This window comes from Pseudopipra pipra, chromosome Z (genome assembly GCF_036250125.1).
Source record: "Pseudopipra pipra isolate bDixPip1 chromosome Z, bDixPip1.hap1, whole genome shotgun sequence".
NCBI classification, from domain to species: Eukaryota; Metazoa; Chordata; class Aves; order Passeriformes; family Pipridae; genus Pseudopipra; species Pseudopipra pipra.
In genome coordinates this window covers 55,746,397-56,034,754 of record NC_087581.1, presented here as the reverse complement: position 1 = coordinate 56,034,754, position 288,358 = coordinate 55,746,397, and the positions used below count along the sequence as shown (strand labels likewise).

At 40.3% G+C, this 288,358-nt stretch overlaps 1 protein-coding gene and 2 long non-coding RNA genes across 10 annotated transcripts; 2 read left to right on the top strand and 1 right to left on the bottom strand.

Annotated features, from left to right (window-relative positions):
* The first annotated feature begins 107,368 nt into the window (after nucleotides 1–107,368).
* SEMA6A (semaphorin 6A) lies at nucleotides 107,369–226,315 on the top strand. Of its 8 annotated transcripts, none has more exons than XM_064641514.1 (20): nucleotides 107,369–107,390; nucleotides 158,836–158,973; nucleotides 161,269–161,386; nucleotides 166,495–166,555; nucleotides 168,047–168,109; nucleotides 168,947–169,048; nucleotides 171,723–171,813; nucleotides 175,092–175,211; nucleotides 176,255–176,343; nucleotides 177,247–177,464; nucleotides 180,966–181,097; nucleotides 184,415–184,570; nucleotides 185,969–186,145; nucleotides 186,865–187,005; nucleotides 187,099–187,179; nucleotides 189,238–189,296; nucleotides 191,086–191,106; nucleotides 191,239–191,289; nucleotides 198,070–198,234; nucleotides 222,231–226,315. In XM_064641514.1, the coding sequence occupies exons 2-20, from the start codon at nucleotides 158,874–158,876 to the stop codon at nucleotides 223,418–223,420; spliced, it is 3,135 nt and encodes a 1,044-aa protein (XP_064497584.1). In that variant the 5' UTR covers nucleotides 107,369–107,390; nucleotides 158,836–158,873; the 3' UTR covers nucleotides 223,421–226,315. The 8 variants fall into 8 exon arrangements, with proteins under 8 accessions (XP_064497584.1, XP_064497583.1, XP_064497588.1 ...); XM_064641513.1 differs by lacking the exon at nucleotides 107,369–107,390 and adding an exon at nucleotides 108,283–108,908; XM_064641515.1 differs by lacking the exon at nucleotides 107,369–107,390 and adding an exon at nucleotides 110,672–110,690.
* Nucleotides 225,801–235,084, bottom strand: LOC135406932 (uncharacterized). Its single transcript, XR_010426586.1, has 2 exons — nucleotides 227,553–235,084; nucleotides 225,801–226,752 (listed from the first exon to the last, which is right to left on the bottom strand). It is a non-coding gene; the product is annotated as an uncharacterized LOC135406932 (long non-coding RNA).
* Nucleotides 235,085–235,162: 78 nt separating this feature from the next.
* On the top strand, nucleotides 235,163–236,514 carry LOC135406931 (uncharacterized). Its single transcript, XR_010426585.1, has 2 exons — nucleotides 235,163–236,182; nucleotides 236,292–236,514. It is a non-coding gene; the product is annotated as an uncharacterized LOC135406931 (long non-coding RNA).
* The last annotated feature ends 51,844 nt before the right edge of the window (nucleotides 236,515–288,358 follow it).

Genomic DNA, 288,358 nt, shown 5'->3' with positions numbered 1-288,358 from the left:
TTTAGCTCTGGATCTAATTTTACAAGATGTGAAAGAGGAGCTGGCATTAAGCATCTAACATGTAAAAAAATCTTTCATGTAGTTGCAAGATTTATACATCACTAAAATAAAGTATTATATTCAAGCTGATAAGGTAAATATAAATTGTAGTACTTGGCTGCTTCTTAAATGAGATATATTTTAAAAACCCACTGCTTCCAAAACTTGGAAAAACAACCAAGTCATTTAAAAACATGCAGGTTTACACAGCATGTAGATTACAATAAAGGCAATGATAATCCAACATAACCAAAGGTACTGGTTTGACTAATTTTTAGTCTCATAAAACTCCCTTTAAAAAACAACAAAATGTCTTTGACCTGTAGAAACAGAGGGAATTGGCCACGCAAACCCTATTCAAGTCTCCTCAAAACTGCAATTGCATTATGTGGGCCTTAGTTCAATCAATAGCTTAAGTTTCTTACTTTTAATTTTGCATATTTAGTTTCACCCTTTAAGCAGCTATGGTTTTAAAGAGAGCTTATTAGAAAGACAAATTGATTGACTGATCATTTCATTCTTTTTTCACATAATAAATTCTGGGTCAGATTGTTTACTTTCCATCAAGTGGTAAGTATACTAGAGAGACTCCATCTGAATGTTAGCATAAGTTAATTGTACTCTGTATCCGGCCTCATTCTCTCAATGAAGTGAGTAATATCCATTTGCCTCACCTCCAGTCTGCATAGAGACACATAATTTTCCTGCGCAGTTGCAAATACATTGTATCTTTATCATTTTTGACAGGCTGCTTTCTCCACAGAGAGCATGTCTTAAACCACAGAAAACATCTGTCTGTTGAGAAATATTCCGCAGTGAGATATTTGTGTGCCTTGTAATTTCTGGTCTTTGTCAATATAGAGCATTTTGTTGTCCATAACCTTACTTGTAAAATGAAGTCTATTCTCTTTGACCACAGAAATTAATCTGTGAAAGCCAGTAGTTTTTTATTTCCATGAGTAATTACTTCCCTTGCCCACACATATTCCTAGAATAGCACACAGGTAGGACACAAGTTTAACTGCACTACTTTTTGTTTTATATATCATTTATATATCATTCCTTCAAGTATGAGCAAGCATAAAGTGTTGACATGAGTTTTGAGTAGACAAGATACGTAGAAGCTGTACATATCTGAAGGTCAAACCATGTTTGATACCCCTCTTACTCCTTTACTATTATCTCTATTGGACAACAGGATATCTATTAGGCACAGGATCAAATACTTTGTGCATTGTAATTTCCCACAGACCTTGCCCTTTCCCAAAGACTATAAGATGCACAGCATTTCTGTATCCACCTCTGACTAAATGTATGATTTTTCAATGTCCCATAAAACTCGAGTCATTTGAAACTGCATCTGATGTGGTACACTAGACATTCCCAGTTACTCTATCTATCAGTGATGGTGCTCTCAGCAGCTCCAAAGTTTAGTAACACATGGCTTGCAGGTAGATATGAGTGAATTATTCCTTTCTGCATTCCTGGCCCATAGATGCTTTAAACAAATATAGAGAAGCAGAAATACAGAGCCCATTTTGATATTCTTCTTTTTCAATAAATACAGAATTTGGGAACCAGAAAGTTACCTGAGTTTTGTTAAACATTATGTGGTTTTGCACTTAGAAAGAGACATGTCTGTACTAACTGCTCCTGATCTTCTATTCTGTGTTATGCACAGAGGAATAGACTTCATATAACTGTAAGTGAAAATAGACATTTTTTTAACCATGGTTGACTTTTATATGTCATAGCTTGTGAAGAAGCAAATAGAAAGTTTAATTAAAACTGAGCTCTGCCATGTTGAACCTGCAACCTTTGAAATAAGTAGGGTTTTTATCCATTGGCTACCTGGTCTCCATGGGATTGCATTTATTTATATATAATATATATTTATATATATGGGAGTTTACTTGCTGCACTTATGTTCCCTGAGAATAATTGCAGCCTGTATAGAATACAACATTAAAAGTCATTTTCAAAATCAAATATAAGTAATATTCAGCTCAAACAGAAACCATTCTGCAATTTATACAAGTGCATAGAACATTTAGTGAAGGTTAGATTTGCAGTAGTGGTCTATTATTTTGCTTGAACCAAAGATATTTGAGTAGTTTTGAGGGCAAAACACTAGCACTATTCAGTACATTAGTTATTGATTTCAATGGGATCAAGGTTTGGCCCCCATGGCCTATTCTGGAATTCAAATTAATTTATTGTTTGACTACTTTGAAAAGTGGTTTGATAATGAAGGGCCATTTTTCCTCTCTATGCTGTACTGTCTGTATTTTCAGCTATTGTGGAATAGAAACATTATTCAGCAAAAGAACTATATTAACATTAAGGAGGAAAGTTAATTAAAAGTCAGCTGTAAGTGCTGAGTGCAAACACAACTCAGTCCTTACTTCTTAACTTCATATGTAAACAAAATGTAACAAAAAGTGAAGCTAATCTACTGTTTTATTTTATCAGAAAGAACTCAACTGAAAATGAGTTACATATTTCTTTAATTCTTAATCCATAAATATATGAAGAAAGATGATGCCAATAAAGTGACTTGGGGAAATGGAAGTGAATGCGCCTCTGCAAGCCCATCAAGGGACTAATATTTAAGAGCTTGGTATTAAAGTTTCCATCTGAATATAAATTATCCCTAGAATGTCAGACAATATTTAAGGCCTAGAAAAGAGTATATATCCATGCATATCCTAGCTTCTAATTTTTTTTGCAGTGACACTGCACAATATCACCTTTTATAGGCAAGAGTGAATCATCACAGATGAGAGTGAAAATCAACATATGCCATCTCTAAAGTGAATTAAAAGAGACATCATCTCAGTAGGATGATGAATTTAAAATAACACTAAATGCTTGACAGCAGTCTTACACATTGTTGCAAGCTATTTTGAGGGAAAAAGTGATGTAAATTATGCCAAAGGAAAAAACAACGTATATACCTGCTCATTTAAGCATGAGGGCTGGCATGCCTTTAAAATGTCCCATCCCAACATTTGTGATGCGTCTTTGGACAGACACCAACTCTCAATTCAAAATTATTCTTGAAGAGACATATTTAACAGCTCAGCCTCCAACAACTCAGCCTCATATCAAACTGTCTCCTCATATATATGACATTGGTCTTTATCAAAAATACAGGTCAACAGCAAATGTTAGTCAACACAACATGGTCTCTCAAACAAGTTGAGCTTGCTCACTATTCCTGAAAGCCTCTTATGCAGGATGCACAGCATAAACAGGCCCTCACTTCCTCCAGGCAAACCAGGAGAGATGTGACTGGCATCCTGGGAACAGGAGTGGAAATTTTAAGTTATATAGAGTTTGAAGTATCAAGCAAACAACTAGTCAATGACAACTAGTCACCTGAATAAACTGAAACACCCTCTATGATCTTCCCTTTTGGCTTTGGGAACTGGTTAATGGTTTCTAACAGATACATTATCTCAGGGGAGGGAATTAATGAAAAGGACCATCAATTGATCACAGATGCACTTAACATAGTACAAAATAATGTTTCTTTAGCTCTTAGTCGTATCCAAGCTCAACTGTGGATGCAAAAAATACCAGCTACTCCATCAAGTATCATCTTGCCTACATCATATTCATGAAACTCCCTATTTAGCTGCAATCAATCATAACTATGCTGAGACAGATATGTGTTAAATTTTAGTGTATGCTGATGGCTACTAATTTCAAGCAGCCTCTCTGACATTGCACCGTATTTATGTTTAACCAGGGAATTTGGCTTTCACAGCAGGATCGTCTACAGCAGCAATGTGAGAAAGGTAAAAGAGTTCATTTTGTCCAAGTGGGAGCCGCTGAATGAAACACACTCCATGTTCACTCTGGTAACTCCTCAAATGAGAGAGTGACAGGATGCTATCATTTGCTACGAATGTTTGTTCCAGCATGTTTCAGGAGAAATCTGTTCGTGTTTGCCGACTGACTTAGGCCACTTAATGAAATTCTTTGTGTGTACAATAGCCCTCTGCAATGATATGTAGAAAAAGGGAAGAGCAGCTCAGTGGAATTGCCAAACAAAGCCAAAAGAGTTATTGTGCTTTACAGTGCATCAGGGATAGCTGCATGTGTTTCTCATTTATATATGCCATGAAGAAATTATGCCATAGTGGACAGGTCTTGAAATATAAGGGAAGGAGCTATAGAACTGACATTGATGTGGTTTCAGGGTTTTAGTAGTCTATGTCTCAGCAACAGCTCCATTGCAGAAGCTGGGCTATTCTCATTATCTTTTTCAAAGGCATAGGTTTTATGTACCTCAGTCTTCTCCCCTCAATCATTTGAAGTCTAGCTAACTTCTTGTGACACTGATGAAATATGATTCGGGTAGGCTGAAAATGTCACCACTTGCAGCTGGAATAGTGGTCTTATTTTAACTTACATTTTAGTAGTAGTGGTGTTCTTGCTGATAGCATTAGGACAGTTAGCACCAGAACTCCCACCCTCTCTGCAACCCTTCTGCAGAGCACTCAGCAGCAGTGGGTGACAGGGCACAGACAGAGATTCTTTGCCTATTTTAACTATATAGAAAAGTAAATATATTCTTGACACACAACCTTGTCATCATTGTAGTTCAAATAGTGGACTTAAATTATGGAAAAAGAATTCTTCTTTAATAATTCCTGAATGACAACACTCAGAGATGAAGACAGAAATTATATATTTAAATTTACCTGTCTTCAACTATACTGCAAAACCAGTATTGGGATGTTTTTGGAAGTAAATATTCCACAGTCCTTGGACTGTAAAACCAGGCCTGTGATAAGTTAGACCATTTATAGTTACTTTCTCCATTTTCTGCTATTAGTCATCTTCTGCACCTCTTCTCTCACAAGCCAGCAATGTACTGCTGGTAGCAGTGGGTGAAAATAAAAGAGAAAGCACCTTAGTAAACATACACTTTAATGATGCTTACAAAGACTCCCTAAACATTTGTGCTATGCTTTTCCATAATTTTTAATATGGACAAAATATCTAAGAAAAACATCTGGGAAAAAAAAAAAAAAAAAAAAGAAGCAGCAGAGTACAAAAGCCTCCTGATTAACTGTAATCCTGAGATAAATTACACGTTTATGCAGGAGGTCAGTCACTTCTTTAGCAGAGAAAAGCTAAATATCTGGTGAGTCAAGCATAACAATTGTACTCTGAACCCTTGACAATAGATAGAATTCACCATTTGATAAAATTGTTTACTCAAATTCACTTAGTAGGAATAGCCAGTATTTAAGTGAGGCTATATCTCACAAGAGTATAATCTATGGAAATGTATGTAGCATTTCATGAATGCTAAATAAATTCATTATGATCAGCAGTATTTTCAAAGAATCTCCAGTGATGGAACCTTTAAATTAAATTGTATCTCTTGGGTTTTTTTGTGTAATCAAGTTCATCAGCCCATTCGGGTTTTTTTGCCTTATTTAAGTCATCAAACCCATGAGCTCATCAACATACGAAAGCACATTTGAGTAGCTCAGCTCAAGACCAAAACAGAGGGAAGGAAACAAAGGAGTCATTCTTCACATCGTGGAGCACGAAATTCTTTATTGTAAAAAGCACAGTAAAAAGAGGACAGGGATTAAGAAATACAGAACAAAATACTGATGCCAGAAAAATAGAAAGGACTCAATTTCCTAATCTCTATTCTACAAAGGTATTGTAATGCTTAAGAAGGATAAAATACCCTCTGACACTTGGAACAGTCAGCAAGATTTCTGAAAGACAGTTGTTATGAACCTTGACCAATTTCCTCATAATGAGACAAGCTCCCAAATCATATGGTAACAGAAAAAAAACCCACATTTTTTCATCTGTCTTTCAAACTTTTACCAGGAGCACCCCAGTGGTGCCATCAGTAGACTGACTGCATTTGCACTGGTCAGGAAAGAATTTTCTTCCTCTGATAGCAAAGTGTTTTTTTTAATTTGGGTGAATTATCTGCCAGAACACTTATCCAAGTGAAATACAACTTCTTTCATTTCTTCAACATTACAATGGAGTCATCAGAGAAACAACAAACGATCATTTTAACTACTGTCCTAGTATGATAAGAAACCTTACTCTTCTTCATCTATTAACGATGTTCCTTGTGACATCATATTCCAAACAGTACATTTCGCCAGCTGCATTATTTGCTCTTACAGTGCTCAAAATCTGTAAACAGTCACCAAAAGGCAAACCTACTAATTCTGCCTAACAGTTCTGAGTTTATGCCTTCATATTCCTGTGTTGCTCCCAGTAAAATAATAGAACAAGTCAGTGTCAACACTCTTGCTTTTATCTGAAACAGAGAATATGCATATGAACACCTTGAGCTTTAGTGTCTTACATTTTTTAAAGAGCACTGCCATCTGGAATGTATATTTTTAAGTAGAAAATTCTTCTGTACCTAGTAGAATTCTTGAAAGAGCATTTACTGACAATAAATGACAGCATTTATCAATTTAATTGTATCAGTATTCCCTATATAAATTTCAATATTTACCCCAGTGAATACCTTCTCAGATTCTTTATTTCTCTGTCAGAAATTAGTTTGAGTGCTGTATAAAAAGTGTGATTTTATTCTCTCTATCCAGTGCACAAGCATATTTTAAAACAGTGCATCTCACTTCAGTGTATGTAAATTAGAATTAATCAAGGAATCAGAGACACTTGATGTCATTGTTGATGACAAGTGGTATTGATAATTTTCAACTAGTCACAACGGAATTGCAGCATTCTTATTAACCAACAGGTCACAGTGTGTGCATTTTGCTATGTCAGCATTTGAAACAACTCTGTAAGTAGATTTCCGGCATCCAATTTTTCATGTATGAAAAGGTTGAGATGATACTTTTTCTTTTAGTAAATATACTTACATTTCTCACAAATATTCTTTGGTATGTGTATAAGATACATAAAACTATAGACAGGGTTGAGTTAAATTCCTTTGAAAATAGAAAAGAATCTTCAAAAAATTTTTTTCTTTTTTGGTATTCATTTAGCTCTCTTACAGACATGGACGTATCTTCCTGATTTTTCATTTATCTAGTTTCCTATTCAATACAGATATAGAGAAGGACACCATTTGTCATATCAAATCAGCCCTGAGGTCCATCTAATCGTGTATGTCTTCAGTTGGTGTGATAAATGTTAGATGCACCAGAGAAAGTTTAGACCATAACTGAATAAACTGTCTCTTGATGTCTGTTAATGGAGATTGACTAAAATCTTGAGGATCAAGATAATATCCCTTTCAAAATTTGTCACCACTTTGAAGTTCAGTGAGTGACTTAAATGTTCAAATATTTCATCACCTCTTCTAGCCAAAACAATGCAAAATCCTGAAAAAATTACCATATTTAATACTGTGGGCAGACATCAAATTGAGTTCTAATGTACTTGGTGTAGCCAACACCTGCCATCTCCTGAGTTCACTGAGCACTCTTCAAACACTCATGCTCATGTACCTTTGAATTGTTTTACTCTGTTACATCTCCCTAGAAGAATTAATAGGACAAAAAGTGTTTAGTGTATTGTGTGACCTTTCTCTTTCACTCTGGAGTGACTGCAGTAAACACATATTTACAGAAAGTAGGTAATACAACAACAGAGCCGAGATATGTCACTGCAAATATAAGTGGCTTCATGAAATTACTTCTCACTTTCAATTGTCCTATGAGATACTGTGTCAACACAGATTCCTGCTCATCAGCATTTCACTGCTCTGAGTGTATTCTTCATTTTAACATGCTTTCTCAGTTTGGGCAGATGTGTATTTTCAGCAACACTATAATCAGCTATTGAAGTCCCTACATGTGGCAGCAAAGCAGCATCTAGGCTGCCTGTGCCTAGCTCTACACATAGGCCTGGATTTCTATTGCTGGCAAAGAAAATCTCCTTTTGATCATATAAAGAAAGCAAAGCAATCCTTAATAGACTTAGCTCCTGTACAGTTTCCATTACCGTTTATTAAGCCTCTCATCCAATACCCATACAAATCAATAGTAATTTTTCCTTCTTTGCATATCAATAAGCATTTAGGTAAGTCCCAAACACATCTGTTCATCTTTTCTCAAAACTGTTAATTACTATATCACAGAGAATGTTGTTTACAGCACTACCTTATTAATATCTACAGGAGTGCCATGGTGGACTTGACACGGCCCAAACAGAATGGATGATACGGAAGATGTTTACCAAGCCTTAGAGTATACCATTTTACACAACAAATATTCATATTAATAAAAAAAAAAAATAAAAAGGCCCTTCAATCTAACACAAGGTTCTTTAACATTTACTGTCTAAAGACATTCCAGCAGTAGTATTGACATGACTGTTCTAGATTCAGAGAAGGTGAATCTTTTAAATAGATTTATGTATACAAATCAGTCACAAGAAGAAAAATATTTGGAAAGTTTTGATTGGCAGGAGTTGGAAAAGATTACTATGTTTGACTAGTGGCAACTAATCAACACCTTTACAAAGGTAAGCATCAAATTTCTGTTAAGATCATGATGGCAGAAAAATGTAGTATGAATAAAAATATTAAAAGTTAACTGAAAGGCAATTATACAATCTCTTTAAAAATATTTTGTGTATGAGACTTCACTTGGCTTTGAGTCCTTGAAAAGGTGTGCTGCTAAAATAGAAGAATCTTCCACTTCTTTCAGACTAGAAGTAACCTTTTTGTTGTTTTTTTTTACTCAAAAAATCCAGTGAACACCTGAGGAGGAAATCTTTGAAAAATTATATTAGTTGTAAAAACTTCTCAAAGCAGTTGAAGTATTTCGGGATATGATTGATGAACCCATGACAGCCTGAGTACTTTGAAGGGATGCACAAAAGCTAGATAGTAAGTATGCCCAAGTGAGATGTCCTATAATAAGAGAAAAGGTCCCTGAGTCTTGCCTTTATCCTGCCCTTCTGAAATGCCATAGGAACTCTCCCATTTTTAAAGAAATCCTACAGACACCAAGTATTTATAGAGCCACAACTATCTCCCCAAAGTTCTTGTTGTCTTCTGAATAGGCAAAATACTTGATTTTTCTTGTAGTTCTTATGACTGTTATCTTCCTTTTCTTCCTTAACCGTCTTGTTATCTTGAAATTTAACCAGAAACTGACATGAAGTTTGCCAGTCTATTAGCCTCTGATATTTTCTGCTCATTTAATAACCAAAATTTCAGAAGGCAAGGAAAGAACATACTTGTTTCAAAATGGAGGCCTTCACCAAGAAGCTTCTTTGTCTGTTATGTAAGAGGAAATATCTCTGACATACTTAAAACTCTTTACAATATCTTAACTGAAAACAAGTTGACAAAGGATTATATAAAAAGCAAAATAAAAGAACAGTGTTACAGCTCAGTGTCACTTGCTGTAGTGTTTCCCTGAAATGAGTAAGAACAATGATTGGATGCAAAGTCTACTTACACAAAATGATAGCTATCTCACCAGTGTATCAAGTAAGTTAGCATCATGGCACCAGGGACAGTGGACTGATGTTTGAACTGAACTCAGAATTCCTTGTCAAGTTCAGCTAAAAAAAAAAAAAAACAAACCAAAAAAGGACATTGTGGCTACTGCCAGGATCATCCTTCTTATTATTATTGTATCCTTATATAAATACCTATATTTGGCCTTAGCAATAATGAAGATGAAATTTCAAGATAAACTAAACTGAGCATATGCATTGCTACTTAGTCAGTGAAATGGTCATCATTTTTCAATTTGTACTGTAAACCCATCTCAGCTGGGTGAAACTCCCTGAACAAAATTGCATTTACACATAATGTTGTCTCGAGTTATTTGGCACGTAGTTCTTTTCAACTGTTTTTATTGTCAACAGGCTAAAAAGTCCTACCCAGCAATATGCATACACAAAATTTCAAAAGGGTCTTAAATGTCTCTCTTGAAAATAGCAGCTATCCCTCAAAGGCCACCAAGTGTTCCTCTTAGATTAATTTTTGCCCAGTCAAAAATGTCCAGTTGGTTTACACAGGGAGCCACAAAGACTAGCAGTCACTGAAGTGATTTTCCTTTGAGCAAAAACAACTATAGGAATTGCACAAAACAGGCAAGCATTAGGTTCCATGGTACTGAATTATAAAGAATTTTCAATCAAACAAACAATTGAACAAATATTTGAACAAACTCTGTGCCCTACCTTGCAGGAGGTTCCAAACATTTCATGGAAACAACAGAAGTACAGCGCAACTTTGAAGTTGGTTCTATCCTGAGGGGGGACGGGACCTCCAGAAGCCCCTCCCAATCCAAACTGGCCTATGATATTGCATATCTGTTGTTCTGAGCAATGAATGACAGCTGTGAAACCAGACATCTCATTTCTAAACCCTTGAGGAGTCATTATTTGCTGTACCGCTCTGTATCTATCCAGGTAACAACTGGAAGAGCTAATGTCTGTACATCAAAGTTCTGTTTTCTCAGACAAATATAGAAGGAGTCTGAAAAACTGTAATGAGACTACTTGACTCTTCTTTGTTTAGGAAGTCACAGTGTCTTCAGGAGGTGACATATGCAAAAGATATCTTGAAAAACAAGCTACTTAAATAAAATTATTTCCCTGGATTAAGTCATTTATTAGTGTAGACATTTAATCTGCAGATCCACACATTTCCCTGTATTCCAGTCTTCCAGATGGGTGATGAGGTCTGCTAGTTGTAAGAGGATAAGCAATTGAATAAATATTAATACAATTAAATTATTGCCACAATGCTAGATACAAATAAATATGCACCACTTTCTAATTATAAACATTCAATATATAGAAAATAAAATCTATTAAAATAGGTACTCTTCTTGGCTTTTTTATATTTCTGAAAAAAAAAAAAGAAGGGAAGAGAAAACAGAGGAATAATTTTATTTCAATGCATGATTTAGAATGCAATATTGGAAGAATTTTTTATGGCCTGTCCTATACAAGAATAAAGCACTCTTTTTCTGTTTTCCAGCATGTACTTTTAATGCTGATTGGAATGACTACAGTCATTCAACCTAATAATACAATAAGTTATTAAATACTGTTTGCAAACTGCCTTAATCTGTGGCCTCCACGGGTCCCTAGCATTGTAAAAACTTTCACTCCCTTTCTCTCTTTGTCTACTGTAGCTTTTTCCAAATTGTATTGTGCTAATCAATTGTTCTGTAAAATTTTAGATATTTTATTGTAAACTTATGGCAATTTTCAAAGTATTATTTTTGTAACTTTTGTTTTGGCCAATAAAACTCTAAGGAAACACAGCTAATGTCTCTTTCCAAATAATATGACTTTCACTGTCATGTTACAGTTTGTTTTAGCAGCAGTTAATGTAAATATGCAAGTACTCAAGCTTTTAGCTAATTTCTCATTTAAGTCAAATTCTAATGAATGCATCAAATACTATCACAATTGCTATAACATTTCTAAGTATCCTTTATTTAGTGGTCTCCTTTGAGTAAAATTCATGTTTTTTCCTAGGTCTCATGGCTGGTTAGAGCAATGGCAAGAGAGAAACATCCAGAAACAGTGTTAGCTGTGGGGTGTTTCTCAGTGTAGCAGAGTGCTCCAGCAAGAGGCATCTGCCTCTTCCATCTTTCCCCCAATAGTCTGGGGACAAGAGGAAGGAGGCCAACCTCAGAGAAGCAAACCATCCTGTAGGAAACAGCACACCTCTGGAGTGGCTCCCTGCAATCCAAAAGAGGACTTTTTGTTCAGCAGATGCTGCAGGCTGCAGCTCTCCAGAGCAGAAAGGCTAACACTGATGAGGGGCAGGGGATTTACTTTGTCCCTATAGGGTACTAATGGCAGTGGGCAGTCCAGGCCAAAACAGGTAAGAGTGGAACACAGTGACATCTGGACCACAAGATCTATTTTGTTCTTCCTCTAGGACAGTGGAATATAACTTTTACCTGCACTACTGAGAAGACCTGAGCAAGCACTTCTCCTCCATGCTAATATAGGTGTTCTCTACACAGGTTTGAGTCATACCAGAGAACAACAGCTGAAATAAGAATGACATAATGTTATGCTCCAGAAAAATTTTTGAGGAGATATTTGCTTTCACAGTTCTTAATATTTGCTCAAAACAGTCTGATCATTATCTCTGTGTTCAGTCCCACCCTTAAGGGGAAGGGAGAACCCAAGGTGCATAATGCTTGTTGTCAAAAGTAGCAACAAATGTCAGATGGTCTGCAAAAGCTTACTAAGTTCTATTAATAAATCACAGACTTATCATGGAAACTGCTGTAAGTTAGACCCTGACTTCCTATATGAGCACACAGTAGTAGGTTTTGGATAAAGGGGCAGGGTGAAAGGGCAGAGAGACAGAGAGATGAATTAAAGATGGGGAGAAAGAAAGGAAGAGATGGAGAAAGAGAGATCACCAGTCCCGGCTCTATCGTCAGTCCAACTGATGGGGTGTCCAGGGCCCCAAGGAATACACACGCCTGGACTTTGTGTGGGCAACTTTTTGTAGATAAGTTTTCCCCACCCTGGAGATAAGTTTCTCTCTTTATATGCAAATCAATTACCATGTGCACTCAATTGTTCTAGACCTCTGTGGAAATGGTTCAGAGGGTTTTGGGGGTGGTTAGTGGTCCTAATTCCCCCTTACTGGGTCAGTCTGTGGTCGACAGTCCATGCTCACTTCTTTACCTCATTCCTGTACTTGCACTATACTGCGTTGTGCTTATGTCCAGCATCCAGAACTAAGACATTTGTCCCAGAAAAGTGCTGCCCTACCTCCGTATGGCCCCTTCTCCAGCCACATCCTGTTCTTTCTCACAATGTGTTTTTACCAACAATCCTTGTTTTGCTTCACAGCTATCCGGCTACTGGTGTTTGAGACATACACATTAGCCCCCTTAACCTCTAATCTTCCACATTGTGTGAGCAAGAATGAGTGTCAGCAACCATTCACAAAAAAAAAAAAAAAAAGTTTTCTATCAAAAGAAAAATCTTTCCTTAACTGCTTCTTCTGGGGATGGATCTGGCTAGTTGAGGTCAATGTTTAGTTGAATTCTATCCCTCTGCACTGAGAATGTGTGTGGAGCAACTATCTAAATGCTGAATGACTCTGCAGTCATGAGTACTGTTCATACTCTCAGGACGACAAGCAGTCTAACATCTCACATTGCAGAAAAGAGTAGCAAGAGGTTTATTAGACAGTTCGGCATGGAAGAGATGTTTCTATGTGAACTCTTTAATGTTCAAAGATCTGAGTTAAAGTTTAAGTTGTGCAGACCCTGATATCACAGGTGGCATCAAGCTACATTAAAATGAGCAGCTTAAATGTTTCTTATTTTTGAACTGCCATGTTTGTGAGGCAGAGAGGATTGGTGGTGGTCCGGACAAAAAAAGACAAGAGTGTTGGAGAGGCCAGAGAGTGTCATGGAAGACCAAAGAAATTGTAACAGATGAGGCTTGACTTTGTGAAGCAATGTGCTTCAGGAGATCTTGTATTCCTTGAGTTTTCTCTGTAGGGCTAAGTGTAAAATTTTCTATCCTGGCTATTCTCCAGTAAAGCATCATATTAGAACTTATAGCACTTTATTAATATGTCAGATTATTCCATTCAATAGAATGAGATTTCTTTCACCCAGAAAAAAAAAATGCATAGTATCCTACATAGGACAATGTTAGTAGATTTTAAATTCTGACTCTGTAGGAAAAATTTAAAGTCTATTTTCCTTCTTCCAACTGTTGGGTGGGTTATTTTTTCATCATTGTTACTCTGTCTCACATGTTTATTACACATTCCCCCTCTTTTTCTGAAAACCCTGATTGCCTTCAGCTGTTTGTTGTTATTTGGTTTTCTGTATTGGTTTTCTTTTTTCTATGAGACAAATTTGCTTTTCCTCTCTGCATTTCCCTTTCTCTTAAGCACTCCTCTCTTTTTCCCTCTGTTTTCTTTTATTAAATATTCTTCCCCCATCATGCATTTACTACCATATGGTACTAGCACAGAAGAAAGTTATAAGACTCATTTATGGCTGCCATGTCTTATACAGTTGGAGTGAGAGGGCCTATGGTGGATTCAGGAGTTACTACTGTCATATGGGCTGTTGTCCTGGTTCTTTGCTGTACATGGCCCAGATACAAGATCTTTTCTTTGTACTCTGGAGTCATCACAGAGAATCTCTTCAGGAAGTCCTTGCATGGGGGACAAATGCCAGAGACAGAGTACTTTGGCCATATATCTCTAATAATCTCCCCATTTGAGTCAAGGGTATTTGAAGCAGCAAGTGATAAAAATTTTGCATCTTCTACTCATAACGTAAAAAACCCTGTGCAATCTGCAAGTATAAAGAGATGGCAAAATAAACAGAAACAATACTAAAAGTAAATACCAAAAATGCTGGCTTCAATCAGATCCTTCCTGCCACTTCTTTAAAGTATCCTGCAGAGGGGACTTAGGGAGAAAGGGTATGTGACTGCTGCTCCAGCCAGCAGGAGCTTGGTTGTTAACAACTGTGGGCTTTAACAAAATAAATACTTCTGCTGCTCTTTTTTTTTCCTATTGGTAAATAACACATATGACAAACATTTGGCCCCAGTGCTCTGTTTATCCCATCACTTTTATGCATTTCATTCAATCTTTTTTGCAGATCATTGCTAAATGAAAAGGCAGTGGAAGTACATGCTTCCAGAGATCAAACTTTCCATTGTTCTTTGAATAAGAGATTGTATTTGAGTACAGAGGTTTGCATAAGAATTACTCTCCTTTCTTGTATTAAGTCAGCTATTTTGAGCTCAGTGTAGCAATCTTTGATTTCTTGGTTGTAACTATGGCAATAAGATTAGATAGTATTCAGTAAAATTCATTTTACAAATTAGCATGGGAGGGTGCCCATGACTGTGATAGGAGAGATGTAAAAACATTGTGGAATGAGTTTAAAATTAAACCAGAACTCAGAATACTCCTCAAAATAATGATTCTCAAGCTCATCCAGCACCATCTGGTAGTTTGTGAATGATTTACAGTTAGCCACAATAAACATGATGGGATCAATGGGCCTGATGGGGGTTATATTTCTTACTCAAAGCCACTTTGAAAAGGCATTTTAACCCCATTTTGGGTCGGTGCTGAATTCTTTGATCTGGAACTTTTGTAACAGTAGCAGTCAAATCAATTTCAAACACTTTCATTACAGTACAAATCTACAAAGCTCATTATGGTCTGAGAAGAAAAAAAAAGGGAAGAAATAAAAAAGTCATCCTCTAGGCCTCAGGCCATGTTATAATGAGAGTAAGAATGAGCAGTGGCAGATACTATTTTGGATTCTGCCTCTGCATTTCTGCTGCATGGTACAGTCCTGTCAATTCACCAGAACAGCACACCTTAATTAGCACTCACTAAAGATGGCTTCCTGAAGTTTTGAATCATTTTCAATAAATCTTAGTATTAATTGTATTTCTTTTCTAATGAGTCTCCTGTCAATACCTAGCCTTTGCTGTTCCTAATTATATATCCCATCAAAGGCAGAAGGTAGTTAGGTTTAGATATGGTTTTTTCCCAGAAGTTTAATGAACACCTTTTTTATTATTATTTGCCTTTGTCCCAAGGAAATAGTTACCTTAATAAGAAAAGTATTGGGAAAAAAGTCTTTTCAGAAAATAATTGACTGGGATTTTTCTGTTGATATGCTATGATATGATATTTAACTTTATATATCTGATACTGAATTGATATTGATAGGTTTCTTTTATTGTATATTAAGAAAATACCAAATTTCAAAAAATAAGTGGGGTTTTATTTTACCTCTTCTTCTTCTAAATACGTTGCTTAGATTAATCCTGCAGTCTTACACAGGAAGACAGTAGTATTGCATAAAATTTCTTCTCTCAACACAAGTTAAGATCAAATTATATCTTTCAGTATTCCATAAGTCCTGTACTAGCCCTCCATAAAGTGAGTTGTCCTCACAGAACAAACATATTCAAATTGCATAAAAAGAATAGGTAAAACAGAATTTTGCCTTTATGAATAATATCCAGCAGCTCTGGATTCACAGTCTGTGCTGGTCATACTACCAAATTGCATTCCCAATTTACAGGATTAGGGGTAGCTGAACCTGATCCTTCAGGAGGAAGGGAAAATAACAAATTATCTAGACTTATGCAGGACTATTATCTCTGTCAGGAAAGGTCCTCTTCAAGTATTTTCTCAGTGCTCAGTCCAGATATAGCAAAGATCTTAGAAAGAGCACTCAGAGCCTTTCAGGATATAGCCATTTTTTCCTGTTAGACCATTCTGGGCATTCCCAAAGCAAATGAATGTTCAACTATGTTTACTACTTTTTTCTTCTAATACCTTCCTTTGAAGTTATTTAATTGCAAATCCTCACTGAAAGCTAGAAACAGGGACATTACTTCAGTAGACACATCATACATTATCAAAATTGCTTTGTTTTTCTTCTCAGGTAAAAGCAAAACCTATTGGGGTGGAAATTTACTTGCTCTCACTATTGGTTATCTGAGTAATTGTTTGCTATTCTAAATGAAAATAAATGGATGTTTGTATACAAATAATCATAACCCATTTTCTTGTTAGCAATACATACTCCAATTGCTGGTATATAAACCATCAGTTGCTCAGTGGCTCAGAAATTACTGTGCCTTTTAAAAATGGTCTGTTCTGCAGGATAAAACAGTTTCTAATAGCCTAGACAAGAGCTTACAGTCGCAGTTTTAAACCCTCCATGCTTTTACAGCTTGGAATTCAGCAGTATGCTTAGTTTGCTGTGAATTTCTGAAACAAATCACATCATGGCACAAATCATCTTATACAGGGTATGCATTAAAACCAGGGGGTAAAATGCAATTTGACAGCAGAATGGCAGTGCACGTACCAGATTACTAAAATCTGTGTAATATGCAGTTCTCAGTGTAACGAGTTTAAATGAAGCAAAACAGTGGGAAAACTGAAATCAAGTACTGTAATTGAGGAGACGACATGACATCCATCCTAATTTCAAGAGCAAAAGGTGAAAGGATCAGTCGAGTAGGCCTGTGAAGGCTGGTCTCTTCCCAAGTAGGAAGAGTATCAGTTGAGGACACAGTTTGTCAGGCAGCAATCTAGGTGAGAGGAGTGGAATGAGACCATATAACATATGTCAAAGTAGTGTTAAGCTCTTAGTATCTACCATAAAATACCAGATAGTCCTCCTAGGTTTAGCTTGTGCCATTTAGAAGAAACACTCCTAGAATAGGTAGGAACCTGTTAAGGACAACTTTTCAAGAATCACCATAAGGAATATCTACTATTACATTCATATGCAATGGAGAGGTTTGCCTTGGATTTTAGCTCTAGATCTACTCTTGTATTCAAGTGTCAGAAGTGCTGCATAAAGACATGTTATGGGTAGCACAGCTCCCTAAGTAACTATCCTTATAGCAGCTGCCAAATAAATCTCTTTACTTTTCCAAGCATCAAAGTGAATGCAGGCCCTCCAGTGCTCCCTGTTCCAAGAAAAAACATCCTGGCTTGTTTCTTTATATGAGTTAAATTAGCATGCGTTCATGTAGTAGGAAATTGCTGACAGTCCAGTCAAGAGCAGGTGAGGCAACAAAAAGTTGCTGAAAAAAAGCCTATCCTGCCTATCACGGGAAAAGTTGTAAATTTTGTGTATAAGTAAAGAGAAAAGAAATCCATCTTAAAAGAAGAACTAGTTTTCAGACACTAAACCAACCTGCAGACCTGCTTATGGCATCTCTCTCCTGTCTTAGCCAATCAGGGCAATATAGCCTTGAAATGCTGTGGGACAATCAGGTGTATCAACAGCACAGAGTGTGCTTCTGTTTTTAATTTGTGAATGCACTAACTGTTTCATAATGCCTGTCTCTGATAGAAGGAAATGCCTCAGTGTAACCAGAACATGTGGATATGGTTTGTTCTCCTGTTGTCCTTCATATACAAGAACAATGCAGAAAATGAGTCATTACTTAGCTGACAACGTAGCAGATCAGAAGTAGCTGATATTTATCTCTGATTAGGAAAGCATCACTATAATTCTTTTTACCTGAGCAAATAGAAGGTTTAACTGATACAGCGAGGTTCACTGTCTTTTTTTAATATAGTTGATACAAAGATGATTGGTTACCATTATCACAAAAAACAGGGGCTGATCATATATGTAATTTTTTTCTGCAGTCATGTGCTAGTTCACCAGACTCATGAGGAAATCAGAGCTTAGCTTAGTTTAGTTTTGCTCTGCCTGTGCTTTGGGATACTAAGGGAACAGTGATTGATTCACAGGCATGAAGAGCACACCTTTATGAATACGTCCATAGTAAGAACAGGAGGTTCTGCATTGAGTCTATCTGGCTTCTTCTCTAAAAATCATAACAAACCCTCCCTTGAGGATGAAAAAAATGCATGGAAAGGGGGAGGATCTTCTGAACAAGGACTTTGAGGAGCGAAAACTCGTAAGAAATCATTGTGGTGAATTCATTGCTTATTCTTTACAGTTGAGAATGTAGATCAAAAACTACCTTTTCATCAGAATGCCCTTCAGCTGCTTAGTGATGGCGATACTTCTACTGCTGTGACTCATTCTCAGCTTCTCACTCTCTCATGGTTATTAAATGTATGGGTACAATCACTGGCAGCAGCCCAGCATTGGAAGTCTTTGCACCACCTGCAATTTGGCAGCCACCCACAGGTCAGCATGCTCAGAGCACAACAGAAAGTGGGACCCATCCTGAGGCCAATACCCTAACTGTGTTGTCACAGATCACCTCTGTTATTACAGCAGATCCTGTAGAAGTGCCCCAATTCCCCACACAATAACAAGAACCTGTTTTCTGAATACATATTATGGTGCAGTCAATTCCTGTAGGAGATGCAGCACTTTAATGTGAAAATTTCCTCATTCAATCTTTACTTGTTCTTTCTGAACCAGTGGAGCCGCTCTTCACTGCAGAGTGCTCCTACTGTGCCCTTTCCTGATGTAAATCACATTACACCCAGCTAGAACTCTACTGCCTGCTTGCTTGCCAAATCGACAGGAAGGCTCACACTTAATTTACAGGTATCTGCATTTGCTGACTTGTGCTATTAAGCATGTTGACTGGCTGTTTTACTAATTGAGAGTGCAATAAAATGAGAAAGTGGAAGAAAGAAGAATGAGCAAGCAAGCACAAACTGAGAAAACCCAGTCATTGACTTTCTGGAAACTTGTGGTAATTTACATGTGGTAACTCTGAAATGCCTCACTGTTTGATAGAAATTGGCTAATGGGTTCAGAGCTGCCAGTAAGTAGTGAGAGAATGCCAGGAGAGTAAAAAGGCAGTGTGGTTACATAGGTCTCGTTTCCCTGGTGAAAGCAGCAGGGAACAAAATAGCATTAAAATAAAAACTAAAAAAAAAAAAAAAAAAAAGAAGAAAAAGTTGTCATGGAGATTTTTCCTCAGAAAACTCTGGCCCTATTCAGCCGCTTTAGCAATACAGTTCATCACTGGTCACAAGGTCCATGCGCCACCGAAATCTCGTATAAATTTATTTGAGGATTAAGTACAACTCAAGAGGGATTAATTTTTATTGCTTATGGTCTCTACTCAGGCAAGTATTTCGTTCTAGTTGAGCAAAGCTTGGTAACAGGTTGAACACACAGGACATCTCTCACTTGTCACTAGAATTAAGACTAAATTGCAGATACAGAAATTAGTTTTCATAGAGCTTGATGATGTTGGGATGCCTGCTGCTACTTTGGTCTATTTCTAACTGTCACAGAAAGGATAGGATTGTGTGAGAAATGTACCTTACCAGGGTGTGCTAGATAGACCTAGAAAGAGTCATTAGACAGTTACCCAGAACAAGAGGTCATTGTCTCAAAACAGAATCAGCTCAAAAATGAAAGCAACCTAGAAAATTGATTCCTGCAGCTACTTTATATCAGCACATATGTAATGCTGAAGAAGATCAATAATGTATTTTATTATAGGATTTATGATAAGGAATATTGTACTGTTTTTAAATATTACTGCTTAGATATTGTCCAAATAACATGCATTTTGGGTTTGATGAATAAAATGTAGTGTCAGTTGAAGTGAAATATAAAAATTTAAGCTTCTTAATCTCTTCTAAAGCAAAGCCATATCTGAACCAAAATTTCCCATTTAAAACATTTTGGATTTCAGATTTATTGAATGACTTCTCTTTAACAACATTAAAAATTCACAGATGTATTCATAAATCATATGAATTTTGCAGAAAAAAATTTACTTTCATTTGTTCGGGACACACTGTGGCCATATTTCCTAGCATTTTCCAGGGTGACAAGACTGAAATTCTTCAGAATGCATCAAATTTTTACTAGTGAAAGTCTTGACCAGGGCTTGTGACACACTGTCTCTTACAACAACAAGCTACTTGAAGGAAATACTCCAAATAGGCATTCCTTTCTTTTTCCTCTCTTGTGAAAATCTTAGCTAAACAATAGCATCAAACACAGCAAAAGATGTAGACATAGAAGATGTAGACATACTGAGGTATGGCATAGCATGCTGGTTTAGACTATTAGTGTCTATCAGAAGTGGACTGCATACGCAAATGTTTTCATTTACAGCCAAAAAATGTTATCTATGGAACTGGTCAAACTGCATACTAACATAGATACACTATCTGACTGTGAATCAATTAAAATATTTATTTTCTAATTCTGCTTTCTTTTCTATCTGTAAATATCAGTTCATTTTTTCTGTGTTTCACCCAATGCGTCATATAAATACATTCAGAAGTCACCTAGACAAGGCTCTGAGCAGCCTTGTTTAAGTTGATCCTCATTTTAGAGGGCAGTTAGATCTCAAAAAGTCCCTTCTCATCTACATTAACATACAGTTCTTTGAATTTACCTTTTAATTATTTTTTTTTAATAAGTGCCAACCAGGTGCACATGAAGGAATAGAAATAACTTCTCTGTGCCATTACAGGGCTGATGATGGACAATAGTCCCAGGCAGAAACTCCTAAAGCATGACAGTTGACTTCAGGGCAGGCACATGTTTACAGGTACAAGTTCTGAAGATGGAGTGGGGTGTAAGATGCATAGCTGAGAAGTGATGCTTCTTCAGATGCTTTCTCTCAGCACTCTACTGAGTAACAGCGAGGTGCTGATATTAGGACCTTTTCATTGGTCATGCCAAAGCTTTCCCTCCACTGAGTCTCCATCTAAATTGCCAAGTTTATCAACTTGTTAATTTCTATCAAACAGAAAACTTCATCCAGCAACAAAAATTTTAAGCTCCTTCATTTTCATGACAGCTGACATGTGGGGTTTGTTTTTTTCTTTAGGGGGTGAGAGGGAGGGACAAAAAAACAGGTCATTTTTTTATATATATTGAGCCATATGTCACTTTCTGAAAAGAGTTATTGCTGGGCTGGAAATAGTTCCAGTCAATGAAACCTTTAAAAGTTAAATAGCCCTCTTAGACAGCTCTGCCAGAGCCTTGAGCCACAGCCAGTGTAACCTGACAGGAAGTCTGGGTGGCCCTGTTCTGGGAGCACCTGAAGATCCCTGAGCCTTCACTGACCTGGCAGCAGCAGGAGCTATGGGTGTATTCTGTGGCCCAGCAGTTGAAGGCTGTGGATATAGATAGTCTTCTTACCTCCATGTTCCTCTACTGTCCCATCAAGGACCTGCTGCCTCACCGTGGGGACTCATGCTCCTGTCCTGGCCCTGCTGCAGCTGCCCAGCAGCTGCCAGTCCTTGGAGGCTCAGCTGTTCGTGGCGGTCCCAGCTTACCTGCAATCCTTGTTCTCAGGAGGAGATGGAGGAGATGGCAGGTTCCTCTACTCTGGGCCAGGGCAGTGACTGCTCAACTACGGGGTCCCAGTACCTCTGAAGAAAAGGTGCAGCAGCCCCCCGACACTGCCCTGACACCAGTCCGCAGAGGTTGGCCTGCTTTAAAAAGACTGAAATAAATGGTACTTTCTTCATTTGACAAACTCTCCCAAACAGCAGATACACCCTAAATCTGTTCTTTGAGAGAGTGTTTGAAGGAAAGTCCACCTACAGTCGGTGATGAATTTGGTCGAATAGGGGTTTGTTCTCTTGTGAAAGGATTAGCTCTAAGAAGCAGTTTAGTTGTACCTGCTCTTCTCACTCCCAAATATTAGCAGCAGCTGGTAGGAGGCACCACACATGGATCAGCAGGATAAATAATATTTCTGCAACTTTTTATTCTGCACAAGTGAGATTAAATATGTTTACATGACTTTTTGCTACTTGAAAATTTCATAGCAAGAACCTGGTTATCCCTTGCCTTGCTTTGTTTGGGTCCTTTCAAAGCACATATAAAAGGTTGCCATTAGCAAAAGCAGAGATCTTACAGTATTTTATCTTGTGCACAGACCTGGATACACTTTATCAAGGTATAAATGATTATGCAATGTAGAGTAAAAGCTAAATCCCTATATAGTTATTCGCAGAAAGGACTGTATTTCCTACATATTTCTCTTGGGAAAATGAATGATGCATGAAATCATAAGAAATAGTCTCTGAGCTACGCCCTTTTCTATCCCCCTTCATTCACCTCTCTGAGGCATTTCTGATCCAGTCCAGTACAGATTCAGAATTTTAACTCTTTATGATAGGAACTGCGCTTTTACTTTCTAACAATTTGCAGTGTCATCATCTCCATTAGACTGTTCCTTCTTTCCATCTGAAATTACAGGCTAGTTTAAATCAAATTCTTGAATTTTTTTAATGTAAAATATGTGTTTCTTCCACAGGTGATTTAACAGAAAGCACATTTTCCATGACTTTACATGAAATACAAATGCAATGTTTGGCCACTGCATTGATTTTTTTTTCTTTTTACTTTCACATAGTCATTCCAGGTAGCATATTGTAACACCACCTGTAGTAAAAATACTTCCTGTTTTTGTTTTATTTTAGCAATTTTGAGCCAAATTCCCATGTATTTATTTCTTATCAGATCCAGCTGATTTAATTTACTGCATACAGGTGAAAAACAATTAATGAATTTCCTGTACCATTGGTTATATAGAGAGTCAGATAACAATCCTTTATGTCCACTGGCAAATTTGCTTCCTCTTTCATGACATGAAAAATTTCTTTGGAGGTGTTTTTGCCTTATCTCAAAGTTGAAGCAATTCATCATCAAGAACTACAGCTTCTTTAATCAGAAAACCCTAATAGCCATTGGCCCTGTTACAAGCACTGGGCATCTACCTTCCATCTTAAAGTGCTTGTTTCAACATTCGATAGTTAGGAAGGAAGAAAATAAAATTTCTGTAGTGAAAGTGAGACTGCAAGAAATTTTGAACGCTCACTGAAAAAAATGTCATTTATCCAGCATAAGGAGAGAATATATCCTTGGATACTGTTGGAAGTTGCATTCATAGTGTTTATCTGAATAGATGTGATGGAATATCCTTATAAATCTAATATTTTTATTTAGCTTAAGACAGCTGTGGCCAAGATCTCTTGGAACTCTTTGTACTAGTTTCTCTAAAGACATGTGTAACAGGCTGCTTGGCAGAGCTTACTACCTGAATAGGCAGTGAGCGAAAAGTGTGGGAAGAAGGACACATTAAGATTAATGCTCATGTTTTACAGACAAGGGACTGAAACACCAGAAGGACTGACCCTTTGAAGTGTAATAAACACACTGGGAACAGGGTAAACTCTCAGGCAAGTGGTCTGGTTCCCTGCTTTTTTGACCAGTACCTATTCCTCTGAAGGATAATGCCAGGAATCTGAAAATTCAATGTTGTAATAAGGATGTTCATTCTTCAGAAAATGCACACTGTAGGCAGGGTTATAAATCCATCATTTTCTGCTACTGTTTGCTTTTTTGGGAGCTAATGGCAATGTAACATCTTTGAATATGACTAGTGAGCTCTCTCCTGGAAGAGTTCATTTGAAGAGCTTGTTCACCCTTGGGCCTGGCCATAAGTACAGTCGGTGTCATGATCCCAAGTGTGCATAGTTGTGTCTGATTATGGATTATGACAAACCCTGCCAGTCTGCCTGGACTGGAGCTACAATGGCCTCTCTGGACTCTCCTAACTCAGGCAAGATCTTGGCTGAAAACAGATCTTGATAAAAAAAACAAACAACAACACCAACAAAACAACTAAACAAAACAACTAAACATACAAGCTGATCCCTAAAAGAAAATTTAGGGAGGAAAAACTCCAAAGCAAATTAGTTTTGAAGGTGAGATAAGGAAAGGGTTTTAATTTGTGCCTCTGAGGCATAAGGTTACAAGATGCACGCCCTGCTGTTACAGATGTTATAGTTTATAATACTGCTTGTCCAATCCGAGATTTTTCCACCCTCTGGCTTTTGCCCTGGACCACCCTCAATCCGCTCCTTGGGAATTGTGGCTGAGGTCTTTAAGACCCTCTCTTCATCAATCTTCATCTTCTTCAGAGCATAAAGGGTACACGGTCACCCAGTTTCTGACCGTGTTCTGTGGTTTAGGCTAAGATACAAGCATTCTCCAAACAGAACAGGCCTATCTTAAAGAAAGACTCAACATTTCTAATGGAATCCAGGGGTAGAATTGATATAGGGAGCACAGAATGAGGTTAGAGGGTTGGTAATCTATGTATCTTCTGTGTTAAGGGTAAAGGAATGAAATACTGCTGCTTCTAAACTTACTTCTGCTATATAACTACTTATAAAACTTATAAAAATTAGAAAAATCAAAAAACCAGATGGACCTTAAGACATCAAGCAAAGGTCACTAGTGAGGAAATATTCTCACCCTTTGACTGATGGTGTGTGCCCATTCACATCAGCCTGATCTCTTTCAGCCTTTCTCTGAAGAATTAGCCGTCATGAGAAGGGAGCACAAGTAGAAGGAAGTCCTGCTGCACAGGTTGTACATAGGGGACATTTCATGCCTTGAGTCTTTCTTCAGTCAGTTGATTTCTAGTTCAACCAAATAAATAATAATCCTTGAACAGAGAGAGGTTTGGTGGTGGGAAAATACAGATTAATTATTGTTCTTACGAAGATAAGAATCAATATACTTCTGGACTAAAATATAAATTAGTTTTGTGACCTCTTTCACTCTGTAGCATTCCTATTTTTGTTGAGTAGCAATTTCTTTATGTACTGAACCTGCTTCTACACTATCTTCTGCTTTTGTTTGGGGGCTTGGGGGGGGGGGGTGTTTGTTGTTTTTTTAAAAAATTTTCAGGTTCATTTTCCCAAGAGTTTCCAAATTATTAAGGCTTTTTACCTTCACAGAATTTGGGTAATTGATTCTTATTTACTCATATTGGCCTTTTTAGCCACCAGCGCGCTTGTAGTAAATGTGGGTAGAGCCCTTTCCAAATCTTTGTTTGCAAAGCCTAGCCATGAACCCTGAACCAGGATCACACATTACAGCAAGAATTACAGTGTCATCAAATTTTCTTCAAAATCAGGGTTTGGTGTGTATGGTTTGTTATCATGTATGTGTGTTTCTTCAACAAAGATATAAAAAATCTACTTTTTGCCAGCTCTGTCAACATAGAATACTTTCATGCTTAATTACATATTGTCATTACACCATATGATTATTTCTGAGACATACGCAGATATGACCTTTATTATTCAATTTTTTTCTTAATGTATTTTCACATTGCTGTGCTTCTGATTCATGTAAAATAGTTTAGGTTTCTTTCTAAAATTAGACCACTTAATAACAATAATGAATGTGAGTTTTAATCTGCATGCAGCCCTGTCCTCTTACTTCCATAATGTACTAAATTGGGATCTTTTCATGCATTGTAATTTGGGAAGTTGTTCCTGAGCAATTGCACACACAGTTAAGCTAATCTTTCTTCCTCAGGATGGGAGATTCCTTCCTGATGCAAAACTAGGGACTATTATTTCCTTTTCCAGGATACTTGACTTTGACTGATAGCAGCTAACCTATTCCTTAAAATGTTCCCTGAGGCTGATGCTGGCAAGGCCAGGGCTGTGTGACCTGCCCTCCTCAGTCAGAGCATCCTGTGCGTAAAACTATTGTGTCCCAGGGTGTGTGTGAGTGGTAATCTCCATGGGTGCATATGAGGGTGCATACAGAGAGAGCAAACCTCTTTCATTAGGGTTGATGCAGACTTCCAGCTGAAACAGCAAGTGGAATACAAACATTGAATTACAAGGCAAGAAAGAAGGAAAAAAAGAGTCTTTCAACAGAATATAGATTTAGAAAAAACTGTGCTTTTTTTTACTATCATTAGCAAGAAAAACACATCGACATAATTCACTTGAACAGGAAATCACATGTTCTTCTAATCTATTTATGACGTTTCTGAGTCAGTTCCTCACTGTTGTGATCTGTTTCATGGTCATTTATAGCTGTGTGGAATAAAAGTCTAAAAAACAACTTTTTTCCTTTTTGCCCCTGCATTCATGGGGCAAATGAATGAGCTTTCCCAGAGGTGCATACCAGCACATTTCAGTATCACACTTTCCATTCTCACCTTGATAGAGGGTAACAAGTTTGCATTAATGCCATCACAGTTGCTTTAAGAAGGGATTAATTTAAGACCGTCTCCCACCCAGGCCACTGTCTGTCTGCTTCCCAGGCTCCCAACCCCCAACCAGCCAGTTCCTCCCTCCCTTCAATGCCTTCAGAATTTTTCTCCCACCCATCAGGCCCTTTTTTCTGCCAGGCCTGACTGGTATTCCTTGTCCAGCATCACGCACTCTGAAATTTCAATGTCATGTTATCTTACAGCCCCTTAATTTTTGACTCCTAATCCCCGCTCCAGCTAATTCCATTCTCTCTTACTTTCTCTATGAGAAAGTAAGAAAGCCCCTGTCCTGATCCAGGCTGCTCCAAAGTTCTGCCAGCTGGTGTGGCATTTATCTCTTTGATGTAGCATTGCGTATCTGGGCATCTTCAGGGAGAGCAGAGAAGACACATTCCTCCAACTCCAGAACATAGACCCTGCTACCGCCCTGGCTCCTCAGGCACAGGAAGGACAGAAGATTCAATCACTTCAGTCTCTAGCCATAGACTGTGGCATGCACAGCACAGAGTTGCTCCTCTTAGAAATGCTATTCTCCCTCTCAAGTCTTTCTGGATCACACATGACCTACTGTCTCCCAAGGGCCTGTAATGTACACTCACCATGTGATTAAAAGACCAGCTCCTCCAGTCTACTTCTGAATAACAAATGCTTACCACACAGAAAGTTGGGACCAGCCCAGAAGTTACTCACAGGATGAATATTCCCTAGTATAAAGTAAATCAGAGCACATAGGAAGTTGTCTTCTGACTTGTCACAAGCATGGAGGGAAGGGAGGAAGGAGCAGAAATTAAAAAATTAACTTGTGGCAAATTATTTACTTAGACCTAACAAAGGACAGATCCTCAGGTGACCGACATAATTTTAATCCTACTGAGGTCAAGTCATATATTTTAAAACCAGATTGGACTTTTACATCATGTAATTTGACCTCTATCAGGACACAGGACAGGAAATTTCACTCATTCATCCATCTCTTTATTGAATTTAATAGTAAATATTTGTCAGAACAGGCATTAATGGGTTGTTGGACTTGGTATGTTTTTTCAGTGTTTTGTAGCACTGTCAGTATGGAGCAAATATATATACTTATATATATATATCTACATAGGTTTGCGTGTATTTACATTCACTGTAGGCATGTGGTGAGTTCTTTAATGTTATGTTTATTTAATTAAGCTCAGGAAGGGACTTTTCAACTTATTTTCAGACTAGATATTCCGGTATGACTGAGTGAAATTCACATCTCCAACATTTTTTTTAACAGAGCCCTCTTGTTTCCCAGTCTCTGGCTAAACCCTCTCAAATTCCAGTAGTGCACAGAGTTTTTTCCAGACTGCCGTCTTTGTCAGTACCAAGGAAACACATTCTAAGTGGCTGGTGTGAACAGAATTTTAAAAATTTAGTGATGCATCTGTGAGTAGAATTGGAGAATCTGGTAAGGTACCACAGAGCAATGCTGTGTCAAAAAAAAAAATTACCATAGAGGGAAGGTCCCACATCTTCAAGTCAGCATGTCATCCAAAGTATAGATGATATTAAGTGATGTTCCGATATTAAACGTTTGTTCTCTGGGTCAGTATCACAGCTGCAAAGAGTGTGGATACAGGCATAGATCTGGTGTGTTGCTTCTCTCAGCCCTGAGAAACAGCATCTGGATGCAAACAGCACAGTTAAGGCAAAAGAAGTACAGAACTGCCCAACTTGCAGAGGGCAGGTTTGACATTCTAGAAGAAACAAGTTATGTATTGGATCCGGCTGGGATGGAGGTAACTCCACAGCAGCCCTCACAGTGCTGTGCTCTGCATTGGTGCCTAGAAGGGTGTTTTTAACACACCAGTGCTTTGGCTACTACTGAGCAGTGCTGGTACAGCACCAGCCTGTGTCTCCAACATTCTACCCCACACGAGTAGGCTGGGAGTAGGCAAAATCTTTGGAGGGGATACAACCAGTGCAGCTGACCCAAACTGAACAAAGACATATTCCATACTATATGACATCTGCTCAGATATAAAAGCTAGCAGAAAGGGGAAGGAAAGGGGGGTGTTCGTTATTTGCAGCATTTGGTAGAAGTGTGTTTCCCTGTTTTCAGTAGAAGTCACAGTGGCACTTGAATCACAGAGAGAAACCTAGCTTGAACGACATACTATGAATTGTCTTCAGTTTTTTCATGCTAAGTTCTTCTGTATCTGTACACGGTTGCTAATTTGTAAATACAACAGAACAAAATATAATTAAATATTTTATATTAGCTCTCACCATTAAAAATTGCTACAACTGACAACCCGTTTTCTGAGTTTAGATTAATGGTGACATCTAATTCAGCTATAACTGAGCTGCAGCTGGTTATTCATGTACCATTATGGGAGTGCCCAGAGTCACAGAAAAGACTGATAGAGATCACCCTGCCTGTCCTCAATGTCTTGTGTAACTTGGGATGATAAAATCAATCATATGCAATTAGGCATTAATTTCATTGTTGAAAATCTACCGCACAGCAAAATATGTCCCTTGTGCACATTAACAACAAATAGGGCATATCCTTTTCACTATGCAAATATTTTTGTCATCTGAAAAAATCCTGTTAAATGTCTTAACAATTTTTAAAGAGTAATTGCTTTTAAGAAATTCCCTGATAAGTGGATTCTGATTCTTCATGCATGGTCCAGTGCAAGTGAAAAAATGTTACCTATAAATTTGAATAAATATTCTCCCACTGCTGCTTTTTCCATATTCAAATACATCTTCTAAATTGCTGCTTGTTTGTTGTAATGCTTATAAGATGCCTTTTTACCCACACTCGTTTTTGTTGCATGATACCAGCCTCTCCTTAGTGACCACGTAATCTGGTTTTTGTTTTCATTCATGCTCTGCTGCTCCTAGAATTCTTCCTGCTATGTCTGTATGGAGGAGACAAGGGAGGAGGAAGGGAGTTTTGTTCTTTTATTTTACACTCTGTTGTGTCTGGCATGGTTCAAATTCGTTGTAATTCTGCAACTTCAGCTCAAATGCCTGACACCTGACCCACTGTCCTCAGTGATCATATTATCTGATACGTTTTGGATTTTAGATTGCAGTCCCTTGAGAGAAAGATCATGTCTTTGTTCTACTGCAAGTTGCCCACTACATGTGTGAAAAGAGTCTGTAAACATAATGATAAAAGTTCACAATAAAAGTTTACAAAACTAAAAGCTTTTGAACTTCTCAGAGTAATTTTTCTCAACAGTTTTACAAACAATTTTTCCTATAATTTAAGCAAGTCTATTGGTTTATTTTCTAACCTATCCTCCAAGCCTGTATATAGCATAAAAGTAAGAGCTTTGGACAAGGTCTATCAGAACAGTCATCCCTCCTTAATGCATAAATCAGGCTTTGTAATCCACAGCATTCAAGTGCTTTCATGAGGGTGTCACTCATTTAGTTCTTGGCTTCCTCAAACAAACCACACACAACAGCAGCAAAATATGAATTTGTATTTTGATCAAGGGATTTTAGTGGCAATATAAGGAATAAGAACAAAGGCAGTGTGATTTTAACTCAAACTCACATCTATAAAATAATAAAAAAGACACACAGACATTCCAATGATGCACTCTAGGTGCAGTCTATTTATATGGCTCAGAGAAAATATGAAGAAAAAACAAAATCATCTGATTACATGTTTACATTTGGAAAAAATTGTGCAAGTTACATCACATGCCTCCATCCTTTTTGGTATCATGTCACTGAATTCCCCACAGCAATGCTTTGAACATGTAAGGATAATTGCAAATATGAATAGCTTTTCTCAAGACTTTCGTTAAAACTTGGTAGTTCCTATCAGAATCACACAAAGTGGATATTTATAGCATTTTAGCTCCTTCTGTATGCTTCATTGCATACTTGAAAGCTTCACATGATCTTATTCAGCAGCCACAGAATAAATAGCTTAGAAGATTACAGCATTTAATTTTGCCAAGAGAGCTCTTTGTATTTCATTACTTTTTGCTATCTTTTATGTGAGATATTGATAGAATTGCTACACTTCAATTAACAATTACAAATGAAAGACAGATACAAAGCAGTGCCTCAAAATACAGGTGCTTTGTTTTGAATTCAGGATGGATTCACTCTTCTCCGCTAAATAATGCCATCATACCCCATCATACCTCTGTTTCTTTCTTCAGGACATGCAGCCATAATGAGGTCTTAAATAGGGGCCTAGACTTGCAGTGCAGTGTTCACATGAATCTCAGCATATTTCACCAGTAATAAGTGCTGGCTTAATGGTTTCATTTTTTGGCTGGAGTTATGATTCAATTACAGTGGAGCAACTGACTTTGAAACCACAACTCACTTGCCACAGAAAACAGAATAAGAAATCATCAGTTTTTCATGACACAGTAGCATGATGGGTCTCTGTTCATCCCAGAGGCTGAAGCCATAGTCTATTATGATTAGGGAAAAGATGGTACAGAAGGGTTAAGGTATAGAGGCCAGTGCTGATCAGCCTAAAATGGAAGAGAGAATAGTTCAGCAGGATGAGAGAAATTTTGGAGTTGAAGGTGAGGCATAATGGAGGCCATCAAAAGGAATCCTGCCTGCCATCCCTCTCCCATCTGAAAAACACAATAAAACCGTATGCAGTCTCACTTCCAAGTTTCCTTATGATTATTATGATACTAAGCAAAAGTTTTCCAAGCCACAGGAATCTGAGTGTTATCTTCTATTATATTTCCATGTGTTTAGTATCCTTCTTTTCCTTCTATTGCTCACACAAGAGCAGTCAATGTAAGCATTCCCAAGGACATTTTGCTCCAGTTCAGCAGGGGAAATTGCTGTCTGTCCATTTGCAATCCAGACATTAGATCACAAAATGGATAGTTACGATATGCTCTTTGTTTTACCAAAATTTCTCTCTATGTCATGTGGTGATTTTCCCTTTGACATGGCATGATGTGCTCCACATTTCTCTTTAAACATTTGTCCACTCAGTAACAATGTTTTTACAGGATTTTACAGGAGAGAAAGCAAAGATAAATGCTTGAGAGCTTTGTCAGCTGACTGTGAAATGAACTACGTTCCCTTCCCCCTCTCCAGCTGATGTACAACCTCTCGAGTGGTGGTCTGACAGCATAAACAGGGACAGAAATTTCTCATTCACTGTCTCATAGTTAGAGAGTAATTTCTCCTCTGCCTGCACCACAGTGTGCTATGGAAATGCAGAGCTACTACAAGGGATGATGGACAGTCCTGCTGTGCGTAACTAACAGGTGCCACACAGATAGATTTCACTGGCCAAGCTGGATGTGTCTCTGCAGAGCGTCTCCTCACAAGCTGTCATATAGTTTCTGCTCCTTCCATCAAGGCTTTATAAATCCATAGGCACATGTGTAATTTGCAGGGAGGAAAAGGAAGGTGACAGCAAACAATCTTCTATTTAAATTACTTCTCTCTCAAATAGGTTCACACGGCACAGTTTCTGATGTCATTTACAATGGTGAAAAGGTGGACTTCCAATACTGACCTCTCTGGAGTTATAACTGGATTTACACAGGTGAGGTCAAAAGTCATGTTTGCTTTCTATAGAAATCTGCATATTTATCTTTCTTGATAAAGTGCTGAAAACAGTGGGCACAAAACTGGTAGTATGCCTTAGGTACAAACCAAAAATAAAGGCAGGAAAGAATGATGACAAGTTTAGAAATTATTTTCACCCACATTTGAGAATCAAATGGGTTCCTACTTCTTGAATTGTAAAACAAAAAAAGAAAAAAAAAAACAAAACAGAAAAGACTTAGCGTTTCCTTAAGTTTGTCACACACATTGATGAGAGAGGGAAGGAAAAAGGAAACAGTTTTATTTCTTTTCTCTTTTACAGTCAGTCTAAGTCCTCTCTGTGTAAAATGCTAAACTTTTTCTGACCTTTCCCACCATGAATTTAAAAAATGTCTCCTCTCTGCTCAGTCTCAGATTTATAGCAGAATGTCTAAGGCCGGGTTTGTGCATGCACAATTAAAAAAATAAGAATTGCTGTTAGTAATGCGTGTAATACTGTGTGGGTGAATTTGGGTGCGCATGAAAGCTCCAATGAACTGTTCACCTCCCTAGTAAATGTAGCAAACAATCCCCTCTAAGTTCACAAACTGAATGCTGTTTTCCCATGAAGAAAAACTCTTTATCATTCAGCTTGAATGTGCCCATTAGGATGGCAAAGAAGTTTGGGTCTAAAGAAAAAACTTTTTCTGGCGTCTGTGGGAAGGGATTCTGCAGTTCCATGGCAGAGCAGAGTCCTCTCAGCCACAGACTCTGGATCCTCAGTGCTCCCAAGGACTGTATCCTGGCTCTGAAGCCAAATACTTCTGAATTTTCAAGCCTGACTAGTTGTCTCAATTTGCATCAGTGAGCCTGAGATCAGAACCTAGGCTATTGTGGACATTCTGTCTGAAAGATTCATTACTTTTCTCCCTCAATTTCAAGGCAGCATCTGGACTATTGATAACAATCCCAGAGCCAGAAGCTGTGAAATGCATCATGAAAACCAAGCTGAGAGTGCCAGAGTGAAACAATCATTAAGGACTGTTTTCAAATCTAGGGACTCAACCATCCTACCTGTTTGCTTTCATAAACACATGCCATCAGATGGATTGGGGCTAGAATATGGCTTTAACACACCTTAAATTATCCCTAATTATAATTTGGACCTATCAAATGTAGCTGTGGATTGTCTAATTAGGTACATAAATGTTTAATTACTGTTTGAATCCTACTAAGCCATTGGCCTTGGTGAGATTTAGTGGCAATGATTCACAAACCTTACCAGTTGCAATTAGATAGCAGTAAGGCACACTGGAGCAGAGTGACTGACACCTAGCACCAAGTAACTCTTTCAGTGTGACAGCAGGGAATTCAGGTTTTTACTACCAGAGATGTTAAAGGACTCGCTTTGTAATCCTTCTAGGTATTTTAATCATGGAGTCCTATCTACCACAATTTCTGTATATGGTGGTCACTGTCAAGTTGCTTTGGTTTCAAGAGATCACCCATCATGAGGGTTTCTTGGGAAAAAAGGACATGCTTTTAGTTTTCCTATCTAAATGAGTAGGGGTGAAAGGGCAGAAATGTTCCTGAATTTCTTGGTCAGAGCCACTTTGCCTACCTCCTGTTGAGAAAGGTGCAGCAATGTCCAGAGACAAAGCACAGATGACTGGGATGTTTGTAATATTAAAAAGAAACTTAATCTAAAGCACAGAGGATAGCTACAGTCTTTGCTTGACTAATGCCACATGGCACAGATGTCACCATTAACCTACCCTGATGGGCGACAGGATTCCTGCAGGGGCAGCACCAGGGAACTCACAGACATTAAAAGCTAGCATTGCTGCCTTGAGGAAGTCACTGTTGCCTGATCCATTTGAGATGGTCCAGGTTTGCCTGAGGCAGAAGGTGCAGGGCTGGATCAAAGTGCTATATGCAACTGGACCTGGTGGAGCAATGCACAGGGAGCTGTTAAAACTGCTGTCCCTTTCACCAACTCACCCAGTTCAGCAGCAGATGGAATAAAGCAGGTGTGTTTTAGAAACACTGTCATCATTTGTCATCATTTGATGACTGCCCACCAAAGTCTGGATTCAGAGAATCCTGAAATAGGCACAGGTCACCTGGGTTTGGGCTTGTTACAGTTGTCTGCCTTTCAGCTTTGAGATGCTGGGACTTGCCAGGTGGGTACAAGCTCACCAAGCAGGCAGCAATACAGCTTCCCTCCTAGGACTGATTCTCGTTACACTTCCCTCTACCAGCAGTCTGATGATTAAAACCACATTCATAGCATAGCAAGGCACATCACAGAGAGTTTCATATAGAAAGAAAGCAAATCATGCTTGAATGCCTGTGTCTGATCTGTCTTGTGTCTTCCTTGCTATGCTCTCCTGTAAACCAGAATTTCAAGAAAATGTTACACAAAATGTAGCAACTGCTTTTCCCTTAATTTGTGACCGAAACCAGTAACAATAGTAGGTGAGGAAAAGCTTGTGAGAGATAAGCATTAGCTCTCTGAACAGATATTTCTGTGGAATACTTTATCATCTCCTAAATATCCTTTTAGAGCATTTGGACAGCCATTGCTCTAAATGCTGTTGCAGAAGAGCTTGGCTCTTGGAGCAGCTTGCTTAAGCTGCTGCTTGCCATTGTTTCTAAGCCTTATGCTGTTTTTCAAAGCCTCAGTGCAGGCCAAGAGTACATTTGTTTCATTTCTAATTCCTGCATGACAAACACACAAAACAGAAATCCAGTTCTTTCACTCAAGGGAATGAAGGGCTGAGTATAAAAGGTCACGGGCTGAGGGCTGTTACTCTGTAGATTAATGTTCTGGTGGACTTTGGCTGTACATATAATTTCTACAGAAATAAACCACTCACTTTTGGGGCGCTCTGTCTGAACCACTGTTCCCTTTGCAAAGTAGAGGGCTGCTTCCCCCAGGCCTGCATGACCACGCTGTGTGCGCGTTGCAGAGCTGCAGCATACACAACACTACTGGAGACAGCATTGCAATTAGCCATCCTCCTTAGTCAGGAACAGTCCAGCAGGAGGTATTGTAACCCAGTGAAGATTGTAGGAGTGGAACTGGGAGAAACAGGTAACACATATGTGCTGAGGATTCCTCTGGGAACTGGGGAGAGGAGACCAAGCTGTTACCCTCTGTACACCTGCTGCTTGGTGTCCTGAAAGATTGCCATTGAACCAAGCTTTCAGCTTCCTCCTGGCCCTTAGTGAGCACACTGGCCTGTGGCTCTGGGCCATATACAGAGTCTTTCCTCAAGGTGGGAAGCTCCCTTCTCCTTTCTTCCACTCTGACACGTGGCAATTGTATTCACTCCCATTTTCTCCAGGTTGACTGTGGGGAAGCTGAGCAGTGTGCTGGTGCTCTTCAGAGTGAGGGGAATTCTGAAGGTGAAGACAGAAGCAGCAGGAGACCACAGTCTCCTGCATATCTCATTAATACATCTTTCATTCCGTTTAGCAACTGGCATAGTAAGCACTGTAACTTTGTTCCCATAACATTTCATCATGAGAATGAGTGCAGCTTTGGACAAGATATGTGGTAAATCACTTTAGGAGTTAGTTATGAACTAACCGAGTCAAAATCTTCTCTTGTTCAAGACTCAGAAACACTCTTCCTGCAAATATGTTTGAAGATCTAGGTAACGAGCAAAGACTCTGATGATAATTAGACCTCTAACAATTGTGGTGAGTCAAAGAACAGACCTGTTATATCAGTCTTGAATGTAGTTTTACTAGCCCATTATTTAGCTCTGTTTTTTAACTATCTTGCTTGAAGGTTTGTGTCAGTTCCTCCTTGTCACTTATCTCTGTTTCTGGACCTGTAAATTGAAACACAGATCACTAGTAACATGTTTTAAAAAAATGAAATAGTGAAACGTTAGGCATCACTGAGGATTTAAGGGAGGAAACTTTCATAAAATGTCACTCAACACATTCAAAACTATATCAAACATTTTCTGTACCACAAACATCTACAGTATTCCTTATGAAAAAAAAGCCTCTTTCTTCTTCCTTCTTCCAAAATAGATAGAAGAGTAGAGATTATGGTTGAGAAAACGGGTTGCTTTAGAGGCTTGGTATTTTTTCCAACTGGAAAAATAGAAACTTTATGCATGCACAACAAGGAAAGAGTAACCAGGAAGGCTGTATTACGTGAAGGTTACTTTCAGTTCATCTTTGTGTTATTCTTAACTGATTCGTTAATTTTTAGAACTTCAAAGCTTTTAAATGTTGTTTGTCCTCTGGGCACCTGGATCTCTCTCAGCTATTAGTCTGAGACTTACAAATTTGAAGATGAGATTTTCAAAGCTGCAGAAAGAATTTGAATGCTTAATTTGGTTACTTCAAATCCTGTTGGTATCAAAAGACCTATCCTAAGTGTTTAAAGCCAGACACCCATGCTATGTTAAATTCCATTATAATGGTCATGGTAGTATTAAGCTTATTGATTTGTATTTTTCTTTTCATGCTTAAAGTGTTTATTTAGAAAGTTAAAAATGGATTTGAGTCTGTAGCTAAGGTTCTCAATATGAATGCTTTGCCCTTATTACCAGTACGTCATACATACACACACATACACACATACACTCTTCAGTGTAATGGCAGCTGCTAAATAAAAAGCACGCCACACAGACAGCTCTCACTCCTTGAGCATGCCAAATCTAGGAGCTGCAGACATTTCGGGGAGTGGAACAATCACTTGGAGCTTACTGAGTTACTGGCAGCACCCAACAAAATGAGACCATTATGACAGACCATTAAAAGACACTTGTGTTATACATATTTTGGACTTCATAGACTTAATGGTTAGAAAATGAGGTTTGGTGGCAAATGGTGCATGGTATATCAGTGCTGAATTGCTGTAAACTTGGTTATCAGAAGCTTCGATTTTCTTCTTAAAAGTAGTCCTAATTAAAGTGCTTAATTGTACTGTAGCTTTGATATTTAAGGGTTAACAGTTAAGTAAGCCTTGTTTAACTGAGAAACAGCTTCTGGACAAAATATAGGGAAGAACAAATGATATGTTTATGCCTGTGATACATGTGAGTGAGCAAATTGCAATTAATCCTTTACTAATGAAAGACAATCTTATACAAAACTTACTCCTTAACTTAGTTTGTCAGATGTGCTTCTTTTTCATCTAGAATGAGATTCCTCTTATTCCTTTCATCCCCATCCCAGCCTTCTTTTTGTATCTAGGAAATAAAAGCATAATATCACTTAGACATCTGGGAGATCATCTGATCCAAAATCAAACAAACGAAACATTATGAAATGCATTGTCTGCATGGTATGTTTAAGGTCTTGTACAGGTTGTTGTAAGACATTTGTAATGTCCGTGTTCTATGACTTTAAGAAATTGCAAGGACAAACCACTTCAACAGCACACTCAGTTTTTTTCGTGGAAACCCTTAAGGAACAGGGATGGTGAATTCATCCTAAGCTGGCAATATCATTCCATATGGCTCGACCAGCAAGAAGTATTACAAGTTCTTTTAATTCCCACAGTGGTATTATCTTTAAAGAAGAACATCCCACGGTGAAATGTTGCACTTTGTTCTGCCTGATATAAATAACTGTATTAGGTTAATATGATTAATGCTAATGAGACTCTGAACCTCATCCAGAAATTCTGTCATTAAAGCACATTTACTACTGACGAATTAATTAGTAAAATACAAATCAACTTTTAAGCAGGATGTGTGCCAGGGTTATTCCAAAAATGTCATCATCCCAGCATTTTCTCTGTGGTGCTTCACCTTATATATCCAAGAAAAGTATAGAAGACACAAATACACTCTTCGTGTATATTCTGACACTGAACGTCAGCACCCAGAGAGCAAAATTTAGCACAGGGGGAAGGAAAAAATAGAGTAGATATTTACCAGCACCTTCACCTCAGGGGACTGCCTCTTGACACAGTTCCCACCTGTTTACACCCTCTTTTCTGTTATATTTTGGAGGAAAAATGAGAGGAATATTTGGCAAGATTTTGTGAATAGCAGAACATAATTCTGGATGTATTTGGAGTACTATAGGTCATGACTGACCTTCTCATGAGATGTCTGTGGGCAGTTCTCAAACAACTTACAAGAAAATTTTAGGAATCACAATTAGCACTGGAAAGATAGTTAGCTTCAATTCTCTGATATTTAAAGAGGTTCTAGTTCCTTTCTAATTTACTTAAACTCTATTGAAATTGAGAGATTAATCAAATTCAAGGTGACATGAACCAAAATGATTATGTAGTCAGGCTTCTGCTGACATCACTGTGTTTCTGTAACGTAAACTTTCCGGTCATTTTTCATCAAGCCTGTAGCTCCTTTTTGAGCTCAGACATCCACTTTTGACTCCACTACGCCTCCAGGTGAATTGTTCTTACGACTGATGATGCTGTTTTATTATTACCTATCCCTGTTATTTTTTTTTTCTGTTAATTCAAACCAAACCTCCCACAGTTTGGGTTTCACTGCAAGAGTACTGAGCTCAGTTCAGCAGCAAGAGAGGAGACTATGCCTGACTTGTACTAACCTCCATAAGGGTTGAAAAAATTTGAGTTGTTAATTTACGATCACATTCTTAAATCAGCTGTATGATGGCCACTCTTAACTATTTCATGGCCTCTTTTAAAACCCCCTCTACTTTGTTGGCCTGAGAAGCAAGTTTATCATGGGATATGCATTTGATAAGGACTGTTATCCTGATTTTCTGTAGTCATTATGTGAAGCTATATGGAGTTTGGTTAGAGGCTGGCTCATCTTTTATTGGTCCCCAGGAGAAGCTGGTTGCTTAAGAAAACTGGGAAGTGGACAAGTTTTAGCCTTATCAAAATGTTCACACTCTCATAAAAGAAATTAGCTAGTTAAGCTGATTATGGACTGACAAGAAAATGTCAAGTCAACTTGAAAAACTCCCTGGTAAAAATGTGTCAGTTTCAGTTCACTTATTTAGTCAGGCTGTTATACTGACATGTAAAACCTTTAATCCATTGATATCCACCAAGGTAGTGCCATCTACATTCTCCTGTCTGCTAACTACTTGTTTTCATTTAATATATTAGGTATGTTTAGTGGTATTGTAGAAGGGCTAAAAAAGAGAGACTTAATGTCATATACTGCAGTCCTTTCCACATAGTTGCATTAGGCAACAGAGACATGATTCTGTTATTCCTTTGCTTGGCAAAAGAGAGCAGACACATGACCCAGACACATGTCCAACAGACATGGTATTGTGTTGGTGCGTGGCAGAGGACAGAAGGTCAGGCCTGTGTGTGCAAATTCCCCACGCTAGGGGATTGAGTGCTCACTATGCACACTGTAATTACATCTCTACCACACGCAGGCTGCAAAAATTGCCTTTCTTGAGAAAACAGACATAGGACAAAATTGTGATGCTGTCACCAGTCCATTCAAAAAGAACGATAGGCTTGTTCCTTGGTACCTGAGCACCTGTAAGAGATAAACAGGCAGGATCACAGAGTATGCACCCAATTTACTCTCTAGCTGATCCACAGGGACAGGAAGGTACATCATCATCAGTCAGAAAGCACATACGGGGACAGTATGCCTTTGCAACACCTCGTATGTAATTAATTTGTACTGTAGAGCAGAGCATGTAGCAACTACTGTCACCAGATGAATGTAGTTCATAAAATGAACCCTCTGGTTTGGTAGGGACTTTGGTCAGGGGTTCACATCATACGCAACAATGTCGCTATCTTTTGTTTGATATTTTCTTACAGACTCAAAAGGCCAAAACTTCTTGAATATTTGAAATCCACATAGTTGCCACCATTATATTTCCACATTAAGATACACATTATCAAGAGCTTCTTTAAAATACACTTGCAAGTACAAAATACAGTTTTGCATATAATTTTGTATATACTTAGTAATATATAAATGTAGAGTCAGTAATTACATATGCAAACATACAGAGCTGTGATCAGCACTGAGAGATGTCTGGAATGTGTCTGACACTAAATTGGTGGGCCAAGGAATTTTGAATTGGACTGATGTTATTATTCTTCCAATTATGTCCATCATCATTACCTGACGAATCTCATGTACAGGGTGTGTTTAACCACGATCTCTAGCTCCTATTCCACTTCCCACTGGAAAGTTATTGCTCTCTGCAGCATTGGAAACACATTTATTTCTAGTTCAACTTCCTTTCTTATCCTTTTTTTATTATTATTTCTGTTAGATTTTGTGTTTGGGTTTTTTTTTAATTTCTGGGGTTTCTTATAAAACAATTCTTCAGAAGAAAACTAAATCCAGAGTTTCTGGATGTGAAGGCCTGTATTTAGACTTCTGTAATGAGATTTATGGTTTATAAACAAATAATTCATCATCAAAGTTGTTGAGAACCCATAATTACCATCAGCTTCAGCATGTATCTCGTTTCCACAAATCAAGAGCTGTGCAGGCTGGTTTTGAAAATATGCAGACCAGTGATGGTCTGTTTTAAAAACTATTTGTGAAACTAGTGGCAAGTTTAGAACTGAGGAATTCCTAGCTTCCAGGCCTATGAGTGATCCATTTATTATTATAGGTGGTTACAAAAACACAGATAATTTCCTTAAAATTCTATCTTGTTTTAACTGGAAATTCACTGTCGTTTAAAGCATAAGGTAATTGTACACCTAGCCCATGGACCAAACCTTTTTTTAACAGCATAAGAAGCTACAAACCCAAAATCAGTCTTGCAGATTGGCTCCCTGGTACATGACTGTTTGTAAATTCTTACATATATAATTTTTCATCACCAAAATGTTCTAGCAATATAAACCATTTGCTAATTTGCAAGAAAGACTCTTTGTATGTCAGTGCTAAACAAAAGTGAAAGGAAACTGTTGATGAGGACAGTCTCAAAACACCTACCCATTGTGTAAACTTGCAAGGGAATGCAACTGGTTATTTAATATTTTCTTACAATGACTAAAATATTTTTGACTTTGGAGAGAGATACTTAATGGTCAGAGTAGATCAGTCTAAAGGGATTATCTTTCTTCAGCTCTGCTTTTTGCTTGCCTTTTTTGTTTTAGGTACCCTGAAGCTCATTATTCAGTTTTTGTTGTAACTGTTTTGTTGTGCTACCCTCCTTCCACCACATCCTCTCTAGAACGATCTACATGTTGCTGTTTGCTAAAGCTGTGTTAGATCAATTCTCTGTAAGGAGATGTTTCAGGTTTTCTTTTATTCAAAGCTTTGCAGGAGGAGGCATGGAAGCAAAGTCAGAAAAGTTAAGACTTTCCAACTTTGGTTCCTAGACGTGGCAAGATGAAAGCCTGCAGAAAATATTGCCTGAGACAATTATGTGAAGATGAAAAAGGAAAATATATTAGTTTGACACTGGGAAATGCTTTGAAAAGAGTCTTTTCCTGATGGTGTAAATTAGGGGGGTAGTATCCATTAACAATAGAACTCTTGCTAATGAAAAAGACTTCATATCTAGATTCCAAGCTTTATTTTGTTCCTGGTTTAACAGTCTGTGATGTCTGTAAGTACTTTACTGATATTCTCATATACTGAATGAAGCTGACGTTCATTAAATAGTTTTTGGCTTCTGAGTATGCTTCGAGCTTAATTAATGTATTTAGGCAGTTAGGAGCTACATTTTCATGGAAATGAGAGTATAACCAGTGGAACACCTACTGATTGGTTTTTATGTATAAATAGAGACACACTTGGGAATGGACATGGTCAATGAAAAAATCCAAACAAAAAGTTTCTCTGTTTAGGGTAAAACAGAAAGGAATACATAGGAAAATATGAATCATTGAAGAAGTTACTGGAAGAAATGTGACAATTATGGATGTTATAAGAAAGGGGTTTTGGTTGTTTTCCTCTTTATGTCATCTTGATTAGACATTTCATTGCTGTGATGCTTTTCCAGCTTGTAGCTAATTAGCTATGGTTGATCAGAAGATATCAGAAAAATGCCTTGTACCGTATCACCATGTCATTGGAGGTAGCATAGGGCCAAAACTTGCCAAAAAGCTCCTGGAATCAGCCTGCAAAGGCTGAAAAAGTTCCACTGAAAGGGACTAGGTATCAGACACAGCACAGAATTACAAAATGAAATTGCTGTAGAGGGTGCATGGTACAGCAATATGCAAAAGGAATTGGAACCTATGCATGATAGTGACACACTGGTTTATGGGATGTTTATCACTAAAAGGGTTGTCAGAGCCTCTCACTAAAGGAAGGAAAGAAACAGAGCAGAGAGACCACACACAGAGCAGGCTGGCACAGGAACAGGGTCATTTCTCAAGCCTTTTCTCCATGTCCACTTCAGATTATTCATACTTCCATTTAATCTGTTGTTTGCTGCCTTGTATTAATGAATAATTTGCATTAATGAAGAGCTATTCAATGTCTAAAAATAAGCTAAGTTGGACAAGCCTAAATAAGGGACAATAGTAAGGAAGCTTTTTCAGGAAAAGGGGTGTTGTGCAAGGCAAGGTTGCTTTCTTTAATGAATGAATCTCAAAATTAGGATTTGCAGGCTCAAGCAATTTCACATCACAGGCTTAACCTGCTATGTAAACAATTTTTATATCAAAATATGTATCTTGAAATACATGAGACATTTCTGGGTGTCTGATGTATGGGTGAATTGCATCTCTTGATATAAATAATTTGGAGAAGATATTCTATAAATAAATATGAGCAGGGAAACATTTCTGTTTTGCTGAGATGAAATAAAATTATTTTGAAAAATTTATTCTGATTCCTGAAAAATATTTGGATCAAACTGATCCTGTTAAGTGAGAGGTGAAGGGGAAAGACTTTTTTGTCCTCAGAATAGAAGGGATTATTCACTTGCTGATTTATTTCCTTCTTCTCTCTGTCTCTCTCCTTTACTTATATTATCTGAGGCTAAATGACACAGTGCTGAGTGGTAAAAGCATAAGGGTTGGTAGTGACAGTGTTGCTGCCTCTGTTGATTCCATTAATCTTTGAGACTCCACACAGGTGGCCCTGAGGGTGTCCACTGCAGCCACCCAGCTCATTAGGCTCTTGATGCAAGTGCAGGACAGGCAGCATGAAGGTGCTGTGCCCTGACTGCTTATACTCTCAAAGTCAGCTGCTCTGCAAGGAGGATTTAGGTCATTACTTGGCTACTGAGGCAGCTATAGTTCACACCTACTAAACTGCCCAAGGGGAGCAGGGATTTTGGTGCCTTTCTCTCCTAACTGCGTAGCATAGGACTTCTATAGCAAAGAGGTCTCATTTCCACAGGAAGGGTACATCTCAAAGCAGCCAAAATTTTGGGGTCTGTCTCTTCTCCAACAAGAGTATTTGCTCATGGTGCCATATTCATATCACAAGTTTTATGATTCCTCCCAGTGATGTAACTTCAGCTGTGGTGTGATGCTGTGAAAGTCATTTATACAAATGAAGTAAGGAACCACTCAGGGAGACTTTGCATGGTCTGCCAATCAACTCCTGTCTGCATTGAGAGGAAACTCTCTGTGTGAGTGAGAAAACATCTCTGGTTTTTAGCTGTTGGGTGCTAAAAATACAATAGTTTTATATCTCAGATCAGTGGTTCCACTGCTCTGCTATCACATGACCAAAAGGTTTTAGTAAAAGTTGTAAGAAGGAACATTTAGGGACCAGTAACAAATACTTAAGCAACTACATGAGACAGAAGGAAATGTTTTGGAGTTTTTTTTTATGTAGGTGCACAAAAAATAAGCTTGGACTCATAGCTCCAACCATATTTCAATAGCATTTGGCACTTAAATATATGTGTTGATCAGAGTTTCCATAAATGATGCTAACAGGCAAGATGGTTTAATAATCTTAGGTGAGGATGTGCTATGGTATAATGAGCTTTTTTGTAAAATAAGTAACTGTCAGATTTATTTTCCTGCAGTCTATTAAATGTTTTGATAAAGTTGGGCCAACGTTTCGATAACTGTTAAAAAACTATATAAAATGAAACCAGTGAATTCTCATGATTCTACATAAAATCTTCTAAAACTGAAACTAAGCAAGTACAATTTCACGGTCACGTACATGCAGATGTGATTGATGTGATGTGATGGTACACTAAAGAAACTGGAGATCAGTCATTCAGTTTCTTCACTTGGCAAGACAAATGCCTTGTTTTAGGTTGCAGAGAAGAAGTTTAAAACCAGCTTTGCCCTCTAGTTAGAGGTCACAAGTTGTGATACTGGAGCAGCATTTCAGCTTGGACGGTGATCTAGAACACCTTTAAAACAGGATTGTGAAATTGTGTGTGAGTGCACAGAAAACACAGATAGATAGAAGTTTACTGGGTTCAATGAAAAAATTACAGCAAAACCCCTGTCTGCTAGCTGAACGATTAAGTTTAGATTTCTTGCCCTCCCCTAGGTACAAAAGTAATGTCACTATTTTTATAACTCTGTTTTACTAAAATCTAATGATTTTATGGTGGAGAAAACAGACCAGGGTTTACAGTTTCTGTAAGTCTTCAGTATTTAACCTGTCCTTTGGGTCCCTGAAAACATCCAATGCCCTCAAATTCCTAGTGAGTTCATAAGATCTTTATCCTGTTACTAAAGTTTAGACAATCACATTAGGGAACACTACATGAACTTAGCCTAATCAGGTCCTGAAATGACTGTAAACTTCCCATAGATACAAAGAGCAGAGACTGTAGTCCTTAGGATATTAGATACAGCCCAGCCTCATTTTCATAAAGGTTGGGAAATGCCAGAATTGGTTGCTGTTGACTGATCTGTGCTGATGCCACCCTGCAGGTTCTCCTGGCAGGCCCATTGCTGCTGCCCATCTGCTCCCCACTTCCCAGCCAGGTCTCCCCAGCTTCTGTGGTTGGGCAGGAGGCTGGGGGAGGTGCCAGGCCTCACTGATGTGCAGAAGTACAAAGCACTACCTTAAACCCCAAGGTAGTACTGGGGATGCTCATGTAATACAGAGAGAAGTGTTATCTCTGGCCCTTTTTTGTTGCAGAGGATGGCAAGCACAGCAAGACAGTTCATGCCCAGAGACATACATCCAGGGTCTTATCTTAATTATCCATAATCCTGTCAGCTGTCTCTAACTTTTTAGACATACACAGTAGAAAGAGCATGTATGTAAACACAGGTGAATGAGAGGTTGTACTTGGACACCTCCTGTACAACAGGTACAGGAGGTGTGCTGTTTCCTGCTCTTTGAGTCCAAGGTAAAAAATCAGACAAGATGGTGACCAGCAGAACTGAATTGCTCTGGTGCCAGCTGAGACAGATTACAAAGTACCCAGACAGGTTACAGGTGCAATCATAGGCTGCATGTTTTTAACTGACACATCTCCATCAGATTACACCATTTTCAGAAGTACTTAGGTGCTGACATCTGGGATTTGCATCTTAGGTGGGCAAAAGGGGTTAACCACATTGAAAAGATAAATTCAGTGTAAAACATCAGCTCTAGAGAACTTCATCTGTGTTCTTTGGTTTTAGGAAGACTTTTTACTTCATTTGAATTTTTGGTGCACCTCACTAGTTTGAGGTGTTTTCCATGATGATGATGATGACAATTGTATTCAAAAACCAAACATAGCCTCAGGTTTTCTCCCCATCTATTTCTTATTATTTATTGCGGCCATTAAAGAGAACACTGCAATAAATAATGTTAGAGCAGAAGCTGTGATTTGGACATTGGAGCACTCCTATCAGCACATAAGTTCAAGCACATTTTCAGTGCTGTACCATTGCCAGTTTACCCATGAGCCAGGTTACGTATGTCACTGTGTGATTACAAGTCTCTCTCATGGGGGGAGAAAAAAAAAAGAAAACGAGAGAGCATTTTCTGAAAATCTACAGTTTCATCCTCAGAATGAAAACAAGTTGTCTGTCTGCCAAGCAGAAGGATGGGTCTTATATCATATCAGTGAGCTGACCATGCTTTCTCCTCTCCTCTGTAGTCTAGCAGTACAAATTCATGTTCATTTGCACACAGGTGTTCAGTGTTCCCAGTAGTCAAGTGACAAGAGATTTGACTTTATTTCATTCCAGGATTTTTACTTTCCAATTTAATGTAGTAATTTAAGTCATTTCTTGAGCACAAAGGATTCCTATGGCTGTTTCCTGAGAAACCACTTGGATGGGAATGGGACAACATTTTCTGCTGTCTTTCTGCCAAGTCTCCTGTTTCAAAAATTAGCTTTTAGGATTTCCCATTAAAAAGCTGAAGAAGAAGAAAGAAAGATTGCCACAACAATTACAGCAGAAAATAATCCTTCCACACCAGCAGCTATGGAACTTCCTGGTTTAACTTTGCAACCTTGGCCCTACTAGTCAGAGCTACGAATTAACCCCTACACTGCTTGACTGCTGTTACCATTTATTATTCATGTTGCTGGATGGACGCTCCAGTCAGTGACTGAAGTTCTTTTGCTAAACACTGCACAAGCGTGAAGCATAAAGACAGCCCCTGACCTCACCTCAAGGGCCTGATAGTTGCAGAGTTTGATCAAACACCCCCTTTTGTGCTTCTGCTGAAATCTTCTCCTTATGTTGTCACATTTATGCTCCATCTAATAGCTAAATAGTAATTAATAATTAAATAAGGGAAAACTGCTGAGGCTCTGTCGTGTCTATTTTAACTCTGCACGAACCCAGTTAATTTATAGTTAAATCTCTTCTGCACTACACCACTGTAGCCATGGTACCCTATCATGTACTTACATACAAGCCTGCAAGAAGAGAGGCTGTTAATGGTCTCCTATAGCACCTCTATATGATGGAAAGAACACAAACCTTGCATCCAAAGGTCTCTGGGCCCTCTTATACTTCTGGATTTGTTTCTGGGTTGACTTCAAATACTGCTGTGTGCACTATTACGTTGTAAAAGCAGTGAAGTCTGGTCTTTATTCTTACTTTATTTGCAGGAAGAAAAAAGGCTTGAAAAAAAAAGGTCTTTGAAATTGCTTATGACAGCTTATCATGAACATCATTGTTATCCTGTCAGAGAAAATACAGTAGCTTTCATTCCAGTGGAAGAGTATCCGCACTGGACAGATTCTGATCTAAATTATATAGCATAGATACAGAGCAGTTCTTTAGTCTTCCTGATTTATTGTAGTACGACTGAGCTCAAAGTAGGTCTTGCTATTTAATCTGCAGATTAATATTTTATTTATATTTAGAAATATTGCCAAAATGATCCAAGATATTAATAGAAAGAGACCAACACAATGAAGAAGTAGATTGTTTTCCAAATCTCCTTCCCAGAAATCTACTACAGACTGGCTGAAGATTACAGCAACATATGAAATAGTAATTGCTTCAGATGCCTTAGATGAAATCCACAGAATAAATGGATATTAAAAGATTCGGGTCAGAAATGTAACAGGTCCATATAGAGATTTCTGAAGAGAAATGCCAGTGCCTATGTGAATTTTTAAGAACCTGCTACATTTGCAGTCGTCCCAGAGAGGGACTCTCAGGAACTGTTCTTGCAATGATATTCATGGGCTGAATGATGATCTGCAACAGAAAAGGGAAGCACCTGTTGTACATGGGAATTTGGTTTTCTCTGTTTCACTAAATGTTACTTTTCCCCATTCCACTTTCAAAGGCAGGGGTTGGTCATATATGCAACTGCTGTGTATAGAAAATCTCACCAAGATTAGACTGAAGGAGAACTCAATGTTGGACAATCAAGGACCCAAAGTTCAGAATTACCAGCTGTCAGTCTCTCCTGTGTAGTCCCTATGATAAATTTGTTAAGTGTATGCTTTTACAGTGGTTTCCACTTGGTCCCTGTCTTGCTTGTGAATAGACCACTACTCAGCTACTAGCGGCTTTTCTGTATTCTCCTCCCTTTGCTGCGTGGCTGGGGCATATTGGGGTGATTTCAATGTGAAAGTCTTGCTCTGTTCTTAGGGCAGTTTTTCTTCCTGGGATTTTCTGAGGTGCACATCAAAATTTTGTGCCAGAACCAAAGAAAAATTGGACTTTGTGTTTTGACTTCAAAAGATTTTGTGCCTGCCTGCCAAACGCTGAGCTGGTTGGCTAGGTCCCCTGAACGACACGTGTCATGAGGTAGACATTGTACGAGACAATCCCTAAGGACAAATACAGAAAGATGAACAAGGAGAGAAAGGGAGAAAGGACCAATGGGGAGAAAAGCAAGTCCTGTATCTCTGTGGGGCTTAGAATGCCCTAGTCAATATGAGCAGGTGATACCTTCCTACAGACAAACTCCACATCTTCAACGAGTTGTGATACCTTCCTCTTGCTTTGGGGAAAGAAGCCCTATTCACTCCTTTCTTTCACAGTATAGTCACTAAAAGAAGAAAGTGATGTACCTAAGCTTTTATTGGAAGCAGTAGGAGTAGAAGGGGAACATGCATAGTCTGTTTCTTCTCTACCCAGGACAACAAAGGTATTACAAGTATCCCAGAAGGCTTACAAGTTTCCTCTGAGTTGGCAAAGGGATATTCTCTTTCCAAGTCATGGGAAATGAATTCAAAATGTCTCTCAGAGGAGGTCTGCAAACAAATGTTCATAATGGGAGATACTGAGAATATCATTAATAAATCTGGGTTGTCCTTTTGTTGATTCTGTTGATACCTTATGTAACTTTTCACTTTCTCACCCTCGGTGGCCTAATCTTTCTCGTCTTGCTCAAGAAGAAGTAGTACTTTACTTCCTCATGTATTCACAGAGATGTGATGTGATGACTCCTGTGACTGGCATGTTTGAATGGAAGGATACAGGCTCTTTGGGAAGGACAGGCAGGGGAGATGAGGAGGGGTATCACCCTCTATATCAGTGACCAGCTAGATACAGGGAGCTCTGCCTGGGTATTGATGAGGAGCCGATTGAAAGCTTATGGGTCAGGATTAAAAGGAGGGCAGGGACAGGTGGCATTATAGACCACTAGACAAGGAAGACGAGCAGATGAGTCCCTCAAGAGACCAATAGGATCTACTTCATGTTTACAAGCCCTGTGCTTCATGGGGGACTCCAACAACATTGACATCTATTGGAAGCAGATATCAAGCAGCACAGCAGGGAATTAAGCTACCCAGGAAGTTCCTGGAATGCCTTCACAACAATTTTCTTCTCCAAGTGGTAGAGAAGCCAACAAAGCTAGTTGCTGTGCTGGACCTTGTTCTCACCAACAAGGAGGGGCTGGTGGTGGACGTGAAGCTCAAGGACAGCTGTGGTTGCAGTGACCATAAAATTGTGGAATTTGAGATCCTTAGGGCAGAAAGGAGGGAGCACAGCAAGCTCACTGCCCTGTACTTCAGGAGAGCTGACTTGGCCTCTGCTTGGTAGAATGCCATGGAATAAAGTGCTGGAAGGAAAAAGGCCCCAGGAAACCTGACTAATATTCAAGGACCATCTCCTTCAAGCTCAAGAATGATGCATCCCAATGAAAGTAAGGGCAAAATGTCAGGAGGCCTGCATGGATGAACATGGAGCTCCAGGGCAAATTCAAACGCAAAAAGGAAGCCTACAGAGAGTGGGAGCAGGGACAGATAGTCTGGGAGGAATACAGATGGATTGTCCAAGTATGCAGGGTTTAGATTAGGAAAGCTAAATCCCTGACCAGAGACATCAAGTACACCAGAAAAGCTTCTATAGGTACACTGGTGATAAAAGGAAGACTAAGGAAAATGTGGGCCATTTCCCAAAGGAAAGAGGAGATCTGGTTAGCTAGCAGGTGGAGAAGGCTACAGTCCTCAATGACTTTTTCGCCTCTTTCTTCACCAATATGTTCTTCAGACACACCTCTCGAATTGTAGAAGGTGAAGGCACAGATTGAGAGAATTAAGACCCACCCTGTAGGAGAAGATCTGGTTCAAGAACATCTAAGGAACATGAATGTTCATAAGTCCACAGGACCTGATGAGATGCATCCATGGATCCTGAGACAACCTCAGGTTAAGCCACTATCCACAATATTTGAGAAGTTTTGTCAGTCCAGTGAGGATGCCACTGACTGGAAAAGTGAAAATATAACCCCCATTTTTAAGAAAACATGTGGAACTACAGGCCAGTTAGTCTCACCTCAGTGTCTGGCAAGATCATGGAGCAGAACTTAGGCTAAGACTCATGGAAAACAATCAGATTATTGGTGACAGCCAACACAGCTTTACTAATGGCAAATCGTGCCTGACAAATTTGGTGACTTTTTACTACAGGGTTATAGCATTGCCACATAAGAGAAGAGCAACTGACATCATTTACCTGGACTTGTGCAAAGCCTTTCCCACTGTCCCACACAACAGGTTATTTGGTGAGTGTCATGGTTTGAGAGCCTTAAAAATCTAATTGTCTAGTCAAAGCCCCCTCCCACATCTCAACCTAGTATAAGATGTGTTTTTTCCAGACAACCACACGAGACTTAGAATGGGGGAAAGGGAATATATTACAATGACTGTACAAATAAATATTATAATACATTACACACACGATCTCAACTATCTCTACCATGACAAATCAGTATTTATAATGGATCAGATCTCTTCTCTCCTCCAAATAAAAGTCCAGGAGGGAAGAAGGAAAGATCCTTTCCAGTCTCAGAGCAGCAGTTTCTCTAGGGCAGCAGCTTGTCTTCTTCCCATGCAGCAGCAGCCGTGGCTGGATCTCTGCCAGCACACACGAGGGGGAATCCAAGCCCCCCTCGGCCACTCGTTTCAAGCGAAGGTCTTCTTCTGTAGGCTGTGTTCACCAGGACAAGGGTCACTTCACTACGTCATATCATGAAGCTCCGGGGTCTCCGTGACAGTCCTTATCTTTAGGGGATTCAAGCCCCTTTGCAGAGCTCCTGTGCTCTGCCTCAAGCTGCCAGCTTGGCAGCAACGGCAAGAGGGGAGCCAAGGTCACCCCCTCTACATTCTTCTCCATCCTGGTCTAGTTTTCCAGGATGCTTTGAGCTTTTCAGCTCTTCTCTCTCTCTGGTGCTGCATGTTGCATTTTAGGATTTCCATCCAGTAGGAGTCCACCACCCCAACTTAAGAGGGGTCTCAAAAGGGTTTTGGGGAGTCTGGTTAATTCTTACCCCCAAAACTCTGTGTAGAGTTTAGTCCTGCTCTCTCTCTCTCTTCATTAGACATCTCTGTGTCTCTCCTATTTGGCTGTAATGCCTCTGCCGCTTCTTATCTTTTCTGGCTCCCTGCCACCGTTTCTGGATGCTGCTTCTGCCCCTGCTCTGTCCCTACTCACTCACGGTGGAGAAAACTTTTTTAGCTTTGAGCCACAGGTACTTAGCTCAGCATTACGCTTTTCCAAGTCCCTGCAGCCCCCTCCTCCCAGCCAGGGGCTGGGGGGCCCCAGAGGCCCCAGGGGGCTCCGAGCCCCTTTCCTCGTGGCCTCAGAACATGGCTACCACTTCTATCAACTAACTACAACTAACCTTCTCTTCTGTTTGCTTGTGGTATGTTTATATTTCGCAGAAGCACTCGTATAAAACTTCAAAACTTCCAGGGTTTCCACCCCCTGGGATTTCACCACTTTATAACTGCAGGGGGAAAACTGTTTTCCCCCTACCACAGTGAGAAGCTCACCATGTCTCAGCAGTGTGTGCTTGCAGCCCAGAAAGTCAACCATTACTGAGCTGCATCAAAGCAGAGTGTCAGCAAGTCAAGGAAGGTGATTCTCCCCTTCTATTCCATTCTTGTGAGATCCCATTTGGAGTACTGTATCCAGCTCTAGGGCTCCTGACATAAGAAGGACATGGACCTGCTGAAGAGAGTTCACACAAGGATCACAAAAATTGTCGGAAGGATGGAGCACCTCTCCTCTGAAGACAGATGAAGCATGTTCAGCATGTTCAGCATGGAGAAGTCTCCAGGGAGAACTTAAAGCAGCCTTCCAGTACTGAAGGGGGCTACAAGGGAATGGAAGAGGGACTTTTTATGAGGGCGTGTAATGACAGGACAATGGAGAACGGCTCTAAACTGCAAGAGGGTAGGCTTAGATAGAATGAGAAAGAAATTCTTTACTGTGAGGGTGGTGAGGCACTGGAACAGGTTGCCCCAATAAGTTGTGGATGCCCCACCCCTGGAAGTGTTTAAGGCCAGGTTGGATAGGGGTCTAAGTAATCTGGCCTAGCCGAAAGTGTTCCTGCCCATGGCTGGAGGCTGGAACTAGATGGCCTTTGGGATGTCTTCCAACCCAAACTATTCTGTGACTTTATGCTTAATCGTGCCAAAATGGTGCAAGTAGGAAAGAAAAAGTAAAGGTCCTGTGTAGAAAAATTTTCTGAAAACAACTGATTATTCTGGGAGAGTGAATTATTATTTTTCACTATCTTGTCAATTTTTTGCCTTTGAAAGGACTTATAAGCATAAGGTCAAATCACTGATGAGTCATTTGTGAACAAAGATGTTCTGCAGTGTTGCTCTGAACGTACAATTATTTGCAAATATACATGTTTCCCTGCAGACGATTAGTCTGAGAATCAAGGGCTGAGATCACAAATTTCCTTCAAGCTTGCATTCAACTTGTTTCAACTAGTGATTCCACTACGCTTTTCAGAACAAAACTGCATTGCATGTTTTTAAATCACAAAATAGTGCTACTAGCAGCAACTCAGACTCTGAACGTCATGTAAGAAAAGGAAAAGTTGCTCCCGGAGTCACAGTGCCTTACGATAAGAAACCTTGCAGGTGAGTTTATAAGCCCGAGGAAGAAGAATGAAAGACAAAGGCCAACAGTAGTAGTAGCTGATGCTTTTCCAAGGCAGCACCTTCAAGAATTAATTCCCTCTTTAATTCTTACCCCTTTCCACCATTCTTCTTGTCACTGATGTGACTAACACAAATGTGTTACTATGCCACATTTACAAACATGACATCAGAGCACATCATAAAAGGGGAAAATATTTTTTTAGGTAAAAATCAAAAAGGAGACACATTAAAAAGTAGAATGGTAAGACCTCCCACTACAAGGTTAAAAGTCCATTTCAAAGTCTCGTTATAAATTGTGCTTTACTGTGCTGCTCCCCTTCATTGTGTGAGTCGTTTGCAGCATGGCAAGCTTCCAAAGCTATTTTTCAGATGCTTCACAGCAGATGTGATAATTACAAGATGCACCATCATAGGATTTTGGCATTTATCTCTTATCCTTCATTTCAATTTTACTACCTTTCCTTTAAAGAATGGATTGAGGCAATAAACTGCCAAATTCTGTATCTTATGAGGCAACCAACATCATGAAAGAAAATTATTTAAATTTTCAGTCAAATGGACAGAAATGAAAAATTCATCACAATTCCAATAGAAGCATTTAAAGGTTCCCAAGTGGGATTTCTTTTCACCTCCTTCCAATCTTTGTAATTTTGGTAGTAACACTAAACTAGACCTTGTAGAGAATTTTCATGTCCAAAATTAGATCAGGGTAATAATAGGATTCTAAAGCAATTCAAGGTTGTTTCTCTTCATCTTTGCCTTGGTGCTTTTAGGAACTTCCTTCCCCCAAATAATCAGGCTATGTGGCATGATTAATTCTTGCTGGCAAGAAATAAGAATGTTATGACACTTGCTAATCAGGAGGGGAAAAGGTGGGAAACAGTCACTCATCTGCTCTGAAAGAAGGATTCCTGTATCTGAGGATCTAAATATTAATAAATCAAAACTGGAATTGACAATTAGAGTAGACAGTCTGTGGACAAAGCAGCAGATGTGGCTATTCTTTTTAGGTAAAAAAAAAGGATCTTGAGCAAAGGCACTGTGCTTCTCCCTCAACCTCAGCCCCCCATCAGAATATGACATTGTGAACGCGCACACACACACACACACACATTCATCACTACAGACGCAAATTTGTCAAGTGGTAGCAAAAGAAAATGCAACCTGCAAAGTACAGGGAAAAGTGCAGGGAAGGACATATGGTGATGTTTTCCTGTGCTTGATATTGTCTTGACATGAAAGACAACTCTGCAGGAGGATTTGCAATGCCCATCAACATGCAAAAGGCAGCTTTCAGCTAAGCAGTTCTGATAGCATTCAGTGGCTAACAGGCATGGAGAAGTGTAGGCCACCTGGGGTCACTGGATAATTAAATACAATCCTGGTTTTCTCTCCTTCGCTGTGGAAAAAATACCAACAAAACACAACAGAAAACAAAACAAAACCGATGAGCCCTGACCTCAGAAAACCAAACAGATTCAAAGCTTTTTGTCATGTAATCAGTTACTTCTGATTAAGTTTTTATAATCACACATAGGAGCTCTCACATCAGTTTGATATCTCTGTGCGAGATGTCATAGGATAATAGAAGAGCTGGTGGCAAAAGTTAAGGAAATGAAGTAGTGGGAGGGGAAATCCTGTTTCCACATGAACTGTTGAAACCACTTGCTCCAGCTGCTCTTGTTGAATTATTTTGCATCAGAGCTGTTTCAGGGTTGCAAAATATTCAGATGTTAAAAAAGCACCAAGTATTTGCTGGGCCAAAGGTGATGTTTATGCCAGTCAGCACACTGGGATAGCACACAGCAAACCAGGTTTCCCTGCAAACACAAGAACTGTGAAGGCTTCTGGGCACCATAGGTTGCAAAGCTGGGTGAGGGTTTTTAATGAGCTGCACCCAAGTAAAAGCCAACATATGTTTTGTTTTGTCTAACTGCAGCATGGCTCAGGTGTGAAGCAGATTTCAACATATGAAAGTGAGAGCACTTGGTTTTGAAATTAACCCCCCTGTCAAGTATCTGAAGCTTTATTCTTGCACAAGAGTTTAAATTTGGAACTAAGGATTTTTATGCAGGTAGAATTTTGTATATCTAAACACTATGCAACCAAACTGATTCCATTAACTTTGCTTTATTAATGTAGAGATTTCAGGATTTTGAAAGTCACAGCTCTTGGAAAGACTCTCTTTTTGTTTCTTTTTTAAGCTACATAAGAATACTTGGTAAAACCACTACTAATACTACTGCTACTAGTAATAATAATAATAATAATGAGCACTTATATAATATTTTCATTTTTTCATCTTGAGTACAACTTATAAGCACTGCCTATGAAGTGGGAGCAAGTGCTATTTTTTCCATTTTACGAACTAAGAAGCTGAGGTAAAAACTAAAATTTCACTATTTTACCTCTAGTATAAAACCTTAATCGCTGAAAATATTTTACCTTGCTTTCCTCTGTTGTTTCCACTAATTCAGCTCCAATGTATCAGAATCTCTGCTCGTGAAGTTTTCAAGCTAGCAAACCAGCTATATCCTACTCAAGTTTTTGATCCTTCTTTGCTGATTTCAAACATGTTGATTATTACCTTTCCCTTTTGTTAACCTGTAATGCGTTCAGCAGTTTCCAGCAGCAAAACAACTTTCACTTCTGCATATCCTTTGGCCTAGAAAGCATTTCTGACTATTACTGATGTTGCTCTGCAAATTATTGAGTCTGAGGGCTCACTCATAAGTTACGTGCTGTCTTCTGCATAAATGCTTACCAAAAAGACAATTCTTTTCAGGAGAAACTGCACTGTACAATTTAAGTACTGCTTAGGAGGAACACCTCTTTTACTTGAGTTAAGGATTTATTTAATGTAGCTTGGTGTTTCTCACTGGAACTCATAGCAGACATGCATGAGACAACATGCCCTTTACACACTTGCATTTTAAACAGGCCTAAATTCAAAACTTAGGTGAAAAGATATTTTCATCTTGCTTTGTTTGTATTTCCGCATTTCTCTCTTCTTTTAATATTTCAATCTAAAATTGTGTATTGGATTTTGAAAAGATTCAGGGGATCGTGTTAGCATGACATGTATTTGACAATGTAAAAAAAGTGTTTCACTATAAATTTTTGCCTTGAATCAAAATCTACAGTACTCACTGGAAATGTTTCTGGTGTGATTCAGAGACTTTCTTCAGACATTCCTTAGCAAATGCCTGAGTATTTTGCTGTGGGGTGGGTGACTGGCTTAATTGTCACCAACTTGTTTTAGAGCTGGTAATTCAGGCTATATTTTGTTTTATGAAATACCAGTATTAATGATACATATTTCCCCTTGAGAAAAAAATTTAAGACAGATTATGTGCTAAAACATGTAATACCATGGAAAAAAGAGGATGCTGTTTGGAGTATAAACAACACAAGCATATCATCATTTCATCAGCTTAAGACATGCCTTGTTTTTCCTCATCCATTTCCCCTCCTGTAGTACTGTACTTCATGAAATTGTGTGAAATACCCCATAAGTTACTGGTGTGCGAAAGCAAATTAGACCATGAAATGTTACAACATTCTGCATTATAACAGCTAATACATTTTACAATCATTCGTTTATTTCATTGTTCAAGTGAATATTTGCCTCCGACTCAGAGTGACTCTTCAGCCAGTAGTATCCTTTGGCAGTCTAAGACAAAAACAGTCATCTTGGCACGGGAAACTTATTCCATCACTCATAAATTGCAAACTGCTCTGCTTGATGCACACTCTGCGCAATCCGGCCTGAAGTCCCTGCTGCAACTGGAGCACACAGCTTAAGCTGCAGAGACCATACAACTGCATGGAGAGTAAAAGACATCCTTGGAGCCCCAGTGAACAGGGTGAAGACTGAGACATTGATTAACCAATCTGGTTTTGCATCTCGCAACAATGCTTACTGTTCCATGCTGGCCAGGAGGACGGCAACGTGTGTTTGACATCAACACAGTGGAGTGTTTCACTGACCACTCTAGTTTTCTAATTAAAGAAAATAACTATGATTTTTATTTCCTCTGCAATGCTCTAAAAGTTATTTGGCCTCTTTAACAATGTAAATTAGGATTATTTCATTTTAATTTTGCTTTCTCTGTCTGCAGCACAGAACCACGCCTTTCATATCAGGATGTCAGGGATTGTGACAGTGAGTATTTTGTGTCTGAGCATATTAATGCCTCTCTATTCAACACAAGCATATAGCTTAAGGAGAAAGTATTTTTTTCTATATTTTCTGACAGCCTTTTTTGAGAAAGAAGTCTATGAATCATTCATTTTTTGGTGTCTGAAACACCCCACAATTATTAAGACTCTACAGAGCTAGAAAGAGTAACACAAAACATACCCAGCAGCCATTAGCTATTAAAGTCCTGATTAGATATGACTTTTGTCAATCTGCCTCATTCCCCTTTGTAATCACACAAATTATAAGTTTTATTTATTAGGAAATTATTTTTATTTAGTTTTAAACTGGCTGAGAATTCAGATTTGTGTTTAGATATGTGCATGGGAATTTCTCTCACCACACCTGGGATTTTCTTCTTCCCTCCCTCATGTGCTGGAAGTGTGTTGAGTGTAAAAATTTATTGTAAGCTTTCTGAAAATAATTCAAGAAAGAAAAAGAAGGTACTGTTGAAAACAAGTCCAATAGGATATCATTGAACTTGAATGAAAATGTGATATGCAGTATAGTGCCATATGCAGACGCCCTTACTCTTTAACTAAACAGGAGCTGTCATATCTGCAAATCCTATGAAATTAATTGTCAGTTTGCTTGGAATTAGTTAATTCTATATAAATTCCCTGCAATCTGTAGTTTGCAGAAGATGGGTGTTATGTCTGATACAGATCACAATTAACTACATAATCCCCCTAGGTACAATTTTTCCAACATCTGGTGCTATGACAGCTGTGATCCTATTGGGATCCATGTAAAAACTACTAAGTAAATTAAGAACAATAGGCCTCCAGATTAAACAGAAGATGCTCTTTGGTTCAGTTACACAAATAATTAAACAATAGAAAAGTGATAAGACCAACATCCACCACTTTTAGTCTAGCATAGCCACATAGGATGCTAATTGTATCATAAACAGTATGACCTCATGACATTACAAAGATTACGTTTTTGTTAACCAGAAAAGAAAATGTCATGATGTCTTCCATTAATTTTAAGACACAAGTCTTAACGTGATTACATTTGCAGGAGCTCAGCTTCCCCAGTAAGGCCAGCATTCTCAGAAAACCCAGACATCTTAATGAATCCTGAATTTTCCATAAGCATTCAGTGCATAGTGCTGCTATTGCATGATATTTGTGGCATTTTTTTCAAAAGAGCTCAGTATTTAACGTGACGAGGAAATGATTTCATGAATGCTGAGCTATTTTGAAAATCCTGGATGCGAAGTAAAATTTTCAGAAATGCCTAAGATTTTGTTTCAGAAGCTAAAACACAATCTCAAATATACAAGAAGTTACTGTGAATAAACAAATCAAGCCTTACAGAATAATAAATTGTCTGCATGTACTCTGCTAGCTCTTTCTCACCTAAGCCAATTTAAGGTGCTATTATTCAATAATGCCTGAGAGAGCATTTAGGACAGCACAAGCACCTCATTAACCCATTCATTGACTAATAAAAAAAGCATATAAAAATGACAAGACATCCTCAAACACTCATAAGCCTTCAACTTCTATTGAAAGCAGGAAAGTAGATATTTTTGAAAGGAGAAAGAGGCTCCTTATCTGTGGGTTCTTTAGACACTTAAAACAATTTTAAAATGTGGTTCTAAAGCACATTTGACCAATAGTATATACACTCTTCTTCTACATTCTTCTACAAGCATGTATTTGTTAAACAAGGGTGAATAACTAAAAAACTTTTAGCTAATTCAATCATATTACTTCTTTTCTGCTCAGATGTTGTCTACAAGGAGTTATGTTCACAAAAGCAAGTAAATACATATGCTCATGAGTTCCATGAATCATTTTCCAATCTAGAGTCCATTCAGCAATAGTTCACTGCAAATATTCAGAAATTAAGACTTGTTACTTAGTTAGATAAATTACATAATATTGTTTCTTTTTGCCTGAATGGATGACTTGGATAAGTAAACTGCAACAGGAAGATTCTCAAAGTGCAATCTGAGTGTAAAATCTGACATTTGGAATTACAGATGTGATTAGAAACTTGCTGAGAGTTATGTGTGTGGGTATATTCCAGTAATGGGCTCATGTATGCACATGCACGTCTCCATGACCAGCTCTTTGGTTGGTATAAATCAGAGTTCCTCTGTTGAGAGCTGAGAATCTGGTTTGTATGTATAAATCCACTTCTCAGAGTTATGTAAATCAAGTCAACTTGTATATGCATCTTCCTCAAAGTGCTGTAAGGAGTGCATTGCGGATTTTAATGGTTGATGGACAGTGTGCAGCAAAGCAAGTAGATCCCCATGTATCCCTGTGGCAGTATTCACACTAAAGTAATAGTAATTAACAAATAATTAAAGCTATTCACATATATATCCTAGTCCTAGCTCTTAGCCCAGCTGTAGCCAGCTTCTAAGCCTGAGAATAGCACTGCTTCAGGGAAGACACGAGTGATTTATTTTCTTAAGGGTACTTACTAGAGCATCCACAAGTGATACACCCTATTGCCCCTTGATCAACTTCCCAATTACCTAAAAGAGACTGGTGCAGCTGCACACTCCACACCTGATTCTGATTTTGCTTACTCTCAAGCAGGAACTGCTAAGAATACATCAGAATTTCAGAAGTCTAAACTGGATATAAATAACGATCATAATCTCCTCTGTGAAAACTTAATAGAGATCCAGATTGGCCTGTGCTCTGCCAGGGCATTAGTCAGTTTGAAAATGATGATAATGCAGCTTTAGTCAGCTGCACTTCTTCGGTCTGTATTTCTTTCCCTTAATGGAGTCAGCACACTAATGCAGATGACATAAGATAGTGCAGACTGAGTCACTGGTTCTCTTACCGTATTTGTCCATCAACTGATCTACCATTTGGGGGATGCCACTTCACCTTTTAGAGCTTACTCATGTGTTAAGGGTATGTATTAATATTTATTTCCCTTGAGAAGTCTCTCTGAGACCCATAAGGACCAGCAAGAAGAATCCAGTATCACTATTATTGCTTCAGGGTGTTAGATTTATATAGTACAAAAGTTACCAGAGTGGCATGCTGATAAACATTGTGGCACAGAGTGGCTCAATTAAGATGCTTAAAATGTTGACAAAATTGTGCATCCTTATGTTACCTGCAAAGCAATCCACAGTGTAAGTTACGGTTCTCTATTTGGTATCTTGTAACATGCAAGTCTCAGTATGAGAAATTTTGAAACAATCGTGTTGATGAATATTTCAACAAAAGCTCCCATACACTTCCGTGCTTAGCTGGCTGCATAACCTATACGTTGAGCTATATCTCTGGGAAATTTACTCAGTGGAAATAAAGCCAAAACACTTTTTCCTAACCAAAAGGCAGGCACCACAGCTTGTTAAGTGAGTAAAATTTCTGAAGGCAGAAAATTCTTGCTTGTGAGAGAAATACAAGTATCTCAAGCAATATGGGCAGATCTAATTTCAGCCCTAGATCATTTTCAAAATTTAGCCATGGGAGGAATTTGCAACCACCATTAAAATACAAGAGTAAATCAGAAAAATTGCTCCTCTGTGTGTATAATTGAAGGGACAATTAAAATAATTAGAGAAAGAGGTGTACAGAGAGCTGTTCATAACTCAATTTTTTATCTCTCAAAGTCCTTTGAAAAATGTAGCCCTAGCAAGATTTTCTGAAAATGACAACATATTTCTCCTTAAAATATACCAAACTATACTGTCTAGCATTCTAGATGTGAAATAAAGGCAGGTTTGAGTGCCAATACTCTAAGACAGAAATATTATACCTGTGAAATAAGTGATCATGTGTGCGACATGACAGCAAGACCCCAAGTGCCTGGGAGAAGTCCTCTCTGGCAAGAATCTTTTACCTGTAACCAGAGAGAGCTGAACTCTGTGAGAGGGAGAGATACAGTTCAGGGATAGTCCAAATGTATTTGATGGTAAAATTGTAGTGAGAGTCTCCAAGTCCTGAGTAATTTTTTTCTGGCAAAACTTCATTTTAGAATTGTGAAGCCATGTACAGGATTGCATGTCTCCAAAAGAAGTTGCAAAAATTGAGTGTGGAAGCCTTGGTATGGATACCTGATCAGTTACCTCAAGGAATAATAGATTTTAGCAATAACATAGAGGATAAAGTCCTTTCTGGAGGTCTCTTGACAGGCTTATTCATTCTGCTGGCTTTATTTACTTCTCTGTTCCTCTAGTTTATGCTTCAGTCCCTAAAGTTACTCCAACATAAAACTTGAGTTAGGTGTGAATCGTCTCTTATGATTCTGTAATGCTTTCAACTCAGTTGTGGCTGCTAAATCTTGCTGTGGCTGACTCACTATTGACTTTGCCCAAACATTCCTTTTAAATTATTTGAACTATATATATTTTACAGCATTTAAGGAAATAAGAATTGAGAATCTAGCAGAACAACATAGTGGACCTCTATAATCAGGATGACAGTCTGTGTGGTACATTTTTTTTCTGTGTTTACTGGTATACATAAATTATTAGCCTTTGCAGGTCTCCTTTTACTGTGATGGATATAAGAAATTACAATGATCTAATAATTCTCATACTGCAAGGCAGTTATGTGTAGCTTTTGCAAATTTATTTAACTAAAATTATATAGACGGGACCTCAAAGTTATCAATGCTGACCACCCATGACTCCCACTGAAACTCATAGAAGTTAAGGGTGCTCATCACTTCTGAAAGTAGGCTAGTAATGTATTCATGACAAGCTTTGTGTATACAAGCCATCCTGTGATTAGCTGCACTAATTAGGTCTGATTTCAGGAAGACTGTGTTCATACTTGCCTGCCCTGAAATAACTCCCAGTCCTTCCATCATGGCCCTCTCTCACCTCTATAACCTCAGTTCCCCCTGCTCTGTTCCTAGAGCTGCCTTGACCCGTGCTTCCACCTCTTCGCTTATGTACCCCCTGCCCCAATCCCTCCTTAATATTTCTTGCTTCTCCTACACCTCCCCTCGGGCACCATACACTTACTTCTTACCTCCTTTCCAGTTCTCTTCTATGCCAACTGAAAAAAAGCCTGATTCATCATTTGATGATGGGCCTGAAGTCATTTTGCCATGTTGGCTGGCCAGCTGGCAAGCAAAAGTGAGCGGGTAATTGTTTGATTTGTGCTGAAACCCTCCCCTCATTAGGAGTACTTATTTAGTTCTCTTTCCCTGTCTAGCTGCCAGTTTTCACGAAACCTGGAGAAACAGAATATATCTAACCTCTCTGTTAAATTGAGTTGAAATAAGCCAACAGAATCAGAAGTTATTTGAGGGCAGGATAAAAAAAAAAAATGGGCAAGTGGTACTGTTACGCAAGTCTTATTTCCTTAGGAAGTCAGGCTAGTAAAACAGATAGGCAGCTGTTCACTGTGTTTTCCTTCTCATGACCTTTCCTGTCTCCCTGGATCCCTGTTCCACAATTTCATCCACATTGGAAGACCCATTTGCCCATTTAGTATCTCAGTTACACCAGTGTAGCTACATGCAGACATCACCTATGGACTGTAGACTATAGGAGCTTTAATTTCCTTTGGGCAAGCCACTTGCTTTGGATGAGCACCTTTCTGTGACAGTGACTGTTCACGATCCACCTTGATACTGCTAATAACTTAGAGACCAAATACCTCATGCACTAAAAGCTTCCATCATCTTCTTCCTTGATACTGCACGAACTACTGGGAATCTAATCCATTAACAATAACTTTACTGTTAGTACTATTATTCTATGGTATGTTTAGAGTTGCAAGCAATGTGGGGGCTTTTTGTTTTCTTCTTAGATAGCAAAATAAATATTTTTGTTGCTTTCTTCTATTACAAAGAAATTCTATTACAAAAAAAATGAACATTTTTTTTTCTTCTCCCAGGAGCTTTTGCAGGTATCCATAGAGATGTGTCATACAGACATAAGCTAAGCGGTGGTTTTTCCTCCTTGTATGGGAGCTGTGGACGTGAGATAGCTGTTGATCCTCAGAATTACCAGAGCAGTGTAAAAGTCTGTGGGAGAAAGCCTGTGTAAAGGCTGGCCAGTTGTAAACATGGATGTGCTTATTTGCCTAGGGCAGCTGCACTAATATGGTTGGCACAGCAGAACTGAATTTTTTCATGAGTAGTAAAATAGAGTTCATTGGTGGTCCTGTGGCTTATTCCACAAAAGGAAGGACTTTTGTCCTACTGTGGACAAATCCCATACCGAGCAATTTGTGGAAAATTAATGCAGTATGGTTTTCTTCACTTCTTGCCTACAGAAGTTGGAACTTTCTTTTAGCCTCATCTAAAACCAGTGGAGTGAACTGGGTTTAGAACAGACCCTCCAGGGACTAATGCATGCTGCTCCTGAGACCAGCTCTAGCTGAGTACAAAACTCACATTAATACCATCAGCACATCCTAAATATAGCACATGTGTATTACAAGAGGATTTTAATTACCACAAATTGTTCTGATCACAACTCCATATCACACTTGAAGTGATATCAGTCGTGCCACCTCTGAGAAGATATTGTTTTGCACAGACTTGCTTATCCACTACCCCTTTCACCACACCTAAGGGCACTGGCATGTCTCAACTACAGCCACTGCACCCAAGCAGCTCATGCTAAACCCCAGTGAAGCAAAGTACAGAAGAGGTATTGTGGCACAGTTAAAGGCTTCCCCTACCTGACTTCCCAGCTTTGAGCCTGCTGGCCTGAAGACAGACATGGAAAGAGCAGAAGCAATTCCAGCTACAAGTTCAAGGAGATGCCACTGTCACCCTTGGTGTTTCATCTCTCCAGGTGGATACAGAACCCATCAGGAATGGCTGGGCACTTGGTCTTCAGTATGCTTTTCTCTCAGCCCAGGCACTGATGCACAGAATGGTTAGTTGATCAGGTCTCTCCAGCAGTAAAGGCTAAGCAAATTTTGCTGACATGCAAGTGGAAAACAAATAACTTCCCTGGACAGGTCCTCATTTTGTCCAGATTTAATTTTTTCTCTGAGGGAACTGAGACAAGCCCTCTACCAGACTGAATGGATTTTGCCTTTGCCTGAGCTGTGAACTTAGAGGATGATGCAGGGATGGCAGATGGGAAAGTCATCACCACCTCTTTTCCTCCTCCATGGGCCTTGTTTTTGAAGTCTCAGCAGCTTGTTTCTTGGCTCCTTCCAGAAGCAGCTCAGTCCTGCCATTGCTAAATGCTCCCCCTGAGAGGGGAAAAGAATGTCCGGTGGTGAGGGAAGCATGTTCAGCAGCCATTGTGCAAGCACCAAGGCCACTGCTACTCCTTATTGTGGTAGTCTCTGTCCCAGAGTTGTCTCCCAGGGTATGTCCCCTCTGCACTGCCTGCACAGTCTACCCATGGCCAGAACTGGACTTAGTGGCAGCCCATTTCACTGGAGCCAGGTTCGGTTGCTTTTGACCACAGAGCTGGAGCAGCCACTAAAAATGATAATATAAGAGGATGCCTCCTTCTGATGCAGATACAGCTTTCTCTAATTGCTGAGGTAATGCAATAGCTTCTAGCCCGACCCAGCACACACACCCATGGTTTCTGACCATCCTGTTCAGCCACATTCCCCTCGGAAGTGTACCAAATCTTTTGGCAGGTGTGGATGGTTGTCTGCTGGGGATGAGAGCTGTTCTACTCCTTGCACTTTTGCTTAGCTCATTCTACATTCTGTCACCTCTGAAGGTGGAAATCAGTATCTGGTTTCACACATGCAGCAAAAAAGTCTGAGTTTTTCTATAGAGAGACAGCTCTTCAGTATGGCAATTTAGAGCACTGTTAAACCACTCCTTGGAAAGGTCTGCCTATTAACTGAGAGAAGGCAAGTCTGGGCTACAGAAGAACTTAAAATCTATGAGATCCATAAGATCTTATAGATAAAATCTGTAAGATCCATAAAATCTATAAGATCCATAAAATCTATAAGATCCCAAGTATGTATTGTCTCAGACCACAAAACCTCTTGCTGTGCTTCTACAGAACAGGAATGCAGCCATAAAGCTTAGATGTGAGTCACAGAAAACTCAGCTGATGATAAACTCAAAGACAAGAGATAGCCTCGTGCCCTACAATCAGTTTATAGACAAACTCAGGCAAATCAAGGAGATCATCTTCTTGAGTTGCCTAAACTAATGAGAATCCCACACTTTTGGAAAGACCCTACAAAAGACTTATGACATGATCCATAAAGACCTGGTTCTATCTAGTGTATCTTTTTCATGCTTTATTTCCATGTAATCTCAATGAAGAGGGTCTTATATGATGCAGTTACCGCTTCTGTGGAAAATCTCTTTGCAAAAGGAGACTTGCACAACTGTCCTGAGAAATAAGGATGGTGGAGAAAGCTATACATATACTACTATGTACTCAGGCATCCTGTATCATCAACAGTACTGGGTATTACAAGCATAAGTTAAAGGAACCATAAACAGACCTGTAGTTAATACTAATTTCAGTTATTAACCTACAATTGATTCTATTTTATCCCAGCTAATACTTGAGAAATTTTACAAAATAAAATCAAATAACATCACTTGACTTACATGTTTGCACAGTGTATTGTAACTAAATTATAGAGAAGCTTTTGTAATTATCTGGATTATGCTGGAGCCCTTTTCCTTTCTCAGAGGTGAGTGCAATAATGGAAGAGGAAGAGGCAGGTTGTACTTCCCAGAGCTTCTTGTCTTGGCCAGCACCAGGTGACATTTGTGACCAAGCACAAGGAGAAACTTTCAAGAAGGAATTTGACTTAGCCGTGGCAGTCCCACAAGCCAGAGGGACTCTAGGGATCCTTGAGTGCACAACAATCTGGCAGTTGTGTACTCTGAATATTTATAAATTACTTTCATGAATAACAGTGCTGATGGTGTTTTACCATATTTCTGGCTTTTCCTAACTTCTCCCCAGGTCTCTCTGTAATTGGCTAGAGTGCCTTCCAATAAGGGGCCCTTCGAAGTTGAGGATGGCCTTCTTTTTCTCCAGCCATGAGGGTGAAGGCCTGGTGATGCTTTTCAAAGTGTTTGGATGGAGGCTCTCCATACATGGGTGTTGTCTCTGATGTGTGCTGGACTGAATTCCAACTTCTTTTTTTTCCTAGCTTTCCCCAGTTGCAATTCCTTTTAACACAGATGATTGTCTACAGAGTTAGCTCCCAGGTTCAAAAGATTTTATTACAATAGTTGTATCTTGACTAAAATAGTTCACCTACTAATTCCACAGTCTAGAGATCCTACATGTTCTTTAATGTGTACAATAATAATACAAAAGCAACCCTCTCATTAGCCTAGCAACAGCCAAATTGTACCAAATATATAAAGAAAAATGGCATAGACTGCTAGGCTTTGCAAAAACAAATCCTTAGGGAGATTTAATCACAAAATGCTCTGAAGCTGCAGCTGAACAAAAATAACAATCCAGTGGTTACAGGCCAGAAGAAGGAAAAATTAGAAGTCTGTTTAGCCAATAGTAACACAAACAATAAATACTCTGTGGGACTGGAGAGCTTTCATTGTGTGATATGAAAATGCATCTTATTCTTTCTGCTTATATTCAGTTCTTGGTGAAACCACTTGTCTGTCCCTTCCCCTTCTCATTCTAAAAAGGAACCATTTTTATTTCACATTTACTAACTCATATTGTTTCTAGAAGAAAAGAGAGCTCTGTCAGTTGTAATGTCTCTTCAATACTAAACAGCAAGCTGAGGGTCTGGAAAATATACATTATGCAACAAGTTAATAATTTATAGTATTTCAAAAGTTACTTCCCTTCCAAGTTTGCTAAAGAAATATGAAAGGCTGCTAAAACCAGAAAGAAATCAAATCCTACCACTGAGAAGAGTAATGAAAAGATGTCAGTAGTAAACTCTTAAGTTTAACTCTCCACTGCTATAACCATTAGTGGATGAAGAGTGAATCTTTTGTAATTGCAAAGAACTTGGTTAAGACTTTTTTTCTTAACCTTTTCAGTGCAAGAATGTAAAGAATGCTGTTCCTGGTAGCAACTCTTCAACTCAGTCCTTCAGTGAGACTTTTAAATACAGCTATGTGAAATGGTAGGCTTTTATCTTGGTGGGAGTTGGTAGGCTTTTCTTTTTTTCTTTTTTTTTTTTAATGTTTGTGGGAGTTTCATAGGAACCTCCAAATCTCACAGCTAGGCACTTGTAAAGCGACCACTCTCTGGATAGTTTTGGCATCAGATTTATTAAACCAAAACTGGGGTCAGATTCACCAAAAACCTGCAGTTTCTCTGAGTTTTCTCTCTGCCAAACCCTCTTTGCTAAATGGGGGACTCAAAGCAGACTGAAGGCTTCTTGCAGCCCTGGGGAGCTCTTTGCTGGCAGATAGAGGAGGGAGCCCTGCCTTCTTCCTCTCTTTCCCAGCCGGAAGTGTCAGGATTGGATGCAGATGCACTGCACCACCTTCCAAGTTCCTGCACTAACACAGGAAAACACAGACAAAATTAAAAGTCAGCACAATGCAGACATGAAGCGAGATCTCTCTGTAGTCCTGGGGCTGGTCTGATGGCTACCGGGCAGGAGAAAAAGTGAGGTGAACTCAAGCTGTGCTTGCTGAACAAATAGTTCCTCCCTATAGGACAGCAGTCTGAAAGGTAGTTCAGTCACAAGCATTTCAGCAAATTCCACTCTGTAATACCAGAAAACTTACGCATGATCAAACTGCTCTTAAAACAGTGGGCCAAATTTCTGAGCTCAGTTTTATAGAACATGTCCAGAAAAACTTCTTAAGCCAGTAGAGTTGCTGCTGCTTAATATCAGTATTAATTTGGCCCAATGCAATTGGGTAAACTTGCTGAAATTATGGCAAAATATGTAAATGAGGAATGATTTTAGTGTCTTAGCTCTTCTTTTGAGGGGTTTGCCGTTTCCCTTTTGGCTCCTGCTTCCCATTTAATTATGCCAGGCTCTAAAACACATTCTCAAGGGCAAGCCAAGATTTTGAGTAATTGCAAAGAATGGAGGATTTCTTGTTCCGACACACACATTAGCTAATTTTCCTTCGGTTTCGATACTAACTATCAGATTCCACCACCCCACCCCCGTCTCCGGGCTGGGTTGGGTTTTTTCCCACTTGTTTTCCAATTGCGAAGCAGACATCTGGCAGCTCTCTGGTGGCAATAGCTGATACACTCACTCTGCTTACTGCACTTTACCATTTCTCTATGGGAGGTACAATAAGAGGCAAAAGAAGCCATGGTTTCAGATTCAAGCCCTTATTTTTATCATATGTAATTCCATAGGATATGGAATTATTCCTCCTACCACCCTCAAGCTTATGCTTTCTATTATCACTGACAGACCAAACTAGCAAAAAAGGCTACCCCTGCCTTTTAAATCAGGGAAATTATTTCTGGTTTCTCCTTTCGCAAACACCATTTGTTTCTTCTGCTCCTAAACCTCAGATGAACTCCTCCTTCTTCAGCAGCCCCGGAGGCAAGGGGCACCTGAACTGTGGCATGGGATGCCCGATTCAGCACTGCCACCTGGCCTGCCTGACACTTGCTGCCTTGGAGATCACAGCAATAGAAGAAGTGATGTGGAGAGCACCTGCCATGCTGTTTTTCTACCCCTAAGGGACACACTGACATGTGGGAGGAGGAAGAGAGAAGGGAAGCAATGCAAGACTTTATCTGCCATAATTTGCCCTGTTTGTCCCTGGAGTTCTTGAAGAAGAATATAACAGACCCCTCCATGACCTCAAGCTTTCACCTTAATATTTAATAATGATTTAGATTACTGTGATGTTGATTAAGACTGAGTAAATATATACTACACATAAATGATTTCACCCTAAATCAAGAGCCACATTTTTTCCCTGTAATGATCATCATTAGCCTGGAATGTTTTTCATGCTTATAATTTTTTAATAGATTGAAATTATTTGCATTGTGAAATAATCCCCACATGTCCCTGTGTAATTTTGAATATTAATTCATTCCTATTCCCATATCTGTGACAATCCTGCCTGAAGTCATTTAGGATCATATGAGAACAATCAGCTTTCATGCTTATGCAAAATATAGAGTCTTCTATTCTTTTGATATCAATGCATTTCAGCTTCAACACTGATGCTGACACAAAATAATTGTCGAGACATTTCAAGTGGTCTGTGTAAGAGCCTAACTTCATAAGAGACTTTCTTTGTTCTCCATCATTGTGTACATGCCTGATAGTCTAGAAATTATTTTGATAGTTGGTTTCAGCTGTGCAGGCTTGTACACATAATGAATAGATATCTCTATCATGTTTGCATTCTACCATGTTTACCTTACTGTCTTTATTCCAGCTTAGTTACATTGCAAGAAATTGCCCCCTGATATTTAAGAAAAATGGGAAGTACTGAATGTCGATATTAAGCAGATTTATGTCTCTGCAAGAATAACAACTACGATGTGTCACCCTTAGATAACATCTTCAAGTCATTTTCTGAATAATACTGATAATTCAGTCTCAAAACTGCATTTTTCAATTTCTAAACAAGCCATCATAATTTTTGGAGTTGTCATTTGTATATGTATTATAAAGCTTTAGTACCTCAGAATGTCTGAATATATAAACATGAAAAAGAACATATAAGAAAGACTAAAATGCTTTAAAAATAGGCTCAACTGCTTGAAAACTCTGGCTGGAAATTTCTGTATTGTACTCTGGGAATTCACAGTAGCAATAAGCCTGGGATGTTGAAGATGTGCCATTACTTTTTACCCATGTAATCTCAGTTTGAGACTGTCAGCAGCTCTTAATGTACCCTATTAAAGGATCCTACTAGAATATGTAGAACAGGCTTGGTGAGTAGACACACAAAGAAAACCAAAAACCTGCAGCCCACAGTTCTGGTTTCACCGCAAGTGGTAGTACTAATCGTCACTGTTTCCTTTAAGTTTGATCACAGGGCGGGACAGTGAGGGCTTGCAAAGAAGGCTTTAAGCAGAAAACCAAGCATGAGGCAGAGTGAGACAGTGTAAAAACAATACTTTTGTGGAAGTGTCTTTTATGGTAAGCATATTTCTGTTTCAGTTTAAGAAAGATTAACATAACACTCCAGCTAGAGAAGGGACATTCATGTTCTGCAGCAGCAGAATTGGTCTGATGCCGGTAGCAGCCTAAGGGCAGGTTTCTACCAGCACAGGGGTTTACTTATCCAAATCCCTGGTCCATTAGGACCATTCTAAGTTTCAGAGACCAGCAGTGCTACAGCTGCTGCTCATTTATCCTGCTTCCTGATACAAATCTCTGTAAGTAGGTCCTTCCTCAGTGTGGGTATATGGGCAGATAACCTCTTCTGTCTGAACAGAGTGGGCAAGGTTACACCTGACCTGTCTGTCTGGTGCGTCACTTCCAGCACACAAAGTTTAGCCAATGCTGTCATCACAGGTGGATGGTATACACTAGTGGTGATCTATTTGACTATTGTACTGCTTTATTTTATGTCTTCCTACATTATGGTGCCTAAGTTCTAATGTGTGAAAAGTGCTGCTGTCAATCTTAACTCAGGGTGAGCAGTCTCGGCAGGTCTCGCTAATCTTGAGCGACCAGTGTTGGCTCATTGTCAGAGTTTCAATTGCGTTTAAAATTACTTTGATTACCTACTTATTTGAGGACCAAATTAGCAAAAAAGTATTTGTCTCCCCATGTAAGCTGAGGCACCAAATGAGATGTCCTCACCCTCACCAAAAGTATAGACTGGAGTCATAGATAGCATCCCTGTGCTGCAATTGTTATGCATCCCAGACCCAGATCTGTAAGTCAGTTACAGTCAAGAGGGAAAAGTTAGTTAACTCATTTTAGAGGCAACTTCCATTCCAATTATTTTTCTCCAGTATTGCTTTTTAAATGGATCAGTTCTGTTCCCTGGAATTTCTGTCCCCCTCAGCTTTTTTAAAAGTGATCTACTATATGTTTTAGATTCAACCTGACTTGTTTCTTGCTTGTATAGAAGTTAATCATACGTTGAATATTGGCTAAGTAAGAAAAAAAAGAGACTCAGAAAGAGAGTTGTAAGCACTTATATTTTACCTTACATTTGAGACAAAGTGAATGTATATGATTGGTTACTGTGGCTCTCCTGATGTGCACTAACTCGTTGAGCTGCAGTAACCTTAGCATCTGTCTGAGCCCTGAGGGTTTCTCTACACACAAAAGTTGTTGTGTTTAACCATACTATTAAAGTGCAACATTGCCCTCAAGGACAGATGCAGTTAGTTTGATATAAAAGTATGTAAAACCACAGGACTTAGTCCTGTAAGAGAATAGCAGTAAGCTAGAGAGAATAGCAATACACTAAAGGTAGAGTAAGTATCTTTATGATAGATATTGTGACATTATCTATAGGAGAATATGCCGGCATATCACTACTATATGCAATTAAATCAGCTAAAATACTGTGCAGAAACCAGGCTTGAGGTAATACAGTAGCATGTCTGGTTAAAATTATAACTGAATACATATTTCAAATCCTTTCACTTCTGTGGTGTGTGCCACTCAGAAGGGAAAAATAAAATTCACCCAAACTGCACTCAGGAAAAGTGTGTGGGGTGGGAGGGAAACACACAAATGATAAAATGTCACAAAAAGTCTTGTACAAGAGATATTAAACATTTTTCTTCAAATAAAAAATGGTGTATTAAAAATTCAAGACTGAAGAATAGGAAGGAATCTGAATCAAGGTCACACTGAATTGCTAAGCTTTCTACATTATGTTTTTATTTGATAATTCATGACAATTAGGTGACTTTAGGAAGGTGGAAAATATGACAGTAACATGGTAGTAATCAAACAAGTTTTTCTGGAATTCTTGTGGGAGCTAGATTTGAGACTTGAAAGCCATATATCTTGTATTCAACTGTTTTACAGAGGAGTAAGAAAACATGACCCTTGCACACGCATTGCATGGGTAGACCTAAAATCTAATATGAAATATATGTTATATTCTGAATACATGCATAGAACGTGGTCTGTGAGGAAACTCTTTGTGGTAGAAGGACAGCATTGCTTCTGGAATGGAAAATAAATTACAGAACGTTTCTGACATGATTTAGAATATTTATTGCAAATACCTGTCATAATATAATCTGCTGTGTGAAATAAATTGGTAAAATGTGTAGGGTGTACTCTTTTTGTTCTCTGAGAGAAGTGTGAGGTCTGAAATTCAGTGTAGAATATGTTCCTGAAGAGGTTGGGTCATCACTGTCAAATGCAAAATGATAGCCACTGTTAGAGGTAAAATGGCCATTCTTCATTGCTAAAGAACAGCTTTATGCTGTTGTATTTCCTTTTCACTTCCAAGATGCATTTATATCTTAGTTATTGGGTTTATGTGATGAGGTTTTGGTAGCAGATGGGCTGCAGAGGTGTGTGAAAAACTGAAATGTTAAGGGTTAATGACTCAAAAAATCACCCATTTGCAAAGGAGCATGTGCTTTACTGAGGCCAGGTTTGCACCCCCCAGCCAAAGGAGAAGAAGAAAGTTTTTGTGGTTTGGAAACCTCTGATCTGCATAAGAACAGCCCAGGTGCAGAACGGATGAGCATCCACCTCAGAGGATGACTACACAAACCAACATTTGTTTAGCAACAAGCTGGGTTTTGAGGTAGATAAGGAAGAGGCTGATGAGAAGCAGATTTTGTGAGGTGGGATAATGCTTTCTATCTGCCAATGTCCTTCCTTACACAACTGACTCAGGTGTAAAACTCCCCTCCAGAGGAGGTATAGGAATATTAACAGGTAGGCCTAAAGGTATTGATCCCTTCTGATAAGGCATAACTGGCTCAACTACACTGACATGAGAAACAGCAATCATGTCTTAGGAGGTGTCATAAACCATCAATGACATCCCAAACACCCTCAGACTCATTTCCAATACCTTCCACCAGACAACTGGACGTGATCCACAGTGTTGCAACAGTGTTAAACTCTCCCTCCCAGGGGAGATACTCAGGCATTTTCACCTGAACCTGAATGTATATTAACTCATTGAACTCTATGTTTCATGGGCTTCCCACAGCCCCGGTGGATCAAGGCTGCAGCCATTACTTCAAACAGCAGAGGTCAAAATTGCAACAATCCAGTCTCATCATTGGATCTCATAGTTGGGTGATGATATCTTTCCTCTCCAGTATCTACACTTATTCTTTCTTCCTTATATATTTTCTCAAGTTTTACTTTTATACTTTCATATTGCTATATTTCTATAGATAATAAGCAAAATGACTACATACTTCCTTGCTGTTGCAACCAAATTCTTCTAAAATAAGCATGCCACATGTACATACATATAAACGCTGGTCATTCAGTGCTGTTTCACTCTAATCCACCCCAAGGGATCTATTAACAAGAACCTCAGTTACCCTTACCTTCAGCATCAGGTCATAACAGGGTGCCTTCAGTGAGAAGACTCCAAAAGGTTCTTCTCCCCATACTGGAGAGAAGGAGTTCCAGATGGCTCCAAGGTGGACCAGGTGCTGACCCAGGATAAGCCTGTCAGTGATGTTGGTGGCAACTCTGTGACTCTGACAACTCTGGGAACTCAGACGTATTTAAGGAGGAGTAAAAAAAGCTGCACAACAGCAGCTGGGAGAGAGGAGAGAGAAAACATGAGAGCAACAGCCCTGCAGACATCAGGGTCAGTGAAGGAGTGGAAGGAGGTGCTACAGGTGCCAGAGCAGAGCATGGTGAAGACCACAGTGAGGCAGGCTGTCCCCCTGCAGCCCATGGAGATCACACTGGAGCAGAGATCCACCTACAGCCCCTGAAGAAACCCATGTTGCAGTAGGTGGATGTGACCTGAGGGAAGCTGGGGCCCATGGAGAAGAGCCACACAGAATCAGGTTTTCTGGAAGAAGTTGTGATCCTGCATGAGACCCATACCAGAGTAGGTATTCCTGAAGGACTGCACATCATGGTAAGAACCCATACTGGAGAAGTTCTTGAAGAGCTACAGCCTGTGGGAAGGACCCGCTCTGAAGCAGTTTGTGAAGGACTGTATCCCAGAGGCTTCAGATGAAGAGATGAAGTGTCATGAGCTCACCACAACCTCTATTCCCCATGCTCTTGTGCTACTTGAAGGGAGGTAGAAAAAGGATGAGAGAAGCTGATTTTAGGAAGAAGGGTAGGGGAAGATTTTTTAGTTTTGCTCTTATTTCTCACTATACTAGTCTGTTACAATTAATTTGCAATGTATTAAATTAATTTCTCTAATTTTGATCATGTTTTGATTGTGATGGTTATTGGTAAATGACCTCCCTGTCCTTAGCTTGATCCAAAAGCTTTTAATTGTATTAAAAGTAGTGTCTGAGACACAGCTACTCAGGATGTGAAGATATCCTCAGCAAGTGAAAATGGCTTTCCAGTCATCCTTTCTAGTTATCTCTCCCAGCTTTTAATATGCCTTCAGTGTTTCCTCTGTAAGAATTGCTGTATAGAAGCAGGTGTAGGTGATGACTCTACTGGACATCATTCTTGCACGACCTAGACGGCAAAGAAGAGAAGGCGCTTTGAAGTTTCTGCTAAGTGAGTCCAACTTCCCCACAAACTATACCAGAATCTCATGTGAATTAGGTTCTAGATGGCCCACAGCCTTTGTTAGCCTTACTTAACACATTGAATCAAGTATAATTCATATTAGGAAAGCTGACCACATACAAACTCGTACATTGTCTCAACCATGCAGTAAAATGCAGTAACATAATGAGTTTCAGCTTTTATGAGGGAGAACATATTTTGCCTCACCTTTTAAATAACCATACATATAATCACCTATCAGTGGTGCATAATAGATAAGGCAACTCAGTCTTGTATTTGAACCATGTGTTAGGTCTAATATATTTACTGTTATGTGCACATATGTATGAACTTTATATCTTCTTTTACTGTTTTTACATCTATGTATGTCAATTAAGTTCAATTCTTGCAAACATACATGAAAGAAGAGCCAACTCCATAGATCTGAATAACCTCTAGCCTTTATAATTGCAGTTTAACCAAACACTTCTGGTGTAAATGATCCCTTTGGTTGATTATAGACACTGTTATGGCAGTGTCTATAATCATACATACACACATATATTATGGCACACAAGACAACCTCAGCCTTGTACCTGTATCTTTCTATTTTTTAGTTCATTTGCGTCAAAAATTCTATGTCAGGTAGTTTTAATAATATTTTTTAAAAAATCACGCACTTATGATGCATATCCTACAATGGTAACACACTAACCACACAGCAGAGCAGGGTACTTTAGCTATACAATTGCATTTCATATGAGATCTTCGAGAAAACACAAGTTTATCCAATTTGTAAAGTAACAAATAACCAAATAAGGCCATTAGATGTAATAAATATATGAAACACACAGGCCTCTGGAGTGGGGTCCAGAATTCTGAATTAGGTGCTTTCTTCTCCATACATAGAGCCAAGGGAGCCAGAATCTCCTTGGGCGGACAATCTGGACACCTTGCAAATTCAGCAAGTGATTAGGAAATCACCATTACCAAAACTTGTGCCATCCAGTATCAGGGCTGCAGCAATGCCCCTCTGCATGCTGCAGCTCAGAGGCTGGCTTTAGTGAGCAGGTGAAACTCTACTTGTGTTTTACTGGGAGGAAAAGCAAAGTGAGAGGGATGAACAAATCCTGCCCCTCCCTGTGACTTCCTGTTTCCTACTCCTTGTAAGAGTATGAAAACTTTCTCACTGCAGTACAACAGTTTCATTCCAGTGTAGAAAGTCTCAGCTACCAAAGAGGTAATGTGCAGAGATGGAGGTCCCGTGCTTTCACCAAGCACAGTGCTCTGCTGCTGCAACTTGCAGCCTCCTTTCTCATGTCTAAAATCTGAAAGACAATGAGGACAATCACAATTTTTCCTTCTTGCTTTGGATACATGGGAGTGAGAAATTACGTGCAAGTTTTCTCAGGCTGTGAGGAGGACTGAACTGAAGTCTCCCGTGAGTTTTGACTGAATGGTTTTGTTATCCAGTGAGTGTTGGCTGCTCCTTTCTCTTCTGAGACAAGCAAATTGACCACATCAGCATTTAGATGAGAATCTGATCCTGACAATAAGGAGTCACATGTATTTGGAAGTAGTGCCTATACAGAGTTGTGGGTCATATCACACAGAAACACGGAGCTCAGCTGCACTGAGAGCTGCAAAAGGATCTCTGAACCAGAGGTCTGGGCACATTATGGACTTTCAAGCCAAAGAAGGATATACTCAGGGCTAAAATTGAAAGATGGCATATATGGACCTCAGTTTTACACTTTCATGGCATTGTTCCATCCTAGTTCTACTTTAGCTATGAAAGCCCTTTATTCAGTATAATTCATGTTTTCATCTTAGCACACACAACTGGATCTTCCAGTTAGGATAAGCTGTGAATCACTGATTTTTTCAGGTGTTTGACCTTTTAAAAGTAAGATTAAAAAAAAAGCTAAGTAGGGAATATGACATGTCTCTATTAGATTTATGTTTTATATGCATACTCAAACATATCAGGAACTCTAGGACAAAAGTAGCCTCTGATGTCTTGGTGATGTTGCAGCCATTGTCTTTCCAAAATAGTGAGATGCTCATAACAGATATTCATTGAAGAAAATGTCTATGTCAAAAGACATACATGTAGTGAAATATTCTTTGTTTCTTTAAAAAAAAAAAAAGGGAACAGAAAAATGTTCTTCATTAAAAAAATTGTTAAACAGTCTCCTCAGTTTTATGCAAATTGTTCATTATTTGCAGAACCTCAGTATTATAAATTTTTCAGTCTTGAAGCAAAATGCTATATACAGAGGAAAATAGAAGCTACATAAATAGTTATTAGTAGATTAAAAAGAACTTACCCATGAATACATGGTTTAAAAAAAAAAGAAAAAAAAAAAACAGGAACATGCAATTACTGGAGATCTATTTATTAATACTTCCTGGCCAGGCATATGTCAAATAACACTTGGAAACGAATTGGCAGAAAACCAAAGCTCCCTGCAAGTGCGAGTATGAGACAATGAAATTAACACAATCTTGAGTTAATTTTAGACGTGTATAGTTTAAAAAAAAAAGACACAAAACAAAAGACCTTCTTTCAACATGTTTTTTCTCTCTTCATTTTGTACTTTTTTTTCCCACTTAAAGACAAGCATTTGAAAAATCCTTGTCAGCTAAATTGTCTGAGATTACTTAATATTTTCAAAGATAAACATTTAGATTACACAGGAGATCCACAACTCCAAACTAGAACTGTAATATTCAACTGACTTTTGTCACTCAGATCAATTCTTTTCCAAAGAACTTCAGATGTCATCAGCAGTTTATGACCAGTTTGAATTTCAGTCTCTATGTGTATTCTCATACTTTTTCAAAACCTTACCACAAACAGAGAAGCAGGAATCTGAGCGTTTCTGTCAATTCTGTGCCATCCCTCTTCGAAGGGGCTTTAAGAGGTTTATTTATGTAGTTTATATCATATGATTATAAAAATTGCCTGAATTGATCAGAACTTCCAGCCTATTTTCTCTAAGATGGGTCAAAAGTTATTTCCTAGAGAGATGCCTTCAGAACAAAGCAAGAATTCAGTTAGACTTCCCTTAAATTTTTTCTAGATTCTCAGAATTTGCAGCTTGAAGGATTACTGAGTCAGAGATGATTTTTCACATCTTAGAAGGCTTCAGATATTCATCTTCCATTAGCTAGTTCAATTTTCATTTGACCCTGTGTGAAATATTAGGTTTTACAGCATCATGTGCTGAAGAATTTCCACTGCGTAATTGCCTATTGTGTGTGTGTAAGATCCACCTCCTCTGATTGTTCTGACTCGTCCTTTTCTGGATATTTTCTAAACCTATGACAAACTTTTTTAAAGCAAAAAACTATAGGACTCACCACAGATTTACAGAGTGCCAAAATTCTATTCTCTGTATTCTTTCCTACTTCTTTCCTAATAATTCCAGTAGTCAGTGTGGTTTTTTGACCACTAAGAAGACTTTGTCATGAAACTTTCTGTTATAAACTCAAGTCCAATATTTGACTCATTACTGTCAACTAACAGACCATATTTTATATAACTTATGGGGAAAGGGAGAAAAAGGGCATGTCCTGTGTTCATCAGTTTGTATTTATCTTGTTAAATTTCATCTGTAATCTTAATCCCCAAGTACAAAGTTCCACAAACAATTTCTGCAATTCTGCACAGATAGCTCCATCACTACTCCCTAAGGACCTTGGTTTTGTCATCAAACTTTGTCGCCTCTCTATATACACCCCTATAGAATCAGAGAAGTTTCCTAGATTTGTGGTAGTCAGCTGTCATGCACATCTATCACACCCATGCAGTAAAGGGAAAAAAGCTACAGAGATATCAGAGCCATGGAGAACAGTGAAACAGTCACAGATTTGAATTATTTGCTCATGCATTCATTCTAAGTAGATTCAAGGAGACCGACAAGGAAAAGGTGAGACAAAATCGCTCTTCTGGAAAAAGTCATCTCTGAAACATGGTCTTATTCATAAAGTGAAATTCCTGCAAGGCACATCAGTTGATAATATTTTAACAGAGTTTAGACTTCAATCCAGGTTAACCTAATCACTCTTCAATCAATCCAGAACCCCTCTAGCAGACTTAAGGGGAGAAATATATCACAAAGTAGCCAGTTTGTTATTTCTTTCATAGTAGAACTACTACAGCAGATTACAGGTAGTGCTACCATGCAGACTTGGCCAAAGTGCATGAGAAATGAAACATCTCAACACACTGCATTGTTACCAGAAATAGAAAATGGATCCACAGCAGTCTTCCAGTATGCTTTATTGTGACAGGAGGCAGAAATGTTCTTCCAATTACTCATTACTTTTTTATTTATTTACATTCTAATTTATTAACACACAGGCACTGTTCAGAAATGCTGTTGTATTTATCTCAGTGAAACCCTCCTTCTAGCCTGAGCTAGCTTGTGAGCTGTGTGTCTGACACTGCTGGACATATGAAAACCAGGAGGATACATACCAGATACAATTGCTGCCTGCTGATGATGGACTCCTCCTTGAGCTTCTTGAAGGCAGCACATAGCAGAATGGCATAGAAGATACATGAGCTAAGAAATTCCCAAGCTAAATAGAAGCAGATCTATCACAGAAACAGCATTGTAAAAGTGCTTTTTAGGGCAGTGACTAACACAGAAACTGCAGATAACAGAGCATGAGAATAGCTGTGGAGGGACGTAAGCAGCAGCAGTTGTGGCCCAGAACTATTGGTTTGGATCACGACCATTTGCTGCATCAACCCAAAGCTGTGACACTCCAAGGAGGAAGGTAGAGTAAAAGACTCCAGAGCTATATCAACTGTTGAGTAACTGGTCTGGGATAATGTTGGTTTCCACATATTAATGCAACCTTTTCCTGTCAGCCTATGGACCATATATGGACCATTCTGCACTGCCTCTCCAAGCATTGCCATACCAGCTGGTTCAGCTTTCATGTGTCAGGTGGCATTGGATGTGTGGTCTGCCATAGGCTCCTGAAAGTTTAATCTGGCCTTCAGCAAGGGAAATAACCTTGTATTAATCATTGTTCCAATTTTTTTCTATGCCCTGCTGTAGTTTTGCTCTGAGATAACAACATAATTGAAATGAAAATAGATAAGACAGAAATTAATAAAAATACCTATCTTCTTTTAGTTCTTCGAATTTCCGAATAAATGGAAGAACACTGTGTGACTTAGAAAACATCCAGTGACCTCTGACTAGCATATTTCATGATAATGTATTTCCACAGTCAACAGCATAGTTGTGCACTCCGTGCTACCAAATGCAGATTATCGTCTAAACTATGGTAGTAGACAAAACAGCTACACTACAAGCTGTTTATGAGTTCATGAGTTCATTTATCAAAACCTATTCCTAAACTGTCAGATGCTTTGTTAATCCATTTTGAATTTTCTGATAGAAAGTTCTGGGTTGTCAGTGAAGTAAAATTTGAGATAGCTTCTTTAAACACAGTGGTCTTGGGAGCAGTGAGGAATCACAGGTGATTATACTAAATGCCTGAGAGGAATGCTGCCCTCTTTGTCCCCTCCTAAACTATGCCCATTGTTGATAATGGCTGTCTTCCTTTTGTTGATGTTCATTGTGGAGAGAAATGCACTAGTTATTTACTGGTAAAAATGAGATGGCAGTAACAAGCAATGGAAGACAGTGTTGTTTTTCATTTTGCATTGATGCCCCTCTACAGAGGCATGCATTTCTCACATTATTCTTCTCAAAGCCTTTATTGTCCTGGCTTCCTGTTACAAATCAGGCTGGTGATGGCAGCCCCACAAAATCCCATTAGCATACTGAGAGCAGTGTATTACAGTACCAGGCAATAGAATAAATCCAGAACAATAAGTATAATAGGGAATGCATTACCCCAAGCTGAAATAGCAGCTCTGTACTGAGTACCAGTCTATGAAGGTGCCTCCTCCACTGCTTGAAAACAAACAAACAGCATTTTTAGGGTTCAGTTGCACTGTCAAGTAAAATCTGACTAGTTTGAGACAAGAAAAACAGAAATGCAAAAGGAGCTACATGCCCAGGTGCAACTGTCTGTCTTCCTGTTTATGGACTCTAATTTTAATTTCTTTGATATACTAATTTCAGGTGAAAAAAGCTTCTTATTTTTTGATCTACAGATATAACTGGACCCTACAAACAGCTGAATTGATTTTAGAGTCCTATTCTTTTCTTGTCTGGCATCAATAGCAAGCACATGACGGCAGCCTTCAGAAGAGAGGCTGTCTTTAAAAGCACCAAGGCTGATTTTTAGTATTAATTCTTGTGAAGCCTGGACCAGAAGGGAAATTGCTAGCTCATAGCCAGTCAAGAAACGGCCTGCTGTGGATGAGCAGGAAGACAGCTGGGTCTTCAACCCAGCTAATACATCAGTAATGCTGACAGTTCTCAGGGCAGGCCTGTATATGGCCTCTCCGTAGGAGGTCTTAATGGCCAACAGTAAAGGTATGTATAGGAGGCAACCTTTGGGGAAAAAAGGGATAAACCAACTAAGATAAGGAACAATTCTGCAGAGGAATTAACACTTACCTTTGCCTCAGACAGGGACTGTAAAAGCCTCTTCAAAGATGTGGATTCCCACTGCCTGACAAATACCGATGTGTTCAAAGGTGGGAAGGCAGCTGTATTTTTCCATAATGAAAAGGATGATCAATTTGAAAGACTTTTAAGAAAAGCTGCCAAACATTTTAAAAATGTCTCTAAACCAGACTAGTATTGACATATTGTTTCTGATGACTAATCACTTTCTATTTTTGAATATAGTTTGTAATTCTAAAAGTGGCGAGTTCAGATTTTTTCATGATACAGAGTTTCTGTGTTAGTAAGTTATGGTAATATAATGACATGGAATATACTTTCCTCTCTGAAATGGTTTAATTTTTAAGTGGGTCTGTGGCTTGGCAAGGAAGTCCAAAGAATCTCTTAGACCAACAGTCTCCAGTTAGCTCTAGCACTCTCTTTGCAAAGGAACAAATGAGTAAAATATTAAATGAGAACTTCTCAATAAAAATTTGTATTAGGACAAACATTTATCAGTTTGAAGGTTCAGCTGAATATAGCTGAAGTGCATTGTCATGGGTCTTAGTACTAATTAATGTTAGATAAAGGTTTGAAGTTAAGAGAGAAAGCTGACACACAGAAAAGCTTCTAGTCTGTGCTAGGTTCATTCAAGTTTTCGGGCAGCTCTGTCTTGCCCCAGAAAACAATGGTTGCACAAAAAGCATGCCAAACAGTAGATATAGGCCTCATTATGTGAGCATGAAGGGACTTGTAAAGATTTCCCTCCTTAGGATACCAAAGAAGATGCCCATACGGATTTTGTATGGAAACACAGAACCTAGAAGTGTCCATTTTGGTTGCCAAGTATAGACAAGCATGAAAGAGGTTTTTAATTCACATAGATCCACAAGATCTCTACTTCACCTGTTACTGCATATCACATGCCAGAGAAAAAATTCTTTCCCCTTAAAATGGAGATCATTCAGTATAACAGATGAAAAATGAGGTTGAACTACAGAAAGGGAGTACAACAATTCAACAGTGTTACCTACAGGCTGCTCTAGAATTCATAAAACCCCATTTCCTCAGCAACATGTGTTTAGGAAGATTCAAGTCATCTTAGCAAACACAGTAACTGCCCTTAACTCCAGAATAAATGCTGAAGTATTCTTACTTGTAGAAAACTACAAGACAGGAGACTTCATCATCTTTCGTAATGATAACTGCTTAATTAAGGGATGGGGGATGTTAACAATGTTTTTCAAAGAAAAGCCCAAGTGGTCTAACAAATATGGAGGTACTCATATATCTACGCATAGTGTGAGAGGGAACATGCTAAAAATGTTATAGCTAATGGCAATTGATTGTACAGCTTTTGAAATTATTACCAGCATTTGTGTAATTGTTTTTCTCCCTGTAGAATCATGTACATGCATTACATGTCATAAAGATCTATGAAAAAGAAACTACGTCATGTTCACCTCCCTGCTTCAAAATATTGCCCTTGTAAGATTGTCCTTAAACAAACTTGAAGTGGCTTCTGAACCGCTCCAGAAAGTGTATATGCAGGGCAAGGTAATGGGTGAAATTATTCATCCTTCAACTACTTGGAAGTTCCCTTTTGACGCAGTGGGCTCATGCTTTCTAAATTGTTAGTTGTTGTTGTACTGAGGTGAGTCCTTAAAAGATTACTGACTTAAATGAAGAGACATATGCATTATTTCACACTAATCTCATATTATTCAGTAGTAATGAGTTGCATAGAGAGCCGGTCCTGAAAAGTTCAGTTTCAATTTTAACTTGCCTTTGAGATTGAGTGTTCCTTAATATTTAAGTTTTCAAAATATATGTGTAGCACAAAAATTAAAATTATTAATATGATACATAATATTTGGTGTAAGAAAACCATTAACAAATATTTTAATAAAGCACATTTGTTCCAAGTCTCCATAGGAAAACCTTATTAACACAGTAATCCACTCTGTAATACCTTCTCCTAAAGCTAAAAGCAAACTGAATGAAAAACATCTCAGAGGTGTGTCTGAGCATAACTTGCTTTGAACAAGAGCATATTAAGTGTTATGACAGACTGAGCTTAATTTATAACAAGTCCATAGAAGATCTTGAACAGTCAAGCCATTGCTGTCCTGAAAACAGATGCAATTTCCCAAAGCCTTACTTTTCAGATGCAGTCTTACTTCTCCTTCGGATCTAACAATGTGAAATAATCTATTCCTCTTTGAAAAAAAAAAATGAACAAGTGATGTTGTTGACTGCAGGCACTGAGGAAATTCTGTGCATTTGCATAAGTCCCTCTTAGCTATTCTGGTCAGATTAGGGTTCTGCTGTGTCAAGCCTTATTGTAAAAAATGCTTCCTGTCTCACAGACCACAAGCCAGGATGCAGAGAAGACTTCAGAGATCTAAAATAGGCTTTTTCTATGTAAATATGAATTGCAGTCCTCACAAAAGTCACTCAGCTCCTGCCTAAATCTGGAAAGGGCTCAAGTTTACAGCATTACACTGATTTACACCTAGGCTTATGGTCATTCCTAAAATGACTAAGAAGCCCTGGCAATACCACACACTAATTAATGTCTTGCGCAAGCCTGGCTGATTCCCTAAGTCCAGATCTCTTTTCTGCTGAGTGGTTTAATACAATCCAAATAGAGAGAGCACATCTTTCAGATGGGGTCCTGTAGAAGGCATGGCCATTGCATTTCTCCCAAATGTGTCAGATGACAGACAGGATACACCAGTGCTCCTGCTGCTTATGGAAAATCTATTTTAGTTGTCTTCCCTACTTAAGAAGAACCTAAATTATCTGCCCAGATACTTCCCTCCTTTTCTGTCACCTGCCCTGGTAAGAGAGGGACTCCATCATCAGTTTTTCCTGTTGTGGATCCACTTGATATTGAATACATCAAAATAAAGTGGGGACAGATAGTGAGCGTGAACCTGTCCATCTGTCATACTAAGAAAAGTCCCTGTGTATTGACATCAGATATTTTATCAAATGACTGTTTAACGTAAAACACCTAAGTAGAAAGAATAAGGCAGACTGTCTGCTCTAAATGTGCACATTTTCAAGTGCACATTGTGGAGGTATGAATAACTTAAAGGAATTTGAATATAGTGACCTATATTCAGACTGTTCATTCAGTTACATCAGTCCAAAACTGCACTGCAGGATGACTGATGCTGTATGTTGTCTTCCAGCATGCCAGTCAATGAGGCAGTCAGTGAGGTATAGCACTTCCAAACTGCTTCTTCTGGGAAGGAAGAAGGAAAGAAGGAGAGGAAGAAATGAAGGAAAGAAGGAAGAAGGGATGGAAGGGATGGGAGGAAGGAAGGGAAGAAGGAAGGAAGGACGGAAGGAAGGAAAGAAGGAAGGAAGGAAGGAAGGACGGATCGACCTACTACTGTGCCTGTAGAACAAGTATTTTGTAACCCTGGACTGTCTGGATCCCCTGACAACTTTCAGTTTTTAATGGACCTGAACATGTGTTTAGTCAAAAACTAGTCCTAATTTGGCAACTGATGATTCCTGTCTCTCATCTGGAATCCATCCATTGTGAGGGAGTGGGGTATACTTGCTTTCGTTATATTCAGTTTACTACTGTTTCTACAGTTTGTTAATGTCACAGGATTCCTTGCTTTGGTTACCTTTTTTCTTTTCCTTTCTGTAACTGTCCTGGGGTTTTTTTGTTTTGTTTTGTTTTGTTTTTCTAATTTCAGCCAAAGCAAACAGAAAAATATTGTAAAAGAAAAAATCTTTAGTGGAATTACATTTCCAGAAATTTACAGGCCCATTTCTCGTCCAAAGATGTTTAGGCAAGTTTGATTAATCTTTGCATTAATCATGTAGCATAAAACTCTGCTAAAGCTCTGTGCCAAGCCACTAGCACTTTCAGTATCATCAGTATTGTATTAACCTGCCAGAGAAGTTCATTCTGACTTTACACCAGCTAATTGTCCCTGTGGCTCTGCTGGCTTGCCTTCACTAGGGTTTTCCCACCATATAGCTTGCTGACCTGCAGATAATAGTCACTAAACCTCTCTCTGAGATCTGTAGAGATCCCTAATAAGAAGTGTGTTCATCTAGAGGTCTCCCAGTCATTTATGACACCCATTCCCTTATTCCTCAGAAGTGTGACTCTGGAATTGCTCCTTTATTCCCAGGAACATATCAAAGCAACGTAAGCCTAGGCTGTGCAATACTTTTGGAGGAACAGCCGCAGTCCAAGAAAACTCTAGAAAAAAAATGCTCTCATTCCTACTCATTGCCTTGTCCTATCTTGTTATTATACCCCTCCTTGCAGAGACCTCCCAAAAGATTTGATGGTGGAAGGCAGGGGGATGTGATTAAGATACACCTTCACTGAGGTTAAAAAAAAAACAGGTCACTTCACCACAGATTTCTCAGGGAAACTATGTGGACCCCCCACTGTAAATGAATTACATTTTCTAAGATGCCTCAATGTTTTGGATGCTGATTCCAAGTAAATAGAAAAAATATACAGCATGTAAGTAAAGTTAATATTTTAATCAAGTGCTTTTTTTGTTGACTAATGAAACTGTGCAGTTTTTCTCTCTGGGCATTAACAAAAGGGAAAATAATAGAAAAATTAAGGATTTTCTTTTTCTGTTTGAATTCTATTCAACTTTATTTTAACTGAAAAGGGAAGAGAACAGTGAGGGCCCTAGAAAAGCCAGTCTTATCAGTTCAACTAATACAATGAAATATTTTACTTTTGTATGAAAAATGATGATACTAAAAATGGTTGTTAAAGAAAGGAAATCTTATATGTTGTCATGGTTTGAGATTCCTCAAAAATCCAATTTCCAAGTCCAAGCCCCCCTCCCACAATTTGCTTCAGTGTGAGAGGGTTTTCAGAAAAAACATAACTACTCAGCACTGGGGAAAGGGGAAAATACCTACAAGGTTTATTTACATACATATATATATAGGTAACAACCTAACTATCTTTTTTACGATAAAATAATATATTTACATTAGATTAAATTTCTCTTTTTCTTCAACAAGGGTCCAGGAAGAAAATAGAAAAGTCCATTTGTCACTTTTCAGGTCACAGTTCCTTCAAATTAGTTTCTGTGGTATTAGTTAGTGTCTTTCATTTTTAAGGCAGCAGCAGATTTGAGTACTGTAGTCAGAATTTTTCTGTTCTTATTTTGTGAAAATCCCAATCCCTCGAGCCCGAGCCTTCAAGGGACTTCCTAAGAGACTTTCACTCCTCCTCTCCCATGCTGCTGCATTTCAGAACTCCCTTCAAATGGAAGTCCACCTCTCTTTCCAAAAGAGGGTCTCTAAAAGGGGTTTTGGGGAGATTTAATTCAGTCTTACCCCCAAAACAGTCTTCATTGAGTTTTCTCTGTTCTGTTGCCAGCTCTCCCTCCTTGCAGGACATCTCTGCATCTTTGAGCCTGGCTCCACGCCATCTCGCTGCTGCTGGCTATCTTTTTGGCTTTCAGCCACTGCTGTCTCTGTTCAGCTCTGCACACAGCTGTCTTCCTTCCCCCTCACAGAAGAGGGGAAAGAAGGTGTGATCTAGGGGTCTCTCCGATTCTTTCAGAGTCCCCCTCGATCACCAGCCCTGTGGAGGGGGCTCCACTCAGCTACTGAGCTGCTCCAGGGCCTCCAGCCAGGGGCTGGAGGGGAGGGCCTGCTGGCGCTCCCTCCTTGTGGCTTCATGACATGGCTACAACTTTTTCAATTACCTCAACTTCCTTCTCTTCGGCCTGTGCTATATGTTGATTTTTACAGTAGCGAAATGTAGCTTCTGAGTGGCCCTGGCACACCAGGAACACCACCCCCCGGGGTTAACCACTTTTTAAACTTTTTATCCCAGGTCATATGTCTATCAGTTGCACACATTTTTAACTAGGGCAGAATTTACACTAAAATTTGTTATTTTTATTGTTAAGTTGTTAACTTAACAACTTAAGGCTTCTCTGGGTCTAAAGCTTTCCATGAGTTTCTGTTTTTAAGGATATGTAGGAAATCAAAACTCAAGGCATTGTGAGAAAACAAAGTGCATTAATCTTCTTGAGTATTTAAATCATATGAGAAGGTAGACAAGTCACATCATTTTATTTCTAGAATTATTCTCAATAATCCTGCATATTCTAGCTGGAGAAGAATTTATAAATAAGCCCTAGACACAGTATACATATTAAGTTTAATTTTTTATAAATTCATATTTTCTCGGAAAACAGTCGAGTCATCTGTCTTACTTTCAACTCAGCAGATTAAAATAATCTCTTAGGGTCCTACTGAGAAAGAGTTGTACAAATACTTCATCAACCATATTTATATAAAGCTTCGCTACCAGCACCTCTGCATCTACAAAGCAACATCTTTCCACAGCTCAGTTTGGGAATTTTATTTTCCCTTCATCCAACAGTGGTATCCTCAAAAATAATGAATGTTTCAGTCAGGGCTCCCACAGTTCTTTAAGAATACCACAAAGACTTCATGACTAATTGAAGAAATAGATAGCATGTGTCTTCGCCAGACTTTATTTATTTTATGGACATTTTTCATCAACTTACAAACATTTTCTGATTGAAATTCCACATAATTTAATGTTCCCCATCTGGAATGTTAATACTCAGCGTGAAGAAAAGGAAGTCAAAGGGGGGGGGGGGAAAAAGTAACAACATTTCTTTCACTCCCATGTCAGTAGTACCAATTAGCTACATGAATTTTCCATCTGCTTTCACTAAAGAATACGTGAACAGCTGCATCCTACAGGAAGACAACCTGATGCAGCCAACAGAAACTGTCAAGCACCTGGTCATTTCCTGTCACTAACTTCACTGCTGCTGCAGATAACGAATCACACAGGCTTTGCCACCTACCTTAGTACAAACTTTAATAAAAAAAATTGCCACTATTTTCCTTTCTCCCAGTGAAATCCCTTTGCCTATTGATTTAAGTGTTTGGGGTTTATACTTTATGTGCATTGGATAGCATAATGCTTTATGCCTGGAAATTTATGGGTCCCACAGTCTCTAAACAATAAGTACACCAAACTAATGCTGCAAATTAAAGAGAAATCAATTACTTTCTTTGGCATGGTCTAACTCTGCTGTTAATTGGGAATATATATTTTGGTGGGTAGTTGTATCTAATCTATTTATTTTCTTGAAGGAATACCTATCACTTTGCCCTTATGTTTCACAGTATATCATGCAAATTTTCTTATTCCTCAAATTTAAAAGGAGACAATAATTTTGACCCTCCTCCTCCCCCCGACACCACCCCTCTGAAAAAAATAAAACAACATGCATAGATAAGATGGATGGATGGATGGATGGATGGATGGACGGACGGACGGACGGACAGATGGATGGATGGATGGATAGATGGATGGATGGATGGATGGATAACTTCAACATGTCTCGCTAGCTGACTTATAGAACTGGAAGTACTGATGTTTTCAGATGTTCTGCATGAAGCACAAAGTTCCTTGCAAGATACCTGGACCTCTTGCAGTTGTCTGCTGCCAAAAATTTTGAGGGAATACCTTTCTCTTTCCTCACTGTTCAGTCAATCTTCTTACTCGCATGTTATTGTTCAGATCTCTTGCTGAATCAGTGAAAGGCTTACATAGAGGGAAGACCATCTGTGGTGTTAGGCAGAGAGTGAGAATGCTTTCTGGAAGTGTCAGGGGAATTAGGAGATTTCTGATCTTTTTAAACTCAAGGATTGTGAACACTGTGATTTTGACTTAGTTTGTTAGGAGATTTACCTGTCTGTAAAAACTGCCTTATAGACTATCTGCATTATTAAGTGGGCTGATACCATGCCTGGGGTCTGCAGAACTCTAAATGCAAAACCATCTTCTTTAGAATAGTTTTTAAGATCTATATTCCTTCTAGTTCCAAATGATCCAATAAATTGTCTTTCTCCTCAGTAATGATCTAAAACAACTGTTGCAATGGAGATTTTGTATTGTACAGGCATGCGTGCACTGAGAATGCAGCCAGGGTTTGCTAACAAAGCCGTGCCTAGAAATAGGGAAGATTCTTAAACAAGCCTTTCCCTGTGCTCTGTGAAGGTCTCTGTTGAAAAGACTGTGTCTGTGTGGTCTTCCCAGGTCCTCAGCAAACACATGCTCACAAAACCAGCAGTAACACGCAAGCCCACATCTGTAAAGGAGCGTGAGCAGACTCTGGGGGATGGAGTTATGCTGGTGTAGCCTCATCGTTGCAACTGAATACTTCTGTTAGGCCAGCCCACACTGGGACATGTGACACAGCAATAGCTGTGTCCTTTGACTGGGAAAGACAGGTTTTATGCCACAAATGCACTGTCATCCGTGATTTCTACACAAACATTTGTGAATCTCCTGCACTTTTAACAGAGGAAATTGAAATATGGGGGTCAGAACTATGACCAACACATGTCTTAGCTAATTGCAGGTGCTCATCCTATGAAAAGCACAGCATAAATTTAAAGCATTTTGAGATACTTCATAAGTTCTGGGTGAGCTGTTTCATCTCACTCCTGTGTTCACACCTGTCCCCAAAACACCTGTCCCTCATTTTTTCCTTTCACAATTGACAGCCAAGCCATTTTCTGGTCTTAGCTCAAGGAGCTAAAAAAACCCAACTACTTGGATTCTGAGTGATGATATTTTAAGCAAAACTGAATAAGGATCTTGGAATGCAAAATGCATATGAGTGGTATTCGACAAATTAAAGTTGTGATGGTGATTATTAAAATTCAAAGCAGAGAAGATCCATTAGAGATAACAGTGAGTTCTTTTATGGCATGTTTTACTAGTCCTCAAAACACTCAAATGTCTATATATCTATGAAAAAGCAGTGACATTTTAATATAAATATCTAACTTTTAAAGATAATATCTGAAACTAAAACTTCTTTTTTTAAGATACATTTAGATCCTTGAAGACAAACATTAATGACTGACTTTTGGATCTTGAACCATTAGGTTATTATGTTATAAAGGATTTTTTTTTAAATCAGAATATAGAAGCATATGGTTTATAAGAACCTTTTCTCTTCATAATCCATTCTGTTGCAGACATACCTCCATTCTGGTTTTCTCTTCTAGGAAATTGCCCTTGTCAATAACTGTTACATGACATAATTATACTTTAGATCTGAGAACAGAAGATCACAATAGGAGATTCTCAATTAATTTTCAAAGCTAATATCCATAAACCAAAGATTAAGCTTCAGCAGATATTCATTATTGGAGCTATTTGAGCGATGTTTATTCTTGACTTTTATTCAACACCTTCTACACTTGCTTTAGCTGTATACAGGCTCCTGTTTCAAAAGATTTATAATAGCTGTACCATTGTCTATAAAACCAGTTTCTCATACTTGGCTTTTGAAAATCTCCATCTATCTGTAAGTTCCCAGCTCTAGCTTACCCTCCATAGAAACCTCTGAAACATCTAGTCATTATTAGTATCCCATAACAGTGTAACTCTCCCTTTAAGGCTCTTTTAGGATGACAAAATCTCTGATAAGGGCTCCTGGTATATCAAGCTATATCATTATCCCTTCTGCTGTAACAGTATCCCCCTACAACAAACAAAAAAAACTAGTTTTGAAAATTGTTTCAGATTGTGTAAAGTATCCATTACACAGATAGATACAGTATGTTATATATCTACATTAGATAGTAAGAAAACTGGTTCATTTTTTCAGATGAGGGTCTGTCCTACTAAATGATTTGTTTTTACTGATTGACTCACTGGGTGAACGAAATGCTGCTAAGCAGGGAGTTATGTCAGATCAAAATGATGAACAATAATTCAGTTATAAGTTGAAATAGAGACAGGTGTATTATCCTGCACTACTTTATTCAGAAAACAGGAGGATAGTGAACCTGTCAAGGTAAATTTATTTTTATTTCTTTTGATTTATAAATCCACGTATTTTGCAGTCTTTAAGCTCGACACATTTTGTCATGTAGTAAAAGTTCATACTCTGAAGCATCAACCAGCATATGTGTCTAGGTACAAGGCAGAAATCTTTTAATTCCATAATTGCCACTGTATAAACATATACACAAATCTATAGCATCAGTCACCAGTTTCCCACCAAGTGTAGGGCTCTGCTGAGAGAAGTGCTGAACCAATAAGGAAATTTTTAATGCCTTTCTTATTAAATAAAATGCCTTTCATTTAATCCCAATGGTTACTGCCAGGCTTAAGGATTGCAGCAGCAATAGCACACTATCAGAGAAAGGTAGGTGAGAGGTGTTTGAATAGAAGATTGTGTATTTGCACATTTCCAGAAATGTACCAGGAGAAAGAGAGACCAAAAGAGTGAGAATAAGAGGGAGAGGAGACAGAAAAAGAGAAGACAATGGTCATTCAAAGTGCAGGAGAAGCAGTGGTTGAGGGGGGGAAAAAGCAACATATTAGCAGCATACAGCTCTGAGGAGCTCCACTGGAGAGACAGAGAGTGCAGCTTGAAGGCATTGCAGTGAAAACCATTGGCTGTGGTGTCAGTTTTGATGTGGTTCTATCTCTGACTGCTGCTGTGGTAGTTCGTGCTGCTCACGTCTATCACTCACAAGCCTGAAGGAGAAGGCAAGCTTTACAGTAGCATTGGGTAGGTGTAAAAAAAACAGTAAAGAGAGCCAGCAGACTGAGAGGGGGAAGGAAATTCTTGGCTGTGAGGATATGTCAAGCCTGTCCTTCTAGCAACCCATTGTTTAAATCACAGAGCAACAGTTTAAGCTCCTCCAAGCAGTAATGTGCTATGCAGTGCTGTGCTGTACTCCGCTGTGGTGTGCAGGGAATTACAGTTGTCTTGAGCATGCAGGTTTGTGCCAGAAATTGTCAGCCTCAGTTAAAATGCATGATTTTGGATGGAAGTATTTGTGCTAGTTCTGTGAGTAAAGCTTTATACTGGAGACTTCATAGCTTTATCATAAAGATTTCTTAAGGAAGTTGAAAAGGTAGTGCTCAGTGACTAACTTCAGATATTGCAAGCCAAGAGAAAAGATATTCAGTGGGTGTTGAACATGCTCATATCAGTCAACCAGCAGTATCTTCTTGTTTATTCTGGATTAATAATTTTCCTTCCTTTTCAAGTCATCGTGGATTTTTTTTTCCTTTTTCAGTGATATAATTATTATATAGGCAAAATCAACCACTATAAATGAATTCCTCATTCTATTTATCAAAGCTGTGGGACTCAAGCTATGTGTAAATGACAAAGACTAAAAAGAAGGCAAGTTAATTAAAAAGAGATGAGAATATGAATTGATTTTTTTTTCCATAGTTCAAATTTTTTCTTATCAACCTCTATGCCCTTTCTTGATGCACTCATGTGAAAAATAATGCTACTACTTGAATCAGTCCTCCAAACTCTTTTCAAGTCTACTGTGCACTCCAAACTTTAATGACAAGCACTTTAAAAAAAAACGCACTGTTCCACTGGATTTACTGTGAGTCTCTTAAGAGATTCTTCTGGTCAGCAAACTCACTTGAAAGCTTGACAATCTAGCCCTTTTTTTAAGTTGAAGAGGAGCTAATTTAAAATCACTGGAGAAATCAAATGTAGGAAATTAAAGCAGCAAATCAAGAGAGGAAAGGTGAACAGAATTAAATGGTCAGTGATTTAACTGGTATCATCTCCTCTGATCACAGATACTTTATGTGAACTTCAACTCCTTTCCTGCCAGTACGTCTTCAAGACTTCTAGAGGTGCAGTAGTTTCTTAATATACATATTATGAGTAAAAATAATCTTAACATATTTGTTCATAAACGCCTCCATTTGATTTCATGTTTCTATAGTGAAATAACCATGAATATAAGCTATATGTTTAAAATGGCTTCCATGTAGTATGATCATGTGATCACCTAACAGGAATTAGTCAATAACAGAACTACGACTGGGTATTTTCTTTTTCCTTTTGAAACCAGTTACCAGCCCATTTATTTAAGCCATAACCCTGGCTTCATGGTCCTGAGACTAGTTATAAACTTGCTAAATCATTTTTTACTTACACCATCCCCACCCCCCCAAAAGCAAACAAACAACCCTAGCAATCTTCAAAGTAGGCTTCAGAAAACCAAGGAAGAAATATCAATGGTGCCTGTGCCCCTTTTCATGTCATGAGCTAGTAATATGTGTGCTCACTCAAGATCACCTCTGTTGTCCCCCCATGAGGATTTCACATGACATCTTTTGCAGCACACTGCCTCTGTCAACATGCCAAAGTTTATTCCAAGATGATCAATCTCCCTGTTCATATCTTGTCAGCCTTACTGCTGTCTTGGTGCAGTGGCTCTTCGGATCCACGACAAGAAGTGGGATAAGTGTCATAAACAGAGCTGGGAGTGACTCTGCCTCCCAAGCCTGGCAGCATGTCAGAGGCAGCAGCACTCCCCTGGGGCTTACCAACACTGAGTCTTCTCAGAGGGAGGGAGGAGAGGATTGAATCCAAGCCTTGCCTGAGCCATTGTACAGATCAGTCCCAGACTACTGCCACTGCAACTGCATCAATACTAAAAATCTGCCCAAAAGTAGACTCCACTGAACTTGAAGCAGAGCTTCAAGTGAAGTTTTCCTCACTTCACCCCTCAGCTTCCAGGTCTGCTTACCCAGTCTGTAACTCACACTGTGTTAACCACTGGATGCACAGTACCGAATGACTGTCGTTAATCAGTTGATTTTTTAAATACTCCAACACCCAGTGACAACTCTGGCTCTCCAAGGTCAGCTTTCTGCATCCTGCCTGGATTATCACCCTCTTTGATCTGCCAGGGGAGCTGTTTGTGTGATTTTCTCTTTAATACGTTTCAATAAAGACGTGTCAGACTGGCAAAGCCATAATACTTGATTTGTCTAAGGCAGATAAAATGTTGTTTAAACAGGCACATGAGGGTCTTTCATACCTATTCTCTCTGAACATATTTCAAAGACAAAACACTTGCACTAAGCAGGAGAAATGTAGAACCATTGTAACTTTGTGAGTGACTAAAAATAGCACATCATAGGAACTTCTATTTTTTCCCCATGTCTGCTAAAAAGAGAGAAAAGCTATTGTAAATATACTGTCCTGTTTTACACAGGACTATATGTCAACCCTGAGATATAGTAATGAACTATCAAATCACACACAGAGGTTTTCACAAAATGCAAACCAAGGACTCTCAAACGTATTTTAGGTCTTTGTTTTTGCTTTTGGGTGAGGGCTTTTTCTGCCTTTGCCTGCTGACTCCCATGTAAAAAAATAACCTTAAATTTTATCTTCTTTGCAGAAAACAGTGATCTCTTAATTTTCAAATAATTTAACTGGAACACAGGTGTTCATACAGTTTTTGTACTTGACTTTTTCAACATCTCAGCCCCGCGATAGGCACATGAAAAGACCTCCATGATGGTATCATGACCTACTCCCATTTAAAGACTCAGTGAAATCCTGCCCCACTGAAGTCAAAGGCATTTTAAGGTAGATTGCTGTGGCATTGGACTCCTTATCTACTTTCAGGAACAGCCTAGAGAAATCTAGCAACATACACTACACTTTGAATCTAATGGATGAATAGTAGTTGAGGGCAAATTCAATGTCTCTGGCTTCCTGATTGCTGCTGCAACTCTATTTATTAATTCTACAGTATGTATTTTATAGGCACCATGCAATGCCCGCTGAAGGTTACAACAGTAAAGCAGGAAAAAAGATGAGGACTACAAAGACACTGGCAGTTTATTTTAATTCAGCTAAAAAAAAGTGACTTCTGCTTTTATCATCCTTTGTATTTGGCAAAGGTTAGAGTTTATCTGTTTCACAGGCTGCCAAAATGCTGAGTAGATCCTGCCATTGTCTCAGTGAACACTGAATTGCATATTAATTGAAGATCTAAGGCTCTACATCAAACAATAGAAGTGTAACCAAACATTGCAGACCTGGGATAGGAATGCCTCTAGAGCTAGATGGGAATGTTTGATTCAACAAGGCCCTTTAAATGTTTCCTTCAGAAACATTGTTAAATCCTTTGAAACTTTGACAGTGTTCTGCTACTAGCTGCAGTTAAAAATTATTTTCTGGAGGTCAGTCCAACCTGCTTACCTTACGGTCATATCCAAATGATCAGTGTCAGGAAAAGCCCCAGCATCCCAGCTCACAGGGCTGCTTGAGATGACACATGTCACAGAGATTAAATACCTTACCTCCTGCAAGGCCTACTGATCATGCACACAGGTATGTTCTTACTGCTCTCTAATTAAAGGAGAAATAAAATGATTCCATGAGAAAAGCTGCTTATCTCATCTTTCTAGGAGGTGTATGGGTGTTGTTGCAAGGACACCAATCAGCTGCCAAAGGAGGAGACCTAAACCAGCAAAGTGACATTTGTGCACTGCTTGAATAAATAGATGAATTCAATCACAGTGTAATGCATTAATAATTTCTATCAAACACAGACAAGAAGACATCTCCTGGATGTCATATAGTATATGCATACACATAAAATAAAAGGAGGCAGAGAGAACTGAGCATTTATTCAATACGAGACACCAATAATATAATGTACATCACTAGAAGGGGAAACAAGGAATAATGCCTAAGAATTCAATGGATTCAAATCCATATAAAAACAAGTCTTATAATGATTCCAACATATTTGAGCTGCAGAAATTAATCTAAAGTCTATGTCTGAATAGGTTTATTCTTTTATGGAAATTTGCATTGGGTCCAGCTTTGCTGTTCAGTCCTTCTTTTATACTGCTCCTGATCTAAACCACAGAATTCCAGAATTTATAAGCTTTCTCGTTTATGTATAACCCCTCTCAAGCACGACTTGTTTGTTCAAGAAAACTCTGTGACTTAAATGCCTGCTTAAACTATACAGAGATAACTGGCAATAGTCAGTATCATTGTGTCTAGTTAAGTCCCTTGCTTTAGAAGTAGAGTCACAAATACAGGTTACAGTGTGGATATGGTATCTTAATTGCATGCTAGCTACCAACATCCCTTTCCGGATCTGACTCCACCTAACTGCCCTCTGTATACTCTGTGCCAATCACATAGGATATTTTGCTGAGCAAATCCTTGCACATAATTTTTCTCATTATACTTATAATGCGAAAGGTAAATAGTGCATAGATACAGATTTGCAAGTATAAGTGATTAATGATAACACCTGTAATTTTAATGAACATTCTTTTAACAGAGAATGGATGATAATCTTCAGCAAGCAATGGCATAATTTTAGATGTGGTCCAAAAGTCTAGGAATCAGACATTCAAGTGCTAAGTATCTGCCATAATTTTAAACTCAATGCTGTAAACTGCAGCCAGGAAAATTTGCATCCCAAGATTGGATATCATCCAGAAAAGATCTTCAGGGTCCAACAACTTCTTACAGACTTCCCATAGAAACTTCCATCTCTACCTCATCCATACTGCTGACTCTTTCCTTCTGCCCAAACTTTGGGGATGCACTCATAGATACTTTCAGTAAATACATGGGGCAACTAAACCTTAAGATTTCAAAAAAGGATTGGTGAACTAAAAGATTTAAGACTCTGTGTTCATATTTATTACAGATACTGTAAGTAACAGAGGTTTCTAGAATTTCTTTTATTTCTTCTCTTGTGTCTATTACAGAGAATTTGTTCTACACCTACTGGAGCCAAAACAAAGAGTTCATGGTGTTGACAAGTCATTTATTACCAAGTGCCTCCTCTAAATAGTTAAACACCCATAAAATCTGTGATTCTGAGACATAGCAATAAAAATGAGAAAAAAAACAAACCCCAAAACAAATAAGAAAAAAACAACAACAACAAAAACCCCTACAAAACCAAACCAAAACAAACAAAAAACTCCAAACACCAAAAAAACTCAACCAAAAAAAAAACACAACAAAAACAAAAACAAAACAAAACAAAACAAAACAGCAGGGAGATAAGGGAGGTAAGTTCAATGATTTAAGATCCGTTCTGCATAAAAAACTCTACACCTTGCTGCTATCACTATAGCAAAATTATTTGACTGATGTCTGTATCTCATTGAATTCTTCCAAATGCTGGTTTACTTCATAATTAATATCTAAAGACACTAGCATTTGACAGGTTATATGTCCTAAATAAATCATATTTTGTGCTGGTATTGAAATGTTCAGTTCCATAAACAAGGAAGTTAGTGTAATAGCATCACTCCTCAATGAAAAAAGTTATAATGTAAAACTTGACTTCTAAGATAGAAGATATAATTTGTGATTTACCCAAGTGTTCAGAGGTGACTAACTATCCCCACATTGATTCAAGGTCTGACAATAAAAGAGTGCTTCCCAGATAGTTCTTCCAAGGCAAATTACAACTTCAAAGGAAAGAGTAGATCCATTCACAAAATAGTTACCAACAAGAGCTGTCAGATGGAAGAAAACATAGCAAGCAAGAGGCATGGCAAAATGGAAAGTACTTTTTTTTCACAGGGTGAAAAAGTCAATTGGAATATATACTAAAATCTCTTACAAAGTTTCACCTTCGTATTGCCACATACAATGCAAATAAGGAATAGACTGTATTTAATCCCCACTATTTTTTTTATTCCCTCATTCACCACTACAATCATCCAATCCTAGTATTCCAGTCACATAATTTGAAGGCAATTAGTAGTGTACTGGAACCTTCTCTTCAACTCATATAAAAAAGTGAATTGTTTAGCCAGTTTGGGGACAATGGATACATAGAAGTCCTACTTGCACACATCTGCATCCAATATGTTACCTCTTCTTCAGAAATTGTTGTCTTTTTCCTGTTGATTTGCTTGCAAAACACATTAAAAGTGCCTCCCAATTTTGTGTACAGCCACATAGTGCAGATGGGACTTTTCAAAGAGGTGGTCACCCTGACTTAATTACCTGTGCAGTTATACAAGCTAAGCTAATAAGGCTAATTGAGTTTCCCATGTCTCACAGTAAACTCATCTGTAGAAGGCATCAGTTTACTGATCTAAATAGCTGGTGAATTTTGCCTGTCTTCTAACAAGTGGAGGACAGAGAAAATACAACAGTCACAGATATTTAAAAGTCCTCATTTACTGTCGTTTCCACACAGTACTTTTTTCAACACTTCCCTACCCAACTTGATGAATTGAACACAGGGCATTTCCTACAAAATGTGGTCACATTGCTGTATTTTAGGTTTGTAACAGGAGCCACTTGTCTGGCAGCACAGCACATACTTTTTTCCCATCCTAAATCCAGAAGGCTGAGAAGTTGAGTTTATCAGTTCAAAATTAGATGTGGATATACAGGACTCGCCCAGCATTTTTTTGCAGCCACATATGCAGCACTGGAATACCCAGCTTGGTTGTTTCATTGTATTTCCTCCCAAAGAGGAGCTCTAAAGAGACATTTCTTTGGCTGCTGAATGTCCTGTATTCTCGCTCTTCACTAATCATGCATACTGTGCAATGTGGAGTTTGAACTGCTAAGCATAGTGTGATTCACTTTCTTATGTGAAAAAAAGCAGGACTTTTGCACTTCACATCAAAATCAGAGAGTTTGTAACTGCTGGGACTTTTAATGATTGATGAGAGCTTTGGCATAGTTTTATTTGGAAAAGAGGGCTTTGAACCGGTGGATGAAATACCAAGAGGAGAGAGTCACATAATGGGCCCATCTCCCCTAATCTCCTCACTAAAGAATACACAAGGAAGAAAAACAAGGAGTCCCTTGTAAACCTTGCAGTGACGAGCGCCTCATTTAATGTATTCAGTTACTTATTAGTAGGCCAATATAAATCTAGCACAACAGTGTGCAAAGTCAGCAGGGGGTCTGAATCCTGATGTTATTTTTCCCACCACTGAATAAATGATCCCAACCACCAGCTTCAGAAGCTCATCCTCATTAGTATGTATGAAATGAGTGGAATAAGCACTGAGAGATTTATATTGTTCTGTAATCAATTTAATTAATAAGAGACAGTGCTGATTTCTGGGAGAAAGAGGCAGTGCCCATAGATTCCTGTGCACCTTTCATTGCTATTAGTGATAGAAATCTATCCCAGCATGGCAACCTTAAAAAGTGCACTCATCATTTTCTAATCCTACTGACATTCATTAACCAGACATCTTAGCAACATGCATTTTATAATCTGCCACCATCACTAAGGTCACTGTAGAGTTTTCACTATAGCTCCCTACTTACAAGGTTTTGTAACTCTGCTGGAAAGTTTAAGGATAACCAAGGAGTACTTTTGCAGTAGTCTTGCCAACTTTTAAATTCTGGACAAGCCAAATCAAAAAAGAACAACAGAAATGCCATTTAAAAACAAAACAAAACAAAATTTTAACCCCTCCTCCCCCCCAAAAAACCCACACAAAAAAAAAAAAAAAAAAAAAAAAAAAAAACAACCAAACAAACAAAAACCCACAAAAAAACCCAACAAAAAACCAAACCAAACCAAAATCAAAACAAAACCAAAAAACAATCAACCAACCAACCAAAACCCTCACATCTATCTGTTGGTGCCTGAGAACATAGTATGATTTAAGTCACTGTGAAGCCAGTTCTCCAGAGGCAGGAATGATATATTCATTTCATTAGCATGACTTAGACTGTGGGGAAAGGTTGTTTGTGTATGTCTTATCTAACATACAACAAGACTACACCAAAATCTGTATTTGAAATTGAAAATCACTGTCTCACTACACTGAGGTCAGCTACAGTTTTGCAATTGGTTTGAGTAAGACCAAGATTGAACCAGACTTTACAGTCTGAGGGGAGAGGGTATTTTATATCACACTTTTGATCTTCCTAATTTTCTGTTTTCACATATTTAAGAGGCAAGTTTAAAAACTGGTTAATGTTACAGATTTTGCATCTTGGGTGATGATCTGGTCCCATGAAAGTCCATGACAAAACTCCCAAAGACTTCTCCAAGTCCATTTCTTTTCCCCAAGCAATTTAGTCTACATCAAACATAGCACATTTATAAATCTACTTTGATTTTTATTTAACTGAACATCCAAATTAAAGATTTCAATTGAACAGAGGTCCCACTAAAAATTTAATACTCCAACATCAAGCTCTATTTGTCTTTGACAGAGTGTGTAAGTAGATATTAAAATGCACATATGTTTTCTACTGATTTTCTGTGAACATCGATTCCACACAGGGTTGAAAGTACAATCCAAAAAACATCCACAGGAAGTCCTTGCCAAAAGTGAGAAACAATGTTGTCTTCAGGACAGACCAAATAAAGAGACCAAGAGTATTGCTATAAATGATACCCTGGCCAATAATATGTTAATTTGTTTTTCAGCTAGTGGGAGTTTCATCACTGATGGCACAAAAACGAGGATGCCTGTGGTTTATTGCATGCAAGCTAATGTTTTCCTCCATGTTCCTTTTTCTTTAGGCATAGTCTTGCCACTTCTCCACCTACAAGGTATTCTTCTTTATCTGCTAAACTTCCACATATGCACTGTTAAGTACACTCTAGAAGACTATGGTTGGTATGATGGTTTATGGAAAGGACAATGGTTTGAGCCAGGAATTAAATATGCATCTCCAAACAGTGGAAACACTCTTTTCATGGTGAGTTAAACTGACTTAGCAGTCAGTTTCTTCATGGTCTCTTGTCCTTTATGTTGGATCAGTGACTAATGTTCCAAATGGCTTTCGCTCACTTCCTCTCAATCTTGTCGCATGAATATCAAGCACAGCAGAGTGCCAGAAACTCACTAAGGCAGGACTGGAATGTCTAGGCTGTGATTTACCTGAGAGAGGCACAGTGGGGAGCAGCAGCTAGGTAATGATTGCCAGGAATGAGCAAACACAGGAAGTCTCTGCTTCCCTTCCCTCATTGCTTGGTAATAGTGCAGACTTCATTAGCAAATGCTTTTCAGCTCTAATAATCACCAGGAAACTCCAGATTACAACCAGACTGGAGGGAGGGAGGAAGGGAGAGGTTGTACCTGGCAGTAATGCTGTACTCATCATCATCCTCAGAAGGGTCAGAAGCTATCACCTCTGCATACAGTAAGAAATACCCAACTCCTCAGCTACCCTCAGTGAAGCTTCTTGTGGAGTAAAACTCTTTTAAATACAAATACCATTGGCAGAGAATAGGTCTGGAAAAATCTAGACTACTGAATATAAGTGTCCAGAATTCTTATTATTACTTTTCCTGGCTCAATGCAATACAGGGAAAAGCCAAAAGAGAGCCCTTTCTGCACCAGTTACATGAACTAGAGCTAGAAACACCATTTGATCAGTTTTCCTCTTGGGAAAAATGATTACGGACAAGCAGACAAAGGAAAATATCCATTTCAGCTTTTTTGCTGAGTAATATCTTTGCTAGACAGAGCATTCTCAGAAATCACTGAAAAGACCCCATCAACTATCCACTGTAACCCATAAAAAACACACTGTGCTACAAACTAACAGCTTATCCCATATTCTCCATTGGAAAGGAATAAATTTCTGCTCTTCCCTGTGAGACACTGGGGACATTAACTGAACCTTGGTGAGGGAAGGTGCACAAGGAGAATGTTTCCCTTCGCTTGGTTTTGCCTTGCTCACAGGTGTGAGCCAAGAGGAGCCAAACTCCATCTATCCCACACAGGATACATGACTGCTTGTCACCTTGGTGCCTTTCTAGACTGACTCACCATTCAACCTGGAGCACTGTTGTTTCCTGGCTATCCTGTGTCACTTTTTCCACACAGAATTGGGTCCAAATAGGTTGTGCCGGGAGGTAATTGACACTGATGAAAATTGCTGTGCCAAAATCAGGACACACACTTTTCTTCCCAAATACTTTGTCATGTCTTTCAACACATTTTCAGTCACTCGTCTGTATCCTAGCAGGCCATAATGTGTTTGACATTAATTTCTCCATTAGTATTTAAAAATATTCATATTATTTAAAAGCAAGTGTAAACCTAGAACAACTCAGTCTCTCATTTCTTGAATATTTCAACTCATTAATCTCATAAGATCGAAGGATAAAACCTGACTAAAAGATCATTTCCTGTCAGCTGTTCAATGGTCAAGGTTTAACCAATCCCATTTTTCCTACATTGCTTTATTATATCTCACTAATCTTTTGCTGCACACAGAGATTATTTGCTTTCCTCTCTCCTTGTTTCTCTTCCTTCCTTTTTCTTTCCTCCCATCACTTCTCTCTAGTTTCCCTCCTTCTTGCCCACTGCAGACTCTGCTTCATAAATTTTCTCAGCTGGAGCCTTCTTCTAGTCTCTTGCATTTTGTCCTGGCTCCTCTTTTCCCCTCAGTTCTTCACATTTCTCCTTTTAGTTTGTCAGTTGTATATCCTTTTTCCTACACATTGCCATCAACTTGAGGGTTAAAAAAAAAAAAAAAGAAGAAGTCAGCTGGATGAGGTTTAATGTTATGAATTAAAGTGTGTGTGTTGGGGAGGAGGATGGAATAAAGCCTCTTTATTTCAGATACTGAAACCATTAAAGGTTTCTCTTTGGTAATATTGTATTGCCTGGCAATTCCACGTACTGAATGTTCCTAAGGGCTCAGTTCAGCTGAAGGGACACTGAAAGAAATGATTTTGACTCAATAAACTAACCATTTCTTATTATTTAAAATTGGCTTCGCTCTCAGTTTGATGCTGTAATTGTATTTAAAACATTTTTATTATAATATTTACTTTTTTCAGTGCTGTCTTTTCAATTACGATAAGTTTACATTCAGTTACCCCATCTAGATTTGAAATGTTCATTGTTTTTTTTGGAGAGCCACTGCAATGGTTCACTTTGGACCATATTTATCCTCTGCAAGAGCATAGGCAAAGCCAAAATAAATGTCTTTCCTCACTGTTCTCCTTAAGCTCTTGATCAAGCCTGATTTTATGGAGTCCTGATGAGAACAGAGGATTTACCCCAAGAAAAGTCTATTAATTTACCTTAACTTTCCAATCGAAATATATTTTGCAAGTTTTCAAAGAGTCACTTGCTGTCCTCAATCCTTAGTGTCAAACCTTAATCATATAACGAGAAACAACAGCCGAAACATTTTATTCTGTTCAGTTCCTCACTGTACTCAAAAAGGATGCAACACCTAAGCACAATGTTGGAATCGCTGGGTGTGTGGATCTTCTGAAATAGTGAACTAAAAATGTAGAGCACAATACTTGAAACTAAATCATCATGAAGTACCTGAGGAGCATGCTGTCTTCTCTCATAGTAAAATTGAGGGGAAATAAAATTTGAAAAGTCTCTTTAGATGCTCTCTCTATAGTTTCTGATTAATTTTCCTCTCAGAGACTCTAACTAGAAGAGACTAATGTGAGATCATCAACATCCACTGTGTGAAAAAATTAAGTTTCCCTTTATGGAAAATCCAATAGAGTTTAATAGCAAATAATTTTTCTAGTGACTTAAGTTTAAGTGCCTGTGGAATACAACAGATCAGTTATATTCCTGTTGTGGAGCTCTTTGGGCTAGTTAAAAAGCACTGTAAGATCCCTTCCTCGTGAAATTTTAAAAAACAGAACATCAGCAGGTGAAATCAATACAGATGCACCAACATTAATAACATTATGTTAATTTACACCACAGGAGGATTTGGCCCACGTGTGTTTAGAGTAATTTGATAATGAATCACTGCAAATTTCTGTTGGCTTTAACAACTGTTAAATTCTACATCACTTACCCATATTGATCTTACACGCTATGCTGTTTTCTTTTTTTATTTTTTTTTAAAGGGGAACCACTCCCTTCACCATATGGTCCAGCCGCTATCCACAGTATTCTTTGCTTATTTCACCACCATGTAACACTCTACTCTTCTGGGAATTAGATGACACAGTGACATGTGAATGTTGCTCACAATGCAACATGAATTTCTGCTGATTTTTCTGGCACAGTACAGCAGGGGCTGACCAGGGTAGCCTCCTGCATAAAACATCTGCTCTGCAGCCTTGCTTGCCTTCCAAAATCCTCCATAGTTGTAGAGACCAACCTGCACAGAATTGGCAGAGAAACATTCTGGGTTCCCAGCAGAGGCAAATCCTTCAGTGAAGGATTTCCAGTGAGTGTTTCAAACTATTTTGCTGACCTTTCAAAATATTGGGTGGTCCTTGTTAAGCATGTCATGTCAGCCTGCAGTCATCTGCATATCCATTTGGAAGATGTCTGAACAAAGTGATTGGGAAAAGCGAATCCATATATGCCATCCAGCAACCTAAAAATGTGGCATTTTTAGTAAGGTCCTCAGTTACAGAAAGAATTTTGCAGGGATTCAACATTAAAAATCGCATCCATGGAGGAAACTCATTGTTCTTAATCTAATCTCATTTTACATGTTCAGAAAGATCCGTAAAATGTCTAGTAGTGCTCACACTTTCAAACTATGAACCTCACTGCAGGAGTCAATTTGGCAAAAGACCAGTTGCCATTTTAGTTTGGGAGGTTGAGAATTGTGTGTGTGTTAGTTTTTATAAGTCTTCTTTACTTTAGCTGCACTATACCCAAGAACAGCTTCTGGCTGAAGAAAAATCTGCCCACTCTCAACCACATTTTCAGCGTACAGCTAAGTTTGGTGAATTCCCCTGAAGTGATTAAAAGAAAGATCTTATTTTTCTCTGTGTAGGAGTAATTACTTTGCCAGACATTCAATAATCTTGTCTTGACAAAAATCATATTTGCAGTTTGATGTGATTTCACTATTGCTGTAAGATTAAAGAAGTCAACACTTCTTTTATATGAGATGTGCCTGCATTCAACATTTTGTTTTTATTTGTGGTGAGATATATCTCCACAGGTAAAAGCATCTCCTCTGATGCCAGAACAGGAGAGATAAAAAAGGAGTACAAGCCCTTCTTAGATTACAGGCTTCAAGTGCCTCATGGACATGAAAACTATCTGATACCTTCTGTGGGGCAAAACCCCCTTGTGTTTCTCAGATAGCTGTCAAAATCCTCAGCTCTACCACTTGTGTGTTGTTTCTTGACAATGTAAAACTCTGCTGCACTTTGAACTTTTGAAATAGGGGCAAGAACAAGCTGAATGGAATGTTGCACATATTATTCTCATGCAGGAAGGTAATGAACGGGGGTGAGCTCCACAAGGTACCATTGCAACCCTGCATCCCAGCTCCTCAGAGCTATATCTAAGGGGATGCTGCTCATACTGTCACATGACTCTGGGAAGTTGGTAGAGTAGAAAATATAGATGAATACAACGTGGGGCTCAGCATGGCAATTAGCATTGAATTTTGAACATCCCAACTGAATGTGGCAGTTGCTGCCAGTGAAAGAGACCCAAATCCCTTCCTCAATATAAACCAGGTGTCCCACAAACTTTAAGTCAACATAGTTCATATATGATGGGGAAGGAAGGGTAGAGGTAACATTTTCTTATGAACTCAAGTCAAATCTTTGGTAGAGATCTACTCTGCAAACGGGTTGGTATGAGTTGAAGAAGTTCTCTATAGCTTGTGTGCATTGTTCAGATAGGGCTTTTAAAATGCACAGCTCCATGGAGACCTCACCAAGAATTTGTGACTGGAAAATCCACTGCACTCTACTGCTGCAGCTGCCAAAAAGCAGCCAGTGAAAAAATATGTCTTTTCCCATCAATAAGGGTAATAATTCCCTTCCCCAAGCCCATGCGAGTAGCCCACAGTTAACTAGTCTAGGCAAAACAAATAAGGTTGTGTCTCTGTTTTCAGAAAATCTGACAGCATGGAGAATTGAGATTGACATTAAAGTTCCAGGAAAAGAGCCTAAAAAACTTGGTGGGAGAGAAAAGTTGAGAATAGTTTATTGGATTGGGTACCGAGTGAGAAAAGGAACAGGGAATCAGGTAAAACAAAAGACAGTGGGTTTTTAAGCAATGAAGACAAGTCTGATTTTGTAAATCAGTTCTAGTAAGTTAAGAGCAGAAGGAGCAGCAACAAAGGACAGAAGAACTGGCTGTCATTTTGGCAGAGGGCTATATGAAAAAGGGCTACAATGTATGATTTAAGTGAAGAAGTTAGGGAGTGCAGGCTTGGAAATTAAAGACAGAGAAAGAAAATGGATGAATAGAAAACACTTTCGTAAAAGAACCTGAACATGAAACTTCTAGTAACTGATGCCTTAGCTAGTACCAGTGTCTGGAAAATAGGATTTTTTTAGTGCTGTTTCTTACAGAACTTTTTTCTATAAAAATCTGGTCTGTATTTTTCAAAACCCTATTTATAGGAGGGGAAAGTATTCTCTGTCAGAGAGCCTTTTTTTGATTACTGAAGAAATGTAAGTGTAAAATAAACCATTCAGTATTGCAGAAATATTCGTGAAGTGTCTGAAGCATACAGTAAATACCAAACCTAGATCTGCCTACAGTTCAAACCCACAACAAAGTCAGTGGCAGTTTTGAACACCTCAAAACATATGCAGTGATTGAACATAACAGAATGACAGGATGTCAGCATTTGCCATTGTCGAATGGGTATTTTCCACAAATCCTGACTATGTTCAGTCTCTGTTCTCATTTCCTGACAGAGGGAGAAGTATCATGATATGATCTAGGGCCTCTTTGTGGAAATGGGGTTAGGGGTCTTTGCAAATCATGGTACTTTCATCTAGTTTACGCCCCTGACACACACTCGGGTACCCAGAAATTATTTGTACCACTTGTGTTTCTCTAATTGCTTTCAGGACTAGGGTAAGTTTGTTTCACTAAAATTTATCTGTCACCAGCAATTACTCTGTCTTAGATTTACAGGGGCAGAAAGAAAGAAAATATATATTAAGTCTCAGTTCCTTTGGTGAAAAAATTACACTAAGTATACATTCAGTTTAAACTGTCAGAAAGGAAAGAAGAAACTTTTCCTTGATACAGATGAATGTTTTCCCTTGTAATCTAACAACTAGAAATTGAATAGATACGTGGTTAATTTTAGAACCCAAATCAAGTACAGAACCAAAACCAATGTCTCAGAGTCCTTTCATGATCTGAAAATAAAAGGAAGAAAAAGCAACTATGATAAAAAGTAGTTATTCTAATTTTAATGCCACACTTCGTGACCTGACAGCAAATCCCTTAGTTGCATTCTGTTCTTTCACTTATCTGGTTGGGGAAAAAAATAAATATAAATCATGTTAAAGTAATTCCACATGTAAATGAATCCCCTGGAAATCAGATACCTTCGCGCTGAAGTAACTAAAGGCTCTCCTTGCAGCCTTAACTCCAGCGAGATCTACAGGGTGGAAATGACTGCTAAAACTCTTGAGGAATCGCATGCCGCCGTCAAGGAAACGAGCACGCGGGTTTTGCAGCTCGAAGACTTTGGGCTATTTTGTAGGGTTTATAGCGCAGCCCGCTCCCGCAGCTTGTCCGCTCCAGCCCCGATGCTCTAAGAGGTCAGCGGCGCGCAGGACCAGGGGGAAGAACCACAGGACGGACCCACGGGCGGGCGAGACGAACCCCTCGAGCAGCGGCTGAGCTTGCCTGGCCCCGGACAGGTTTGCGGGCCCCGCATAGGTTCTGCACCTCCCGCTGCCGCCGTCCTGGCACCGCGCCGGGGCAGAGGGCGGCTCGGCCGCCGTGCGCGGTGGGAGGGAGCGGTGCCGGCACATCCCCGGGGCTGGTCCGGGGATTACTGCCGGCGGCGGCGGCGGGGGACCTCGGGCGGGGACGGGGAGAGGGTGGATTAATGTATTAGCGCCGCTTGCTCCTGCTCCCGGCTGGATCGGCTCCGAGACAGGGATTAGCGCAGCCAGCGACCACCGCGGCGTGACTGGGGCGGAGGGAAGGGGGAAAGGCGACAAGCAGACGGCCAGCTGCGGCCCCGGTCCCGCTCCCCCCGGGGACGCGGGGGATGCGCCGGGGGGCACGGCCCGGTTCCATGCGCGGGGCTGCGCTGCCGCCCCAGGCACCGCAGCAGCCCCTGCTGCCGCGCCCCCGTCCCCCGAGGGGCTGCGGACGGCCGCCCTCTTCCCCCCACCGCGCTCTTAAGGCGGCCCTCGCCGACTCTCCGCGCCCCGCCGGCGTGCAGCGACTGTGATGGCTGGAGGCGGCGGCATCTGCGATGGGGCGGGCGAGGGCCGAGCGCGGCGGGTCCCCGGCGCAGGCACCTGCTCGGTACAAGCCCCGTGCCGCCCGGCACCGGCCCCGAGGTGTCGCTGGCAGCGCCGCGGACCCCGTCCCGCACGGCCGGGCCCTCCTCCCGCCCCTCCTCCCGCCCCTCCCGGCCGGGCTCCCTCGGCCTCGCCCGGCCCCGCCCCCCGGCCCCGCCCCCCCCGGGCGCGCGCCCCGCCCGCGGCAGCGGGAGGGGAGGGGCGGGGCGGGGCTCGGGCGCGCCCGCCCGGCGCGCGCCAGTCCCGGGCTTTGTCTCCGCCTCCGCCGGCGGAGCCGCGTCCCTGGGGCAGCGCGCGGGCGGCGGGGCAGCGGCGGCGGCGGGAGACGGGCGGCGGAGCGGTAGCGGCGGGAGAGAGAGAGAAAGAGAGAGAGAGGTAGCGGTAGCGGCTCCCTGGTCCTCGCCGCGCACAGTCCAATGCCCGGCAGCCCGAAGCAAGGAGCGACTGCGCTTTCCTTCCGTGGCACAGCGAGTGCCTCCTGCCTCGGAGTTTTCCTGAAACAGCCGTCACAACGGGAGCACTTTTGGTAGAAAGGGACCAGAAGGAGACCACGAAATGACTTACCTCCCGAGGCTCGGCTGAAGGGGACTCGCTGGAGTGGAACCTTAGTGGAATTTGGGTCTGGAGAGGAGTTGCTAACGCTTTTTTTTGTTTTTTTCTTTTCTTCTACCTGATCCCTCCCCTTTTCGCCCATCATTGGAAATGAACAAATTGCTTTTGCAATTCAGAAAGTAGAAATATTAAATATACCATCCCCCTGGAAGCATACATGTAGTAATGACAAAGGATTGCAAAGGAGAGAGTGGCTCCAGTTTCCCAGAGAGATCCCCTAAAATGGATTACTAAATGGGACACTACATCAGCTAGTTGTCCTCTAGCTGCCCAGATACATGCACCGAAAAGGTACAGTACTCCCCCGTCCGTATTCCTGTTTGGGGGTTACTCGGAAGGGAAGGCTCCCGGGTCGCCCGGGCAGGCTCGGAAGGAGCGAGGGTGGTGTGTGGTTTGAGGCTGGCTCTTGCCTTCTGTCTCGACATCGTTTGCAGCGCGTAGGGAGGAGGAGAGCCGCCCGCAAGTGCACACGCTGCGCTTGCTGTTGCCACTTTCCCGGCATCTCGTGGCTTCGTCTTTCTTTTATCTTTTTTTCACACACCCCCCTCTTATTCTTCTCTCACTCCCCTTCCCCCAGCTGCCCAACACCTAGCCCCAGTTGCCTCCCCTAGCCCTTGGCACGGCTTGCATGCGCGGCGCTGGGGCTCCTCGCCTCCCTCCGCCGAGTCCCGCTCGCAGGGGGTCGCGCCCGCCGAGGCACCGTGGGGCGGGGGCAGCCGCGAGACGTCGGGTCTGAGGCCGAGGCCGCCGCCCGCCACCCCGGGCATCATGTGGGTCTGGGTGGTGGGGTCTTTGTTACAAGAACTATGTGGCCGCTCCGTGCAGAGGCGTAACCCCGCCGTCTCTGCTCTTCCCGCGAGGTAGTTGGGTCGCGGCCGATGTATTTATTTACTGGGTTTTTTTCCAAGGCTGGGTTGCTTTTTGGGGCGAAGTAGCCTGGAACCAAGGCAACTTCTTCCGCGGAGCAGCCCTCGGCGCAGCCGCGGGCTTTGTTCGCGATTGTGGGCTGGGGCCGCGGGCTCCCCTCTCCGCCCGCTCCCCGCGGACGGTGGCCGCCATACCCTCCGCCCTGGCCCCGGCCAAGGTGGGTTGCCGACTGCCCTCCCGCAGCCCCGCGGAGAAGGGTGGCTCTGGGGCAGGGATGCTCCCCGCCCCTTTCTGCCTGGCGCCACCACCTCTCCCCCGCGGGCTGGTGGCTCTGCCAAGCCGCTTCTGCTCGGCCGGGGAGCGCAGGCAGACGGGCTGGGGAAGGTCGGACCCCTTCGGGGCGGCCCGGCGGGCAGGGAGCGTTGCGAGGCAGCCCAGCTCTCTCCGCCCAGCACTCGCCCTGCCGCTCCAGCGGCCCCTCTCCGCCCTTGGGCCCTGCGGGAGCTGGACGAAACGGTGGAAAAGGGAAAGTTTTTTTAAGGGAGAATAGCAGGGCCGGCCCCCGAGGAGGGGCCGCGGGCTGCCGGCGCCCCGCAAACTCCTCGCGCCGCCGCGGAGCGGCCAGGCCGGCTCCGGGGCGCGGGGAGGCCGGGCGGGGACTGGGAGCGGGGCTCCTTCGTGCCGCTGATACCGAGGAGGGGACAGGAGGATGCTGAGGGGAAACGGTGTTGAACAAGGGAAGAGGGATTTCCCCCTGCACACACTCACACCTCCCGTCCCCTCAAGTGCAGGGGCAGGGAAGAGTCCCGGCCGAGGACAGGGTGAATTAGGAGGCTGTGCCCTCATCTGTGGTGCGCTGGCGGCGCGGCGCTGAGGCACGGGGGGCGACGGCGGGGGCTCGGGCAGCCCTGGGGCGGCCGAGGGTTAACACCGCCGCTCGTTCCGCTGCCGGGGAGGGCGGTTAAAAGTTCGGGTCTCCATCATGCGTGGAGAAAGTACCTGCTCTTTGCGTGGGCTCGACCGCCCCACCGCCTCTTCCCTTCGTGCCTGGCTATCCAAGGGAGGTGTTTCCCGGGGGTGGCCCGGACGGCGTGTGGGTCGGGGGCTGGCGGGGGAAGTGAGTCTGAGGCTGCAGCCCGGTCAGTTGCAGCGGAGATGCCCTTCTGCCCATCATCCGCGCCTCTGCCCTGTCTGGCTCATCTCAGGGTGAGTCGCAAGGCGGTAACTGCTGGGTCTTCCTTAGGCAAATGGCTCTGTCTTTTTCTAACCTTGACCGCTCTGTGTTCAGGGAGTAATTTGTTCTCCTGTTCTTCTCCCGAGCTAATTGCCGCTTTTGAAGTTTGTAAACAGGCACGTTTGTGCCAGCATCTGTACAGCGCGGATGTTTAGCTGCTGCGGAGAATTATTTCACTAATAGAACGGCAAAAAAGTAAGAGCTTTAGTTAGCTGTGTAATATACTGTAAAAGATGCCACTTCCTGACGTTTCAAGGTGAATGCTTCATTTTCCAAAGGAGCATACACAACATGCAGGTGTTGTAAATAACGAGTCTATACAACCAATTTCTGTCACAGGGTTGCACGAGGTGGCTTATTATTTGACATAGATTCTGCTCACTTGTTTTATATCGTACAGCAACGATATTAATTACTAACTTGACCTCAAAGATAGTAGCTAAAGGTGTGATTTTCGCACTGTCTTCACTACAGTTAGTTCAGTGATTGCTTTTGCTGTGCATTCATTTAATTTGTGTCATCCGGTAAGCCATTCTCATCCAAGTAATTTTTACTTGGCGATTAAATCCTTTGGCATCAATGTCATGAAGTCCAGTAGAGTCAGGCTCTTTTAATCACAGAATTCATTTTGAGAAATTTGTGGCATTTTTCTCAGAGTAACGTTTATGTAGCTGTTATCATGCTTAGGGTTTCCTTTGCCATTTCAGACTAGAAAAGCAAAATGATCTTGCTATGATTAGCTTCTATTTTTTTTTTATTTAATGAGACTATTCCAATGTATGGTGAAGAAATGTGGGTCTGCTCCAGCAAACCCCTTTCTTCATGGAATTGCCTCAGACATGGTTGAAAGCAAATACCTACTTCAGTGGGATTGGGAAGGTTTGTAACTATTAGAGAAGTACAGTTGCCAAAGTGTTTTGCTGTCAAGGGTATAATTTTATCTAGTAAGAGCCTGGTTTTAATATCGTAGCTCTCAAAAATTATAAGACCAAGAGAACTAACTCTTTTTAAAGTCAAACATGTTCTTATGCATTAAAAATTTGATTTCTGTTCTCCACCGCTCTTCACTGGAGAAAATATCTGGCTTTTGTGGAAGTTTAGTTCAGGAGCAGAATTCCCAAATGAGATTTCTGTTTAAATGCTAAACAAAATTTAAAATAGTAAGTAATACCGTAATGTATATTTGCAACATTTGCTGTTCGTGTAGTGGGAATCAAACGCTTTGAAGGATGGGTGAATATTTTCAGGGACTACGAATTATGCAGTCACAGATGTTCTGTGTATACTCAATTAGTCAACTTGAAAACTGTATATTCTTACTTAATGGCAAAACCAACCTTATCAACAGAACTCATACTACTTGAACCAAAAAATAATTGGGCACAGACGTCTCTGAGAAACATGGCTAGCTAACATTTCTAGCTGCTTGAAGATGAAAGTGAATATTATATGTTAGCCATAGACCCCTCTTAATGTTTGTAAATAGAAGATTGCAGTTACTGGAGTTTAAAACTGAAGAAGGAAGTTGATTGGGCTAAGGATGAGGAGTTGCCTTCATTACATTTTTTAAAAGAATAAAAAAAAAAGAGAAAGAAAACAAGAGAGATAAAATTAATGACCTGTGAAAAATCCAGACTAGAACTGTTTGCATTAAAAAGGAAGTAGGTGATTGTGAACTTGCTTGTGCATGTATTGTGAGGGGAAGGGGAAGTTTGTCATCTTGTTTTGAAGAGCCATACATAAATACACATGAAAGGAGTTCACATGGTTTACAGCAGGCGAGACATAAAATGTTTTAGGATTAAATTGACCTGAGCTAATACATGCCTCACATCCAACTTGTTTGCAAGAACACGTTGTAATATTACCCAAACAAATGTTTAGTGTATAGTACCTGATTCCCATACGCCACAGCAGAGTGCTGAAAACAAACAAGCCAGTAAATGCTGGAAAACAACATTCAAATTATATTACACACAGCATGTGCTAGAGAAAAGTTGAACTGTAGTAAACCAGAAGTCTTCATTATCCTAATTTGATACAGATGCTGCAGTGTTTGACCTCCTACTATTCATTTATTGATGAAGTAAATCTTTAGCCCTCATTCAACCAAGTCAGTTCTACTGACCCAGGAAAGCCTTGCTTGCCTGAGTAATTTTCCGAGAGTAAAGACAGTTGCTGAAATATTACTTAAATGGGGACTTTTTTCTTGTTTATGCCCCAAACTGAAAATACTGTTCTCTGCTGGGTATCGATACTTGTTAAGGACCTAAAGCTACCATGTGAGTACATTTGCTTTGGATGTTAAATCAGACGTAGGTCTGCGTGTCATGGAACAAATCACACCTGACAAATTGTGACAAGCTTTGCTTGACGGGGCAACAGAAAAATAAGAGGAATAAGCAGTACTCTTTAATGGTGACCATTTGAGCATTTTATGCTCAAAAATTCTGATTATCAGGGTTACTCTGAGGTGGGTGAAATGTTTTGGCAGTAAGATACAGTCAGTAGCACAGAGTCCGACTGCTGATCAACGGCATACAGCAACTGTGAACAGTGTTCTAAGGCAGAAACAAGCAGCTGGGGGAAAGCCTGGTCCTGAGCCAGACGGGTCTCTAAAGGAATATTTTTATTTTTGTCCTGTTGCACCAGTCTCTTGAGTGAAGAACAGCTTAGATGCACATAGGTTCTGTGAAGACAGAAGTGGACTACCCCAATTCAAGTGGAAACCTGACAGACTGGAGTTTACGAGTGTTTATTTTCTTTATGTGCTGTGTTACCTATGGTCATGGAAATAACTGAATGCATATGTTTATACAGTGTTAAGGGATCTTTAATTGTCCATGGTGAAGGATGCTTTGGTTTTGGATCTGGATTGCAATATGGCAGCACAGCTCCAAGGCACAGACTTAGGATTTAAAGGGAAGAGTGCCACCTGCTGTGTTAGAGTTATAGATATTGCACCTCCCGTATGCTTTGTGGAGTTCCCAAGCTGCTCATTTGCTTGTTTTGTTTTAGCCACTGGAAGATATGAAAGGATTCAAAATTAAATCTGGTATGGGAACGGAGAAAGAAAAAAATAGAAAAGCATTCTGCACCTACAAAATCAGGATATTCTGGAGGTCTTGGAAAGGGGTTATTTGAAAGACAGGCATACACAGAGGCATTTGCAGTTTTTGTCACTTCAGACTTATACAGGCTGCTAACAGTTAATAGTGAGGGCACTGGAAATAGGGAAGGGGATGAGAGTTCTATGCTTCCCCCCATAAAATAATCATGTTCTCAGCTTTCATGCACCAGATGAATATAAATAAGGCTAATAGATTTATGCCCTCTGAAATCTAAAGTTTAACTCCAGATTCAGTTTAATAAAAAGGAAGTAGATTTCACTTAAAAAAAAGAACAATTTTCAAAAAAGGAAGAAGAAAATGAGGAAAAACTCAACATAAATTTTCCCATAATTTACTGCAAAACCTTACAAAGTATTTCCCAGTTTAGAACTGTAGTTATTTATCAGCCAGAAGGAGGGTTGTGCTATGCTTGATGTAAATACAGGGTCATTTTTGTATGAAAAGAATTTTTCTCTGAGCCCCAAAGTGTTTCTTCAGTGGCTGAAATAGAAATGTAAAATGAAGTAGATAAACCAGCTATTAACAGAACTGCCAGTTGCTATATCTCTAGAGTGAAGACATATGGTAATTCACTACATTCAGTGATGACCTTTCCTTTAAAAGTATTGTTAATAATAGGCACTTCTATATAAAGTATTTACACTACATACTTGAAATTCATATATCATGGACTACCCCATGCATTTTTGGTTTTTTATTTTTTGAGCTACTGACAAAACTGCTACCGAGGAACTTTCTACATAAATACACTTTGCAACATGCCTGAAGTTCTGACCTTAAAGCGTTTCCGGGGGCAGATGCACAGCACTGCTGTACATCATGTGACATGGCAATATGTGTGCTGTCCTCAGTATGAGAAGCCTTTGGCATCATCTCTCTCACCCTCCCCAGGTAGAGCCATGCCTTGACTGCAGGATTATACCCTTCCCATGAAGCAGGCAGAAAAAAAAACATTCCTACGCTTCTGTGACCTCTGTAACCAGTTGCCTTTAGAGAAAACTTAATGTTTACAGAATTAGAAAAAAAAAAAGAATGTTTTTGTTATACCCTTTCACCTTAGTCTGAGGCCATCTAGTTGGATAAGGACTATACTATTATTTTTACTAGAGATAATAGCAGAAGTTTTATTACGTGTTTAAAAAGAAAAGGTATTCCTAACCATCATCAATTTTACAATGACCCTGACAGGCTCATGAGATGTTCTAATAATGCAAATATATAGAATATACATATAATAGATATGGTCGTGTGTTCCAGTTCAGCAGATGGAAAAAGTACTGTCCCTTATGAATCCCCAGCACAATGGGAAAAGCTGCATCCAAATATATTCCTGACTGCAGCAAACATTATTTCTACTTTCCTATCTCTGTCTGCTCAGCTTCACTCAGATGTTTTATATATTCCTCATATGGCTTTGGTTATTGTATGGGAAATTTCCTATGTTGCTTCCTTCACCATTGTTCATGAACATTTATCCATTACTTGCATTTGAGGCAGCCATTCATTGAAATGTTAATGAGATTTTGAACAGTTTATAGTTCCATAGTTTTTTGTTGTTGTTGTTTTGAGCAGAAAAAAACTGTAATTTTTGTTGATGCCTTTTGAAATCTACTTTTTATTGGTAGATTGAGATAGATTCTATGCTAATTCCTCTAGCATTCCTGAATTATGGCCTAGCAAGGCACTGTCGCTGGGATCTTCATCTATTAATCATGGAAGCTGCTTTCTTATTCGGTTGCCATAGTTTCAGTGCCTCAGATAGTGTTGGGGTGCCTTGGGAAAGGCTTGCGATACATTCGGACTTGCAAGCCTTGCAGTTATTTTGGCAGTAGAAGAGCTCTGAAGGAACAGAGAACAGCATCCAACATTATTCAGAGTTGGATTAAAAGCGGAAACTTCTGGATATGTCTCTCTGGACCCTGTTATGTGAATGTCCAGCTGATATTTACTCCCAAGATTTGCTTTTTGTTTTTTCTTGCTGGTAAAATGGTACATTTCAGAGACTGCTGGCTACCTTAATTCATTTCAAAAGCAAAAGAGGCTTTTCATTAGTTCTTCTGAGAAATGGTTGGGCATTTAGGGTTTCCTAAGCAATCCAGGTAATTTGTTTTACATTCCCTTTTAATCTAGCTACATACAACATCATATCCTGTTTGAGACTGAGTTAATGTTTATTGTTACCTTTAGTAAAATTACAATAAGAACGCTTTTGTTAGCTGCAGAGCAGCTTGAATTACAAAGTAAAAAAGTGGAAATAAACTTTTTTCAGACATAACTAGTGCTCTTACAGTGCTGTGTTGGCACTGGCAGAATCTTTGGAATAATATTTCATTATTTGTTCACAAACTCAGTATTAAAACACATACTTTCAGAAATGCAGATCTGTGAGAAGTTAGAAATAACTTTTTTGATGAATAAGAAAAATGGTAAAGTAGTAAATATGTCTAACAGGAAAGTACCTGGAAGACTGACTTGTCAATGTAGTGCTCAGTATTAATTGATTTGTCAGTTGTGCAGAATATAAAATAATGCACAAACATATTTCAATAAGCAAATAATGGTTTCCTTTTTCTTTTCCTATTGAGAAAAAAGCTTCATCACTTCTGTGTGAGCAATAGTAAGCTACATGTTTTAGCAGATATTTAAATCCCATTTCTTCTTTTCTTCTGGATTTTACAGTGCCCCCAGAATGATGTGATTTCCCTCTAGATCTAATAAGCAATTTGAGTCTTGCACAGATAAGCTTGATAGGTACCTTCTGTTCACAAAAAGAAAAAGCCAGCCTTGACTATTCATATCAATCAAAGTATAGTGTTAAAAAGCTGTGTAGTTTAGATTAAAGAATTCAGTATAATTGGAACTAGTCTGGAAAATTAGCCACTTTTTGAATTTCAAATGGTTAGCTTGCACTCAAGGATGAGTTTTAAAGCTTTAGCTTAGAACATTACTACCCAGTCTTGTCAATTTTTCAAGTGAGATCAACAAGCAGATTGAGAACATGTGCCTGTTACATATAGTCCACCCTCTGGAGTCCTACAAACTGAACAAAGTGAAGTCCAAAAATTTCACATGAATTTTAAAACTTTTTTGGTAGCTGCACACAATATCTGTATTTGTAATTTTATACTCCTACATAATATATATATAGTTTCTGGTTTGTAGTCTGGCTTCTGCGTATTCTGTTGTATACAAATATTTTCCATTAATCTCAGCCTTTTTCCTAATAAACTCACAACGTGCATGTCTCTAGTAGATTGGCAGTCTGATAGAACAGAACATGATCATTTTGTAGTTCCCTTTGGAAGGGGGAGCTGGTGATTGAGTAAGAAAATTGTTGCAGTGGGGAAATATCTTGGATCAAAAGCTGTAGAGGTACAAATTCTGTTGTGTTTTTCTTCTCAGAACTTACTGTACTCCATTTAGAATTTCTCTGTATAGAAATTAATTTAAGCAGTTCTGTAAGGTACATCCTTTAGCAATGATGACATTTTTTGTCTTGTTTTTTGTTTTTTACCTCCAAGAAACAGAGAGGTGGGTGATACATCAGTATAAAGGGCCAGTCTTGTTCCCACTGGATAGCAAAAAAGAATTTCTACTGAACACCTCAGCAACAAGCCCTTACTCCATTTATAGTTCACTACAGAATCATGGAATCATTTAGGTTGGAAAGGACTTCTAAGATCGAGTCCAACCCTTAATCTAACGCAGCTGAGTCCCCTACTAAACCATGTACCTAAGTGCTACATCTACACATCTTTTATATACCTATACCCATCTCTTAAATACCTGAGTTGATGACTCAGCCACTTCCCTGGGAATATTGCTGTTTCAGTTTATTTATGGTTGACAGTAAAAGGTTGTCTGCATCCCCAAGCAGCTGAATTTTAGCATCAAATGTACTGATCTTATCAAGAAAAGAAAATAATAATTTCTGGGAAAGTAATTGTTCTATTTGTGTCCTTTAAGCAATGTTACAGCATTTGTTTTACAAATCTTGCACATCTTACTGTCTGAATATTCCTGGGAGACTTAAGCTTGTCTTGAGTTGTGTGCTCATGGACAGACCTGAGAGAGAGTTGTCCTCTGTTTAGCCTCAAAGCTCCCCTCGTGCCTGCAGCTGGTCACTAAGTGTGGGCAGAGCACACCTATTCCACTGGTCCTTTAGAGCAGGTGGATGGGGAGGAATGATTGGAGGGCTGCTGGAGTCCTGGCCTACATGTCCAGGTCTCCATGGAAATGCAGTGGTTGTGGTCGGCACAGGCCAGGAGCATACTGCTGCATCCTGTCCTAAAATACCACAGCAAGGAAAAGGTTGGGATGAAATGCCTTTTCTGCCAGTTGCTCTATGCACCCTTTCTGTTGCCTCATGGCAGAGCAGAGGTGGAGTCCCATGGGATTATCTTTGTTGAGTACTACTTCACACCATGAGCATGGGTATGTATTTGATTCAAAATGCCTTTAGTATTATATAGAGAGGATTAGAGGCTGTTTAACTTCAATCTTGAACCTCAGGTCATAATCTTTATAGTACTGGCTTTTCATCATAGCTCTCTAATGAAAAAAGGGCATTGTGCATTAAAATAAACTTCTGAATTTAGTTTTCTGTATGAACAGAATTGGTGCTATGTGTATAAACTTCTAATAATATTCAACCCATTCCACTTCTGAATAATTTGTACTCATTAATTACAAATGTACAACTTTTGCAATTACAATGTGCTGATCCAAACTGTAATAAATCAGAAATTACTACAGTTAAATTGATTTTAAAAAATTTACTGTAGTCTGTTACATGAGGGTGATTATGTAACGTATTTTTTAAGAACTGTATCTGTGCACTAAGTCTTTGTTTTCTAGAAATATGTGGTGCAGATAATTTTTTTGTTGTTTTTCTTTAGAAGGAATTAAAGTGGAGAATCATTTCAGACTTTATGTAAAAGTAAGAAGACAAACTTTATTCTAGGGATTCTTTGCAATGGTTTTTTTTTTTTTTCATTCATTGAAAATATTCTTGACTTGGAATAGGAATTTGGTTTTTTCTTTAAAAAGAAATTAAGAACTGAATCCTTAAAGAGCTGTTGTGGGAAAAGGAAAGGTTTTGCATGAGCTACTACACTTTTTCATTATTATCTGCAAGGTGTTTCCTTTTAATTCTATTGTAGGAAAGTTCATCCTGTTCAGATACACTAATTAATTCCATCATGAGATACGTATATTGCAGGGTGGTGTTGTCTTTTTTGCTTTATCCTGTTCTAAGCCTAAGACCTAGACATACTGCCAGAACACTTCCTTTCCCAAGATAAAAACAAAACAAAACAAAAAAAGATCCTGTTCTTGTTCATCAACATGTGTAGTCCAAAAGGCAGATTTAGCCAACCTGGAGCTAATGGCCTGAAGGTGTGAGATGAAGGCTGGTGACTGGCTGGATGACTGCGAGAAAAATGCAGTTTTGATTTTCAGAACATTCTTCTTAAGAGTACTACATACATGTGTTAAGTATCTATCTGAGAAAAAATTTGAAAATATAAGGCAAACTGCAGAATAGAGTAAGTTCGCTGACACATGAATTCTAATTCCTTTTGCATTTATTACCATTTGGTCTCGTTCATCTTTGTCATAAGCTCTCTTGCCTAGCTAAAATCCTGGAGGATCCTTGTTTCCAAATCCTTACTTCATTTGCAGAAAAACCCAAAGAAATAACACCCAGCTCAAGTGTTGTTTATGTGAGAGAGGCAATTCAGCTGGGCCCTTCCTGGTAACATGTTGCTGCAATAAATGCTGGTGATGTGCTGTAGAAAATGTAGAACTGTATAATGGTTACTAATGCCAGAGAAGAATTACCTTGAATAGCAAATCAGTTCATTAGACTTCTTTTTTTCCCCCCATAAATGGTCAGTAATCTGTTTTAGTTTGAAGCAGATAAAAGAATTCGTTGTTGTCACAGTCAAAGAATTTCAAGAACTTTTCAAAAACTGGAGCATCTACACAGATGCTTACACCATTGTATTTTTTAGAAGGACTAATCCTGACCTTCTCCTTTATGCCAGGCTCCAGATATTGAAATATCCGAATTCCCAGCTGTAAAACAATTCAAACAAGTCTCTTTATATGAATGTGTCATCAGAACCAATTACATTGCTTATGTAGATAAATGCAGAGGAGCTGGGCAGAGACAAGAAAATATGGGTTAGCAGGATCTAACTTTTGATCTGTTAGCATCAGACAGAAAAACGAGGGCACAGTTTTGCTTCAGATTGCATCTCCATATTTATTTTACCAGGCATGGAATTTGTCTCGAAAAGCTAACCTGTGACTTGTTCATATTGGTGCCATAAACCTTGCTGACTTTATTAGGAGTCAATTATTACTGTTTTGGGGGGTTTTTTTGATGTTATTGTTGTTGACAAAATTAACTCACAAGCTCAAAATATCAATAATAATAGCAAAATACATTGTACTGTGATGGCATCTGTAAAATGAATTGGTATTTTAGCTTCAAAGATTCTAGTACTGGAAATTTTTCAACAGTAAACCAGCAGAGAATGTGTTAGTAGGGGGGCTGGAGTGCTACTTCACAGCTGCACTGCCTACTTCTAGACAGCCGTCCTATGACAGCCTGCTCTAACAACTACCCACATTTAAATAGCAGGGTTGTGTAAGAACGAGCACAACACACCGAAATACATTTATGGTGGGGAGAGCCTTAAATATTTCAGCAGGTGGAATATACTGAGGGAGAATCTGTTGCATTTTCACTAGACTGCATGTCAAGTCTTGGAAAAAGAGAAAGCAACTTTTCTTACTGTTGGGTAGTAGCCTTAGAAATTGCTACAGGTTTCAAGAGAAAAAAACCATTCACCTTTTGACATAGTTACAGCTCTAACTAATAATGTACTGACTGGAGAAACGGAGAAGAGCTTGGTGACATGTTTCCTTATGCTCAAAGTGAAAAGTGCTTCTTTAGTTTTCCAGCAGCCTGTTCAACATTGGCTATTTGCGTTGTGAAAACTCTCGGGGAAATGTTTTCCTTTGCATGTCGCCTGCCCTCTTGTGTTTAAATAGCTCAGTGCAGGCGCGACAGGCGTCCGGGTGACAACGGGAGAATAAAAAACACGGAGCAGAACCAAGGGATGATGGGCACAAGCCACGCTCTCCAAAGGCACTGATTTTCCCTCTGTGTTTGTGTGTGTGTTGTCTTGCTGTTTGCAGTCTAAGAAGCAATATAGTTTTCAGCTTTCCTCTACAGAGGCACAGACATCAGAAAGTGGGTTAGCCAAACTGATGTGCAGAAAAGCTCTAGGAGTGAGATGGAAGCGATGGGTAAAGGCCATAATGCATATGATTAAAGTGAAACATGCTGCCTACACAAGGAATTGCTAACAAGTTTCTTTCACAGCTTCTGTGTCTCAGCCCTGCTTTTACAGAAAATAAATTCATGTTTGATTTCAGTGGTTGTGCCATTTTCGTCAGCCCTACAGGATTGATAAGGCTGTCAAACTATACAAATGCAACCAATTGAACACAAAATAATACAATTTGCACTGAGCAGAAACAGCAGCTGTGCTTATTAGCAAAACGGTGTCCCAGATTAACATTCACAAGGTCTATCTTGAACTCCTCTTACTGTTTAGTTCTTCAGTATGCACAGGGAAGGGATGCTAAAAGCACAGGTAAAGTTAAGGCAAATTAGTTGTTTGGTTGTTCTGTTTTGCTGGTTTGTTGTTTGGTTTTTTTTGAGAGAAGGGAAGATAGAAAGATATTCCATGTCCTTTAAACAGGTGTTGTTTTTTTTTTCTCTCCAAACAGGAGGATAGAAATTGCTTCAAGCCATTAAATAGTTTCTGGCAGTAATTCTACCACATCCCCTTGCTCCTATGAAGTATATTTTCTGTATCTCAAAAGAGTATTTAAATACTCTCTCATGTTTAAAGAGCTTCCAGAATTATATGAAGTTTTTGCAAGATGCAGAAAAATGGACTGCAGCAGCTATATGTTGCCTCAGTGTTTAGAAAAATAAAGAAATACTAATTCAAGTAATTCTTTATAAGAATTATAAAAGTGGTTTAGAAATCAGCTAAAAATAGGCTTGATCCACGAATCTAAGGTCATTTTAACTTTCAATTTTCCAGTTAATTTTTTTAAATTTCTTGAGAAATATTGTGCATTTGGATTGAGATTTTACCTCAGGTCAGTCCCACGTGAATGCACTGCTCATCTCAAACTATTTCGTTTGTGTCTTGCTAGAGACAAAGCATCTTTCAGTCCTTGTTTTCTTTACAATAGTCATGTTATGGATGTAGGGAATGTAAAATGCAGGTTCTGAGAGTGAGCTTCTAGCCACTCAAGAGTTGCTTTTGCATTAAGGACTCAAGACCAAATGCTCAAGTCTTAACAAAAAGGACTTGCAAGGGTTAGAATGTTTTGGGGCTGTGGTTGGTTGGTTGGTTGGTTTTTTACTTCAGAGCAAGATACTCATGGCGAAAGTTTTGTGTTTTGGAATCATTCTTCTCCCACTCCTGCTGCTCTCCTCAGATCCACACAGGCTAAGAGATCAGCAGAAGGGCACAGCTGGCTGATCAAGATGCCTGTGCTCATGCATGTTGATTTTGGGCCTCTTGTGGCTTAAAACTTTTGTGTGTGTTGTGCCCCCTTTCTGAATCCATTTTACCAGGGTACAGTGGATTCCTATCTGGGGAAGACCTTTCTGAAGGTGTGGTGTGTTTGTTTGTGCATCCTGCAATTGCTCTATGGACAGATGCTTGCTTCTGACCTGAGTTCACACCTTTGTCCACCACTCAATCCACACCTCAAGTCTTAGATCTGTCAAGCAGCTGGCATTGTGTATAGAAGAAAGGCAGTGTGTTCACAAAGAAAGCACTTAGTTCTTCAGTCTCATCTGATCAGGTGTCATTTTTTTAAAAAAAGCAAGTTGTGTGTGTTTAAATGTGTCATGACTAAAATGTCTAGAGACTTAAAACAGATACAGCTCCAATGCATACATAAATAAATCAGATGTGCCAAAAGAATGATAAAAGACTCTAGCTTTCTCTTTCTGGGTACATTGTTAGGGTGTTGTACTGGAAATGCATTGGTGTTACATGGAAGTTCATCTGCAATTAAAGATGTTTCCTGATTTCTTCACTCACGCTTGTAACCTGATGGTAAACCAAACTTTGAAGACTAGGCATTTGTTTATTTAGATTTCTACTTTGTGCAAGCTCATAACTTAAGATATAGAGAAGTTAAGTCTGGAAGCCTCCAGTTCTTCTCAGTACAAACCACAGACTCTGACGGCATCTGTTCCAAGCCCATCTCAATAGCCCATCTCAATCTCACTCTATAGCCTGGAAAATAGAGAGGTTGGACACTGAAGAGTGTGCTGCATTTTCAGGACAACAAACATAAGACATAGAGAGTGTGTCCTAGCACCAGGTCATCTTTTTGAGTGGTGCCTCAGCAGCCCTGGCTCTATTGACAACACACTGGTAGCTCCAGCTTAGGTCTCACTGATTCAACCAAGAAAAGGTGCTTTCTGCAACAGTGTGGTGAAACCAGTTAGAATGAAACATAAGTGCCACTGAGTGGTTCATGCTACCTACAATGATTATGTTTTAAGAAATAAGTGGGATACTCTATAAAATATTATTATACACTCTAATGATGGAACCCGTAACCTCCCAAGAAAGTACAGAGTATTTCCATTATATCAACAGGTGTGAAACAGTCACTGTCTTTGACCATGGTGTAGGCTCAGAAAATACTAGGATATCTTAAAGTCACTGCCATCATTCTCTGCTTAAAACTCCATTGAAACTGTATGTTACAGTGTGAGATATAAAAAGATGAAACATTTCTGAAACCTACAGGACTAAATGGAAAATTTAAGTACGAGATGTCTCCCTTAACTACAGAAAAAATTCTCGCTTTATCAGTTCAAATGAAACCCTTTTCTTGAACCAAGTACATCATACCTAATGCATATTCTCAGCCTTAACTCAGCAGGCAAAAGATGAGAAGCTGTGTTGTCCTGCTTAAGGATACATCGGAGGCGAGTAAGTAATAGAGAATTTATCTGCTTCAATATTTGTGGTGTCTTTGAAGTGCTAATAATATTTGTAAAAGTTTATATGTCAGGTTAATGCCTGCTCTATGAGCTTGCAAGAGAGATTGCAAGCAGTGAATAATTTGCAGATTTTTTTTCCCCATAGCAAAACCACAAAGATGGTCCTGGTTGAGGTATCATTTTATCTTGACTTTTTTTTTTTTTATTTGACTGAAGCTTCACTCAAAGTATTTTAATAACGAGAAAGATGTTTTTGATAGGTAATATTAGTGCTTTTGGTATGTGTAATCTATCAAAAACATTATCTTTTAAAAATAACATCATGACTATGTCAACAAGAAACCCGTAAACCTTGAAATTATGAGCGTATGCAGCTGTGGTACCATACAACTCTTGCTGGCTCCCAGCTTCCCTCCCTCCGCCCCCCCAAGTGGTGGGACAAACACAGATATGTTAGAGTAAGTTTTAAGGAAAAAATGGTTATACTTAGCAAGGAAAGTAGCTGTAAGGTCAAGGCTGAGGGGAGTGGAATGTTTCTAGAAACAGAGGGATTAAGGGAATAGCTGTAGGTACGAAGTCAGACTGGTACAGAGAGACAGATGAAGTGCCAAAATATAGGAGGGTAGAGCAGGAAGAAAGTGCTCTCTCTGCCTTACAAACCAGCAGTATGCTGTGGGACGATTCCTTTCTGATGAGCTGTCACCATGTAAAGTATACGGGAAGCTTGAAATGGAAAAAACAGATGGCACACGGGAGCTGAAGTGACATCGTTTGTCTCTCTGCCTGATTTCTTTACCCTTCATACAGAATTTGGTAGGTGAGGGAGGAAAAAAGTCCAGATTAGGTTCTTCTTCATTCTCACACTCTTCTCCTTGCTGAGGGAAATGTCACGAGACTCCTTCAACTTCTGTCACAAGCTATTGGTAAAGAAGGTTTTCCACCATTGCCAAGGACGTTGTGTGATTGGCTTGGAGAGGTGTTGTTTGTTTTTTTTTTTCTATGAGGAAGAGAGATTGACACATAGCAATGCAGAGATAAGAGGCACTAAAGACAAGTACAGTAAGCAATTTTGTTGTACTAAGTCTTAGGCAAAGACATGGAAAGTGGCTTTACAATATGTGCATTTTGAGGAAAGTTGCCAATGGGCTGTGTGATCTTCTTGACAGGCCAATGATGAGTTGACATGTTGCAGCCATGAGGGAAGGGCATTGGAATCACCCTTTGCAGCTGGCTGGTCAGCTGGCTGGAACAAGTTCGTGGCTTTTGGCCAGTTTCCACTGAACTAGTAAAGCTTCCCTTAAAAAAATCCTTGCACCTGGCACTATTCAGGAAAATTGTTGGTAGTCTCATTGGACAAAAAAAAGCCTGGCTTAGCACCAAGGTTAAAATTCCTAAAAGTTAGATTTTGGTATATTATACCTTTTTAAAAAATAGCATGTGTTGTTGAAAAGAGGGGTTTAAGGGTGAGGATGGGAAAGGGTGCTGCGTGGCTCTGAAGGCAGGAGGCCTCCAGCTCTCTGCTGGACCCAAAATTCTTGCTGAGATGAGCAGGACTTGTCTCCGTACAGACAACCAGTACAGGGTTGATCTTTGTAATAGGGGAAGGGTAACATCAGTATGAGGATCATCATTTTAAGACATGATTGTGATGCTGTGGCTGTAACTGCTGATGTGCCAGGAGGCATATGAAGTTCAAATTCCCTTTTCCAGTTCCAAACCTGGATATCCACAGAGGCAAAAACCTGCTGAACCAACTGCTCCAGGGTGAGCCAGGAGCATGTCATGCTAGCAGGGTAGTACCAGGAGGCAGGGCAGGATGTGTGGTGACTCTGCCTGTGTCGTGACAAACGTGAGCAATCTGGTGTTTGTCACAGGTCTTAAAACTAAAACTGAGCGTAAATAAAGAACCCTACTGCAAGTGAGCAGGATTTTTGTAGCAGTTTCCAGGAATGAAATCAAACCTAAACTGCAAGGGAAATACTCTCTGCCATATTCAAACTTTGTGTACAGAATGTTTCAAATAAATGTTCTGTAAAAATGATTTAATTCTGCTGTGATTATGAACTTGCGCAAACATGATGTTTCACATTACTCTATTAAATAAATTTGATTAGTAACAGCTGTGACTCCTCGAGTCCCCCAAATTTTATTTTCTCAGTAGAAAAGGGTTGAAGAAATCCTCAAATTATTGTAAATTAAGATTTTGTTTGTATTTTAAGCTAAAATGTGCTTGACAACAGCCCAGCAATAATTACATGGGTACGCTCATTCTTGGAAAGAGTGGAATGAACTGCCTTTACTTCAAAGAAGACAAACAGTCTTTTCAGTTCCTAGAGCATTCTCGGAGTATTAGCTGCTGCATGCTGAACAAGTACTAAAATCCAACAAAATAATAAATGGTGCTGCTCAGTGACAGGCTGTTTGACCCAGAAGCAGGCCACTGTGCCTCATGCCATGCAGACTGGGTGCAGACACTCATCCCTTCTCACGCACACAAATATTGCATATGTTTTCTGATGGCAGTGTTTGTTTACCACCTGTGACTGTGTTGGTTTATTCACCATGCGGTGCTCCGTGAGACAGGTCAGAGTTGGGATGCTGTAGACATGGGTTGTCTTTCCCACCCGTTCCTCCCACATACAGGAAATGTACCAGGGATGTGCCCTGCTAGTTGTGCTCTATGCTGTAGAATCCACTGTTTGGCCCCCCCACAAAGATGCCAAATCTCGCTTTTCAGCACAGTGTGCTGCAGAGTTTCACCTGCAGCAGGACAGACATCCCTGCCCCCAGTTCTGCCATCTACTGCTCTTGCTGCCAGCACTGTGTGGCTTTCAGCATGTGTGACTGCAACCTACTTCTTTGCAGTCCTTGATGTGAGCAAGGGCTGCAGGCAAACCCTCCTATACAACTCTTCTGCTAATGAGCTTGTCAGCTAATTAAATAGAAAGGCAAATTTGGCAATGTCTTTGATATTTATTCTCAGTGTGGCCCTTTTGACTTGTTTAGGATTTCAGGGTGGTCTTGAGGGAAGAGATATGGTAAGCAATTGCTGAGTTTGTATTATCCTTTATCAACATTGAAATAAAGTTTGTAAAATACTGTTTTGTTTCTTCCAAACTACCTAATAAAATGTAATTAAAAAGGAAAAAGCTAAAGCTTAATTCAGACCAAACTTAAAATTCAGAACTAAAAAAAAACCAAACAAAACAAACCCAAACAAACAAACCAAAACAAAAAAAAACAATAAACAAAAAAAACCCCTACCATATGGGAAAGGCCCTGTTTAATATTTTTGTGTATGCCACGTGCTCAGTGACATCCATGACAAATGACAGTCAGAGGTTAAATAGCATCTATTACACACTTTTGACCACCTTACTTGTACTTTACTTACTTTACTCCTAATTCTCCCTCAAGATTACTTTTAACCATTTTAGCCTTCTTGAACACCTTCAGGGGGCTGCCATTTTCTTACAGGAGAAAAAAAAAACAGATAGCCCAGCCTGGGATAGGAAGGTTGCCTTTTTACTGAGGAAATGAAGAATGTCCTAGCTAAGCACACATATGCCAAGGGTAAAACATATTTTTTTGCTGAGGTAGGAAATAGATTTAAAGCTGAGATCCTCTGATGTGGTAGGGTGAGAGAGGCAGATGGCTGGACCCCCAGGTGACTTGTATCTGCTCATTCACTACTCCCATATCAAGCATCAGTGCTCTGCACTATACAGAGCCAAAGATTTCCATACCTCCAAGGAGAAATGTGCTAGTTGCTGTGTGACTTACAGGTATCAGAATGTATAGCATTAGTGTGCCTGAAAAAACGCTAGATTCGGTGATTTCAAAGTTTAGAATTTTGAGTTAGTTACTGGTTTTTCCTTTCTTCCCCTCCCTATCCACCTCTGTAGATAGAAGGAAGGTACCTAAAGCACTAAATTTGGATATTCTCAAAAATATGTGGAAAATGGCACAAAGCCATAAGTGCTTCAATTTGTGAAATACTACAAGCATTTGGTAATGTTTCTGTTATTGGCTCCACTCTGGAGGTTTGTTCATGATTGTTGCTGAAGATGGGATACCCAGGGTAGGTGAACTTCTGGTCATAATAGCCAGTATCTCCATGCCAGTGTTTTGATGGTATAGAGAGATTTGGACATATGCCTTTGTCAGCTGCTCAGCAAAAGACATACTGGTGAAATTTTGTATGCAGATTGAATGAAAAAAAAAAAAAATACAGTGTTTCTACTCTGGCTCCTTGCTGGGAACAGGGCAAGAAAATAATAAAGGGAAAGTTGAGGTAACCATAAGAGCCACCTTGGTAACAGTAATTTCCATGGACTTTTCATACAGCAGAATGACTTGTGTCTTTCCTCATAATGCTAATTTCAAGACAAAGAATTAAAGGACTGCAGGCCTGGTGGTATCAAGTAATACTTGAGAGAGTAGATCCCCTTGTAACCTTTTGGCAGCCCTGATAAATGTTGTTGAACATGTGGCAACCATCAGGCTCCATGGTTCGTTTACAGAGATTAGATAAAAACAAGTGCTGTTCACATTTGTGTCTTCTGTGTGAGAAAATGGCAAGTTCAGAAATTGGCATTGGAAATAGACTGTACTGAGATTATGAAAATATGCAGACATTAAAATTTGTGTTCAGATGAAAGGTGTTGGAGGATATATGTATGCTATTTGGGATGATCTTTCTATTTCTTGGTAGTTCATTAATATTTAATATGTATGAGGACTGATCTAGACTCTGTAAAGTAAAATGGAAATATGGCTGAATACCTTTTCTTTGTATAATTGTGTGGGAGAGGAATGTGAGTTAATTATCTGAGACCTGTTTGCTGACTGTACGTGGGAGAGCTGCACATGGCAAGGAAGGCACTGTGGATACAGTTATTTTCATTCTGATCCCCTCAGGATCATGGCTTGGTGCTGACCACTAAATATATTCTCTAGTTTCTTCAAAATAGGAAAAAAATATATTCTTTCCTATATAGAGACATGAATGGGTGCACTATTAATTACTCACTTTGTATTTTAATAGAAATAAGAAGGAGCTATATGTTTTATTTTTTTGCTTAACAGTAGTAGGTTAATGTTGAAGGGAATATTTTACTGAAGATGCATTTGATAATTTCCCCCCCCCTAACACATAAAGTGTTTTTAATGTTTTATTTTCTCCCGGGGTTTGCTCTTGTGATTTTAGCTTCATTTGCATTTGTGGAGGCTTAAGAGAGGTGTCACGACTTTCAGAACTGCTGAATATTCAAGAAGTCCTGGTGCAGTTGGTGGCACTGTAAGGTGCAGCATGCTTTCGCAGGGCAGGCCACAGACCTGTGGTTTTTGCTTACAAGAATAGGCAGCGCTGGCCTTTGCATTTTGTTAATGCAAAATCCGCATGGATCATTTGGATCAGGTAGAATCAGCCCATTTGGCACTACCATCCCAGCCCCTCGCCGGGTTCTGTTGAGCTCTACCAGTGGGCCAGAACAAGCTCATCTCTGTCTGCAAGAAGTGGTACTCAGAAAGCTCATTTCTATCAATGTTTTGAATTCCTTAGCCTGGGTCTCTTACAAGTGGTGATAAAATACGTCACAAAGTCTTTCATAACATTCATAGGAGTGTTGTTTTTCTGGAGTCTCTGGAAATGCGAAGAGACACGATGTTTCCAAGTTCTGCTGATCAGATATTCAAAATTATGAAATACGGAAGCTTGCAACGTGTCCTGAGGGACCAAAGAGTTCCCTTACTGCTGGAAAATTAATTTAATATCTTTATTCCAGAAGTCAGAGCATTGAGGAAAATACCCAATGTTATATAGCCTTGTGATAAAAAATTATAAGAGTTAGCAACACTGGCACAGAGGAAAACTTTTCTTTAAAGATATAAACATACATTGCATTAGCTGGCAAGTAATATTCTGATTCTTAAGTTATCTTCAAAAAGGTGTATGCTTTTATCACCTGCCATTTAACACATAAGATGACTTGATGAAAAAATAAAGAAATAAAGAGTTTGTAAACTCTGATGTTACTGTTCACTCATTGTCAGGTATGTCAGTAAAAAAAGGAAACATTCCCTGTGAGCAAACAGTGTGTGAAACTAATAGTAGGCCTTCAGACTGTTTAGTGATGGTTTCTTGCTAATCAGTCATTGGATTTCACTCATGATTTAAACAATTTTATTCATATACTAGGAGATTGGAAAACAAGATCAGCATAGAGTCCCTCCTGTAGTTAGTTATTAAAGCAGATAATTGAAAAATGCAACTGCTTTGTGTATTTAAATGCAAAATAAAACAAAAAAAATTGGGAAGAGTGTAACTTATAGCTTTTTACAACTTGTAAAGAATATGAAGAACAATGACATTGCAGTTTGCCTCTTGAAAATTATACAAGAAATTTAGACTGTCACCAGCAATCATATTATCACTAGGAAAAGAAGTATCATATGCAGGAAGAAAAAAAGAACAGTTTTCAGAACTCTGATTGTCAGTCATGTTGGTTTGAGAGTAGGAACCAAAGCTACTGAACAACAGCTGACATAGGAAAATAATAGGAAAAGTGAAGGTTGCTGTGAATAGACTGAAGGTGATTCCACAGTCACCAGCACATCTAGCAACGACCCCACTAAAAAAACTTGCTAAAGAGCTGGGAATAGGACTAGTAAATTTGTTTCAAATGCATTCACTGTCTGATGAATGAATTTACAGCAGCCCTGTGCCCACAGCAGCTAGATGCTCTTGCAAGAGCAAACTGACAAGGAACAGCATTTTTACCCCACTGCATGTAGGCACTGAAGTGTAGAAATAGGAAGAGCATTATCACAGCTCAGTAGGCAGAGGTTTACCAGTTGTTACTTGTTGATTTTGTGCAGAACCTCCATGGCTTTATGAGCACAAGGCTCTGTCAGGGTGGAAGAACTCTGCTTTTCAAAGTCTTGTAATACACTCACACTCCTGTTTGATGTAGACTCACTGTTGTTTTACTTTATGTATAAAGCACACACAAAATGATACTTATCAGTCCTATGGAATATTTCATGCAATGAACTAATTTACTTGAATATTTCTATATAGAAAGTGAAAAGGAGTATAAAAGCTGTAAACGTAGATATTTTCTGGTGATGTTCACAAATGAGTCAGATAGACTTATGGATATTAGGAATATTAAGATTTTGCACGTTTTCAAGAACAGAATATAATCTCCAGGTAAAGTAAATATGTTAAACTAATGGTATTTCTGTTCCTAACAGGAAGATGAAATATTTGATAATTACTTGTCATTGAAAAAAACTTCCTTCTTCAGTTAACATAGAAACCATATTTGCAGCCAACCATTGTAGCGTATTAACACTTTTGAAATAAAGTCAGTTAGTGAGAATTAATTTCCTACTGGAATTCACAGTGGTTAGAAAGTATTATTCAACCCAGTTCTCATAGCTTATTTTCAGCACTCTGAAACTCCTTCCTTAGGGAAGTAACAATACTGTAATTTTCAGGGTTTGAAAGGAGTGGGGGGAAGCTAGAGACTTTGACTCTACAAAGTTGCCTTTGCCCATAATAGCTTATAAGATCCCTGAAAAGGCATAAACCTGCAGGAATACTGCACGTGGCATGGTGACCCTTTAGAGCAGCCCTTGGTTATGAAAGCCTAGCTTGCGGATTTGCTGGGGGAGAGGTGTGTGAAAACCGTGTCACAGCCTGGGGCCAGCAGCACTATTCCTGGAAATCAGTAGGACACAAAGAGGCATTGTTCACAGCCTCTCTCCCTTCTTTACTTCCCATACGGTGGTGTTTTGGGAAGCAGTAGTTAAGGACACAACCTGGCAGCTCTGTGCCAACATCAGACATCTCGTTGCAGCTCAGCTGCAGAGGTTTGTGTCCAGTTTGCCCTCAGAGCTGAGATGACAGCACTGAAAGGGTCTGAACCATAAATAAATTCTATGAGCTGGTGAAGAAAGTGCTGTTTATGCTTTGCAGTTCAAAAGCAGAAATAGTTCTTTATTGTGAAATAAGAGATAAGGAAATATTTCTTAGCTTTGTTTTCTTTTTCAACTCCCTTTAATTTTAGAACACATTTTATTTTTGTTACTCATTGCACATAAGACATACTAAACTGCCAGACTTAATCTGAAAACTAATTACAGTAGACCTCAGCATTTTTACATGCCTTATGGAGTACAGCACCTGCACTCCACAGGACTGAATCCTCCACTAATGGGTCTGGAGCCATCTTCTTCCAGGGTAAATAGAGTCTCCAGACGTGACTGGCTGGAAATGGTGGAAAGAGTTACTCCACATCACGCAGTTGTTTGTACTGGCTTTATCCTTATCAGAGAACTCGACGAGTCACTTGAGAAAAGGAACTTTTGTTTTATTTGTTCAGTAGGCTTTTGTAGTTTATAGTTAAAAATATCCCATAAAGTTTTGTCTGAAAGGAGGAAGAGAAACAAACAACTTGTGTGCCCAAATGTCACATGGACGGCTGGAAAGGAATCAGTGGTACTTGCAAACTGCTCCTGGCAGGATTGAGGTGGGAAGTGGGTTCATGTGTGAAGGAACAGTCCAATTCATGTCAAAGTCCTGCAGTCTTACCGCCTCAGCTAAATTTTTAAATAACAGGAACAGGGGAGGTGAAATATCCTGTTCTCTTACTTGAAATGCCTTTGCTGCTTTCATTATTTCCTGTAGTAATACACAGGATATCCAGCTGATTAGTCACAGCAGGCTATGTGATCTTCACAACATCTACAGGAACCTTCTAGGATGTAATCTCTTGCTGAACCTACAGAATCAACCTTTGCAATTTACTGGCAATGTATATACAGGTTCTGGAGAAACTGAGTAGAGATGGTCAAGAGATGAGGATCTGGTTGCTTAGGATAAAGTCTTACTGTTATCTTGCCAACCAGGCTTTTTCAGGCCTCTCGTTTTTTCAGGTCTCTTATTTTCTTTGTGTATTATCTTTTTATATCTCCTTTTCTGTATGTCACCATGTGCTTATTCTCCAGGATAGATAGGTAAGACTCATTATCTACAACTATATTTTAATTAAAGTGCATTGGCCCCTGTGTGAGTGATCTTACTCTGAAGTCATCTTACCACAGCTTAACTCTACATGCTTCAGAAGATTAGTATGTTTTAAGAATTACCTTTGAATTCACATCTTTCTTCAATTGTCTTGACTTTCCTCCCTATCTCAGTATTGACAAGCCCCTAATCTTTACTGCAGTTCAACGAAATCCTTTCTTCCTCTGAAGGATTCATATTTCAAACCTTCTCCTTTTTTCTCTGTAATTGCAACTGCGTTTCTCTCTACATCTTGATTGCAGTGGTGCCTCCTCCTTCCTATTCTTCTTTTTTTTTTTTTTTTTTTGCTTAGTTTCTGACTTTTTCCACTTGATTGTTTGCCCTTGTCTTCTAGTATATGACAGCGACTCCAAAGGTCTGATCTTCAGGCTCTTTGAGGCATTGTACCATCAGTCTTTGAGGAAAACTTAAATCTCCTGAGTTTAGGAGGTCCCTGAGAAGCAGGCAACTTTTTTGCTGATTCTCTCTCTCTCTCTCTCTATGTATATATATTCTGTAAAAATAGTGAGTCTGGCATAGAAATGAAGCATTATTTATGCAAATATGAAGAAAATGTAGATGGGGTTCAGTATTTGAGCTGGAGTTCCAGTTGCAGCCTGTTTAGTTTTTCCTAACAAAAGCAACTACTCAACCAAAAATATAATGTTATGTTGAAGGCAAAGACTTGGGTTCATTTTTCTGTATCACTGAAAATAGTTCAATTAATAACTAACCTGCTAATATGTACAGAATCATCACTTGCAGAGCTGTTTGGGTAGTTAAATAGTTTTTAATGATGCCTGTTTTTGCAGCAGCAGAAGAGTTAGCTATGGCGTGTGCTTAGAGGAATTGGTCATCTGTACATCTGTCTACATGATTAGCTGTAAAATTTGTATCTTTTTAAGCTTTTGTTTAGATTATGAACTTTATGTACAAAATAGGCAGAAATATCCACCAACATATCTTCATCTTAAGAGAATGGGTGCTTTCCTGTTCTTCATCTTAACGAAAAGCGGGTGCTTTCCTGTTGGTGTTGGTATGAGTGTGAGCCTCACAGCAAGAGAGAAATACTTGCACTTGTGAGGTCAGTGGAAAAACTCTCACTAACTGGGATTTTGTTCCAGGTTCTTGACAGACTTTTCTGAACGTGTAGATTTATCCAGGGATGAAACAGCAGGGGTGCCCTTCATTACTCCTTACCTGTGGTCTCAGCCCTCTGAACTGGCAGCAGACAGAACTACCTCTGGTGCAGATCCGTGTCTTTCTTGCTCACATGTGGATCAAGGCTTTCTCTCTGCTTTGAAAGCTGAAATTCAGAAGAAGTACTAGTGCACAGGTCTGTTGTGTATGTAAGAGCAGTATATACTGTAACAAAGAGCAGTATATACTTCCCGGTTTGGAAAGCTTGTAGCAGTGTAAGCGTATTTATATTAACTCTGGTGTGTACATAGCTTGCAGTTTCTTCTCTTGATTTTAATGATGGACAAAGGTGAAAGCAGAGATATTTTCAATTGAAAATAAATTCTCAAAAGGGAAAGAGAAATGGAGGATGAGAAAACTGGAAAAGTCGGATGACCTTTCATGTCTCAGGTTCAGTATGCTAGTAGATCCTAGAAACAGTCCAGCTGCAATCCCTGGTGATGGGGGTTGTTTCACTACATTAACAAGGAGCGTATCCAAGATACAGTTCCTCAGGTCCGGACGGAAAAAAATAACAAGCACACCCTCTGGTACTCTGAAGTTGAGCGGGTTGCAGCTGGCACTCTTTCAAACCTGTCATCATCTTCATTGCCTTAGAAAGAACGTTTTGCTCAAAGGTGAAGGTATATGCTTTTGCCCTTGTTTCATCTGCAAAACTTTCCATAATCTTCAAGTAAATAAAAATGCCATATAGGATCAAACAGGTTTCTAGCCACAATGCTGAGATTTATGGAAACTCAGATTTATCAGCTTATTATAACATGTTGATTATTCATCACAAGATGAGTCAACAAATGTAAGTGCAGAAAGTCTTGAGAAGGGAGCCTCATAACTGGACAACTGAGCTTTTTAAGAAGCAAAGAATGAAGTACAAAACCTGTTCAGAAAAAAAAAAAAAAAAAAACAAAAGTGAAATTAAGGTATTCTGAAAGTTCCTTGACGCGAGAAATGCCATAACCTTCATGTATGCGACTCCTGAAAAAAAGAATTCTTCATACTTGAAATTACATGTTCTTCTTAACTGTTTGTAAACCAGGCTTTTCAGTTCATTAGGCAAAGACAAAAATAGCTAATAAATTGGTGTATGAGGGCAATAGGAAATATGCATTAAATATATTATTTATTATTTCAGAGGGAAAGACCCCCAAAGCTGGCTTAGCAAAACACCATGTTATTAAGGATTGCAAAGGCTAAAAATATACAGTTTCTAATTAGAACCATGGAGTTGAGTTGTCCATTGAATTCTAGTAAAAAGCGTGTTGTGCCTCATTTCATTCTCACAGCAGAGGAAGCTGGGAATTACATCACTGAAGCCAATACAGTTGTTTACTATGGATCAACTTTGTGGCAGTTAGGTAACAATCTTTTATTTTAGTGGGAACCTAATGTGGAATTTTCCTGCAGAGAGTTTAAACATGGAGAGTTCCTGCATAGTGTTTGCTATTGCTATCACAGTATTCCTTGCTGGGACGAGTGGGTTGCATATTTTTTGATAAATTGAAGCTTGAAATACTTCATTTGTTCTGCTGAAAGGAGCACCATGTCAGTGAACAAATGTCAGTAAGGGTTGAGGGAGTCCTCAGCACGTTCTGCAGTCTGCCAGGGTAGGGTCTGCTGCACATTTTTGATTTTTTTTGACTGAAGGGATTTTATGAAACCTGGAAGAAGAGTGAAATAAGTCACTGAAATAAGAAAGCATTTTGTAATGGGGGTTGCAGAAAGGAAAAAAACATGTCAACAAGGACATGATACAGCTAGGCAGGAGATTTCCCATGGGGATACTTCAGCCTTCTTTATGGCTTGCAGAATTTGGAGCTTTTCCTGTCCTTAGATGTACAGCCACATGTAAGGTAGCAACAAGTCTGCTAGAATTACTGAAGTGTTTGAACCTGTAATGACAATAACGTGTTAAGTACTGGAAGACCAAAGTTATGTGAGTAGATTATCATGTTTAGTATATAATAATTAACCCTTTCCTGTGCCCTTTTTAGCAGTTACTTCAGCTATATTTTCAGTATATATAGTTGTATAATATATGCATAGTATGCTTTGCGTGATGATACTATGTATAATCATTCAGAACATCACGGCTTTCAAATGAAATCTCTCTGCAGTTGTTCTTTTCCTCCTCAAAATGGACACCTTGTTTTTGTGAGACTGATAGATGGAAGGACTGCATTGTCTGATTTCACTTCAAACAAGTTCAGGATTTTTAGACTAAGCTAATTCCAGTTAATTAGTAGTTTGCTTCAGCAAGGCCAGCATGTAATTCAAGCTTTCCTTTATTGCTGGGTTTTTTTTCCTCATTACATCGTGCACCTGCCCCCCACCCCCACATCTGTGCAAGTGTTCACAGGGACATTCAGCCATCAGCCCACATGGCACAAAAACAATTGTTGACCTTTGTCATTTTTCAGAGAGTTCTGTTAAGAGCTTTTGGAGCAGGGATGAATTTTTGTGTTACTGTTGGTATGGCATGTTTGAATTCCTGAAGTTTACACTGAAAACTTTGACACTGACTCAACTTTGCTAGTAGAAATATATTTGCAAAGAGGATTTTGGCCTCGATTTAGAGACAGAGCAATAAACTGTAGCCCAAGGGCTAAGAGAGATTAAAATTAAGCAGGGAAAAGGCAGAATTGTGCCAACTAGGAAAAGGGAGGATTCCCAGGGCACAATAACATTATTGTACTCTTGCCTGGCATCCTTTATTTGATTAACTTGAAGTACATTACAGGAATTAATGGAAGCTCATAACACCCTTGTGAAGCAGGTACTACATTACAACACTGATTTGCAGATATATAAACAGAGGTCTTGTGCAATCCTGGCACTCAGCAAAGTCATCGGTATTCTCAAGAGAGATTATAAAGGGGAGCAAAGATGAGCTGACTTACTGGTGGGCTGGTGGTTACCAGTGAACCACCCATACATTGCTCAGTTGTAATTTGGCATGTCTGCGTGGCAGACATTACAACTCCAATTTTATCTCCTGGATAAAAATTGCCTTTAATGTTAAGAGGAAAACATTAAAAAAACTCTCTCCCCTCACCAAAAATAAAAAAGCTGGGAGACCTGGTATTTCATTTGGCTACTAACTCTCCCCTTTAAAGAGCCACTCCAGTTCTGCTCTGCTTTTGTCTCTCTTTATACTTTGTTTTGTTTTTCTTCTTGTTCCTCCAAATGCAGTTTAAATCACTTAGCAGTGGCTTAGCTGTCTGCTAACACGGGGTTCGACTCAGCAGTCTTAAGGGAATTTCCTGCCTATCAGTTATTTGGCTATGATTTATTCTTTGGGGAGAAAAAAATTGAAAACTTGGAAAAAATCACATTTCCCAACCTTTAAAAAATAAGCTGCAAGACCACTAGTTGGTGAGAGCTTTATATCTCCAGTGTTTGTCCCTGATAGGGAGCACAACTAGTGAGGGGAAAATGGTCCACTTAACATTTCATCATGAAAAACAGGCTTGAGTTGTACTGTGACTAAGTGTGTGATCCTTGCATGCCAAAATGCATACCTTTTAATTGACATGGAAGCGGCTTCTGGCTTGGTATTTAGGACATAACACAGCTCTTAGTGCAGTCTTGGTTTCCAGAATAGAGCACATTCTTTTCTACCATGCATGTTAATGCATTGTCCTTCTTCCTTCTCCTAATAGCCCGTGAGATTTGAACTTGGAGTCAGCAAAGTAGGGGCTTTGTGAAGCACAAAAGAACACCAGGTTTTTATCACACCATGCCTGTAAAAAGAGCTGTTCAACCATTCAGTTGCTGTTCGTATTGTGCAGCTGTTATTCTGCTGCTGAGAGCATCTTGCTGTCGACACTGAAGTAGTACCTGCAGGAAACACTGGCGCGCTGAGCTTTTCAAGAGAAGCTGGGCTTGGGGATCTTCCAGATCACTGTGTGCAGAGCTGAGGTATTTTCTCTTCCCTGCCTTTCCCTTTCTAAAATCATTGTAAATAAGTAACGAATTTTTGTCTGCTTGGCAGCCCTGTTCTGCGATTTTTGCGTGATGACATCTTCCCAACATAATGAAGATCCATGTTTCTTGACTTCCAAAACCACTTTTTCAAAGCTGATGGTCAGAGTGTGATGGGCAATGTACTGTCTGGGTCCCTGGTGGGGGGGATGCAGGTCTCTCACACAATGGCCCTTTCTTCACTGAGCTGATGGTCAGTATCTGATCAGGCTCATGTATTTAAGTCAGAGAAGTAAGGACCCCAGTGCTGGTGGAGAAGTTGCTTTCTTTGCTTACTAGTTAACGAGAAATTCAACAGTTTCGAATTAAGCACAAACAACTGTGTGAGGACAGGGTGAAAGAAGAGTCTGAAACCGACAGAAGGGAGGGGGATCAGAGATAAGCTCGGCCTCATTCATCCTCCAGGCTTAATTTGTCTCCGTGCAACTAGGGGTACAATTCCCACTGTAGTGCAGAGCTGAAATTTTTCTGAGTAATTAATGCAAATATCTATATTTATAGCCTGATGTCCTAAAGAAACAAGATTTGTTGTCTTGTTTCTATATAGGTGGTTGTCAGCTCCCAGTAACTTGTAAATTTTTGGGCTGACTTAGCTCAGATTGCAGCATAATGGTTTTACAAGGCCTCTTCTGAAACCAGGCAAGCAGGTGAAAGACTGGCAAGGGGCATGTGGGGAATTCTGTCCTTTTAAAGGCATCAGCATCAGGACACAAATTTGTAACAGCCAGGCTTCGCGGTTCCAGTGCTTGTTTAGTAGTAACGTTTCCATATAAATAAACAGAACATTCCTGCTGTAGGGTTGTGTGAGGCTGAATTTGGTATGTTGCTTTTCACACTGCCCAACACATCCTATAACATAAACTCACAGACTAGCTAGTGCAGAATATTAATTTCATAAAGTCTTATTTGCTGGCTACACTCCCATTGACTCTATTAAGTTAAATGGCAGTTTTGTCTGTCTACAGTTTTCGGGATCTAGACCCACAGTTTGCATATTTTTAACAGTTTGAAAGTGTAACAGTCCACAGCTCCTGATAAAGAAAAGCTTGGAAAAATGCGTGGAAATTAATGAATGACTGTGTATAATCAAGCGGTAAGTTGGATAACATCATGACTGACAGTTAAGTGATATACCAACATCAAAGGAATTAAGTGTTCTTGCCTTAAATATCTGTGCTTTGTCTGTTGCTTTTTCACTATTGGTGTTTTTGAGAGTGAAAATGCTGAAGGATCATCATCTGTATTTCCAACTGGATCTTATAAATCTGGTGGAAATCTTTCTACTGACTCTACTGAGAGCTAAACTGATCCCTCATGTTAAAAATTAATATAATCTTCCTGTCACTTTGTATTGGTGGTAGAAAAAATTTTAAACCCTTGAAAGTACAATTTCAGGCTATAAAATGGAGCATTGTAAGTCCCCTTCTCAGTTGGAATTGATTTGGTGTCTGGGATTGCCAAATCCAAGTCCGACACAAATTGCAACAGCTGAGTTACAATTTTTAAATCAACCCTGAAGAAGAAGGGTTTATAATGGTTTCATGGGAAGCATGTTTCTTTGCAGCTGTATGAAAATAGAGACCTGTTCCATTTAGATCCATCTACCCAACTCCCATAGGCTTTCAGTATGTAACCTTGCTCCCCCTTCTTTCTTGCAGATTCCCTTCACTCTGCCTCTCCTTCTCCCCTAATTTTGTCCTTCTTCTGTCTTGCTCTTCTTCCATTCCACCTTGAGATTCAGAATTCTTTTTTCCTCCTTGTGGGCCATTTGTCAGTCCTCTAAAGAAGGCTGCTAACTAAGGTGTATGAAAATGCTCTGCAGGAGGATGTTTTCATGTGTTTTTGTAACAAGTCCCTGTGCTTCAGGCAACAGACGTGATTACTATATAAATCAAGGCACACATGGATACACACAGGGAGCTGGGCCCAGATACCAAATCCTTCATCTCTGAAGCATAAGGACAGTTCTCATGCATAGGCAAAATTTTCTTGGCTCAGCAAGTCTCCAGGTTTTTCAGTGTGAATCTCACAAGTGATACTGTTGTTTGGTGGACCACCTGCCTTCCCACCCATGATCTAAAAGCTACTTTCCCTTTCTTTTATGATTAAATTCCATCTCTGAGACAAATACAATGATTGCTGTCATGGAAGAGTGCATTTAAGCAAGTTTTTGATGTACTTTAATAATTTAGATGGCTTGTGATCAGAGAGATGCTGACAGAAATGTTGGGGAGTTGTCTTTTCATCCTGTAGTGAGCCACAGGACACAAACCATGAACCTGTGTTTTGATGTAGTTACAGTATTCATACCTACAGCCTTCCTGTGAGCCAGCTGCTGGGAGGGAAACATCACTACCTCTTGTAATACATCCCGATAATCCTGGCATCATTTGATAACACAGAAGACTTCCTTCTGTCCTTCTCTCTCCTCGAATACTTCTCTGAGATTAAAAAGTTGATGAGTTAGTAAAGGAACAAAAATACTGTGCACCTAAGAGACCAAATTTTCAAGCATAGACTCCAGATGAAAAGGAGTGTGATACACAACTATGTTTTCTTACTTTTTTGATTCCTTCCATGTAGCTGATGTCCTCTTACATCCATTTTCTTAGGAATCTTCTGAATCTTTTCCCTTTCTTCTCCCTTTACCCATAGTTGCCTTCCTTCACTTCTAGAGATCCCTTTACACATACCTGCATCTGTCCTTTTGCCTCATAGTCTTTTTATGGCTATATTCAGTTTGAAAGGTCCTTCTCATCTTTGTGTTTTTTGCTGTTTCCCACTTGCCAATCATTTCTCTCCCTCCATGCCCAGATGACAGCTCTCCCTCCCTAGCCTGCTTCACCTGTCTAAACCTCCATCTCCTAGTTTTCAGTCTTTGTTTCCCAGTGCCTATACTCAGATCTGTTTCCTTTTTTCCCCACTTTAGCCTTGTTCTTCCCCATTTCTTTTCCAGGTTCTTCCATCCACTGTGTGTAAATAAAACTGTACTTTCAGTCACTTCTCTTGTTTAGTGTGAGAAATCTTTATAGGAATCCAGGAGTAGAATTTCATATCAAGTCTAAAATACATTTTGGTGGTTCTCATTCTCGCTCACATTAGGCCCACTCCTAGTGTTTAGCTAGGAGTCCTAACAAATCCCTGGCACTAGAGGACATTGGATATTGTTTCTTCCAATATTAGGTGTTACTGGATCAGGATTGCCTTGAAAGCATCATAATATAAGAAAATACTAAGGCAGCAACCACACAGCGGTGGGCTGTGAAAACGTGCAGCCAGCATCAGCACAAATGGTTGTTAGGACTTTTAATACTGCATCATCTTTCTGCATCTACACATATGTTCAGGTACATTCATACCTCTTCTGTGTCAGTCTTCACAGTAGCTTCCTCAATACCTGCTTCTGCAACTGCTCCCCATAGTGAAGTCAATAGGATTTCTACAGGCAGAATGAATGCCAAACTCCACTGCTTTAGACTGTAAAAGCTTCCCAGGAGTAGGGAGCACATCTCTATGTGTCTGTACAGTGCTGAGCACACAGCTGGTGCTCAATGAATAATATATATATGGGCTTGGTAGGAGTGACTGTTCATCTAGTGCAGCTGAGGTGAAACATCTTTTTGTAACAAGAGGCAATGCATTATCACTTTTACTGGTTTATTTTATAATTTCGGCTTTAAATGATGAAAGTGTATTAGCCAACTAGTTCAGAGGAAGCTCATTTTCACCGCCTTCACACAACATGTCCCATGTTTCAAATGACAGGAAGGATAGGTAGTTCTCTACAGCCGAATGCATAGTGATTAAACTGTCTGGGCACCAGCAGTAGGCAGCCATCGAGCAGATCATTATTAAGATGACTATAATTACACAGTCAAAGCAGCCTCTTGCAGCACACTAGTAATCTGCTTTGAAAACTGGAGGCACAAAAGCATATCTCCTTTATACATTGAGGCCCAAGCTGTGCAAAGTAACTGCAGATTTTTATGTTACATCACTCATGTCTTAAGCTGTTAACTGCTACTGTCTGCCGTTTGGAAGCTGGCCTGTTTTCCTGGCCAGGGGCATCTGAGATAGAAATAAATGCTGAGTAAAGGACTGTTCAAAAAAAAAAAAAAAAGGAAGTATAGCTATGACACCTCCACAAGAGCTCTCATAGTATTGCTTTAGTCATTAGCTGAGTGGATACTTGAGCTTAATCAGTATCAAAGGGACATACACAAAGTCATCTATTTCATTAAGCTAATTTACATTACTCGGCTTACCAAGAATCAAATTTTCATGTATTGTCCATCTTGCTGTCAACAAAATAAGGGGAGGGGGAGGAGTAAATGGTAAGCAATGCAAAGACTGAGATGTGATAGTGTTTATTACTTTTTTTTCAGAGATACCTGCTAGTGTCTCAAAAGTCGTCATTGCTTTTGGATATCAAAGATACAGACTAGTATGCTTTATAAAGTTTCTTTTTAGTACCTTCTACTTAGAAATCAAACTTACAGAGCTTTATTAAGTGCAAGATCCTCAAAGCAGTGCATAGTTAGGCTTTCAGCTGCGGCTGTTGAAGAAGGTAAGTGTTGGTTTGGGAGGAGGCAATGGGAGGATTAGAGTAGTTAGCTAAAATAGACCTTTAGCCTCCTCTGGTCCTCTAGAGACATCAATGAAGTGTTTTGTGTGTAGCTTCACACAACATTGCAGTCTCAAGGGAATGGCTGCTGCTGTTTTTATTGTACCAGATCTGACTGTGGCTTTAGCAGAAAGCTCTAATGTGCTGAGATGGCTGTTCTTGCTCTTCTGTTTTGTCCCTGATACTAGTGACACTCTCCTCCTTCGGTACTGAATTTTTTTCTTTCTTTCTTTAAAAAAGAAAGGTAATGTTTGATATCTTGCTTTTCATTACTGCTGGAATTTAAACTTAATTACTGTTGAGTGAAACCATATTCTTTTAGTTCTATGATTCGGTAACTGTTTGCATGTTAAACCTTCAGATTGTCCAAGACATTGTAACTGAGGTTTGCTTTTAAATGTGGATTTGTTGTGATGATTAGATTATTCTGGTTAAGCCCAGATGTTGGAGTCTAATAATTAAACATAATTTAACTTGATTGATTAGTCAGAATGATGGAAATCTTTCATAAGACAACTAAATATGTGGGTCATCGTTTCTCTTGGTATTGAACCAAGGCTGAGTGGTTAATTCTGCCATCTGTTCCCAGACCCTGCACAGGGTTTCTCAAACATTAGTGTTTCTAAAATCTGTTTAGGAAAATGATTTAATAACAACTCTTTTATTATTTGTGTGACTTGTGTAAATATAACTAGAAAAGATGTAGCTCCGACTGACCGATTGGTAATGATGGAAAAACTAAACAAATATGTGATTATGAGTTGACTGTTTTCACTGAAATGAATCATCATGTTTGTGCTCCTTGAACTGCCAAACTGTCCTCCAAAGCCATGTCCTCGCTGAAAGAAAAACTGCAGGCAATAACTCCTCTATCTTGCGGAATGCATCCCATATGTGTGCATGTGTGCATGATTCAGTTTTTAAGGACTTGGTACTAGGATGGAGACTAGCAACTGAATGCATTTGTTTGAGCCCAAAATGTTGATCTGAGCAGTTTGGGATGTTGGAAGTCAGTTATGGATGCTGTTATGCTGCAGAAATGGTGTCAATATTTTTGCAGTTTAGTAACTCAAATGTTTGCTTAGAGAAAGAACAAGGCCACTAACATATTTGGATCATGAGAATTGCAGGTCAGAACAGTTTTTCTTGTACCAGCAAAAATTAAAAAAAAAAAATTCTCCTTTATCCACAAATGTGTGTGTTGTCTATGTGGATTGTAAACTTTTTGAGACAAGGCTTTTTTTAAAATAAAAATTGCACAGCACAAAGCATTCATGGGGTAAAACACAAATTAGGAAAGAATAATCAAAAGGAGCTCCAGTACAGTAGTATTTTCTGCTGGTGAAGATACTTATTTTTTCTTTCTATAGGTAGCACTGATTTAATCCCAAGCAGGTTTTTTGCCATTTGAGTTGTAGCCCAAAGTTTATTTTTGCAACAAAAGCAGACATAAAGTAGGTTACAGTCTTCTAGCTTATGGGAGGGTCCAGCCAGTGATAGAAATTATGGTGTTGATAGGACTGTGCATTGCACTTCATTGTTTAGCTGATGCAGGACATCTCTTGACTGTAGATGATGTGTGATTGATTGGTTTGTGACAAAGCAGCAAGCAGTAATCATATTGCTATTGCAGGAAATCATCAATTCATCTATTGTACAGATCTGCAAAGGCAAAGAGAAAACAGTATAAGAAGAAGGAAAGGTGGATGTCTACTTGCTGCTGAATAAGCTCAAAAGAGAAGTTTCTTACCCTTGCATTGAAAACTGTCTTTCCTCTGATACCATATCTGGTGTTGCTAATTAGTGCTGTTTTATTGCAGTCTTGTCATAAAAGAGAGCATACCTTTTGTCTATGTTTACATTGTAAATACCTTAAAAATGGCATATTGGAAATGAAAGGTTTTTTTAGTTAGTTTGTGTTTTAGTTCAATTGTGGAACAGTTAGTCCTACTTGAGAACTAGGCAGGAGGACCCTACAGGGGATGCGTGGCTAAGCATTTTTGTCCTTGTGTTTGACTTTGTGTCCTTCTAAGCGTGCGTAGCAAGAGAAGAGACTGAAGTGTTAGTTGTGCTGAAAACATTTCTGTCCTCATTTGCATTTCCAGTCAGGCAAAATTCTTCTGGATGACTGTGTCCTGCCCTTGGGGAACACGCAAGAGGGCAACGCGCTTTGTTCCTGGCGGAGGGAAACAGTTATCCTTGGCAGGTATGGGGAAGAGAGGGTACCTGGCTCTGTCAACTGAGAAAGAGCATGACAGTTGATCTGTCTCCGTGATGGAAAAAGAAAGCATATGCCTGGTGGGCTCCAGGAGCAAGGAGCTTGCTCTCCATCTTTTTAATTGCCCAACTCCTGGGAGAAGGCAACCACATCTCTCTGTCCTGGTTTTACTGTTTAATACCTGCATTCAGAGCTTATCTGGATTGAGCTAAGAGAAATTAAGCCACAAGTCAGCTTTATTAAAATATACATTAAAAGATATATGCCAAGTTTAGTCATCCTTTGACCATCGAGTGCTGTTTTTTATTTATGGGAAGTACTAGCAATCTTCTTTAAACTGTCCAAAAAAGGAGGGAAGATACAATCTGTCCCCATGAGCTTGCAGCAGAAATAATGTTCTCAGCTTTTGGGCAACGTAAGGGTATGTGAATAAGGGGAGGAATCTGTTCTGGTTTAAGGAAAGCCAGATCCGTTCTTGCATGAGGAAAGCCAAGTCCTTTCATGAGAGAGAGACTCTATATGTAAGTGTCAGGAAGGGAAGAGGTTGTGGGGAGCTCTCTAGGGTTCAGAAAGGAAGCATACAAGCTTTCCTCACAGACTTTATCATGGAGGCATCAGAGTTTTCAGTTTCACAAATTTCTTCCATTCTTTATGAAAGCAGTTTATTGTGGAGCATTGTCAGTTTACAACTTCATCTTGCTGGTCATAGGTTTGTGTTACCCCTCCTGTCCGTGTGCTTCTCCATGCAGATCCTGTGCAGGTTGTTTCTTCCTGCCTGGGACAGTAAGTAAGACTTTTAAGGATGCCAGTGAAAAAAGTTATGGTAATTTGTTGAGGGAAAAAAATTGCTTACTACCTCTACATGGAGGAGTGGTGTTGTGGTAGGCACCAATATTCAAGGAGATAAATTATGGATGAATTCCCACCTTTTTTCTCCAATGCTTTAAATATGTGAGAACATACTCAATATTTATGTGTTGCAGTTTTTTAAACAAAATTTTCTTCAGCATGTTCTCAGACTGCCATGTGTTCCAGGGCTGGACATGCTTCTGACTTCATGTGTAGTAAGTAAAGCTTACTGGTAAGTGAACTAAATAAAGGTCCTTCTCCTCTCTGAAATTTTTGTGAAAGCATGGAGAAGCTCTGGGCAGTTTGTCTCATCAAGGTACCTCTATGGCTGGTGTCTAGGAAAAGCTATTGCTGACCACCCTGAGGTAATGCAGGTATCGGATACCAGGGTCCCTCAGAGCTTCCAGTAAAGATTTTGTAAGTTAAGTTCTTTCTTTCAAAGTTCCATTTTTCCATCAGAAGAGGAGAAATGCCTGAAATTATGTTTTTCAGATCTCTTTCTTACAGCAAGTCACTGAGAGAAGTCTTCGAAAAAAACTGTATTTATTGAGCCACCACAGTACACTCTTCAGGCATTATTAGTTCTGTTGTTCAGGATATCAGAAATTATCAATGTGTATGGACATAGACACTGCAAAATTGACTTTTTCACAAGCATGTGTTGAAAATAGGGGCATTCATGTGTCAAGAATGTGTTTTACTTCAAGCTGATGTAATGTTGTTTACCATAGAAGAATAATTCTCTTTTGAATTGCTCACAGGAAAATTTTAACTAGAAGAAATAGTGTGGACCATGATCAAGACCATCTGATTTGCTTTCTCTAAGAAAGCAAAAATTCAAACCAAAATAAAAATTTCTTCTTTTTAAAGATTAGGTATAACATTATATTTCACAGGAAATTTGGATGTGATTATTTCCATTTCCTAACATTAGATGGGAGACTTTGCCCAAAACCCATATAAAGTTAGCAGAATTTAACTGAGTCTTCATCGAAGTATGCATACTTCTATGAGGATGAAAGTATTAAATATATACAGTTCTCTGTAATCAGAAGGCTTATAAATAGGTAAAGCAGCAGCATCCGTGATTGTACAAGCTGTAGAGCAGTTACAGGTCTTTCTGAAGTCTGGTGGGAATCAGTGCTCCACAATCTAGCAGATGTCAGTGTCAGCATTTTCACTGGCATAAACAAAAACAAGCCAATACCCTTTGCTTGTAACTGCTGTGTGACTGTGGTGCAAGCTGGAGACTCACTGCTCTGTGGTGCAGGGAAGCACAGTCTGTAAGACATTGTTCATACATGTGGGCAAGGCTTGACAGGGGGTTGCAGGATCGGAGTCCAGTTGAGAACATCACACCTTGATGTCTACCTCCATCTCTTCAGTCTTTTCTCTTGGGTTTAGCACAGTCCATGCATGCAGCCTTAAGTTTCATTGTAGAATAATTTGATTTTCTGGACTAATGTCTTCTGTGCATTTTTTCCCTTCCAAATGCAGGCAGGAATTTGGGTGTTGGCTGTAGATCAGCTCCTGGCAGCTTTATGTCCGCACTATGAAGGCCAACCTAGAGTTAGAGGAAACTCTCTCTGCAGCATTTGATATAAATCACATAAGCAGCAGAAGTGCAGAGTAAGAAATAACAGCAGCAGTTTGTCAGCTATGCAGTCTTCTTCCTGGTTCCTGCACAGGAATTTCTGTTCTGTCAGGCAAGCTCGAAAGGATTCTTTTGGGTTCAAAAACACCTGGCAGACTTGTTAAAAAACCTTAGCTGTCTGTGACTACCCGTCAAGCAGTTTTGCTGAATTCACTTAGATGCAGTCAGCTAATGAATCACTTCTTTTCCTGTGTCACCCACCATTATGGAATGAAGCTGCAGGATGTGGGAGAGAAGAGGAGGAGGTTTGGGAATAAGTCTTTGGTTGTCTGAGAAAGCCTTAATATTTTGATTGGAGTCACACTTTCTTCAATGAACCCCAGAGCAAGAGTCCTCCTGTCCTGACAGGCTGGTGGACATTATTTCATTGCTGGGATGATGTCTACATTCTGTTTATTGCACACAGAGTAGGTTTTTTCAATGCCATAAAATTATCTGGAATATTAGAAGTGGTGTTTTCAGTTTCAGTCATTAACTGTGTGCTGGTGCCGTGAAAATGATTTCTCTTCCTGTGTATCTCATTATTTGTAGTGGAAACCTGAATGCAGCCAATCATTCCTAAAATAGCCATAGGAAGCACAAGCAATATAGAAACATCTTTGTCTTGCTTCGAGGTTTTAAGCTGCATAGCTGAGCCTGCCTTGGTGTGGGACGTGGAAACAGGCTGCTGTCTCATCTGGGTGACAGTCTGGATTGTCCTTTGCAAAACCCTGCACGTGGTATTGAAAAGGCAGAAGTTATTTCCCTCAGAAGAAAAGAATGACTTTGCCTTGCTCTAGCAATGAGCCAGAGAACAGATTAGAGGCTTTTCCTATCTGCAAGGGAGCTCATCTATCATGCCCCATTCAGGCAGTCATACTCAGTGGGTTCGTTCTCTCTTGCTACGCTGAACCTTTTTCTCCACAGCATGTCTAAAGAAGCAAAGCAAATAATAACAGAGCAACTGGTTTTGCCATTTGTACTACAGGCATTTGTCAGTACTGCTTTGACTTCCTTTTCTATGCTGCTCTAATTCCTTCATGCTGTGGTAAGAAGCAGGTGTGAACAAATGTGTAAGGATGCTTGTATTCTTCAGTATGTGGGTAAATGTGTGTCAGGAGAAGGGAGTAGTGTATTTCTGTGGTGCAGGGGCTCATCACTAACTGTAGTCTCTTTTCTTATTTTTTCTGACCCACACCACCTCAATTTTAAGTTTGCTCATGCAATCACATCAGATACTTCATATTTCCTCTCAATAATAGACCCTCAGTAATTAAAATTATCTTGCACTGTTCTATTAGTTACAGGAATTGTGATTTTTATATTCAAGGGTTAATTGATTATATCTGCATACAGTATTTTCCCTTAAAAGATACTGAATTACAGTAATTAATCTTATGTCCAGGTTAACAGTATCATTTGTCTCAGCACTATCCTAGAAACAGGATTTTTCTTAGGTATCTGTTGACTTCTTGCTAGACCTTCTGTCTTCTTCATAAATCCGAAGTGGTGGAATGAAGAGCAGAGTGAAAAATATGTCATGTTGGCATATTGAGGTGATCTCTTTACTGAAAGGCAATCTTGAGGATAGGGTACTTTCTTGTATTAACTTGTCCATAAAGCTGGTTGGATTATATATGATGTAAAATTTGGAAATTTATTGGGCATGAATCTAGGCAGAGTAAAGCTCAGAGTCTGCCACTTGCATCTGGCAATTACTAGCAAGCTGCAGGAACTGGATTATGATAAACCTTGTGCTCATCTCAGAGGAAAAGCAAACTACATAGATTTTCTGTCTCAGAGTTAGATTTATTCTATTCCTTCCAGATTTCCAAAAATACCAGCAAAAAACATTGAGCAATGAAGAATAATCATGAAAGATAGAGATCTGTGTAATTCCTCTAAAGTTTCAACAAGAAAACCTTTCCTTTGGTATCTGAGCCTTTTAAATTTGGTATAGGCACATGTGAGTGGATGGTTGTCTGAGGGAGAGAGATTTCAGAAGTGGTGCTGAGAGACAATGTTCCTAGTTAACTTGATTGTTTTGTTAGTACTCAGAGTCTTCTTTTTTTTCCCCCCTATCTGTGTCTATCCACAACTATTTTAAAATTTTCCCTCAGGGACTACATTTGTTTTGTGGACATTTTTCATTGTTGGACATTTTTCATTGTTGTAGTAGTAATCTGTTTCATGCTTTTCCTTTGTGCTTTTCTTTAAGGTGTAGAGAAATCTGACAAAATTAATTTCATAAACAAATTAGGGGCTAAAATTATAAATAGATATTGAGAACTCTTTGCTTATCTGAATTTTTTTTTAAATCTGTCAGACAAACATAGTTTACCTTGAAGAGTTTACCGGGTTTCCAGAAGGAAACGCCTTCCCCTTTTTTCTTTCTATTGTACTCAGATTGCCTGACTACAGTGTGTCTATGTGTCCTTGTGCTGAGCATCCTTCCCTAGAATATAATGCTGAGATTTGTCTTGAGTTTTCCTGCCATGACTGGACTATTTCAGTGTGGAACAAGTGGTGGACTCTCCAGAAGTGACTGTCAGGGTAAAGTATTTTTGGGTAGTATGTTGTCCACAGCTGGAATAATTAATACATAAATGGTAATGTCTGTTCTTGAGCATTTGCAGTGTTACAATAGCTTTCATTCACATTTTAGTGTAGATATGTAGTTTGACTTTGTGTCAAAACACTTCATAACAAAGTTGATTGGTGCCTTTTGAAAAAATACCGTGACAAAACTTGCTATTTCACTCAAGGTAAATGAAGGCAGGTTAACGAGTCAATTTTTAAGTAAATGGCTTTAGGGACAGAACTGGCCAAATTGCACAACAGCTAAGCAGTGTGCTCTGACTAACAGCTGACTTAAACACGAAGATCGCATTAAAGCATGGACACTTTAATTTCAAATGAATGGGACAAGAGTCCCGAAGAATACCGCCAGGGTTCATATTTAAGTGCTTGAATGTTTCTTGCATTAATAAAAAGCAAAGGAGAATATTTGTGATTACATTAAGCATTAAACAGATTGATATTAAAATAATACAATCATTTAATGGTTTGGATTGAAAGGGACCTTAAAGATTGTCTCATTTCAACCCTCCTTCCATAGGCAGGGACAGCTTCCACTAGATCAGGTCGCTCAAAGTCCCATCCGACCTGGTCTTGAACACTTGGGGTGGGGCATCCACAGTCACACTGGGTAACAGTTTGAAGCCATTCCCCCTTGTCCTATCTCTGGTGTGTTGCAATGTTGTATAGATCCTAACTTTTTCTTCAGAGGTAACCTATGCCGTTATATATCAATCTGATCCATTATGCTGATGTAAAAAGGCTGGAAAATAAGCTTTTTCTCCTGGATAGAGGGTGGAGAAGGGCTGCAATCCATATAAGTATGTATTAGCAGTGAAATGAAGCAAATGCTAAGTATCTGCGGGAAATGGAGTTGGCTGAGCTGTGAGAGTTGTTTCAAGATTACTACCTGATCCTAATGTTATGTTTACAAGCAGGCATGTGGCAGGTGAGACAATGTCTGCAGGGCTGTGTCAAACTTTTAATCGGTGACATTTGTAAATATTTTTGTGAAAATGTACCAGACTTTGTTTTTTACCTTTTTTTGTCCAAAAGGAGAAGAAAACAAAGGGAGGACACATTACAGCTTTGGGTCACCTGCAGCTACGTAATTTTAATTCCATCCATCAGATAAGGGAATTGAAGGTCAGTTGACTGGCACTGATATTTCCCAGGCAAAATGAGGGTTGGAGAGAGTAATGGTGTTGCTAGTAGTGTATCTGTTTTCCATTAAGAATGTTGAGATGAAACAGCAAAGTATGTATTAGAGATGGTGTTCTCTCCTGTCAAAAGGCAGTGATTGCTACATTTAGCTCTTAAATCAATTCAGAATCTTGACATAGTTTTGCTGAAGTTCCACAAATAATCAATAGACCTATTTTTATCTCTTAAATGAGTGAGGCTTTTAAAAATAATAAAGACATCTTTGTAATGACTGACCAAGCTGTTCCAGAGTTAGGTCTATTGCTCTGTATGATTGGGGGTGTTGAGTGAAAGAGGTTATTTAGGCATTGCTTTTGTTCCATTTTGCAGGTTTATAACCCCAAAATAAAATTGCAAATGTTTCTGGCAGTCCTCCTTCAGGCACAGATGGCTTTCCTCCCAGTTTTGGCAAGTCTGATTTCAGTATAAAACTGAGCAATTATTAGAAAGTGAAATATTGCATGATATAATACCACTACCAGCACTATCAGCATCATGACAAATGGAGCATTTGTTGTTCTGGTGCCATGTGAGAGAGCTAGGGCCACTGCATTACCCCTTTCTTTAAAACCTTACCTTTACTGCTACTGGTGATGCACAGATAGATGCATCTTGCTAGAGCAGATGCTTTAGTGAGAACTGTGGCCATTTTCTCATTTGCGTTGGCTCTATATTTCAATGCAAATATCACTGAACAGGTGGCTGATGAGGCCCCCGTGGACTGTTTACTGTAAAGGTTACAACCAAAATCGATAGGCCTGAGATGCTTCTAATTCCGTCTGGGAGATGTTCATCTTCCATCTGACAGTTCCCTCTCTGAACAGCAGCATCCTATTAACGCTGCAGTCATCAGGGATGTCTCACTCGGGTCAGCAGAAGGTTTTGTCTATTTAGGCCTCCATTTGTTCTTTACATTTTCCTTTTGCGCTGCACTGGATGAAGCAGCAACGTGGATCTTGACAGGACAGGTTGCCAGCATTAAGCATGCTGAGTTTTGCCTACTGACTTGACACCTGCTACTACCATTCGACAGGCCGAGGCTCATCACTGCTATCTGGGGGTTGTCCAAATCTTTTCAGTTTGTCACTTACTGAGGCAAGAGGTAGTGATGTTACATATCATAGCTGACATTACTGTGCGTGAGGTATGGCCTTGTAAAGGTGCAAATGAGGGGAGAGGAAAGCTGGTATAGACTCAGGTTTGTACAAACCTGAACAAAATAAGCAAGTACCCTTGAAACTTGCGTGAAAATACTTTGTATTTTGGCTAAAATTTTATTTTAGACATGCACTTTTGCACGTCTTGGTGGGAAAATCTGCATGGTCCATGTATCTGTACATGTACATCAAACTAGCAATGAAGTTTGTATTATTCTTTTTAATGAAGGTAGATGCTGTTGCTTACTATATGAGGCAAAATCACTCTCATTGGTGTCTTTCCCTTGGGCCTAATCGTCATGCCTGGCATGCAGCCCACAGCAGCTGGGCAATGAGTAAGCAGTACTGAATCCAATTAAGTGCTAGTAAAGCGTGTATAGCAGAGGGCACCCATGCAGTCCTCTTACAGTCAGTGAGAACTTTTTGATACACACCAAAGATGAGAGAGAGTACACTTTATACACATAATTTAGGGTCAACAGTGTTGCCAGACAGGTGGGGGCTTCTTTTGGGCACTGCCTTTCTCCCCTCACCAGCATTCAGGAGCAACCCTGTGTTATCATGAGATCTGAAGGAGTGCAGGTGATTACCCCAATGTGTTCATGCACCAGCCTGTCTGGCATAAGGGCCAGCTACCTGGAGTGCTTAGAGTGCTCTTTTGGCGACATGAAGTGAATGGCCAGCTGTAGAGACAACAGGAGCAGGATAGGAGAGGAAAGACAAATGATGACTGCATCATCAGTCACAAAAAGATGTTGGAAGTTGGTAGTGAGGCATTAAGTCTCTGTGGCCACCTGCACCACCATTCAGGTGACTGAGCAGCAATCAGTAGAGAAAGTACAACAGAGGCAAAAAAGCTGTCCATCCTAGGCAATGTCCTACCATGTGCCAATTCAGTTGTAATGTCTGGCACTCCATGCTGTGTCTTGCTGATAGCCACTTGTGTTTCAACTCTCTTGAGCTCCCCAAGCACTCACTGATCTACTGTTTGCTCACATCTGTCTGATCCCCTTGGCACCACTCGACGTGGGCATTTTTTATGATCCCTTCTGCTGCCTGGTGCAGCCATGCGAGGTGGCTGAGCAGCAGCTAACCCACCACCCAGACAGGCATAGACAAAGGACACTCTTCTGAACAGCTCTGCTGTTCTGGCCTAACTTTCCTCATTCTCCAGAAGCTGCAGCCTTCAGGTTGTATTCCTCTCTTTTTGCTTTTGTTGTTGCATTATTCCTAATTCCTTCCTCTGACTTGTACAGAACTCGTCTTTCACTTTCTAGGAACTGTGAATTTAAAGGGGTAAATAGAACTAACGGTGTTTTCCACTCAGAGATTTCCAAAGACTTAGCCAAAGGAGTTGAAGGATACTTGCCAGCATCTCATGGCAAATCAGTACCATAGCAGGAAGCAGCAGTCAGGTTGGCCGACTAGTTTCTGCACTCTGCCTTCAGCACAGCAAAGCATGTGCTGTATAGATCAATACATGCTTTTTTTGTGGGGGTAGATCTTGCTCTGTAAGTTTCTTTTGATGGGACACTTAAGTAGGACTTGGGTTCCTAAATCACTTATATGCCTTTAAAACTCTTACCACAGGAGAATCTCCAATTTTTTTACCTCTATTATGCAACTCAAATTGGTTTCTTCCCTGTTTTTTAATGGTACATTTGTTTTTGCTGCATATGATTTTAAGGGCTATTTGCTGAGTGTTTCCAGGACCAGTCCACATAGGCTACTGCTTTGCCAGTCATACTTTTTCCTTATGTAGGAGTTCAAATTCATCTGACTTTACTTTTTAATTTCCTCACTATTTGGTTAAATGCTGTTCCTTCTTACTAGACTGTCCTTTTGAAGAATAAGTTAACTCTACATGTTTGTAGAAACAAAAGAGCTTGTTTAAGGCAGTCATGGACTTTTAGGGCTGATAGGGTTTCTGGTCCTGCTTCATGCATAACACAAACCATTAAATTTTATCTGGTAATTCTCACATTAAGCTTCATAATTTGTGGATCAAAGTGCAGCTGCTGTGTATGAACACAACCCATCATGATGAAAAGAAGGTTTGTAAAAAGTGAATATAACAAGATCTGTCCATTACTGAGCAGGCTTACTATGCCATGGGAAAATTCTGACATGGTTGCATACTTTGATTTTGCTTGGAGTTACACTGGGATTAGCTGAACATACAGTGAGGCCAAAGCAACAACACGGGAGATTTTCTAATATGGAAGAAGTGTGTCATTGCTGTTGCTGTTAAGTTTGATCTCAAGATCAAATCTGGCCTTGCACTTTTATGGAGTTTACCAGGAAGTTCACTCTTCCATTTAGATTTTTCATTGGATTTGTATAACCATTCTGGAACTTAAAAGCCACAAATAAAATAACCTGGTTACTGCAGTATTAAGGCAGAAGCCACGTAATGAATTCCTTGGCCAAGCAGCTATTCTATGTGTACTTCCACCCAGACTGTTGTAAATGCTAAAAATATCAGGCAGCAAAAAGCAGAGCATATCATGATGGCTTCTTGTTGGCTTGGATAGCCATGGATAGCCATAGTGGAAAGCACTTGGCACAGAAATGTCAGACTTTTCTACATGTTTTGAAATGATCATTGCTTTCTTAGCTTCAGAAACTCCTTCATGCCAACAGCATGAATTTTACAAAATTAAATGACCCTAAATCCAGCATTTATATGTGGATGATAAATGGATATGAATATGTATATGTATACATAGACTCTGAATAAGTAAAAATAGTAGTAATAGCAACTTATTGCACTAGTATCTAAACATCCTACTTAGAAGTGGTTCATCTTTGGGCTGAAGTGTACAAAAAGAGAAACCTTTGATTTCTATATACATTGTGATCATATGGTTTATTTATAATTAACTATAATATGAAAAAAAGGAGGGAAGCACAGAAGTAGCCAAAACAAGATGTCCTGTATAAGTATTTGAAGCCATCAGCTTCAGAAAGAAGAACAGAGCACCAGCACTAAAGCATAAAGTTGTATTTGCATTGGTTGTAGGAATGCAAAAAGCAGCTTATTTGTGGTTTTTTTGAACCTTGGAAGAAATTCAATCTACTCTGCCAACTCAATGGCTACAAGTCATTGCATTAGACATAGATTATAAAATATGCCCTTAAACATTTGCATGGCTGTATTTTGATAGCATGCTTGGTCATAAAAGACCACCATAAAAAACTCACTCTTCTTGTCACCACTAATTTCTTTCAAGAAGAGTAATAACCGTGTTAGAACATTACTAGTAGTAATGTTCTGAACAGGGAGAACTGGAGTTCTCAGAGCCAGTTCTCTCTCAGCCAGTATGACTTAATGCAGGCCAGACTGAACTGCAGTTCAGATCTCTCCATGGAAGGTGGAGAGTTCTCCATTGATGTTTGCAAAACTTCAATTTGGAGACAGTGCCTGTACTTGCTTTGCATCATTGCCTGACTGCTCGTGCTTCCTCAGACACTGCGTTCGCTTTTGATTAGAAAGTAGTTGCAGCGGAGTTGCGAGTGAGAACATTTATATCACTCCCAGGGGCCCAACCAGAGGGAAAATTGTACCAAAAATAAATGTGACCTTCTCGAATCAGCACTTTTCTGAAATTCCACTGAGCCAGTATGGCTTGTTCCACCATCGTAAGAACTGCAAAAGTAACAATATGTTTGAATAATTATCTCTGAGTGAAAAGCTGCCTTTAGGTGCAACTTGAGTCCTCCTCCTCAGTGTTAATTTATTGGCACAGGCATTGATAAATATGTGTCATCTACTCGAATCATTAACAGATCAAAGTAGACATTTTGCATGTACTTTGTGTGAATTGGAACAATTATGTTGGCACTAGAGCAACAGAGAATTATTTTTTTTTCTCTCTTCTCCCTCTTTTCTTGCCCAGAAAAATCCCCTTAAGAATGACAGAGAATTTCATGTGCTTAAAAACCTACAAAGTTATGTCAGTTCATTTGCCAGGTAAAAGAAAACAGATCTGGCCCAATAGCATGCACATGAAATCACAAAGTAAGTGTGCTGGGCACTGTTCATTTTCCTGGAAGCTGTCTCCCATACATATTTACATAGAGCAGTACACATGTCTGAATGAGAAGTAGGGAGTGATGGTGCAGACTCACCCATGGGAAAAGTTTTTCAAGCTCTAAAGGGGGGTGGCAGAGTTATGTCTGCAATACTGTGATGCTTTCCTCACAGCATACACATTGTTAGATAGTGGATTATGTGCTGATAGAGAGTAACAGAAAGCAACTATTCTTATGCTCCAGTCTCATTGCAGGCCAAGCAGTTTGAATTGTCAGCCTGCAGACTAATACTGTACATGAATACAGTTTAAGTGGAAGATTTGGATTGCTTGATAAGTTCTTCCCATTAAACAGTTGTTCCTCATGTGCATTTCAGAAAAGATTTCTGCATTGGATTGTAGGAATTTCAAGGAGAAAAGAATTTCAATCTATTTATGTATTAAGGTAGTTTGTTTTGTCACTTTGCAGTGTGCTTATAGGGGCAAAATGTTTTGAGCAGCAAAGTGACATTTTGAAACATCACATAGAGTTAAAGGAATAAACCCCTTTAATGTGTATATCTTACTTTTAATTAACACTTCTTGAGGGAAACTGTGTTTCCAAGCGTGCTATTTACTTCTGCTGCTTATTTCTACTTTGGGCATTCCTAAGGGCCCCAAATGACAACAAATAGAAAGAAACAGTTCCTACCCCAGAGAGCTAGCAGTCAAGAGAAAATGTAAGAGGTGACTAAAGAGACAAATGGAGAAATCAGGTAGAGAAAGGTGTTTCCAGGCAGACATAGCTGTGTCAGTAATCATACACAGCTATTGGCCTAACCAATGCTAGATTGAAATAGTTCTCTTGGGGCTTGTATGTACTATCTTCTAGTATGCATTTTCCTATAAAGTATAATAGACAGACAGTGTCTGCATTGTGTCGCATTTATTCTTGCTATTTTTATCCTTTGCTATCCATCTGACACTTTGTTCAGTTAAGATGTCAGTCATTGCCTTACATTTTTTTTCCCAGTCTCAGTCTAACTCTGTCTCTCAGTTACTTTGTTAATAGAAATAGAGAATCAGCCAGATTTCCAATTTGTGTGTTGAAATAATAATAGGCTAACACGGGGTATAATAAATCATTAGTCCTTATGGACTCTACCACCCTGCAACAGAGCCCCTGTTCCAATCCATTTATAGGAACTGAAATTTTATTTGAAAGCAAATATGTGATGAGGCAAATTAATTATTTTGACATTTTTCAATTGGTTAAAAAATGAGGAATCAGCCGTATCTGTGAAATTACAAATGACAATCCAACACTCAAGACTTGTTAATGGTTTTTTTGGCATCAGCAAAGGAGACGTAGGTATCTAATATTAAATAGTGTTGCAGAAGGGCAAGTTAGCACTTTGTTTGCCAAATTAAGTTTCAAAGACTGTGTAGGTTATGAAGTTTGACTTTCTGCCCATAAATCTTGAATGACTGACAGACTACTGTAAAATAGCTTTGTTCAAAAGGAATCTTTAGCAGGCAGCATCAAAGGTTTGAAACTGTGGAAGGGATGAAAAGAAAACCCCACTTTTGCACTGATTTCCCCTGCAGATCAATGTCTCTGTGAAATTTGCCTGGGAATTATGAACTATTTACTGTATTATGTGCTGTTTTCTTTCACTGTATCCAAAGGCCCCGGTGGTTCCTTTTATCTTCAAGATTTAGGGATATTTTTGTACATGAAATGTGAATGAATTAATGCATCAGTGGAACACAGGGAGAAAAAATGCTGGGTTTGGATGGTTCTTTTCTCCCTTATTTTATCACAAATTGCGGTATTGGTTTTGCAGCACCTAAATTTGTGGGTACATATTTTTATGGTAAAACCCAATGACATGTTCTGCATGCTCCATCAAGTTCTCTCAGTGTTTCTTCACTTGATTCACTGCTCTGCAGGGTATGAATGAGTCCCATAGTATAACCCTTAATCTCTTTTTAACCAGAATAATGTAGTGTGGGGTTTTTTATTTATGGTGTGTGTCATCATGTCATCATCCAATTTTGTAAACCAAAGGGGGAAATAAAATATTTCTTGGAAAACTCTTGTCAGCTGTTTATCAGTGCAGGGGATGAAGTGTCTTTATTGCAAATAAGCAGCAGAGGTAGCAAATTCTTTGCAACACATAGGTACTTAAGTCTATCCTTGAGTAAGATGTGGCACTCCTAGGGCATGGGCTAAAGAAGAACTGACCTAGTAGTGCTGTTTCCACTTAGAAACACAACATGCATCCTCAAGTACAGTGAGAGGCTTGAGGAGAGGAAAAGCTCCCTCTACTTTTCATTGACTCTTTAAACTGATTCAACAGAAGGTGCTTAAATTCTCGTTTGTCTTCCACAGGGTGAAGTGAAGAAGTGAAGCCTCACAGCTGAACTACTATGAGGTCAGAAGCCTTGCTGCTATATTTCATACTGCTACACTTTGCTGGGGCTGGTTTCCCAGAAGATTCTGAGCCTATCAGTATTTCGCATGGCAACTGTAAGTATAAGGGGACAGAGAACTTCATATAATACTGATCAGGGGACTTCAACATTATTTTATCACAGTTGCAGTGAATAAAGCTGTTTTTCTTGATTTCTGCCAGATCAGCCAATTTAAATTCTCAGATACTAATATAGGAACATGATCTTTCACGTGGTCTTATTGTTTGTTGATCTAATACAAATAATTGAACTTACTTCATTAAGTTCTGCTTGAGCATTAGGCATTTTTTTCTAAGCTAGAAATGTAGCTAAAAACCAAATCAAGACAAAGTATCTCCTTCACAGGATCTCCCTCCTTTCTTACCAGCAGAGATTCGCAAACTCTCCAAAACATAGGGTAACACCAACAGCTGCAAGTCATATTGAGATTTGTTGGCTAAACAGGTGGAGAACTTTCTGTGCATTTCACAGAATTTCACATTGCACATCAGGCCCAGCTTAACTGATTCCGAAGGTTTCATATGTTTTAAAGAAAATCTTTAGGATCTAGGCCTCTAAAAGTATCCTGGGGAGTAGCAACTCAACCAAGAGCAGGCTTGTGTTTAGGCCTAAGTTTGGTCAGGAATTTGACTTTAAAGTGAATCTTGATTGTCCTTGTTTACTGTGCTCAGGGATGGCCTTGGCACCCATAAACTTGTGTGACACCAACTGAAAGACAAGACTCCAGGGCACACCTGATGTTCTGCAAATGCTAATAGACATCTAGGATAGAAGAACAGGGAAGAACTGCTCTCAAGCAAGCCCCACTGAAACCCCTGGTGTCTAGACTGACCACTGGGTCTTCAGCACCAACATTTTCTCACTCCAGAAGGGTGGTGCTAATCATTCATGCTAACATACAAATAGCCAGCCTTGATCCTTGGAGAAATGGAACATGGGATAACTTTGTCCTCTGCAGCATGGCATGCTGAGGTGCACATGAACATACAGGCACCCTGCTCGTGCTAGATCCCTGAGTTACAGAGGAAACATTACTGGATAGAAAACAGCCTGACAGTTAATCTTGGCATTTTGCATATAGGACGTGCTCAGAAGAATTAAGCTTCTGAACATAAATCCTGCCTGGTGTTTTACTTTGTTTCTTCAGGAGTTCTCAGCATCTGGTTTGCAGAGAAGTTCCTGTTTCTGTCCAGTTTTATCACAGGCTTTCTGACACATGGCACTTCCAGGTATTTAGCTGAAGCCATGCTGTGAATCAATATTTTGACCAAGCTTAACAGGTGGAATACTTTTAGAAGACAATAGCGGAGAACACTAAAGCAGTGGGTGAGTTTCTGAAGAAATCGACTTCCTCAAACGTATGCAGGTTTTTGGGAGAGCATATTTATGGGAAAAAGGCTCAGGCATAGCTAGGTGGTAGTCAGCTCTATATAACACACACAGCAGTTCTCCTCTGATGATGATGCTTGTCAGAGGACTATCCTCCTTTCTTTTGTCATTTTATTTACTTAATTGGCTCCCTGGTTTGTGCATGTAGATGTCATGATGATGTATACGTATAGGTCTAACTGTAAAGTGGCCGCTGTTGTTATAGGTTGTACACACCGATCATCTGGGGAGCAATGGGAATAGTCCATAAATGCTCTTGTTGACTGATAGACTGAGGGGGAAAGCTGACTTGTTGATAGCATAAGCTCAGTATAGGCCTTCCAGTCAGTATTCAAGTATTCAAGTTGTCTACTTGCCAGAAGAACTGGCGTTATCAGGCTGGTTGCCAGAATAATAAGCGATGACTTTCACTTCATAAAACTCAAGTGGTGAATTCTCACTGTTTCTCAGAAATCCCTGCAGCTGTTGTATGATGGCAGTCCAGTCCTGTAGAAAACCCAGGGAACTGGCAGTCTGAACCAAGGAGAGCCAAGTCTTTTGCTTTAGCTAGTACCAGTCCAGTCATTGTGGTGATTGATGGGCCACTGTGGAACAGCTTTGTCCTGCTAGACACACTTTGGCAGCCAGGAGCAAGCATTTGAGCTCTGCAAGCAGTGAAAGAAAAACTGTGAGAGAGTGCCATTACCTGTGTGCCAAGAGCTCCAGAACAGCTTTATCCTTAAACAAAATTCACAGTTTTTGTCTTCTACAAAGGTGATGACTTTTTCCTTTGCAGCTGCAGAGACTGTAACCTTGAAGAACTCTCCAGCTCCCTATGCTCTTGCCTTCCAACCCCAGGCTGTGTTTCCAGAACAGAACAGAAGCCACACATTTCTCCTATAGCTGGGCCCCATAACCCATGTTAGCACATTTCAGTTTGTTATCCTCTTTTGACCCCGTTGACTTTTTTTCCTTCCTACAGATACAAGACAGTATCCGGTGTTTGTGGGTCACAAACCAGGGCGGAACACCACACAGAGGCACCGGCTGGACATCCAGCTTGTCATGGTCATGAACAGGACCCTCTACGTTGCTGCTAGGTCAGTAGTCTCCTGCTTTGATGCCCCACTCTTACTGCTTTAAGAGGAGGAAGGAGAAGACGAGGAATGTTCTGAGTTCTTCTCTGATGGACACGTTATTTTTAGGATTTTCTTACACTCAGAGAGAGCTTTGCAAGTAATTAGTAGGACAGATTGGAAACCTTGTTAGTTGGTCTGCTAAAGTTCAGTTTTGTGACGAGCTACACCTGTGTTTCAAGACTACAGACTTCTGCCTCCCCTTAAGTCCTGCAACAGGGAAGATGCCAGAGAAATTTCTTACTCCCATGGAGGAGCAAGTCTGTCCTCATCCTTCTATTTTGCTTCTGCTCACCAATAATGATAATTTTAGAGAATGATTTTGCTGGTGCGCAAATGCACTTTTTGGTAAGTCTTATTAAATGTAATTTTGCTGGTTTAGGCATGATTTTTTGTCTTAAGACAAAAAAAAAAAAAGAAGCAAACATGCTTCTGCAAGGTTAACTGAATTTAGTGTCTGGATTTTTTTTGAGAGCTATACTGTGCAGACACAAGCACGTCTTATTATAAAAATTGCATATAGAGCCACTCATTCAGTTTGCATAGCTCAGCTTGGCACTATCAGCCTCAGTGGAGCTGCACCCATTATACAGCTGCCAACCTGGCACAGATCAGATATTAACACTTCATTTCCTTGCCTGTTGTTAGCAAAGGAGATTTTAGAGTAGGAATTACACAAGGGATGCAGAATGAGTGCAAGATGGGTCCAGAGTAGCAAGGGCGGTTAGTCCAGGTTAAGAGCTCTTGGACCCAGATCCTGTTTGAGACCTCCCTGCAAGCTGCCTCTCCAGTAGCAGCTCGTTTCCTGCCTGTTTTCTGGTCCTCCATTGGAGAAATACATACTCTTCTGCATGTGCCACAGAGAGCCAGGCGGTTGCTGCAGATGGGAGAAGCGACGGGTGGGATGGCCAGGAGGTGAGAGGGAACAGCTGCTGAACAGGCAGCCTCTCACCACCAGCTCTGTCCTCAAAGCCCTTGGCAGCCTCCAGGAGCTGCCTGGCTTTCCTCTCAAGCAGCCACTCCCCATCTTCTGGGTGGTCGGATGCATCTTGTGGGAGAGATCTGCCCGTGGATCTCCATCCAGCACCAAGTAATTAGTTGTGTTACACCAGTACGGTCACTGAGTGACATTTTCAGAGTCATGTCCCTGGCTGCTAGAAGAATACACTTCTAACTGTTGCCCTACTCAGCCGTTGCAGCTGCACGGCCTAACTGCAGTTTCTTTAGGCTTCTTTCATATGCCACTTTGCACAGGGTCTGGGTGGCAGAGCTCAGGGTTCTCACTCACGCCAAACATTCTCATCAAGCCCAGGCAAAGAGCAAGTATCCTTGAAGAGGAGCTATGGTGGTGTTGGTTATAGGGCACAAGGAGAGGACAGCCCTGCACCAAGTGGCAAAGCCCTGTGCTTTACCAGAACTCAGAGACAGTATTTTTGCTGCATTTAGTGTCATTATTGAGTGTGACAGGGAAAAGGGCTAAAGAGATTTGAAAGGTGGTGGCAGGATTTCCTTCTTTTCATGGCTGAGCTCCTTTTGCTCTCCTTGTTTGTTTCCCTTTAAATTAGAAAATCATTTGCAGTGAGATGGTGGTAAATCTGTTTTGTAGATTTTACTTTGCTGTTTTCATAGTTTATTCCCAGACTGAGATTGACACAATTAGAGTGTTGCAGTGCCCAAGCAACTGGCATTACAATGGGAAAACCCAGATAAACAGTTTTGGGATATGAAACCACTGCGTGCACAAATTATATAAAGAATGCTAATATTTGGGGGACAGCATGTGTACTAGTATATGAATATGCATTTTTTGTATTTGTATAAAACAACTTGCTACAATGAGGTTCTTATATACTACTAGGGTCTTGTGACCTACAAAAAAGAATAAAGACCTTGTCTGTTTTGTGCTTATACAAGCATGTAAAAAATCTTCTTACAGTTCTTTTCCTTTGGTAACTCAAAAACCCTTTGACGTATTCTTTTCCCCATCTTTGTGTAACTGAATAAGGTCCCTCTTGAGCTGAGAAGTATATGCAATACAAGTTAAAATTTGAAGGTCATTTTTATCTTTAAGTAATAAACTTCAGAAAATTAGTCATCCATCAGTATCTAATGTGATTCAAAGTTTGTAATTCAAATACCGCATCTCCTTCAGAGGCAGTAGTAGAGACTGAAAGCAAATTGTACACAGTCAAAGGTGTTTCTCAAAGAGTTTTGTAACAAGATTCATTGAAAACTGTAGCTAACATAAATCTCTTGGCTGTTACATCAGATGTTGCTTTCATGGTTTTTTTATACATTGAAATATAGCAATGCTAAGTTTATATTTGTACTCAATTATCTGAAAAGCAATCAAAACAAATGATTAAATATTGAGAGTATTTATTTTAGGACTGTTGTGTTTAGGTTGGGTTTTTTTGTTTGCTTGTTTTAGAAAATCCAGTGTTGATTTTTGCAGACAGTTTCTGTGCACCAGAGAGGCTAACTCAGATTTGAGAATTGCTAACATTTTATTAGTGAGCAGCTGATGTAAAGCAAAATTTCTGTCAGTTGCTTATTTTGTTGTATGAGATACATGACTCCAGTATTAGCTATTACCAAGTAAAATTTTGTGTCACTTCAGAAAGGCTTTATTTCGTGTTATCGGGCAGAGATACCCAACCAATATAAATCAGAATAACTCAGCCAAAGCCCAGGAAGCCTTACTGTTTGAATATCTGGCTTGCAGTCTGCAAACGACCAGCTCTGTTTTCTCTTTTTTCTCGTGGGAAGGGTACTCCCTCACCATCTCACTTGTGCTCGCTCACTCCCACGCCCACACCCCTTTTTCTAAGTTTGCTGTGTCTCCTCCTCCCATTGTCTCATGCAGTGCCAGCTTTTGTTCATGTTATCTGCCACCCCTCATGTGTATGTACAAAACAGATCTCGGAGCACTGGGATGGGATGGCTCCCTCCTCATTTGCAGTTACATGTTTCCAGACGATGCACTGAGTGGCCAAGGGTCAAGCACAGCCGGTGGCATTATTTAAATTCCCTTCCTCGACAAGATTATGCCATGGCAACAAAACTCGGTTCTGCTCATTGGAGGTGGGAAAAACGGAAGCTCTAGGATTAAGTAAATTTGTGTTAGAATAACTTAATTAGCAGTAAGCTGTACACATACCACAGCTAGTAGATAGAAGGAGTTGGGCGGCAGTGGGAAAAGGAGGGCAAGAACAATCCCACATTGTCTGTGGTTAGCTGGCCCTCCTCCGAATTTGACAGCTCTTTCGCTCTCGCCTGACACTGTCAGCAACTATGTTTCACATTCGGCATGAGAAAATTATATGTAATTTTCCTGATGCTAACCCTCTTTCAATCCCATAACTTAGTTTTCTTTGAACTGTTTCTTGAACCAGAAATAAGTCCTCTGAAAGCTGTTTTATTGAGAGTGGAACTAAATAACTCTACTCTTTTTGAGTACCACCACTGTATTTTCTAATTGTCTTGTTGAAAATGAAAAGATTGTAACTGCTGGAAAGCAAGACTGATGATTAAAATCAAGAGCTGTGCTGGAAGAAGGTTTTTAGAGGTCCACCAGCACCTCATTTGCAATTCAAGAGATTTTTTTCCACCACTGTTTATATAGCAGGAGTGACAGCAACAGAAAGCAATGTACATAAAGAAAGAACTGTGCCATAATCTGTGAAACTGATATCATGCTAATAGGTAATTTTAGTCCAGCACCAACACTGACCACTGCTCTGTCACTAAAGTCAGGTAAATAATAAACTGAAGCATTAAACCAATATTGGAAGAAAATGACAGCTCTAGTTTTACAGTCTGGAGGAGAAGAAAACCCACAACTCTTCAATTTGGCATCTTACAAAGCAAACAGCCTCAAGGTCCATAGCAGACAAATTTTTAAACACCAGTTCCCCACACCAGTGCTGCCTCTTTCTCCACCTGAGAGAAGTTCTGCTTATTTCTCTTACAGCAGTATTTTGTGTTTGCTTTGTTTAAGAGACTAGTACTGTTTCCCCAAAACCGAATAAAACAAAGCTAACCTTGAGAGCAGGGATTTCTAAAATGGAAACAGCCTCTATCCTGCTTTCAGCAGACCCCTCAAATGCTGCGGATCGTGCTTCAGCTGCGCAGCTTCCCGCATGTTGAAAAAAGCCAATGTTATTTCAAGGAAAAATGAGACGGTTAGTCCCAGTTTGATGTGCTGGTTACTACAGCATTGTGGGTTGGTGGGTTTTTTCAAATTTTGGTTTCCATACAGAGCTGTCTTTGTTCTCAGCTTACACGGAGGAAAATGCTTAAAAATATCTCTTTACCTGAGTACCTGAGTCTATTTCCTCTTTCCAAGAAGAGATTGGCAGTTAATTTTAGAGAGGGAGAGGTTCTCAGTAAATGTGAGGGAAAAAAAAAAAAAAAGAACTTTTTTTCAGAAAAGTATTTTACAGTTTAGTTTGGCCAGCAGTGTGTGAAGAGAAGAATGATTTCTGGGAATGGTTTTGTGGCTGTCAGCCTTTTGTCTACCGTATTGTCAATCAAATTATAACAGCTGAGGTTAGACACATAATTAAAAAGGAAAAAAAAAAAAAGAAGAAAAGAAAGAAAGAAGCATTAACCTCTTTTTAACCCTGAATGGCTAAATGTGACGCAGTGACTGCTAGCACAGGAATCTGGCAAAGGCTGCCCAAGAGCTATTGCAGCTGATTTCAGGATACAGAAAACATCTGCATTCTAGGTTATGACATCTGCTGTAGGACTGATAGAAGAGAAATCATATGAGACTCATCTACTTTCCCAAATCTCATTTGTTCAAATAATTGCTTTTGGGAAAGAATCTTACTTTGAAGTTTGGTATAATTTTTCTTTTTTTTTTCTTAATGCGAAGGCAAACAGTTTATATGAAAAAGTGCTTTTCTGGGAGAAGGAGGCTATGCTGCCAGTAATGTTTCCTCGTAAGACCTGTGATTTTTTTAAAAAATGTATTATGGATTATCTTGTAATAGATAGCTCTCTTATAGAAAATGAACTGTCTGACTACTACATTTGACTTTGTATTTGCTTGCCTTTGTTTACAGGGACCATATTTATACTGTTGATATGGACACATCACATACAGAAGAAATTTATTTTAGCAAAGTAAGTAGCTTTTATCGTCATCCAGAAACCAAGGGCACTAGACAAGTTTCAAATAAATAGGAAGATGACATTGTTTCAAAGAACTTGCCAGTGCTGCTGTAAAAACTGTAATAAGCAAGTAAGATGGCATTTCTAATCATATCTGGAGAAAGCTAGAAGAGCAGTCGTGTCCTCTGTGAATTTCTGATAAGTGATTTATCTGGGCTGTTAAGCAATCTGTGCTGAAATACAGTGAGGTCCCTGATGGAACATCTGTCAAACATCTATTAATTTATATGCAGCAGCTTTCTATAACATTTATACTATCCCAATTAAGTATAATGAAACTTTCATCATAAAAAGCAAGTTACGTATTTTCATGCACACAAATTTTTTTACTCATGGAAATACTGACTAAATAAAATCTTATTGTAACATCACTGTGTAGATGCGTTCACGTTATCTCCATGGGAAGTTACATTCAAACTAAGAAGAGCTTTGTCTGCATTACCATATTGTATATTAACGTGAAGATACTGAAAATAATCTCCCTTCAGCTCCTTTGCATTGCAGTCATATTGTGTAATGTGTACCAAACACAGCCTTGGTCCAGCAGAAGCTCATACAGATTTGGGCACTGGATGAATTCCACTGTATAAAGAGGACAGTGCTTCATTATAACTATGAATGATGCTGAAGATGAACTGATGCCCAATTACTCATCAAAGAGTGAGGGCACAGGCTTTTAGTTGAAATAAACATTTATGTTTATGGTTACTCTTTCATCTTGGAGCCCTTCATGAATACACAGTGCGTCAGTTTACTTATCAGAAACACTGTCAGAACTACTGTGGCAATAGTGTCTAACGTGATAGTGTCTTAGGCCATATGATTTTAACCAAAGTTTTATTATAATTAATGAACCTTCCACATTTGGCCATTCCTGAAACTCATCGCAAAAAAATCCAGGGTGGAATTCACCTGCAAATATTCTGGAGAGAGAGTGTTAGCAGATAAAGTCAGCAGTGTCTTGGTAGGGCTTTCTGAGCCTGCCAGCTGAACTGAACTGATAAGAATTACCTGAATTTGATTTCTTTGCTGATCTAAAATGTTGTCTTCCATAATACATATTTCATTTAGAATCCATTAAAGCTTCATAGTCCATAAATGTTTATTCTGATTTGCAGAGCAATATAAGTTTAAAAGAAGAGAGCATCTAGTACTTTTAAGAAAAGTACACGTTTCTCAAAGTTGGCCTGTTGTTTTGTTGATTTAGGCTTAAAAAAAGAGGGATAGGATTCCAATCTAATGAATAGATGGCAAAACAAAATTAAGTGATGCTCCACATCACTGATCTTTCATTGTTGTGGTGAATTAATCATGGAGAAAGAGTGTAGAAAACTTTCAATAAATATATGTTCAACAGCTAGTCCCTCCTAAGGGACTTTTACTTCTGAAATCAAATGCAAAATACCTCTGAGTTCTAATTGATTTCTTTCTTGATCCTTGCAGAAATTGACATGGAAATCTAGACAAGCTGATGTAGACACATGCAGAATGAAGGGAAAACATAAGGTAGGCGATTTTCATTTTGTCTGCATCTGCTACTTTAGTTTAGATGCTTCACTATTATCTCAGGCTGCTGTCTGTGATGTGGAATGGATCATGCCATTCACTTCTTGCCAGTAATTGCTTTTTTCATCAACTTACTGAAGGCTTTAATTTGCAAAAATAATTCACTTCGAATGTGATAAAATATTACAACAGAAGCCACAGTAATATCCTGAAATGCTTAAAGCATTGAGAGTTTTGGACTCAATGCTTAGTGCACTGATTTCGCTTACCATTGTTTTAACGCTGCTGTCCATCTCCCTGCAGGAATTTACTGAGACGTTTGTGTACAGCTTCAGAAAGCATGAATGTATGGTTGTAGAAGGACTGTTTTTCACACCAATTTCACCTTGCTGTAACCTGTGACTAACACAAGTAGTAACATAATTAAACATAGACTCTTTGATTCTGCACATCTAGTTCCCCTTATAGTTACAGATGCTTTATGCCAGTACATTGTAGTGGTGATGCTACTGTCTGACAGCAACATAGATGAGAAGATCATATTCAGTCTTGAGTAAAGCAACATCTTTCAAACAAAAATTCACCTATGTGAACAGTAGCAAAATATGAGCTGTAATGTGAATGTCCCATCTTCAGTTCTTTGTAATTTTTAAACCACTAGAATATAAATCAGTTGCAACTTGCTCATTGTCAGTTTAACACAGACAAAATAAAGGTCAGAAAATCACAGTGGCTACCAGCCAATTTAATTTTAAACCTGACAATGAAATATCATGGTATAAAAATACAGATACCCAAGATGCAGTAGTTGAAATAGTTTTTATTATTTTTCTTCAGGATGAATGTCATAACTTTATTAAGGTTCTTCTAAAAAGAAGTGAGGATACACTGTTTATCTGTGGAACAAATGCATTTAACCCTTCTTGCAGGAACTACAAGGTATGTGATCTGTTTTTGGAGTTTCATTTATGCCTTGTCTTTTGGTTGGATTTATTGTGACTCTGCTGGCAGCAGCATGAGGTTGTCATTCAGCTATGCAGCATTCAACTCTGAAGCATTTTTCCTGACTTATTTCAGTGCTATCGAGTTCAGTGTTGATTGGATTTCTGAGAATTTCTCAGATTGATTACCTACTTCTTTACAACTCCTGCCCATCAAGAGCATTGCCACTTTGCATTGCCCTCAGTAAGTGCAAGAGTCCTTCAGATCTCTGCTTGGGGATGTAATCACTCCTCAGTGAGATCCTCAGCTTGTCACTGATCAAGTCATAGACTAATGCTGGGGGTTACTTCTGGAGTAGCATGTTTTAAATTCTCTGTTATACTGTTCTCAATGCCAAAATGAGTTCTCTCATTGCTTGAGGACAGCAAAACTTGAGTTTAGTGTTGGGGACCCAGCGGATAGGGAAGCTGTGGAGACCCTACGGCATTGTGTGCTGTGGAAGTGATTGAACAGTAAATCTCCATAGGGAACAATACAGCAGGACAGTGATGTATTCCTCACTAGCTGGGGATGTGCAAAGCCAAAACATTTTCTAGAGCAGTGAAGAAAAGTGTGCTGGTCCATGCATACTTGACATAAATGCCCTGAACCCAATTTAGTGCTTTGGTATAGTGTGTCTCTGTTACTTGCATTTCAACAGGACCCATTTATTGAAATATTTCCTATTTTCTCAGGCTTTCACTGGTATATTCTGATATAACTCCCAACAGTGAATGGTTCTGGAGTAGCTGAATGATTTTACTTAGGTGCTTGATAGCCAGACCCTGCTTTTCCAGGCACTGTTAAATCCCACAGGTCATTTCTTATTCTTCTTCTGGAAAAAGAAAATTCAGCTTTGTTAATACTGCTTCTGACAAAGTCATAGCACAATTCTCATTTACTTTTTGGGTTCAGAGTTATTGTAAAAAAAAACAAAATAAAGATGTTAACATCCAGGAAAACTACTTTCTTAGTGGTGTTGGCTGTGACTGCTGCTCTTCCTTGATTTTTGTGCAGTGCTGCTTTACCTTGTCTATCTACTGTGATGGCTGCAGTCTAGAAAACACAGGAGAGAAGTTCAGGATAATGTTTTCTTTCAGTCTGTAGAGGAGTAAAAATACAAGCCTTTGTCATGGTAACTGTGAGGTACAGGTAGCCGCTCTGTTAACTGCTGTTTCTTTTTTTCCTTCTTTCCTTGCCCACTCCTAGTGCAAATTGTAGTTTTTTAGCTCTCAATGTCATTAATGAGGCTAACAAATCTCAACCAGTCCCCTTGATAGAAAGCTGTCTTTTGAATACAACTACAAATTTCTTTGCCATCCTGATGTGAGGGATATAAATGGCCCTCCTTACCCTTACTCCAGGTGTTTCATTCCCCATGATGCACAGCCTCTGCAGATTGCCTCACCTGCTGCTGAGCCACAGGACTGGGTAGTGATCCCTCTGACAGTCTGCAGAAGGTCCCTTGAACACCTGCCCTGGCTTCCTGCATGTATTCCTGCATTATACAGAGAGAGAACTAGACATGTGCTAAACAGAAGTCAGGGCTGTCCCTCAGCCATGCCAGTGGATGTGGAAATGAGCCTAGCATGTGGAGCTTGGTGCAGGAAAAGTTGCTCAGGACTGTAACTCCTTTCCTCTCACTATTACATGAAATGCTTTTCAGCTGTTGAGTAAACAGAAAACGAATGATGAAAAATCATCCAGTGGGGGATGTGGAAGCTGTAACATACAAACTAGAAGTTGATTGAAGTAGTTGATGGTGTCATGCACATTACTTTTCATGCTCTGTGAATCTGTACTGTATGTGATTTATACAGTATGAGCTGCTCAAATTACCTCAATGTGCTAGAAAGGTCCTTATTCCAAAAATACAGTAGTATAAGAATCTTAAGGAGGTAAGAGGCGTACATTTACTCCTTAGCTCATTAAACTTTCTTGAACTTAGCATAAAGTCAATCTGTATATTTGTGTCATTGTCAGGGCCCAGGGTGATTTTATTTTCCAAGAGTTACATATAAGCCTCAGATTTTACAATTCCTGCACAGATTAATTCTTGCCTGATGGTAAGAGGATTTCTCCATGAGACAGACTCAACTGATAGTAAAGCTTGAAGAGCATCTTTCTGAGTATGCAAATCAAGGAAGAGAGCACCAGTGTTGAGAGTAGAGCAGAAGGATCTCCAAACCTGGAGGAGGAAAATGCACATAGAGATAATTGTTCTAATGCTGTTTCTTCTGACTGCTGTGGTTTGCAGTCTTCTGTGTGTGTAAGAGCGTCTCTGTTGGGTCCCTGTTGAGGATAAATTTTGAAGCCTTGCCAGAACCATAGACCACATAGCTGCTACAGTTCAAAACAAACCTTGTGTACAGATAGAATATAGACTGAAGACTTTTGTAAAATACGTTGTGTTAAGTGATTAGTTCCAAAAGAATGCCTGACTTACTGGACAACACTTTCTTCAGACTGATTTTATTTAACAGCATGATTTTTCTCAGGTTTTTACTTCATAGTTAGGAGCAGAGTTAGAGAAAGGACCTTCCTCCCTGCCCAGAAAAGAACACTGTCATAAGCCTCATTTTGGGTAAGAAGTTCTGTTTCTCTATCTGAGGAGCTCCCTTTGGTTTTTCAGATGGATACCCTGGAGTTCCTAGGAGATGAATTCAGTGGAATGGCCAGGTGCCCTTATGATGCAAAGCATGCCAACGTTGCGTTGTTTGCAGGTAAATTCATGGAGATGAACTTTTGCTTTCTGTCCTGAAGCCCAGGCTTGCCATAACACTGTGCCTCTTGTTTGAGTCCAGAATGCCTAAATCTAAAGGGTGGCAAAGGGAGTGAACAATGACTAAAAATAGGGGGCATAAGGAAATCCCTAGCAAAAAAGCCTTCCTTGCTCATAAACATTGCCTGAAACTTCAGTTTCCTGATTCAGTATTTTGGTATTTCCTGTATTCTTGATAATATGACCAATGAGACACAATTTCTGGTGGCATCCAGCTTCTGTAAAAGTCAGAGGAAGTCAAAGCTTGTGTGAACTTTAATGAGGATTGGGCAGGATGTTCTCTTTAACAAACTCTAAGCCTAAGTTAACATTCATAATAAAAAGAAGTTAGGGAAAATGCTGTGATGTGCCCTTTCCTAGATCTAGAAGGCAATGAAAATTGATTTTATTTTAAAGCTGAAAACATTTCAGTATGGTCTTACTAGCTGTTTTAGGCAATGGAGAGAAGTGTGTTGGTTAGAGGTGATTTATACTGCATGCAGCAGAAAACAGTTAGCTCTAATTTCTTCTACAGTAGTTAGAAAATAGTTAGAAAAAGTGAGAGCTTATAATGGGGTTAAATTTGGCTGTGGTTGTGTAGTATTTTTGTATGTCTCTTCATGAATTCCTGATTAAATTTTTTCTTTGTTGAACTTCTCTTAGAGTGAATCCTGGTGATCTGTTTTTAGATTTGGCTGTAAAATAGGCGGTGAAGAAAATAAAGAAATCATCCAGGATAATGTCAGTCCTCTTCAACAGGTGTGATGCTAGAAAGCAGAGCCTGGGTGCTCACATGGAAATATTTAAGATTTAAGAGTGCAAAAGTATTTCAGCCACTCTCAACTGAGTCTGTGGCCAAAGGGCTCTATTAAGCACTACTGTGTTTGAGGTATCATCATCTGCCTCACAAAGGAGAGTTTCTTTAACAGATTTCATTTTTTTAAAGTTTTTTTTTTACTCTTTATAGTGTAAATAAATGGGTCCTTTTGTTTCAAGAGTAATGGTGATGATGATGGTGGTAGTTTGTAATTTCTTAATTACACTTAAAAGAACATACAGGAGAAATTCTCTAATTGAAGCAGGTAATTCATAAAGCATGGAAAGAGAAAAACAGCTTCAGAGAAATAATTTTCCCATGTATCTCAGATTCCCTATCCTCAGGGCAGTCTGAATGACCTTTCAGAAGGGCCTTTTTCACTGTATTGGCCAAGAAAGCATTTGTGACCAGCCTATTGTAAACATTCACTTTGCATGCAGATGAAGTTCGGTAAGATGACTCCCACTTTGCCATAATAAGAAATCTTCGTATTATTTGAAAATAAAGAGAATATTTATAGAAATGGTCATACTCTTTCATGGTGATTCAGAATAAATTTGATACTGTTCAAATAAATACTTGTAGAATATACCCTGTAAATCTACTAGCTTCAGAAAATCACTGTTTTACAAGCCATACATATTGATACCCATGATAATTTTTCAGAGTGCAGTGAAAAGCCACTTCAGAGCAGTTTGGGGCACTACTCCAGGTCATCTGAGTTTGTTGGGTGCACTTATGTGAATATAGCTTTTCTTGCAGCCTGTAGCTATTACAGCTGATATGTGGGAATTGTAATTGGTCACATGGTATTCAGGAACTTGGCAGGAAAGAAAATAAATGCGTGGTTGTATTAACAGGAGTTCAGACATCCATATCTAAACAATTCAGCTTTTTATTCTATTTTAAATTTGGGTTTCGTATCAGCAGAGGGGGATGTTGTAATTATTTTTTCTGTTTTGCTAAATAAAAATGCTCATTTTGAAGTAGCCAGATAAGGACAAGAATTGCATGACTCAGAACAAGGCATACAGTTCTGCTAATGAAGAACAGTCTGAATTTTAAATCTGGAGCTGAAATTCACAGAATCAGAGATTGTTAGAGTTAGAAGGGACCTCTGGAGGTCATCTAGTCCAACCCCCCTGCCAAGGCAGGGTCACCTAGGGAAGGTTATACAATGCATCCAGGTGGGTTTTGAATGTCTCCAGAGAGGGAGACTCCACGACCTCCCTGGGAAGCCTGTTCCAGCGCTCTGCCACCCTCAATGTAAAGAAGTTCTTCTTCATGTAGAGGTGGAACTTCTTGTGTTTTAGTTTATGGCCAATGCTCCCTGTCGTGTTGCGGGGCACCACTGAAAAGAGTCTGGCACCATCCTCTTGGCACAGACCTTTGACATCTTTATATGCATTAATGAGATCCTCTCTCAGTCTTAAAGTAAATGATGTCTGAAAGTACAATGAGGAGACCTTGACCAATAAAAGCCTCTGTGCTTTGTCCTGGGTATGTCCCCAGTGCTGCTGCCTTCAACAATCTCTGTCAAAGGAGATGTAGGCAATTCTAGTTTTTATGCAATGCAACAGAGACACAAGTTTCTGTCCTCATGCTGCAATGCTTGTGTGCGTACCAGACATCGTGTTTCAAGATCTGTCTCAAACATGAAAACAGTCCTGTACAGTTACCATGACCTGCAAAACAGATTAGGCAACAAATAAAATTTAAAAATATTGCTAAATCTCGTGGGTTTACCTCCTGATAGTGTTGCATCTTTTGGTTGTCCTTCGGGTGCCATTTTATAGACCCTTTCTTATCACTAGTCCTCCACTTCTTAAGAGAGAGGAATGCATAATTCATGCCTAAAATGCATGTTAGAAAAGAAACATTGATGGGCAATCCTCCTCCATCTCTTTGCATCGCTGTTTCAGCAGGGCTCCCAGCACGCTATTTAATTTTTTCCTAGTGATCTTTGGCAGAGGAAAAGTGCTCTCAAGAGGAGAATTTTTCGTAAGTGTCAATTAGCCTACAGTCTCCAAGACCCGTCTGGTTTGCACTCCCAGTTAAAACTAACAGTTCTGTTATATTTGTTTTGCTCACATACTTAGGCAGGATTTCTGAGCATTGAACCAGAAGCTTGTGCAGAAAAACTGGATAAGGTAGTTCAGTATGACATACCTAAACTGGAGAAGAATTATTCCATAAGGTTTCTTCTCCTACAGCATCCCTCTGAAATTACCATTTTGCAAACTAATGACTTGCTTTTGTTCAGTACTCAGTCCCATTTACCCAGCTGGATTTTTTTTCTCTCCAGTATTCCTAAGGAGATTGTGATGGTTTTGTGTCCTCCATCTCATTTGACTGGTGATAGAAAGCAATTGTATTATTTGTAATGCTCCTTCCCCTTTGTTTCTTCTTTCCTTACTCTCCAGAGGGAAAGCTGTATTCTGCCACAGTGACCGACTTCCTTGCAATAGATGCAGTCATATACCGGAGCCTTGGAGACAGCCCAACTCTGCGAACAGTTAAACATGACTCCAAGTGGTTGAAAGGTAGATAAACACACACGATGAAAAAAGCAGCATCTCTGATGAGAGACTTGAATTCCTGACAGACCTCTTTGTCATTTCACCAGTACTTTCTGGCAGAAAGAAGGAACTAGATTACATCTCTTGCTTACCCTGATCTGTTTATCTCTTCCTCTCTTTTCCTGATCCCAAGTTACTGGACCTGACAGAACCTGTGAGCTAGGTAGATCAGAATATGTATTCCAGTGAGCTTTCCAAGCTGAAATCCACCAGTTTACATCTGTTAGGTTGGAACTTGCAGGGCTCAGTGTGCTTTGGCTGTGTTTGAAAATATTCCTGCCACAGGACTTTTAGGTAACAGTCAAGGCTTTATGAAATATAGAAGGTTTATCCAGTAATGTTAAGATTCATTAATGAAAATAAATTATGGGAATATTGCACAAAGCCTTTCTGTTATAGTTCTTAGGGACTGTACTGCTGTCATTAAATTAGGCAATTTCTGTGCTCTAAATGCCCTCATTGTTAAGAACTGTGCTGTTTAGCTTTATGTAGGTGTTAGGAATAGTTAGCATTTGTAGTGGTTTTCAGTTAGCATTTTAGAGTGAGCAAAGCCATAGTTTGAAGTCTTTTTCTGCACGCAGAAATGTTTTGCCAGATGTCAACTTTAGCTGTCCCACTTTGCTTGATGCTACAGACACATGTGGGCAGAAACAGTTACCTGGTTTGTTATTCGCTTCGCTCACAGCCTGCATGCCATAAAGAGCACTGCTTGGACCCCTCAGGCATACAGTTATAAATGCCTGTTTACTTCTCCTCTTGCAGGCAGACATATTAGTGGCAAAGACTTAACTACTTTGCAGTGATGTTGCACAGACTTGTCCCCAGTTCTCCTGTCCCCAGACAGTGATTCTTCTGTGGCAATGTTGTTAGTTCTGAAAACTGATCAAGTTTCTCAAATACAGATGTTTCACCTCTGGATATTAAGTGTGAATGTATTTGGCTTCTCTTGGCATGCTATATGCTGTATGTGGTGCCTAAATAGGATATCTTCGGTTGTTTCTTTCTAGAACCATACTTTGTTCAGGCAGTGGACTATGGCAATTACATATACTTCTTCTTCCGGGAAATAGCAGTGGAGTACAACAGCATGGGAAAGGTAAGGGCAAAAACATTGCCTTGAATGACTTTGTCAGATTCAGGAGGAGGAAAACTTATGCTATTCTTGGACCAGTGCTGTTAGGAGTGACCTTGAAATGAGCACTATAAATCATGATGACAAGGTCATAATTTTGAGAGGATTCCTATTGCTCAAGCCAAAAGGTTGGTTGGAGTGAAACATTGCACTATCTTGAAAGGAAACTGTGGTTTCTTACAGTGATGGTTTATGCTGGAGTCGCTTTTCTGAAATTATAAAAAGCTTAAGGCTAATGTAGTTAGTTCAGTATAGTAGATAATTGTTAAAAATGGATTCCAAAGAAGGGAAATATTTTTCTGTAAGAAATATGAATTGGAGTGCTGAGTAAACAGGTGTAGGAATTTTGTGCTCTGCTATTCTGCAAAGAATAATTAAACACTTTCTGCATTTTTGCTAATTTCACAATAGCTTTCTGACTAAGCAGTCAGAAAAGCTGACCAAGGTCACAAAGGTGGAGAGCGGGAATAAAAGCCCAGCAATATTTGCATAGTTTTTAAGTGCTGAAAACACAAGAGTCAGAGCAGGCAGTGTGGGTTGCAGGGATTGTGAATATGAAATGTGCTTTTGTTTGGGGAAATAGAAAGCTAAGCAGTCTGTATGGAAATGAGTTTTATATGGGTTGAGGACAGATCTCCTGAAGGATTTATGGCTGTATAGTAAATGCCACAGTCTTATCTTTCATAGCACACTGTTCCAAAGCTTAATTTTTCTCTGTTTCTTATTTGTCACAAATTACAGAAATGTGGTATTAAATTAAGCACCTTGCTGTGTTATTCCTAATGTTTTAAAAGCAGTATCCCAGCAAAATCTTTGGTTCAAACAGTCATTTAATTTTCTCCATTATTTTTGCTCTATTCCTTCCAGGTAGTTTTCCCAAGGGTGGCCCAGGTTTGCAAAAATGACATGGGAGGATCTCAGAGAGTGCTGGAAAAACAGTGGACTTCCTTCCTCAAGGCCCGGTTGAACTGCTCAGTTCCTGGTGATTCACACTTCTACTTCAACATACTGCAGGCAGTTACAGATGTTATCCATTTCAATGGCCGGGATGTTGTTTTAGCTACATTCTCCACTCCATATAATAGGTAATTGGCACAATAACCTTTTACCTTTCTATTTCCTTTATGTTTTGCTTTTCAGTGCAGTTTTTTTTCACTTTATGAAGGTACAAGAAGTGATTGCTCATACACTATAATTTTTATGTGCCATGCACTTACCAATAGTTTGTGTTTCATTTTAAGGAACCCTGGTGTTGCTTATTGCATTTTATATCTGATGACTAAAAGCAGCTTTGAGCCATTAACTACTGGGACACATTCCTTGGACATACTTTTCTATCCATGGGAATAATTCACACCAGCCACCAAGAAGTGTTACAGCATGTAACTTGCAGAATGTTATTCCAAAGAGAAAATACCGGTTTTTTTCCTCACAAAGAAACGACTGGGTCTGCCAAGAACCACATTATCTCCTTCCCTTTATTTCTTGCATCCCTGCTGACTCTTGCATTGATCCTTGACCCTGCATTGACCCTGCTGACCTTTGACTCTCCTGGGAGATTCAAGGTCCTAAGCTGTCTTGCTGGCTGGGAAGAAGCGTCCCCAGACCACCTATTTCATGGTTCGTGTGTTTATCCAAAAGTGTGCATTTACCTGCAAAGACTTTATTACTGTTAAACATTATAACATGTTTCTCCGGAGTTTATTAGAAGTTTTATCCAACTACTGAGGACTGCCGGAGAAGTTAAAATAAAATAGTAACATTCTAATTAAAAACTAATTTGCAATTTCACAGACTAACATTTGAGCAAAATGGGAGCTTCGTTAGTGAAATTCATCTAGTTTTGCTATACACTAGTTATATGTCTAGTTTTGCTACCTCTTGTCAAAGCCTGACCTCAATGAGGTCATTCACAGAACTGACTTCAAATGAGAGTAAGCCTGAGCCTGTAATATATAATCACTGCTTTTGACGTCAAAACAATAGGAACTGCGATGGAATAATTATGCTACCAGTAGGGAATACAAGCTTAAATTAAGATGATCTCTTTGCATGCAATCTGGCTTAATAAAAACAAGTGAACAGAGATTCAACATCAGAAAATAGATTGTATCTTGCAATTATCTCAAAATTAAGATTGTCTTCCCATTCTGCTAGTATTTCCTGTGGTGTGTCATGAATAACTCTTTTCCTTAAAGCTTGCATTTTAAAATCCAAGTTCTTGGTGTAAAAATCAAGATACTATTTTATAGGCCCCAGTTGTTGCCAGACACTGAAGATGACAGGAAGCGTATATTCTTGGAGACACTGTTAGGCAGACCTGGCAGCCAGGAGGGCCAACAATGTCCTGGAGGGCATCAGGCAAAGCATCACCAGTTGGTCAGGGGAGGTGATTGTCCTGCCCTGCTCTGCATTGGGGGAGCCTCACCTTGAATATTGTGTGCAGTTCTGGGCACCACAGTGTAAGAAGGATGCTAAACTATTAGAGGGCATCCAAAGGAGGGCTACGAAGATGGTGAAGAGCCTTGAGGGGAAGCCATATGAGGAAAAGCTGAGATCACCTGGTGTGTTCAGCCTGGAGAAGAGGAGACTGAGGGGAGGGGCAAGCACTGATCTCTTCTCTGTGGTGACCAGTGACAGGACCCAAGGGAAGGGCCGAAAGTTGTGTCAGGGGAAGCTTAGGTTGGAGATCAGGAAAAGGTTCTTCACCCAGAGGGTGGTTGGGCAGTGGAACAGGCTTCCCAGGGAAGTGGTCACAGCCCCAAGCCTGAGAGAGTTCAAGAAGTGTTTAGACAACACTCTCAGGCACATGGTGGGATTCTTGGGGTGGTCCAGTGCAGGGCCAGGAAGTGGACTTCAGTGGTCCTTGTGGATCACTTCCAGTTCAGCCTATTCTATGATTCTGTGAAATCTCTAACGTGGATGTATCTCTTTCATTCCTCCTTCACTAAGGAAAAGCTGCAACAAATACTTTTGGTCTCTGGAACAAAATTTCCCCCTAGAGTGAACTGTAAGAGATTCCTCAGTCTAGTCTGAGGTCACTCAGGGTAGAAGCTGGTGATGGATTGTAGTCCAGTGGCTCAGAGATGGCATGGCTGCAACCCACGGCACTCCATCCTTACCACTTCATTGTGCTACAGACCCGCAAACTGCCATCCTTAATAGTAAAAGATGTTGCAATCCTCTAACCACAGCAATCCCTCCATCATGTTGAGCACAATTCTCAGCACTTTTAGTTCTGTAAACATACCCCAAGATTTTAGGTTCGTTGTTTTTTTCTTTACAACTGAATTCAGCAAAATGCAAAATCTTATTGCTAGAGTGGATTTTGAGGTGTCTTTAGGGAGAGGGCCTCTCTGTGGCCACATATACCCTTGACCATGTTTTACATGAACATATGTGGGACTGCCTCCATTTTAAACTTCTGTTGTGTAGTATCACATTAATATAGAGCTTCGAAGTTTCCTTCCCTGTAAAAGCACAATCTGTGGATATCAAAGTACTACTAATACTGTCCCCCTACTTATTTTTCTTCAGTAACGCGCATTTTGAAACCTTTTAATGTGCAAACCGTTATTTTTCTATCAATTTATATACCTTTATGAGTTTAGTTTTATTCTCTGTAACAGTATTATAGTTACTGTATTTTGTCTCTGGGTATAATAAACTACTAGATAAAAGCAGGATTGAAAGCCTCAGCCAGCTGAGTTCATGCTGTTTACACAATAAAATCAAGTGGTGAAAGCCAGACACAAATAGAGTATTTCATGTATAAAAAAGGAAAGAAGAGTAGTTCATGTGTTAAAAAAGGAAAGGTGGATAAATGAATAATTCATGTTTCCAAGTGACTGACCATGGGAAACCCCTAAGACTTTCAGAAACTATGTAGGTAAGAATATAATTATGTTTAGACAATGCTGTTGTACAGTTGCATGTAAATATTCAAAAAGTTGAAATTTGCAACATTATGATCTAAAAACAACATTGAATTTGCTTCTGTAAGCTCTTTACATCTCATTCAGTACAGCAAATTCCTGAGCACGGTTAACTCCTTTCCCTTGGGAAAACTTTGTGGAGGTCAAGCCATGGGAGGATGGAGTAATTACATGTAAATGCCTGGTCAATGGCACATTGCAGCACACTTTCAATTTGATTAGCACCAACTTCTGAACTGTCTACAGTATATTTTTTGAGGCATGATAGGGACTGTGAGAGTTGGTACTGAGAGATGTTATGACTTACAGGAATGTAGATTTCCAAATAATGGGCTTTGAATGAGGCTGGCCGTTACTCTTCATGCATTGCCAGTGGTAGCCAGAGTTTCCCAGATTCTTTCCCTTCTTCAAGATCATTCCAATTACCTCTTTCTGTAGAGGCTTTGAAATAAATTCTGCTGGCAGGAGCTGTCTGCTGATTGGTATGTTTCAGGCTTTTCCATGGGGCTGGCTTTTCCTGTCAATACTGGATTCAGAGTTCAGAAGTGAGTAGCCTGTGACACTAAGACTCCTACAGAGCATGTTTTTTGCTCAAGGTTTTATGCGTAACTGCGGAATGAGTAACAATTTCTGGGAAATGTTACTTTGCAGCATCCCTGGCTCTGCAGTCTGTGCTTATGACATGATTGACATTGCCAATGTATTTACTGGGAGATTCAAAGAACAAAAGTCTCCAGACTCCACATGGACACCAGTTCCTGATGAACGAGTGCCCAAGCCCAGGTACGTTTCATGTATGATGATATTGTTCTGTTCCTTCATGCAGGTTTTTTGGTAATTTGAAGAGCCTTGTAAGGTGCAACAGTAAATGTTGCAACAGTAAAATAGAAGTTCAGTTGAATTTGGATCTAAAGTATACAAGCAAGAATTTTTCCACTTAAAGAAGATTTGTGTAACATAAATCAGGCCAGCATCAGATTCACTTGGTCAGAATAATCACTTAAGAGTTGTGTGAATTACACACCTGTTGCAAATTGGTTCGGTAATGGATATATCTTATTGCAAAGCCTGCACCAGTTCTGTGGTTTGCTGTTCTATGATTACCATGGAATTTAAGTGCCACAGTGGATGCATTATGGAAAGAAAAAAAGAGCATTCCGCCAAACTGGAGATTCAGTTTGCCTCATTCCTCCTATGAGTTGTTTTCCCTATTTCCACTTCCTTCATGTTTCCATGCACCTCCTCTATTACACTCTCTTTGTACTTCCTGAAAGTACCCATTTCATACAAAATGCTGTTGACAGACAGTTGTTAACTCATTTACACCAGTCTCATTTTGCTCTGAGCTATTGATATGCATGTAGATAAATAAACTTCATTTATCTCAGTTAAGCTCTATCACTTAAATGCATGTTTTACATTGCTTGTAATACCTTAATTAACTTTAAAAGAAAAACACATCTGGAGTGCTCTCTGCAGTATTTAGTACTACAATATAAAAAGGATCTAAACCTATTAGAGACATCCAAAGGAGGGCAACAAGGATGGTGAAGGGCCTTGATGGGAAGCCATACAGGGAGTGACTGAGGTCTCTTGGTTTGTTCAGCCTGGAAAAGAGGAGACTGAGGGGAGACCTCATTGCATTTACAACTTCCTTGTATGGAGAAGAGGAGGGGAAGGCACTGATCTCTTCTCTGTGGTGACCAGTGACAGGACCCAAGGGAAGGGCCGAAAGTTGTGTCAGGGGAAGCTTAGGTTGGAGATCAGGAAAAGGTTCTTCACCCAGAGGGTGGTTGGGCAGTGGAACAGGCTTCCCAGGGAAGTGGTCACAGCCCCAAGCCTGAGAGAGTTCAAGAAGTGTTTGGACAACACTCTCAGGAACATGGTGGGATTCTTGGGGTGGTCCAGTGCAGGGCCAGGAAGTGGACTTCAGTGGTCCTTGTGGGTCACTTCCAGTTCAGGATACTGTGTGATTCTATGACTTAACAAAGCTTTATGGTGGCAACTGAGCTTCTGCCTAATCTGAATTTGGTCCACCATGTTTTGGAATTACCAAGTGTAGCGTTCCTGTACTGTCTTTATTCTGAAGTTGTCTCTCAAGAGGAGAACTTGGAGGTGACTGGGAAATCTGGCAAATTCTGTGTTTGTTTTCAGTCTGAGACTTGGTAAGGCACCTTCAAGCGCTGTTGCTGGATTTTTTTCTGCATTCTTCAGTGTTTCAACAAGTTGTTGACATGATAGGCTGCCATGGGACTGCAAGGCTGCCCGACAGCTCCGAGGTCATTTGTTTAGAACTTACTCAGATAGTGAATATTGTCAGGGAAGAGGGAAAGGAGAAGGACGAATCTCTTTCAGTGAGAAGGAAGATAAGAAAGTTGCATTATGAGTTTGGGATGAGCCAATAGCAGGCTAACAGTTATGATGAAGATGGGATAATACTTCTCTTTTTAAGCCTGCAGGAGAAAATGTGAGGTGAATTTTGAACACTATTTCATGTAACATTTGGCCATCAATCTGCTTAATAGAAATAATCACTACTTCTAACTCATGTTGAAGTACATGAGAGGCACCTTTGAAATAAGGCCATTTTTAATATGTCAAAATGGTACAGAAGCAATTCTGCCCCTATTGATCCCAATATTTCTCAGAAACCTCCTGGAGCCTTTCAGGGGCCTTGCTTCCCTGTTTGGCCAAACAGCAGGGTTTACTTGGCATTATGGTTACTGGATTAAACCAGTTTTGAGATTAAAACAGGATTAATCCAATCATGCAATTAGGATTTAGGAGTAAATAGGCCTCCAGCTTAGATATACAGAAAGCCTAAGCACCACAGTGCCAGAAGGTGTAGGCTGCTCCCTCGAGTTCTCTGGGAATGTTCTCATGAGTCAGAGCCCTTGCAGGGACCTAGGAAACTAATGATGCCCTTGGTTTCTCCTTCTCTGCCTCTTTTGCTAGTTCTACGTGCAGTTACAAGACAACCAAAATATTTTGGATATGAAGAGGCAAGAGGACACAGTGTCTGCATGTAATTTTCATTCCTCAGCTCATATGGGACCAGAGTTGTCGATGCAGCTGGTTCCTTCCAGTCCTATGCTACCTTCCTACATATGATTTATTTACCTAATGTTTGAATATTTATCTAAATTTGAGCAACACATATGATAGGACCAGTGTTGTATTTTGTTCAGGTTGCCATTACTCCATTGATGTCAGTGACTATCCACATAGAAGTAGATGAAAATTGGACGCTGCTGTGTCTTTGTGAGTGAATGGTCCATCTTTCATCTTCTCATCTCACAGTGGCTCAAGGATTTAAAGAGTCCTAGTACTCTAGAAAATGACATCAAATGCACCTTTTGTTAGAGAAAATGGCCCACAAAATACAAACAACAGACAAAGCATTTTTCTGCTTCCTTTGTAGAGATGGCTTGTCCAGGCATGAAATTTAAGCTACCTCTTAGGATCAGGGTAGATTTTAGAAATAAGGTGAGCCATTTTGCATTTAAAATGCAAAGAATGATAGATAACATTTCAGTGAAAGTCCTCAAAGTGCTATCATTCTTAAATCATCTCATCCAAATTAAGTGAAAGGTAAAACCAATGTTTACGTGGATGCTATCTGTGTTGTCTTCTCCAGTACTCTGCTTTCTACCAGACAGGACTGAAAGTGGCATTCTTTCACACCTTGTTAAAAAAATCAACTTCCTTCTGTATTATAGGGACTGCTTTTATTCCACGAAAGAGCAGTCAACTAGGCAAGTTACAAATAGGAAAGTACCTGTGCCAGTGGGCAGAATCAAGCCAAATGCATGCATGCAGTGATTAGGTTCCATGTGAGTGGATAAACTACAAATGCTCTGTGTAACACTCCTGATGAAGAAATGCCTTTGTGCTTTTAAGTGACTTGAAATTCTTTTGAATGGAGGATAGAGCAAGATTTTAGGCTTACTTTGAGGGGCTAAACAAGTCCACTAGACTTCTCTATCCTCCATTTAAACTTTTGTAAAGCACATCAGATTTCAATGAGGGCCTCATAACAAAAGGAAGTTTGCTCTTGATGTCAAATAAATTTTCTGGTTTTACTCTCTTGTTTTATGTAGGCCTGGTTGCTGTGCTGGCTCTGCATCATTAGAAAAATATGTAACATCTAATGAGTTCCCAGATGATACTCTGAACTTCATCAAAACACATCCACTGATGGATGAGGCTGTACCTTCAATTGTTAATCGACCCTGGTTCCTGAGAACAATGGTCAGGTACGTACCACTAAGTGAACTCTTGTCCTCATTGTAGCTGTCAAGTTGTGCTAATAGCCTTGTTCCAAGTACTCTCCAACTCTGTAAATGTCCTTGGTGTGCTGGGCATGAATCCAGCAAGGAGTGGTGGCAGAGCTGAGCAGATGCTGCAGAATTCCCTGAGCAGCTTTCAAGATAGGAAAAACCCTCAGTCCTTTCCAACCACACTATGCTGAAACTGGATCTTGGAGGAAATGCTGTGCAGGGAAAGTTGACCCACCTGCCAGGTTATATGTCAGTATTTGAGAACAGCTCTGTAGAAAAATTTGGGCAAGGATCAGCAGACAACTCAGGAATATGTATACAGGATACAAACATGTCTGCCAGGATATGTTCACAGGATATGTAGATGTATGTCAGGTTATGTACTGGTGTGCTTTAATGTTTGCAAAAGTATATAGGCGTAAGTAATCACATAGTCTGTATCCTTTCTATGGCAACAAAAGACAAATAATAACAGATTTGAACAAAGGCTCATACATTAGCAAGTGGTAAATCACCATCACTTTCCTATCAAAATATATTCTCACTCTTTACTGTGGTCACTATACTACTTATCTACCTTCCAGCTGTGAGCAGAATAATATGACTAACTTTGCCATATTTTCCTCTCTTCCTCTGAACAAGGGTGGAGTTTTGTGCTGGGCAGTGTTTAGCTCTGAAGAATCTGACTTTAGTAATGTGTCTTATGTCAGGTTTTTATGTCAGGTTTTATGCCTCCAACCAAAGATGAGAGCAGCAAACTCTGCAGAGTGCTTCCGCTTGATAGCCAGTACCAGCTAACTGCTACCAAATTATCAGTATATTCATTTTCAATAAATTGAGTCATCCCAAGATTCGATATCGCCCCAGTACTGAATTCGCTTGGTGGGGGTTGTATTTTTAGTAAGGTAAAATGGTGTTTAGTTTTTTAATATTGTACTGATACAGCTTTTCCTAACCAAAAAAAGTTGGATCTCGTTCGGTTATCATTATTGCTGCTTTTAATGTGACAGAGCATGAAATTTTGAAGAAGTTCACTGTGCTGACTCTCTTTCCCTGCCTGAAGAAATTACCAGGCTTTTCCTTTTGATCAGAACGATAATTCCTAAATGCCTTTAGACTCTTAACATCCCTTCAGCTTTCTGTGGACAATTCTGCTTGCTATTGGTCATATGGACATGCTAACACATGAAAATTCCCCAACATCTGGGGAGCCAAACTGGCACAGTCTGTGTTGACTTATAGGCAGTAGGAAAAGTGCTTCAATGTGTTATATAGTTGCTAGAAGGCTGCAATGCAGTTATCTGAAATGGCAAAAGTGATTAAAAAATTACGATCTAACCTCAAATGATGCAAAATGCTGTATTTTTATTTTAGATACCGACTGACCAAAATTGCTGTGGACTCTGCTGCTGGGCCTTATCAGAACTACACCGTGGTTTTCTTGGGGTCAGAGAAGGGAATCATCCTGAAGTTCTTGGCACGGACAGGAAACACTGGTTTCCTAAATGACAGCCTTTTCCTGGAGGAGATCAATGTTTACAATCCTGAAAAGTGTGTATCTGATTCTTTGTAGTCATATATGGGTGACTTTGAACTTCTGATTTCCCAGAGAGTAGTTTGTCCCACAAAAAGGGAAGTGGTTAGAGAAGCCAAGTATTTTCAGTACTTTTAAATTGTTTGGGGAAGGGATGTCTGCTTATCAGTCTCTGCATTGCAATAAGATTTTTTATTTAGTATGTGTAGAAACTAGCCCATCCTATGCAGCAGCTGATGGATAATTAAAAGTGAAGTTCTGCAAAGGAAGATTAATTTTCTAATTCCATAAAAAACCCTGATTTCTCTCCAAATAATTCAACAACCAGGAAGCTGCTCTCAAAGGGAAGCTTTCCACACATCAGCCTTCCTGAAATATGCCTAAGGGGGCTTTGAAGTGGGCCATAATCATGCAGAAATTTCAGCTACTTTCTGTACTGGAGAAGAATAAACACAAAAAATGAAGGGCCCTCAGAAGCTTGTCTGGTGTGCTGTCTCTCTCCAATTCTTATTCCCCTGTCCCATGCATTTTTAATACTTGCTTTTGTGTCTATCCGTGTTTTTAGTGGCTATTGTAAGGATTTTTTCCTCGGCTTGTACAATTCTATCTTTCTTAGGGTTTTTCTGGGGGGGAGTTTTTTGTGGGGTTTTTTTTTCAGCTTGAGGAATCACTAAGGTTTCCTCTGGTTTCCCAGGAGAACCAATCTGCAACCTTAGCTCACTTTTTTCCTGATCAGGTGCAGCTATGATGGTATGGAGGACAAGCGGATCGTGGGCATGCAGCTTGACAAGCCCAGCAGTGCCCTGTACATCGCCTTTTCCACCTGTGTCATCAAGGTTCCCTTGGGCCGTTGTGAGCGTCACGGCAAATGCAAAAAGTAGGTGTTTTCTGATGGTGTCGGAAGCCCGAACAGTAGGCGTAGGAAGTCGGAAGCGCTCACAAATGCCACCTTGTGCTCTTCTTTCTCAAGGGCCTGCATAGCATCCAGAGACCCGTACTGTGGATGGGTGAAGGAGAGCGGGGTGTGCTCACAGCTGGTCCTTGGCTCCAAGTGAGTAAGAGCTCTGGCTGGATGGGACGCAAAGCTCTGGCAGTGGCGCCAGGCAGTCTTGGGCACAGCTATTTGAAACATGGGGCTCTTAGGGAAGGAAAAATGTGGGAAGTGTTTGTTTCTACCTTATTTGCATTCACTTCTGAAATGTCTCACAAATTTTTTTGATGTGAAGTGTCAGCTGATTGGTAACTGCTGAAAGAGGAGGAAGAAGAAAATGAAAGAGCTGTACTAAGGTCCGCGTGTTACTGAAAGGAGCAAACTGGATGGATGTGTCTGGACCAGCCTACACTGGAGCCATCACAGCTGATTAAAGAGGCAATAGAATCCAAATTAAATTACTGAAGCAATTTGTCCACTGAAAACAAAACCAGTCTTTCTAATTTACTATGAGGAATCACAGAGCACAGTAAGGGCTTAAAGCAGATTTAGAGAAGTGCTGGGTCTCCCCTTGCTCAACAGTAAAATTTCATTATTTTATACTAATGAAAGTCTGTGAAGGCTACAGGGAGCAGACCCACTTCAGAGCTCACATTTCTTGGCCACTTCTGACAGACCTCATGGTTGCTCACTCTGAGGTGTACAGCTATACTTCCTCAAGGTAGTAGTGGAAGTGTACCACAGACATCGCAAGCATAGCCTTGACAGCCCCACAGCTGGCCCCACTCAACCCTGCTTCTGTACAGGTCTTTGGTATGTAATGGACAAGTTACAATCCCTGTGCTTCTGTCTTGTTCTTAACTTGCTGTTTCAATTAAAATTATTTTGTCCACTGGGGAAGTTAAAGCTGTATAGAATCATAGAATCAGCTGGGTTGGAAGGGACCTCAGAGATCATCAACTCCAACCCTTGATCCACTACCGCTGCGGTTACTAGACCATGGCATTAAGTGCCACATCCAGTCCCTTTTTAAAAATCTCCAGGGACGGAGAATCCACTACTTCCCTGGGCAGCCCATTCAAATGTCTGACCACCCTCTCTGTAAAGAAATTCTTTCTAATATATGTGTCTGTATATGCTTTACTACAAAAGTGTGGGCTGTTCCTGACTGGACATTTGGTAGAATAATATTAAAATGCACCTGTGCCCGTATCAGTTTTTTTCAGCATTCCAAAGGTGTTTGAGTCTTTTTGAACTTCCATGGCAAGCTCTATGGGACTTCCGTACCTTCCGCATTCATCAGTAAATCCATCAAGACACAGGCAGTGCAGCTTGCAATGGTGAAGTCCAGAAGTGAGCAAGGCACCTCATGCTCTGTCCAGTGATTAGAAAGGGGTCCAGAGCAGCTGTGGAGATGTCTGGTGGACTTCTAAGCTAGCCACCAGGAGGCAGAGATGTGAGCTGCCCTCCTGGAGCAGGTGGTGGTTGACCAGGAGTGGAGAATGAGTTTTCTGCAAGGGTAATTATACTTCAAGGGCAGGATCCTAACTAATGTAGACAAGGGCTTGTGTTGGAAGTTTTTCAAGGTTCTTGTTGTTCACTTTTGACCTTACAGGAAGTTGGAAGAACAGCTTCACTAGTTATCCAAAATCACAGGCAGAGGTTGGGAGTGTAAACTGAGGATGTCAGAAAAGCCTGTGAGTGTTTTTCAGTAGAGCACCTTGAGCTGAAGGGAATACATTCTGTGGGCTGGACCATATGCCTTGCAGTCTCATCCGTCATAGTACCTAAGTGATTGGAATGCAGATTGTCTTCCCCCAGCACAGTACCTGCCCAGTTGGTTAGCTTCCTTCTCACACCAAGTTAAGGTTGCATTATAGTTGCTCCCAATCATATCACATATTTAACAGTTTAAAAAACACAAATCTCTTTTCCTCCCTTGGTAGTGAGGCATGCAGTGGATTTTTTAGAGGTAATAATATAAAGACAGAGCATCATCAGAAGCCAAGAACTCATTAAGCAATGATGAATAACTCAAATGTCTGTATTAAAATTTTTCAATCTTTGTGTGGAATTTCCAAAGAAATGGCCAGTTTCAGTTGCACATTTGATAATTTTTTTCTGGTTATGCCTGTGACTGTTGTTATTCATACTGTTTTCTTTCTTTGTATTATTCAGACTGGCGTTTGAACAGGACATAGAACATGGCAATACAGATGGCCTGGGTGACTGCCAAAGTAAGCAAAGCTTTTACCCTCTCTTTACCATGTGTCACCGTATCCTTCTGAATGCCTCAGAAGGATGCCTCAGAATGCCATTACCTGTCAGGCATTCTTTTGTAGCAGTGTAAGCCCCAACAGGGACAGCAACTGCAGCTAACTATGCAGGTTCAGAAGAGGAACTGTTGTTTAAATGCGTTTGAGGAAAATAGCCCTGTTTGTGTAATTTATACAAACATCAGACTTCTAAGCACTTACATAGTGAGAAAAGCTCAGCTCTAGAGGATATTGATTACAGCAATGACATAATGAATTGGTGTTCACTGTCTTTATTAGCCATGGTGGTTGGATTGTTTATGTACAGAAGTGGCTTGGTTTCTTAGTGTAGTCTGTGATGTGGACTACATTCCCATGCAGCGCAGGGAGACAGTGAAATATATCTTCAGTTTTGGATCTGAATCAAGAAGTGACAACTGCTTAGTTTGTGAAACTTAGAGGATTTTATACACAGTCTGGACAACTTAGTGGTATTAAGGGTTATGTACCACTGACTCTGCCTAAGAAATTTCAATAGTAAACCTTAGGTACTGACACCAAGAGTTGAAAGCTTAAACACAGTCTTTAAACATTTACGGTTTTGCACTGAAATGCGTAAAAGTGCATAGCTTGCACTACATGCAGAGGAGCCTTGCATGCTGATTTCTGAGCCTTCAGGAATACCAACATCTGTGTTCAGGACAGCTCTTGTTCCAAATGTTCTCTCCAAAGTTGGTTTAATTCTGAGCCCCAAATATTATTTATGAACCTCATGAAATCAAGACACATTCTTTTCAGTGCAATTTGCACTGATGCCTGTAGATGCAATAAAACTGATGAAGCTGAGGAATTAATGTACAGTTAGAGAGTCATTACTGCTGTAATACAGAGCAAAATAATGGAGGGCTGGAGTGTGCCATGCGATACAGTGTGGGCCAGCTGCTTTGTAGAAAGCCAGAGCTTTCTCATGCCTTGTGCATCCTTATTCAAGAGCTGTTAATTACTGTGATCACTGTGTTTGAAGGAGTGCAAGGATTTCAGCCTCTGCCCTAAGACGGGGTAGTGTAGGCTGTCTCAAAAGATTTTCGAAGGAGGTGTACACATACTCTGCCCTCTGTTCCCTGTAAAATGAGTTAGAACCAAAATCAGGTCAGTTCCCAGCTGGTCCATCTTTGCCCTTTTCAGCCAGTTCTGCTTTCCTTGGGCAAATAGGTTAGGCAGGAGTGGAGTGTACCTGATATCTGTTACATATAAAAGAAGGGGTAGGAAATTATTCAGGAATACCACATTGTGCTCTTGGAGAGAGATCTGCTTCTGTGCAGAAAGCAACAAAGCCCATGCCCTGCTTAAATCCCTCTTTAGCCCTGAATGATGCATTGAACCTTGACACTGCACAGGGGTAGATTTCATTCCCTGCTAAGCCAGCTGATCTTATTACTTCATGTGGTCATGGGTCATCTGAGTTTTGTCCTTATTGCTGGCTGCATCCCTTGCAATGCCTTGCATTAGATTAGGACTTGTAAGGAAAGCCATGGCAGGGAGGACACTGGCCTTCCCACTTGCTACTCCTTGTACAGAGCTGGTCATGAACACTTTCAAAACCCAACATTGTTTTTGGGTATGTCTGAATAATAGTGTTGCCTGGGTCCTTAGTGTACTAACGACATACTTATAAATGTCAGCTGAAACATAAATGGTTGCTAGCAGGAAACTATTTAAAAGAAAAAACAAGTGAGAAATAATGATTTTTCCCTTGTTATTTGTCTTTCAGATTCCTTCGTAGCCCTGAATGGTAAGGAAGTTCTTAGTTTCTTTATTTACTGACAGCAAATACTTTTTGGAGGAATCACTTTTTACTAAACTTTTAAGTATTTCCATACTTCTGTTGTATTAAATGTTTCTTCCCAATTTATTTTGTTCATAGACATTTCAACTGCTTCACCTGATCATGAAATGTCTTACGACACACTGTATGGTCAGTTTATGAGTGTTTTTAAAAATTCTCCCCAGATCCTCATGTTAGTTAGTAGTTCCTGTACTCACATAGCTTTTTTACTTTACTGTTACCCTTTTTTACTTGTTTTATGTTGGTTTTTAGGGCCCGATTCACTAATCACAATTAGGATTAAGTCATACCTCTTGATTTTCAATCCCTCTTTTCTTGTCCTCCCTCAAAACTGTCTCCACTGAAATAAAGTCAGATAAGGCCCATTTTAATGGCATGCCAGCAGACATGATTAAGAGTACGCTTCATCTGAACACTTAAACAAATCTGAACACTTTGGTACAGTGATGCATCTTACCTGTTCACCAGGAAAAACAATATAGCAGCTCACATCCCACTCATGAGCCGTCCAGGCTGGTGTCATTACTGCTACAGCAGCCAGTCAGAGATACCTTAGGGAAAGGAGGGGAACTACCCTTGGGTAGGAAGATCTCTCGTAAGGAAAACTAGCCATGTGAGTTGAGACTGGATTATGTGTCAATTCCTGAAGGTTCTTGTTGCTTCTAGGGTGAGTCATTTATGTTGTCCATTCTTGCAGTATCTTATTGCCTAAATGAGGCCCAGTCTGTAAAAAAGAATAAAAGAAATTAATATAGCAAATTAAATTACCTGAGCTGAAGAGGATCATTTCTGCAAGCCTACAGTGCCAGTTTCCCATGAGGCAGCTGTTAAACTGTGCTCACAGTGCTTTCCATCACTTTGTTCTGCATATTTGGAAGTGGATTATGCAAGAGTGAAGAACAAATATCTTCATGAGGAATCATTGCAGAATAAATAATCACTTTAAATTCAAACCTAGGCATACATTGAAATAGTTTTTCTTTATAGACATTCTGAACAAAGATAAGTTCTCACAAGCTGAGGATATGTGGTATTGCTCCCAGTGAAATCAGTGGGAAATTTCCATATGGGGTTGGAGCTTCCTTGTGGTGTTGCTTTCAGGATGTAAAAGACTAGCAGTTCAGCAAGGCTAGGTCAAATTCACCATATATTTGACTGAACAAAGCAAGAGATAGGTTAATGTGAAGTTGAGATGAACTTTTAATTGATCCTTTCATCTCATGCCTGCAGAATATGTAGGTGTAAAACAGAAGCAATGACAGCTCAGTACAGCAGCATATAAATAACTGGAGGCACAATAGTGCTGTTCAACATTTGTAAAACTAAAATCAAATTCCCCTTGTTGTTTATTACCAGGAAATGAAAAATGTGCAGGTGAAACTTGTTTGAAAATATGATAATGAAAATCAGTGAAGGGAGTGTACTAAATCAAAGGCAAGTTAAGACTTTGTAATGTGTGGAAGACTCACAGTTTCATTTGCATATACAGTTTGTACTTTCTTTCATTATAAAATTGCTGTATTTCCAATGCACAGAGCAAGAATTGAAAAAGAGTAATAACAAAATCCATACTGCTGAATGTAAAGCTAAGAAAATGGTTTTGGACATAGTGCTGATGTGCCAGAAATGTTCTAGATTTGCTGTTTCTAAGTGAATTCATAGGCTACAAAGTTATAGCTGTGAGATTGTGGTTCTGGATCCTGCTAACTACAGTATTAGTAGGAACTTCGGTATAAACTGGTATGACTAAAAAAGCAGAAGAGTGTTTCAAGTGAGCAGCAGAGTGAAAAAAACTGGAATCCAAAAGAGTAGGGTTAAAAAAAAGGGGCTTCATTTTACTGTCAAGCCCAAAGACAGACTCCGTAAATTAACCAAGCTTTTAAAGCAGAACCCTACAGACAGATGCACTGGAGAAATGCTGACCCAGCATTAACATGGATTCCCATTCATTCCCTGTCTTTCACAGGTTATTTCATTGACCCTTCTCAGGTACACCCTGATAACAAGGCTGCTAGGCAAGTCAGTTCCTCCTTTTATGAGTTTAGTTAAAGTATCTGTTCTGATATTATTGCAGTCAGTCTTTCTTTTCACCTATCATGGCAAAATATGAAAGAAAATGCACTAGTCACCTCTATTGATCTTCCACATCAGAAGTGCAAAAATCCTAGGATGAGGTAGTAAACCAGTCTTAGTAAACATGTTCATGTTTGCTAACTGTAGTAACTGATCTGAGTAATTTTTTCTTGAGAAAATGAAAATTTTATGAATTATCTATTTTAATGTTACTGCGTACAGTTTAATGCATAAGTAAATGGCATGTTGTAATAGATTAAGCCTCAGAACACTGGAATAAACCAGAATACCAACCAAGTGAATGCTCAGGGTTTTTTTTGATTCAGTGGGCCAAATATATCCAAAAGCATCTGAAACTAAGACAAAAGAAGTCTTAAGGCCTGATTCTCTTGATTTTCTCCACTATAAATCACCCTCCTTCGACAGACTTGCTGCCAATCTGTAGCGGTGGGAATGAAAGGAGAATCAAGCCCTTAATCTTTGTTCTTGGCACCAAACTCCTCATGAGTTTGGCAAGTTGGCTTCTTTCTAGGGCAGTCTTACATGATCAATTGCTTACAAGTAAAGTGCAAAGTCCACACAGGTGACTATTCAAGTGACACCCAAGGAGAGGATAGCAGACTAAAGGTCTGGCTGCAGAAGGTCAGAGAGAAATTATGCAAGAGCCACATATTTAAACAAAGAGATTAGGCTGGATTCCTCTGCAAAATTCTAAGCAGCTTCAATTACCTTTGGAGACATCAATTCTTAGTGAATTGGGCCCTTATTTAACCCTCTAGCTATAGTCCTTTCTCCCTCTGTAGTATTGATTTAGCTTTTCCCTCTAATTGTCTAATTAGGTTGCTATAGCTGTTAATAGGATAGCACGCAGACATCTTAACCTCTGAGATCCTAATGACTTGTGCATATTAGAGCAACTATCAAATGCGTATTGAATCTCTGTCTTTGTTTTAAACCTGAAAAATTCTGCTTACGTTTTACAAGTGCACTTCAGAACAAGCTCTGGTTACAGAAGTGCAGCCTTTCTGAATCATTATCTGTGCTTGTAGACACTAAGTGCTTTTACTCTGCCTCTGTTACTTGATTACAGCACTCCAAATGAAAAGTTTTTGCAAATAATGGAAGCACCTAAACCAGATTTTTTAAAAGTGTGTCTGTTTGATTTTTACGTTTGCTTTAAACAAAGACATTTGAAAAGCACTATGTGTGCAGTTATTCGGACTCTTTGCTTTAAAACAAAGGCAGAATTGGTTTTTCAGATGATTTTGTATTAACCATTATTAACACAGAGGTACTGGCCACATCTCAGATGTGCAAAGGCCTCTTTAAATTTCAGCAAAGCCTATTTGCACAGTCAGAGTGGTAAAAATGGTGTAATGGGAAAAAAAGGCCCACTATGTGCTGCAAACTATACAACACATTGTAAAGGTTTAATAATGGCTGTGTGTGAGAGGGCCAGGACTGGGTTGCCTGCCACTTCAGTCTTTTCTGTTTATGAGAGAAACTTAAGTAGCTCACACATTTGTGGTGCCACTCTGCTCAGAACTGAAATTCACCCAGTGGGACTGGCTATTCAGACACTTACAGGGCACTGTGATACTGCTTAAGGGAGCAGTATCACTGCCCAGTAGTAAGTGTTTGCAGGATACTGCTCTAGCACGACTGGGACAGGCTAAGGTTTAATCTGCTCCTGCCCTGCTTCCTCAAAATCAAATGGAAGAAAGTTTATCTCAATTAGCTGTGGAAGCTTGCTTCTTAGTGTGTACTTGACTAACACATTAGTAACAGAGAGCATAGACTGATTTCTTTCTTTTGTATAAAACCCCTCTCCACCTAGTGACCATCTGGTACACATTAATATCTTCACAAAGCCTTAGCTTTCCATTACAAGGAAGTTCTCTGTGTATTGGCAACATATGGTTCAGGAAATTTTTTTTTTTTTCCCAGAAAATGTGTCCCTTAGGCATATACTTCCTCTAGATTACTGTATTATGACATGTTTTTCTTTGACTTTACTTATAGCTTTTCCTTAGAATTCCCCCTTTAAACACATTTAAAAGTGCGAGTGTCTGGACAGAGATATGGGTATATAAACGCATATCAAACACAGGCAAAACCATGATTGCTACTTGGCAAAATTTTCTTTTCTTTTACCTCCTTATCAAGCAATGACTAATTGCTTTCTTATGTTGAGTGCAGCACTATTTGTAAGCTGACCAAATACTGTACACATTATTGTGGTTGCTGAATGAGGTATTAACTCGGAGTCTGGAACACCATGAATGCTGCAACTGTGGATTAGTCCTTAGGGAAAAGAAAACATAAAAATTCCATAATTTCCATTTTCTAGCATGTTCTCTGCCCTGTTATTTGTCTTATTTGTTGGGGATGAGCACAGGAATTGACAAGCGTAAAATGGTGTCGAGTGAACCCTTTCATGCTCCAACATATTCTTACTTCAAGGGAATATGTGTGTGCTTTCGATCACTGGACCTCTACCTGTCCTTTTGGAAACAAGCAGACCTGCTGCAGGACTGCTGTGGAGCAGGCAGCACATTTTGATCGGAGTCCATCATTATCTAACTGTGTGTTACCAATGTTCCCAGCCATGCTGTGGCTTATGGAAACCTTTTAAAAGACAATAATGTTTTGGCTTCTCTTTTCTATTTGAGTGACATTAAAAGCTCTCTCTTAACAAAATACAGCCTTTAATTTGCCATGTTAAAGAAAGATGGCTGGGAGAAACCAGACTTTCTACCATGAGTGGGTAAAAAATAATCCAGTGCCTTTGTCAGTATAAGCCTTCAGACTGAAGTCCAGAGCTAAATTGTGTTGCTTTGAATTTGACCAGCTTTCTTTTCTAAGCATACAAGTTACAGGAGTTCATTGTGTCCATGTCCTGTGCTAAATACAGTCCAAACTGTTTCCACCTATAATCCTGTGCAGGAAATCAGAAGGGCTCCTTGAAAACATACAGAGGAGCACATTTTTTTCCTCATTAATATTCGGCAGGACTTCATAACAGCATCTTAATAGAAACTGCAGTATTTTGCTGACTTCCTCAGGAGCTCAACACCATGAAGCTGGTGAAAGGGCTGGATAAAATGAAGCACATGGGTACTTCAAAAAGCCTGAGGACACTGGTGGCCAACATTTAGATTTTGGTTGCTGGAGTGGAATTGAGGATCTCGGTTCATCATCTCTTTCTTCTCTTCTGAGAATTGGGGCTGGATGGCTTTAGAAGGCATTTAAACAGCTTTTTTGAGATGCAGCTTCCAAAAGCTTTGTGCTTATCCAGTGACTGTTTAAAATAAACTATAGAAGCACAAGCTCTAACTGCCCAGCTCTAAGCCTTCTCTGGGAGGATTTAAATTTCAGCTCCTTGTGTTGATCTGTCTCTGCCCCAGTGAGTCTCAAGTTATTCTTCCAAGCAGTGAAGCAAGATCAAGGGAAGGAGCAGGGAAAGGGTCCCTGCTAGGGCAGTCTGTAGGCTGGTGATTGGACTCTTCTCCAAGGGAGATTCATCTAAGGAAGGAAAATTAGTTTGCTGGGCTGTTCAAAAGGAGAAGGGCTCCTGTCAGTCTATCTAGTGTTATCTGAAGAAAAAGCGCTATATGCCATTCTGTCTGTGAATAATCCAATTCTGTTAGTTTGTGTTTGAGCATGTGTCACAAACACCTCTTTCGATAGGCTGTCTCAGAAAAGTAGGCAAGGGGTAATACACTTACTCCACCTCAAATTAAGGAGGCCCAGAATTCCTTGGGTCCTGCTCAAAATAACTCACTTTGGCACGTGTGCTGAAAGGAAACTTTCAGAGTGGTTTTGAGGTCAAAATTGTGTAGTGTGGATAGTTTTTGGTACTTCCTCCCCAAAGCAGCTGAGCCGTCTTCCAGAGACAGTAGATTCCAAGCATCTCAAACATTTTGGGTGCTACGTCTCTGCCTGAGCCAATCCACCTTTAAAATTGTGCCATGTTTCCAGCGGGGCACATTCTGTGAATGTGGTGTTGGTTGAGGTGTTTGATATGCAAAGAGCGAATCAGCCTTATTCAGGACAGCAGTAACAATGTTTAGAGCATTTGTAATGGATAAAAGGCACCTGAGACCTCAGTCCAGCTGCTGCTGGAGTCATGGGTTCTTGGGCAGATCCACATAGTGAGACATTGTCTTAACTGTCACTCTGAGCAGAAACCATATTCAGTTTTGTGCTTATTTCAGAGTCATTTTGGACCATCAGCTCAGATGGTACCAATAGTGATGGTGCAAGCAGGTGCGAGCAGCTGGCCCTGGACATATCCCATCTGGAGAGGGATGCCACAGTGTGAGCACACTGGTGCTTGGCTGTCCTTCATTCCCCTGGGGGCATGAGGCAGAGTGCCACTGATGTTGCCATTTTGTAGTTCTGGCATTCCCATTCAGTTTTGGCCATTTTAGAAGTATTTCTGTTTTAAATTCTTTTTAAAATTGCTTTTTAACTAAGCCAGTACCATGACAGTATGGGCTGACACTTCAGTTTCAGTCAGGCTGTGTACTGAATCCAGCCAAAGGATACTTGACTTGAATGAAGTGTGCTTACCCTCTTTCACACGTGTTTAGCTCTGTTGAGTTAAAGCAAAGAACTGCAAGCTCAGTGGCAGCACCTCTTAGCACCCTGATCTGAAAGGTTCAAATCTCCTCTTTCTTGGGGCTATGTTTTGAAGGAGTTTTGCTCAGCCTAAGGCAAGATGTTCACCCATCATGGAAGCAAAGCAGTCCGTGTGTTCCTGAGCATGGGGAGGTAGAGTGGTAAGTGACTAATGAGACTTGTCTTCCCTACCTGTATTTATAATGTAAACAGGACACTCCAGTTCCCTAGTCCCAAGCACCACCACTTCTGACTCTCGCGCTCGACAGGGTTATGATGCTAGGGGACGCTTGCTGGATTGGAAGGATCCGCTTGGTTCATCTGAAAATACAGATCCATATGTGGCAGTTTCATCCCATAATCATCAAGACAAGAAGGGTAAGGCCTTGGAAATGATGTCCTGTGGTGAGGAGGGAGGGGGAGGAGGACTAAAGTGTAACTGCTTCCAGCTGGCTTGGAGTAACATGTAATGAAACTCTTGTGCTATAATTAAAAGCTTATCATAAAGCCTGAAACTAAACAGCCAGTCTTAGACTCAGTCCTAGATAATTCACTGCCTGAGGAAACCACACAAAACAAACAGAAGTGCATGCCTTTACAGAGTGTTTTATGTATGAAAGGAAGGGAAATAGTGGGGATTTAGACCTCTTTAAATTTGATTTGTCCTCTGAAAGAGCAAGATGCGGGCTTCCCATTGCTCTTAAGGGTCCACTTTTATGTTGCCTTTGTCTGAATTCCTAGCAGATCTCAGCTAATTTTACATTATTTCCTTCTCTCAACAACCATAGAATCATAGAACCATGAAATGATTTGCATTGAAAGAGACCCCCAAAGATCATCTCATTCCAACCCCCCTGCCATGACCAGAGACACCTTCCACTAGACCAGGTTGCTCCAAGCCCCATCCAACCTGGCTTTGAACCCCTTCAGGGATGGGACATCAGCAGCTTCTTTGGGCAACCTGTACTAGTGCCTTACCACCCTCACAGTAAAAAATTTCTTCCATATATCTAATCTAAACCTGCCCTCTTTCAGTTTAAAGTCATTCACCCTTGTTTTATCTCTACTTGCCCTTGTAAAAAGTTCCTCTTCAGCTCTTTTGTAAACCCCTTTAGGTACTGGAAGGCTGCTATAGGGTCTCCCCAGAGCCTTCTCTTTCCCAGCCTGAACAACCCCAGCTCTCTCAGCCTGTCTTCATAGGAGAGATGTTCTATCCTTCTAGTCATCTTTGTGGCCCTCGTCTGGACTTGTTCCAACAGGTGCTTCCCACGGGTCTTTCCTGTGCTGAGGGCCCCTGAGCTGGATGCAGCACTGCAGGTGAGGTCTCACCAGAGCAGTTTAGAGGGGCAGAATCACCTCCTTCAGCCTGCTGGCCACGCTGCTTTTGGTGCAGCCCAGGATGCATGGCTTTCTGGGCTGCAAGTGCACATTGCTGGGTCATGTCCAGCCTCTCATGCACCAGCACCCTCAGGTGCTTCTCAGCAGGGCTGCTCTCAATCCATTCAACCCCCGACCTGTATTCATACTAGGAGTTGCCCTGACTCCACTGCAGCCCCTTGTGCTGGACTTTGTTAAACCTTTTCAGGTTCTCATGGGGCCACTTCTCAAGCTTGTCCAGGTCCCTCTGGATGGCATCCCATCTTCAGGTGTGTCAATCGCACCACTTAGCTTGGTGTCACCTGCAAGCTTGCTGAGGGTGCACTCAATGCCGCTGTGTCATTGCTGAAGACATTAATTAGCACTGGTCCCAGTACGGACCCCTGAGGGAACCACTTGTCGCTGATCTCCATCCGAACGCTGAGCCATTGACCACTATCCTCTGGATGCAACTGTCCAACCAATTCCTTGTCCTTTGAACTGTCCACTCATCAAATCCATCTCTTTCCAATTTAGAAAGAAGGATTTTGGAGGGTGTGTCAAAGGCCTTACGGAAGTCCAGATAAATTATGTCAGTAGCCACTTCCTTGTCCATTGATGGAGTCTCTTCATTGTAGAAGACTTGTCAGACAGCACTTTCCTTTGGTTAAGCTGTGAGCTGTGCTGGCTGTCTCAAATCACCTCCCTGTCCTCCATGTGCCTTAGCAGAGCTTCTAGGAGGATCTGCTCCATGATCTTCCCAGGCACAGAGGTGAAGCTGACAGGTCAGTAGTTCCCAGGGTCCTCCTTTCTACTCTTTTTAAAGATGGGTACAAGTTTCCCTTTTTGCTAGTTGCCTAGAACTTCACCTAACTGCCACACTTTTCAAATGTCATGGAAGTGGCTTAGCAATTACATCAGGCAATGCCCTCAGGACCTTGGGATGCATCTCATCAAGTCCAGACCGTGTTCCTATACTCTTCCCAGAATACTTGTACCTACTTCCACCATTGACACATTTCCTTCTTGCCCTATAGTTTGTCCAGCAGATCCTGACACAACCATGCCAGTCTCTTGCTTTTCTTGCCCGGTTTCTTTCACCTGGGGATCACTAGCTCTTCCATCTTGGACCAACTAGGTCTAATACAAGCCCTTTGGCCTCCAGTCTCCCTTTGTGATACATACAGAGAATTAGGCAGAGAATTGCCTAAATTTGCCACTAGAACATACTCAGAGAAAAAGAACCTTTTCTCCTAGGTAAGGATGGTGATGCCCCTCATTGCATCTTGACCCTCATCACTCTCCCAACTCCTTTTAATCTGTATCACAAAGAGTTTAAAATTGTTCCTTTTAAACAGAGGAGTTAGGTTCAAATAGCTCCACTGCTAGAGAGATGTGAGTCCTTGTTATTCTTCTCCAGGGTGTTCTTAGATCTCTTTTTTCAATCTCTGCTCTGTTGAAGATGTTTTGCTCTGTGTGGACTAATTAAGTACTCAGTGGGTCAGAAGGAAGATGGGTATGAGTAAAACTCACTTGCTGAGTGGTTAGGGCACTCACCAGGGGCAGGAACACACGTGAGCTTCAGTCCTTTCTGCTATGAATACTTGATATAAAACACTTAAAATATTAATTGAAATGTGGATTCCAGTCTCTATTGTTCATGCATTTTACATGAAAAACTCATTAGTCAAAAGCATCATCTGTTCCTGGAGAAGTTACTGGCATGCTAGACCTCATGCTTTGCGTTGTCTGCCCAAACTAGTAGATTACTAAATCATACTCCTTCCCCTCCATCTGACCCAGTGAATCTTGAATTCTCTGCATTGGCTGAGGAGGCTTTCAGCAGGGGGTGATGAGCACATTAACATCTCAGAACAGTCTTCAGAGCTGCATGAACAGCTGCCGGTGGTCTGGACCCAAACTGTGACCTCAGTGCCTGTTATTCACAACAGCCCCAGATACAGGATGCCTCCCACAGTCCTGGGATATCCGGGGTTTCTCACTGAACTCCCCAGGACTGACCTCAAAGAGCCTTCACAGTTTTTAACCATAAAGGCAATGGGCATCACCTGGCTGGCCCAGCAGAGACAAAGCCTTAAGCATTTTTCCATTTGAGGCGGCCAGTCAAATTAGGCAGGGGATTCAGTAAAATTTCTTGAGATACCATGGCAAACATTAATCTAGTAGCCTTGGCTTTTAGGCTTGTTGGCAGGAAATGGAGTATGAAGATTTCGATTCCCTCAGGCAAAGATATGAACTTTCCCCTACCTCCCAGCTAATTAGCTTTTCCTATAAAAAAGGGAAAAACTGCCCCCATTTGAACAATTTTTTTTTTTTTCAGAGCTTGATCCTGTAGACATTCTGGGAGAATAACTGCAAATCTAAACCAAAAAAGAGAATTTCTAGAACCTGATCAGACTTCTCTGTGTGTTAAGCACAGAGCCTCTTTGCACTCTGCACACCTGTGGGCTGCTAAGCCTTGGCAGATGAAGAATTTCAGGCAGCTGCAATACTTAAACTGAAAACCGTAACTTTGGGTGCAAGTGACTTATGGTGCTGAAGACGAAAGCTCAGACTCCTAATTCCTATTTAAACCCAGTTTGAGATATTATCCTCACTTTTTTTAATTCCTCATCCCTCTCTCTTCAGCTGTGAAAGGACAACTGAAAAAAAGCAGTTTCTGGGTATCACTTGTGTAGAGAGGAAAGAAGGCAGATAAACTTGCATGCCCTCCTAAAGATGTATGTGATTTAACTAGCTCTCCTCTTTCATCTCAGCAATAAATCATTGAGAATGCTGACAGCCAAAAAATAAGGCTCTTTTCTTTCTCTGTCCAGTCTGCTAGTAACACTTGTCATTCAAAATGCTTCAGGTGAGAGGACATTTCTTAGAAAATCTAGTGTTCCCTCTTCTGAAAGTAAGTGGTATCTTTCTCTCATCCACCCTGAAAGGGGCAAATGTCATTAAGCAGATTTAAGAAGGAATGAAGGACTGAAGGAAGGATGGATGGATGGAAGGAAGGGAGGGAGGAACAGAGGAAGGAAGGAAGGGAGGGATCCTTAAACCCAGCTCTTCTGCTAGTGTCAGACAGGAGAGCGGTGTCAGAAACCAATAGTGGAAAATCTGGCCCTTTATGTACCCAAAGGAATGCAGAGATGTGCATGCATTTTAATGGCACTATTTGTTATGTGTGGGTCCCTGCTTCACAAGTCTTTTGCAAAGCAACGCTTAATAGATGGAAAGCTAGCTCTTAAAAAGCATCTTGTATGCAAGTAGCAGCTTTCAGAAGCGCATGCAGTGACAATATTAATAAATGTATAGCTATTGGATTTAATATTTTCGCTTCAATTCACTGACTTGATGAGGTGGCTTACATTCCATACTTCCCTCCCCAGGGAGGGATGGTTACCAAAGAGCCTTATAAACACTTGACAGGGTCATTTAAATATCACACATTCTTTGGTGCCTAATTATGAATATTGACAAAGCTGGAAGCAGTCTACACCAATGAAAACAATGGCGGCAGAGGTGACCGCATGGTTGTTTACCATTACCATCTACTTGTGTGTTGTTACTTCTTGCCTTGCCCAGTCAGAGCCAGTTGGCTCCCAAATTGCTATTGAGTTGTTGTTTTAACGGGGCAAAGGAAGGAGTTCTTGCACAAAATCAAATCAGGAAATGTTACGCTTACTATCCCTTTATCAAAATTTTGTTTTCACTTTTGCTGTGATTTCTTTTGCTTTCACACATTCACAAAGAAAAAAAAAATTAACATTTTCTCATGATTTTGCAAGGTGCTTTGTGTTGTTCTTCATTGGTTTTGTCAAATTCTTTCAACAGTGTTTTCTTTCCTTTTCTGTGCTCACAAATGGCTCCTTACTGATTGTACTAATTGTATAGAATCCACTTACTGCTTTCTTTTCTGTAACATGGTTGCTTTGATGATGTCACATCCATCCATATGCTTCACTTTTAATTCAGTGCAGGCATCTTGGGGAAGATCTGGGGGGGTGTGAAAAGGGGTTCTTTAAAAGGGTTGACTCATGGGAATGTGACATTTGTGTGCCACAGCTTTGGTAGCTAAATATACTCTGGGACTGTTGTTTTGGAGCTACATCACATTTCTTGCCAAGATGAAAATGTGTAGTGCAGCCCATAGGGTGGGAATTATGCGTTGCCATCCCATTGGCATTTTCATTTTGGCCATTAAGGAATCTGCCCTTTCTATTGCAGAAAAAAAACCAAACAAACAAAAAACCAAAAGAAAACAAACAAAATCAACCAAACAAAACAATGCAAACAAAAAACGATCTCTGACTGGGCAGACTGAACCCCCCTTTCCTCTTCTATTCCCATTCTTCCCCAGCAAACAAAAACAAACTAACAAAAAAAAAAAAAAAAAAAAAAAACAAACAAAAACAAACCCACAAAAATCCCCAAAACACATGTTCTAGAGTATGTTTACCTTTTATTTTCTTTCCTTGCTGTGTTTTAGTGTTGATTTAATTGTGTGTTTCTCACCTTTGTTGAAACAGTTTCCCTAACCTCATTGTCTAACCTTCCCCCCTGCTGCCATTGTACTTGGTCTTCCTCCCTTTGCAGTCACAGTCATGAAGCTCCTCCTGTGGAGCACTCCAAGGCTTTACCCTCTACACCCCAGTAGTGCCGTAGTGCTGTATCTCTCTGTAGTTGTCCTACTAACGAAGGAGGAAGTAGAGATGTACAGCTCTGCAACAGGCCTCCATGAAGAAAACAAAGTGATTTTCTTCAAGAGTAGCTGGCCTTGTCCCTCATTACTCTGCTGCCCTTCTCTGCTGCCTCCTGTCCTTCCTGCCCTCCCTTCAGAAACGCCTCATGCTTTTAAATCCTGGGTTCATTAGCGCAAATGTAGCCAACAGCCCAGCTTTCTCACTTGCTCCCTAATTGCCTGGAACCCGCCTTTTAATCACAGTTTTGATAAATTAGTTTCAAATTCAGCTTACGATTTAATGGCTCTGCTACAGCTTCTCCACAGCATTCAGGTGGAGTGGCCTGAGCTGGGCACTGAATGACAAAGGTGTAGTGTTGTTGTTAGCAGGCTTTAATGTTTGTATTCCTTCTTGTCTCAGCACTCATTAGGTGAAGATTATGAGGTGGTATCTCCTTTCCTTAACAAGCCTTTTGTCGATATCCATGTAGCAATAGTAAAAAAGCTGATTAAAAGCAGTGATGAACAGTTTACAGAGTTAGGAGTTGCTGGTTTATTTGAATATCAACAGTGATCCTTTAGAGACAGTATCTATATAGATTGTCGAATCTATATTAGTAGTAGTAGTAACTGCAGCTCTTTCTCTGATACAAAATTGGGCATGATTAGCAATAGTCAACTCCTTTATTTGGAGAGGACTGTTCTCTTGGGGAGCCCAAGAGCTGTTCCTTTCAAAACCTTCCTCAAGAAGATTTTTATATTGTACACAAGTGGCAGTGTTACTAAATTTTACTGTGATTATCACTACTTGAAAGATTTGCCAAGTGCTGACAATGCTTGTCTCTGGAGAGTCTGCAAATGTTCAAGCAGATTCTGTTGCAGTGAGACAGAATTATATGAAACTTCAGGTACAGTTATGATAAAGAACATAAAGTGCTGATATAACAAGATACTTTACAAGTAGACTTGAAATGAGAGGGGGAAAAATCCATGGCAGAACAAAGCTTCAGACTCTTTTTTTTTGCATAAGTTAAGCATCTGTTGTTCACCATGGGAGAGCTGAGTTTTGCACCAGAAGTACATTTGCAGAGTATGTTTTTACACAAAAATATTGTTATATGCTAATAGGTACACGGATCTAAAGATTCAAAGTGGGTTTTAATCAGAGAAAGCAGAGGAACGTGCTTATTATCTTGCTGGCATTATGTAATAATTCAGATGAGGAATTAAAGTGGCACAAAATTTGTGAAAACTTAGCTTTTGAATCAGTGTTTGCAAGTCTGAGTAGAAGGGCTTGGACTTTATCAGTATCATCATCCTGACACTGTCAGAAGGAACTGACTGATCCTAAGAAAAGTGTAAGGCTAATGGCAGAAGGATTTGCACCATGGTCAGTTCTGCATGGGGGGCCTTGGGAAGAGATGTAAACTCAAAGCACGTGGACCTGGGAGAAAACTAGGCAAACATTGCTATTCTTTCCCATATCTCAAGCCATTGTACCGCACAAACAAAACATATTGCAAGTACTTTGCAGATCACTATGTTTTGAGTTCTGAGGAAATAATGAAGATTGAATCAGACCAGATCATTCACTTACTACACTTTTAAGTCTTTTGCCCACAGTCTAGTCAAAGAATGTTGTGAGAAAGGGAGTGGAGAATTTGCCCTGACTCTGTCTCTGATTACATAGTATTTGGCTGAGATTTAGAGTGAGAGGTGTGGTTACTCAGAGCTGCAGTGCTTCACAAAGGGATTTCACCTAGACAAGACAAGGTGACTTACTTTTTCCATTAGGATTTAAACAGAGGTTGGTTGAATGAGTCTGTGATAAACAGAGACCTATAGATTTTTTTCCAGAAATGTTCTTAGGTAAATTAGCGTCAGCTTACTGTAAACATCCATGTTTCTAGAGGGAGGCCTTATTTATGTTTGTCACATATACTAGTTGCTTGGTCGAAATACTAAAGAAACCACTTTTTTAGAACAAATAACCCTATATTTGCCTAAAATGGCTCTAATGAGCAACTTGTGCAGGAAAGAAATGTCTCATAGACTAATCACAGCGTACCTACTGTGGAGCACCATTTTATCCTCTGTATCAGATGAATACCAGAAAGCCACTATTAGCAGTTAAATGGGACCCAATTGTACAGCGCAGTTTTTAGTGGCCAGATACCTGTGTCACTAAACGAGGCTAATAACTAGCAAACATGCCAGAAGATTGATGACTTCACCACACTGGAATTGCTGGTATCATGTGACATGCACCAGAGGGCTGTACAGCCAGGATTAAGGGAACACACCAGACTTGTCCAGAGAAATGACACTGATCCTTCCTCTGTCTGTCTTGCATGTATGAGCTGTCTGCTCCCAGGGCTACAGACAACTAGTCATCTCAGATTACATCCTCAAGCTCAAACAGTGGCAGTAGAACACAAGATACTAATTAATAAAATGGAAATTTTATATAAAATTCATGAAAGAGGAATGCTGGAAGGATGCTTCTGACAACAGACTTTCTTCAAACTTGTTTTCATTGTGTTTTTGTAAGTTTCTATGAGAACAAGAATAAAGAGAGAGTGTGGAGACAAAGCGTTCAGCAAAGATGTCAGGAACTAAATCCCTGAGCAGGGCCACATCCTTAAGCCAATTTTAGTCAAACATGAGCATTATAATAGAGTATAGGGCAGTGATTTAGAGTGCCTTCTCTGTGACTAAGTCTTCATTTCAAACCTTACGTACAAAAAAAGCTCCAGCTCATTTAGTAACAGATTTTCTATTGTAGCCATTTGAAAGTGTAAGGAAATGAACAAATTTAACTGCAAAAGATAGGCAAGGATAAGTAAATCAAAATAATGGAGGGGCAATATTCCAACACATGCCAGCTGCCTGTGCCACACTTAAAGAAATGCCTAGACTTCAGCACTGGCACTCACTTAACATTTTCAGAACTGAAAATGTTTCTACATTTCACTAGCAGTACAGATTTCAGATTTAACTAGCACAAGTCAAAGCGTGAGTAGTAAGATTAGAACCAAGAGCCATTTGCTGTTTAGTAGCCAAAAAAAAAAAAAAAAAGACATCACTGGTAATAGAAGAGGTTGTATCAATTTGCAACCTCTAGTTATGGAAACAGAGCTCTTATGCTCCCAAATTACTGGATCCTACAAGTAAAAGAATGGTGAAGTTTAAAATAGGTAACATCAAATGTCAAATGTGGCTTCAGGAAATAGCAGGTATCCTTGACCCGTAATTGTCCACCTGCATAGATTTCAAGTCAGGCTATCCATTTCCAGGCTGCAATGAGCAGTAGAAGCTTGTCTTACTAAAACAGAGAAAAACTGTCATTGCCCCAGGACCTTGATCTGCTTTTTCAATAAAAGAGGCCATGTCTAATTTGTCAAGGCAGCTGCTCAGGGTTCAGGGCATTAGAGCTATTGTGTGATGGACTAGATCCCCAGCTACATTCATCCACAGTCACCCAGTGAGGACAGCTCGGTGGAGGAACAGACTGCCTCATGCTCTTGTTTGACCCTTGTAGCACTGACATATTTATCAAGAGCTGTGAATTCACTGTAGGATGTGCTTGCTCCACAGGGCCACTACTCTATCTGGAAATAGCAAAGCATAACCAGTGGACAGGATGTTGAGTAACACCCAGTTTCATTTTTGTGATGTTTATATTGATTATAGGGAGATGTCGTGCCATACAAAGATGATGAATTGAAAGGGCAGCCTAGCCCTTTAAACAAGAGATTTCTAAAATTGCTTTGAAATTTGAAAATTGACAATCTTGTAGCTGAAAGACATATAAAGCACCTTTTAGGGTTCTTAATGCCAGTATACTATTAAAATGTCAATGTGCTGTTAAAGATATTTGAGTGATTCATTTTCCTCATATAAGATGTGCCTAGTTTCAAATATTGTATTAATTAACCAGTAAGATGTCCTGTAGTAATTTTACAATGACCTAAACACCTACAGTCCTGGTTCAGAGCACTTTTAATACGATCTGTAGTTTAATTACATGCCATGTACAAAACACCACCTACATTTTTCTAATATAGATTGTCTTTTAGTTAATGGTATCAACATCCCTCTTAGTATGTAGGAAGGATCCCAAATAACTCTTTTCCATTTTACTTAGTGTTCTTTAAGACTGTAAAAAAGGCACACTTAATTCTTTGTGTCAGCATGGGCTGGTGCTCACTGATCAACAGTATGTAGTTAATTAAAAAATGAAAAACCTGGAGAGGGCATAATTGAGATTTCGAAATTGTAATTTTATTGAACATTAAATAGAGATAACAAATGTCATTGTGTTTGGAAAAGTCGTTCCTATGAATTTCCTTAGTTTAGTCAGGTGTTCAGGCAGGTGTTACTTCGAACTTTTTAACAGTCATTTAGTGAGACACTGTAGTCTCTTGTATCTGATTACCGTTGCTATTACTTTTGCTAGACTTCAGTCATGTGTTCCAAGATTGTGCCAGTAGCTGAGAGAGAGGATAGGGAAAAAATATGTTGTTCTTCTCACATTACACAAAGAAGAGTCTTAGGCATTTTATTGAGAAGTTTTTCAGCAAATAGTGTAAATTTACTATTGTATCAAAAATGTGCATCCTGACATCCCCATGAGGGAGAAAAGAGTTTTGTTGGCCTGGCTGTAAGTTTTTTTTTAAATCTCATTCCCTCATGCCCAGAAGAGACTCATCACAATTAGGCAACTAAATACACAAACAACTCTGTGTACATTGAGGTGTTCCTAAACCACCAGCTGATAGTCTGACAGCTCTCACTGCCCCAGCAGAGCAGAATAAGTCAGAGTCCCTGCTGAAGTAGATTTTAACAGCTCCATTGGCATTAGAAGAGCTTAGGGCGGTTTATAGAGTAGTTGCTCAGGAAGCATTAAGAGGCATTTCTGGCACAGGTATACAATGCAGCAAACATTTGGAAATGGCTAACAGCACATTCATCACCAACTCTGTGTTGGCCAGGATATGAAACTGTCTTCTACCAGCAACCAAAGATTGCTATCTTCTGTGAAATAAAATCTCAGCTGAAGGTGCAGCTTGATAGCATTGTCACAACTGGGCATAAACTAGACAGTTCTTTCAAATGCCCAACAAGGATTTTTTTAATTGGAGAATAACGCCAGCTGCATGCTGTCAATAACATGCCATCTTGTTCATCTTCCATCCCATTTTACACACAATTGTGATAGAAAATAAAAGAACAGCTGTTATTAAAAAAAAAAAACGGGGGGGGGGGGGTAAGCAGGCACATTTTTGAAGCCCTACAAAGCTACTGCTATTCACTATCATGTTCTTGTAGAAAGAAACAGAGGGGTATTTTTGGAGAGCCTGAAAGATCTGCATTTACTGAACACAAACAGTACCAGCACAGACAAGGTATTTAAGGGTGTGCAGAAACACCTGACCAGCACTACACCAAAGCCTTCACTGAAATAATTCCAAAAGTCTTTTGAGAAGCACATATGTTCCAAGTGTTTCCTTATTCTTTAAGTCAGAAAATTATACTGAGTTCCTGTTTGGAAGAAAGAAGGATATGTGAGACAGAAGCTACAGTGCTGGGTGAACACTAAGTACCACTTTTTTTTAAAGACACTAAGAGGTTGGTCTTATCATGTGGTGCAGAAAAGACCATCGGTAGTTTCGTTGAGCCTGTGGCCAGCACTGGAGAAATTGAATTTCTGCTACAAGCTTATAGCCCCCATCAAACAGTTCAACAATTCTCGATGTGTATTCATTGCTGAATGAGTCCCAGTCAGTGCTTCTCAAAGAAGGGCACAGAGCAGGAGTGCCCTCTGTCCCTTCTTCTGCCTGCTCTCTGCACTGAACCTCTTGCATTCACCACAGCCTGCCCAGGGATTTGGACAATCAGGGCTCATAACAAGGAGCATAAAGAGCACTGCTCTTTTTTTGGAGAGAGCATTCAACTTTATCTCTACAAAACAGTAGACTCTATTCAGTGTCTTAAAGAAGTCTTACAGTCCTGCAGCACTTTATATGTTTTTTGTCTAAATACGATCAGCTACAGGCAATGTCTTGAGGCAGTCATCCAGTAAGACCAATTAATTTTGCGTACGCAGGGGGATTTGTATATCTCACTGTGCACTTCCAGTCATTGAACTAAATTACTAATATCAAATCAGCAGCTACTTTCATATACCCAGAATTAAGACCTGGAAAGACAAAGTTTATCTCTAGTTGCTCATAGCAAGACAAGTTGATAACATCAGCTGTGCTTCCCTGAAAGGTTTGGTCTCACCTACACTGTGTTTAGAAAAGAGGAGAGGGAATAAATATAGGTCACTGAGGGAAAAGAGATTGTGATGAAATTTTCTAGGGTTCCAATACTAGGAAAAAATGAGGTTTTAACCTCCCACTTAGAAGTTTGTATATCTGTAGATCAGTAAACGTATCTTGAGAGCTAGTCTACAAATGTGAAAAAGCCAGTCACGTTCCTTGTTATAGCACCTACACATACACCTATAGCTGTGCAAACTTCCTGTTTTTCCTGCAGCATTGGAAAATGCTGTGTTAAAGAGCATGAGCAGAAACAAACAACTACAGTAAATCCAGAAAAGTGAAATTTGATCCAGAACCAGAACTGATTGGAAGGCTGGGGGAGTTGGTGTTTGCAGCAACACTGCTGTTTGTGAGATATTTGGTAAAGCAAACACAGAGGTATGCTGGACAGTCAAGAGGGTGTCTGGATGCGATTTAAATATATGTTGGAGAGGACACTGGCTTGCCCACACAACTGTGGTTAGATTACTGCTGGCCCCAGGGCAGCTTTATTGGAGCTGGGACAGATACCTACTTGCCAAAGTATGTCCTCTCAGATTAAGCTACAGGTTCACCTCATCCAGGGAAGCAGACCAGCCCTAATAATTACTGAGCATGTTAAAAAAATGCACAAAGGAAACATCCATGAAGTTCTGGCATCAAAGTATAAATGTATATGCATTGCCTGCAAGGTGGGGAGGTGCTAAAAAAATTAGGTTAAAAAAAAGCAAAGAACTGTAAGACTGACATACAGAAAAATGCAAATCACTACTGAAGACAGAAAATTAAGTAAGAGAGAGATCATAGCAGCACCAGGGCAAGAAGTCCACCAGGGAAATACTGTCTTTTACCTCAGGATGTGGCTGGAGTGACTATGCTTGCTTTACTGGACATACTGTGGTTTCAAATTTATGTAACAGAGAAAGAAGTGTGCTGATATTTATATTTGAAGAATAGTGAGATGTCGATGAAGAACTAGCAGTAAAATGAGTCTTGCTGACTGTTACAGCCAGTGTTTCAAACTCATCGCAATTCCTCAGTCACTTAATGTATCCATAGGCAGATGAGGCTATGGGATTGCAATATAAATGTAATATCAGATATGTATAAGCTATTTTTTACCTACATCACCAGCCCTACAAATATTTCTGGAGGAAGTCTTGTCTTTTACTGATGAGTGATGGGGGCATGTTTTAATTCTTAAGTCCAGGTCTTTTAACTACACCTGCTGTGTTCACGAGTGTAGGAGAAATGAAGAGTTAATCCACAATGTTTGCAATATACAGTGGTAGCATTTTAATAACAGAAGAGGTTTCATCCTTTCTCTGTATAAAAGCAGACCTGGTCCAGCCATATTCTAACATGCAGCAGCAACCCAGCTGTGGGCAGCAGGACTGTTCCTAAGAAATACAGTCTATGTGCATGAATAAACATTGTTGGCTTGGTCACATAGTTGTTCAACAGTTTAATAATAATTTCCAGGGACCTCAGGGAATAGGAAATATAGAGTAATGTCTTATTTAAATGTCTTGAATGTATAATAGATAAGTCCTTTGTTAGTTCAGCTGTGATGTGTTCAGTTACACAAGTAGCTCAAAATTAGCATTTATATTTTTGTGCCTTTAAAGAAGATCAGAGCTGATGAGGAAACAATTTTCACTTTTAGGTCATATGCAGTATTTGAAATTTAACCCGAATTCTTCCTTAAAGCTGCTTTGAGCTTCAGCCTGCTAAGCAGAGCTGCTAATGTTGACATTCTGCAAACTTCACTTTTCCCTGTTGTGCAGAAAGGCCATAGTTCAAAACAGGCTGTATAAAAGGAGAGGAAAAGCCAGAGAATTTCTCAGTGACAGCTTCTCTTTCCTTGACACTGTTCATAAAAACGTCTTCCAGAAAGGCACTGGGCTGTCCAGAATACAAAATGCTCACATCAGGAATAGAAAAAGGAGAAAAAAAAAAAAAAAAACAAAAAAAACAAACCAAAAAAAAAAAAAAAAAAAAAAAAAAACACCACCCAGCATTTGTTCTGCACCATCAGAGGAGCTCCATGCAGTGAAATGGGAACTGTGAAGATGAGAAATTCACTTTGCAAGCTACAACAACTTCTCTAGAGCCCTGAAATCATGCATATTCAGCCAAACATATGTAAATCTCTTTTAACCCAGCTGTGAAAGATCCCCCGAAGTAAGCTAATAAAGAGCAGCTGGATATGTTTAAGCTCATCCCAGGCATAGCAGAAAGGTCCCAGAATGTATACTGAGCTTTTTTTACGTCACTAGAGGAAATGCTGCAGACTTTAAAGGAAATTTGTGTTTTAAGAAGCAAAGCAGCATAAAGTTTGTCTCTGCCGAGACAAACTACAAAAGAATTAATTTTCCTTGACATTTGAATTTTATACTTCTTGTTTTTAACTACTGTGAATGCCCGTGTTTTACTTTTTTGTAAAGGACATGCTATGTCTGCTTTTTGCCATCACACAGGCATCTAAAATTATCATCACTCACTGGGAAAGGGTGAGAGGTGAAGGAAAGTACTGAAATCAGGAGAGTTCAAAGTGATCAGTCACTGCATACCACCTGCCAGTGGGACAAAGGTTGTCAAATGCTTTCTAGTGCAGGAGCTGGCCCTGAGCTTAGCCTCTGGGACAAACAAAATTGAGCTGGCTTCAGGACTGTAATGACTTTCATTATTATATTACATATGCAGGAGGTTGTGTCAAACAACCCTTCTCCCATACCTGCAAACTTAATAAACCGGTTTATTTACAGAGATACTACTCAGAAGTAACACCATTAAAAAAGCTTTAAGAGCTTGCTGTTCCAGTCTTTTCAGGTCTACCTCCTCCTCACTTCAGTGGGTGTGAGAGTTGTCTGAGCATGAACTTTCTGGTTTAGATCTTGTCATTTCCATCTATTATAATCCATTGTTTCTGATCTCTCAAATTTCATAAGTGTGAGTTCACAAGGCTATGGTGTGGGTTTTGTGTGGCCACTGTGACATGCAGAAAAATTATGTTGCAGGCTCATTATCAAACTAAAAACAGATAACTTAAATCCATTCTGAAAATATTACTTCAGGAGAGTCACAAGTTATCTCATATGGACAAGTTCATCTCTCCTCCTTTTGTAAGTTACAACCATCTTTTTTTCTATGGAGAGCCATCTTGGCAGTCTGTCATGAAAAGTGAAGTGATGTAATTTGAACCAGTCAAAAGGAGAAATAAAACCGCTATTAGAGATCAATTGATGAACCTATCCTCGAGGGATTGTTTCTGAAATAGGTCGAATAAAGGGAGAGAAAACCCTAACAAAGGCTGATCTGATTGCTTAGATACTTTTCAAGGCTTTGTTGTCTGTTATTTCAGTCACATTATATATTGATTTTGTTGTCACAGTTCTGAACTATGATTTCTCCTTATGCCTCCAATGATCCTCCGATCTCTTGTAACTGAAGGTTTTTTCTTTACCACCTTCATTATTCTCTCCAAGTGTAGGCACCCACTTTTTCTTTGTTGGGTATCTCAGACTACTAGCTCAGGCAACTGGCTTTGAGAGCCCTAGGGTGGAATCTGAGGGGAGATGGATTACTGTTCTCAGCACAGTCATGCAAAACTTAGAGTTGCAGACCTTTACAAGTCAACAATACAGCTTTACTGCGAGAGGAGGGGGAAAAAGCATTTGCCAGCGAGTTTAACTACAAATGTTTAAGTTGATTTTTTTCTAGCTGGTGACACTGAGAGTCCAGAAAAATGGGTACTGTGTTGTATTGCCCTGAATCAGCAGAATGAGTTCTTGGAGCTGGAACAAAGATGAAAGAAAAAAGCTTACTTATTGTTTTCAAGAAAGCAATTCCGTTAAAGTGTCAAACACCAAATCATTGGGATTATAATGTGTTTTGTTTATGTCAAATCTTGAAATTATTCCTTCAGGAAAACATGAGATAAGATCTCAGAAATCCATGGTAGACTCTGATCATTCCTGAATTTTCTATCACTTTAAACCTGGCTGTCCAATCTAAATTTGTCAGCCTTTTTATTACTAGTTTAAAAAGAGGTAGAAAGCTTGTTTGTACCTGTAGGGATTTTCCAGTCTGAAATAGTCTTTTAGCAGCATGAGACTGCCTGTAAACATAGTTCTAGCACCTGGAGACACATGTTGAAAACCTATTCAGTGGTATTTAAAAAATATTTTCTGAAGCCCATAAAAGTCTTAATTCATAATGGGTTTTTACCAGTGTTTCTTGCAAGCCTAAGGAGAAGAAGATGTACAACAGACAGGGAAGCTTGCACTGAAGAGTGAAATTATCTGCAAAGTTTTCCCCTTAAATAATAACAGTGAAGAAATCATTGTGTCTTTCTGGAACAATGACTTGTTCTGTAGAAAGTCTCGAGTGATTTTGTAGGTGTTGTAGATGGAAGTAGGCACATTCCCATTTAGCTAGAGAGGTGAAGTTTAAGGCAGCAATGACACTCCCTTCCTAATTGCTGTTAATGTGTGCTCTAGAGTTAAATATTACCTGATTTCCTGATAGTTAGTCCCTCACTTCCCTTCCAAAACATCATTCTTCATTTCCCACTTCCATGTTTCAGCTTTGTGTGCCACCATTTTGGGTTATTACTTTACAAACTCTTGCAGGCAACTTTGAAAAGCTGAGCAATGACAGCTTCCTGCAGAGCTGATCACAGAGTGATCCTGGTGCACATGGGATGTGGTCTTCCCATTGTCCAGGGTACACCTCTTGCAGCCATAGATCATTTCAGGGACAAAGGTGTCTTTGTCTCCACACTACAGCTAACTGTAGTGCTCAAACTGAAAGGTGTTCATACAGGGGATCTTGTAGTGATTGGACCAGGTATTGCTGTCTGTCCTGTGAGTTTTCCTCACCAACTTCAGCTTGGTTGTGGAAGAAGGCAACATCCAAGCTATTGTATCACTAAAACAGCCTCACATTAAGCTATTCAAACTGGGAAGAAGCTAGACTTAAAAGGAGTTACTATGGGGTTTTTCTTGATGTTCTGCCATTCTTGTCACACAAGGATCACAGGTGAGACAAGGAAATTTAGGCTTCATCATGACATGTTTCTTTTTAAACTGTACATAAGTATAAAAGGACAGAGCTCTTTTGCTAGGCCTCTGGAGTTGAGGTCTTCCTTTCTGCAGATGCCTGTTAATTGCTGTTCTCTTGAGACATGCACCTTACTTCAGATCTCTTTCCAGGTAGAACTTTGATCAGTACTTTTCAGCTGCAACTTTTCAGCAGGTTTAACTCACTTTCATATATTTCTGAGAAGATAAGTCAAAGACTTCAGAGAAGTCAAAGAAAAAGTAAACCTTTTTTGTTTTCATGAAAGGAAGTTTGTCTGGTTTAATGTAATTTATTACTGAAAAATTTGCTCTGGCTTTTTTTTTTTTAATTACTTTATCATCCTTTGAATGCTCATAAAATTGATTGTTTTATCACTTGTTCTATTGTCATCACCAATCTAAAATTGTACTAGCAGGTCTGTGTTTTGTTAGGTCTTCCCTTTGGCTCTTCTCAAAGGCAGATAGTATGCTTGTCCTTTTCCAGAGCTCTTCTTACTTAGATTACCTCCAGTGTTGTCCAAGATACTGTACAATGTCTAGAAATTGCTTTGGCTAGCTCCTTAAGCTGCTGGGGACAGATTCCATTAGACAATTTGAAAATGTCGACATTTTCTAAATATGTTTACTTTTTTCTCTCTATCATGGTCAACACTTATTCCCTGACTTTGTTACATTTCTGATCACAGATCAGAGTGGGGAATTTTGTTGAAAACTGAAGCAGGAAAAGGAGTAAATAATTAAGTCTCCATGTCTTGCCTTATCTATTCTCCTTTATTGAAGATTTTTGTGTTGATATTCATTATTCTTTTTCAGCTCTGCTCATGCCATATATTCTTTAGAATGATGAACTCTATTCCTTTGTGATTATTTCATCCTAATTACATTTCTGCCCTTGGAATTTCTTTCCTATTAAAATTAGTAGGAGAAGAGCATGCCCAGAATAGCTTCATCAGCATTTTCATACAGTAATGTTTTCAGCCCTGTGCACATCTCGCTTTTTAATTTTTTGGTTTTTTTAGCATATATACTGTCCTAGCCCTTAATACTTTTGTTAAGAAAAGCCTTACTTTTTGTTAAGAAGCAGCCTCACCTTCCAGCTTATGATAATCTAGTATACAGGAGATCTATATCATTGTATAACCTCTGGTCTTTTCTGTCTTATTTTTACCCAGAGACATGCCACAAGTCTGCTTCTTTTCCAGAACTTTAGAAAAAGTATATGTATTACTGACATAAAATGTAATATCTCCTTGCTTTTTCCCCAGCTACCTTTAGTGAGCAAGCTAGATCAATGCTCTTCATGTGATTCATCCAAGCACTAGCTCATTTTAGAATTTAATCACCCTTAAGGTTTGGAAATATTTTTCTTAATGTCCTCTTACCAACCAGCCAGCCAAAACAGTTTACCTTACCTACCAGCTCTGCGGAAGAAGGAATGAATTATGTATAGCAGAACAATGCAATACCATATCAGGTCTTCTCTCTCATTAGATGAGTAAGAAGAGGTGATTTTGCACGTTCCAGACTGTTACAGTACTAGGTATAAAGAAAATGAATGGTGAGGTTAGGAGATGCAGACAAAAAGACACAGGATGAAATTACAGAAAGTTAGTGGAGGAGGAAGGATCAGGTTGTCTGTGAGAATCAGAATGGCCATGAAAAGGGGAGAATATCGGGTGACTAGACTGGCTATTTTAGTAGCTAGAAATAATAATGCATCACTTGTAGGAAGACCCTGAACTTGTAAGCCCAGCTGTGACTTGTAAGGAAGAGAGCTTGATTTAAATGGAAGACTTCAGGGAGGTCAGTAAATGCCAGCATGTTTGTGGCATTAGTGACATGTAAGGTCTGATCCTTGAAGGTGCAAATATTTAATGTCATCTGCATCTTTGTAACATTTTCAGTTTTACTGTTATCATCTTTACCACCACACATCTCCCGAGTATAACGTTAATACAGGTAACTCTGTCAACACTGTCCCTTTCCAAAGAATAGCTTGTTGTTATCCCTAGTGATGTCTCACTACAGAAAACAGTTAGGAGTATGAAGTAAGCAATGTATTTTCACTTTTAAAAATGATACCTTGCAAACAGGAAAGTGCTAGACATAACACTTTAAAAGTATTTAATTTAGAATAATAGTTTTATTATTAAATAAGATAAAAATAATGTGGTGATAATTACATCAAACATATTTTACAGTCCCATTCCATTATATTTTATGCAGCCAGCCCAGTCTGTTTTGCAGTACATGATGTCTTAGAAGTATGTCAGATAACATATAGCTGTACGATTTTTTTAAGAGCAGGTATTTCCTCAAAAGTGAGAGTCTGAATACTTTACTTAACTTTCAAAAATGTAAGCCCTACATTTTTCTGATTACTTTCTCCATTAATTTTTAATGAGTGCAAATGAATGAGCCATGGGGTCTGTGTTGTTCTTTAAGAACTGTGGGATAGGTAAAAGCACATGCAGTGCAGTTTGTAAAGCAGCATGAACACTGTCCTATCTGTTTGCTTCAAACTGGCTTGTTTGGGATCACACACCTGCTTATTCATCCCAGTCTGTGAAGGCAGTTACTACTGATGTTAGGGGCTTGAGATACTGATAGACAATAACCACAATTATCAGCCCATTTTGTATTAAATTCCAACCCATCACCCCCCACCTGCCCTGTGGTCATGACAGTAGAATGCTGAACATTTTTCCTACTTTTTCATTACTTAGTTTTATCTATTCCATAAACACTAATGCAGGGTCAAATCTCACCCATTTTATTTTATTTACATTGAAGTTAGTGGGATTGCTTGCGTAACTAAAGATACATGGATGTGATCCCTGATAAAAAATAAATTATATCATTAACCTGGCATTGTGTCCAGAGAAGATCCGCCTGCCTAGAGCAAAACCACTAATGTTAAATATCCTGTAGTATAGAAAACATAATAAACATCAGGAAGGTTTGAGTTCCAGCAGAACTAGCTGGAATCAGGCTGTTTTAAGACCATCATAAATTTATGCAGATAAAACACCTGCAGCATGCACAGTCTCATTCCAGCTACCCCTCCCATGAAACACAAATGGTTATTCAGTCTGGACTGTGTGGTAATTTTGTAATGTGAGTGCTAATGATTTGATATCTGTTGGTAACCTAAAACTGAAGATTTCTTGTTGCTTTTGTATGCAGTGATGCATGTTTCTGTTTAAGGCTATCACTTGCAGAGTAGGACTTAGCCTAAAGCAGAAGGCTGAAAGTGTAGAACTTGAAGTTTGTCTTAGCCAGTAGGAAGTGTCAGGCACAAACATGAGTTTTAAGCTATTTCATTGCATCCTATCACCAGATACCTGAGAGAGAGAACAGCACTTTTCCTCTCCCCTCTCCACCATGAGGAAGTTGTACACAGCCATATGGTTGACCCTGAGACTAGCTCAGTTGATTAGAACATGGAACTACTGGTCATGGGTTTGATTCCTGTATGGGCCATTCACTTAAGAGCTGGACTCGATGATCTTTGTGGGTCCCTTTCAACTCAGAATATTCTGTGATTCTGAGGTCTCCTCTAAGCTGAACAAATCAAATATCTTCATCCACTCCTCATAAGTGATGCCCTGTAGTCTTTTCACTCCTTTGGACACATTCCAGTATTTTTATACAGTTGGCCCTTTTATCTACCAGGACATGTTGTTGACTCATATTGAGTTTACCATCAATCAAAACTGCCATTTCCCTTCCCACAGGGCTGCACTTCAGCCTCTTGTTCACAGTCTATACTGTAAAGTCTTTAATAACAGGATATTAGAATAACAGCATCATAGAATCATTTAGGTTGGAAAAACCTCTGAGATCACTGAGTGCTGCCATTAACCTAGCACCAGCACGGTCTCTGTTAAACCATGTCCTCAAGTGGCATGTGACAGCAGTTACACACACTTTTCAAACAATTCCAGGGATGATAATTCCACCAATTCTCTGGGCAGCTTGTTCCAATGACTGACCACCCTTTCAGTGAAGAATATTAAGTTACTAAGATATGACTTTTCCCTCCATGAACCCATGCTGGCTTTGACTGTAGGTGCTTGCACCATTAGGTGGGCACTTGTTGCCAAATAATCTGAAATTGCTGGGATAAATAAAACTCTCTAACACCATCATTTTAGCATTAGAAAGCAAGGCATTACCTTAATTCTGGCCAGAGATGTGTGTGTAAGACTAACAGAGTTCAGTCAATCCCACATAGACCCCAATACATAATTTATCTACCCATTTATACATTTTTAGCAAACAGTTAAATTAATTTTCCTTGGTTCTTAATTACACAATTCTCTTTCATTAGTTAGTATTTACTTCCTATTAGTTATTAATTTTTTGCTTTTTATAATAATTCGATCACATCTTTAGTCCTTTTAGTATCTTTGTCTTGGAAAGGACTTTCCATCACATATATTGAGTCTTTGTTAGCTGCCTTCTTTATCTGCTGATTTCTGCAAAAAGTCCTTGCAGTTCATAAATCTTGGGTTCCAGATGTCCAGCTTCAACAATACATCTTTCTCTCTCCTTAGCTTTGTTCACTGAAGCGTATCAAGGTTAACCTTTAACAAAACTTACAGTTTCAGTACTTTTCCCAAGCTATGTTCCCACAAAAGTAGCTTATGACAACTTCTTGCTAAATGCTGGCTTAAAGTGATTTAAGACCTAACACAGCATCTATGATTACTTAATACAAGTAATCAAAAGGTTAATTAAAGCTATTAAAAATTAGACAATTATATCATTTCCAACACACTGAGTGGGGATTCTGAGTCTTTTTCATGCAAAAAACATTGGACTTAAGTGCCCAAAGGGGCATATCTGAGAAGTTTGTGCATGAAAGGTGTCCACGAAATTAGGCTTTTTAAGTATCTGCATCTGTAACTGATTCTTCAGTTAATGACTGCAGTTTTACCAGTGTAAATAAATTTGGTCTCAAAATGCTGCAGGGTCTAGCACATAAATATCAGCAGGTGAAAGTCCACAGGAGACCAACACATTTGCAGTGAAATATTGTTTTTGCTGACTGTGCTGTAACCACTAGTCTGGGCTTCTACATACAGCAATTTTGTACATGGATTTAAATTACAGAGCTAGGTTTTGCTGCTGCTTGTTAAGCACTGATGACAAAGAATAGAAAAATCTGCCTCTTAAGAAGCTGCTGAGCTTTAAAAGAGGGTTCTCTTAGAAACGCTTAATTTGAAGATTGTTTCTAATTATATATTGTTTTCTGAGATTTACTCTCCTGCCCTTACATTTTTACTATTAAGATATTTATATGGATGCCGGATCTTATTTTCTTAAGTGATCATCCACTCTTGATAATTATTCACCTTGCAAAACCATAATCCTCTATATTGTCATAGCACAATAATGTCTGTGGCAACCAGCTGTGATGTCTCATGCAGGTGCTTATGATTTCAAGAGCTTTGCTTTTAAATATAAAGTTCCTGTCTTGTAAGCAAATATCCCTTGCCCACCTAAATGCTGCAATTAATTTGGGACAGAAAAATAGGAACAATACTATATCTAGCCAGAATATATATAGAACAATATATATATATATATAGAACAATACTATATCTACCTGTGGGGTAGAGGCAGCTTTTCAATGCTCTTTTAACATAGTTTGCTGAGGAGCATTTTGGTTCTAATTCTGGGCTGCAAATACCTTCTGTACCAAATACATGAAAAGACATTATTTTAGAAGAAGTTGATTTACAACATGAAAGTTTTGTATCTTCATGAAGTCTCAGGAGAGCCTTGGAGGTATATTTTCTGTCTTCTTGTCTCTTGCTGAGCATGTGGAGTTTTAATGCCCTGGCACTTAGGTCCTCTCTGGAGAAAGAGGTGGGAGAGATGTTCCTTCAGTTGCTTGTCAGACTGTGGCTGCTCTGTGTTAAGCAGTAAGAACAAAACCAGAAATGAAAAAAAAGCAAACTATAGGCTTTGTGCTTGTGTTTCATTAGTGCTGCTGGCTTCGTGCCCAACCATATCAGAAAAAAAAAAAAAGAAAACAAACTACTTTCTTCAGAAATTCAGAGTATTCATTAATGCTGCATTAGGGACTTCAGATGGAGGAGATGCGCTCTGCCAAAGACGCCTTCTCAGACAGCAGGTGCTCAGAGGGCCAAGTAAGATTTGACAATGACCTGACCACAGCACAGGACCGCAAGATGAGGCACTCAGATGAGAAAGCATAGGCTTCAGCACAGAGGTCAGCCTATTCATGTGTTTAGAAAGGAGACGGCTTTTAAAATTAAAATAGCAAGGACAGTCATCTAGCAGGCTCAATAAATTTCAACACTGTGCTCTATCCTTCATAGTTACTTAAGCATCCTCCTGAAGCTCAGGCATGTGACACTGACTTAAAAAACATATGACAAAGATAACAGAAGGAAGAGCAGAGAACGAAGCCTTAAACAATGTGGGATGCACCTCTTTGGTATTTGCAGAGATTCTATCTCCTCTCCTCCTTTTAGAGGTTTTTCAATGTGAATGGCTTACCATAGTAAAAATAAGAGAGTATTAGACAAGGAGATATCAGAAAGAGGGAGGCGAGGAATGAGCCATATGTCAGAGGAGCAGAGCTAATAGCTCTGATCTGCTGAAGTTAGTGTGAGTTGCCCAGGGCCAGGATTTCAAACCAATTTCACTTGCCCTCTCCCTTCCCGAACTTTGTAGTCTCCAGCTGTACTGAAAAGTCAAGGCCACACATGCAAGATGTGGCTGACAGGTACAGTATGTCTCCAAATTTGGGCAACCTGATAAACAAAATCACCTTGCAAAACAAAAACTAACCTCCCAGAGGCATGCCTTTAAATGAAGTAGTTAATGATAAGTTGCTTCCCCCACCTCCCTGCTCCTCCTTTGTCCTTAATTTGTTTAATCACTGTATGCTGTTTATTGCAGGAGTGATTCGAGAGAGTTACCTGAAGGGTCATGATCAGCTGGTGCCAGTCACCCTGTTGGCCATTGCTGTTATTCTTGCTTTTGTCATGGGGGCCGTGTTTTCGGGAATCATAGTGTACTGCATTTGCGACCATCGCCGCAGAGACATGGCTGTTGTGCAGAGGAAGGAAAAGGAGCTGACCCACTCCCGACGTGGCTCCATGAGCAGCGTTACCAAGCTCAGTGGCCTCTTTGGGGATGCTCAGTCCAAGGAGCCAAAGCCTGAAGCTATCCTCACGCCTCTGATGCACAATGGCAAGCTGGCTACCCCAGGCAGCACTGCCAAGATGCTAATCAAAGCTGACCAGCACCATCTGGACTTGGCTGCCCTGCCAACCCCTGAGTCCACCCCAACCCTGCAACAGAAGAGAAAGCCCAGCCGAGGCAGCAGGGAATGGGAGAGAAACCAGAACCTCATCAATGCCTGCACAAAAGATATCCCCCCGATGGCCTCACCAGTGATCCCAACTGACCTGCCGCTCAGAGCTTCTCCCAGCCACATCCCCAGTGTTGTGGTCCTGCCCATAGCCCAGCAAGGCTACCAGCATGAGTACATTGACCAGCCAAAAATGAGCGATGGGGCTCAGATGTCTGCAGAGGACCAGAATGCCACTCTTGAGTACAAAACTATCAAGGACCACCTCAGTAGCAAAAGCCCCAGCCATGGGGTTAACCTGGTGGAAAATCTTGACAGCATGCCACCAAAAGTACCCCAGCGGGAAGCTTCCCTCGGGCCCCCAGGGGCCTCACTGTCACAGAGTGGCCTGAGCAAGCGGCTGGAGATGCACTCTTCTGCTTACAACGTGGACTACAAGAGAAGCTACCCTACAAACTCACTCACAAGAAGTCACCAGGCATCGACTCTCAAAAGAAACAACACTAACTCCTCCAACTCGTCCCACCTCTCCCGCAATCAGAGCTTCGGCCGGGGTGACAACCCACCACCAGCCCCGCAGCGAGTGGACTCGATACAAGTCCACGCTGCTCAGGCACAGGCTGTGACTGTATCTCGGCAGCCAAGTCTCACCACCTACAACTCACTGACGAGGTCAGGTTTGAAACGCACGCCCTCGCTAAAGCCAGACGTACCTCCCAAACCTTCCTTTGCTCCTCTTTCCACATCCATGAAGCCGAACGATGCATGTACATAATCAGAGTGGGGGGGGAGCGGGGCAAGGACAGCAATTAAGCAGAAGTTGCCCTTGAAAGCCAGTGTTCTGCAACTGTCATCACTCGCTCCTCTGAGAAGATGGTGGTTGCAAGCTAAAAATGTGTTGGATTTCTGCTCTCTGGGAAAAGTGGAATATTTTTTTAAACCCGAGCCATATGACCCATGGTTGAAGGTTTCAATTGCAGGACTCACCCCCACAACCTGCCAGTTCTTTGCTCAAAGACTAATCCTCCATCACAAACACTGAGCCAAAAGCACACAGGTGAAAGATGACTGTGACATTTCACCCCCTAGCCCCAACTGCACAGTGCATTCCTGAACTGGGAAAGAGTGCTCTGAAAAGCAAAACAAATGTAAAAAACAAACAAACGGGGGAAAAAAAAAAAGAAGGAAAAAAAAGAAAAAAAATCAATTGATAAAGCTAACTCTGACTTAACAATGGCAGAAGTTTACTACTTGCAGGTACTGTGAAATGATGCCCATCAGTGTTAACACCCATTCGGTCACAACAGTTAAATGCCGGGTTGGGCAAACTATGTCATAGATTTCCTCTACTCTTCTCTTTTAATAAATAACACTTGACTGTTAACACAAGTAACTCCTCTTATTTATTGTTCAAATTTTGTTTTTCCTAAAGAACTGACCTGCATATCATCCTGTGAGCAGCTTTTCAGAGAAGTACCTTGAAAATTACACCTATTTAACGTGAATCTCATTAACTGGAGTAATTAGAACTCTTTTATTTTTCCAAGAAATTTACTGAGTTAGATAAGTTGGAGCTGGAATTCTGAACTTTGTGCCTGGACTGCCTGGTTAGCTGAAAAAAAAAGGGGATATCTATTTAAGTCTCTCAGCTAATTAGCTGGCTGGGCCTCTGACCTAAGACAGCAACAAATACTGCAAGTTCATAACTTCTAAAGCAACTGCAAGAGAAACTTAAAAGCTGCACATCTGTGCACCATTGCTATCAACATGGCTTTGTCAGTAGCTAATACTTTCTGTGAAGGCACCAGCTTGTGATGTGCCATCTCATTTCACCTTGCATGTGAGACGGCAAACAAAATCCTCAAACAGTGTGAACTAGCTAATATGCCGGCTGTTACCATGCATAAATTATGGTCTTATCACACGGGTTTTTCGTGGGAATATATCTGTGAATAGCCTGTTTTCTTCCACATGTAAATTTGTGCCTTACACCCTCAGTTGTGTATATTTGTGAGCTGTAGTATGTAAAACCTTTTTCTTTTTCCCCTTTGAGTAATGCAAATATTTATTGATCCTTCCTCCTCCACCAAGCCCCTTCAAAAACTGGAGTAAAGACATTGAAAGAACGTGGTGGTTATTGTCATAACCCCACATCCCTAAAGAAACTAGGCTAGCACCATACCCTCCACTGCAGTTTGACTTTCTAGCTGTGCCAAGTCCTCTCTCAAAACCACCCACAAGTGGTGATGCTCCCAATGCACCATGCTGGGGGTTCTGCCTTGCCCCGCCTCCCGCTCCCCTTTTACAGCATGGAGATCATTCTCACTGGGCAGCAGGGAAATGACTAATGATGTCCACGGGGCTGGTATGTCCCCTGGCCAGGGATGAGCACCGGTGAGAGGGGCCAAGCCCTGCCGAAAGCCCAGCCGCACATCCTGCTGCCTGCAGGGCACATCGAGCTAGGACAGGCAGGCAGGCTCCTGCTGTAGCTACCTGCTGCTCCAGAAGGATGCTGCATATACTTCTTTGGGGAAAAACGCGGGGTTTTTTTTCCTTTGTTTCTTTTGTGTGACTGTGCATGTAGCTAGTGTGGGAGTGTGTGCGCGCCCAGGTGTGTGCGTGTGTGTGTGCGCGCAGGTGTGTAAGTTCCTTTCCAGTCTTTCAGTTTATGCAAAAACGTAGTTGTGTTTTTAATCTGTTACAATAACTGTGTCAACATACTGTAGAAAAATGATGGGGATCGCTTCTAAGCTTTTTATATATATATATATATATATATCTCTACTGAACAGTATGTTCGAGTAAGGTGGTTGTTTCTGTTTCAATTTGTTTTTTAAAATTTTATACTTCCATTTGTTTTTCAGGGTTTTGGTTTTGTTTCTGAATGATTGAAAAGATCGATTTTAAGTCCGTTAGTTTATAGATGGTATATATAAAGTCTGGATAGTCTACACCAAAGTGTGTAACAAGGGTGCTTGCATGTTCTTTCAATTCATCATGGCTTCTTTTATGAAACAGTTTTGTTCACCCGTAGTGAACTATGCAGAACTGGAGTAGATAGATCTGTATCCAAAGCAATGTTGTTGTTTTAATAAAAACAAACAGAAAACCCTTTGAAAACAGTAGGTAGCAAAGTAATTTTTTTTAAAAGAACCAACTCACAACCTTTTTACAAGCTCCAAACCCCTGAAGCACCAAACACGCAGGTTCCCTTGATATTATCCCTCAAAGCATTCTCCCAAAACATAGAGATGAATAATCACGGCAACAGCTTGTGCAGAGATCTGCCTTCGCAGTGTACACCACAGTTAATGAGTTGACCTTGAAATGTGCATTTCGTACTCAGTGGGTCTTCTGTGTTCATCCTTTCCCACCCCCAGTTCCCTTCCACCCTCTGTTTTGAGGGGTTCATGAACCTATGTGTGCCTTTGCTTTCCACCCTTGCTATACACTGGTAGATGCAACAAATTCAGACTCTCATTTGTTGTAAAGTTGTAAAGTATTGTGATGTCACCAGTTTCCCTTCATTTCCACTTCCCCCTAACATATGATTCACAACTTAATGTCGGTTGTAAAAAAAAAGGCAAGAAAGAAAAACAAAAAAGGAGGAGAAATGGGAAATAAAAGCTCTTGATTACATATGGTAATAAAACCAGACTGTTCTACTTTGTTTCTTGTTTCCAGCTTCTGTTGTTTCTACAATGATTTATCCTTTTCCTTTAAAAATACAAACAAATGCAATGCTGATCATTTAGGCTATAGTGAGAAAGAAGTTTGTTACTTTCTGCCTCTTAAAGAAGATGAACTTGAATGTAGTGGTGCTGATAATTAAAAATTGAATCACACATTTGCTCTCCCTCTATTCATATTTTGCATTTTCTTTTTATAAGCTTGTTCATTGTCAAATATTTATGGCAGACTTAATAGTTTGAAAGATCAAGCCTGGGATTTAAGCACACGTGGTCCACCAAAATAGATCATCATACAGATGTGACTTCATCTCCAGACTTTACATATTAATAACAGAGGAGCCTATATTTTCTTTTAGCTGCATAAATCTGTTGTGCTTCATAGGGCTGATTTAAAGGATGATGCCTGAGACTAATTCTGCAAGAAAATAGTAGAAAACAGATAACAAAAAAAGAGTGTAAAATCACCCTAGTCCTGGGAGTCACTAAAACATAGCTGCATTCTCCACATTTATTTTGTGTAAATGGGGATCACTTATGCACAACCATTACCAACAGTACAGAGAAACGCTTGGTTATGTTTGTAACTGGACTCAGTGGGTTTGTTTTGTGAGAGGAACAGGCAATGTGAGAGTGTGATCCCTTAGAAACAAGGGATCTAATCCAGTAATCTACCCTTTCTCTGATCATGTTTGGGCTTTTCTGCCCTGCCAGTACACCCTGTTCTGGATCTAGAGCCCTCCTGATATGTGCCGCATATGTGACATGCAAATGCAGAGCATTACTAATACCATTTTTCAGTGCCTTCCCCACATATTCACCTGTTTTTTTCTCAGTTCAGGCTCTCTTCAAGCTGGGCACACTAGCATGCAGATATGTGGTGTGGATGCAGGGAGGATGTCTTCCAGGACCGGGGTGTGCCCCAAGTAATGCTAAAGGACCTGCTGGTCTGGGGACTGAAAGCACTGTACAGTCACACAGTGCTCCATGCTCTGCTGCATTTGACCTGCACACTCCCAGAGCTGCAGTAAATGGGAAAGTGAAAGCTCTCTGGGTGCTTAGGGACCTGTATCATTTTCAGTCCTGCAGCCAATCCTTTGTCTATAAATGTTTGAAATGCTTCATATGAGCAACACCTGCAGAAGCTATTCAAAATTAATATACCTCTATTTTAACATTAATATAAATATTCCTCTATAAACAATTGCAAGCTACTACCTGGGGGACAGGCCCAGGAATGCCTCTAGTAGTGGTGCTGGATGACTCCTTTTGCATAGCTCCTCCATGTCTTGCCTGGAGAAGGAAGGTCCATTTAAAGCATGGGCATGGGTCCATTTAAAGGAGAGAGGGCAAGAAGGTGCCCTGATGCACAAGCCATTTGGGATAACTGCTCTGCTTATGTGTCCAAAACCTGCTGCCAAAGGGAAAGTGTGAACCTAGCCCCTTAAAGAATTATTCCTTCGCAACACCTCCCCAAAGGTACACTTCTGAGATGGCATGAACAGTCTCTGACAGAGACTTGTCTTACCTTCTGCTGTGCAGGAATGACCGGGAGAGGAACTGAAGGAACCACTGCCCCGGTGGGGTCTTGGCAGCAAAGCAGAGTGCAGGCACCCACAGCAGCACCCTGCTAAGGAATAGTTCTTCAACTGAGCACCCACAGCTCCCCACCCCAAAAGAGGCAGTGCCTTCAGCCTGCAGTATGCTGGCTTTTGACAGGGGAGGAGACCACTGAGCTATATGCTGTCTATTTGAATCATGAGATCTGTCCCCTACAGGGACTGCCAGTGCCACACTGAAGAAGCTCCCTGAGGCTGAACAGGGCAAACAAGAAACCCAAGAGAAAGCAAGGATGCTTTGAGCACTTCTGTCAAGTTAGTGTCATCTTATTTATCGCATTAATGGTACTCATGTTGACCTTATTTAGCATGTCATCAATGATGCATGGAAGTTCCTTTCCAATCAGCATTAATTTGCATACATGTTTTTACACAAAATGGAACGCAGCTGAATGACTCAAAACAATAGGCCTCTGTAAATATATCCTGGTCCACTGCCCTGTTCCTCCCCTCTCCCTCCAACAGATATATATTTTCAAACTACCCAAGAGTATAATTTCAAAGATAACTGCAACTCGTGCCCCACTGTAGCTTCTACAGCAGGGAATATTTTGCACCTGAAAGCTCCTCATGTGAAAAACAATTAGGCAATCAGGAAAAGCATGCACAGTTCAGTGCATTTTACTGCCAGCAGGATGGCAGTACACAGGGCTGGTTTTGCATGAAAGGGGGTGCCAGAATGAAGTGCCATAAGAGTAATGCATTGACACTAAGAGCAACACAGTGATGGCCAGAGCAATTTCTGGGATTTAATTTCATATCATTCTTCTGCCATGGAATTTGTAGGATTACTCTATGTTCTCTCCCAGGGCTGGGCATGGATTCTTGCTCCCTGATGTTTGCTGATAAAGCTTGTTTAAAGCAACATCAAGGACCTCAAGTGGTAGTCTTATCCACCCCACTGCACTGAGGAAGGATCAAGCAAACCTAATCCATTCGTGATGGCTGATTGTCTAACCTCTCCTTCTAAACATAATTTACCCCAAGAAGAAGTGAAAGTCACCCAAGGGATTAACATCAGGCATTTCAGGGAGTAAAGAAAATAATAAGCTAAGAAAGTGGGCTGGACTGGCTTAGTTAAAGCCAGTTTTTAATTTATCCAATTAAAGTTAATTTCCCAGAAGTATGGCACCTGCTCCAATGAACAAGTGTTAGAGAGACACACTGTGTGTGTAATATTCATATGCTTCCTGCTGATGCATGTGTCTGCTAATGAGTCTCTAAGTAGTCTTTTTATTACTTTTTTTCCTTTCTTTTGAATAGTGGAGATACTTTTCAGAATGAGTACTAAGCCCATCTTCACATGCCTTGTTCAGGAGAACAATGATGTGTTAGACTTCTTTGTATGAATAGAAATAGGTAAATAGTCATCTACCCCCTGACTGTAATTTAAACAGTGTAAGTCAGTAGGGAAAGGCTATAATTGGAGTCGGAGTAAGTGAGGTGAAAATTGCTAGGTGGCAGTACCATCTGCATCTTGTTTTAATTAGCCAAGTTTATTGTCAGAATATAAAACTTTCTGCTATTCAAGTCCATGGCTTATTTCAGCCATCAGTTCTAAGTGATTGCCACATGTCTGGGTAAGCACAATTACTGATCAGCAAAGGAGAATTATCCTTTCCACTGATCTGGCTAACAGTTACCATGTCTAGGAGTAGGGACAAAGATATGACTAACCAAGATCTTTGTCACATCTGCTTAGTGTTCCATGACAAACTCTATTAAGGCTAACAGAACCACTGTTAATTCAATTAGATCAGTGTTTTCCTTTGCTGGCCATGGTGCATTTGGAAGACCAGCAACCGTATGCAGTCCGTGGCTGGCAGTCCACTGAAAGGAATAATAGCATCATAAATAATATATTAAGACAAAGACAAATCTACCATGCTGCAGTCAGAGCACATCAGCCTTATAGATGAATCTTGTAATATCACAAGGAGGTGGGGGAGGAAAAAAGTAGCTATGACAGGAAATTATAGCAACTGTAAATGACAGGGACTACAGGAGGGAACAAAACTCATTAGGTCAGCTCTTTACGCAAAGTGCAGGGGAAGCACAGGACAGCCTGTTGGCAGCGGTGGAGGCCCTGTGAGCCCTCACATTCATTCTCCTTAAAACGAAATAGCAGACATCGAGTGCTGCATTTAAAGGAAGATGATAAATAACGGAAAAGAGCTCAGTGGAAACCCTTATCTTTCTCTGGCCTGCAAGCCCTGCCCTAGTATTCAGGACTTCCACGCCTGTCTGCAGAGCAGGACTGAGGTGGTTGCACCCTCCAGAGCAATCAGGCTGCACAGAAAAACCCCCTACAAGCATCAGCTAGGAAACTGCCCTGTTTTGGGGAAGCACTTTGCACAGCCAAGGGACTCAGCCTGCAGGAGTGAAAGCCACACATAGTTCAGCGCAGATGAGTCCTTTGTTCCAGCCTTCTGGATTTGGGCAGGTCGCACCCACAAGCACATGGGCAACGCCAGGGAGTTGGAGCAATGATTGTGGAAATCCTGTTCCACCTCTTCTGTGTTTAAAGGGAAACAAAGCAAAATGTACTTTTGCTTCAGCCAACATGCTAGTAAAACGGTGCTGATAAGAACTTCCCAAAGCACTTTCCAAGAGCTTCACAAAGCAAAAAAAGCCCTTTGGGGGTTTTTTTGGTGTTGCGTTTTTTTTTTTTTTTTTCTTTTTCTATACTGCCTTGCTAGTAGAGAAAGAGATTCCATGTCAGAAAAAAAAAGAAAACTAGAATATTCTCTGATTTTTGGAAATTATGACATAAACTTATCAATTCTCAACAAATACAGTCTAAAGTATTCAGACTGCTGATAAAGATATTGCTTCTGATAGTGCAGCAAACTACAGATTGAGCTTTTATTAAATGCATAATTGTCTGTGAAACAACCTCCTTATGAGATATGGTGGTTCAAACAATTTTACAAAGAGCAGGAGACAAAGAGTTCCTTTTACACTAAACTGGTTTCCTAGGAAACACTGCAAAGTGTAACATGATATCTCTTCGTGCAAGTTCAAGGACTTGTGTGTGCGAGTGTGTGTTTCTCCTGACCCTCTTTTTTTTTTTTTCTTGGTGTGGTGTATGGTATCACTGGCCAATTTTACCTTTTGATGGTATCACAAGAACAGAATAAGCCTGTACCACAGCGACCCACAATCTGAGGGACATTTTCCTCTTTGATAATCAAATCTCTAAACAGAAAAGAAAAATGTTGATAGAAACCAAGTCTTTTCATCTGTAGCACTGTGGTTTCAGAGTAAGGAAAAAACAATGACTGCAAATACTCAGAGACAAATTTCAGGTTTCAGACAGTCCTGACCCAGTGTATTTTGTCATATGTGTGTAGCCTATATTAGACAACATAAATCAGTACTATTAAAGCAGAAATTAACAGCCTGCAGTGCTAATCAGAGATTAATCAGGTCTTGAGAATGTGTGGTACAGGAAGATCAGACACATGTCCAGATCCTCCTCTTAATTAAAGGCTAATAATCTGCCCATTTGAGACAAGCACTTTGCCCTTCCCTATGTGCAAGCAGTGTGTCCCCAAAAATGCAAAATTCCTAACTGGGATGATTCAGCTGTTTATCCTAACAAGAGGTAACTATGTCTGAATTTACCCGACTGCATGCCCTTTCATTAGTCATACTACTCTCATAGATGCTAATAGTGACAAAGTATTAGGTGCACTTACTACACATGTTAAAGACTGCAGAAATATGGATATATAAAACCCTTTTCCCCAGACGTGACTATTCTCAAGACCTCAATATGCTGAAGTCCCTAGCTAGACAATACATGACCTCATGCAGTGCTGTAAGGTGTCCGTTATCCTCCCAGCTGCATCCTGGGCACTCAGATCCATGCAATTCTGCCCAGCACTATGTCCAATTACAAAAGCATGCTGGCCTAAGTGCAGAAGTGCTAGGACAGTGCATACAAGCCAGCAGAGCCAGACTGACAGGGCCCAAGCCCTTTGCCTGCCCAAGCATGGCAAGTGGCAAAGACACGCCTCATTTTGTGCAGGGTATTTTGCAAGAAATTACTTTGCAAGCGACCATCACTGGATAAAAGCTTTGAACAGGGCTGGGGGTATGAATTAGGTCCTAGGACTCCCTTTGCCTGGTTTGGAGAAAGGGCAAGCAGGTATTTCAGAAGTAGTTGCACTCAGTTTAAGCAAAATGTCATTCATAGATGACAGAGGCAGCACTGGCTGTCTCCGGCTACCTCAGCCGGCAAACCTCCCCGAGTTAACCAGACTGTCTCTTTGAGAAGCACACACCTGACGCACTGATCCGTAGTGCTGCCTCCCCATCCCAGTCACTAAATTTTACAGCCTTGTTGCAGCAGATGGTCCTTTGTGCCTCGAGCAGACTCTGGGACAGTGGCAAGCTGAAATGTGTATGGTGATGTGTCTGGATCTGGTGCTGGGAAAGGTCCCTGGAGCATTTCTGTGCTGCAGGTAACTGACAAATGAGGGAAAACTCACAGAACAAAGTCCTGAGAGGTTAGCTCATCTTTATAAGCACAGCATAGACCAAGCAACAGGCAAGATAAGGGCTGACATTTACTGTCAGTGCAGAATGTGAGTTTTGGGGAACTACTGAATTTGTGAGGTAATGAAGAAAGTGACATTTGGATGCAGATGTGCACTCTGAAAGACCTGGAGTGCATTCCTGCTGGCAACAAAGATGCTGACCTAGGGAAACCATTAACTTAAAGCACAATTTCATCCACTGAGCTTCCTGTTTTAAAACCGGGCCAGAACAACCGCTTTTCTGGGCAGGGCCACAGGGTGCCTCCTGAAGAAAATATGCCAAGCACATTAAGAATGGTGCTGAGCTTCTTCCAAACTAACCTAGGGCAGACAGCCATTCATCCTCCATCAAAACAACTGCCTTCCAAGCCTGTAAACCTAAAGGAGTTACCTGACAAAGCTGAATGGGCATAAGGCAGTTCCATGCCAATGAAGGTAAATTACAGACTCGGGACTTGCTTCCACTCTTCTGGTCCTGCTAACTCTGTGAACATATTGGTTAGCCTGTGTGGCACCCAGGAGCTGTCCTTATGGGCACGGGTGAAGCACCAAGGATAAAGGAATAGGGCTTGGCTGTTGCAGCCTGTAACACTGTTTTGTTCATCCTCTGCTGTACTAAGAGGATTAAAATGCATTTAACTGAAATTTCATCTTTAAAATTAGCAAGTAATTAAGTCCATGTCGATGCATTACATTTATATAAACACTTTCTGAGTAGAAATGCATCCTACTTCTTCACTGTCCAAAACACTTTATTCAGAGTGCCCAGTTACTGAAGATTTAAATAATTCACACCTACATTCAATAGCTCTCCTTTAGTGTAATTTGTATGTTTAAATATCTCCTAACTGTAGTACATCTGCATTTAGAGTTTAAAACCCCTGTACAGACAAACACATTTACAAGTACGAGTTATACCAAATATTAGTCAATGCAGGGAAACCTGACTTTCAGACAGGGGCTTTCTGAAATGGAAGAGTCATGAGTTGGACAGCTTGCAATGCCAGGGTTTTGTGTCTGTCTCCCAGCATAACCAGCTCAACACATAGGTGATTTAGACTGTCCAGTCTCACCCGTAATCACAGATAATATAAGATCTTATCTGATACACAGAATACAAACTCCATTAGTCTGACAGACAGAAAACTAAATAGTCTCCAGAGTATATGCTTTTAGATGAACATGCCATTTGTATAACAAATGCAACTCAGTAGGGGTTTTTGTTCACCAAAATTTTTTAATGCAAGTAGGAAAAGCAAGTCTACCTGAAGATTGAACTATTAGCTGTTATAAATGCTGGGAAGGACTTTACTCAGAGTTGGTCTAAAAGCAATAAAAAACAATTTGCCATCTTTTGATTCTGTGACTGCCTCATATAAGAGAAAGGACAAACTCTCCCCTGACCTAGATAAATATGTATGTGGCCTTTCCCTATTGCTTTAAAAATTGAAATAAAAAACTGTCCCATTAGCACTGATCATCCAGGCAGCACTTTAGATGGATTTGGCATGTCTGTGGGACAGGGAATGCCTGAGAGTCACTGCTGTTCCTGTGGCTGGCACTGCAAAACACAGATGCAGTGAGTGCTGCAGGAAGGGGTACAGACTGCAAGGATGAGGCAGTGGCAAGGATGCTCCCAGTCCTCTGTGGTGACTGCACAAGAGTAGCCCTTGCTCCCTTCCAGCCCAGAAGTCTGTGTGCATCCACAGGTAATTCAATCTGATTTGGAGAATGCAGGGAACCTCCATGTATTTAAAAATGGGTTTGTGTTCCTTTTTAAATCTTTCTTTTCTTTCTCTTTTCCCTCTTATCTTGCTACCTGCCCGACTGGGACCACTTAGATGCAGGAGAAAAGGCTGGATGACCCATTTTAAGAGCAAGGAAAGTGAGGACTGAAGCCATTTTGTACCAGGCTACCTTCAAACCTGCAGTAAGGACAAGGGCAGTCACAGGTTCCCAGGTCACTGTCATACACATTCTCCTCTGAATTGCACAGTTTAACTGGCAGGTTTGAGGAAAAGCACAACCCAGAAGCCCACAGAGTTTAGTGGCAGAAACAGACAAAAAAAGGAAAAGGGTTTGAATAGAAAAGAATTCTCTTTTATCAAGAAATTCTAAATAGGGCAGGCACACAGGTATTCCTGTTTCAAGCAAAAAGAACCAGGAATAAAACTGAACCTTCCCATAGGGTGGAAGAAGAACAAAAGAGAAGCTGCTGGTGCAAGAGAAGGAAGAAAAGCAAAGAGCTGCCCCAGGGGGCAAGGGCCATGGGTTGGTCCAGCGGGATGTCTGCAGAGCACCTCACTGCCTTCTCTGGCGAGGTATGTTCCACCTGCAGGTGATGGGCTGTGCCCCAGCTGAACCAGCAGTTCACACCAGCCCCATGTGCCACACAGCTCCCACCCTGCCCTTGACACTGCCTGGATGCTCACAGCACAGCCAGCTGCCAAAGGACAGACAGGCAAGTGGGATGCCTCCAGCATCATGGGATTTCTGCTTTCAGAAACCCTCCTGCAGCAAACTGATCATAAAACTTCAGCTTTACTGGGGGAGGGGGGGTTGGTGTATATATGTATATATACACATACACACATACATAAACACACACATATATAATATACAATTATATAGATATAAATATATCTCTATAAATTATAGAGATGCAAGGAGGGGGCTCTCTCCCCAAGGAGCAGGTCTGCCCCTGGTGGGAGGCACAGCAAAGTGCCCAGGGGTCTCAGGGATCTCACCTCCCCTTCAGTAATGAAGTGTGAAGTCACGGTCACAGGAGGAAGCAATGTCAGGGGTTGGGGGAGTTGCAGCAGCAGGCTTTTCCATCAGTAGGGTAGGAGTAGATGGTCTTAGAAAACCAGCCACCTTCCCACAAAAGAAATAACCTTATGAGACAAGAATTTAAGTAATTTAAGAGACATGCAGCTAATTAAACGTTACCTCACTTAAAGGAAAAAAGAAAGTGTAACATTCCTAGCAATAAAAATGATGAGTGATTTGTTTCCAAATTGTGCCAAAGACAAACAACCCACAGAGCCAGAAAAGTTTTTTCCCCTACTTCTCCAGGGAATGAGGACCGCAGGCAGCCAGCTGCCTCCTGCCCAAGGGGCTGATGCCAGCCAGAGCAATTAAAAACTAGATTGCAATTAGGCTTCAGTGAGACACCTCTCTAATCAGTCATCAGCTGTACTGCTGCTGTGGAAGTAGCTTGATGTTCTTCACTTGGTCTTTCTGTTTATTTATGAAGAGTTTGTATGTGTTTATTTTTATTTTGACTGGAAAGTATTGCCAGCAACATACAGCTATTTCGGCTGCTGTCTCTTTCCCAGAGCTGTTCTGTACTCCTGGTGAGACAGCGGCAGGAAGGCTCAGCAGATGAAGCAGCTCTCTGAAGTGGTCAGCAGGACCAGGGGGATGCACATGGCAGTGCCTTTCTTTTCCTGCTTTCTTTTCCTGTCGTGTGTGCCCATCTGCACTGGGGCAGGGGAGGAGGCTGCTTGCCATCTCCGACCAGCAGTTCTGCCAAGGAAGCCTGGAAGGTCTTCAATCCCAGCAACTTGGAGCTGGACCACATCCTTTTCCTCCTTCCTCTTGTCTCAGGATGTTTTTGCTCCCTGCTGTGACCGTGACTGTGCCAGAGAGGAAGTGCTGGAGATCTGTAACACCCCCAACACAGGTTAGCCAAGCTTTTCTGGGCAGCAGTGTGGACTGGCAGAGATAAACCCAGGTCCCCAGACTACATAATGAAGTCATAATTTTTTAATGTATATCTCTGTATGTTACAGAATCCAGATGTATTCACAGGCCACAGGACAGCTAAGGCTGGAAGGTACCTGCAGATGCCAATCCCATCCAACCCCCTTGCTCAAGCAGTGTCAGCTAGAGCAGGCTGCCCAGGACTATGTCCACTTGGGTTTCAAGTATCTCCATAGATGGAGGCAGCACAGCCTATCTTGGCAACCTGTTCCAGCATTAGATCACCTCCACAGTAAAAAATTATTTTTCTTATGTTTGAACAGAATTTCCTGTACTTCAGTGTGTGCCTATTGATGCTTGTCTTGTGATTGCATAACACTGAGAAGAGCCTGGCTCCTTGCCATCAGGTATTTGTATATTTTTATGTGGTTTTTTTAAAGCCCTATGGGCTTAAAAGAAAAATAAAAGCGGGCTTCAGTAACCAAAAAAAGAATTGAGCCAAATAACACATAAAGAAAGAGAGGCAAACTTCCAGGAAAGCAAAAGTGGAATGCAAAGGTGCATGGTAAAATACATAGTAAGCTTGCCTGTCTATATATAAGAGCATCAAGAAGATTTGTTGTTAGAGCTAAAAATCTTACTCAGATCATATATTTACATGTCGCCCAAAGTGAATGTTTCAGTCAGTGTGAAAACGATTTTCACTAGGCTAACACCACTCTAATCCCCCACTGCATTCCAAAAGCTTTCACTGTTGCAAAGCACATCTGAAACTTCAAAATGAGGTGTTAGAGGCCTTCACATGTGGCAGGGACAAGCTGCCTCACAGTGGCTGCACAGACCACTGTTCTTGGCACTTCCAAAGCACCATCAGTTCCAAACACCCACGTGGCTGAGGTCACTGAATTCCTGCTGGACAAAGCCTGATGATACTAAACAGCAGCAAATAACTTCTTGCAGTGGAAAATATTGGACAGCCTTAAGTGCAAGTACACATTACCCACATCCTACCATGTCCATTAATACAGGTAATGTTACTGCAATTAAAAACCATGCATTTCCCAAGAAACCACAGTTAACTCAACTGTTCAGAATAGCTTATCAGAATAATATCTCGGATGCCACTCTGTGGTAAGTGCTGGTGAATAACAATGTTTTTAATGGTAAGTACTTTGTGAAACATTCTAATTTGAAGACCTTTGTGCATTAAGGAATTTTCCTTCTGAACAGTTCAATTTAATTTCTTAGTTTTCATTTAATTTGATATGCAGTAGTAGTAAGCACAAGTCAGGTAGTTTTATTATCCTCTACTTAGGGTAAAGGGTTACCATAAAATATTCACAAAATCTCAGTGAAGGCCATTTGGAATTTTTTTGAGCTTTTTTGAACCCACCTTCATAGTTACATCCACCACATAGCCACTTGAATTTCTGGGGCACTTACCATCAGTTAATGGACATTTCTATAGGATACAGCAGCATTAAATGAGACCAATCTTTCTGGGCAGTGCACACTGCTGGACAGTACCATGCTCAGAGCCTCAGACTTCTTCTCTCTGTGCTGCTTTATGCCTTATTAAAGCCTAAATTATCTGTAAGTTCAAAAACCTATTTGAAATTTTGGCTGCAAAGCCTCATACACTTGCCCATATATACTTCAGATGATGGAGAGAAATAATATGATCTATAAAACAAAACAAAATTCCAGGGGAGACTGAGGTTATGGTGGCTCTGATTTTCATGGTCATCCATTACTTGGTTTGCATTTAGGAGAAAAAGACTTTACAGACAATTTCTTGTTTACTGGGCACACGAAAAAAAGAAAAACATTTGCAGATGAAGCTAATCACAGAGGCTTCAGGTTGCTGTTTTATACAGAGATAAAACCCCTTCAGCTGGCAGGCTATTGAGCAGGATGGCAAATATCCATCAAGTGCAGGAGGCCTTACAAGAACCATAGATAATAAATGCCAGTCACGCAGGTATTTTTGGTAAAGTATAAAATAATTCTTCTGCCTAAAGCTATGTATTTCTTCAAAAAGTTTACAAGGAAGAGATGGAAACAAAGATTTCTGCTTTTATGTCCCACTTTCTTATAGGCTTTCATTTTTGGTTATAGATAAAACAATTCATCTTTCTAGGAAAGCAATTTCTTCCCCTGTATGGACATGCAAAATCACTTTATTATAATAAGACATTATTCTGTTTGTACCATTTATTCACATCTCTGAAGTCTTTTAAGAACCATGGATGAAAGGTGCTATACAAGTGCCAAGTACATCATAAATTATTAAATGTTTCTTCAAAATCTGCTTGCTCAGTCTTTGTTTCATCTGCTGATGCTGGATTTCAGAATGAGTTACAAAAGGCCTTTATGAAACTTTCCCATTCTCAACATCCTGCCTGCACTGTGCAAGATGAGGCAGAATCAGAATGAATCAGAATATATGCTGCTTTCTGCAAGGAATAGCACGCTTCCTGGGTGACCTAACACTGCTCTGTACTCGAGAAACTTTGCAGGCCACTCGAGTTTCTCGAATTAAAAAAAAAAAAACAAACAAACAAAAAAAAAAACACACACGCACACAAAAAAGATGAAAAAGAGCAAGGAAAGACAGAATGACAGAGAGAGGAAGGAAGGAAGGAAAGCAGGCAGGAGGGAAGGAGGGAGGAAGGCTGATTATTTGCAATTACACAATTTGAGACTGTGTCTCTGCAAGTGCCCCTGCAAGGCAGGGTTCCTAAGGGCAGCAAGGTTAAAAGCAAGTAGCAGCCATGTACAGCCCTGCCGTGCTGCTGTGAACAGCCATGCCTGGGTAAGGCAAATTATGCTGCTGCTGGGCATTTAAGATGTATATGAACAAGCTGTCAGTCCAAGATCTAAAACTTATTCAGTTATTCAAACTAATTCAATTTCATCACCCAGCTCTGACACACCTAGCACTTGCTGCAGACCATTTTAATGGGAAGTGATATGTAAGTGCAAACACCTGGGAGGCAGGCAGCAGGGGATTTTTCTGATACAACAGTCATCACCATGGTTGTTAACAGCAGTGGCATTTATGTGATCCTAATTACTCTGTAAGCGTAAGACAGGAAGACAGGCAAGGAAAGTTCACACTCCTCTTCCTACACTGCTCTCTCACCATCTGCAGGCTCCCACTGCCCCTGAGAATGTCCCCAGACCTTGCACATCCCCCCACTGCCCTGTGTGTCCTGCACAGCCTCCACTGACAATCACAGTCAGCTGTGTTGCCTAACTCACCCTGTCCACAGACACAGGCAATAACATTTCATGTCTTGAATGTCCCTGGTAGGGCTGACATCAGTATTTTTCAAGCCTTCAGCATCTCTTAGGTCAGACCAAGATACCAAGGAGCAGCTGGAAAGAAAACAAGAACAAGAAACAAGACAATGGTAGAACTTTCGCCTGCTAGTTGGCCTTCAAACACTGCGCAGACTATTGCGACTGCTGCAGACCTGATATGACCACTCACCGTATTTATATTCGCATATCTTTCTGAGAATGATGAGAGTATGGAAAGAGGTCTTACCTTGAGATCGAGTTCTGATTCCATCTGCAGATCTTGTCCTCCAGAATGGCAGGAGTTTGGAACAAGATAACCTTTAAGGTCCTTCCAACCCAAACCATTCTATGATTTTCAAACACCAGTAAATTCTAAACATGGATGTTTGGGTTCCAAAACAATATTTTAATAATTGTCCCTGAAGATAAATTACAAACTAGCTCTCTGGTAGATCCTAAAGCATGCTTAATAATGGGGCTAGATCCAGCAGGGTTCTCACAGGACTGAGTCTTGGGACAAAATTATTTCATTTGGTTTTAATTAGTGTTTCAAAAGATGATAAAAATCTTCAGTGTTGGAATCTGCAGGTGCTGTACTGGTCACCCAGCATGGAACAGCAAGCAGGACAAGTTGTGTCTGCTGAAAGAGTTGAGCTGAAAACCACATCTCAATAATTTTTGGGGTATGCAGGAACCCACCACTACAGTTGGGTAATCCAGGTGGGATGCAGGGAAAGGCTGGCTCCCACATGCCATATGGGCTCAGTGTGCACCCCACCTTGAGGTAGTAAGAACCATGTCTCTGTAGGAAAACACAGTGATAGTCATGGTCAGTGAATGCAGGAGAGGGAGTGGAGTGGTTTTTGCCCTTGTTGAAGGACACAGTCCAGCTGCCAGGGATGTCACAGCAGTGTCCCAACACCTCTGTGTCATGTAAAGCCAGGGCTGCATGCTGTGTGGCTGCTTTGCAGTGTGAGATGGCTCAGTCCCGCTAACACCCTCCTTCACCTGCAGGATGCACAGTGAGGCCACCAGGCAACCAAATAGTCTGTGATTTACCAGGGGCCGGGCTGAGATCACTTAGTGATCAATACTCAAAATGTGCAGAGCTCTGCTGAGATGCTGTAGTTTATATCAAAGCTGCAATCACCAAGGTCAAAAATCCAAGGAGGTGGAAGGCAAAACAGAGCTGAAGTGACTGAGTTCAGGTTTTATATCCCATTAATAGCAAAGTCAAGAGCAGAATCTGCTTTCCCTGCCCCCAACCTTGCCCCAGGTTGAGCCTTTTCAACAGTGGCACTGAACAGAAAACCAGCTTTTGATGAAGTTTTTCAAGTTGGTTTTTTTAAAGTACAATGGTAGTTTTCATGAACTTGCAAAGCAATTCTTTATTTGCAAGTAGCAGCTATCTTTGCCATTAAGAGGGTTGTTGGTGATATTTTCTTTTTTTATTATTTATTTATGGAAACCTTTACATTTGAAGCTTCTTCAACCACACAGGCCTATTGTGTCAGATCATTTAATATAAGGCAGAAACTCAGCCTTCTGCCTTGGACAGGATGGCTCCTCAAAAAACAGAAAGCTGCAGCTCCAGTCCCAAGCAGTGCCTGCCAAAGGGACTGGGAGTGCACCAGGTCATTTCAGACCCACAGGAGCCATGTTATTCATATTCCCCCTTCCCAAAACCTGCAGCTGGAAAAAAAAAAAAAAGCACCCCTTAGAAGGCATTTTTGAAATCACTGATATACGGGTTAACCATAGACTTGTTTCATCACAAGAACACAAGGCAATAAATGGCACAGTGATGCAAGAACCTGTTTCCTCGGCTTCTACCACACAGAAACTTTGTGTCCTCCACAGAAAACAGTGCAGAGAGGATCCCAGAGTGGAACAGCTGCGTCCTTCTGACACACCAAACATTTTGTGGGGTGGACAAGCAATGATACATGTCAAAGCAGTAGGTAAAAGTGCTCTTGACTTTGTTTTGTAAAGTGCATGAGTACAGAGTGATTGTAGTCAAGAGAATAAATACTGCAGATCCCTCAACAGAATTTTCCTGATGAAAAATTGCTTTCTTTTGGCATTTGTTGTGCATCTTGAATGAATCAGTTATCAGAGCAGCAAAATTTGCTAGTTCTCAAATCAACAGTATTTTCACTTACCATTATCATCTTGTAGCTGTGCAAAAAGAAAAAACAAAACCCAATAAACATGACTGCAGGTCTTGTTCATTTTACCGTTCAGAAGTAAAACCTATACACATCTAAAATATTCTCTGATTTCTTTTCCAGACTCACTGAAAGCAGCACAATTCAAGCTGAATTTCTAAATACTTATAATTTTCTCACACTAAGGACTTTGTTTGCTTAGGTCTTTTTAAATGATTGTGTCACATTGTCCTGGATTACACAAAAATTCTGGTACCCACCTGTTCTTTTCTCTTTTCTCCAAATATCCCTTTTTTTTTTGCTTTTTGGTGTTTTGCTTTCTTTAAAGAGACTGAACTGCTCAAACTTGTGACCACCTGCGGTGACCGCCCAGGTGCTGTGAGAGACTGGACTGTTGGTGCTCATGGCTGAGCCAGCACTGTGCTTGGCTAACAATGTGCAGAGTGGCCACCTAGGCCAGGGGCTGAAGGCACATCTGACACCTGAGGCTACAAGGTGAGTGTTAGACAAGATAAGGAAAGAGACAAACCCTATGAGGTGGGGCAGTGTTTCTCTTTCCTGACACAGATGACTCAGCTGTGACAACTCCCCGGGACATTCATACTCAGCCTGAAGGTTTTCATCTCTTGTTGATGATCCATAATGGGCCATAGTGGACTCAGCTGCACTGATGTAAGAGAGAGGAACATCTTCGAAGGTGTCAAAGACTCCCAAAGTGTCCCATGACTCACAGTGTTACATCATCCGGTGTAAAACTCTCCACCCCAGGGGAGGTACTGGATGTTCCCACCTGAACCTGACCCTGCATAATAACTTCAGGGCTTCCCTCACCACCTGGGCTTCCACTAACACCTCAATTGATCCGGACTTTGACACTTTGACAGCACTAAAACCACCACTTTGACCAATGAACATCGAAACTGTAACAACCAAGTCTCATGCTGGTCCAACCAGGGTCTTGCAGGTCATTCCAGTCTCCTGGGGGGTCCACAGCCCTGCTCTGACTGTCTGCACCAGTCCTGCAGCCTCGCTCCAGTGCCGTGCAAGCACCTGCCAGTATTGAATCCCAGCTATCTGCCATTTCCTGCCAGTACTGGCTCTCCAACCATTCCTGCCAGGTTTTCCAGGCATAGGGGAGGTCAACCACATGGAAGGGTGGCCGTCTTGTCTCTGTCCTGTGGCCACGTGTGTTTTTCCAAGAGGGGGAGGCCATCTGCCATCTCGATTTGGTCTGGTGGACAGGGCTCGGGAAGTTTCTCCTCATCAGTTTAACCCAGTTTTATCAATATTGTTATTAGTGTTGGTAAATTCTTGGTAAAGAGTTATTTTTCCACTTGCATCCTGGCATATTTGGTCTCTCTCTCTGTATTGGAGAATCCAGAGCTATTGAATCCAAGGGATAAGACTTCAGTCCAAGGTCTCTGGCGCTCCAAATTTTCTCAAACTAAGACATGCACATAATAGGAAGAATAAACATCAATTCTATTTAACATGTAAATTGCAGTAGGGCATGACAGACCTTATAATGCAAACCTCAGCCCTTCAGAAATGCAAGGCATACAATCCATGGATGATTCCTGGTACAGGGACAGTGGGGAATGCCGGAATGAAGGGGGGACTAGCCAGGGAGAGGAGGATGGGGCCCCAGCAGTCTCCTAGCTGGTTCCTTTTTTCTTTCCATGCCTTTGTACATTGGGAGCAAACACCTATGACCTGATTATCCCTGGGACAGCTATGAGGGAGAAGTGGCACTATGGCTTTTTGCCCCCAGCCAGCCTGCACAGACAGCCTTGAATTTAGACAAGAGTGCTACACATGGTCCAAGGCAAATCAAACAGGATTAGGACCAATTTGCAAACAATAATATCTCTCTCAGGATGTCTATAGGTGAGGAGATAACTCCAAGGTTTTGGTTTCAAGCTACTTTGGGGAAGGGAGGGAAAATGCTGGTTATGAACATATCTGGATTTGTCTGCTTTCTCAGTAAAAGAGGGATATGGATAGGAATAGCTGGTAGCAGTCAAGCTTCACTTAAAAAGGCAGTAAGTCACACTCACATGGTAGTTTTCAAAGAGAGCAAGGTCTGTTGCTAGCTGTAAATGGGGAGAGCAGCATGTGGGAAGCAACTCAATTGACAGGCATGTACCCGAAAGGTCACGTAATAGGGTTCAAAGTCTGTTTAACCATGCACAGCCAAGCTGGGAAAGTGTTGTCTAACAAAGCATGAGGTAGGTGAGGCACAGCTTACTGCATTAAATCACACTCTCTGGGCTAAATCACTGGAAAAGCAAAGCCCACTGTACAGCAGCCATGTTGTTAATGGGTGCATCCCTGTGCTGTCCCCCACCACCACTTGCATGGGCAGGCACACTTGGGTTTGCAGTCCCTCACCCCTCCGCTTCACATCTCCCCCTTCTCCGCATCCCATGAGGCGCAGGGGGGGGGCTGGGGGAAGTGCTGAGAGCAGGCACAGGCAGCTGCAGCCAGACTGATAAGAAAACCTGGAGATTTATATGGTCCTTGTAACCAGATCTCTGGTCCCCAGAGGGGTTGAATGCATATTGTTGTGTGGTTTGTACGGCTGCTCACTGAGAGCACTGAAGAGATGGCACAAGTCAGGGGGGAAGTCCACAGCTCGACTCATGAGAATGCTTATCATTTGTCTTTTAGGGTGTCCTAGTGTAAGAATTAAAAACAAAGTGGAAGATGGATGTCTAAACACATATGGTGGCAGTGGTCAAAGCCCCAGGGCATCAGTAGTGGCTTCTACAAATGCCAGGACACTATCCTCTCCTGTCCTTGGGGACCCAAGGGTGGTGAGGACAGGGCACAGGTTAAGGGGAAACTACTATGCCTAAATCCCACCAGCCTACCTCACCAGCCCTGCTGACTGGGAAGCTACAAAGCCTTTTTCATCCATTGGGAGGAATTATTTAAAGGATAAAATACCTGAGGGACTTCAGGCTTGGGAGAACAGAAAGCAATTGTCTAAGCTTATTTCAGGGAAAATAATACACTTCCTGCACAGTTAACTGTGAATGCAGAAGCTTTTAACCTATAAAAGCACACAAATAAACCATGCCACAAGAGCAGTTCAAAGACATCTCATTTACTTAGAAGCAGAAAGACATGACAGTAAAAACCTAGGGGATGAAGAGCTCTAAAAGGGACATTTTAAACAATGGCTAACCTAGTCCTGAAATAGTTCAGCCAACATTCAGCTAAAAGTTCAAGAAAGGAAAAAGTACTAATTCCTTTGAAAAATGCCATGAAACAACCCTACTTGTATTCACAAATATCTTGAATTAGGTCTTTGTTAAATCAAATGAGTCCTTCCTGTTAGACCAATATTATGGGTCAGATAGGAATTATCCACCCTTTGTTTTACAAAACAGGCTATTTGCCAAATGCTGTTGTGGTTAGCAGGCTTAATTTTATTTCATCATATGATTTTATTTGGCTTTTAAGCTTGGTTCAAATAAACCTCAGGTAACCTAGATTTTTTTTAAGAAATGGAATAGTAATTATTTGAACTGCAGAATTTTATTTTTTTTTGTCTTCTGCAGTTCCATATATGCTTCAGGATTCACATGCATGATATATGTGCATGCATACATACTCCCAAAACTGGCTTGAGTGCTCCCACATCTTTGCAACTTGAGCTGCTACATTCAGCCACCTGCTAAGCTGTTAGGGACCAGAGCAAAGAGACCAAGGTGAGAAATGCTCTTCTAGGGACCACTCCCAGCAATGAGACTGCAGCTTGAGGAAAGGAGAGACTCAGCAGAGGGTGGTTTTCTGCCCTAAATTGCATCTCTTTTATTTCCTGCTTGGGTCTCAAATATCTTGCTTCTGGTCCTGCAAAAACCCCAGGATATATGGTGGTGTGTGATGACTGCAGCCTGGCTACAGCCCAAGACACCGGGCAATTTCAATCTTCTGTAGCCTAAAGGAGAAACTTCAATAACTGGTCAAATCCTTCTGGTGCACAAGTTCCTTTATGAAGATTAAATACATTTACATGCCCCATTGACTCCCCATCACTTTTCAAAACTGATCTGACAACATGTATTTTTCACTCAGATATTATTTACTGTTGTGCTTTACAACTGCATTGTTGGACAGTACAGAAATCTGCAATTGTACTTTGCACAGAAGATTATACATAAAATAAATCAGAATTATATCAATTACCATAGGGAACTATATTAAAGATGAGCACATAAAAATACAGCTCTGAACATACTACACTGCATTCTCACTTGGGGCGTTCTTGATCCTTGCCAGGAGCAACATCTTGGGCTCTGGATTATGTGTGGGCTTGGCAAGCAGATCAAGGAGGTGCAAAAGCCTGGGCCTGGGCTTGAGAGGTAACTCCGTCTATAACTTCTATGCAGGTAAAATGACTTCAGGTTTGCCACCAGAAGGACACTGTTGGGGCCAAATTCTCCATCATTCCTTATGCAGGACTGATTACAACCAAGCACAAACAGGGTGCTATACAGTTGAAGAGCAGCTGAGTTAGGCCTTCAGCAAGCACAAGAGATGAAATATTAATAGGAAAAAAGGTAATTTTTAATTAAAGAAAAAGGCGGAGTGGCTAAATATCCAGACACTCTACTTTCCCTAGGGTTATACTTCATGAATATTTGTCTCCTACAGTAATTCAGGAGCTATGTGTATGAAACTTCTATAAACATTAATTATATGCCAGAAACCATATCTTCACACTTCAGCCTACAGAAGTTATCACCAACCCTCTGGTACCCAGCAACAACTTCCAATAGTCTCACATCAGACAGTTAAAGGGTTTCTTTCCTTGTGATACCCAGTCACTCCATGATCCTTTTAACAGACTGACTCATAAGAACAGCCTTTGAGGCAGGAAAATGCTATGCCATTACACGGCCAGGGGAGAGAGCCCAGGAGAAACCGAAAGGCAGGGAGGTGGTGGAGGGGGAGCTGGAGGCAGGACACAGCCCAAACCTGCCACTGACTTTTCCAACAGATGCCAAAATCTGCTGAGCTCGCAGGATCCAGCAGGATGTGCTGTCCCACGTGTTCATTAGCTAATTCAGCCAGTGCAACTTGGCACAGCCCTGCTGCCTTCAGCAGCACTTGGTCAGCCTACACCCACTGAGGCTGTTGGACCTGCGACTAAAAAGTATATATTTCACCCACCTTTGATACCTCTTGTAACAAGATACTATAAAGTGCATTGCTGGAACCAAATCTGCCCCAGCAGGACACCAGAGTGGAACACCTAAGATTTCTTTGTGTCTCTCTGATAACTATTCTCACTCACAAACCTGGTAACATATACGAGCAAATGCTTTCTGCGCACCTATGCACTTCTCTGGAGGACAGAAATGTTTTGCAATTCATTTCTATTGCTACTATCGTTATGCTACTTAATTACATGAAGTGCCCTAATTACTTATTTACAAGGGGTTAGTATCTCTGTACTTTTTGACTGGAGGCAACAAACACTTTTATGCATTCATTTCTTACTAGTAGCTGTTTTCAATAGCCCTTTCTTTCCCACGGGGCATCAGGTTGGCAAAGTTTTAGAGGAAGGCATGACTTTCAGTTGACAGAGAGCCCAGACCCATGCGAGCCTGGGAGGCTGCACTAATCTCTCTGTGGTCTGTACACCTCTGCCAGTGAAGGTTGGGACACCTGGACTGTGTTTCCAGCAATGGTGTGTGTAGACTGCAGAATGTGACCTCTTCAAGATGGCTGCAGAGGACAAAAAGATGTGAGAAATGCTGTGTGCCAGGGCCACTGCTGGTATATGCCTGACTGATGGCACCAGCCCTGGGGTACCAGAGACCTCACCAGCCCCGTGGATCGGCAGCCTGCCCTACAGCCTCACCTGTCCTGCTGTTTCTATTCCCTCTATGGTTTACAGAATCACAGAGTCACACAATCACAGGTCAAGTTGGAAGGGATCACAGTGGCTCACCTGGTCCAACCTCCTGGCTCAAGCAGGGTCATGCTAGAGCATGTGACACAGGATTGCATCCAGATGGTGCTTCAACATCTCCAGTGAGAAGACTCCACAACCTCTGGGCAGTCTGTCTAGTGCATCATCACTCACACAGTAAAGAAGCTCTTCCTCATATTCAGGTGGAACTTCCTGTGCATCAGTTTCTGCCCATTGCCTCTTGTTCTATTGCTTGGCATCATTGAGAAAAGCCTGGCTCCATCCTCTTGATGCCCATCCTTTAGGCATTTATACACATAAATGACGTCCCCTCTCAGCTGCCTCTTCTTGGGGCTGAACAAGCCCAACTCCCTCAGTCTTTCCTCCTAAGAGAGATACTCCAGACCCTTGAACAACTTAGTAGCTGTTCACTGGACCTGCTCCAGGATCAACCTGTCTCTCAGTGGCAATAAAATTTTTCCTGCCTGTCTGAGAACATCAAGTCCAAACAGTCCCTTTACTACAACTTGTTTTGGATTCGAGGTTACCCTATTTCCAGTTGGACTTTTCTTCTCCATCTAAAGAAGCACAGTTTGTATAATTTTTTCATGTTTTCTAGTATACTATACTACTCCCACTTTTCTCTTGGCTCTAATCAAGTAAGGTACCCTCTTTTTGAGATGCAGTGTCAAAAATTGGACCCAGTAGTTCAAGGAACTTTTTTCTGTGTGAAGCAGAAGATTTGTATCATGTCTCATTGCCTCCTTACAGTCCTACATGTACTGTGGGCAGGTGGGTTGTCACTTAACAGTGTCTCTGTGTGCTGTCTATTTCCATTTAAATTTATATTTTCACCCACTGTTGTTTGTGCAGCTCGTTTATTCCTTATGTGTTATACCTTAAATTCACCCCTACTGACTTATGTCTTATTTTTTTTCAGTCCATATCTTTACTGTTAACATTATGTGGTATGCTAATCCAGACTTTCAACCTCCTTGCAAGAGCACTGATAAGCATGATCCCTACTCCAATATTCAGGTAACAAGTGAATTACTGAATAATCCCAATGTTCAGAGCTGTTGAAGAGGTAGCTTGACAGATGTGAGGCTGCTGTTTCTCTGTGTCCCCAGATTCACCCAGCAGCAAGGCTGAGCTTCTATTTCCAACAGACACTGAGTGCTTATCCAAATAGCAAGCATGCATATGGCCTGATTGTGGTTCTCCTTTCCTTCCAGTAAGTGGCCTTGGACATGCAGTCTCTGCTGTATCTGTTCCTAAGATCCGCAGCCTCCCTGGCTGCCTTACAAGTCCTGCTTCAGCTCCTGGTGTTCAGAGTCCCTTGTGCACAAACACACACAGACACTCAAACACACACAAGCCCTCAAGGAAAACTGCATGCACTGTGGTCTCCCCAGAAGCCAGAATCCTAGTTGGGCAGGAGACCCCTTGACAATGGTCTGACTCACACACATGCACACGAATGCAGAACATAGTCAATCAGCTGGGAAAAGTACACTTACCATTCCTGTTGACATACACCTGGCCCCTTTTATCCCTTCTTCCCTGTTTTCCCACACTTGTTTACTTCTCAATCCACCTTGATCCCTCTCTTTTTCTACCTCTGGTTCTTCCCCAATTGTAAGTCTTGCACATCCCTGCAGCTGCCCTATAGACATCCCATAATAGGTGTTGTACAGTCCCTAGACACCTTTCTCCAGCATCCCATCAGCCCCAGGAAGTGATCCCTGAGGTTGTGGAGTGCTACAGGGAGCCCCTCCCACCTACCCCACGGGGTCTCAACCCACACCCTGAGTTCATCACTTGCCAGATGCTTTTCTGATTATCATTTCATCTGCTCCACAGTGGACCATGATTTTAGCTTCCCAGTGACAACTACTAGGTGACATAACAGATAACATATGCACTGAGAGATGCCTCTGAAAGCAAAGTGATCCAGACACACTTCTCAGACCAAACTACGAGGCCTGCTTTGCCAAAGCCAGTGCAGTTTCTACCTTTACCCCATGATAAATAAAATCTGCTCATCAGCTCCCCACATGGTGACTGCAGCCTCATGTGGGCCCCACATATCCCCAGGGATAGCCAAATAAGAGGGCAGACATTCCCACAGCACAGGTGTCCTGTGTATCTACAGGAGCTGGTAAGAGGGACAGACATGACATCTAGACACAAGCCGAGATTTCCACCACGCTTGGTTGCTCTGAGACTGTCATCTCAGGAAACTCACTGTTTCTGCCTTGGGGAGAACTTCTGTGGTCAAGCAGTGCCATGATGGGGCCATGGATGCTCACACACACACACAGAGGGAGCTGGCAGTGTACCATAAAGCCTTTCTAGGTACCATGCTCAGGGAAAGACTTCCCTCTTTCCTGAAAGCTGTTAACAGAAAGGGTACCAAGCAAAAGCCATGTAGACGAGAGATGGACATCTGCTGCTGCATCACAGTATGGATTTGGCAGGCTTCTGGTGGAAGACAATTATTCTCAAATCATCCTTAAATCAAGCTGCGTGAATACAGAAACATTTAATCATAATCCTCAAAATAGAGGGGACAGTTTATTCTTTTGAAGGAATAGGTAAAGAAAGAAAGGAAAACTGCTTAACATTCATCACATTTCATAAAATTATGAAAGATCTCTCTATTTCTCCCTTTTTCCTGGCGTTTCTCCAAAGCTTGCTGGAGAGCATCCAACCTTGGTAGAACACAGGGACTCCTACAGTTAATCTCTTCCAAGGGGATCTAACCTTCCCTTTGATACATCTGTGCCTGTTTCCTCCTCCTCCTGATGTGTTCCTGAGGTAGTCCTGCCACCCTCTAATCAAAACAAACATTGTTCAGCTCCTCAGAGGCACAACAAGGTTTTGCAAGGCCAAGCACTGTCTCCTGGACTTGGCCAGTTGATCAGCTACTCCTTTAGTTAAAGAAGAGGGCACATCCTGTGCCGCAGAGCATTCACCTCTCCATATGCGGGGTCTCTCCCCACTAGCACCCAAAATTTGAAACTATTCCACACGATCACTAATGCACTCAAACTTCAATATCCGTATGGGATAGACATGTACAAGCCAATCCTGGTTTATGGACAGCCACAGTGGTTATCAGCTACTCAGCAGCATGAGCTTACTCTCCCACAGCAGCTTTCTCTGGACCACAGCATAAAAACGCACAAAGCTCAAAGACCTGGAAAGCCCCCTTCTTGCTGCTTCACTGGACAGTGCTGCTTTCTTGGAGGACAGAGCAGAAAGTGCTGGAGGGGAGAAGCTAGAGGCAGTAGAAAGATCAACCTCATACACGTGATGACAGCACTGGCTGCAGTTCTCACATATCTGTAAATATTGCTCTAAACAGAAAGTCAGTTTATTTCCACAAGATTAGGCTGTTTTGATGTTATTACCCAGCATGTGGTAGGTGAACTGAGAGTACAGATCTTCCTGTGATGTGTTTGTAACATTCCCTAGAACAATAGCACCTGTTATTAGGAAGGTGGAAGTGAGGATGTGGAAAAAAATGGCATGAAGTGTGACACCTAAGCATCACAGAAATACTAAGACATGCTAGAAATTATAGTGCTAATTTTAACTTAAATTTACTGAAACTGCCATTATTTTCTTATGTGGTTTTGTGCTGCAAAGAGGATTTGATTGGCAAAAGAATTACTTAGAGATGTATTTACACTCTGTAAACAGGCTGAAGCAAATTAAGACCTATCCAGAGGGTAACACATTTAAATGAGAAGACACTTTCCTCACTATGCACCCATGCATACCAAAGTGAACATCATCAGCTAGCAAAATCCTTTAAACTGCATACATTTTACTTGCTGAAAATAAATCCATGCAAATGGACACAATGACATACACCTAAATGTGACATATAACCAGCTTAGTATAAAAATAAGTATCAACAGAATTCTAATTCATACATGATGCTATAGAAAATGCTAATTTGAGAAATATCTGATACCAGATTACAACATTCTTAAAAGGTCTTTGCTTCAACATGCACTAGAGATGTGGAAAATTCAGAGCCAAACTGACAACATTTGATTTATTTTTCAGAAAGCTCTAGAGCTCTGTCAGCTTATCACAATTAATTCCAGATGCAAAAAGAGATTAATATGGCATGTGAGGAAAGAACTGGATGCCATCTCTGACTGCCTTGTGACAAGAGAGAGTGACTTTCATACATCCGTTAGAGGTATTCCAGTTTCATTCCTCTCTTGTGACAGGGTAGCACAGAAAGAGTATCTTGGGGTGGTGGGTTGTCTTGTTTTATACCACTAGCAAGGTGAAAAAGAAATTAGAAATATTTTTGCCTTCTCATCATCAACAGTGACAGCTTCAGGAAAATAGGAGCAGCTCCTCCAAAAGCTCCGTGCACTGTTACTCCATCATGCTGGTAGGCTCACAGATATATAGTTTCAGAGCTCACTTAAGTTGCATAAAACACTCTTCCATCCTTGAGTTATTCAGAAAAAATTCATAGATACACTGGACTTTTCACTGTAATTATTCAGTGCTGATGTTATCCCTTCCAGAAACCTCAGAAATGTCAGCAATGTACACTGGGAGTTCAGGTGAGGCAGAAATACCTAAATTAGGGAATTGTCCCAAAGTAGTTGCCTGCATTCTTTGTGGGTGGAGGACATCCTGGATAGGTACAATGAAGCAGTCAGTAGATTTAGCTGGCCTGACTGGCACTCAGTCAGCAAATCACTGCAGACCTCGACAGGTCATTAAGAAATGGAAGCCACAGAAAGAAAACTTTTTTCCAGCCTGTTGACCATAAGCAACCACTTTCCTCAGAGCAGGCAGGTAGGTCAGCCTTTTCTGCTGTCATTTTGCATCAGGGAAAACAGACCGCAAGGACAGCAGTGAGAGTTTCTGGGTTGCTGGTGCACTGGGATTTATCTTAGGACAAGCTGGGCAACAAGGAAGTTCAGGACATTGTTCTGCCTCTCTTGAGCCTCCTGTACTCCAATGTTACAGACTGTGCTTCTTGTACTGTGCCACTATCAATAGGTTTGCTATTAATCACCTCCATTCTCACATGCAAAAATCTATATAATTATTTTGCTGGGTGACTCCAGGGAGGGAAGTGGTACTGGGAGCAGATGGTAAGGGGGAAGCAGCTTTCTGAATATCAAAGGTGAAAATTTTGCATGATTAAAACGCTTAGAGAGATTTCTAGCCTGCACCTCTCCCACAAGTGCAAACTATTCCCATTGCTGGATTGGAGTCTTGTGGGCAAAGTGAACACAGAGAGATGTGGGTTACAGCACCCGGTCCCTGCCTGTAAGGGGCAAACAAAGCAAGCCTGTGGCCCTGAGCAGCTCTGTGTACTGAAATATTTTGAGGAAAATCCTGCACTTTGAGCAACTGGGCACAATTAGCTCAAAATCTCTCAGATTGATTCTTCTGGAAGAGATTCCCAGAGGGTCCCACCACTCACCAGTGCTGGGCAGTGCAGGCGGAGGGAGTCCTGCAAAGGATGCACATACAGGGGTCTCTACATACACAGTCGTTCCCTTTGGGGCCCATTCCTGTATGCAGCTTGCTAAGAACTGTGCACGTTTGGGATGAACTCTGCTGCAGGTTGAGCAGCGCAGGGGACTGAAACATTTCTTTTCCATTCAAGGGCATTCACAAATTCAGGTGGCCTGTTGGTCACCAGCTGTGCCTGAAGGACCCACTCAGTGTTGAATACCTCACAAGGATGCTCCAAAACTCCTCTTGACACCCTCCTCCCCACACTTCTTTGGAAGTCCCCTGTTTCCCCAGACAAACTCCATCCAGCCTTGGCCATGCTGTGGAACGATTTCTGCTCCCACTCTGCCCCCACCTCCTGCACAGACACCACCACCTTAAGACAGCTGAGAGTCCTTGGCAGCTTCCTCCACCCATGAGCCCTGTCCCTGCCCTGGGCACTGAATCACCTGCAACGCTGTCCTCTGCCCTTTCAGCTGGGAAGCACTCGACATGGAGCCACCACCCCACTCCTGCCCCAGTCACTGCACTCACAGCTAATGACCCTATGTTTGTTTCCAAAAAAACAGCTTTGGAAACAATCCCGACAAGGTGTTCCTCAGCAGCAGAAATGTGCCCACTTTTGCTTTGCTGCCTGCCTGTTTACATACCCAACCTCTTCATAAAATATGGAACTGTGACTGCACCACCGATGTCTGTCAAGATTATGTGATTACACTAACCATCTATTAAATGTATTTCTTTACATAACAGCTAAGCAGACACTTCACACCCCAGCAAGAGGATCTTAACTTCAACACAGATTAAACCCAGAGCACCACAGAAAAACATCTCACAATTCGTGCAACACAACCAATTTCAATAGAAATTATCTCTGGCCTGTAAAATACAGAGAATTAGTGAAATTATTAGCAGAGACAAGGGAATAGAGGCACAAAAAGAGAGAGGAATAAACACTGGTGCATCCTAAACTGGGCAGGAGAGCCGAGACAGAGTACAGATGTGTTTTTAAGGGTGCCAAGTGAGCTCCAGCATCAGTCCTCGACTTTTCCCACAGTGAGCTGCTATCTTCAGGGAAAAAAAATGTAACACAACAAAGCAGGCATAAATGTGCAGCTCCTATTTAATGCCAAAGCTGGTTATCAGCAAGAGGCCCCACTTCCCACAAGTACTTGTAAATTTACTGTCGGCTTTTTGTGATGTACAGATAGGTTCATTGTGTGGTTATCTCTGTAGTAAAGACTGCCAGGGGCTTCGGGGCTTTATGGTATTGACTAAAGGCCATGAAAATAAAATAAAGGGCCTGGGACTGAAAATGTTAACCCTTTATGAACCAGAGGGACCACTTAGTGTTTCTGAGTAGGTTGTAGTGCAGAAGAAAACCACATGATCCACTAAGAGGGATTAATTTATGTAGTTCAGCTCAAGGCCTGAGCTTGGGGCATGATGGGGACCTGTCTGTGCCCCACTGGGATGGTTAATACATGCCCTTGGTGGTGGCTGTGTACTGAGCAGGATCAGTGCTGTAACTGCCCAAAGCCTGCTGCAGGTAAGCTACTCCACTCTCTGGGCATGACAGTTCCCATGGCTGAAAGTGCCAGAGGTAGTGCAAAAACCAGTGGTATTAAACATTACAAAATCCATCAGAAAGACCCAGAGGTTCAGAAGAGACCTATCACCTTCTCTTTTCCTTCCCTCATTCAGGAGCACTGAGGAAGCCAGCAGTGGGGTGAAGCTCCAAATCCCTTATACCACACAAGGACTGGGCAGTCCCTGGGCCCCTGAGCCAACCTCTTTTGTGAAAGGCCAGCTGTTCCTGTTACTACCTCCACATCACAGCACAGGGAGATGCTAAAATATCATCAGAGGAATTCATGGAAGGGATGACATCAGACAGGGACATCCCAGCATTATCTTCAAAATGAAAAATGGAGTTTACTTAGCTTCAGAAGGAGCGTTTGCATACCATTTAGCATGAGAGAGGAGAAAACACTGAAATACATTCTTCCAACAAGTAAACCCCAGGCTATTGACAGCCTCTGGCAAATTAAAACATCCACAGAGGTTTTTTCCTTCACTGACTATTAATTTCAATTAAATACATAGAACAAATCCTAATAAAAAGATATATGTTAAAATACAATGAAGAACATAACATCGTGTGGACATCTGCAAATGGTATGATCTCACCAGCCTTCTCTGGAGAACATGTACCAAAGTTGAGGGAGGCTTGTAAAAACGGGCTCTTTATCTCCATATTCTTTCCTAGGAAAAGAAGTACAATTTAAAAAAGGAAAGCTTGAACAAGTCTACCTCAGTTTTTAAGGAAGTTGTCTTTAATGTCTAGATTTGCATTTCCTTTCAAGCATTTTCATGCAGAAATACTTTGATAATGCAAGTTTGTGTTATAGGAATGACAGCTCTCTGAAAATTCCTCCCTGAGAAGCATCTGGACACCAGAAAAAAAAGGTATTACAAAAAGGGAGGAGAAAAAGTGATTTTCCTATTGATCTGAAGTTAATGATCTGCCACAAGGGGTTACAGCTTTGCAGGTTCTTAGTCATATATGCAGCTCTACCTCTGTAAGAAGCTGGATACTTAATCAATTGGGAAAATGGTATCTGCCAGCCACAGGAAAGGAATGTAAAATTTATGTAGGGTGGTCCATATATTAAATCTAGCTACTAAACAAAATAAAAATTCCTAGTAGAAGAAACTGAAAAATTGGGTGAATTGGGAGAATGATCGAACTTCAAAGCTTTGTATGGGGAATATGGGGTGAGGGGTGTGCTTTAGTTTACTCGTTAGTGAAGCATGTGAGAGAAGGATTGTTTGGACAATGGGGCAGGGGCATCCATAGCTCAGTAACAGGGTGGTGGGGTGGTGGGGGTGGTGCCTGCAGCAACTCTGGCCCATGCTGAGTCCTCCAGGTTTTGAACAGTGAAGAAACACTTCCAGCCCTCCTCAGGAAAATATGATGCAGCAGACTCTTCTGGGACTGTCTCCATGAAAGAAAAAAACTATCAGCCCTGATAGTCCAATGGAAAGGTTACAACTCGTTTACAAACTTTCTTTGCCCTGAGGAAGGAAAACACTGTGTGTAAAGGCTGATTTGCTAATACAATCCTTATCAGTGGTACAGATAGTGATAAATACAGGCAAGTGAAGTCTAACCAGTCCTGACTCGGGCAAGAAAGGTATTTTCCTCTTCTTTCTTCAAATTTCCCAAGAAGGGACATTTACCAGCAGGACCCAAATCCCTGCAAGGGAGCTCGCAGGGAAGGGGAGCAGCCACAGGTTCTCTGACAGTGCCAGAGTCAGTGCAGATCCCCTGGGATTACTTGCAGTTTGATCCCACTTAACACAAGCAAATATCAAAATATTTTGTTGCTAAACAGAAGACTGAAGGCTGTTATGCAAATTATTCTTATCCTAATGCATAGGCAAATGATTGAATTAGAGCAATAGGATTAGATGCTAAATTGTCAATACAATAGCTCAATTTAGAATATAGTAAAAATAAAAGAAAAAAGCTGACAGTGGAGTTTCTGGTCTATTAGTCAAACATTTCAAGGGATGACATCTTCTCTTTTTGTAGAAAATTCCCCTAGAGGAGGGTAATGGACTAATTATGGCAATTAAGGGCGAAGGCATCAGGAGCTTCCCTGCATATCACAGCAAAAAAAGTCACCTAGGCACTGAGCCCTCTGCTTCCCTGAGCCCTCTGCTTCCCTGAGCCTGCAGCATGAGGGGGGCCATGCTCAAGCCTTCTGTCCCTGCTGGGTCCCATTTTCCCCCAGCTGGGTGGACAGAGCTGTCACCTCCTGTCTTGCAAGGAAATGCCCAACCCCCGGTGCCAGAGCAGAGCCAGTGCAGGACTTATGCCCACACCATGCAGGAGGCAGCTATGGCACTTATGCCATGGCTGCAGTCGGCGTGCCTAGAGGAGCCCCCTCGCACTCTTTTAGGCCTATGGAGGAAACAGCAAAATTTTTCTGTGGTGTTACAATCCCTGCACCATAAAACTCGTGCTTCTCCCCAGCTCAGCATACAGTCCTTTCCCTTTCTGTTGTCTCTGGCTGCAGAGTAAGGCCAGCCTGCTGTTTCACCTTCAGCAAAGACAGATCAGTGGAACTGCCTGATTGCCTAAAGTACAGTACAAGTAGCACTAGGCTCTGATATAGCAATTCCTGTCTGAGACAATTTAGCTGTTGATCTCTGGATGCAGTTAATTGCTAGCTATGCAGACACTTGTGGAGGAGAAAACAATCACAAGCAATTTCAGAAGTGAGATGCTTGATTCTTAATCTTGCACCTCTCCTTAGAACTGAAATGGACTTTTCTTAGTCTGGATCATGCTGCACAAAGCTGCAGATCAACCAGTGGCAAAACATTTCAAATGTCAAACAGATGCAAATCCACTACTCTCCCAGCTTGCTCACTGAGCTTTTAGCAAACTCTCCACAACGACTGTGGAGAGCTGTCTTTCACTTTTTTCCTGAGCTAAGAGATCATGATTTTGTATATATAGTCACTTTTCTCCTGACAGCCCCAACACAGAATTTAATTTTAGTGCAATGAACTATTTCAGCATCTTTTCAGTCAACAGTAGTTTTGGTTATCCTAAGTAGCATTTCATTGGTTGTAAACATTGTCACTATTTGCTTGTACCATCTTCTTCAGACCACTTAGGAAGATGCCGAACACCAGACCCAGGTCCAGTCTCTGTAAGATCTCCTCTTGAGGTATGAGGAGCCTGTTTCTTCCAACCCTCCCTTTTCTGGGGTTTACCCCACAGGTAACCTCTCTGGTTAAGCCAGAGGGTAACCTCTTCAGTTCCATAATAACTGTCATTTGTTATAAGCCTTTCTTGCCTCCCTAAGGCTGTATAGAAAGCTACACAGCCTGATGAAGTACAGTATGTGTGCTCATGAAATCCTTCTGAGAGTTCTTGTGGCTGTCAGGTCTGACCTTCTTCTCAGCACCTGGGCTTCTTCTCAAATCTCCAGCCAAATCTACGACCACTATAAATGAAAGCCTGGACTGACCACTAGTTCCCAGAGTCACTCCTGGAGCGCCCTTCAAAGCCTGGTGTCATGTTCCCACTTCCATCCCTCTAAACCCAGAGCTGATAGTAGTGCCAGATTACACACAGTTAGTAATTCAGAAAATTCTTATTTGTCATGTGTGTTTTTTCAGGACTCCTGGGTAAACACCATCTGGTGCTGAGAATTTGTTAATGTTATTTTATCAATTTGTCCTAACATGCCTTTTCCCAACACCTCCATTTGAGGTGACTCCTCAGACTTCCTCCCTATTCATGGCATCTCCATCACAGTGAATGCCAATGCACGCAAAGAATTTGCATTTTCATCTTTATGACAATGCCATCGCTGTCTGGCAAGACAGCAAAGTAGATCTTTTCACATGGGGTTCGTTTATTGGTTCCAGTAGCCCCTCATCATCACTAAGAACTGTAGACAGGTGTTGCACAGACAAACTGATCACATTAATATTTATCCATCGATAAACTTTAAATGCATCTATATTTCAAATACATGCTGCTAAGTTTACTATGAAAATTTCAGATAGAAAACACCAAATGTGATCTTGGTACACATCCAAACACAAATGTGAATTCTTTTGAGAATTTCCCAAACAGGAGCATTTCTATCTTAGGGAGCTACCAAAACTAACTGCTACATAACTACATCATGTGGCCTCCAGTCATGTCAAACGTTTGTTATTGACAGAGATGAATGTAGCCTGGAATAGCACCTTTCTTTGTGTTAAATGTTCCATTGAATCCCTGGAAGTACTCGACTGGAGAGAGAGAAACAAAATATAGGATGACCCTTGCCTAGGCAGGCATAGTGCTTCTGAACCCCTGTTTATGTGAAGAGTTGTTAAGAAGATTTATGTGAAGTTGCTCATGAAAATTCATAACAAGTGTTTCAGTATTGGAAGGTAAAATATTTATTAAAAACAGTGGATTGAAGAGAAAAACCCTGTGATCAGTTTGACATACATAAAATAAGCAATAAAGGTGGTTGTTTAACATTTACTTACAATCCCAACTTAAGCTCTTAGAAAAAGTGAAGCTGGAGATAAGGGGCAGCAGCTTCTGCAGAGCTGAAAGAGAAGAGAGCACCTTCAGCGCAAATGAAAGGGAGATGAGGAGAATGATTTATAAGTGAAATGATTAATCTTTCACTTCATGTGGGAACAGACTTGGGCATTTGATTAAATATTCAAGGTAGAAGAACAACATCTAATAACGCAAAATCTTGTTTTGCAACTGCTTCCAAGCTCTCACTCTTTCTTCCATGAAAGTGGTTTGAATTTCAGATTATTGACATCTTAGGAATAAATTTAAGTATAGAGGTGCGGAAAGGTCAGGAAGAGTTTTATTTAGTAACTAGCATAGTTTTTTCATTCTCTCTTCTCTTCACTTGATCCGGGGGTAAGGAAAGCAATCATAGCAATGAGGAACATGCTCTTGGTCCCAGGGCAAAAGATGGTAGCAGGCAAATTAATCGGGATGCTGTTTAGAGCTGAAATATATCACTGTGTATTCATCAGCACTGGGCATGGTGACACACAAAGAACATTACTCACATAGACGTGGTAAGGATAATAAACCGGCAACACGTCTGGGAACAAAAAGCAACCCTTTCAAGTTCATCTGTCAGATTTCTCATGTACTCGAGGTGAGGAGATGGGGGGAGGAACCCAGGGGAACCTGAAATAGCATAGCTTCATGTGGGAAGGTAATACCATCACAGAGCTCTGAACAGTGAAGACAGATATTTAAAATTCTTTTTCATTAAAGACCATTTTTAGATGCTCAGCTATTGCCCTTCTCCTTTCTGTTTTCTGGGTAGCATTTTAATGAATATGTATATTCCTGAATATTTTATTTATATATGTTCACTCCTTCTTCATCATAATTCTGCTGTGTTACTAAGTGACGAGGCTGTGCTGTTGCTATGTTTTTTTCCTCAATAATTCTGCTCATTTGATGCTGCCATTCTTCTCCCTGTACATACAGGCCTCAGCCAACAACGGGGAGAAACAGCTGGCTTTGTTTCAAGGTCCCAGATTTCACTGCTGTTGGCAATGGCATGAGCTATGCTGAGTTCACAGATGTGTGGCCCTCTGAGACTTTCTCACTATTGCTATACCACAAGCTGCAGCCTCCTGGACCTCCAGTCTGCCAAAGGCAACCAAACCAAACCAAAAACTGCATGATCTGCTACCCACCCAGGAGACTTCACTTGCAAGTACATCCATCTGCAGGCACTCAGCCGTATCCTGACACCCTGTTTGAATCCAGGCATCCCACCAGAGCCCACCTGAGGTCTCACACAGACAATTTAGATGAGAGAAGAGATTACCCATTCAAAACCAACACAATTACAGATTCCTTTTGTGCTGGAAAAACAAGCGCATATTCATAGGGGAGTTTGTCCTAGGTGCAGCTGCAGCAGGAACTGTAGTGCCAGCTGGGCAGCACTCACTGCTCTTCCTACCTCACAGCCCAGCTCACGCCCAGGGAAAGACAACATTATTGATCTGGACCACCTGAGGGGCATGTCCAGCCCCTTCGTCATCTAGGGATTTTAGGCATACAGAGCACAGTCAAAGCAAAGGTGGAGGGTACCAGTTCAGCTGCAAACCAAGGCCAGGCCACCAGCACACTGGGGTGCTGTGAATTGGCTTCACCAGGCTTGCTATCTCCTCTGGCTCATGTTCCTCGCAGAGTGGTGGTGAGAGGACAAGGTGAGCCATCAGGCCTCGGTGAGGATCAGGGCTGCAGAGGGAGAGTGGAGATGCTCTGCGTGATACAGCCTTGCCTGAGATCCAGACAGACCTCCGGGGCTGCAGGGCTCTCTGCAAAGGAAGGGAAACTTCAGAGAATGTGTATTTTAATGCCAGAGAGACCATACTTATTATCTAGTGTGATCTTCCAAATACTCTGGAATACTGCTTCACCCACCAATTCCTGCTCCAAATCTATTCGGATGTTTTCAAATTATGTTGACCTTGATGTTACACTGCAATATGGCTACAACAAGCAAAATACATCTCCATGTTTATAAAAGCTTCGCTGTAGTATTAATCGGTTTATTTTTTTACTAATACATTCACACTTCTTTCTCACACATCTCAAATTCTAATTAACAACAACCAATGGTTTAATTTAAAATATAAGAAATATCCTGTGTTATGCAACCACAACTAGGAAAAAAAAATAAAGACTCAGAAAATAGGCCCATTTGTTTGCTCTCCTGCTGCAATTCGAAAAGCAGACGATCCGTTTTTTTTACGATTGTTTTAAGTACATAGCTTTGTCAGCCAGACTCCTGATCTGAGCCAATTTTTCCAGTTGATTTGCAGACCCTTTAAAATGGGTGTTCCTAATCCTGTTGTAAACAGAGAGATGATAGATGCCATCCTGGCAGTTACCTCTCAAGCAACAACATCCATTGCAGCTGTGAGAAGTGTACTGGGGCAAGGCTTGCCCCCCTCATCCCAGGTTTTCACACACAGTAAACTTTTGTATCTGAGCCCAATAGTCTGTTCACTTAAAGACCAGACTTCATTTTCCCAAGCTCTCTCTGTTAGTTTTCTCTCTCTGATAAAAGCTGATTTGCTGCTAGTTACCCTTCACTCCACTGTCCCACTCCCCAGTTCCCTCACCAAGAACCACTGCACTGGAGCTTTTAGACCCTAATTGCTCTAGTTTAGCATGGTTAGCAATTAATTTAAGTAGGAAAAACAGGGAGCCAAAATTCACTGATGCAGACATAGAGATTTCCAGTGTGGAAACAATGAACTCGCCTTGTTCCCCTTGAAGTCTGATTCCTGGCATGTTTAATTTAAAACAAATATATCTCCTGCTGAGTAGATAGACGGCTTGAAATCTGGACTGAAGTGGTGTCAAGCTGCTCAGTGGTAATAAGTGGCACATCTTCCTCAGCTTCCTTTCAAAAAGTATTTATTTTTGGTCTGAAAACTCTGAAGTTAATTTGGCTGCTAGTCCAATGAGATCTCACTCATGTAAAAGTTTGGTTTTGCTTGAAAAACACATAAAATATAGATATTTACAAATGAAGCAGCAATGGAGCATGGACAGTATAAATTGTGCAGCCTTTCACTTTTCTTTCAAGCTGAAGAATGCTTTGGTTTTTGTTAGTTCTCCTCTCAAACACTCCTGTACTCTATTTCTTCACTAACAAATAGCATACTGAGTTCAGCTGGCACTGTTTTTAGGAGGAATACCAACCATTGTCCAGGATAAAGCAACAGATTTACAGCATTTTTTCAGCAAAAGAGAAAAAGTCTAATGAGCTATTTCTCAGCGTCAGTCTTGACAATATATACATGACCTGTTTACCTCATATTCACCAGGCTTTCCAACCAGGCTTGTAATTGATGTGTAACAGCATCTATCAATTCCAGGCACACCTACAGATTGCGTGGAGAAGTAGTTGAGAGCAGCCCTGACGAGAAGGACTTGTGGGTGCTGGTGGATGAGAGGTTGGACATGAGCTGGCAATGTACACTTGTAGCCCAGAAAGCCAGTTGTATCCTGGGCTGCATCAAAAGCAGTGTGGCCAGCAGGCCAAGGCAGGTGATTCTACCCCTCTGCTCTGCTCTGGTGATACTCCACCTGGAGTACTGCATACAGTTCTGGTGCCCTCAACTCAAGAAGGGCATGGAACTGTTGGAGCAAGTCCAGAAAAGAGTCACAATGATGATCAGAGGGCTATTTTACACAACTGTTTTACAACTCATTGCTGAATAGAAGTTGGAGCTATCTGCCTTTTTTCAAGAAAGTCACACTACCAGATTAACAGAAAAAAATATATTTTTAAGGAATTTTAATATTTTTTTCCTAAGAAATAGTAAAATAACCTGGGTAAGTATTATCACTGTCCAAGAGGTAGCACTTTGAACTACATGACATATAGGGAAGCAGAACATCCCTTTTTTTTTTTTTCCCAGTTATTATTACCAGCAGCCCTGCTCAATCCAGCTTTGAAGCCTAATTTGGAATTTTTTCCCAGGGCACCAGCCAATGATTTCTTCTTTCCTGGAGCATCCCATGGCACTATGGAAACAATGATACATTTGTGATAGCCTCCCCAGTGATTGCAACTGTTGGAGAACGGATGTGAGCAGGGAAAATGGGACCTCAGCTGTAAGTGAGAGGAAGGAGCCCACATTGCTGCAGTTCAGGCTGGAATCTGGACTCTGAGGACTGAGCTGGATACCACTGGTGAATGGTAGTGGGTCAGAGAACAGACAGAGCTAGTGCTTTCATCACACCTCTACCTCTGCCTGTAGATCAGGTGCACTTTGGAGGCCCTGCTCACCCACCTCTTGCAACTCTTTTCAAGCCATATTCATATTTGGTCACCCAAGGCAAGAGCAGGAGCTCCCTATGGCCAACCCCACTGCCCCCAAATCACACTGAGGTTTCTTCTAATCATGCTGGTGCTATGCACACTCCTGCTGCACGGTGAGCAGCGTGTGCTGCCAGGCACCAGTGGGGGGAAAGTCTGGTAGGAGGCACACCAGCAGCAGGGCTCAGGCAGGTGCAAACAGCCTGTGATAGCTAGTTTTTGCCTGACAGTGCTAATGAATTCCTTACTTCTCATAACTTCCATCCTGAGCAATTCAATTCATCATGGGGGTTGCCCAAGGGAGAGGGACTGTAAGGAGTTGAAGCATTACCAGAGCAGAGCAAAATGCTACTGGCATGTGAAGAAATAGCAGCAACTGGTAAGAAGAGCTGATTGCCTTAACAGAACACACAGTGCAAATGACAGCAATAAAACATCCTCCCTGTGCACCGCAGAAGTCGCTGCAATAATCTTTTAACATCAATCACTGTTCTTCAGTGGGCACACTGTCCAGGTGGGACCTGTCAGCATGACCATACTATTTAGACAAAGAGAATGAGTCCAGCTTTGTTTCAACTTGTGATTCAGGCTGATTACATCTGCTCTTACACAAGACAGGCCCCTTCCACTCCTTTGAGCTGCCCCAAATTCATAAGGACTGTCCTGGGGTTTCCCTCTTTGAACAAGTTCCTTTTTGAGACAAAACATGCAAGGAAGATGCATGATCTTCCTGATTAGGGACATGCAGGGATACATTATGATGGGGAAGAAGTTGCAGTGTTCCTGTGGCATATCACTTGCAGCTTTCAAGGAATGCTCATACCAGAGAAAATGTCTGCCCAGCCAAATCTAGGGACTGAATTCCAGTTTGGGAGGGTTAGCAAGAGGTAAATGGTCCTTACCTAAAAACACCCAGAGACTAGCAGTCAGGTCCTTGGCAGTTATCTTCCTGTGTCTGGACAGCTGTTACTCCTGGGGGAGAAAAGGCGTGTCTTTCCTCCAAACAGTCATCTGTTCCTGAGAGTGAGAAATTATGGTGAAATTCCGCATCGAAAACTGACTGCAAATGTGCCACCTTCTCACACAGCCAACCTGCCTGCACTGTGAACTGTCACTTCTGCTGTTTTCAGGTGACTGAAATAGATTCTTACTACCTTCTGCTTATTAGTTGCATAAAACTGACACCATTGAGAGCAAGAGCAAGAGAAAAAGGTGGACTGTTTTCTCTATTTCATCAGCTTTCACATTTCCTTTACCAGGGACAGTGCAAAATGATGCAGAAGACACAGGCTCACATATGGATCCCAAGAAATTATAAAAACCAATAAGCACAGACACCACAATTTTTTCTGGGTTATTTTTCAGAGCAGAGGCACTCCAATGTTTTATAAAATTACTTTCTGAAGACTGCATTTTTGCAGAAGCACAGCTATCCAAAATAGACTCTGGAACCAGCAACCTAAAAAAATGCCATGAGATATATGGAGACCAGCTTACCTGATATCCTAAACATTTACTCTGCACTTATGTTAGCACAGGGTCCTTTAGTTTTTCTGATCTCTCAAAGACTATCCCAAACAAAGCATTTCTAGTAGCATGGTTTCTCCAGCACCATTCAGCAGCCTTGGATCACAGCTAACATAGCAGCTAACACAGAAACCTATTCATTTAATGAATACCAGACACCACAGCAGCCAGGTTTCACTTAGATGCTTTCAGTAAGAGGAGAAGACATGAAGTTAAGGGGAAGGAAGGTCTGATGATGTTTTTGTCATCACATAGCCATGTCAAGTCACCAACTCAGCCTATGCAGATACTCCAGGCTCTGTGTACATGCCCTGGCTGCAGAAATGGTACTGCTCTGTTGGCTGCTTTTCAGTACGGGGAATTTGTATACCTGAAGACACTTCTTCAGGTATAACAAGGCAAAGAACAAGCAGATGACAGATGATGATTTTGTGCTGTGCAAGGAAACATCATGAAGAAAGCCCAGTGAGCATAGAAATCCCCACCTGGTCAATTATGAAGTTACATCTTTATCTATCATTGTTACTCAAAGGAGGGAAATATCCAGATCTCTGGCAGTTTTGCTCCAGCACCAGCTCCAAGATATGCCAATAGCTCTAACTGCTGAAAACCTTGTTGTGGTGACGAAACCGATGCTTTCTCTTCATTGTCAGAAACAGCTAGGAATACTGATTTGAAGCCAGCGTCTTTCCTCATGGAGACATATGCCACTGCAGTAACCCAAGTGGCTTAATCAGTCCTCTGATTGACATGGTCACAGATCAAGTCCCCTCCAACTCTTTACACTCCTGACACTCAAACTGCAGATGCCTGTCATTTAAAGGTCTAAAAACCATCACAAAAACCATTACAGTTTTTTGCCAGACTCTTCACATGGAAAAAATTATTTCCAAATTCCTGAAGTAGGAACCAGAATAGCTGCTGTTGGTACCAATGCTGAACCAGTACAACATTTCAAGCCAAACTGGCCCCTGCTCCCAGCTCTATGTCAAGTTCTGAGGCAGCTGTGCCTGAGGGGACTGATGGCAGTCCATCCATGCCCTCCCTGTGACTCCCCAGCACATTCGGAGAGGTAGGGAGGGAGAAAGAGAAATAAATAATTTTTTCTTTTCTGCTATACTGGGATGAGGCCTCCTCAAGGCATCTGTAGGAGCTGCTTCATTGCTCAGGGGCTTCATGGAGGGTTTCAAGATGTTCTTGGGTAGGGAGAGGAATCTTCCCACCCATCTTGGGTTAGGAAGAAATATACAGCTTCCAAAGCTGATGTGTGTTCACTCTGGTGTTAGGTGGAACAGACTGCACCTGCACAGTACAGCCTGGCCTATGCACCAGCAAGGCAATGTGCCCTCCTGAACACACCCCAGGTCAAAGCAACCAGAAAGTGATCCCTTAGCTTCACAGGACACTTTCCAAACATGACCAGTAATCAGTGGAGTTACTACAGAGCAAACCCCTGGTTTGGTTGTTTTAGGATGGACTGCAAAGCCATGACCAGCTAAGTTGACACATACTCTTCAGCATTCGTAAAGAACTGTCTTCACATTGTTTCTTCTGCTCAATACCTTGTGGATTGAGCAGAAGACTAATACATGGTAGAATTTTTACTGGGAATATTGACTTTTTTACCAAGATCCAAACTTCTGTGATGTTTGTCAGTTAACTGGGATTTTTTAGGATAATGAAGTCCATATCCCCAGAAGGGTTCTTAGCCTGCTCTCCTTTTGTCTATGTGCAGAGACAGGAGAGGGAGGTAAGGTACAGAACTGAAAAGGGCAATAGGTAGTGCTGAAGCAACACTTGAGAAATAACAAGCAGTGATGTCATGAACAAGCAGTTTAGGGTCACTCAAAGAATCACCATCAAAGATATTACCAAAAATTGTCTTAATATGACTTTATAAAAATGTGAATTTACAAAGTTTGATGACAAAATTACTTACTACATGGATGAAGCATACAGAGGAAAATCAAGTTAGAATCCATTTAGAGTGACAGAGACCAAAGATGCAAAAGGGTAAGGGAGACTCTCCCATTGAGTCATAAGGTTCAGAGTCGACCTCCTTGTTTTCTGAACTCTTGATGAAGCCTAGCTGCAGCTGGGCGCAATCTTAGTCTCAGACTTGGACAATGGTTTGTATCTAAAGGAATTAACTGCATGGATTTCATTAGTATTAATTTAGCACGCTATCAGCCACTTACCGAGGACCTGTTGTGGAGAAGGGATCTCTCTGCCTTGGGTAAGGAAGGATTTCTCGGTCTTAGGTAAGGAATCTCAAACCTTGAGAGGATCCCAGCTCAAAGGAGAGTTGTTAGTGGGCTGTCCAGCTGCAATTTAGAGAGAACTTAAATTGGACACATCCAAAGATCTGTCATTACTAGAAAGGTCTCTCTGCCTTGAGGAACAACCCTTAGAGGGATCCCAGGTCCAGTGGAGATCACCCCCATGCAGCCACACTGCCTAGCAGAGAGAGCTCAAAGAAGGCTCACTTAGGCTCTCTTACTAGGGATAAAGCAGTTGGCTCACAGTTAAATTGCATACAATGGGAAAGGTATGAAACTCCTAGTACACACAACTTTCTTTGTTTCTTGATAAATGGTCTTGGAAAAACCATGGGCTCATCATCATCATGGCTAGGCTTTGCGAACGAAGATTTGGGAAGGGCTCTACCCACGTTTGTTACAAGCCCACTGGTGGCTAAAAAGGCCAATACGAGACAGGCACGACCGGTTGCAAAAGGCACAGCAGAAAGACTCCTTAGGTGGTGTATTCTGCAAGTCACGATTCTTTCTGTGTTGTCTTTTCTCCTCAAGGGTGATCCTGTGTGCTTTCTCAAAGGCATCAGCAGCGTTATAGATGGTGTGTCTCCAGACCTCCCAATTGGAGGCCAGAGTAGACCAGTTATGATGATCAATATGGCCAAAGCTGAGATGTTGTTTCAGGGAGTCCTTGTATCTTCTCTTCAACTCCTCTCATGCGGCAGCCGGTGGCAAGTTCACCATAAAGCAAGATCTTAGGGAGGCGGTGGTCCTTCAACCTGGAGATGTGCCCTGCCCAGCGCAGCTGTGTTCTCAGCAACATGGCCTCTATACTTGTGACTGCTGCTCGTGCAGTGTTGATGGAAGCATTCTAGGAGACACAGGTGCTGGTGGTAGATGACCCACAATTCAGATCCATATAAGAGAGTAGACAGCACTGTGGCTCTGTAAACACTGATCTTGGTACTTTTCTTCAAGTGTTTATTTCCCCAAACTCTTTTATGAAGCCTTCTGAAGGCACTATATACCTTTGCTAACCTATTGTCTATCTCTCGGTCAACCTTACCATCTGAGGAGATGAGGCTACCTAGGTAATTAAACTGCTGGACTGATTTGAGCTCTGATTGGCCAATGGTGATATGGGGATGATGGAAGACTTCCTGAGGTGCAGGTTGATAGAGAACCTCTGTCTTCTTTAAGCTGACTTCCAGACCAAAGAGCTCAGCAGCCTCAGTAAAGCAGGATGTTAAACACTGCAGAGCTGTTTCTGTGTGGGCGACAAGGGCAGCGTCATCAGCATAAAGCAGCTCCCGGATAAGATGGTTTAAGGTCTTAATGTGGGCCTTCAGTTGCCTTAGGTTGAAAAGGCTTCCATCAGTACGATATCGAATGTAGATACCATCCTGGTGATCGAGGTCTGCTGTGGCCCTTTGGAGCATCATGCTGAAAAAGACTGTGACTAGGGTTGATGCAAGAACACAGCCTTGTTTCACTCCATTAGTTATTAGAAAGGGTTCAGAAAGTGCACTGCCGTATCTGATTTGGCCGTGTTGATCCTCATGGAGAGAGATGATCATTTTAAGGAACTTGGGGGGACAACCTAAACGTTCCAAAATCTGCCATAGACCTTTTCTGCTCACAGTATTGAAAGCCTTGGTGAGGTCAACAAAGGTTACATAGAGACCTTTGTTCTGTTCCCTACACTTCTCTTGCAGTTGTCTGAGAACAAATACCATGTCTGTGGTCCTCCTGTTGGCTCTGAAACCACATTGGCTTTCAGGTAGAATTCCTTCTGCTATAGCGGGTATTAGTCTGTTCAAGAGTATTCTTGCCAGGATTTTGCCAGCAATGGAGAGGAGAGTAATACAACGGTAATTTGAACAGTCTGATTTAATTCCTTTCTTCTTATACAAGGTGATGATGACTGCATCTCGAAGGTCTGATGGTAGTTCACCGAGTTCCCAACAGCCCACCACAAACTCGTGAAATTTAGCATGGAGTGCAGGGCCCCCATGTTTCCAGACTTCAGGTGGAATTCCATCAACCCCAGCTGCCTTGCCAATTTTCACCTGCTGTATGGCCTTGAGGGTTTCTCCTAAAGTGGGGGCAGTATCCAGTTCATACTTCACTGGTTGCTGTGTGATGAACTGAATTGCTGAGTCTTGGACTACATGGCTAGTACTGAAAAGAGTCTGAAAGTGTTCAGACCATCAATTCAGAATGGAGGTTTTGTCTGTCAGAAGTGTTTGACCATCAGCGCTGAGTAGAGGGCTTTGGACCTGGTATGTAGGCCCATATGCTGTTTTCAGGGCTTCATAGAATCCTCTGTGATCACCCGTGTCTGCACATAATTGTGTTTTTTCAGCTAGACTGATCCACCACTTGTTCTGGATGTCACGGAGTTTCTGTTTCTTGACAAATGGTCTTGGAAAAACCATGGGCTACTCTCATGTTAATGGCACGATCAGTGTTCCAAGTTCATGTGCATCGATGCTCACTGGGTCACTCTGCCCCTTTAAGGGTTCCCTGTGGGAGATTTTGCCTTGGCTATAGCCCAGGTCTTTACCTGGTTACAGAGTTGAGTGCATCCATCACAGGTGAATGCTCTGAGAGGTTAGTTTGTCAATTTGTGCAAATCAACATCAGTAACCCCAAGTAAGCTCCATCCACTGGGGAACTGACCCTTTACTGCAGACATTTCCTAATTCTCAGCTGCCAAGAACCAGCAGGCTGGTTCTATACCCCTCTTAGTGACTGCATCCAAGTATTTCCAAATATTTTTAATGTTCCTTTCTGTCTTGTCAGAGTTACATATCCTTGGATAGGGCTTCTATAAAAGGTTTTTAACATCCTTTCACATATCTCTAAAACAGCCTGTAATGTTAGAGGGAGCTCTAATTTTGCATAGTTTAAACCAGTCATAACTACAGAGCTGTTATATCCTCTGCATCTTGCCTCAAGGCACAACATAAATGAAAGTGGAGCTAAGAATAGGGCCTCGTGTCTCAGCTGAGGAGAGAAGCATGTGCCTGCCTACACAGGGAGAAGTAGGTTATGTTTGTAATAGCAAGAGACTTTTCTTTTTCACTTTCTTTTTTTACAAAGAAAAAAATAAAATGTCATACGTATCAATGCAGCAGAGCTGATCTATTCTCCTTACCTCATTCCTAAGCAGGTGAACTATCTGTAAAAGAAAAACAGACAGACAGAAAATTCCCAGAGGAGAATCCTGTCTTGTTTAAGATATAATGAATTCCATCTTCAGAGACCATGAAGTCTGAGTGTTTTTAAGCTCTGTAATGTCAGTCGAATAATTATCTCACCAAATGCATTTGTGTAGGTGAGGTCCCTTTGGTTTGGTTGGTTTCCTGCTGTGAAATAGAAAGCTGCTAACCCCTTGGAAAAAAAAGCACAGGGAAATCAGAGAACATTAAGTTTGTGTAAACACTGTTTTCTACTTGTATTCTTCATTTAAGTCTTGGTGATGAAACACTTTAGAAATAAATACTTGTCTGTGACACAGACTTCTCTCCCAGTTGTATGTGCAGACAACCATAGTGAAACATTAAAATAAGGAAAATTAAACATCTTGCCAAGCAGCTGAGTGTTAAACATGTCATTAACTGAAAATCTTACACTGGGTTGAAATACAGAAATTTCAGAAAAACATCCTAATCAAACACTTTTTTTTTTTGTTAAGTTCATTAAAAACAGAGCATTACTTCATTTTGCAAAGTGCCTGTGTCATTAACTCGATTAGTATTTTCAGATGTAGAATATTTTACATTTAAGAGATAAAATCTGGCAGTGTGGCCCTGTGAATATGGAACTGGATTAAGAATTAATCTGTTAATTGGTTGGGCAATTGGGCAGAGTGCATAATCCCTCTGCATGACTCATATTTCTTCATCTTTAAAATGGAGGTTTTATGCTCTCCAACTTTCCCAAAGTGTTTTGATTTACACAGATAAAAGGCTTATATTAATTATTTTAGATGAATACTGAAATGCCACAAAAGCATTGCTTAATGAAATATAGATTTAAAAAAATATCAAGTAGGACTAAGTCCTTGCCTTAGATGATGAGGAAATGCGTGTGAAGTAGGGCTCTCAGATCAGTCTCCTCAGAGATGGCTCTGAACAGAGGAGCAGACAGAAAGCACAAGCACCATGTTGTTCAGCAGAAAAGCCAAGGCCTGGGGCTCCTAAATGACCAACTGGGAGTGCCATTAGCAGTCCATCCACAGGCACCTGAGACGCCACCACAGCTCACAGTAAGATCCATGGTGACTTCAGTGTCTTTGGGCTGTTGGGGTTTTTTTTAAGTGGAAATGAAACCTAGGGGAGTTGAAGGTATAATTTCATCTCTCGCAAAAAGCTTCCAATTTCGTGCTCTGTCTCTTTCGGTGAAGAGTGGTCTGCACCTGGAGGGGTGAGGGCAGCATTTAAAGGTTGGTAGCAAATGAGGCTGCGTGGAATCAGACAGACCAGAGATGGGAGGAGGTGGAGGCAGGAGTTTCTGCTAGCTAAATTAGGGAATCAACAGAAAGCTGTTTAAGCTTACATTTGCAGAGACATTTACAGGATCTCACAAACACCTACAGTTTAATGCGCCACGGGTATTTTAGGTGACAGTGGCACACTGAAGCACTTTGATAATACAGTAAGAAAGTTTAACAGTAAGGGCAATGTGACAACAGCCTTGTGATTGATCTTTTAACAACAGAAGTACTTAAAAAGAGATTGGAAAGCAATTCGGAGCATCTCAGAGGTGGAAAATCACGTGAGCAGGATGTAACAGGTTAAATTAAATAATGTGATCTTTTTGCCCTCACAGGTATGAATTGTGAAACCTTTATTTTTATGTTCATATCAATGTCCTTCTCTGAGTTCTGCCATTTTTTGTGTTACTACATTTTCCTCTTACCATTCCATGTTTTTTCCCAACTCCATTTCCCCCTTCTTTCTTTATGCCATTTCATGCACCAGATGGCAGTGGGATAAAACTGACCATAGCCATGTTTCCTGAAGCTATGGTGGATGCTGCCTAAAAGTTTACCAATCTAACTCACTTTTCTTCCCTGCCAGAAAATCACTGGGAAGAGTGACAAGGGACGAGCGTGACTGATTCAGATCTGAAGCCCTGAGGCTGCATCTGCCAGCACATCACGGGTCACACAGCCAGCAAGCCTGGCAGTGCTGCTCATCCACCAGAAAAATAGAAGAGGCACGAGCAAAGCCGTGCTCTCACCTTTGTTTGCTTCACAACCTAGATCTGTGGTTTCTGAAAGGAAATCTGGCTGCTGGAGAGGCTGGTGGCACAGCATGGCTGTTAATGTTTGCACCACACTTGGGCTGCAGATGAGCCTCTGGAAACCACCCAGGGCTTTGGGCTGCATAAAGCCAGGAGAAGCTTCAAAAATCCCCTAACTAGACTTCAGTGCAGCCAAGTATTTTATCACAGGTATAATTTTAATTGCATCCACAATCGCACTGAAATCTGCAGGGCTATTCACATCTCTCCAATTAGGCATTTTCTGTAAGTACTTTTCTGAATCCGTCCCTGGGAGGGACAGAATGATTTTTTTGATTTTTTTTGTTTTTTTTTTTTATTTTTTTTTTAAACCATGTTTAGACCTCTTACCCATGCAACAGTTTGCCAAAGTTTAATAACAATCCCACCACCACTTAAGTGACCAAGAAGCACAGTTTAAAGCACAGAGGGAAGGCAAGACAGATCAAGTGAAGAAAGAGATAAACTCCAATAGTGTGAAATTCAGACAACCTTGTATCAAGTGCCCTCTTGAGACAAGATACACCTTCCACAAGACCCTTGCAGAGGTGAGGTGATATTCAGTAGAAGCCTGAGGTACTGGGATTTGGCACATAGCACAGAGAGCACACTAAGACATGAAAACAAAAAAAGGAAGAAAACAATAAGCATGGAGTGAATGTTGGGCCAGCTTGCAGAGCCCACCTCCAACACAGTCTGAAGGAAGCCTGTAGAGATGCAGAATGAATGAGCTTCTAATCTGCATAGGCGGACATAAGCTCTGTGCTCAGCCTTCTGCAGCTCTGTGCATGGTACCTTAAGAGGTGCAATTCAATACAGCAGAAATGATAGCAGCCAACAAAAAACCCTGCTACATTAACTAGTTTATGGCATTGGGACCGGGGGAATCTTTCATTCACCTAATCTGCAAGAATGCATTTCTGGCTTTTTGTGCAGGCACAGACGCTCAAGGTACACTAATTCATGTCCCTCTATTGTTTCAGGACACTCTGTGTGAAGTACAAGAGCCACCCTCAAAAAGAAATCAAGCCTAGCAGAGAGCATCTTAGGGTTCAGTTTTGCCTTTTCCCCTGGTAGCAGGAGTACAGTCCTCTGTTTTCATGACTGCCCTGTGCCAGTTATTTTCTTGGGTTAGCTTGGTCTGTGATTCTGCAACTGCAGACAATACAGTAGCATAAATAAAAAATATCTCCACAGAAATAATTTAAAGGAATGATCTAGAAATAGACTGAGTTCACACTCAGGGCTTCAGTTTTGCCAGTGACGGTGGTTTTGATGTGCCTTCTTCAGACACCATGCTAAATTCATACATCCATCTCATTTTAAAGAGTGGGAAAATTAATCCTTATTTTAGCTCTGTCACTTCAGGGAATGTGCATGAAGAAAGAACCAAACCATTCAAATAGATTTGAACTCAAATCAGGAGGTGAAAGTCTAACGCTTTATGAGTATTCATTAAATATCTAGTAAAAGTGCAGAATATTATAGATTTTATCCATGTGATTTTATAGATCTCTGAATAATGGAGACAAATCTGAAAGCTGGATCTATTAAACTCTTCATATAAAAACAAAAGCTGGGAATCAGCAAAAAAAAAAGGAAAGTGTGAAAAGTTTCACTTCAGTTCCCTTTTTTTCCCCCACTAACTTCTCTCCCACTATCACTTCACTGATTCAAATTCTACTCCACCATCTGTTCTGGGAAAAAAAAAAAAAAAAAAAAAAAAAACAAAAAAACCCCAAAAAACCAACAACAATAACAAAAAAAACCCCACAAATGGAATGAGTCTAATTTCTGGAAATTCTGAAACAACCTGGGTAATCTGTTCCAAGAAAGAATCCAAGTACAAGTCAGCTTTCTGATCTTAATATTATATAAGAAAATGCAGCTGAGACTGGATTAAAAGAGTGCTTATGGAACAGAATGCAAACATCTCAACAGAGTAAATATAGACCAAAAAAAAATATTTACTCCTTCACTGCATTCCTCTGCCTAATGTACTCATTACCTCAAGTGACAGGGTAGTGTCTCACTCAAGCTGCCAGACTGTGTAACAAGTCTGAAGGATGTTCACAGCAAAGTTACTGAAGAAAGTTCCCTTAAAACTCTGGATTAAAAGTTAAAAGTGACTACTGAATCTGTAATCTAACCTGGCAGATTTGAAACCATGTTTTTACCCTTGTCAGCTGGCTGTGAGTTACACAGCATGAAAAGCATCCCTTCCCCTTGATAGCCAAGGCAACTGTACATCATCTTTTCACTGTGATGTGTGAGGGACATGACAGATGAGCCTTCTGCATTGTTCCTGTTCAATGCTGAGAGGTGCAATTTTACTGACAATGCACATTAGCCCCTCTCCAGGACAAAAGAGTTTTTAAAAAAATAGATTGAGAGGTAAAAAAAGCCCTTTGGAAGAACTGCACTTCTTAATCTGCATTCCTAATTTAGGTTCTTTCCAATAGCCTGTAGGTTTACACAGAGCTAACAGTCAGATAAGAGTGAGAAGAAATGGAGCTGTTATTCCTCCTATTTAAGATAAGCATAAGTAGTTATGAGAGCACCCTACAGATTGCTGGTTAAATGTACAGTGACTAACTAGACATCACAGCATGGAGTCTTTACTTCCAAACACCACATCTGCTGAACATTGCAGACTTACCTTATAATGGTCTATAAAACAGGTAACTGCCTTTCAGATTCCCTCTAAGGAAGAGCATTCTCTGTCAGTCCAGGCATCTGGAAATGAAGCCTGCTGGGGGCTTAAATCACTTCTGTTGGAGACTTCTCTATGGTCTTACAGGCTTCAGATAGGTGTTTTTAAGTCACTGTCTAAGTGTGGACAAAATCAAGCATGCAGATATACAAACTCAGACAGTGTATGTGAAAGCCTTTTTCTTTTAGTACACCTCAGAGATATAGTTGAGTCCTCCAGCAGCCAACACACACCTTAGTTTTTCTTTGCTATGTGTGTAGGGTCCAGACAGGAATGATGACAGTGCTAGTTTTGGAAATAATGGGTATAGGACTCCCCTTAAGAGTGAGCTTTGTGGCAGTTCTTAGCATGACATTACCCTGATGAATGGCACTCAGCTGAAGTTTAGCAGCCAGAGCACTTACTTCTGCCACTTCCCTCTTGGAAGCTTGACAAATAAGTAAGCAGTCTCAGTGTAAAACAGAATTATTTCAGCACTGTTCACAGAATAGTAGTACCCACAGGCCCTTTTCAGAATCAGGACTGCCTTACTCTGTCATGGTGCAAGCAATCCTATCCTTAAAGTTAAAAAGAGTATAAAAAGACTACAGGTCTGATAAAATTAAGTGCAAATAAAAACTGCTCCACACAGCACACTGAATCCTGTGAGAGTGACCAGTTTTATAAGAGAGAAAGGAAATTATTCTAAAATTATTTAAAAAGTACTAGAAGATGAGGCCAGCAGGTAGAAGGGAGGAGAATATAAATAATTTTTCCAAAGTTTTAAATGATGAACCATTTTTCACCACTGGTCTCCAAAAACTGGAAATCTTAAACCATTATTTTAGCTAAAACAATATTCTTGTTTCAACATCTTCCAGTCTGCCAAGACTAAGTGAACCCTACATGAGCCCAGAACAGGAAACAATTTCACAAAAGGGTCTTATTAGGTTGCAATAAGGAAAAACATTTTCATGGCCTACTGCAGGGCTATGCAGAGCTACCTTCACCTGCCTCTGTAGTGGTTCCATGTTTTTCAATCTGCTAAGAATAACTCTGCTGAGAAGCAAAATATATTAGCCTGGGTAGTGGGCTACTCTTTTGTGGCTAGCCCAGATATCTCTAAATACCACTGCTTGGACCTGCATCTGTTTCCATTTTTCATTTGCTGTGGAACCATGTATTGGGTATCCTTTCCTCAACAAACCCTATGTGGTAGCATCCCAGATTGCCTAATTAGGACAAAACTGGACTCAAAAGACATAACAAACAGTAGAAAAATAGATCCATCTGCATTAATGAGCTCTATGTAACAAATCTGGACCTCTACTGAATCTAAGCGAATTTAATCCTGTGCTTCATACTGTAACAATGCAAATTCTTCCACATGATTATTTATTTTTATTATCATCCTTAGCTACATTTATAGTATTCAAGGAGATGTATGGTTTTAAAACAGAAGTCTTAGGAAGTGAGTGGTATTCCCTTCAGACATGAAGTCCACTTCTCCAAGAAGCCAACCTGCTTGGTCAAATTCCCTTGAAAAGATCATTTACTTTAAAAAATGTACCAAAGCAAACAAACATTTTGTTTCCCTTCAATTTAGGCTCCATTTTGTCTAATGAGACAGGCACTGAAGCTGTACTTCGAATGTATGGCTTTTTGGATCAAAGAATAAATATTGCCTTGTGCATGGATTTTATTACTGTCAGGGAATAGTTCCTCTTGTTCTTTTTTACTTATATTACTCAACACCACTGTCACATACTGACTTTTAAGGTTTTTAAAATGGGTTAAGATAGGTCCATAGATGAAGCTTGATGGAATTCAAAGTAGGAAATAATTTTTCATCTGCTTCCTGCCTCTGCTGACCATTTGACTTTCTGTATCCAACAGGGGATCTGAGCAAGCACTACCTATATTTAAGCTGATGTAATACCTTTTAAATAGATCTTAACAGAGGCAGTAGACAAGATTCTGTAATAGTTTAATTCCCTGTCCAATTTAATAGCTTTCTGTCACCCTCTCAGATATTGCCAGATTTCTGAAACTCTACAGTTCTTTTCACTTTATATATGTGACACTTGATAAATAATTTTATAGCACCCTGTGGTGAACTTCCCTCAAATAAAAATTCTCTATCCTTCCAGCTCTGACCCCACACCCAACTCCAAGTCAGCAACAGACCCCAAAGACTAAGGTTATGAACTAATATCAATTTGAAAAGAAATAAAAAACCAATTTAAGTGAGCACAAGAAACTATCTGCCCTTTGAAAACAGACAGAAACTTAGGTCTGCCCCAGAGTCCTTTTCAACATTCTTCAATATAAAAGCCATAAAAGCTGTCCAACTTGGACAACCAACCAGATGGATGCTTCTTGGGTATCTTCAAACTTCATCAATGAGGGCATCTCCTGTAGCTCTGTCTGCAAGTTGTGAGTAACCATGGGGCTATACATTCAAGATTCAGCTTCATCCTTGATTTTGTTTCAGGTGTTTGCAAAGGGAGGCAAAAATCTTTTTGACTGAAATTTGATGCAGCTTAGCTTTAGTTCAAGCAGCCTTTGGCCTCTCTTTTACAAGAAACTCCCTATCACTTTATATCCTTGTAAAAGTTTTCACAGACTGAAGATGTCTCTTGGGAAAAAGGTGAATTAAGAGCTATCCTTATCTTTAGTGGGCAGCACATTTAAAGCAATTCTTTTATGGACCTTCAGTATAACAGAGTGGCACTAGAAGAGTAACTGCAGTCTAACCTCTGATATTTGGGATCCTGCAAAAATAGAGCAAACTTCCTAACAATCAGATCAAAGTTAAGAATAAAGGTTGTATACATACTAACACTGAAAGCTAGTAAAACAAACAAAACCCAATCAACCAACCAAACAAACAAAAGCCACACAAACAAAAATCCAAACCACAAAACGAAACAAAGACAAATGAAGATAGGAAAAAACTCCAGTTATGCTATCTGGATGCTAAAAACAACAAATAAGAGAAATACGTAGGTGAATAAAGGAGGACATACTCACCCACCTCATGCTCTCCTCTCCCAACAAAGAAAGAAATCATTGCCCAAGAGCTGAGATAAATGTGGATCTGAAGAAAGTTCCAATTAGCATGTTGGTGCTTATTTACAGCACAGAACTGGGTAACCAGGAAATCTTGGAAGACTATCTAGGATTTTTATCCTCAGAAATCTCTCACACTATGTGTTCCTGAAAAATAATTCTGATACAAAATAAGAACTATCTCTGTAAATGAGTAATATGAGAAGAAGACAAGGTGAAGACAGACTGTTCTAAATTATATGCCATGACTGAGAGAAATTTAGTGTCAGCATCTCTCAATGGTGTTGAGGAACAAGCAAGTATCAGAGAGCACTCTGAGAAACAGTGACTTGGAAAAGGAATTCACCTACCAGGTAAACAAAGGCTTTCAGCCAGGGGTTGAAGCAGGAGCCAAAGTACTCCAATTCACATAACAAAATGATGCTGGAAGGAGTTGAACCCCACCTGCTTACTCAGCTCTCTCCTTTCCAAGGCAGCCAGACTCTAAATCCAGCTTCTAAAGTACCACCAAAAGCTCATCCACTGCACAGAATGGAACAGCACAGACCTTTTGAAACCCAGGTTACACTTCCTCTGCTACATATATCTATATGGTGAATATGGATACAGGTAGCTATGGGTGAAGTCTGGAAAAAAAAAGATGGAAATGACTGTGAAAAGTGGAGTGGGCAAAGATAGAAAGAATGAAAAAGTCAGAGCTGACCGGGTTGGGAACAAGCTGCTGAAGTGTTTTTAAAAATTTGTTATTTAATGAGTCATCCATTTCCAAATGCCAGAATGAATGTGTCCAAAAAAACTGTTCATTAAGTGTCAGGTAAACACTGAGATCACTGAGCTTTTCTAGTATTTCCCTAGTAACAAACTGACCATAAATGTGTTAAATACTTCTGTAAACGGTTAATTCAATACAGATGCATTCCACTGGAGGAGGATGAAGGACCAGGATGCATCTGTGTATGTCAACGACGTACAGAGCCCTGAGTTCACCTTTCCCTGGTATTAGTGAAATGCAGGGAAATAAAGAGTGAACAGACTCTGCCTGGGTGACATTTGTGTCCCAAGGAAAACATCCACTTCAAGCTTTGAGTGGTAGGACAGTAAAACACTACCAGATTTTGTGACTTTAGAAGAATATAACTGCACTCAATAAATAAAAAATGAGTTTCATACAACCAATATTCTCCCCTTCTGAGCAAGGAAATGAAATACAAGTAAATTGAAAGTTGACATCCTGATGACAGGTAAGAGAAGAAAAAGTTTGAAATAACTCCTTATTATAGCTCCTTATAACACTTCCCTCCACCATACCCACAAAACTAGGCTGAGGAATACTGGAGGGAACCTCTGGGCTCAGCTCCCATCCTAAGGAGACGCCACCCCAACCAATTACTTGCTCAAAATGAGAAAGGCAATAAAAGAGCTGGACTAACTTAGCACACACAAAACTGGAATCAAAGATCTGGATGGAGGAGTTTTAGGACTGAAGTGATGGCAAAGTATCCCTTTGCAGAAACTAGGACATGCTTCCCATTAGAAATTAGAGATTAACTGGATGAAAGACAATCTTGAGCTCTTGCATTAGCACCTTAAGTGACACACATCAAGAGAAACTAGTGAGGGACTAAATGTAAGTCTGTCCCTCTGCAGTCACACCAGTAGGTAGGTAAATAAGCAAGAGCCAGATGAGGGTTCAGTAGTGTCAGCATGGTGACAAAGTGGCAATCCAGGTGCACAGATTTGGGCTTTGGACAGTTTTATTTAGCAGTATTTCCAAGAATCTCAAGTATTTTTGAGCTCACCTTTGTTGTAGCTGGTGTTTCTGAGTCCCATTCTTTCTTTCATTTAAAGCAGCAAATATTTTCAGCTTTCAAATTGAGAGTACACACAGACCTTCTGGAATATGGTAGTCTGAAGTGATGCTGTTAGATCCTTTGCAGCATAGTTCATGAGAATATTTTAATTCAGTTCTGCACGGTTTTGGTAATTCAGAGTTATTTGTATCATAAAACTATGTTCTATGTTCTTATCATTGGCTGATAAGAAAAGCATCAGTCTTATAAGCTCAGCAGCTAGTATTTATGTATACTTTGGTTTTGATCATAAACCATATCTTTTAGCAGGAAATTAAAATCCCTTGTGGAAGAGTATCAAACATATGCTTACAAAACCCATCAGTGAAAAACATTGCTGATGTCTCTTTGGAGGATTTAACTTGACCGTGTCACATTAATCACCTCTGAAGTAAAGGAATGACTCATAATTGTTTTCCACTACCTTGTGTTTGCTTTTTCAGCATTACAAAAATGCCTGGGCCAGGACCATGGATCATAAATCTCATCAGACTTGCAGACAAGACTTGGAGTGGGTTTTGCCATGCTGTTTCTCATGCTAGCCTTTTTGTTCTGATTTTTCTAATATAGGTGCTTCTGAAGCATCAATGTTTTCAACCTTATGTTCTTTTGTACATGATGCTCCTGTGTCATTCCTTATGGCTAGTAAAATTAATCTATAAGGCTATTCCATATTGCCTAGGATATTCCCAGACCTATTTGCTTAAGAGACTGAAAACCACTGTGTACTAACACTCAAATAAACAGACTGTATTTACAGATAACAGAGAGATCTTCTTGCTAATGCAGCAAAACATCTATAGAGAAAAAGTTTACATGATCTCTTAAACCAGCAAGGGAAACATTTGTTTCATAGCAGGACTGATCATCTAATAAAGGTGGGTTAGAAAAGTATCCAGAGATCCACAGATGTTTTCCTCCCCTCCTCTCACCTCCTCTCCCCTCCCCTTCTCTCTTTCCTGTCTCTTACTGTTCTCTGTTGTTTCACTGGTTTATTTAGCCACTTTCCCATACCACCAGTACTGACCTTGGATGTCATCATGATGAATAGTGAAATTTTACACAGTATAATCCATTGGTGAATGGATTTTTACTGACTTTAAGGTTTGTACTGAGTCCTTCAAAAGTGCACAGCAACAGAGGACTCTTGACAGAAAAATGGCAACTCCTGACCCTTCTTTTGAAAAGCGGACAGAGGACATATGTTGCAAATAAGGAAAGAACATGGCAAAACATTCACTCCAGCTTAAAGAGCGTAGGGAAAATTGTGAGCAAAACAGTTAGCTCAGGATGCACAGTGAGCTAAGGCAAAAACAGTAAAAGACAGAACCTGTCAGCAAAGAGGTCAAAGAAGAAATTAGTGAGTTTGGAGGAAGGCTTTCACGAAATCCAAGGGAGAACTAGAACACTATTCATGATTTAGAGGGATGCATCATCCTTATTGCTGGATCTTATAACTATCCTCAGGGATCATGTTCATAAAATCTGATGGATTAAAGATTAGAGACTAAGGATAGATATCTGTATTTTTCAGATGATGTGCTGCTAGTGTGATTCACAACCACAGGATTGCAGTCAAGCTGCACCTGGGTAGTGGCAAGGACAGCCATTCCACTTCTAATCCGCTCATCTAAACCTTTGGAAATCAGCTTCTAATTGTTTTTTTTTCTCCAAGCAGACTCTTCCTTGAAGGCAAAGTTTTGTTAGAGGATGGAGCAGTTGTAAAGAGACAGCTTTCAAATGTCAGAAAAATATAAGGAGAAAGGAAGAAACAAGGAGAAAAGATTATGCAAAGAAATCTGTAGCATCTTCAACTGGTCACCAAGTCATCAGAAAGATTCTGTCAAACCAAAGAATGCTTTTAACCACAGCCAGTATAAAGTGTTCATTGAATATATATATTGACAGTCAAGGTAGAGCAGATCTTCATACAAGTGATATGAAGATCCCTTGTATCTCTTCATACATGAGATATGGTTGCTTTATATGGAGGCTGACAGAGCTCTCAAAGGCTGGATTTTCAAGGGAGGAACTAATACTTGGAATGCAGAAGTGGGCTAACGTGGCAGTTAAAGGCTCTATCTGATTTGAAATCACTGAAGTCACTCGACTGAAGATAGTTATGACAAAGGGGCTACTCTGGCAAACAAAAAGTGCAGTCATGTCTGCAGCCTGGGTTTGATTTAGGCAAGGCTATGAAATGCAGAATGAGGTTCCAAGTTCATGCTTTGTGACCCTGCACCCTGGAATAAGGTTGATTAATAGGAGATTTCCTTTCTTCCAACATGTTGGAATCATTATACCACAGGGATATGACCTCTTGCTCAGATACTTTTACACATTCATATCCAGGCCTGCCTGGAAGGAACTCAGGGGTAGATTTTATTCATCTAACATAGTAGTTAAATCATGAACTTTGCTCCAGGCAGCAAAGTAAGCTCCACCTTTGGCTTCTCTTTCATATTGAGTATTTCAACTAAATATTAATTTAAAACTTCTCTGTTCCCAGACAGAAGATGGATCTCCAAACTTACCAACTTTACTGCTGAGAGACACTCACCAATGCAAAACCTGGTCTGTCAACCCTAACAAATACACCCTGTTCAGTCAGAAAGACACTTAAATTACCTGAGGTGCTTTGTCTTCCCAATTAGGTGCTGTTTGCTGTGGCAGGTAAGAGCAGCACTGCCCAGTAGTGCTTGAGGTCATTCAGGACCTTGTATCCTCTGTCCTGACATACGGAAGGGCTTCAAGGCACTCCTTCTTCTGACTACAGACACAAAGGTATCAATCAGTAAGCTACCAAACAGATTTTAGATGGGTAGGTACAGGAGTGACACCTACGAGTATGGGGAGATGCAGTCCAGTTGCAGAAGGACATTAAAAGGACTCCAAGTCACTTACAGGGTGTTGAGACAATAACTGCATACAGTCTGTGCTGCCCAAGTGAGAAAACTCCATACTGCAAGCATCCTCAGTGACACGCCATGCTCTCTTGTTTAAAGGAGACTCTGCTTATTTGTTTCTTTTTTGGCTGTTTATAACTTTTTTTATTAGTTTTTTTTTAACATTATATTTTAGTATCAGATTATCAGAGAAACTGGGACCGCTGCCATTCACCCTGTCAGAGACAGTGAGTGAGCACAGCTCCAAAGGTTTCAGCTCACACTTATAGGCTTGGTTTTCTCTACATTTATCTGATGTACTTCACTTCTGTTGCCTAAATCACATTCTAAGGATATTTTAGCTTGCTGCAATCCGTAAGAATGATGTGGGGAACCAGTGATAATTTTATTCATGTAGGCAGTTTGGCTGTGAAAAAAATACTGTATCATTCATAGGCTGAATTCAGAGTTTGCTACAGAAATGGCCAAATAGTTAATAATTCCCGTGAAAGGGAATGTCCTGAAAGGCTGGTCTTGTATTACTTCTCTTCTCATATAGATCTCTTCTGGCCCTTTGTCAAAGCGAGTTTCAAAGCTGGGGTGATAGGAAAACCTCAACAAAAGCTTTACCCTACCTAGAACTGTACTGACCGCTGGCCTAAGAGAGGAGAAGGGGTCCTCTTGGGAGCAGAGATGAAGCAGGAGAGGAGAAAGGTCCCTTTTTGTTCTTGAGGTCTGTGATGCCTCTCTCAGGGCTGCGAATGAGCTAGAAGTGGCAGGATCTCATTCCTTACATGAAGGAGATCTGAGCAGAAGCACTGCTTGACATGAATATTCTCACTCCTTCCAGAGTGAAGAGCTAAACTAACAACACTTAGTCTGGGCTACATTTTTTCAATGCAGTCAGCGTTTCTGATCTTTTTCTGAAGTACTGTTGTTCAGGAAAGAGGTAGAGTTCAGCTAACTGGCAGTCTGAGGTTCAAATTGTCTCATACCCTACCCAGTGCTCAACAGGAGGAGCTCATGGAACAGGAGATACACAAAGTAGCATAGCTTAACATTCTGGAAGCAGAAAAACAAACAAAAGCGTGATGGAAAAAGTGCAGCATTCTCATGCTGCCCAGGAAACACAATTTAGTAAAGCTGCCCTACTGTTGAAACTATGAAGGGGAACGAAAACAAACGAAGTCAGATCACCTGTAGGCAGAGCTCTTCACATTAACCCTCACGTTATGAACCTTCCAACACAGTGCAGATGCGAGGAATCTTGTTAGCACTGACCAAGGAGTGCTGCTTCTTCCTCCCTTCATTTGTCCTGAGGGACAGAGGGTTTATTCCCAAAAAATCTGCTGCTCCAGTGTGTACAATCCCCTGACTAGTTTTTAACACTACAGAAGAGGTCAGCTGGACTCTGTGGATCTGCACAGCCATCTCAGAGACAGATACTACATTCATCCACATTTTATTGAATGTATGCTTTACATTATCACAGAGGGACAATTAACGTTTGACAGTCAAGACAAAAAGTTAAAAGTGCCCCAAAAAGGTGATCATCTTGTCAGAACAGCTGGTCAAGACAGTTACGCTTCCAAGATGTGTAGGTCTCTGAACTGCCTTCCTATGATTTCAATAACTAGAGAAAACGTTGGATAACCATGAAAGATATTTTAACCTCAACAGAGAAGGAACTAATCTTGTCAGTGAGAGGGACAAGTGCTTCCTGATACATAGCTGAACACAGCTGAACAGCATCTGATTTGTAAGAGACCAATATTTTTTTAACTCTTTTTATCTCTTGAGAAACAAAATAATGAAGGAATGAAGGGAACATCCAAACACTTCATTTTAGTTAAAATTGCAGCATATAATTTGGTCTGATCAACACAATTATGAAGGCCAAGGGAAGGTCCAACAAAACTGATTAATTACTATGAAAATTAGAAATCAATTTATGTGAGCGTTGCAGATAAAAGCATCTTATTAGTTTATCTTACTGAGAAACCATCAACAGCACATCAGACAGCAGCACTGTGGTTCATCCACCTACACAAAATCACTCAGACGGGCAGTTTATCTGCTCCATAGAAAAGGAACTTACACAGTGGCTCAAAACACAGTTCATTTTCATCAGTCAAATAAGCTATAAAAGGGTCACAAAATGGTGACTTATTCACTGGTCAGCAGGCATTATTAAGCTCTGTCATTATTTTACCATAATGTGAGTGAATTCCTAATCTTTGAAGATATGATATGCCAATACAGCCAAACAATGAAATGTTACTGATGCTGTTGTAAATCAGAGAACATGAGATGAACAAGTGTAAAGGGGAGGTTATAGCATTTTATAACAATAACCACTTTTCTTCCTTTGACCAACGTAAGAATTAGCGTGTCAGTAAATTCTTTATACTTTGAAAGAACAAGATTTCAGAGTCCTTAAAATCAGACTGTAGGAAAGTAAGCCGGAGGTCTTTAATCAAAACTGATGTGTCAGTAAATCCAGGAATTAAAGGGGAATTTGAAAGTCTCCTCTGGAGACCCAAAACAGGTTTAGAAGTTAGTCAAAATTTGAGACAGCAAAGTTATATTTGTCTATCTAACTATATATTTTATTTCAACAAAAATGGAATGCAAAAACTTACAGACATTTCATACTTGGTTGAGAAACAGGAATTACATGTCTAAATCTGAACTGAGAAAAGATAATGTAATGCATTTGTACTCAACCAGTATTAATGTGCTATTAGTGTTGGTTTTGCTCAGTGATGTACAAATGGTTGCTCTTCATCAGTAATTTGTTATTTTAGAGGCAGTTCTCACACTGGCTTTCACTTAGCCCCAGAACTCCAAGTCTTCATGTCAAAACAATACTGATGCTTGTTATACTCAAACCAAAAGATTTCCTTCCTTTGCCAATAGTCCATTTGAGGCAGATTTTGACATTATAGCTTTGAGAGAAGTACAGTCACGGAAAATACTGTCTTCGATGTCTGAACAAAGATGAATCAAATGTTTTTAAAATGCACTGAAAGATCTGAAAGAAGATTTAGTAATTCTTACTCATTCCAATTTCCAGTTTTAAAGCTCAATAAATCTCTGCAAATATCTTCCTTCAACACTATCTGAAGCCTTGATAATTTCAATTCTGGATCATGTCCAAGAGATATTACAGACCAATACTTTGCTATGACCCTAACTGAAAAGAGCCTGGGATGTGTTCCTTTCCTTTACTGCAATAAAATCTCCAAAATACCTACAAGACTCACTCTACAGCCTATGTTTTACCAGAACACATAAGCAAAGCTTGAACACCTTCAGCATGCATGTACCTGTCTAGGCTCCCACATCAACCTGGTGTATTCAGTTCTGTATAGGCTACATACCTTCTTCCTCCCAGGGCCTGTTTTTCTTTCTGCCACCTCTAAGGTACAGCATTGGATCTAGTCCCTGATGCAGGCAGATATCCCTATTTCCCCAGGCATTATCCAGACTGTGGCAGTCCTTGTTTTTCCTCTTGTTCCCTGACACTTCTGGGTGAACAGGACTTTATACAAACTAAGCAGGGACAGCTTCTCTAAAGGGAAGACTAAACTTCCCCTCTCCAGGTCCACTGAGGCCGAGAGAGCAGCAACCAGAACAAAAACCTTCTTTTCTGCAAGAAGTAACAAAAAACTCCTAAATACTTCCATCTTTTCACAGTTGGTCAATTTTCTCTCCTTATTCAGGACCACTTAAGTGACAATGCTCTTCTCTAACAAGGTACAGGTTATGTCCTTGCTACATAATAATGTACAACCCCAAAGCTTCCCGTTACATAAAGAAAAGTCTCTCTAAACTAAATGTTTATTTCTCAGTGGTTCTTGACAAGATAACAACTGTACTTCTTATGAGGCTTTTGACAATACAAATTCAGTATAGCTAGTAAAAAAAGAAAAGGCAACCATTGCTAAAGAAATCATAAATCTCTTCAGCCATCTGCAAACAAGGATAAATACTAAATAATTTTTACAGAATTCTTGCAATCTTAGGCTTTTTCTTTCATTTCAACATTATTTTATCATTTTCAAATATTTATACTAAAGCTAGTATTAAAATCTTTTTTTCTGTTATCCCACACTTGACTTTGATCTTGACCAACTTTGCATCAAGGCTGACACTTATGGGTTAGCTTGAAATACTAGATGTAGTTATACAACTGGCTAGTTTCCAGAGTTAACTCTGGTTTACTTTGTTTCCCCTGTTTTCTTCCCACTCTTCCAGTCTTTAACATCTTTCTCTCACTTTGCTTAATGTTTTCCTTGTATATATACTTTTGTCATGTTTTCCAGTGTTCCTCCTTTCTTCCTCATAGTTTTCCAACTCCCAAATTCCATTCTTGGGAATATCTATTTCTCTGTCCTCTCTTTCCTTTTTCCTGCACCCCATTTCTTCCTACTGTCTTTGACTTCTTTTTTTCAGATGTGCCTGCTGATTTGTCCAATGTCTTCTGCACTCCAAAATGGTCCAGCTCCTGCTCTGGGATTTATCAGTCACTGCCTATACTCACAAATGTAACTTAAACCGCTCTCTCACATCATATAACACCTTAGGATGTCCTGTATTCACAAATGAAAGTCTACAACTCACTTCAGACTTGACTTCCAGAACATAAGCTCTGGAAACTCAGAGAAAAGGCTCTAGAGCAATGTCCTAGCACAAGCCATACTGTCCCACAGGACCAGTAGAGAAGCCATAACTTTTGTGCCATGAAGAAAGGGACTTTCCTAACTGTCCTAACTACAAAGCACTGCTAATGTTTGCAGGCAGAGGGAATGGTGGGGATGTGCTCACTTGCAGACCCACACCAGTCTATGCAGCATGAGATGAACGAGCTGGCAAGCTGTTGTTGAATAGGCAGATTGAGGACGTGATGTCTGTAGGTGGGAGCATTGTATCTCCAGAAGATATGGCCCATTTGCCAGTGGCTTAAGACAAGATGTGATTTCGGCAGGTAATATTCTGCTGTGCAACAGTGACTCATTTCTTCTTTCCATCAGGGTAATAGTGTTACCATACCAGAGGGGTAGAATACCATTTGGCATTTCAGTTAAGAACCATAAGTGTGTTTTTTGTCTTCAGTGCCCTTTACTCACATATAGGCTGTTAAAGACCTTACCTTCTAAATCTATTAACTCTCAGCTTAGACAATGTGTGCAAACCTCACAGTATTCTAGAGGTGACAGCACAATTCCTAACAAAGCAACAAAAAGGCACAAAATGACCC

What these genes read in the sequence shown, in the direction of transcription:
- SEMA6A (XM_064641514.1), top strand. Translation starts at nt 158,874, where the DNA reads ATGAGGTCAGAAGCCTTGCTGCTATATTTCATACTGCTACACTTTGCT. An exon ending in AATGTTTACAATCCTGAAAA is followed by an intron (nt 186,146 to 186,864) that starts GTGTGTATCTGA and finishes TTTCCTGATCAG; the next exon opens with GTGCAGCTATGATGGTATGG. An exon ending in TGGCCTGGGTGACTGCCAAA is followed by an intron (nt 189,297 to 191,085) that starts GTAAGCAAAGCT and finishes TTTGTCTTTCAG; the next exon opens with ATTCCTTCGTAGCCCTGAAT.